Here is a 288,358-nt window from a genome sequence, read left to right as displayed (position 1 = left end):
GGTTTAGACTGGATATTAGGAACTATTTCTTTACAGAACGGGTTGTTAGGCGTTGGAATGGGCTGCCCAGGGCAGTGGTGGAGTCCCCATCCCTGGAGGTGTTTAAGAGTAGGGTCGACATAATGCTTAGGGATATGGTGTAGTTAAGAACAGTCAGTGTGAGGTTAATGGTTGGACTAGGTGATCTTCAAGGTCTTTTCCAACCTAGATGATACTGTGATTCTGTGATCTGCTACATATAGTATTGTTTTAATTCATAGCACGAATAACAGACTACTCTTTGACAGTTCTAATTTCAATTCAGTTTCGATGAATTCTCAAACTAGGCCTACAAAATTCACAGCATGAGATTAGAAATCTTTTGGAAGTGGACTTTACCACCTGTCTTCTAGGACTTCACGAAGTCTGGGATTTTTAATAGCATCTCAGGACCAGTGCTTTCATTCCTGAACACAACCAGAAGAGCAAAGAAATTTTAGAAGTGCTTCATCATCATACAGCTTTATTCAGCTTCAGTTCTGGAAGTAACTTATATTTTGCAGACAGAAGCACGGGGGAGTTGGTTACACCAGACTAGTTAATCTGTCTATGGTCTGTATCACCTGACTCCAGTGCTTAATAAAAGCAAGTATCTTATGTGTACTGTTAAAGTGACTTAATGCAAAATCTTATCACTTTCTGTCTGTTTGGGCTCCTCTCGTCCCTCCTCTGCAGGATGAAGGCAAAGATTGCACATCATCCTGCTTTCTGTGTTCACCTGCAACTTTGAAAAGCATCTGTAGGACAGAACCTGTTTGAATAGAGAGAAGTTTGGGTATCCTGATAATACAAGGCTGTAAAAAAATTTTGGTCCGGGGGAGGAGGTAAGAGAAAAACTAGATTTTTTCGTATTCTTTTTCTCCATTTTTTTCCTGCAAAAGTCTTAACTGCACACAGAGAAGCACACACAACCAAACTAAACCTGCAGCCTCAAAAAGAAAACAAAGTTCTGGGGAATCCTGTTTGAGACAGGAATAAATGAGGACCTCTCATGTGCTTCTGATGACACCACACTGTTTGCTTCTTCAGATTTCTTTATTTACTGTGATTTGAAATCAGAGACAAGATTTCAAGGTTTTCGCTTCATGAGCATAATATGGAAAATTTAAAAACATGGTAGATCCTTCTTGCTGTTCTGCTACTTTAAAGACTTTCACTAATTTATTCTGTTTGTTTGACTCTTATAAATTAAGGATCAGATCTACAACACCTAGTAAATTAGTGCAGCACTGCTCACCAAGTCAAGTTCATTTACAGGAGTCCAGATCTGAATCCTCTGTTGCCTTTGGTTATGTCTTCTCTTTGGGTATGTCTTATGCAGTAAGCGATTTCCCCAAGCTGTTTAATCACTTTGGAGTGTTAGGAAATTTTTGCACTCTATTAATGAGATTAGCTTTATTAGATTTATCTGAAGTTTCAAAAGATGATGTAATTTTAAATTACTAAAGCAATAAAATTGAGAAGTTTTTTTAAAAAAAAAAAAAAATCCTAAAAGTTTGCCAGCAATGTAAAGTGAAAAACAAACAGTCAGAACTGGCAAAAAATTCAATGTGGATGAGGCAGGTTATGACTGGGAAATATGGAAAATTATTTGTCCAACTGTATAATGACTTAATAAAAATAGGTACTTTACACAGTGCAGGCTACTATATCACCATTTATACTTGTAAAAACAATCTCCTTTTATCTCTCCAGGCTGTGGAACATCTGGTAAGCAGCTTCCACTCTGCATTCTTCATTGCCCACTAAAACTTTAAGATTTGAGGAAAACCCATTACCCAGCTTACCCCTAAAATGTAAATATTTTAAGAGATCCACCAAAATGTCTGAGGATAATTCACTTATTTATGGACATGCTATTAACTTTATAGTTCAAGCCAGTTCTGCCTGAAAGATTCTGCATCTGACGGTGGGAAACCTGACTTTCATGGCAGATGGATGGGAAGAAGGATAGCCCTTCTCAGAAAGAACGCTTTTAACAACTTTTGAGAACTGAGCCATACAGTGCAATTCAATCAAATGTAGTAAGCAGATCTGAAGACTGGGCTTCTCAAAAATATTTCCACCATGACTGTCTTTGGAGGGGAATTTTCTCACAAGTATCTTTTTTCTAGGTCTTTTTTTCTCTCTCTCATTGAAAAACTCAACACCCAAACTCTAAAACTTTTCCTCTCTGACCTGCCACATCAGCGTCCCTCAGGACAGTCATGCCCTTCCTCACTTCCATCAGCTGGTGGTGCTTCCTTCAGCTTCTCTATGGTCATACCTACAGGTGACACAAGGAGAGCTATGAGTCAACAATGGAACTGAGCTTGCAGGTCAGATTCAGAGGGTCTACTTTGGAGCTTAGCTTGAACTTGTTAAAAAGTGGGGGACACAGGAGTGGAAAAATATTATGCAGCCTGTTCTAAACCAAACTACAGATTTACTGCAGCTACACAACCCCCCCAATATTTTTCCATTCTCTTTGCTCCAGAGCAGCAAGTTTTGAATCACATGTATTTTTATGTGGTTTGACATTTGCCCAACTTACTTCCAACTCATGAAAGGTAGCTGGATGCCATGAGATAGCAGGAGGCAGAGACAGCTCTGCAGTACCTTTGCCCTCCAGGCATGCTGTCAAGGCTGTCAGTGGGGCCAGCACCATGCTCAGCAGGATCTGAGCCCAGGGACCTGTCAGGGGCTTAAGCAGCATACCACTCAGACCTATCTGTGCCCAGCACTTCCAGAGGAACCTTATCAAGGCCATACGAGGAATCTCAATGGCTTTGGGCTCTTTCCCCTTCATAAACTTCTAGATCTGGGCCTGTCTTGACACCAGAGCAAATTTCTAGCAATAGCCTGACGAAAAGCTACATGGGGGCAGTTGCTCTGACAGGAAAATAACAGACTTGCTAACCATGCCATTTTGTGTTAGGAGGCTCTGCAGGATAGTCCAAGTAATGACATGGTCCTAAGGGTGAAAGGCATGGGAGTTACATCATTTCTGGACATTGCAAAAGGAACTGAAGCATGAATATGAAAAGTTTTGCTTCAGATTAGCATTGAGAACATATGCACAGGTCCTAAATTGAGCTCTTATGGCTCATACGATTTGTTATACTGGCACTTCCCACCCCTAGCTTTGTTTAATCTTATCCAGATGTGCAGTACTGCAGAGACCCAGACATAAGGCATGCACATTTACTGCTCCACCCCAGCCCTGCAAACTGTCCAACAGGTGGGATAGCTGAAGAGCAATCCTGGTGGTACCAAATGAAGGCTAGGAGGGAGATTCTCTGGGTCAACAGGAAGATACAGGGCAGGGGAAAGAAGTTTTACTTGTTTTAACAAATAAGTGCCAGGATTCTCTGGAGGGAGCCCATGATGCCAAAGAGAAGGCACAATCCTCTCCCATGACCTCCCTCCATTCCCCTACCCCATCTCGACTGCCTCCTCCTTCCTGGTTTTGAAGAGGAGAAAGGAAGAAGATCCCTCTCTTGTTTTTATGAAACAAAACTCTCCCTCTTCCTCCTGCCCTGCACTGAGCATGAAAAGAGAGGACGAACCCACAACATCCCCTCCCCTGGGGCTCCCAGGCAGGGTAAGGAGGCACTGCTGACATGGGTTTCCTTGTTTAACTTTAGGCACACAGGACTGCATTTTTGTCCTTAGCTTTTAGCCTGTTTCTTTTTAAGAGAACATACTGGATAAAAGTCATTGCTTAGGGCAAAAAAAGACACTGGGCTTTGAGTTTCATTCAATTTATTAGTCCAAGCTGACTTGTGGTATAATTGTAATTGTGCCAGCTATCTGGTTAAATGTCCAGCTTGCTCTGGTTCTGTTTCTCCTCAGAGTAGCTTGTAGCCGTACAGAAAGGGTATGAGTCTTAGCACTTGGATCAGACAAGGAAAACTATTACTGTTAAGTTCACAGGTTTCAATATTTAAAGGCTGGGGTGTTTTTACTCTGCCTGTGCTGCTCTTAAAAAGTTCTCCTTTGCCATTATTCCTTCTAAATGACCTACTGGAATCCAAACATGAAAAAAAAAAAAAACAGAAAACAACAGCAGAGAATGGCAGCAACAACAAAACGCTAACAGAAGGGTAACAATTTACCTGTAAGAAACAATCAAAACATCAGAAAATAGGATCCAGCTAAATAAATAAAGTGAAGCATTAGCTTAATTTTAGCCTGCAACAGTCCTACAGACCTAGAAAAAGGACTCGGTCTGTTAGCATGTCTGCTGGGAAAGCAGCTGGTCCTGGGCAGTGGGAGCTGGGACATTCTGCCTCCTTTGGGAGCCAGGGTGGACATGGCTTCTCAGTAGCACTCATCTCCCTTCCCAGATCTTCAGGAGACCTCTCTGTGAACACTGATGGTGGTGTTCAGGCATCTTTTTATTTGCAGACTCCCTAAAATATTATGCTGGAGAGGCAGAGTACATGATGCTGCCTTAAATCCTATTGCCACTAGGCTTGTTTTTTTTAATTACCATTCACTGCCCTTTTCAAAGTAGTCCATGGACAGTCCAGAGTTGGAAAAGCACTGCCCTTGGACCCTCTCTTGTGGCAGCAAGGGAAGGCAGAGACAGTGCCAAAGCTGAGAAGGCATACATCCATCAAAAGCAAAAATCCAGGATAGGCAAAGGTTCACAGAAAGTCCTTTGAGAACTTGCTATGCCCCTGCCCAGGAAGGTGTTTAGGACTGTCCTAGGAGCTGCATTGGCTGCTTTTATGCCAGGAGACACTCTCTTAAGAAGATCAAGAAGATGTTAGAGTCTATCAGAAATGCCAGAAGATGCCATACAGGGAGCTCTGTTCCTTCTGGTACCAGACTTATATGAGGTCAGAGGCTGAAAAAACTTGTTCAGGAAATAAACCTGCTCTCTTCTGATGGCAGGGACATGGCCAATTCTGCTGTACTTCAGCCCTTCCTGAAACAGAAGAGACTTCATAACTTGCACATACATGGGATTACAAAGTACCCAGAAAATACAAGTGAGAAAGGGTACATTGCTCCTGAATTCAATGAAAGTTAATTCACTATTCTCGAAGAAAGCAGCATCAGCGCTCTTCAAAGCAGAACTATCCCTCCAAGTGCCCCCAAGGATGGTCTGGTGAGGCAAAAGAGGGCTTTGTGATTTCAGGATGAGGCCCTTTGGGAATGAATAAAATAGAAGGTTGTGTTATGCTGATAATATTCTTCTGTACATTTCATTCTCCATAATGCTCTGGACACAAAGCATTTAATTTAATTAGGGATGGAACAAGAAGGCCATGTTATGGTTTTGGTTTTGAAGAACTACATTAGTCAGGTTGTGATTTGCACAACCCAAATAAGGGATGGTTTAAATCCAGGTTCCATTTTTAGCCAAACCACCAAAGTCCAGAGGGGATGGAGGGCCCAGATAAAAGGTTTTGAATTCAGTCTCATGTCTATAATGGACAAACTGGAGCGGTTTGGGTTTGAATTTTGCAAAACCTCATCACTCAGGTTTTGGTTTTGCAAAAACAAAAACCAACTTGGGATTGGTTTGGATGTCATTCCATTTTATCTGAATCCTTAAATCTGGGGGAGGGGATAGGGTGGTTAAAGGCTTCATTTATGCCCCATCTCCAGATTTAACAGCATTGTTGTGATTTTTTCCTGTGATTTTTCAGAAGACAAAGAAAACCAAAAAAAAAAAGTAGATTATGAAGTCAGTGTAGGACTCAGTTTTTTGGGATGTTAAGCAATTCAGCAAAGTATCAAGCTAACACAGCTGCCAACATCTTTACAAGATGTAGAGGGCACATGGTATTTTGTAGGGGACTAAGCCACTGGCGCTTTATAGGTCAAGCCCTTGTCTAGTAGAGCTGTCACCATGCCTCTGAAGCTTAATAGTCAAGGATCTGCTCCACTGAACCAAATTTTACTGTTGTAATCAAGAATGTAAGTCCCATTCATGAAGTTAGTCGACTTGGATGGAAGTAATTGGAACTCTAAAAGGTTAGAGATTTAGGAATTCAGATGACATTTGAAACTGAGAATTCATACTCTCTGAGCTGAAAGGTTAACACTGTCCAGTACAGGACATGTGTTGGGAATGATTAGACAAAGAACATCTGATTCACAGTTATGAAACAGCTCATTTTAACAATGCTATTCATAGTGTAATTCAGTAATGTTTTATTACTCTTTCTTCATCTTCCTCTGGCTCTGTGTTGATTTTTCTTGAATGCAAATTCATATATAAAGCAAGTTGCTGAGATTTTCAGAAATCAATCCTAGTTGTGTCCTCTAGAACAATTTTCACTCCCCCTTTTCAATTGCTCTATTTTCAGCAAATGAAAAAATAAGATATATATAAAAATGTATATTTATATAGACATTGTCAGTGTTATTAAGAATCAGAGCCAAATTGTTAAATTTAAGTACTCTTAATTTGGAATAGAACAAATGTTAATACAAGTTTCATTACTCAAATCAACATTGGATCAGTTCTGTAGTCAACAATTACATGTCTGTAGAGTGCTATTAGGTAAATCAGTGAGAAGATGTTAATGAAAGGTAAAATATTTGCCATCTTCTTATTAGCATTTGATTGCTAGATCCCTCTTCCTACACTGCTACATCCAAACCCTTCTTTTACACTCAAGCCCTGCCTCTTAATTTTCCCAAAACAACTGCTTCTGCTCCAGATTCCAAGACTTGATGATTAATGCACAGACTATGTGGTAGACCTGGGCCAGTGGAGACATCTGCTCTCCACAGTTTCCTGTCCAACCTTCTCAATACATCCAGGTTTACGAAATGCCAGATTCTGTAAAGGAGCACTCTGGAAGACAGAACAGATTGGGGGCACCTGTACCAATTGTCTTATTATTCATTCTTAGTCACTGTTAATGACTATGTAATACATTAGTCAATCTTATTGTAAATTGCCTTATACCTTTTATGACTGCTCTGGGTCTCTGTTGTTTATACATTCTTTTCTTCTTTGTCTGATTGTCTTTTCTTTCCCCTCTTTCATTTTTTTCTTTTTCACTTTCTCAACTAACTTCAGACTATGCCCTTTTCCCTTCATCTCTTACCACTGCACCCCCATACCCTTTCTCTCTCTTCCCATCCATATACCTATATCCTTAATAGCAAGTGCCCATCTCACCCCCTTCACACGGACTCATGACCATTACACTGTTGTACTATAATGACAGCAAATTAACCTAAGGAGAGGCATGCCCCCTCACAGACAAATGAAGAATTGTAGCTTCCAAGATTTCTGTAATTATTTCACACACTGCATTTATCCCTACAATCCTCAGCTGTGTACTGGCAAAGTTTTTCACTTGAAACTGTCCTGAATGCGGTTTTCAAAGACTGGAAAGCTGTAGCATGATTTCACATTTTGTACATACATCTAGATATGTGTCTGAAACAGAAGCATAACCTTATCTCTTTCCTGAGTGCAAAATAGCATTTTATGTTGCAGTTGTAAGCTCTACAAATACCTTGGCTTTGCTATGAATACACTCCTATCAGATATGTGCCCAGCCTCTAAACCACAACTTTGAGAGTAACAGGTTATTAGGCACCCTGCACACCTTAGACTGAGACCCTACAATTCCTGTTGATGTTGCCTTCAGATACACAAGGAGCCTCCTACTGAATGGAGCATTGCCTGTTGTTAAATCCTTTATTGTTATCTGTGCTGTGGAGTGAGGTCCGAAGGAGAAACAGATTAATTTGAAAGAGCTGCTCTGGTTGTCCTGTAGCCAGCTTCTGCTCCAGAAACTGTTCTCTTATCAGGAAAAAAAATGAACTGTTTTCCTGGCGGTATGTGGTTGCGTGTTGTCTTCAGGCCCTAGACATTATTCCTTTCCTGCCAAAAGGAGGTTAAGAGCTAATTTTAATTGGGGGGGAGAGGGAATCAAAAGTATCAGACACTTTCCAAAAATCATTCTTAAAGAGAGGATTTCTCAGCTAAACAAAACCAACATTGGGCTGTGATAACAGTACAATCCTCTCCCATGTAACGTTCTGAGAATTGAAGAAACTCTCATGAGATACTGTTCAATCTCAGTGCATAGATAAGAGCATGAAACCTTTTAGTCATGTGCATGTTGGGGATATAATAATGGACTGTCTCACTGAACAGGAATTGGATGCTGATGAATACCAGGTGATGCACGCTAGTGGGAATGGAGAAGTGGGAGATCATGTGGAAGCAACCAGTGTTTTAAAACAGAAAATTGTGATACCTACTGGGGGTAAAATTACCCTTTGTAATTCCCAAAACAGACCCAATGTTTACATGTTCTGGCATAACTAACTGACATAGCATGAATACTAACTTGGATTTTTCCAATTCCCTACCTCAACCTCATCCAGATTTCCAATAGCACTCTAGACTCACTATTGAGCAGATCCAGAAAAAAACCAAAAGGGTGGATAAGCGGCAAAGCTTTTTTTTACAGACAGAAAAAAATGTAAATAATAAGTCAGGGAAGATGCCAAAGATTGCTCAAGACCAGAAATAAATCCCAGGTTTCAGGGCTCTCACTCTGTATCCTGAACAAAAATTCACCTTTCCAGAACTCATGTTGAACAAATATAATTGGGAAAATGATAGTGGCAGGAAGGGAATTGCATTTTCTCAGACCTATTCAAAAAACATTTTGCTGTCATTGTAGTAGTGAGGGATACATGACAGATTTGTTCAAAAATAAGTCAAACACAGCTTTAAGATGGAGGGGTGTTAGTTTGGCAAATTTTGTCACAAAGGATTGTGAGAATTATTTTTTCTGCCTTTAACTAAGGAAATGAAATCCAAACAAGTCTCCTTTATAACTCATTTGAGATTTTTAAGCACTGAGAACTCAAGAATTTCATTACTAATGTTCCCATGGCAACTGTAACTTGTACATACTGTACATGTATATGGCACCATAAAAACTAACACTCCAGACAGTAATAGAAAATTTCTGAACAATACTTTTGTACTGTGACAGTTATTGCAGAAATTAAAATGCTGATTTCCATCATACATGTTGTATCAAAATGTCAGCCAGAAGGTTGAAGTAACATTGAATAGGTTCCACTTAACCATTAAGGTACTCTCTCAACTTCCTGGGAGAAGTTCCCTTAAGATCTGCATCATCCTTGAGCCTTCTCCACCTTCACCCATGAACCTTCTCCTACCTTCACACTGTCCTTGTCTATGTCCACTATCATAAAGTCAGGAGATGAGAACAGCTGCAGATTTGTTGCATGCATGGGAGGATGCAAAAGTCTGGTAGCACACCTACTGTGATTCCATTTCACAGGAACACAAGAACAGGCCAAAACAGAAGTGACATCAGTCACGTTGGCCAACTCTTTGGTCCTACCTGCAGATTTGAGGTGTTTGATCTTTCTACTACTTGAAAAATGAAGCTTCCCAACAGTCTATGGGGTGAATTTCTCTGTTATGCACAAATCCAGCATTCAGGGCAGTTAATAACAGTGGAAAGAGAGCTTCGATGTTTTTTTCACACGGCCTCAAGGTTATGCTTGACCATCAGGCAGGAAGTCTTGCTCAGTGCATCTGCATTAAAAAAATACTAATAAACCTTCTATGAAATGTATAGTGTATAATGACCATGTGATACTGTCTTTCACCTCTGCGATAGCAGCTGAGCTTGTGAAAGCCAAGCTGAGTCAGGAAAAAGTTGGCTTTATCTTTGTGTCTGTCCAGGAAGCACCATCTGGCATCCATGGCTGGAGAACTGCTGCAAAGCTTGTCTTGGTATCACCGTCTGCCATCTGGAGGCAGAACAACCATGCAACGTGTTCAGGTGAGTAACTTCCTTGAGTCGAGCAGGGGTACTTGCAGGAATAAAGAGTGCGAACAGCGTATAGGGCTTAACCATTGACGAAGGAAGGCCTGGTGCTGGAGCACAGAACTAGCAGCTGTCAGGAAGCCTGCTTTTCCTGCACTCATGTTCCCACTTCTTTTGCTCATCCTTTCTGAAGCATCTCTGCTGCCCTTTCTTCTTCTCTTCCCTCCAGCACTGTTCACAAGATGGGTTTTGCTGAGCATCTGGCTCACTCCTCTCCTCCAAAAACAGTTCCCAGCAGTTAAAACGGGCAGACCGTTGGCAATCAGGAACACATGCAAAGCAAACAGAAGAGGTCTCTCCTATTTATGGTGCACCTCCTCATTCTGGCCTGCCACCGGGGAAGGAGCTGTGGAATGGGAAGAGATTACTGCATGGGCTGAGCAGGTCATGGCGATGAGGGAGTTTGAAGGGAAGCTGAGGATATTGGCCAGGGAGCAAGTAGAAAGATGAAAATATGGGAGACTCCTGCTTCAGCTGCATTTTTGGCAGTTGTGGGACTGTCATTGGCTCGGAGCACAGTACATGACTGGCACAAATAGCTGTTTGGAGGAACAAGGGAAAGGGAACACTGTATATTTCACATACAATTTGACCCATCATAATCAAATTTGTTAATAATAGCCAACAAATAGCTGAGCAGTAATGAAATGATACAGAACATGTTCTGTGGAAATTTCTAGACAGCACCAAAACTCTCATGCTGAGTTCTGTAAAACACCACCATTTCAAGGAGGAAAGAAGCCATTTGAAAAACAGCATTCCCATCCTCCCATCAGTCAGATGCAGCAGATGGATTCAGTTATGGCAAAAACAATAGAAAGAAAAAAGGAATTAAAAAGTAATCAGGTACTTGAGCACTAACACATCCAAACAGTAGAGTCAAGGCAGCAGAGGACATATTGCCAGTGATTGGGAGCTGAACAGGGAAAATGTCTAAGGGAGAGGGAGAAGAGGGAGAGGAATTTGTGGGAAAGAAACAGCACAGCAGAGCTAGAAACAGACTGCCAGTCCTGGAGTTTCCCCAGGCAGCTCTGTTCAATGGCACTGCACAGGCACAGTATAGTTGCTCATACTGAGGAGCAAGCTTAGTTGGTCTCAGCCACGAAACATAGTTAGGCAGATTCCCCTGTGTGTTGGGTTTGTGTGTGGTGGGTTTTTGGTAGCAGGGGAGGGCCTTAAACCAGTATTTATATAATAAATATATATATATATGGTATTCCATGACCTACATAATGGAAAAGGTCAGAAAAAATTAACATTAAGGTCTCTGCTGGCCTTACGCTTTATGAATCTCTGAATTTATGAATTTATATTTGAAAATACAGCCCTCGCTCATGCCCAGCAAGATACACTGCAGCTCCAGCAGCACTTCAGGGGTGAACCTAGTGGGAGTCACACAAGGAGAGTAGTCACGAACAACCAGGCACAGGCAGTGGGGCTACTGCAATCACTTTTTATGCTACTATTTAGGAAAAATCTTAAAGAATTCCCAGTATTTTTTCTGTACCTGAAAAAAATAGATGCAAGATCCAGGTCTCAGCATGGGGACGAGTACCCAGGCCTGCCTGGGAAGGTTCTGCTCTGCAGCTGGTCGTTTTGCAGTTCTTATCTCACAGCCGACACACAGTTATGTCAGCACAGTGCTGCTTCCTGACTAGCACACTCCATGAATCTTATCTACTGTCAGAGCATCATGCAGAGAGGATTTTGTTTATATATACACATGCACGTGTGACACAGAGCTCCCTGGAGCTGCACACATTATAACCTGTGCTCTGACCTTTTCCCTTTGCTGGCTTTGATCAGACTGCAAGATTTTTGTTGAGGACTTGCTATGTAGGCAAAGTAGATTTTGGGCAGTGTGATAAGGATAAAGCAGTGGGACACTAGCTGAACAAACAAACAAACAAGCAAACAAACCCCAAACCACTTCTAAAAATTGAATTTTGCTGTCACATGATTCTATTTTGGTTTCTGTTTGCAACATTTAATGATAACCACACTGGTGTCTGACCTTGAAGAGCCCGACTGCAAGTCCTCCTCTTTAACTTTGTTGTGTTCCTCCAGGTCATTCCAAAACCCTCTTTTCTCTCCTCCATATTTTCCCACATAGATCATTGCATTTGCAGTCGTAATATTTTAATTCATAAACATGGAATTGTTTGCCTGCCTGCCTGGAAACACTGCAGCCACTCCACCCGTGTGCACGTTCATCTGCTGTCCTTCCATTCCACTCAAGACGCTTCTGCAGCCGCGTACCAGTTGTCCTCAAGGCTGGTTAGGGAGATTGTGCCCTGCCCGAGGGGAGACTGCCCTTAGCACAGCTTGGCAAGCATGCACGTGAGCAGGGCCCCAGGGGTGCCCCAGTCCCAGGAGGCATTTCGGTCAGGGCTGGTGCCTGCTCAGCCATGGGATACAAACCATAGCTAATTAGGCTCATTCATTCCAGCCCGCGGGGAGCCAGTTGTTTTTAAAGGGAGTTACATAGATCCCAGTCCCACATGGAGTGGCTGTGGCCCTGGCTGGGGTCATTTGGGGTGTCAGCTGGGACACGGCTGCAGTTCACAAATGTGTCCCAGAATGACCCAAATGGAGAAAAGGGCTGCGGAAAACCCCAGCCGCCCTCCCCGGGCACCCCTGTCGCACCAGAAAAAGCCCTGGCAAGACAGAGAAAGCTGAGATCCCTCCCTCTCTTATTGTTGTTGGCTTGTATTTTTGTTGCATTTGAGAGTCCTGGTCAGAAATTAGTTAAGCTCATTACACGAGATAATGTGAAAATAAAAGTGAAAGTTCTGTCCCACATATGCCTTTTTGTCACTTCTCTATGAGGCGCGTAGGCTTTCTGACATGCTGTCTTCCTTTCCGTTGTTGTTTTTTTGTACAATAACATGCTCAAAAGTTTCCAAAGCTCCATTTAAATATAAACAGCAAATTAGATCTACCCAGACACAATTGTCCTTATGCCTTCAAATAAATTTGCAGTTAGAAACTGAACTTGGAGATATAGTTACCTTTAAATTTTACATTGTACATCTGAAAAAGCAGCAACTGCCCAGCTTCTATTAAATATCAAATATCATATTATTGTCTTGAATTTAATATCAAGTTATCATACACTGAAAGTGAGGAATGAAGTTGAAAAAGTGCAAGGGAAAACCTGACTGACACTTCACTATGTGCTCTCTAGTGATCATTCCATCAGCCAAGAGGGCTGGCTTCCAGTTAGGGACTCTGACCTGTAAGGGGTTATATCATTGACAGGGATATTTCCTCTGGGCTAAAATGTTGGCATAAGAGGTCTTATAGCTCACACTTAAAAGCAGTAGCTCTGAGAAGGGCAGGTACCAGAGAGTGCATTTTTTAAAATCTCTGTTATATTCCTAACACTTGCGCAATGACTGTATCCTGAAAGGGGTGGATTTTCTGTCTTTCTCAGGCCTGATTGATTTAGATCAGAATAGTTATTTGGTTTTCAAGAAAGAGTTATTGTTCCCATGTGCAGCGATTTTTATATGGCCAACAAAGCTTTGTGATGTTTCTAGCATATGGTGTGAGTGCATTTAACGGTTGGACTTGATGATCTTAAAGGTCTTTTCCAACCTAAATGATTCTGTGATTCTATGATTTACTTGACAGCTCACTTTATATTTAGTCCAGAAGCTTGGGTTAGAAGTGGGAAAACACAAGCAGTGATTAGAAACTCCTTTAGCTCTCACCTGGCTCTTCTCATTCTCACTGGCTCCCTGTGTGGCTTGGGATGATGGGCTAGAGCAATTTTTAAACACAGCATCTGAGCAGGACTGCTGAGATTCTGGCTAGTGAGAGACACTGTAGGCCTTCTCCTTACATTGCTGTGAAAAATCAAATGGTTTTTTTCTTCTGAAGTGTTCCCCTTAACCACCTAAAAGTTACTTGACATAAATGTCTATATCAGTTTCCCCGTTTCTAAATGTGGTATGCTAATATTAATCTGCTGCATCAACATGGACCACGAATCAGTTATTTAAAATCTATACAAACCTTTGATGTTCACTATAAATCAGTTCATACTCAGTCTCTCTTATTTCAATACAGAATTAAAGTCAGATTGAATCAGGATGTACAAGTGCATAAGGAGACCTTCTTTTACTGGCAATCCAGAATGGTCTGATTTCAGCCCAGTTCTAATGGCAGTTGATTGAAGCATTTACTGCAAGTCCAACAAGTCCCAGATGCAAGACTCCGGCATAAGCTGTCTCTGAATAAAGCTACATTCTGGTGATTGCTTCGGATGACTTTACTCGCACAAATCACAGGCATTAACTTTTTTTTAACCATTGTTGCTCTGCTGTGTCTGGAGAATACGGCAGGGTTATGAAAGGGCTGCCCAGCTTCCTTACAGCAAAGCATTGTGGCCAGAATGACAGTATTTCAGAAAAATGTGTCATCAAAACAATCCACAACTCACAGGTGACCAGCCACATGGAAAAGTTGGTTGCTCTCAAGTATCTCAGGTACTCCCCAAGGCCTTCTTCTCTGAGTCCTTGCCTGTCAGTGCTGAGGTAAGGAACATTTTACTGTGTTTCCAGCATTTTCATCCTGTGCCTCAAATGGGAGGCATATGGGGAGGTCTCTGGGGCTGAGGTCTCCTTACAACCTATTGTGCTGGGCTCTGCTCCTTGACTGGGATTTTTGGTGGGCCTGTGATAAATGAAAGTCATCCCCCTCATCTGTGTCCTCATATAAAGCATACACTTTCCACAGAGAAGATACTAAAGCAAATTTAAGCAGTAACCCTCTATATGAGATCAATCATATAATGTGGCATAAGGACCAATGCCAGATTGATCATCTGATGACAATCAGCTCCTTTAGTAAGTATTGTCTTCTTACAAGCTGCCTACTACTGTATTCCAAAAATGGCTAGGATCTCCTTAAATCAATCAGACATGGGTGCTTCACAAGCAATTGCCAGTTTCTCAGTAACATTTTCAGAAGTACCTTTGTTACTAAGACCTGTTGACTTTGAGTGGTACTTAGAGATCAAACACGCGGTCAGGTTACACAGAATTGTCCGGCCAGGAGTTAGCAGAGGTTGTGCATAAGCTGAATGGCAATAAATGTCTGTGTGCATACAAATGCAATGTAATTTGACCTAATTTAAACTTCTCATATTATGAGGCAAGTTCAGAGCTGTCACAGACTGAAAGCAGACACATGGTGAGGTATTGCAGCTTAGCAGACACGTGGTAACCTGTAATGCTGCAGGACTTGGGTGGTTGATCTGGGCTCTTAGGTTCTTAACCCCTTTCAAAAATGGACCTCAGACACTTCAAAAAATTGCACAAATCTTGCTTGTATGTTGACAGCCTAAACTCATCTTTGTGAGTGCCACGTAGCTTTGGAGACACTTTTAGAGATGGCTGCTACCAATAATCATAGCACTTGAGGGGAAAAGAAAACAAAGCTTTCAAAAATAAAAAGTAATTCTGACAGAGTTTCTCCTTCCCCCAACTGAAGGGACTATGGGACCTCAGAACTTCCAATGATTTCTGACTTCCATGCAGAACACAATTCCCTCAAATAGTCACAGTGAGGAGATAACTTGGCAGTGGAAAACTGAATTACCATGTACTTAGCTTTATTTTCAGAGAGGTTTCTAATGAACTTATCATGTAATTTCCATAACAAAGTGTGTAATTATTCCTGTTTTTTATTGTGGAGATTTAATATTGAGTAGTAGCCTCCGGTCTATTGCTAAACCACATGCTACAATAAAGCTGTTGTTTTGTTTGATTTTAATTCTTAGACCTAACAAAAGGACACTTTGGCAGAGCTTGTTTAAAGTGGAAAATTGGGTAAATCCCTTGAAGCTGAAAGAAAATATAATTTATTATACAGTCTTCTCAATGTCTTCATAAGCATTGTCCATTTTCTGGAAAACCATGTCAATAAATCAGCCACTAATTGTTGTTTGAAGGTCAAGCTAAAGGTTTTGTTTTTCTTACAGTTGACTTCTGTAGGTGAAGAAACATTTGGCTTCATGGCTAGACATTCTTGGAATTAATTTTCCACCAGTTCTTATGCTACTGAATGTCAAATATTTCTGCCTTTGAAACTGTCACATCATTCTGAGGAGCTAAATCTAATTGTCACCTCTTTGAAATATTTCTTTGAGCATTTCTGTGGCTTTTTAATTTTTGTCTGTATTCTTTCCTTTTCTGCCTTTGGCACTTTTTTTTTTTTTTTTTTTTTGGCTCCAAAGACCCTTCTGAATCTAAGTGCTTTGTTAAGAGACAGGCTAAAACCAAAAATTGCAAGTGAAGCTTCACCGCTGTGTGCTGACTTCCTTAATACTTTAGGTCTCACCTGCCCCACTGGGCTGACAACGGGAGTGTGGGTGGCTGGGTGGAGAGGCAGCCATGAGAGTTTGCTTCACAGATGCAATAGTCTGCATGGGAATAGATGTAGCAGACAACTGGAGAGACACAAGTATTGACAGGGGCTGACAAGAGGGATACAAAGGAGAGAGAAACCCTGAAAAGCTGCCTGACTGAGGGCTTCCAGGCTCTAGCTGTGGACCCTGGAAGTGCTGTGGTAAGGCCTGTCCAAGAAAGGCAAAAGGCCATGATGAGAGTCTAGCAGACGAGGTGCCCTGGAGTCTGGATGCCTTGAAAAAGAGGCAAAGGTAATTACAAGGTTGCAGCTCTTCCCTGATTCCATCTCATATAAGGAGCTGCTGGAGGGAACTGCTGTATGTAGGACATCATCACAGTTTCTTTCCCATTGTGTGTGTTGAGTTATCATATATCACTTGGCACCAGCCCCAGGGGACTGGCTGCACCAATGTTCATGAAGCCCTGGCTATGCAGCCCATTTCTTAGCTCCCCATGGTGAGTCACAGTGGAAGGCTGCCACACAGCTCTCAGCACGGTGTGCATTGCAGCATCCTTTCTGCTACAGCCACCAAGGCTCATCTCACCTACTCTTAGATGCCAGTAAACATCTACACCTGGACTAATTGTCTAAACTCACTCTATAGTTAATGGGGAGAAACAGGCACATCTAAAATGCAGTTCACCTCTTCCTAAGGCAGACATCTTAAACAGGGCAGATTAATTGCTCTCCCAACACACTTGTTTCTTTTCTTTGACTATAAAGGAAGAAGGCGCTGTAAGCCTCTGAAGCTAGTTTAGATGAATGCGCTCTGCCTATCTGTAAGAACTAATTCTCTTTTCACAGTGTTGATGTGGGCAACATGTGTTTGACTTTTGCTTCTTTCTACTATTTGTTGTTTTCCAGACCACTAACCCTTTTTCATATTTTAATCTCTTTGCCTTTATTATATGTATGATGCACAATGTCTGTTGCTTCTCTGTCACCTTGTTCATTTACTAGATACCAGAAAAGTGATTGCATGCCAGTTCCATCACAAAATATTGACTCTGAATTCACTGACTGAGCAAAAGTAGATCTTCTGGTGTAGATGTTGGCATTTGACCCAGTGAATCCTACCTTAGGTGAGACTTCTTAGGTGCAGAGACTGGCAGTTGCACAATGTTTTAGAAGCAGAGAGAAATTCTACATTTTTCCCTGAAGAGCTAGTCTTCCAGCTTAGAAAGGCAATCAAAATAGCAAGGACCATGCAGCAGATTGGGAACAGATGATTTCAGAATAGAACTGAATTTTGAACAGGAGTGTTTGAATGTGTTGGATGGAAAAGAAAATCTGGGTCCATTCTTTTAAGGAAGGAAATTAAATCTTTAACACAGACAGAAGAAAAGACTAAAATGAGAGAAAGAAAGAGGATTATGAATCTAAGAAATGAGTGAGGGCAGTTTGGGGAGGGTGTCTATAAATCTCTCTCATCTCCTGCTCTGCTACAATCAGAACCAATGTTACAAATGCCTGACAGTGCCCTCCTTTCTTGTGCCTCCTCTTCCCGTAGGCAGCTCATGGTCTCACGGCGCTGCCCCTGCCCATGGCCCTGAGGAGAGACCTTAGCCTCCTCCAACAGCATCTGAGGTGAAGGGTGGGAGGGAAGGTCTGCACAGAGAGATGTGAAGAAACTGTTCAGCTCTGTTCAGATGGGAGGGGTTTGTACCCTACTGAGATCTAGAAAAACAAGTGGAAATTGTAGCCATAAGTTTTGAATAAATAAAATAAATATTAAAAAAAACAGTTCTGCAGTTCTAAGGAGAAAATAATATTTGATTAAAAGACAAAACATGTATGGGGTAACTTTTTCATTTCCTGTTCATGATGAAGGTATTACTGACATTATTTAAGCTGTGTTGAAGACATATAACGAGAGTCTAAGCAGATATAAAAGTTCTTTTGGAATGTTATTTATAGTTCCTTGGTACCCAATGCCAAACGTTAATAAGGTTTATGAGAAACCAGTGGAGACTGTAAATTGTTAGACTTCTAATTTAAATCATGTTGCTGACTCCATTTGTTTCCTACACATTGATCTGACATTCAGATAAATCTGATAAAATTCTCCAAGTTGGAGAGAGATTTGGTTTCTGTCAGTGGGAATCTAACTATTAGAAAGACAAGGAGTGAGGTTATTGGGAACAAAGCCACAGGCAGTAATATACCATACTTGAATACTTCTTTTTTATTTATTTAAATGTTACAGTATTTGATAAATTGCTTATGCAGCCATTTAACTGACTCTTCTGGAAAGTGTTTATTTGCAGTCACCTCAATGTCAGCAGTGAAATGAGCTGGGACTGAAATTTCATTAAGAAAGTCATATTTCATTATTATGGCCCCAGCGATCATCACTCTGTATACATTAAGTACAAAACCTATAGAATGTTTAAATAATAATACAGCTATGGCAAAAAATGGGCATGAGCCAGACAGGATATTCACTGTTAACGCACTGGCCATACCAACAGCTTGGGCTCTTGTGGGACAAATAGCTGAAAGAGTATGTGGGTCTTAAACTTTGAATTTCCTTTGATTTTCCCATTTCAAATTGCAGCCTTAATTTCCTTTAGTGCAAAGAAAACCTCAAGGTACCTTCTCTGTGCCAAATTGAGCCCTCCTGCTGTAAAACCTGAAGGAGAAAGCCAAAAAGGGAGGGAAAAGTTACAATGATCCTCCTTAGGATGTCTCCTCCAAACGCTTCTCTCGGGACAGAAGGTGATTTCTCTCCTGTGGAGACTGAGGTTACAGAGGTGGGTCAGTGCCCCATCCCCTGGACAACCACAGGATCTTGGCCAGGGGCTGGTACCCTCCTGCTTTTGAAACTCCCACCATCTTATTTCCAGTTTAGAGCAGCTAAATTCAGCCTGTTTCCAAACTCCTCTGTGATGTGTGTCTAGAAACTAGCTTGCCCCAGTTCAGCTAAATCAGCTTAAGCACTTTTTCTCCCAGACTACAAATCTATGTTGTATGGATTTAGCATTCCTATGGAAGGCAAGATTCAGAGCCTATGAAGCCAACAGAGGGAGGGATGGACAGACAAACAGGTAGGCAGGGCTGCAGCAGCCATGCTGGCCTGAAGCAGGTGAGAATGCATGGCACAAAGCTCAAGTTAGGGTAAAGCCCTGCTAGGAGGGAAATTTCACCCAGGTGTAGACTTGCACCTTAATTTTTCTTCCCATCACATACCCTGTCACCTAAGTCATCTGGTGCATCCCAAGTGTCACACACTGACTCAGAAGCAAACTGCAATATTTGCATCTGACTGTGTTATGAAGGTAACTATGGGTTTAGAAGTCTGATTTTGAGGAAACAATATTTGGAAATAACATAATAAGAATCGGGACATGGAGCACTTTTATGGCTCTTTATGCCTTAGAGAGATTAATGATATGTGGAGTTTTATTCCTATTTTCTGTCAGTCAGCAAAGTCCTCAAGGGAAATAGTCTTACACAAATGAACACAATTTAGATAGAGTAAATAAAATAAATCATAGAAGGTAGGGTTATATTGGGATTTTTGTTTGTGCCTTTGAATATACCAGGATGAACCAAATGAAAATCAGAATATCACAGGCAAATGGGACAAAAGGGGACCTTGAAAGACAAGCAGCTCTTAGACAGCTTATCTACACCTTCCCTCCCAACAGTGTGATTCAAACCCTGCAGAAGTCCATGTGTGTCATGGCTTCAGTGGCTTTAGATCAGCTCGTCAGGGTTTTACAGTACCTTTGGAGCAAGAGAAATCTAACTTGCCTCCTCCCATACACCAAATAAAGTTTCCAAAATGGCACCTCTGCCTTGCTGACTACACTCTTTTCTTTTTTAATTGTACACGTGTATCCCTGAGAAACCTCAATCCAAGTTCAGAATAAACTCATGTTTCCTCTGCTTGCCAGAAGAAAATGAAAAGTAAAGCCCCATCAATTTTATTGCTCATAATTGTGGATAAAATGCAATATATTTGGCTCATATAAATTTGCTAGCAAATTATATTCAATAAAACCCTGGTGAGCAATTTAAAAGCATAAATCCCCCCATGCTGAAAAAAAGCTCATAAATTATACAAGAAAAAGGAGTGATTTCATCAAAGAGCCAAGCTCTGCCCATGGAATGTTTCAATAGTACTGGATTTATAGTTTTCTGGGAGACGATTTATGATCCCTAATTTTCTGCAATAAAAAGCTCAGCAGGGATTCTCTGAATGAAATATCTTTTAACAAAGAAATAAATAAAAAAAAAATCTATCTGAGAGTGAACGCAGACAATGCCATTCTTAGAGAGTTGCCCCTTTCGTGTTCCTGTTCCAAAATTAATCATGGAAGACCCTAACAGAGGGTCATACTGAGAAAGGAAAGAAAGACCATTAGACTTTGAAATAAATGCATTGCACAGTTGGAGAGGGCATTTTTAGTAATAAATTCACCTGTGATACTTCATAGCCATTGTCTTTAAGTAAGACTAAAATGATCAGACTGTTTTAAAGGAAAGGTTAAACATTTGCAAAACACACAGGGATGATTACATTATATAAATAACCTAGAGGGGGAGGTTGTGTGTGAAGCCTGTACACAGGCGTGATGTGTAATCACAGCTCGATGCACAGAGTTTCACTCACTTCCCCTAATTTTAGGGCTCTGATTCAGAGAGTCCTTGCCAAATTTAGTGGCAGTGGCTGCAGAGGTTACTGTTCCCATGGGGCATCAGTCACCAGGCAGCAGGGATCATGAATCAGAGCATGCATCTGTCACAGGTCACAGACCAGGGCGCTAAGGTGAAGTAAGAATGACAAGATTTAAGTTAATATGCCAGGCTGTGAATTATGACAGCTGAGGAGGAAACTTAATGTCTCTTTGACTGCTAAAGGGATGGGATAGAAAAAATATTCAATCGCCTTTTAAAAACTCCCATATAAATCACCAAGTTTGTGACCAAGAAATCCTGCTTCAAGAATCTGCTACTGGGTGGTAAGAGAGAGAAGGCGATGGGCTGGATGGACATTTGCTGTAGTACACCTTGGTTGTTTCTCAAGATGTTATTATTCCCATTTTACTGATAAGAAGCTGAGGCATATAAAGATGTAAAGACCTGTGTGAATGATCAGACAAGCAGACTGACAATAATGGGATCTGAGCGCATGATCCTACACGTCAGATTGAAGACTGTCCTCTCTCTCTACCATACTTAGTCATCCATACACAGTCTGATCCTAGTGCACAGGAATAGGGATAGCCACCAGGATAAGTGGGAACAGTGAAGGTACCTACTGCTGAGTACCTACATCACTGGGGACAGCAGCAGACACTCCAGATCTCACTGTCCCTCCAGATTTCCAGACTTTGAGAAATAGAGAAAGGGTGAAGGTACAGTTCCCATTTCTACCCATTGTATTTTCCCTCTTTATTTCTCCTGTGTGAGGGCTCCAATCTAGGCCTCAAGCTTTCAACTTCCATGCAAAAATACAGACACAGGCAGTTAAGGGCTGATCGAATGCCCATGCAAGCCTGTAAATGAAAGGATTCTATTGCCTTTGCTAAGTATTAGATTGAGCCCTTGCCTAAACCCACGTAATACAAATGAGAAGAAAATTCTCAAAAACATTTTGTTTTGACAGAAAACAATGGGCAGAGAAGGTTGGTGAAGATATTTGACTGACCAGTCTTTTTCTCATCAAATTTTATTATGAAAGAGAACAAGAATTGCTGAAAATAACCTTGGTTCAACTAACGCTTTCTTACATAGCACAGCAGACTCAGTTGACAGAGCTTCAGGAAAGAGGGATAAGAAAACTGCAGCAAGAAGGAAGATTTTTTAAGAAATTAATTTAAACTCACACTGCAGCTCTGGAAGACTACCAGCTAAGAGTACTGAGGCAGAACAGCTGACTGAAAGGAAGGCAGTGTGTCTTTGGAAAGGTAATTTGTAAGTACTAAGCATGCAAGATTTGCTATCTATCATCTATCCCTGCTCCAAAACACTTTACAAGCACCAGGCATTTTGCCCATGTCTGTCCAGCAGGACCTGGGAATACTTCCTAGCTCCTCTGCCTAGGTATTCATGCCAGCTACATCCAACACTATGTTGGGAGCAGACCCAGCTACAGACTGGTCCCCTCCGTCCCATGGAGTGGAAACCCTGACTTATGGCCCAGGAGGTAACAGCAAAGTGCTCCCTGATCTGGACAAAGGTTATGTGCCTGGAGCCAACTTACCCCGGACTCTTACAACATTTGTGGCTGTTTTGCTGATTAAGGATACCAATTAAACTCGGACACCAGAGTGAAGAGAGTAGGTGTATTTTACTGGGGATAACTAAATAATGTAACAGAGTAATACAGAAAACATACAGTAAGAAAAGACAGAATAGTGCACTTAAACAAAGAAGAAAATACAAGGTAATGCATCAAATCATTACTACGAGAGAGAGAATAGTGATTAAGAAAGATACATCACCACTTGCATACGTTACCATCATCCAGATCTGCAGTCACTGGGGAGCCCCGGTTACAGCGAGGATTTGGAGAGCCTGTCCCGGCAAGTGGGAAATCCTACGCGGTGCGTCCACCCGTAGGTGAGGCATCCCAAGTCGCTGCAAGAGGGTCCAGCCTTATATCCCCAAAAATCAGCAAGCCAGAATAGCTGGCACCTTTGTTTTAAGCGGAAATATCTGGTTTCAATCTCACATTAGATTCCCCCAGAGCCTGGCCAGGGCTCAAGGGAGAAGCTAAGGGAGTTTCCCTCCTTATCTAATGGGATTATGAGCAAGGTCACACATCAGGTCACAGGGCCAGACAACTGTGTCCATGACCCTGTTATCTTATCCACACACAAAGAAAGATAAAGATACATTCAAGATAGCTACATCTTCCATGCATATTTCATTAATGATTACATACTGAGTTAGCAGCTTCGGCTCAGGGCCTGTTGTTCAGGCTTCAATACTTCCAATGTAACAGATTAGGTGGTTTGTTATAACTTAGTATAATACCTATTAGCACAATGGCTATCAGTTATAAAATATACAGGATTTATCTATAGGTCAACTCTGGCTTGGGCCGGTTGTCCAAGCCTTAGCACTTCAGTGGCTGAAGCAGACCAGGAGAAGGCATTCATCAACACCTCATTCATTGTTCCCCTAGAAAAAAAAAAAATTAAAATAGACTGCAGCTTGATTTTTTTTTTTTCCTTTCCCTAAGGATCTGGACTGTATTTCTGATTGATCAAGAATGCAAAATAAGACCTTTTTTTTTTCAGGCATAAGTGTTCTAGTTATCTACAGATATTCCAGTAAATATATCTATATTCTTTTAATCCACTATTGATACCAGGAGTGACTTTAGAGAATGTATACAAGTAGCCGTATATTAACATGTCTACTTGGCATCCCGGTGTACCAAAAAAGTAGCATTTTCTTATGCAGACAGTGGTATCTGGCTTCCATACCAAATAGCAATAGCATTTACTCAACATAAGTAGAAACATCCCTACAAAACAACAGCTCTCCACAAAATAAAGGCATTGAAAACTAGAGCTCTGCAATCCATTCAGTCAGCTGACTAGATTAAATTTCAGAGACAAAATGATAAATTAGACTTATCACAGATGCTGCCATGTCCTAGTGTGTCCCCTGAAATACATCAACTGGCTGACCTAGGCAGGAGCTGTTTCTGCTTAGGAATAGCTATTCCTGAAAGGGCCTTTTAAATATTCCTCCTGTGGATCTGTCCAGGACCTTGACAGCCGGGGGAAAAAAAAAAGGAGGGGGGGTGGGGGGGGGGGAAGCTATCTCTTAGCTATTTATCTTGATCCACAGAATAGATCCAAACCAGCCCTCCAGACTTTTACTTGATCCCATATGGAAATGGGTCAATAAACATAGTAAATATTCATTGTGAAGCCTTGCTGCATGAGTATAGGCTCCCAATGATCTGCATGAAACATTAAAAATAGTATTGTTGAACAACCCGCCCATTATTAGTGCCTAAAATAGAAGAGCTAGATCCCCAAAATAGGTTATGTTCAGAGAAGTGAAGGAATCCTGCCTGAAAGCTGTCCCTTTTTCTTGTTCAGCACAATCTAACTGATCTAGAAGAGTTCTTGCAGCTACTAAAAAAAGGAACGAAGCAAATAAGAAGTTGATACCTCAAATTGAAATGCATAAGAGGACATCCAAAAGGAGACAAAACAACTAAAAGACAAATGTACAGAAGGCGTAAAAGAAGCAACCTGAGTTGGTGAACAGTCTGCATATATAGACTGAAAAGATCCAGAGACATACTGCCTGGGGAGAGGTCCAGCTTGAACAAACAGCCTCACAGGCAGCGTGTGTGAAATGCAGGGTAACTTTTTTGCATAGTGTGTTCTAGTAAAGTGAGAGTCATGAACATCCCAGAAACAAGGCTGGAAAGGATCTCAAGAAGTCATTTACTCCATGATTTTAATGTGAGGCAGGCTAAATACAGGTGAGAGTATATGTTCAATCTGTTCTTAAAAATCTCTAATAAAGGTCAAGCCATGGATATACGTGGAGAGTTAGGGAAGGAACTGAATTCAAAACACACTACCTGCCTTGCAAATGGCTGGGTTCCCCAAGCTGACCCACACTGACCAACTGACCAACATGTTATCTTCAAAGTTGCTTTACTGAAACAATAGTTGCGTCTTTATTGTCAGTCACAACCAGAAGTACTTGGGATCAGATTGCCAGTGCTCATGCTGGGTGCCCTTATTTTCTCCAGAAAAGTCAGAGTAGGATAGGGAAGAAGTGGGAAATGGCCCCTTTGAAAAAGAAATCTACTGTTATTGACACAAGAACAAGAGAAATATCTCAGTACGACAACGAGTTTTCAGGTGGATCCTGATGGTTCTTCAATGTATCCTGGAACTTCCCAGAGTCACATGCCATGGCACTGACCAGCCACAAATCATGAGTTATGATCCTGAAGTCAGCCTCATCAAGGTCAAGATGTCCCCACATCATTCAGATTTAACACAAAGGTTATTTTTGTTTATGATTGTTTCTGAGAGCTGAAGGCATAGGAAGCTTTTTCCAAATTTTGTGAAGGTATGATCCAAGACCCCATACAATCAATATTCAGCAGCACCCAACCACTAAGGCTTATGAGAGGAAAATATTAAAAGGAAAAGAAAGGAATGAAATGCTCAACAGTAAAAGCAGGTGCTCACTAAATAAGCCATAAACGAGCCAGGGACCTCTGGCCTAAATGTCATGGTGTACTTATTCCTTTCTCCACTTAATTTCAGACATAAGAAGGCTACAGTGGCTGAAAAGGAAGACAGAGCAAGAGGGGACTGTGCTTCACCAAGGGTCAGTTCTAGGATGCCCCTGGGAGTGAATCAATAGAAAACAAGAGAAAAAATACCTGGAAGGAGTGCATTAACCTGCCTATGTGCCTGCTGAGGCAATGAGATATCTCACGGTGATTCTGGGCTACAGGGAGACAAATCAGTGCTGATGTTCATTCCAAGCCACAGATACCACACTCAATTTGTTAGGGAATAACCCCAGGTCTTTCCAGCAAAATATTCACTCCTTCCATATCCTGTCAGTGAGCAATATGGAAAAATTCCCCTCTAATTGTTGAGTGCTGTGTCCTAAAACAAGACTGGGAAATCATAGCTTGTACTTCGTGCATGAAAGTACTGGACAATTAGAAACTCAGCTGAACCATGCAGATTGTCTGCTGATGAGGGTAGATGCTTATTTAAAAAGTGTGGAGGAATTTATTCTTTGAAGTTTACAGCTGTTGCCATTTCAACCACAAGGCCGAGTTTATATCCATGGCAGCCGAAAAACACATCACAGAAAAAAAGAGATCCAGCTTGCTAATTATATGACCATTTTCCACCTTCCTGAGGGAGGCTTTTGTTTCTTTCTATTTCAGTGGCTTTTTCAGGGCAAAAGATGATTTGTTTGATAACCCAGGAAGATGAAGGCTCTTGTTGTTTCCTGAGATGGGGTAGCTGGGACAAGAGGAGTGTTTTGGAGCAGTTTCTGTCCCCTCTGGGTGGGAGGCCAGGCTGTTTTCAAGATGAGTGGGATTCCTTGTCTCTCTTCTCCATAATGCCTTCCACCCTCCACACTCTTCATAAAACTACCTCTACCAAAAACATACTTCCCTCCCAGAGGGGAGCTGGGATGGGACTCAACTAGACATAAAAGAGCACATTAGTATCCATGCTTATTTTCTTTTTGGGTTACCTGTTAAGATCCAACAGAGACTCTGGAGATGTGTTTTTCTTTTACCTGGATAAAAAGCTTAAGCTCTCTATCCACTGCAATGACATTCTGACATCATGCATTTAACACACTCCATTAAGCAAATGATAAAAACCTTTCACTACCTTGATGTAATATATCCTTGATTAAACTGAGCTGCTGCCTATTTGTACTTCACCTCAGAGCTGGGTGATCTCTTCACTGCTGTTCCAAAACCAGTGAAACAAGATTAAGACCATCCAAGACCAAACCTTAACATTGCCACATGGCTCCAGTTCGAATCTTCATAATAAAACCTTTTCGGAAACATCCCTGAATCTGTAGATTGCTTAGTCTCATCAGAAGAGCACAGGTGTTGGGCAGGCATCTCTCTACATTCATCATGCTGTGTGACTCTAAAGGTGATGTCCTAGGAATATCTGTATATGTGATGGACAAGGAGAAGCCTATTGCATATTTGGCTGGGTAGTGCATGGTGTGATGGACACAGAGCTACTCCGCAATAATTTTAACAGTGTGCGTTGGCCTAATAACTGTTTATTACACAAATATTTTGGTTAAGTTTAATAGCAGACTGTAAAGGAAAACAATCAGAAAGGAAGAAAAATGCAGTTAACACAGGACAATGGGAAAGTCATGGGCTCACAGGAGTCTGGTTCAGCTTCCTGCAGGGCCTACTGAACTGGTTGGGAAAATCAGAGCCAAAAGTCTGACAATCAAGAAGCACAAATGAACTCTGGCTGCATCAGCAGGACTCTCTTTTCAGAGCCAGGGAGATCTTGGGGAGCTGTTCAGGGGCACCAGACCAAGACTCGGGCACTCACTGTAGTGTCTGCAGAAGCAAGACCTGCCTCAGTTGCCAAAGGGGCAGAGCTTTGGATAACTTGGAGGATGGGGAATAATTGCTCATTTTATAAATGCTTTTTGGAAAAGGAAACAATACTGTAGTTTTGAGAAAATGGTTTTGATATTTTGTGGGCATCATTTGTCACACTATCCTTGAGGGAAAGCCCACAGGCATCCAAACATGGCTGGACATTTTGGTGAAACCTCTTTTCCCTGTACTGCAGCCCCTGGCAACTCAAGGAGAGATAAGACCCAAGCTCTTCAAAATATCCCCCAGCTGGCCAAGGCTCAATGCCTAAGGTGAGGTGAAGAACCAGGTGTCAGTGAAAAACTCTGGTGGGACTATGGATGTAGAGGCCGCCCGGTGAGCCCCACAGTCCAGATGGTCCTGGATCACCCTATTCAGACACTGGCAGTTGGCTCTTCCACATCTGTCCTGCCAAGAAGAACATCAGACATTGCCTGATGTCTGAGACAAACAATTTTCTTCTCCTCTTGTGGGCTTTGCAGCCCATCAGAGTCCCAACACCAGAGGGGCAGAAGTGTTGCTAGTCCTGCAGTCAGCCTGAGGGGGACAGAGTGTGCTTGAACAGAAGTCCAGGGCAAGCTTACCCCATCAGGAGAAAGCATTGTCTATTGGTGCTGAAGAAGGTAACACCTCTTGCTAGGACCTAGTATCCTTTTCTCCACTGCAAATAAGTAAGCTAGGCTAGTTTAAGTCACCTGAAATCATGTTTAATCTACTAGTTTATTAATGATTTTGCATTACATTTGCAATGGGGTATGTACCAGGCCTGCTCAGTTCCTGCCTTCCAGCTCCAGGGCAGTAACAAGAAGTACTAATGCATGTCCTCCTTGTGATCATTTGAGCACATCCTCACAGCATTGCTTTTCCATGCTGCATTTCAGGACTATCAGTTCTCCTCTTCCAAGACCAAACTGCTTGTTTAGATGAAATTTCATTGAGACTTCTGTGGGCATTATAGATGTGCATCAGTAAGAAAGGACACAGCCCTTGCTGGACAACAGCAAATGCTCACTGGCTTATGTATATGAGGACAAGTGACTGCTAGGTCATATTTAATTTACCCTTACCACACTGACCATAATTCTGTCTAACCAAAAGAAAACATTGCATGATAGGGAAAACAGGCAGACCACGAACTAAGTATACACCACAAAATCCAGTACAGCATGTTGAGTAAGCAGATGCCACTGGAAGGAAAGTACAATACTGTAGGTACTGAAAACCTTCAACTGCCATCTGCATTTCTTTATTTCTATCTAAAGGTCTTCTTTAATATCTGGCTTCATGATCTCATTTTTATTATTTCAGATGTAAAATAGCTTATATCTGCAATATAAGTGATAGCTTATATCTGCAATTCTCTGAAAGACATTTTTCTCCTGTTCGGAAAATCAGATATCTTCTTGTTAGAGGTGAATTAGTGTTCATCTGATAGACGATTTATGACCAACACTGGTCATATATGATCATAAAGAAAATGACATTTAGCTGAAGAAAGAATCAGAAGCAAAACCAAAAGGCTTGTCAACCTTAGATAACCTAAGCAGCACCTTGTCCCTTAGCAAAGAGCTAGTCTTGAAAAGCAATACTAACAGGGAAGAATTGGCCCATAAGAGCAGCAATCTTTTCTTTTCTGTCCACAATTGCTCATAGAAACTACAGCTCAAAATCTCAGCAGGAAGCTGGATGCTGAGTACCTCATGCTTTGGATGCACAACTTGAGAAATATTACAGGGGCCCAATTTTAAGGAGTCCTCTCAAAAATCAGGCTTTCTTTTGGACATCATAAGCTATTCAGTATCACCAGTCAGATGCTAAGATCTTGGCCAGAAAGTATATCTTCCCATAAGCAGTATGCACATCTTCACAACAGGAACCCAGTCTGCTGTTTGTAATGCTTGGCATTCTAACCTCAAGTAAATATACCAAGTAATCTGCAGGATATGTCTCTGAGCATGCTTACATGGTAATAATGATGTTAAAGTAGAACAGCCATATGATTTATTATGCCTTGTGAAATAAAGCAAAGCCAATCTCTTCCCACCACGGGAAGTACCATCACAGTAGAAAATGGAAACAAGAAAAAATGAAATACCACCCAGGCCTGGTTCAAACATGCAAACTTTCTAATAAAATATCAGAACCAGATGCTGCTAAAGATGAGTGATAATTAAAGAAGATAAATTAAAGAAATGTTTTTCCAGGGAATGACTCTACTGCACACAAATTGTTTCAGCATGGGGAAAAAAATAAAATTACTGCTGCTGCCTGTTTTCAAAAGTTTCCATTAATGAGTCAAGGCAGGTTCCCTGCTAAATTCCCTCATATCCAGGCTCCCTCTTTGCCTCTGTTGGTTTAATCTCTGTGTGGTTTAGCAGAGTGAGCAGAGGACTGAGCGCCAGGAACTCGGTTCCAACACTGACTCACTGTGTGGGCTCCCTTATGTCATGCTCAGGGCAGATCAGCCCTGGAAAGCACATCTCTAAAAACTGTCTTGAGGGGTCCAGAGCCTGACAGTCTCCCCACTCTCTGTGTCAGTTGTGCACAGTTCAGCAGAGGTTTTCCCCTGACTGCCAGCCCAGCAAACTGATCTCAGGCTAAGCTGGTGTAATGTGATTTTTTTTTGGTTTGGTGTCTCATCACAAGAAATAAGTATACTGGAAGCCAAATTATGCAGACACCTGTGCAAACTCACAGCAGGAAACATGGCTGGAGCACTGCAGATGAAGGGCAGATTCAGCGGACCCGCTAAGACCACCCTGGAGCTTTATGTGCCTGTGTATAAACCCGTCTTAGTCCAGGTTGTTGTTAAGCTTCATCTTAGCTAAACACAAGATGATGTTTAAGCCCCTCAAAGACTTTTAATTTCTTTAGATTTTTTTCACACAGAAAAGTGCCTATCCAATTGCCGTAGGCATTTTTGTAGCAAATAAAATAAGGTGCTGCACCAGGAAAGGAAAAGAATAAAATGAAACCATGTAAATACATGGCCTAGTTCCCTTTTAACCACATGTTCCCCAGGCTCATAACCTCTGCAAATGCCTATGAGGAATAATGTGGTCTGGAGTGTGCATTTAAGGTCAACAAATCTGGCCTGTTTCAGGCTGAACAAGGGCTCAGACACAAGATCGGGTTCCCCTGGCTTAATGAGCTGCCGTGCAGCAAGCATCTGCGTGAACACTCTTTGCACAAGGCGAGCACAAGGTGAAACAGCGCAGCTCCAGATGACCTCACCGAGGTTCGCACCCCTGGGCTCCTGCCTCCATTGCCCGAGAGGCTGAGAGGACGTGTACAGAGGGTCACTGCAGTTCGGCGGCCACGTCCCCGCTCATTAAGCCAGGTAACGCAGCTGTGTGTCTTTCATGCCAATGTCAAAGCTAAGAGACCTTCATGAAGGACACTGGACTCGCAGCTCTTTCTCCTGGATAGCAAAGTCAAATCAAATGGGCAAACACAGACACAGAGTCAAGAACAGGGACAGGCCTCTTGAGCATCCAAGCTCCTAGCCATTTGCAGATGTTTTAGCTGAACCAGGGAATTTGTACTCGATTCAAGAATCCATGTAAGCTAAATCTGTCCACAGGCCATCATCTGCCCACTGCAGTCCAGCCACCCATGTGGCACTCTGCACAGGCACGAGGGGACAAGGCATGGATGACAGTAGGTAGGGTTGTTTCCAAAACAGACACAGCCGTGATCTGCTGGACAGACTTGGAGAGAGAAGAGCAGTGCCAACTACAGCTCTCATTTGATCCTCTAAAAAGTGCATTTATTAAGACCCTCTACCCCCTGCAGACCTTTGAACTTGAAATAAGAAGTATTGGTTACACATCTCATAGGGGGCCTGGTGATGTCTCCTCCATCTCTGCTTCAGGACTCAGGTTACCAATGTCGCAGGGCATCTGTCCCTCTCCATCCCTTGCCTGCTGGAGAGACTTCCCTGGAGACATCCAATGTAGGACTCAAGAGGGAGAGGAGGAGAGGGGAGGAGAGGGGAGGAGAGGAGAGGAGAGGAGAGGAGAGGAGAGGAGAGGAGAGGAGAGGAGAGGAGAGGAGAGGAGAGGAGAGGAGAGGAGAGGAGAGGAGAGGAGAGGAGAGGAGAGGAGAGGAGAGGAGAGGAGAGGAGAGGAGAGGAGAGGAGAGGAGAGGAGAGGAGAGGAGAGGAGAGGAGAGGAGAGGAGAGGAGAGGAGAGGAGAGGAGAGGAGAGGAGAGGAGAGGAGAGGAGAGGAGAGGAGAGGAGAGGAGAGGAGAGGAGAGGAGAGGAGAGGAGAGGAGAGGAGAGGAGAGGAGAGAGGGAAAAGAGGGAAAAAAAGGAAAAATAAAAAAGAAAAGGGAAAGGAGACATGAATCTGGGTGTGTAATTTATATATGAGGGAAAGTTTAAACCAGTGTGATTGGCAAGAATACAATGTTACTAAAAGCCACAGACATGCTAATGGGTGAGTCATTTAAGTAAACCCTATTGATCTTGTAAGTTTGCCAGTTTTCAATTTTCACTTCTGCTTGAAAACAGCTCAGAAAATAAGGCTTAACCAGAAACTCATGATCGGTGACTTTTAAATCCAAATCTTTAGCAAATGTATCTATCTTGAGGGGTGCTTTTATTTGACCAAGTGTATTACAGAGAGCTTCCCTTTACTCACCTAAGCCTCTCCCAGTGGAGCAGGCCAGGTCCTATATGCTTTTCTCCCGCAGCTGCAAACCCAGATATTCTTTCCGATGGTGATGTTTGCTACCAGCAACCAGTTTTAGGTGTATGAGGAATAACCACCAGAGGCCTGTGACACCTCACCCATGCCACTGCAGAGGTGGGGGAATCAAATGGTCAAGCTTGGCTCAGCAAGATTTTCTGCAGTTCTTACAGCTGTGCCCAGCACATGAGCTCTGAGCTGCTCAGAAATTTGATTGACATCATCATCTTGCTGACAGTAAATGAAGGTGAGTGATGTCTAACAGTTCAAAGATGAGTTTAGTATGGCAATTCACATAAAAGAACAAAAAAAAGAAGCTTTTATCCCATTATCCCATTCCTCCTTTATTATTTGGGCTGTAGCTAAGGTAAACTTGACAGAAGTGACCAAAGCAGGTATCCCTGGCTGTTCACCCTCCTCCTCTGCCACAGGTTAGGAAGGCCTCGTCCTCCCTGAAAGAAGCACCATCAGCTGCCAGGTGATCCTGAGCTACCGTGATAGAGGGATGGGCTCCTTCTCCCCCTCAGAGAGAGTGTCATTAAGCAGGCACAGGCTTTCCACATTCTTAAGCAAAATATTTACTTTACAAGCGCTGAAACAAAATTTGGAAAAGTGAAGAATAATATTTATTTTGACAATGTTAAATTGCATTAAAGTTGAAAGTGAAAATTAAATGCATGCACATACACCAAGGGCATTATCCACTAATCACAGGAACATAAAAGAACTGGAAAATACCCTCCTCCACTGCCGCTAGGAAAGTTAGTCTGGACTAAATTACAGGCAAAATGTATAATTAAGCAAGCTATTATTATCCAGTGTCTTAGCAGATGCTGACCTCGTTTATGGTGATTTGGATAAGAATTCAACCGAGGTTTGATTTCACAGCTGTGTCCATGATGCCTTGGACCTGTCATACTGCCCCAGAAATTCCCAGCATGTTAGTGCTGGTGTCTAAGTGCGGTGCTTACGGTTTCCTATCCTCCTCGGCTGCTGACTGGGGAACTTTTCTTTAGCTTCTTGGGAAACAGAAAATGGTTTTACTGATCTGTCAGCCAGGCTTTATACTTGAAATCTGTGTTTAATTATTTTGAAGAAGCTTTAATATTCCACCAGTACAAGGAGGGGGGACCTTCCATTGCTGTGTTATTCTCTTAGTTTTATTTTTTGCAGGTGTAGGCTTGTGGCTTAGTTACTGAAATAATAATTCTGTTGGAAATATCATTGGCATGAGAGATGAGCTGCCAAAGTGTTATGGGCTCAGTAATTTGTACATGGAAATGAGGATCCAGGGAACAACATGAACATCAGTGGCCCAAGGAGTTTATGATTAAAACATGATGCTGAGCTTTTATGATTTCTACAGCTAATTAGCAAGATTTATAAGCATCTAACAAAAAACAAAGCTGAATACAGTAATGATCCTTATTTTCCACTTGGAGCAAAAAACTACTGGGTTCAAATATAGCAGGGAAAGAGAGAGAGGAACAAACACCCTTATATCTTCATTTGCTGATGATTTAGCCTAATTGCTTCTCTCTTTTTCATAGGATGAGTGGATGTCTCTCAGGTGGCAAGCATGAAGTCTGTGACTTATTCACAGCGACAGCAATCTTCGTTGATTTAATAGAGTAAAGGTTTCCTGCTGTTTCTTTATGGCTTCAGACTAGCACTGGTTTTGTTTTCCAGCAGTGTGTTGGGGGAATGCAAGAGGTCTGAAAGAGCCACTTCCACCAATATATACTCGGTTGATTCTGTTCCCCAGAGGTGCAAAAGGAAAAGGAGGGGGGAAAAAAAAAGAAGAAATACCAAGCTAGTCCATAGAGGAATGAAGTCCTTAGTCTGCAGCTGTAGACCTGCAAGGGCCCCTGCTGTTCCCAGGAGGGCTTCTGGCCGGCAGCACCTGTGTGACCTGCCTGGGAAGTTCCCGGTGTGTGACTCCAGCCATTTCCCTATGGCTTCTGCATTTCCAGAAGCCCAAACATCCTCCCATAGTCACCAACTGGAAAACTCCTGGCCAGTGTGTAAAACTCTTCTATTCTGCCTGGACAAACCTTTCAGCCAGAAAAGGAGACATCCTCCAGAAAACTTGATCGCATAGGCATCTCATTGCATAGGATGAGCCTTGCTCAAAGTGTAGATAAAAAAAGACGATCATTACTGAAGCCATTGGCAAAGGAATTTCTCCAGCACAGACCCACAGCAACTGAAGTCAGATGCAATGACTGGTTTTGTGGTGACTGCAGCTAGCTCCTGTGTGCAGCACAACTGAGATTTCACCCAGAACGCAGCTAGCTGTCTTGGCCAGGGTGCCCCTCGCCCAGGTTTGCCTTTGGGAAGAGGTTTTCTAGCCACTGTAAGCATTGCCCTTGTTCAGCATCTGTACCAGCGACCTCTCCCATTTCTAGCCAGGTCTGCAAGGACCCACAGGTGGATCTGTGCTCCCATGGCTGGGAATTGTGACGCACGGTGGGGGACTGAGAGCCCCACTGGGCCCTCAGCTGTCTGGGCAGCAGTGTTCCCCTTGACACAGAGCTACATGGAGGGAGATGCACTGTGTGTACAGCTATCCCAGGCAAACCTGACCTTCAGAGGGCTGTACTTAATTTTCTGTCAGTTGTAAACTTCTAGGGGCAGGCACAGCGTCTTCACATGTCCATGGAAGGTGCTTTACCCATTCTGTATGTCTCCACAATGTAACAATTAAAAATACAATGTCTTATTACACAGTTAGTGTGACCACAAAAGTCCATTTATAAAGCTCCATCTATTTATACTGGAGCTGTGTTTCCTCAGTTTAGAGATATACAAATACTGGTGTGCCACATTTAATAGTATCTTAGCATTTTATTATTTTTTTAATGAACCACTGTCATCACCTCCTCCAGTATTTTTTTTTCTTGTTCCTGTATTCCTAGACAGTTGGCCTAAATGGGTATAATGGGATAATTTCCACTCCAGCAATGGTTTGGCACTTATGTTAAACAGTGCCTGGTAGCTGGCGCATCCTTAAGACACAGACTTTGCCAAAGTTTATGGTGAGACCCACACTGGAGTGATGCCATACTCTTCATTTTCACCTCCAAAGCCAGTCCATTTTTTTGATGACATGGAGTGGGAAAAATTACATAGAAACATTTTTGGAGAGTTTCTGGTCTAACGTTAGACAGGGAGGTTTAGGCAGCGAACTTCCCCCGAAGTGGCACCTAGTATCTTGCTTTCTTGGCCAAAGGTGCTTTAGACCACAGGAATGTCATGTTGGCATCTCCAACTGTGAGAGGAACTTCAGCAGAGCTTGACCTCATCGTATAAACCCAGGGCTGTGTATGGACACAAAGCTCTCAAAACAGGGTTGTGGGTGACAGGATCTCACCCTGCTGGAAAGAGGAAAGTGGAATGAAGGCCTGGGCTTGGTCAACATCGCTGGGACACTGGCAGAGCTCAGGCTAGTACTAGAAGCAATGGGAGGGGAGAGGAGTGAGGGGGCACCCCACCACAGGACAGCACCCCTTGCCCTCCAGCGCAGGGAGCAGGGTCCGCCCGGCCTCTTTTACAGGTGTGCAGGGAACGGGGGAGCGACGGGCTGCCGGGGCTCTCCTCCCAAGCATGTGCACTCCAGATGTGCCAGGAGGGAAAGCCAGCCAATACAGAATATTATTTATAATAACAATAATAACAATATTAATAACATAAGAACATCTGGTAGCGGTTTTTTTCCATCTACCATTTGGCTGGAGGCAGAGCATCCGGGTGACATGACAATCGGTATTTCTGTTTCCAATTTAGCCCCAGCTCAGCTGCTGCAGTGACTTAGAGACAGGCACTTCCAGGGACGTGTGCCCAGCTCTCAGGCTCGGCTGGCACTGCAGGTGTCACTCCTGCAACCACCAATGGCAGAAGCACCTAAAATCATCTGGGTTTGGGTTTCCTTTATCGGCTGTTTCATAGGAGATCACAAGGGGGTTTTTATACTTCCATGGCTCCTTTCCATCCTGTCCTGTAAGAAAGCTACCCAACTGCAATGGTGTGCGGTTTCAGACAGAAAACGAAAGCTAGCTGTTTTGAAATCAAAACAGAAGTGCCTATTACATATTTCACGCTATTGAAAGTATATTTGACTAAATACATATTTAAACCATTTTGGTATTGTTTTGAATTCCAAGGCTTTCAAACATGTCCAGTAAATATATCGCTTCCACATACAAAGATTTCTGTTTCGACACGCAACTAACATCTAGCCTAAAAAATTAATGTTGTGATTAAGTAACAGTCCTCTAGCTTTTCTTTCCTCATTATACTGACAGAAAGCTAAAAGCAAAATTACCATGGAAGTTGCAGCTGCTGCTCCTAAATAGTATATAGATAGTTGTAGTAGAAATCCTTTTATGCATCCTGATCATCATTAGTTTCTCCCAGCAAGTTGTAGGCTGGGGAGTTGATTTCTTCGAATTTAGTGCATGGAACAGGCTTTCACTTCAAAGCAGATAACGCATTGCACAGACTCTCATCTGCTATAAATTTATACAGGTTGATTACAAACTTAAAATATGCACTATTAAAATAATGTTCATTTAAGCATTCAAATGTTCTCCCTCAAGTCATTAAAGACTGAGATTTATGTCGAGCAAATGAAGAGGCCCTCTTACACCTTTGGAGGAATGCATCCTGCTCCTGTCCTTGTGGTCAGCCAGCTCTGCACATATAGTCAAGGACAAACTAGGCCCCAACACTCATTATATTTTAAATTTGCGTGTGAAGCAGCAAAAGTTGCTGATAAACAGAAAATCTAGGCCTTTGGCTCAGCATTTGTCCAATTATTAAAGTCAATTGCTTTAGATGGCATCTTACATAAATCCATTTCTCCTAATGTACTTTACACACCACTCTGTGAATAATAGGTTAGACTAAATCTAATTAGGCAGCTAGACCTCTTGGTTTATGCAGCTGAATTTATAGGGCAATGCAAGACTGCTTCCATCACCTTTGGCTATAGTGCAGTGATTCTTAAAATATGTAAGGTGAAAATGTCAGTAGTGCAGCACTATTTGTAACTGGCAAAAGCCAGGAATTTGGGACAATTCTACCCTCAAGCCTTATTTTAATCCCCACATAGGTTTCCTGTTGTCACAAATATTATTAGTATAAGAAATCTGCTAACTGCTAAAGTTTGGGGAATTCCACTAATGAAGGACTTTCCATACCCTTAAATCTGATGCATTTTCTGAAGCAGATGCTCAGCTGATGTATATTACAAAGCTCCCCTGGTTGTTTCAATGCTAACTTACAGTAGCTGAGAGCCTGGAGCTCTGGCATATGAACACGGGGCCAGACTCTCATCTCTTGGACTGGAGAGCCAGCAGCTCCCCTTCCTCTTGGGGATGCTCATGATGCCACCCAAGTGGAGACCCAACTCTCTCCTTTCTTTGGGATGTCGTGGCTGGCCCTGGGTGCAGTGATTAGGGGGCAGCACATAAACAGACTAGAAATTTGGCAGCTGAGCAGCCAGAAAAGATGGAGAAGAAGCAGAGTGGGAATGAGCAGACCTGGGAAAAAGAAACTGGGAAGGAACAAAGAGAGAGCTATAATCAGAAATCATCTGAAGCAATGCTGTTAATATGTTATGCATAACAATGTCCTTGATGACAGTCCAGGATTCTCATCTTGGGCCACAGAACTGTCAGCTAGAAAGGAGTAAGTCATTACATAGGTTCATACTATTAATAGTGACAGCGCTTAGTAAATCTTGCCTTGTGCACCGTAAACAAGTTTTTATTCCTGTGGCTCAGGACAAGTCCTTCCAAATACAGAATTTATCTGTCTCCCACACAGATCAGCAGTCCAGCTTCACAGGCAGAACTTAAACACTGCAACACTGAGCACTGCACTAGTTGCATACATTTTTTAGTATAAATAGGGATGATTCACCGTCCTCTCGCAAGATGTTGAGCCTCTCAGTTCAATTTCTCCTTCCTTTCCCACATCCTACCTCTCTGAAACAGGGTCTTCCCTCCATTCTACAGGGCATTCCCTAGCATACAAGTGCTTTTGCTTTATGTGAACTAAAGTATCTGTGACAGGCACCTGGGAGGGTGAGAAGTGGGTTCCTGCATCAGAAAGATTTGCTGCAGTGGGAGAGTGGGATCCAGATCTCCACAGTCTCCAGAGAGGTCTTGTGGCCTGGCAATACAGCCTTGCCTTTTCCAGTGCTTCCTCTGAATTTGGGAATTAAACACTTGAACCCAAAGATGACAGCTTCAATGGGAAGACTGAAGTCCCCCAGCACAAAGCTTTCTAAGTCTTTTGTCCTAGAAGGTGGTTAAACAGCCCTGGTTCCCCCCTGACCAAGGCAGGGTTTCAAACTGGGTGTTCCACAAACTGAGTAAACAGGTAGAGCTGGAAGAGCCTAAATCCCTTATCAGTCCTTCAGGGTCTGCCTTACTTTACCATCAGAGATGAGCAGTGAGCCAGCCAGTCTTTGAATACCAAGCCTCTGTGCAGCAGATGACTTGAACACCTTCAGGCAGAGGTGCTCTGCTCCCCACTCCAGGATTTCAATAGTCTATTACCAAGAAATCCTGAATATTAACATTGATTTTCCGGTAAGATTTTTATTGTTTTTTAAAATGCAGGTGTAGAAGGCTGATGAAAGGTCCCCAGAGCAATGCGTGTTATTGTGTCAACATCAGAAATCTAGAGAGAATATCAGTGATTCACTCTCATATTTCTGCAGGGATGTCATCTGAAAGAAAAGCTTGTTTAGTGCTGAGCATCATACTATTACAGAAGGACAGAGAAATAAAATAATAGGAGAGGGCACACACACTTCTGGCCACACTAAAAAATATCCTTAGGAATAAATACTGCAATGTATTTTTGTTGGTTTATGCCTTTTTCCAAAGGTTAACTTTGAGTGTCACTCACAGGCAAGACACCTTCCTCTCCTTCTGGTCAAAAAAAGAAAAACCTCTCACTCAAAAAAGGCCTGAAGGGGAGCAGACACAGTCTACCTGGCAACTAAATTTGGGAGTCTCCAGGAGCTTCAGGATCTTCCAAGCCTCAATGCCCACAAATTTGCTTGAACATTCAGACTTGTTCTTCAGTGGAGAAAAAATGTTGACTAGATTTACCCTTGATTTCCAAAAATAATTTATGGGCTCCCTGAGCACCCATGCGTGCACTGGAATACTTGACACTTCCACCTACATACTTCTGTTTCAGACACAGGACCACAGATTACTCTGTCTTCTCAAAGAGGATGCTGCTAGCAGCAAAGCTCCCTCCTGACACCAGGTTAGTGTTGGTGTTAGTGAGCTGTGGGCTCATGCTGTGGAGGAAGGAAGAGAAAATACTTCTTGGATTCATGAAGAGAGGACCCTGGAGCGGTCAGTAAATGGGAGAAGTGAAGATGACTAATGTCGTACTGATTGCTGTCAGCAAGAGACTCAGAGCACAGTCCCTTCCAACCTCTTAATAAGGAAGGACAAAAGGCTAGGGCTGGGGAAGAGACGAAGCCATCCAGCTCAGTGAATCAGGATGGATGGTCCATCTCTGCAATGGGTAAATGAGCTGATCCAGCTCCTACCACAAAATAGCAGGAGCTGGAGGGCTAAGCCCACTTAACTTTAACCAACTTTTACTAATGTGGGACCTTAAACCACACATTTTGGGGGATCAAGAAACAAGAGTGCTACTGGCTGCATTACAATGAACAAAATGAGCAGCAAAGTGACTGCATGTGGGTAATAAAAATAATAGCCAGTGGGAAACATGAGGAATCATTTAAATGATGCAAGAGAAATGATATACATCTGAGTATATTTTTCACAGGCAAACAGATGAAAACTGGTCCTCCAGCAATACTGGGGTACAGCCAGGGACTTAGATGTTGCAATGTTTTAATTTGCAGATTTCCTGTTGCCTAGCAGACTCCTCAGTTAGGAATTAGACAGTCAGGATACAATTCCCGGGGAGAATTAGGTGCCTTAGAATAGTATTCCTAGAAACCAGCACACTGAGCATGAAGTTATTTACACTGGCCTGGAGAAACCACAGAAGAACAGAACAGGACCACAGTCAGAGACAGCAAAAATATCTCTCTCTGCTCAGTCTTGAATCTCCCTCTGAAGGTAGGTGTTCAAGCCCAGTTAACCCTTTGTCACAAAAAAGTATTTTGCTCTTTTCTTTGACTCCCATTTCAGTCAGTATCTCAGCAGCTAGATCACTCTCCACAAAGAAGGGAAACTTGCTTTAAACCTCCATGCTGCCTGATCTGTGGCAAGGATTTCGTCCTGACCGCTGCACATCACATGCGAGCACCCACATCAAATCAGGTTCACCTGCACCATCTCCCTCCCTCAGTGACTATGCAAAGTGAAGTGGCTTCAACAGGAGAAACTAAGGCTCACCTTAAAACACCAGGCGGAGCAATAAGCTGAATGCTGACAGAGGATGTCAGAGTATGGCATTCAAATTTTTGTTCCAAATCAGCTAGAGAGTGTGAGTTCACACTTCCCAGGTCAGCCTTCTGTCTACTGGGAAACATCTCCAGGGAGACCATATAGCAGCCTTCCAGTACTTAAAGGGGGTCTACAGGAAAGATGGGGAAGGACTCTTTATCAGGGAGTGAAGTGATAGGATGAGGGGTAATGGTTTTAAACAGAAAGAGGGTAGATTTAGATTAGATGTAAGGAAGAAATTCTTTCCTGTGAGGGTGGTGAGACACTGGAACAGGTTGCCCAGAGACGCTGTGGCTGCCCCCTCCCTGGAAGTGTTCAAGGCCAGGCTGGACGGGGCTTTGAGCAACCTGGTCTAGTGGAAGGTGTCCCTGCCCCTGGCAGGGGGGTTGGACCTAGATGATCTTTAAGGCCCTTTCCAACCCAAATCATTCTATGATTCTATGATCTGTCCAATACATCCTGAAAAGCATAATTTATGGCTGCTTGCAAAAGGAAGACCCAGTCTGAGGATAAGTGTGAAGGCTGACCTACAGCTGTGATGGGGGACATGCTCCATTTGAGAAGTTGCTCTGCAAGAACTTAAGAGGTAAGTGGGGCTCTGAAAAGACCAGTCACACCAAGACTGAAGCTGCAGTAAGCATGATAACAGACAGAGGTTTAAGTGGACAGCACAGCCTTTCAACTGTGCCTAGAAATCAGGATTTAGGTGCCCTGAGAAATCTACCCATCTGATACTAACACAACAATCCCATAGCTGCCTGTGTTACTCACAGTAACATGAAGATGAAGATAAACTTTGTAAAAGCTTAATGGGGGAGACTTTCACAGCCAGCTCTTTGTCAGCATTTTCTCACCCCTGCTTTTTTTATGGAAAACTGATAGACAGACTCTCGTTATCTTCCCTCATGCTTGCTACCTTGTGAAAGAAGGTTCTGCTCTCCCTGAGGAAGGGAAGTGCAGCTGTGTTTTTCTTTTATATTTGATGCAATATCTGTTGAACTCTGCCAGAAATTTACCTTCTCCTTATACTCCCTTATTAAGTGTACAAGAGTTATATGTGAAATCAACTGAGAGCATCCAAAAAACTATCCCAAAGAACATTTATGTGATTTTATCCAACTAAAAAAATGCTTCTGCATGAGCAGAATCTATATATGTAATATTATAATATGGACAGCTGTATATTGCTTGTGAGCAACCTCTCCACTGATTTTGGTTGGTATGCAGACCTTAAGGCACTGAAGAAACCTGCTTTAAAATAATTGAAAGTATGCTTCTCACTGTCAAATTTAGAATAATCTTGAAAGTCTAACCTTAGAAAATAATTTTGAAATTAGCATGAATTATATATGCTTTAAACTTGTATTATGGATTTTTTTAAATTTAAGATAAATGTACACTAAGTCATTTTCATAACGATGTTTGCAATGCAGCATCAATCCCAGTCCCAGTTTCAGTGGATTTCTGTCTCTGTGGCTGGCAGTGAAACTCTATTTCCTTCTGTAGGCAAGTAATTTTCAGTCGTGTCTTATCTAGCTCCTTAATATAGGCTTCCCTACTAGATAAAATGCTGCAATTTGAAACCAAGGGAAAGAAAACTGTAAACCTCTTTGCCCAGAATGACTGTAAACATCCAAGCAAACACACTCTCAATAAAGAAAGGAACCTTTGAGTGAATGACAACGCATGCCAATTTCTGCTAAGAGAATAGTCTAGACTGAAAGGATTGAGATAAGCAGGACTTAAACAGTGCTGTTGATGTAGATGTTTGATTTGACCAGTTAATGAAATGCACTTCAGAAAAACATACCGAAGCTGATCTAAGTAAGAAGAGTCAAAAACCAGATAATTTTCCTGACCATATGAGACCATCTCCCACCTCTCACAATACCCCAGACTACTCCCTTGTTATAATTAAAGTTATGTGGGGGTATTATTGGTGGCAAAACTTTGTCGAATAAACAGGACATATTTAAGCAATCGGCTGGACGAGACAATAGCAAATAGACCATGAAAGCAATAACCCTGTGCTGGCAGAGATGGACACTGGATGATCTAATTGACCTTCTGCATTTGAACCTTGTCATCTATCACTGGCTACAGGCTGCTGAAGAATGAAAAATGTGTAAGATGAAAACAGGTTTTACAATAGAAAAAGAAAACACAAATGCAAATGCAGAATGCAAGACGATTGCTCAAGATGCAAATTATAACCAGACCCAGGGACAGATTAAGAAATGATGAGTATACTCAGAGTGCCAGACTCTAAATAGTAGGTTACTGTAATGCCTCCTTTTTAACCCCACTCACTCACTCAGCCAGCAGTAGACTTCCTTTGCAGGACTTGGATCTCCTCATGTCTAGGACGTAGGTAGAAATGCATATTCAAAGTTCTGATTTTACTTCTAGGTCTACAGCACATTAGAGACAACAACCTAGACTTCATTTTACAACTGGAAGAGTCACAGAAAGTAGTTCATCTCATCCGAGGCAGCTGAAGGCTGGATAAAACCTGTGTCTGTGGAAGATGGTATAACTGACACATCACCTCTGAATACAGCTCTATAAACTCTGATTTCCCAGATTTTATACTAGAGGCTATGCCAATGGTAGTGCTGCAATCAGATGAAAAAACACCTTGGATTTCTAGCTGCAATCAGCCTAAAAATCTTTGGTTTGTAGAACAAGTTAATCTGCATTGCTTCCATTACTGCTGATTTGTTACCACTTCGTGTACATCCTGCAGTTAGCCTCATTAGGCTAGCCATGGCCTAAGAACAACAGCATGCTAAGTGCTTCTCAACACTCTCACCCCTTTCAAGATGTAACCACAGAAGGATTCTCCATCATTTTCCCCATGCTCAGGCTCATCACCCCACCAGGCAAAATACAGGAAAAGAGAGTGTTCTGCTCTAGAACTGCTCTCCTTTCTTCTTTTGGGAAACACTGGATTTGTTTCCTAATTTCTGGTAAAGAAACATCTCTAATGCATCCTCACTTTGTCCAGCTGAAGCTTAAAACCACAATTTTTATAAAATAGGGAAAAGAAGGAAAAGTGCTTGTGAGGAGCCACAGCTCTGTTCTCTCCCATCTCTGCTACTCAGCTCAAAGTCCACAGAGCACTGGGGTTTCTACAACATCAGGAGGTGGCTCATAAAATAACTACACCTTGCTTCAAACACACCCACAGTTTCCAAGGGGGTTTGCTGGAAAGTGTCACTGCCTGCTGGAGAAAACAGTGGGAGCCAGTCACTCAGCCATCAATTTTTATGGGTTGGCAGGACCTATTGGCAGACATAAAGACATTTTTGTTATCAACACTTCTAATCAAATTTTTTTGATTACAGGATTAAACTAGGATTTTGCAAAGTGATTAGCTGAGTTGCCAAAGGTTTTCTTACTTATTACTGACCCTTCTATCCAAAAAAGAGTAGGATACAGAAAGGTTCATAGACTTTTATAAGACTACATCATTCTTCAATTAAGAAAGGTTCAGAAATACTATCCTTATTCAAAATATTCAAAGACATTACAAATCCCCCTGCTCTCTGTCATATGACTTTCAAACCTAGATTAAGAAGGGAAAAATATAACCTTAAAGCAGACAGATCAACCTCTCCCAAGATCTTAGCTGCAATAGAAATGGAGCTGGAAGTATATGAGTTACCCTTTATTTTGCAGTTTTCCAATTTCTTCTCTTATAAGTAGAATGAATAATAAGTTTAGGTGCATTCTATTTCTTAGATTCTTTAGCAAAAGTAATTTCTGTCCTTGGTCTCTAACAAAAGATTTCATCATTAACCCAGCAGCTCTAATAAACAGTTACGGGTTCCCACTGAACAATTTCTTAGCAAATCAGATTGACACAGAACAATTTCCTTGGCCAGGAAAACCAAGAATTCAGCCGAAAAAGGAAAAAAAAAACACCTTCCCCCTCAATTTTCAGGCAAACACACAACTGTAATAATATTTGAGCGTATTTTATCATCAAAATCAACTACTTCACTCTTAAACAACTTACACTAGCCAACCATCCAACCAAACTGCTGGTCTGTCCAACCAATTAGTCATGTTTTAAACCAATGATAACAGGCAAGATCATGGTTTCCATAGTAAATAAAGTGATCATTTCTAGTAGAAACCATACTTTGTATCTCCTTCTCCAATATATATGTTATTGTATGCATATTGATGTCGCTAATATTCAGATGACAACCAATGGAGAATAGAAAAAAAAAAAAAAAACAAGGCTGGCGTAGATCCTACCTCATCCTGAGTTTCTGCTTCTGGGACAGGAGTCAGGAAAATGAAAGGTCTTGGAAAACTTCGTTCTGTCGTAAGTAATGAGTAGGAAAGAGGAAGATGAACCCATAAAGCAACAAGAACAAGATGAGACCTTGGGATTTCAAACTCTCTTCCAATTCACATAAACAGAGGCTATTTCCTTTGGATTTAAATCCTTACCCCACCTTACTGATCTGTTGCACATTGTAAGTAGAGGTCCCAACCATTTACCTGACTGAATTATCACAGTATGTTCCCATAAGAACTGCTGTCACCAGGAGAACTCAGGTCGTCAGCGCCCAGCCCAAGATATTGGCTGCTCTACCACCTGCAAAGGGGTGGGCGGTTTTACTAGCATGAAGTAGGCATGTTCGGAGCCAAGCACATGGCATATTTTGGTCCTTCCAAGCCCTACACCTCAGGGCACAATGTCCTGCTTCAACAGAAAAGGTATCGACAGCACAAAATAAAGCAGCTCAACACACTAATGCTGGCTTCCCACCACCATGGGGAGAAGGGAGAATGGGTGTCTTTCTTGGCCTGTGACACCTGGGCACAGGTCCCTTTCTCCTCTAACCACCCATCTAGCCAGGTGCTAAGAGGGGACCCATCTGTACTGGGTCTGGCTGAACCGGAATTGGTTTTCCCCTGTAGCAGCCCTCATGGTGCTGTGTTTTGTGTTGGGAGCTGGCAGGGTGTTGATAGCACACTGGTGTTGTGGCTACTGCTGAGTAGTGCTTACACAGCACCAAGGCTCTTTCCGACATTTTCCCCCCCACAGTGGGATGGGGTGGGCAAGATCTTGGGAGGGGACACAACCAGGACAGCTGACCCGAACTGACCAAAGGGATATTCCATACCATATGACATCTGCTCAGTATAAAGCTGGGAGAAAGGAGGAAGGGGGTGGGGTCACCCTTGGTCCTCCGAGGCAACCACTACACGTATTGTAGCCCTGCTTCCTGAGAAGGCCCGACATCGCCTGTTCATGGGAAGTAGAGAATAAATCTGTTTTCTTTTTTTTTGCTTCCACACACAGATCTTTGCTTCGCTTTGCTTATATTAAAACTGCTTTTGTTTTACCCACAAGGGTTGGCTATCTTATATTCTTTCCCCTCTTTGCCTTGTTGAGAAAAAAAGGGGAAGGGGGGGAAGTGATAGAGCGACTTGGTGGGTACCTGGCATTTAGCCAAGGTCAAACCACTACACCATCACTGGCTGCTGGCATGTCACCTCTAAGCCAGCTGCAGCAGATCCCCCTTTCTCACAAGGAACAGCTGAAACAAAGACTTGGGACCTTCAGAACACAAACCCAGGCTTTGCAGGGGGGGGTTGGGGCTGGGTTTTATTGTTGGGTTGTTTTTTTTTTTTTTTCAGGAAGAAATTTAAGTAACAGGGAGCACCTGAACTAACTGAAATCTAAGTAAGGATGTGGGGAAGGGAGAGGGGGAGGAACGGGGAAAGGAGTGTAAAAGCTTGGTCATCAGTAATTCCTTACCTATAATAATTTCTAAAGCTGGCTAAGCACCTAAGCATGTGCAAAACTGCATAGACTGAAGTCTTCCTCTGGATCACCTCCAAGACATTGATTAGAGCATTCAGAATTTAAAAATAGGCATATACAACTATAATTAATGAGATTACAGATTTCATGAGGTCCCACCATTTCCAGCTCAATGGAAAGAACAATAATTTTGAAGGGGTCAGTTGCCCTTTCTTATCCAAAGGACTTGTGCCAATATAAAATTACTAAGTGGAAGGAGAACTAAAGCATGTCACTGGAAATTACAATTTATGTCTCTGGAGATAGACATCTGGTTTTACAGTTCATTCGTTGATATTCTTCTCTAAAAGCCTGAAAAAGTATGAGCAATTGAATACCAGTTAAACCATTACAGTGTCTGCAGGGCTCTTTTTCCATTAGGTTCAATAACCTAAATGAGGTACTTCAGTTACTTCTACAGAGTCCAGATTTACAAAACATGTCCTGTGTCCATGTGTGTCCGTCCCCATGTGTCTGTCCCCCCCCCCGCCCCGCCCCCTCCCCGCCTCTGAATGCTGAAAACCCTGGTTTATAAAATCAAATATTGAGATCAGTTCTGAGGAAACTCAGAAGAAAGAGTGTAGTTGTGTATCTGATAGGACAGCCAGAAGAAGAAAGGCACCCCTTTTGTCACACTCAAAACAGCTGTATTTTTCACAGTGAGTCAAAGTGAAGTACATTCAGCCATTGCAGCCACAAAGGCATCCTACAGTTGTGGCAGGAACTACAGCGAAGTTACAGCACTTGTGCTTTGAGTTATAAGTAAACCAACCTGTGGGACTGGGTGCTAAACGTTTGCAATTCAACAGATATTCTTTACCCCCTTTTTTCAGAACTTATATATTAACACAACAGATTAGTTGAACACTTTAAAAACTGCCCTATCCAACTTTCCAGATGCTCGAAATCTACAAAGCAAAAGGCAGCTGGTACCAAAATAGAGTTTTTGGGTACCAAGCTTACAGACTGGCAAAACCTTAGGCCAAGAAGCGGTTAGATTTCCTGCTGTCTGCCCAGACTATAAAGAGGATGTAATATTTCATAGTAAAAGATTGCCATGGAAGGTATTTGTCTGCACATTTTTTTAATAAAGTCTATTTGGCAGCTATAGGGGAATGGACCATTAGGTATTTTTCCATCTCTAGTATCTATTATTCTAATTTCATCTAGGAATAGCAGTCCAGTACCCATCTGTAGCAGTGAAGGCTAGAAAGGTAGAGTTAAGCACAGACATAAAAACACAGGCTGCTGGAACAGCCAACATGATCAGTTGTCCATATCTGGTAGCCAGTAATCTGATAGTCTAGCTTCTTACCTTTAAGACTGAAAATATCTATCATCATGGAGTGGGAATTAATTTCTAGAAGAACAAACAGAAAACTTTGAAAATAATCTTCTAGGCATGTGCTGGAGGTACCTCACCACCCTGTCCTCTCTCTTTGTGCTGATGTGTTGCATCCTGTGAAGAAGGTTAAGACAGACTCTCTGAAATGTTGTGATGTTTTTCTCTTCACCTTGTCACGGCTCTGCTGAGTGATGGAGGAGGATCTGAATGGTCCATTCTCCCTGGAGTGAGAGAATAGTGTCAACACTGCTCTAGATTTCAGATCTGGCAAAACGTGCCTGAAGGTGACATGGAAGAACAGTAAGTCTTAAATGACATCTCCGTTCTCATATGACTCCTGTGAAGGTCTGTCATTAATAAGATAAAGCTTTCTTAAAAATTAGATATTATTCTTGTGTCTCTCATACTGAGTATCTCAGCACAACACTGAGTTAAATAAGGCAGGTACTTATTTTAGATGTGGAGTGATAAGCACCAATTACTTACCAGTTTTAATGAAATTATATGAGTACCTTTTAGTGCCAGCACTAAGGTGCTCCCAGACTAGCAATGCTCCATAGATAAATTAGTCTTTCTTGACATTAGCAATCACAAACATTCAGTTTTTTCTTTGGAAACCCTAACACAGTTGTGTCTCTTGTGGAAAAATATCTTTCAGACAAGCTTTGAAGATAATCGCTACAATAAAGGATTAATTCTCTTAGTTTCCTAGGTCTTGATCTGTTTGCTGTAGTTCAGTATAGAATAAAAAGTACCTTCCTTACAAGTGACAAGTCAGAGTGAATGAAAACGAGTGTGCAGATTAGAACCTTTGAAGTTTTACTTGAAGATCATACCAACTGTCCAGAAAAAATTTAACAATCATTGACAAATCCACTTGCGTTATTGCTCATGGTACCAAGAAGTTTACATAACCCGTATTTTGTTCAAGAGAATGTGCAATATATTATGGACAATTACTTCATAGTTCATGATGAATTTTCCCACTAGCTTTAAAATCAGTCTTTCTTTTATGTATTTTCAGCACACTCCTATGGATCATTGGTTCTTTCCAGTTAGAAAGCAAATGAATGTAAATGGTGCTCACACGTACTAAAATATTAAATGCTACAAGAGAACCCTACAAAATAGATAGGTCCAGATAACCCTACACAGGTAGATCCAGATTCAGATTTACAGATCCAGAATATTTTGCTTCCCTGATCTCCTAGCACGGAAAATACTCCCAGTGAACATACAGGGCATTGTGAGCTGGTTGTGATCAACCCTAGAAGAAAAGATGGTGGAGTGATTTGGGAGCTAGCCTGAGACTTGGGAGATGTTAATTTTCCTGCTCCACTATGATGTCATGTATGACCTGGGGCAAATCACATTTCTAAGATGGGAATAATACCTATTTGTTACGGATGCTCTCAAATAAACAACCAACCACCAAAAATAAAAAATTAATTATTAACACAGTTAACTAGCTGTCCGTAAATTACAGGTTCAAATGTCTGTGAGAGGAGAACAGAACAACTTTCTAGGGTTTAACAGCAACCCAAAACGCATAACAAAGAACTCTATAGAGTTTAACGGCAACCCAAAACGCTTTATCACTCACCTGATAAGTGAGGGCTCTTAACCTCAAGGACCTGCTCAGGGCAGTGTCCCGACCCAAGGCACCTCGAGGAGTTTCCTTGGGCAGCGTCCTGGCCCAAGGGGAGAGTCCTTGACCCCAGAGTGCTGCTCCAGGGGACGAGCTCCAAATGGGTCCCCCAGGGGACTCCATTTATACCCAGGCTGAATCTGACCTGTAGTCAATAGTGGCTCCCACTGGCCAAAGGTCCCAACTACCACGAGGCCTTGAGAACAAAGACAGCCAGGAGCTGCTACACTTCAGCAGCCAAGAAGCTCTGCTTTCATTGGGCGGATGCACCTGCCACACTATTTCATAAGAATCTTGTGAGGACAAATGCATTCAAAAATGCAAGACACTCAAATCATAGAATCATAGAATGGTTTGTGTTGGAAGGAACCTTAAAGATCACCTAGTTCCAAGCCCCCTGCCAGGGGCAGGGACACCTTCCACCAGACCGGGCTGCTCAAAGCCCCGTCCAACCTGGCCTTGAACACTTCCAGGGAGGGGGCAGCCACAACTTCTTTGGGCAACCTGTTCCAGTGTCTCACCACCCTCACAGGAAAGAATTTCTTCCTTACATCTAATCTAAATCTACCCTCTTTCCATTTAAAACTGTTACCTCTCGTCCTGTCCCTACACTCCCTGATAGAGTCCCTCTCCATCTTTCCTGTAGGCCCCCTTTAAGTACTGGAAGGCCACTATAAGGTTTCCCTGAAGCCTTCTCTTCTCCAGGATGAACAACCCCAACTCTCTCAGCCTGTCCTCATAAGGGAGGTGCTCCAGCCCCCTGATCATCTTCATGGCCTCCTCTGGACCTGCTTGAGCAGGCCCATGTCTTTCTTATCCTGGGGGCCCCAGAGCTGATGGTTTACATAAACACATAAAATAATTATGCAGGCTCTGTGGCTGGAAGCTTTGCAGGATAAAGAGTCCTAGGTTCCCATATAATTTGTAGAAAATGGCCACAGCACTAAATAAAAGGAGTCTTCACCCTGCATTCCTGAAGGCATATGTTCCACATGGGAAGATGTTCTCAGCCTCAGAGATGAATGCCTACTTGCATTTCACACGCCAAAAACCCCTTCTAGGCTTCAGGCATGATATAAAATCTGGGGTACCCACTGCAGTCACAACTGCTGCTCTATCACTCTTGTACCACTTCATCATCTCAGCATATAGGGTACAAATACCCCCACGAGTACACACATAGCATCCCCTTCCAAGCACCTCCCAAAACTCCTCTGCGTGTTGCTGTTTGCTGGGTAACTGACTTAACCTGCTGCACAACACTGCTGCTCCCCCATACTATTCAGGGTGGGATTAACTAGTCAGTGATTTCACACATTGAGTCTGGTTCATGTCCTTGCTACTCAGACCTTACATCCACAGACAAGGACTGTCTCATCAAACCACACTCGGAGGGAAAAAAAACCCAGCACATCCTCACACCAGCTACCCAGGCATGCTCTCTGAAATGCCTGAGTCAAAACCTTGCAGCATCCAAGTAAAAGGAATCCCAGGCCACCTATCAGTTGACAGACTGAGAGGAAAGAACTGATTTCTCAGTAAAAATCAGTAGCCACTGAGATGCAAATCCAAATAGGACAAAGACCAAATCAGAAACACGTTATGCTCCAAAAGGGCCAGTTTCACAGGGTTGGAAACTATTATAAGCCAAATCAGCTTGGAGAAAAATTTTTGAAAGAAAAACAGAAGTAATAATTAAGAAGTATTAAAAAAGAGAGCACTGAACATGTAAAGATCCACAATCACACACAAGAAAGGGAAAATTTTGCTGCTGTGACACACACTCTGGATGGACTTTTCTACACCTTAAAACCCTCCAGAACCTGAAGAGAGGCTGCAAATCTCTTCACACCCCTCTGAGGTGCTAAATCCCATGGACCAAAAGGCCATTTGTGGCTCCACCAATGATCTTCATGGTTCCTCTGGGTTGACTTTGGCATGCTCTGTCCCTGGATCACAACAACAAAAAGAAGTTTTCAGCAGCCACAACATAGCTCTTCATTTAAAAGAAAAACTCAATAAAGCATGTCACAAGTGAGTAAATAACCCCCAAAGGCAATCTTCTGACTTTATCTTTTCTTTTCTCAAAGACATGGTCAGCCTGTGTTGACAAAGACAGCTAATGACTTTTCTTCTTCAGCCTTCCACAACTGTCCATTTAACAAAGTCCACCATGACACAAAAGACCATCAGCTGCTTTCCTTCTCCTGAAGGAGGTTCTTGGGCAATTCAGCAGGGAGCTGCACAGTCTCCACAGTCAGCCTGAGGTCTAGGAGCAATGTGACAGAGACCACAGTTTCATGACCACAGCGAACTGATCCAACAACTCACCTCCGACGGAAGAGAATTCACTCCTTTGCAGTAATATTTTTCAGCAAAAATAATAGATTTCTGATGTCAAGTTGAACTGGCACAAGAAGGGCTCCAGTAAGAACCAGAGCCAGTGCAAGAGTGGGCAACTCTGCTGAGAAGAGCGTGAGAAAAGCCAGGACCAGGGAATAGGGAAAAGGCGCAAACCCCCTCTCCTTTCAGCAGCACTGCACTGTCACATTAGCTTCCCTGCTTGTGAAACCGCAGGCTGAGGACTTGCTGTGGAGCAATAACTCATCTGCAGAACCTTTCATGAAGTGTAATCTGGTACTCCCAAGCCAGATTCATATCTCACCCATGAGCTCCCCAAAGCATCATACATATAAAGTAATGATCTAGTGAAAGGGGAAGCAAAATTAGCCATACAAATATTTAGATAAATCATGAAAAAAGGAAAAGTAGGCAGCAACTCATAGAAATCATAAGCCAGAAAACTGATAAGGTGGCAAAAAAGACAAAGGGAAATAAATTCTTTGATCACCAAAGGACCTTAAGAAAGGAGAGATTTTGATGTTTGGGTGTTTACTCTTCTGTGTGTTTGTTGAATTCTTTTTTTTTTTTTTACTGGATATCAAAAGCAGATTGGTTCATTTTTTGGATGGACAAAGTAGATGAAAATGAAGAGGCAGAACTATTTCATAAATACTCTTATCCAGCATTAGAGAAGCAGTAGCTGATATGCATATATGAAATGAAGGTGAATTAACTGGCCTCACTGTAAACAAAGAGTTTCAGTAAAAAAACAGACATTACCAACTAGAGTAATTCTTAAATGAGCAAGTCTGAGTCATGCACATCCAATAGCTATAGAAGAGCAGACTGACAAGTGCTCTGGACTTATTCCTCTCCATTGACTAGAAGTAGACTAACATGACTGCTTTCAATATAGATGCTGACATGAAAGACTAGGCGAGTCAAACCTCTGCCTAAATATTGATTGTCAATGTGCTGCAAAAACTTAAGATAACTGGAATAAAGCAAATGTTGTGCCAATTTGGTAAAAGACAAAGTACTGGCCTGCCAGTGTGACCAGCGGTACCAATCTTGATACGAGACCCAGTTAATAAAAAAAATTAAAGGAGATGAAAACAACCAATACCACTCAAAAAGGATAGCTGGAAAGCAGGCTTTCTCAAACTTGTAGCAATTCCTGAAAGCCTGCTATTTGAAATTCTAAAAAATCAGAGTATTGTATGGTTTAAACAACCCAAATTTTGGAAGTGTTATTCCAAACCATGCCTGATTTCCATAAATCAAGAGAGAATGAAGTATCATGGGAAACAATAAACTATTTTGTCCCATTCATTGATAGTGAGATAAATGGATAGCTCTTGTTAATTAGGTATACATTTCTAAAGTACAAATCATTCTTAGTGAGATGGAAAATCAGAAGAAAGATTCAAAAATCTTCCCTATCTTGTTGTTCTTGTGGAGTTGAATGAATTAAAAACTTTTATCATATTAAACTAAAATTGTATAACATTCATAATTTACTAGGTTACTTTGTTAAAAGCTTTAGCTTTTTCAGGGAGTTCATTTCAATCCATTATCGCTGTAAGGATCACATAGGCCTTACTGTCAACAAAGAACTTTCTATGTAATCTTTTACCTAAACTCTGTTCTCCGAATGGCACACATTATTAGCACTGAATACAGTGGGAATTGCTCATGCAAAAATGAATGCTCCTTGTGGCTTATGTTACAGACTTCTAGATTCTGATATTCCAGCTTAAGAGGTACAAGTTGATGGAAAATCAAAGGAACCCATTGAAATATTTCTTTATTATTTCAAAAGCCGGATTCAAGACCTGCTGATTGTTCATAATAAGATGATTAAACAATATTATCTTTAAAAAGAAGTGTGTCCAAATTCATGCCTTGTTTTTGCACTAATACTATAAACATGTGGATTGTGGCAGATGTTTTCAAGGGCATAATGTGAAGGCAATAGCTTTATAAATGAGAATACATTATCCTGAATAACTCTTTCTGCTCATAATAGGATGAGTAAAAAAAAATCCACTTGCTGTTACAGAACTCAAAATGCATTTGTAAAGGTGGCAGTGAGGAAAGAAGCATGTCTTGCTCATGGGCTGTGCACATTTGGTATGGAAATATGCAAGATGATGGCTGAAAATACACTCCAGTGCTGCCTCTCCTGACTGAAAGACAGGCTGGACTTCATCTGAAACATTTCACTTTCCTCCTTCTGTGTCCTTGAGTCTACACTCATCCCTACCTCAAGATATCCTGAGAAGGAAAGAAGAGCTCGGTCACTGTGCATTTCCCATGTTCTGTCAAAGCAGCTGGGAAGTTGAAGCAGCCTGTCAAGCATCTGCTCACACCTGCTGAACAGCTGATGGAGAAAACCAGCAGCTAATAGTGACAAGTAGCACTCCCTTTAAAAACAAAACCCTCAGCTCACTGGAAATAAGTAGAAAGGGTAGGTCTCCCACAGATCAGAGGGGCTGCATGGCTTTCCATGCCAGCAGGCACAGCCTGAAGACAGGAGATGCTGCTGCCTACACTGTCCCCCGTAATGCTTTAGCAGTGGCCACCTCCTTCACAATCTTCAGATTTGCCAGAAATTGTAAGTGGTCCATCTGGGAAAGCTGCTGTTGCTGTTTTTTTCATAAGATTAACAGAATATGCCATAAATATAACTGGTAGTATTCATGCTCCTTCTCTGTGCAGGAGGTATTCCAGGCAGGTCAGCAAGGTGCTCAGAGCATTTGCAGTGAGGAGCTCCTGCCATTCCCTCCAGCAAGTGCTGGCATCTAAGCCAACATGCTCCCAAGTAGCTTTTGGATGCCCTCATGAGCTGCAGCCTCACACCTGGTGGAGAGGGCACCCTCTGGCAAGGCCACAGCAAGAGGCTGTCAGTGTCCAAAGGCACTGCCCGCGTTCAGAGCACTGCCTTTTGTCTGTCTCAGCGTGAAGAGAGAAACACACCAAGCAAGGTCTTAGTAAGCTCACAAGCTTCCAGAAGACTCTCCTGGCGAGAGGGAGGAGGGGAAGGAACACAGGCCACCTGCCAGAGATTGATCTGTCCAATTTAAAGAAATTAATTGTTTGTGGCAGGAGCAGAGCTTGCAGCTGCTGGCTCCAGGAAGCCTGGACAGTAAGAAAACACGGCGCCAATGCTGCTAGAATTAAGCAAGCGAGGTGAGCACCCAGCAGCCAAGACTCGTCAGGCTCGGTGGCTTCATGTCCCTGCAGTGACAGGCTCGCACACCCACCTTTGCCATTTTGAACAGTTACTTCCCAGCATGGCAAGTCTCTCTAAAATCCATGCTGGCTGTTAACATGCAGAGTGGCTGGTATGAGATAGTGCTTTAAAAAAACCCATCACCCTGCAATCGAAACCTCACCCTCCAAAAGCCAGAGGTCTGTCCCGCAAAGGGGAGCCCCAGCAGGCTGCTTGGGCGGGTGGGAGCTGCCAGCTGCATGCTCCATGCCCTGCACACAGACACCCGCTGTCCCAGCCCAGGGAGGGGAAAGGCAAGGAGAGCCCTAACAACTCTGTAGTTACAAAATTGTTTGTTTTTTTGGTTTGTTTTTTTTTTTTTTTGCCTCAGAAGATAAGAACAGTTGGAGAAGTATATGCTGTGGGGCCTCAGCAAATCTACTGCCAGGATTTGCTGTCTGAGGCTTTCATCCATCAGTTTTAATCCAAATTAGTAGGAGCTTCAGAAAGGGATTCTGGCAAAGTCACAGCTGGAAAGATTTCCATCATTAATTCTGCCGAGCATATAAAAATACAATTTAAAAAAAAAAAGAAAAAGGAGGGTGGGATGTAACAGTTCTTGGCACAAACATGTTTTGGTTTGCTTTCAGAGTAAAAACAAAAACCAAAAGAAAATCTATATTTAATTAAGAAATAGTCCATATCTTTGTTGTCTTTGACATCTTTACATAAGGCTAAAAATGCTATTCTACGGTTATTATAAAAGTAATCTCCTACTGAGGTAGAAATTTTCTTTGCTTTATGAAGAGGCAAGGCAGCTGGGGGTGAGAGAGGAGGTCCCGCTTCCCTGGCCCCAGCGGCACAGGCCCTGTGCAGTTTTTTGGCAGGTCATTCCTGCAGCAAACAGCAGCAATTTATCGAGTTCAGCCTGCAGCTTGTCACATCACTCCGGGGAACACCAGAATGGGGAAGCAGAACAAACGCAGGCGGTGCTTGGCCACTCGTGCCTATTTGCCCAGTATGCACAAGCATATTCACCACCATCCATACCAGCTGCTTTGCAACTACAGGACTGAGCAGAGGCATCCCACTACTGAAGAAGCTGCTTTCCAGTAACCACTATTGAAGAACCACCCATAGGGACACATGCACCTCTGTGACAGCTCCTGTTGCAAGCCAGGGAGACTAAAACATGACATTTTGCAAAAGTCAACTTTGACAAATATTTACCGATTTGTGAACCAGCCCCTTTTCTCATGTAATTTCATTATCTTTTCCCAGGAAATGTTGTGTTAAGGAATGAGGTTCAAGCGAAGGCATGCAATTATTCTCAGCCACATACACATTTTGTAGAGAGAGTAGAAACTTCTCAAGACTTTCCTAAATTGCTAGGGGTTTGTTTATTAACAAGACACAAGGTTCTCTCCACGACAGGAGCCTGTGTCCTATGGTGCTGCTCACCGATTCTGGTTATCCTAGTCTCTGCCACAACTGTTAGTGCAATAAACACACTACACCTGCCTAGTACTCCTAATCTCAGGATCTCACCACTTTATGTAAACAGCCTCAAAACAAACCTGTAGAGCAGAATAATTTATAAAGACATGAACTGTGGCCAGAGAGGCATCATTCCACCCATCACATACATTCACATGAACAGGACCACAACTCAGTGGAGAAGACTGCCTGTGGGTAAGGACCTATCCTTCCAACTGAATAGATCCAACTACTCCCAGGATTTTCTCCGCATAGCTCTGTTTCATCACTAGCCAAAAATCACAATATTTTAGGAACCTTCCTTATTGCCTGTTAAGAACTTTCATAGCTAAATTTATCCTGTACTGAAATTACCCACTTGTGTTTCTCCTAGTGCTGCATTCAATAGAAAAAAAAAATAGATCAAGGATTAGTCTTGCCCCCAAAATGCAACCATCATCATAATTCCCAGCGTTCAGTGAATATCTCTCGTATCAGTCTTAGAATAAAGCAAAGACACTCTGGGCTGTCCAGTCCTGGCACTGAACATCCATCCTTAGTTATCACTCAGAGACATCCCATCTTTTGGGTCAGACTCCTATAGAAGAAAGTATTATGATTAATTGCTCTATGACTATTTTGCCAATGGTATCTCCCTATGGAGATGAGATTAGTTACAAGTTATGTATTTGATTAACTACTTATCCCAGCACATAGAGCAACATAACCTGTTAATTTGCACTTTATTAGAAAAAACTTTTTAGAATGAATCTGTGAAGAACAAGTTTTAAATCAGAATTTTATACAGCAAGTGACATTTTCATTGAAAAAAAAATTGAAAAGTAATTTTAAAATGAAATTTAGTTTTGGAGAGAATTAAAACAGTGATAATACTATGGTGTTTTGACATCTTTAGAAGGTAAGATTTTCTTTCTTTTTACCCATTTTTACATAAAGCAACAGAAATTTTGGATTAGAATCTCAGATAATCATTGGCAATCATCATATCTTTGTACAAAATAGTCTCTTTCCAGCACCCAAAAATTGAATTTAAAAGAAAATAACTTTTGGGAAATTTTAAATGAAGCAAAATGTCCCATTCCTACCCAGTTGCACTCAAAATACTTCTTGTCAACCCTGACGTGCAGGGTCAAAGCCTCCTGTGCCTAGGTCTGCCGTGGGTTGTCAGCAATCTGTAATGCATCTCCTGGGCACCTCACTGAGTGTACAGATACCTAAGATTGCAACAGTGGCAGTAAAGACAGTAGGATCTCCCTCCCATCAATGGATTTTACCTTTCAGCTGCCCACCTCATTTTAAGCAGCCTACAAGAATAAAAAAGATCTTATTTGACAAACCTGTTTTGAGGTCCAATACCCTTAGTGTAGCCAGATAGATTGTTCTTTCTCTGCGACCCTGTGTCTGATGAGGCCTTTTAGCTAACAGAGAGATGACATCTCTTTTGAGTGGTGTCCTCCCCATCCATAGGCTCAGGAAAGCTGTAACTGATTAGAGGCACTGTAAAAACTAACAGGAGCCATGATAGAAAACTATAATGAAAACAGTTGTGAGGAGACACACACAAAGAGATTTTTACAGTCCAATAAGCCAATAAGAGAACATCAGACAAATATATTAAAAAGAGTAGCATGGAGGCAGGCAAGATATATTTTGCTGTTTCAAGTTATGTGATCACCAAAATCAATGACCTAAAACCCCACATTTTTTCCAAATAGCAAACAGAAGAGAAAAGCAGAGAGGGATACTGGCCTCTTCATTCTCCTGGGTACCCACAACTCTCATTTTTTGAGGAGCAGGGAAAAAGTTTCCAGACTGAAAAGACAGCCTTGTTCAACTCTGGACATCAGTTTACACTGCAGACCAGGCTAAACAGCAAAGAAAGAATGCCTTAAATTTTTCTTCGCAGCTTCTGTGAAGGGGCAGAAAAGAGAGTCAGAAAAGAGAAACGTGGTGGTAACAGGAGCTGAGCCAACAGAGAACAACCTTTGCCTTTTGGAGACTTCATCAGCCGCCTGTCAGCTAACCCCAGAGCTGCCTGTTGTCTGACAGGCAAACCCATAACCATTGTCTATCATCTGCTTCTGTCTTGCTCACTCCAACTGGACATTTTTGTCTCTGGAAAACCTGTGGCCAGAGAACATTGCAAAGTCACAGGGTCACCATCTCTGTAACATCTTTCTCTGGCTGGTGGCCCTGAGGCTGTGGAGTTGTCCTGGGGACAGTGGAAATAACCATTAAGAAGAAACCTTAAAAAGCGGTAATAGAAGAAAGATTCAGAATGATTAAGGGGCTTCCTCCCTATAACATCTCTACAGTTAACTAATATGAAAACAGCCTGAGAGATAGCCCATACTTTATCTTCTTAGCAGCATTTTTCAATACTGAGAACTCACAAAAATTTGACTGCTTTCTGCCAACTGCCATGTGTATGGATACCTATGAGCCTCTTTTAAGTCACAACTCTGAGCTAACATACTAGTCTAATGGAAAAAGAAGAGACACCAGTCAAGGACTTCTACCACAGTCTTCCAGCTCCATTGAACAGGTAGAGAGGAAGGAAGGATCCACCAAAACCAAACTTCAAGAGTTGCTGTTGAAGTGCCCATATCCTGTGAGTGGACATTGCTGCAGTGCATGGTACCAGCACAAAGTCCAGCAACACGTGTTGTGGAAACAAAAAGCCTACTCTACTAGAGGAGACCCAGAGTTAGATGTTGTCCCAACAACAGACGCCTGTTTCTTAGGTTGGTTTAAAGGAAGGACTGCACTCTCCTTGAGGTGTTCAACAAGCTGACACATCTGCTTGACTCTTCTCATCAGAGTGATAAGGAGAAACTACTGAGTGCGAGTTTTTGTGAGTTAGTCTCATAGCTTGAGTAGAAGTGGAAAGTTCAGCCAAGACCTTTATGTTCCTTCTAAAAAAGCTCTTTTTATGCTTTTATTTGGGTCTTTTTGTTTTAAAGAGAAGATCAAGCAGCAGCAGGACCAGCACTGGTTGCCACAGCAACAAAAAACATTGGTTAGAGTTTCTGTCTCCAGGTCTTGCTTCCATGTGAATTCTGTGATGTTTAATGAGAGTTGAATTCATATTACAACCTCTTCCTTGGAAGAGACTAACTAGGTCTTTTTCTTCAACACCTCTGCCTATTTCAACAAAATTTGTAGCTCCCTGTTATCTGTGAGACCTCATCAAACCTTGACCTTGTGTCAAAACTGTTCAAATTGGCCACAAATTTAAAAAAGTATTAGAGAGAGATAGCAAGTAGGGCACACAATGCAGAGAAAATCTATTTCCACTACTTTTCCATTTCCTCTTCCCATAGATACGTGGGAGGCTTGGCAGCCAGGACCACCACCACCAGGTAAAGGGATTCTGTGAAAAGGAGGGGCTCTTTCCCTCTGTTGCCTCAACAAATTGCTCCCTACAGCAAGACACAGCCTCTGCCTGTATGACCTCGCAGCTCCTCCCTCCATGCAATTTGCTGCAGTGCAACAAAGCACTCCAAAAATAACGTTTATTTTTCAAAACTGGAAAATGGCACAAACCACCCCGAAGGAGAGAATGACAACGGCATGAGTTCAGCGCAGGCTTGTGAACTGACCTTCCCTGCCAGGGACAGGAAACTGGAACCTCACGAAAAGAGCCTGAATGGAACCAGATCGAATGAAAGTGCCAGAAACCGCATCCATCGATGGCCAAATCCTGCCGAAAGGATAACTCACCCGCCTGTCAGTCCTTTGCTAGAGCAAGCACAAGGACTGTGACACGGCTCTACAGCTATAAACACCTCCGCTTTGCAAGTCTGCACGTACAATAGGCTGGAGCATGCACATGAAGTGAGGTAAAATTTGAAGATCAGAAATATTTCCAAATGATAGCTTTACAGTTGGGGATCAGCACAGCTTGAACATCTGATTTCAATTTTAAACTATTTTTGAATAGTGGATGTTGATGCAGTACCCCAAATACACTTAAGAGTTTCTGTTCAAAATGGTATTCTTCAGTAACAATAAAGCTGTTATGCATGAACTGCTAAACAGAGGCCACACCACTGCTGCTGAATGGACTAAAAGTTGGACCAGGCAGAGGAGAAATAAACTACATCACTCTCTTTGAATAGACAGAGCCAGATTTCCCACTACCTTACATCTCGTATAACCATTTAGATCATGTCTATGTAGGGTAACTTTCATGAAAATTAAGTTATAAATCCATAATAAATCCATCTAGAAGAATTCCTTGCCTATGAAGAACAGAAAGTAATTTTAATTTGTAAAGTAGTAAAAGCTGAATGCCAAATTGTAATGCTAAAATTGAAGTCAGAAGTTATAAGAAGACAGGTTTTCAGGAGCAGTAATTTTTTGATGTAATATTTGAAAGTGATCAATTCAAATTCCGCTTTTGAAAAATTTTCTGAGCTTTGATCTTGCTCCAAGTTTAGCCCAGAACAACTATTATATGGCTGACATTAAAAGTCTCAAAACAAAGTGATTTATAATAGAAACACAGAAAATAAATCACTATTTCAGAACTTCCTAACACACCATAGATTAGATCCAGAAGGTCAGACAAAGTTGTCATTCAGTATGTGAGCTCTCCCTGCTGCAGCTGAGGACCACAACACGCAGAAGAGCAAATTCAGTTAATGAACTTCATCAGATATACACAATGACTTGTGCCTTCCCAGGTATCACTGATTTTTTTGGAGAGGCACTTAAAGATTATAATCTACAAAGACTGTAACATGACCACAGTCAGTGACTTGCAGCAAGTCGAGAAGCACGGCTTCCTCCCTCTGGCTGGAGCAAGTACACACATTCACCAATGCCCTGCTGAGAAGTACTTGAACATACCTGACCACCAAAATGAGAAGAGCCATTAACATCCTGAATTAATGGGCTTAGTGGTTTTCAAATGAGATATTTTCACGACAGACATGGTGTGGATTCAGCAAAGTTTGCCCTTTAACAAATACAGCTTCAATTTCAAAGATTCGATTAGGCTTCATACCATTGGGGAACCATTACTGATTTGATGCTGTTGTTATTACTGCTTTAACTATCAGTTTCTGAACAAAAAATTGCAGACAGTTGGCTTGACCAAGAGTCAAGATTTAGGAATGCAAAAGCAAATCCAAGGTACAGATGAGCTTCAGATGTGGACAGGTTTCACAGGGTTTAATAGGCTCTCCAGAGTTTGTCGTGTCACAGCGGCTTCTTTTTTTTTTGGGGGGGGGGGGGGGGGGAGAGCACGCACACGTGCATTTGTTGCTTTGTGTTTTTTGTTTGTTTTAAACACTTCTGGTCTCAGACAGAGCAACTGGAATTCATACAAGCAGTTACTGCATGCAACAATTAAAAAAACTCACAACAATCTTTTGTTTTATTGTATATCATTTACAAAAAACCAAAACAAATGAAAATCATCTTCTTAATAAGCAATCCTTGATCACCACCAATGTGTTTCTAAAACAGCCAGATGTTCACAGTTTAAGAAGCCAAATAATACTACTACTTTTTTTGTAAACATTAATGGTGAAAGAATAATAATAATGGTTTTAGTCAATCATCATTAGTACTTGAAAGTACAAATATAAATTAAATAAGACTCAAAAAACTTGTACAATAAAATCTGCTATAAACAAAGCTAATTAAAAAGAACTGCTCTCAACCTGTGTTGTGGGTTTCATCTTGTTTTAAAATTAAAAGCAGTATTTATTTTTCTGAAGCATCCAAATGAATGTTCATATCCAGATGTCCTTACAAAGAAACACGATCTTCATTCTTTCCTCATTTTTTAATCTGTTTATATTATATTTTACTTCTGATTGTCTTTTTCTTCCTTGGCAATCCTCTTTGTCACACCACTGAAATACTTCTCACGAAAAGAATTGTGTCCCCTGTATGGCATGTACTGACCATCCAACAAGTGAGAATTCTGATCTTGATCCTGCATGGTATCAAAATGCAAGCATTAGATTTTACAGTGGTATGTTCAGCATGTATTGCCATTGGTTTTCCTCCAGACTTTTTCAAACAATACAAGCAAGAGTAAAGTTGTTGGGTTTTTTTACAATTTAATTGCAAACATTTAAGTCACTAGATTAAAGAATTTCAAAAATAGAATGCTAAGGTTTCCATTAGAATTAACACGAACGTATACATCCTACTGCAAAGTCTTAACATTTAACAGAAATGAAAATCCACATGCAATGGATTGTCATTTGACATTGATCAAATACAAAATGTAAGCAGACAAGGATTTTTTGTTGGTGGTTTTGTTGTTTAGGGTTTTTCTTTTTATGTACTCATTCAAATTTTCATTATTCTACTCTGTACAGCAAAATGATGCAAGTTGACAGTACCAGACATCTGAAGTTTTAACAGCGCTGCATTACTGGAATATCTCAGCTAACATCACCAGAATCCAACCCTTGCATGAATGAATGAGAGCACAGGTACTACACAGGTACTACACTACACAGACTTTTATAAAGGAAAATATAAAGGTTAGTTTCCAGAAAAAATACCATCTGGAGAATTCAATTACTCGGAGGTTTGTGGAAAGCAGATACAAACAGAAGGGGAACACAAATGACTAAAATGAGTTCCTACAGTTACTGAAGCGCAGAGGATTTTTCTTATGCAGTATTCACGTACTTCTGAAAGTTAAAGTTGACACAGTAAATCCCTACACATAATACCTATTTGACATCAGCGAAGAACATAGTTTAGAAAGTTGGCCCATTATATACACAAAGGTTTAGTTCATTGTGTACACTGTGGCTTTATACAGTTAAGATACTTGTCAACTAGTGTTATCAATACTGTAAGATAAACAATACATCAAACTAATCTGAGTGCTAAAGAAAACTGATGGCAACTTTTAAAAAGCAGTTTTACACTTATGGTTGATGTCAGTTTATTATGCTCAGTAGCAAGATGGAACTGAGATAAGCAGACTCATGTAGAACAACTGAACAGTGCAAAGAGAAAATAAAAACAAGCACACAACAGAACTAAACCTCTATTCCACTAAATGTTTCTTCTTAATGCATCCTCATTGTTATTTATTTTAAGCAATGTGGCAACATACAGATTGGTTCATTACTTAAGTTTACAGTTCAGAGTTATTTGTTCATATTTGAAATTAAGGTTACTGTGGAATGCTTTAACATAAGTAGGATAGCAGGAACATGGAAGTAGATTTAAATCAATACTTTCATACTACAGAAGTATTACAATGCAAGGATGAACTGAATCCTAGTGAACAATCTCCTCCTTCAGCTATTTTGTAGCCTTTCCAGGCTTTCACCTAGCAACTTCAACACCTCGTCTTGCTCTGGATGTCCTAATAGGCATTCTAAAGGAGTGAAACAAAAGGTTTTTCAACACAGCAAGATGTTTGTGTGCATATACAAGTGCCCTCTTCTGGACACAATGAGATACTCCTATGAAGTAGTTCTCATCCGCTATCCTAGCAGTTACCAGTAGCATGCCACTGGCTTAAATTAGCTTGTTAAAAGTTAAGTGCCATGTGGATATCTAACATGTAAAGCATGTACACCAGTAGCAGCAAATTAGTTCTATTTAAATACTGCACTGTTACAAAATGGCGGGAGAAAATGACCTCAGTAAAGCCACTGCAGACGTGGTACTATTTATTGTCTTTTGGTCACCTGTGAGAGACTGCCATCTCCAAGACCATTCTCAGGCTGACAATCAACGGGTTTTTAACACATCGATGTAAAAAAAAAAAAAAATGCCATAGGCAGACAGGAAACAAGGAGGATTTAAGAGATGCTGCTCTCACAGCCAGCCTATACTCATTTCTCCAGGTCTCTTACACAGACTACTCTGAGGAAAAGTGCTTATTCTGAATTTGCAGGTCAGATATACTTCTTTGACCTATCCATATCATATATTTTTATACCTTGGGGATGTGTTTTAATGACAACTCTACATAATTTGCCTGTTTTGATAAATGAATGGGCTATTTGACCCTGAAGGATAATGATATATGGGTCAACACTATTTTAACATAAAAATTAATCCCCACAACCTCAAAGAGGTCACACATCTGTACACCATTCATCTTGACTCCTTAAGTAAGAAAATGCTGATTCAGAGTGAAGGGAGGAAGGAAGAAAGGAACTACCCCCTTCTACTCCCAAGGTGGTTAGGGCAAAGAGAGGATATGATATGTAAGAGAACAAACTTCAAGTTAAACTCAGCTGTAAAAGAAGCATCTGCATTCATCAAATGGAAACAGGTTTGATGTGTCACTCCACAGCAGAATGTTTTTTGTAAATCCAGGCCTCATCAGAAGCTATGAAAATCACTGGTCGCTAGATGAGAGGAGATCTGCAGTCTGGGAGAGCCTACAAAGGAAACTCCTGGCCCATGTCACAGTAATTCCAGTTTAAGAGCTTCCATTCCCTACCTCTCTCCTGTACAGACATGACTGCCCAATGAAGATGGCAATTGCTTTAAAGAAAAATAACAGATTGGTAATTGCTGCTTAAAAAAAGGAAGAGAAAATAAGAAATCCTGAACTACCTGGAGATGTCACTCACTGTTGACATTTACTAGTCAAAACAGTTTTATGGGCAGCATGAGAACTGAACAAAGTAAAAGGAATTCTCGGATTTCAAAGACTAATGATTTCCGAACAAATTCTAACTTACAGTACTTTATATTTACACGGGGAGCTGAATGGGTACAAACTGAACACTAGGGATAGGCTGCATTTAACTCTACAGAGATAAGAACCTGTCACAAATAATCTTCATGAAACAATTTGCTGTGACTATTTACACTAGAATTTGCCTGGGCATCAGGCACCAGCTCATTTCAGTAAGGAAGCCAGTCAAGCATCCTCAGTTAAGCACTATCTTGAGTAGCATAAATTGGTAGAATATGTACTCTAAATATCTGACAGAAATGTTTTGCGGTAAGAGAAGGTTTCTTATGGAGGGAGGCAGTGTCAACTCTCTCTGAAGTGCATTAACTGTCCAGTGCAGTTAATATGGATGGTTTTGCCTTTTTTTTTTTTTAAAAAAAAAAAAAAAAGGTTTACATTCAGGGAATGGAGCTGAAGCACAGTGTTTTAAGGGAGAGAGTCTCTTTCCTCCTCCTAACATGACACACTGGAAGAGGAATAAGGAGCACTGCTTGTGATATACAGCTGCATCTAGGGATGACTAGCTTTTTTCACTTATTTTCTTTGAAACAACTCTACATAGTTTTCAAGGCATAAAGTTTGTAATTGCTTATTCAACACAAAACAGTGAGACTTCCCAAGAAATAATTTCCAAGACTGATCAGCAAGGATCAGCCTACTTGTCACTAAGTCAGCTGTTTTCCCGGTCTGCCAGCACCACCGAGACAAAGACTTCCTCCTTTATTTGTAAAAGTCAGAACTGAAGATGTTCATTAGTCCCTGGTCATTCTTTATCATCATCCTTGGTTCTCTCATTGAATATTTAAGTTCTCAAAACAGCAGACTAACTGCAAACAACAGTCATCACATAAAACTTTTGCTCTGAAACATTCTACAATGACTTCCTGTGACAACTGAAAACCAGCAAAGCTCTTGTCAAAGTGTATGCCACCAAATTGCTTTTAGCTAATTTGAGTTTTCAACTCAATACTTATTTGTTCTAAAGACAACACTAAAAAAGGTGTTACAGATCTCCAATAAATAAAGAGGTAGAAGAAAGAGGAAGAAGGTTAAAGATAACAAGAAAGCTTTGTTTTTCTTTAAAACTTGGCGAATATTAGGTGATATTCTAAAAGTTTTTATGAATCTAACATGCCTCAGTTCAGCCCCAGGGTAATTAACCACATCCAGTTTTTGTTTAAAAAAAAAAAAAAAAATCTTCCTAGCCTTATCACAGCTTCCTACCACTCTACATCTGGTGCTGGACAGTAGCCATAGAAACCACTTGTACTAATGTTATAGAGCTATAAACAACACAGAGCAGTTTCCAAATCAGGGACAACAGGGTCATATCCAGTAACAGACACCGCTAAATTCAGTAGGAAAAATTCTACACCAGTAACAACTCTGGAGGAACTGTGACACATGGAAATGGTGGACCCATTCAGTGTAGTGGATTTGTATGCCCGATGCTCCAGAGTCCTCTCATGGGCAGTCATATGTTCAGAGTTCATCCTTCAGTTTTCTGTTTCATCTTGCTACATAATTTCTAGGTGTCTCTCTTAACGCTTGTCAAATACAGATCTCTCCTCCAATATTTTTTTTAAGAAGTCCCGATTAGAAACTTCAAAACTAGGTAGCATTTACCAGTCAAATAGATACCATATATTTCTATAAGACAGCCAGCAGAGGAATGAAACAGGTAATTCAGCAATAGCTGAAATAATTCGGCCTGGGGAAATCAACAAGCCTCAGAAAATAGAAAGCTAGACGTACTGTTGTAAAGAAAGGGAACAAACAACCCTACAGTTAAACACTGTTATTAAGTCCACCCCTCTGAAAACGGTTGATCACCAGATAGAGATTCCCAAGAACCCTTATGGTAATAATGCTGTAAGTTTTTATACTCCGATTTTCCTAATGATTTATTTCTTACTGAACCATTTACCAGTTATTTGACATTTAAATAAAAAATGACGACAATTCAGATCTAGGTGGCACAGATTGAGACCTTTCAGCCTTACATAACTATATTTTTTAAGGCTTTTGAAAAATAAACAGGCACAATGGAAGGTACATTTTCATTTCACTTGATTCGGGCTGGAAGAATTAGTTCAAACCTCTGACGTAAAGCAGAAGACTGGGCTCCTACTAGATCACAGTCGACAGAATCAACATGAATCTACTCGGCCAACAGCTTCTCATTCTTTCACTACCGTTGTATTTCAGTTCTTACATATGAATGCCTACAGTCTATGGAGAAGCTGAATTGGTGTTTTTACTGCTTAAAAACACCCCTTCCTTCACAGTTCAATGAGGGTAGACTCACACACAGTCCTGACTGCTAGAATATCAATTAGAAAGTTTATTTCAGATTTAGTGAGATACTGGGGAGATCCATATCCATTTAATAACAGAAGGGACACTAATGTCCGTAGAAAAAAGTAATACATCAGGCTAGTAAGCTCTCACCTCGTATCACTTCTGTTTTGTTCCTCTCCTGTTCCACACTCCAGTTCTTCACTTCTCTAATTCTTCTGCATTCAGAGTTTCAGAAGACTAGAAGTCGCCAGCTGGCTACTGCTAGCTGCCCTCTACGACTGCCTTCATTCACTTTTATTATTACCATTATAATTTAAGACTGGGGAGGAGGGGAGTTACTAACAACCACCATGGCTGTCCTAAAAAAGCCTTAAATGTTAAAAACCAAACAACTCTTCTGCTCATATTGTGAACATGCTGGAACAGTCTATTCATATCAATGCTGTGTTCAGTAAGAAATCTTTTCCAGTTGGCATGATTTCATCGTAAACTTAAATAGAACAGAATGAATGCTTACAAGACAGCGAGTTATATACCACCTTTTGTGAGGTTTTTAATCCAACATTTATGATCTTCATGCTTATGATTAATTATAATAGATCAATACTTCAACTAGACCTATTCACTTTTTACGTTCCCTTTGGTCTCCTTTATATTACAAGCACAATCAAATTGCATCACCAGTTTCACATTCAGCAACTGATTGAATTCATCTCCAGTTAAGTGTTTAGAGTATTAATAGTGAAATTGAATTTGCTGTGAAATCTGCAATTCATTACTGGTGGCAAACACTGGGGAAACTGAAGGACTGCATAATGATGCTACCTGATTTGTAGAACTTCTTAGCCACTTGCAAGTACTACACTGAGCTGAATTAAAAGGCATTTGTGAGTGCCTGCTACAAACCAGTTTAGTAAAGCAGACAGGAACTATCTGGAAACGTGAATGCTTGTATATTCATAAACATTCACTCTTTCATTTGGGAAAAGAAAAACGGCCAAAGCTCCAACTATTGAATTTTATGATCATATCTGGTGAGTCAGAAGTATTCAATTCAAAGGTTTTTCAGGGTATTAAGACAGACAAAAACATGTCCCAGGGAAGCAACACTGGGGTGGGGAAATCTTCAATAGTTAGACACCAAACAAGAAGACCCTAAACCAAGCAGGCGCTAGCTAAGGAGTCAATATGTATTTTGTTATTTGGACAAGTTTTGCATGATCAGAAATATTACATGGGTTCTGGTATCTTTAAACTATCTAAAAGACATCTGGAGTCCTGAGTGTAAGCACCTGCACAGTTTTATCTAAGCAGTAAGCCTGCCAACTAGACTCAGGTGCTCAGAGCTAAGCATTTCCAGACATGAACCTGTCAAAGCATGTGCTAAAGAACAGGTGATGCACAAAACAAGAATAACAAATTATGAAAGTCTATTTGCAGAAGGGTAGATATATTGTTTAAATTAGAACATGTTATCCTACAGCACTGGCAGTAATAAAACTCCTGCAGAAAATCTCCATGAACACCCTGAGACATACACGTCAAAAACTTTCATAATTTACCCTCCTCGTTTGCTGCTGGTGAAGCTGGCAGCTCTGGCTCTGAACTCCACATACGGTGTTTTAAAAAAATTCCGGTGTTGCTTGAGAATCTCAGCCATCATTAGCATTATGAATGCAGTACCAAAACCCTGCTGTGTTATTAGTGCAAGCACCATGCAGACACTGAAGTCTGACTGTACCTATCATTTAAAATAGCTCTTCCAACTGACAGGGAATATACTAAAAACACTTGCTCACCCTTTGCATGTGTTTTCATTAAGAATTTGTTTCACCATTGTTTAGCATCTCTTCTAACAGTATTAGCAGAATACTAATTAATATTAACAGCATTAACAGAAGCAGCAAGAATGGAAAGGAGACCTCAATGCAATATTCTCTGGTCTAAATGCCTCAGGGGAGGTACTTAGCATGTCCCAAAACAAAAAAACAGCCAATGTGCTTCACTGTACTTAGGTCACAGCTACAATATTATTTCTAAAGCTATAAAAGTACCACTCTAAAAATGAAGTAGCAGAACTGAATACAGTTTTCCTGTAGTGCAAGACCCACAAAGACATTCAGTATTTACTTGGGCATCAAATTGCACTTTGGAATCAATTAGAGGTTAGGCATCTAGGCATCTCTGCAGATGGGATTCACACAGCTCGGTTTTCCAAGAAACGCATATGCAACTCTCACAAGTAACCTTAAGTTCAAAGACCTCTTTCAGACTATTAAGGGGCTTGCCCAGGATGAAAAGTTTATAAAAAACTGAGTTGAAAAAGGAAAAGACCAAAACCAGAGTGATCCCTTAAATCACTACCCAATATATTTTAAAGAAACGTAGCAATTTTACAAAAGCTCTAATTCTCATCATAAAAAAACTCAAGTGTGATAGAAATAAGGATCAAATGCAGAATAGCACAAACTTTTCATGAATGCAATAGCTACTATTTTACACAATATAATCAAGAATTCAAGCTTACCTTGAATTCTTTCACCTTTTCCATGGTTATCAGGCGCCTTGATGTGTGGCTGGAAAGCATCTGTTCACAGTTGCTAATAAGTTTCAGGCACGGGTGGCGGGGAATGATCTCTTCTGTATATCTGGAAGAAATAAACATTCATAGAGCTGTAAGCTCATGAATTGGAAGACGTGCATCTGAAACAAAATTCAGACAGATTCTTCACAAAATGGCTTACACTAGAAAGTTGCTATGCACTTTAATCCAATTAAAGAAATTCAGATGTTGGTGCTCCAGAGTTTTTACATCATATATTCCGATCATCTTGTGACATAAAATGTGTATAATAAATTAAAACATTTAATTGTAAAGAGTTGTAAATTGTAAAAGTAAATTGTAAAAGTAAAGAGACCCACACACAGACTTTTTCTACATATATTTACATGATGTTAATGTATTATATAGGCCTGCCTGTATAATTTCAAGTACAAAGTATCTCAGCCAATCAGGAGTAATAGTTTATCCAATCAGAGCTGTGATTTTAAAAATGTATTCCACAGCCAACATATATAAAAGTTGCAGGAACAAAAGACTTAAGTCCAGCTTCCTAAAAGGAGACCACTACACTCCAATTTCAGATTGTATTAAACCAGCTCTTATTAGACAGTGACATTCCTGGACTTCAGAATTTTGTGTTACAAATTTATCACATTGCAATTACGCTTTCTAAAGGGAAGAAAAAAAATCCATTATCTTTTAACATCAGATGGTAGCAACAGTGACTTGCAATTAAATCCTGTCTATAGAAGCAAGCAATTAGTGTTTTAAATGCCCCCACCTCATAAGCATGCTATTTTCTACAGAAACAGCTTTCTCTAGATTGCATTCAATCCTTCTATTTCTCCAAATGCTAAAAGAAGGATCTAAAGATTTAAGAGCTTTGCATGGGACTACAGGAGCAAGAAGTATTGACCTAGCTAAAAAGATAAATATGAGATCAGACATTCTTCCTGACTACTGAAATATAGCTCAGCCATTTAGTCTTAGTTTTTGTAATAACCTTTCCTGTAATAGTTACTACAACATAATACAGAAAATGGTATATGGTATTGTCAGATTTCACATAAAATGCTTGCTCTCATGATTCCCCAATGCTTGGGGGTCAACAGAAGTCAGACATTAAAAACATAACTAAACAACTTTCACACTTATCACTTGAACTTAAAAGATACAAAGGAGAAGCTTGGTATTTTTCCTGTAAAAAGTGGAATTTCTGAATGCACTTTACAAAGTAAATGTATTGTTCTGGGAGAATGAGAAGTCAAATGTAACACAACTCAGAATAGGATCCATCTAGGTGTTGATGGAAATCTTGACATTTCTTAAAGATAATAGTGAACTGTTAAACAAGCAAGACAACATCAAATACAGACTTCTAAATTGGAAAAAAACCCCAAACAGTACTGCCTCTTTGCATTGTTCCAAAACTTCCAGATCACAAAACCATCTTTCAGTCACTTCTCATGTGTGGAATCAAGTCACTGCTTCTGCTAGGTGAAGTCAGAACATGCTTTTGATAAAGGAGAATCAAATTAATTCTCAACTGTTTTTTCTATTACACAAGATTTCTGATGCATCTAGTACCACCAAACTGCCTCTTTCTCTTACAAAGGTAGGCACTTTGCCACAACATCTTAAAAGTTTCTCTTCATAACCATATGAAAGTCTGACTGCAAAGGAATTAAAAGAATTCAGACTCAACAATGATTTCAATGTCAGATTGAAAGAGTAAACTTTGGAGTGAGATGCTATCTTGCAGAGGGAGAGATCATTATCACCTTGTTAAAAAGCCTTGTCTGTTAGCATTAATGCATATATTTCCACATTCCTTCAGGTAAAACTCAGAACATTATCAAGTAAGAAATATAGTAGCAGTGGTTTTAACAAACATCCATTTTAATCCAGTTTTAGTTTTAATTTAAGATAATATACATGGATCTCAAATAACACATGACCCTAATGGCAGGTGTTACCAAGGGATATTTGGTAACACAATGTATTAGCAGACAGTCTCTTATCTGCCTTCCACAAACTTGCTTTAATGTTTGTTCCTCTGTTCATCAGGAAGTTGAAAATAAAGTGACTATATGAATATTCTGTGCTAATATAGTGACTTTATTTCAATTCATAGCAGTATGTACAAATCCACTTTTTAAGAGGCAACCCAACTAGAGCTGGAGAGCGCTGACCTCCCCAAAACAGCAACTGAAGTAGAACCAGACTGTGCAGCTCAGTTATCTAAAGTCAAACACTTCATACTGCTGTACTGAGGAAGCGTGCTCTTACCAATGTTCAATGAGCAGACAAAAAGCTCTGGTATCTTGACAAGCAGAATAAACTCAGTAATTCCAAACAGAGTCTATTGACATGGAAATCTAAGAATTCATAACCACCCAAGTCTGTCAGGGTTCAGTATGTATAGACAGACATTTTGAACAATTAGCTATAATACTGTTAATGGCATTCATTGTTTTGTTTGTGAATAGTCTTACAAGAAAAAAAGCCTAAGAAAAAAAAACACACTAGCATTAACAAAAAAAGCAAGCTACTAAGTGCACTCTTCTGTTACGGAAGCATGTAACAGAAATGGCTCCTTTTGACTTCCAAATTTTCAAAACAGCACTTGGTAATTATATGTAGGACTGCTACAAGCCATTTTCATGGTGAAATCAGGGACAATCACCACTTTATGTATCAGTATAGTTTGCCTGTACATTGAAACACATGACATTGTAGAAGCTACCTTCAGAGCACATCTACATCTGGAAGATACTTAGAAACAGCTACTGTACATCAACTCCCCACTTGACTGGGAAACAGTTTAGAAAAACAGACAACCAAAAAACCCTCAAAACTTTATCTAAGAGATGCTGAAATAAGGTAAGCAAACAGATGTCTTTCCTTTTAAACCCAGGTAGCACTACTAAGCAGACAGCATCCTGCAGTCTCTGCTGGCCTCTCTCATCCTTAACAGGGCTGCTCCCCTACACTTCCTGCCTCTCACTGCCATCTCTTGGTCACTTGACTTTTGATTTCTCAGAAGAAAGCTAAATTAACAGTGCCAAATCCCAAAGAGCCAAGAATGTTCTCTTACAGGACCCTGTCATGTACCTCTATCAAATACTCTAGTAGAAACACATATCAATAAGACCCTTGCTACTACTATCTTAGAACTCTATCTGTGCCTTGAAAGTCTAATCTAAGACTAAACCTCAACCCACTGGACATGCATTTGCAAGGAGATGTGAAGGCTTTTTTCTTTTTGGTAACAGTCAGGAATTATCTCCATCCAAAACCCTTATTTCAAAATCTGCCTTCCCTCATATGAAGTTTCAAAATATGAAGTCTGAGCATTACTCCTAAGTGCTAGTACTACGGAAGTTCCAGCTGTACTACGCCCCAAAAGAAAGCACGGTGAGAACGTAGCATCCGTTCTGACATACTACATACCAGAAATCAACAATACATACTCAGGCCTGTATATCGGCAGCCAGTAAACTAATCTTCCTCCCATCACCAGATACTCTGCTGCGAACTTCAACAGGTCAAAAAAGATGTCACTGAGATGATAACTGGATGAAACGAAGATGTGATTTTCTGTGCTAAACAAAAAATTTACAAGTGTAAACATAAAAGCATATGTAAAACCTTCATTTTTAATTAAAAAAAAAAAAAAATTAAAAAACCCACCCCCCCCCCAAACCACAAAATAGCACTATCTTAGATTTGCAAAACTGCCTAGGACAATCCAGGTATATGACTTCCCAAATTCCCCCACTGGCTCTTCAGACTACCATCTTTAGTACTTGTGGAAGTCAAAGAATCACAAGCATGTTGAGAATAGTTATTTTGCACAGCATCTTTCTTAAGGGCAATTTAGAGTAAAAGGCAGAAGACAAGGAAGGCTGGGCAGTGGAAAAGCCATGTGTTATCTCTGAAGAGAAAGGAGCAGTGGAAATCCAAGAGAGGTGGTTACAGTAAAACAGAGGTATTCCATTCTAGACTGATTTTGCAGCTTGCAGGAACTGAAGAGAACTGTCTGAGAACAGGAAACACAAGGTAATGGTGGCTCACAGAGACAAGAAATAGGATTTGAAATCTGAACACATACAAATGATAAGCAGGGAGAACAAAACCAAGAGGATTTCAGGAAGTGTTTTGCAAACAGAACAAAAAAAGCTTTTCTTCTTTAGTTATTATTACTATCATTCTTTTAAACTGCTGATAGCCAACCAATAAATAATAAAAGATTCTAAAACTGTGACTGGGTTTCCATTAAGACATTTATATTCTACAACAGGCGAAACAGCTTACCCACCTTCTTTCAGCTGACTTAACTGTTTCCTTCTGTGAACCTGTTCTGCGAGTAGCTTCTCTGATACCATATGGTGCTATACAAAGCAAATGCATAATGCAGAGATGAGAACCTCATCCTTTGGCCAAATAACATACAATTATATTATGCATACACAACAGTGCACAAACAGTGGCTTACACAAAGTTAAAAAAAAATAAAAGCTTTTACAGAGTAAAAGTTGGTAAGGGTAATTTCTTCAAGATCTATTAAAAACTTCTTGCTCTAAAAGCTTACTTTAAAACTGTTGCAAAGAAAGCCCTTCAGCTGTAAGAGGCTTCTAGCGGTCTACACTACAAAGGACAATGCTTTTCTGGTTTGTTCATTAAAAGATATTCCTTACATTTCCAACATGTGACAAATAATCCCACCCTTTTGTTTGACAGACACAAACATCTCCCCTATAGCACTTAGCAAACCTTTTTCAAAACTGAACTGTATATATTGGAATTTCTTGCCAACACATTACACAAATGGTAATTCTCACATAGACAGATACGAAGAGCCAGAGATGGCTTTTCCTCATACATTTTTGCACATTTCTAATAGCATAATTACTTATTTCATATTCAATACATTTGTTTTTGGAGACTTGTTTCAGCATTATGGAAGCACCAATATCACCATTTTGAAAACGCGTAAGTTGTGACACAATTTTCAAACTCAGTTCTAAGTCATATTATTAGTATACATTGTCTTACTGACAAACAGGACAAATAAAAGTTAGCAGGCAACCCACAAAGGAAAGTCACACTCCCTGTTCCTAATTAATATGAATGTGTCATCATAAGAGCCAGCACTATAGATCAGAAATTGCTGTATCAAGGTCTTTTATTTATTCCCTTAGCCTCTACTCCCTCTCAGGCATGACAAATGGTGTTAAGCACATAGGTTTCTAAAAAAGCGGAAGATCCTTTTAAACCACTAGTACTTCTAGTAGTTAAGTGTATCAGAAACGCATTTAAAATTTCTCTTTGGAAGCATTCCAGGAAGCACTTAATAGAAGTCTCCAGAAGTCCATCAGAGCTGCATGGCAGACTCCAGTGTGTTGCAGATGAAGTCCTAACAGCAGCACGAACCATTCTGATGAGAAGTCTCCGTGCATCAATAAAGTCATGCCTTTAGTGAATGAGACTTCTTCAAAGGATGATTTTCAGCTATATTGATTTCTACTGGTGAACATAATAGCCTCTCCATGGAAGAAAGGATTATCATCAGCTTTGTTACACGTTTATAACTATCCTTAAAAGAAATGCAGAGATGTCAAATACAGATCCAATTTCCACAGTGCTGCTCTCAACAGTCATCTTTTGTAATATGGAAACGGCTGATCTGAGAATTCATCAAGACATTAAATCAATGTACATAGACATAGGCAATAATCTTTTAGTCATTGTTATTAGGCAACAAAAAGCATTAACTTACGATCTGTAATGATTGCATCAAAAAGCATCCCTTTTCGCCATATTGGTCTTGAAGAATCAGAAACTAGTGCATCAAGGTAGTATTTCTCTAAACCATACTGTCGGAGATTAGCTCTGATGTTTTCATCTGGCCCTCTCCATTTCTGGTTTTTTCTGCTTGCCTTGCCTGGGTTGGGAGTCGGGGGCACGGGACGGAAAAAAAAAAAAGCACACTCAACAACAAACTAATTTATAGGAAAAGCTTTCATATACTCTATCACTTATTTTAAAGGAAAAGAATTAAATGTCATATACAAAACCAGAGTTTATATCCTGCCTTATTCTGCTCACTGTCACAAGTATTTGCAATAAACTTCACAAGTAGCAAGGAATAGGAAAATACATGAGAAAAGTTCTGCTGCACCACCTGCACAGGGCATCACAGAACACATTTATAAAAATGTCAATTTGTAAGATGTTCTCACTATCCCTCAGTCATAATTCTGTTCAGTAAGTCAGATATAATTTGCACTGCAGTTTTTCAGAGAAGAAAGAATGGGATTAGGCTTCCTGGGTTAGGTTACAAGAAGCTTCACACATCAAAGGTTAAGAAAGCACACAGCTGTTGTAATTATTATTTGGAACTTTGTTTTGGTTTTCATTATTCCTTTTATTAAATATTTCCTGCTTAAAAAAATAAGAGAATATCTTAGCTAGGATACGTGAAAATTGGTCAATAAAAACAAGCATGACCAAATCTTGCGAAGATTTATGTTACTTTAAAATCCACCAAGTATCCCCCATTACCATCGGTAGTCTTAAATTCCAGAGAGTTAGATTTCAGTGGCTTAGAAATACATAACATACCTAATCCATGGATTGTGTTGTAATCTATATCAGTACCACACACATATGCTCCGAAGTGTGCCGAGGAGATTAGAAGGCCACCTATAAAGGGAAGAAAAGGAAAAAAGTATAAACTGCTGTCATAAATGTTATCTGTGTTAGGATTTTTTGCTCAGGAACTTCAGGAGTTTACACCAGTAGCACATTAGACTCAAAGCTAGACCCAAGAAGAAAAAAGAAAGAAAAAAAAAAATTAAAACTACCAATCAGTTAGAATTACTATACAACTATAATCAGAGATAACATTAAATCCCTTGCTGCTATACCTGATCTTCCCTATCTTGCTATGCACTATGTCACTCCTTGTTTCTGGAGACTGTTCTTAGGAGTTTGTTTATGGTTTTCTGTGTTTCAAGGCAATAAGATCCTTTAATCATTGTATGAACCAAAACTTTTAATTCTACTTTGCAAGCAGCAGAATTTCAAATTGTTGGCAAACAATTTGAAAACATCATCACCAAACAAATGGCAATTCTACTATGTCTGTTCTCAGTCTCCTTAACTGTGTCTAAAATCAATCTTGTATAATGTGGCCATTCTCTGAATAAGAAGCAATGGTCAAGAACCTTGTAAATATAAGTATCTCCCGTGTAAACAGCAATATAAAAAAAGTTTCTGTAATTGTTTTGTAGTGTGAAACCTATATACAGATGCATTTTTTCTGTGAGTATGCTGCCTATTTTGTCAGTACTTTTATTAGCGTGCTAATCCTGCAATAAAACTAACTTTTTTAATCACTACTATTGTGATCTGCTTTCCTCATTAAAAAAACCCCACAACTCTATCAAAAAGGCATGTGTGATTTCCCCTTGAAACTAGGCAATGGTCAAATAGCCCACAGAAAAGAGCAAATGACATTATCTCTTTAACATCTTTCAAATGAAAAAGACGACTGACAGCAGAAGATTACCAAAGGCTGTGTTATTGAGTTGTTAATAAGGAGGTATGTAGCTAACAGAATGGTTTAAAACAGAACAGTGACTGAGGACAAGGCTGTGAACCCCACACTACTGATGTCAACTGCTTACGGATACAAACAGTCCTGCTAAAATAAAGGGGACAATTGCTGCAGGATGAAGAGTTGACCAGCACAGGGAACAATGTGCAAGTTGGCTGTGTGGGTGACACCAGCTCTCCCATTCACTGGCAGCATGGAGAGGAGCATCTCAGGTGGCTGCACTACCTCGTGCCACCCACTCAGCACCAACAAATTCCTAACATGCCCTGTGTGCACAGGTTAAAGATCCCATCTCAGGGCACTAGAAAACTCCTACATCATATACTAATGAACTCTACCAAAACTGAAGGTGAGGGAGAAAGAAAAAGAAAAAAAAATTCCTCTGCTTTTTCTTGTGAAATGGATCAGGGAAAAACAAGGTTACTCACCCCAGAGGAGTCACCCATTTCCCTTCTCGGCTGCAATCCCTCAGAACAGATGGGCAGTACCTCCAGAGGGTCAAGACAAATTTAGCTAGCCCTGACCCCAAGTATGGCATACCACCCAGTCCTATAAAAAAAGTAAGAAGAAAGTACTTTGCCCATCTAAGAAAGTTTTTAATCACAGGGAAAAAGAAGTTAGGAAAACATGAACTTACAGCTTTTAATAAATCTCAGCTGGTACTAGTTCAATTGTGTTCACACAGAAGCTGCATGAATACTTAAATACTCTAATATGGCCAGCCCTTTGACCTACTGTATCAAACAGATGTATACAAAGAGTTAATCAGAGAATTACTGTGTCCCCTGACGGCTATTAGCAGAATGATGATGGCACAGAACTTCATGCTTTTCTATCGTATACTATTTCCCCCATCTCTTCAGCACAGATGAGGGTCTGCATACCACTATCCTCCAGGATGTCAAAGAAAAAATTCCTGTCACCTGCAATTATGCAGTATCACAAATTGGCGAAGGGAAAGTAGGGACAAACATCTTCCAATGGTACACACAATAAGCTTACTGAGATAACCAGAACAGATGGTCTATGAGGAAGTATTCAGGTAAAAGACTTATTTTTTCAGAAACCTCCAGGCTTCCTTCTGCCCAACACTGAGGAAAGAATATCTAAACAGTTTATGAAAGTTAAATCTTACGACTCAAAAACAATCCTGGCCATTCCAATTCTGCTTTACAGAAAAGGGGAATCAAGTCTCCTAAAGCAGCCTGGTCTAATGCACTTTTCATTCCAAGGACAAATTCCAATTGTCCACTCTTGCAGTCATGTGGAAGACTTATGATTTGGCTAATCCAGCAAAACCAATTTGTTTCCAAGAAGCAAGCACCATTTTGCAAGGCCGTTCTAATTTGCTACTAGTCACCTTCTCAGGAGAAAAACAAGTCAGGTATTAAAACTGTACCAATAAAGAAATCTGAACCGCAGTTTCTTCAAAGTGCTCCTCAAATCCTGAATGTACATTCTTTCCAAATCCATCAGCTCAAATCCAGTGCATCACTCTCAACTCTGAGCCACCTCCCAAAATTCCAGTGGCAGAGCACTGTTACACTGACAATCTTGAAAATCCTCTAAAGGACCTCAAGACACTGTTGAAATTCCTGGGGTTTACTCACCAAAAGTAGGTGCAAAAGCCACTGTTTAGTTGTTTAGTCATAAATACACTTTACTGACAAACAGTGTGCCACCCAGCATCTCCAGTGTCCTTATGTACCTTTAATCTTCAGCCTGTATATTACAGCTGTCTAGTGCAATAAAACCACAAAAATTGCAATTCAAATTATTAGGCGATTTGGGGAGAATTTTGTATATGTTACACTTTTGAACTGAAATAAGACTTAACATTTATCTTGAATTTCCATAGCTTCGCCACTTCTATGTGATTTTTCTTCCTCTAACTTTACCCTTCCTTTTTTTTCTTTTCTCCAAATTTCACTCCCAAGAGAATGAATGCTCTCAGAGAATTTTGTGTGATTTAGGTTTAGCAGATTTTTGTAAAAGGACACAAAACCATAAACACCGAAATGAAACAAACTGCTTAGAGATGACGTAGAGGAATTTCCTCAACCTTTCAAAGAGTACTATCCATCTGCAAGGAACACAAGCACAAGGAGGAGGAGGAAATATCATAAGACATTATTATGCACACAAAAAATCAGGTCATATACAAAAAAAAATTTAAGACAAAAACGTACAGTTCACTGAAGCCTTGTTTCTGAAAATATTATATCCCTGGTCTGTTTTCTATTGTACAGAGAAGCACATGCTGATAAGAATCTGTCCTACTAGCAACCCTGTAGTGTTATCTTCTCTCACCCTAACTTCTCTGCAGTGAATTCTCTTCATTCTCCCATAATGTAATTATTTTTAATTGTATGCATCTCACGCATGGTCTTCTTGATCAAAGTCTAGCAAAATCCAGGTCAGAAACAGCCTTTGTTATACTTTTGAAGAAACTACTATAGGTAGCTTAACAAAATATACTTTTGTATGATTAAATGGTACAAGCTGACACAATAGGTCTTCTATTTCACCTACAAAACAGCTGAGTTTCCCTTAGGTAAGAAGTACTTCTATGCCACACACAGTAATACGTGGAACAAAAGCTCCCCCTCCTGGCTTAACTAAGAAAAGTTCAACTGGGGGCGAATACACGGTGTGAATAGTATTATTCTAAAGACAAGACATGACGGTACAAGGAACTGATCACTATTGGATGCTATGACTTAAAGTATTGCTATGTCATGTTATATAGCCATAAGTGCCCTCAGCATGCCTCTAAATAGCCACGTCCAAAAATGCTGCTCCTTGTATCATTCTGAAAGCAGCTGCAGGGAGTGCTCTAGCCAAATTTCAGTTCTTAGTCACTTTGGATCTTAAGCAGTCCATGACACACATGAACTGGTGTTTAAGCCATGTTACATAAAATAATACAGTGAAGGTAAGACTTGTAAATAGTTTATTTTACACTTCTGACATCTTCTGAAGCTGGTCTCCTTCCCCCAAAATCCCTTTCAAGTTAACAAAACATTCATTTTATAATCACCATTTTGCTTTTTGTATCTTCTCAAATATAAGCCGAGCACCAGAAGTCATTGTGCAAGGTAAAAGTGTGGTGCAAGCAGTAACACAATCTCTCAGTTTTTCCTGCCAGTAGAAAAAAAAAAAAAAATATACCTGTTCCAACAAATGGATCGTATACAACATCATTGGGTTTTACTCTCCCATGGTTTGCCATAATGAAAGACAGGCAGGCATCCATGCTCGTATTTCCAATAAAGTGTCTCTTTTTTACACTGTAGGACTCTATCAGTTCTCTTTGGCCATCTGCAATCTGTTGAAACATTTAAAATCACTGTCAGGTCTTAGATACAAGATATAAGCAGACAGGCTAACAGACTTGTTTAAGTGACACCATCCAACAAACGGTAACTCTTCATTTCATAACACATCACCTTGCTTTCTGCCATCTGAAAATATGACAGACAACTTTGCAAGCAACAGATAACTTGGTTCAACACCTAAATAAATTCTTCAACACAGAGGTCAAAAATATACAAACTATTTAGAGTGAAAATTCTTCTGAAGAAATAACAATTAGAGCAACTTTGCTATTATTCTAGGTATCAGAAAAACACTTCCTGGCAATTCAGAGTTAAAAGTATTTCAAAATTATGAATAGTAGAAATACATGTTAACATGTGCGTGCACATACAAACACACATGCTTAAGGTCACACAGAACTTCCACCTTCACTGGCATTTCTGTCACACTCAAAATCTAAATTTAGGATAGCAATGACAGATCAGAATTTACTGGGTAACAAAACCCAAATGCTACCATTTTTACATCAGACTTCCAAAACATGTTGAAGAGGACCAAAGCAGTCTGGAAGAAAACATGCTCAAAAGCTCTTCCAACACTATTCCCCAGCTCCAATCAACATCAGTCTTACTGGGTAAACAAAATACACCTGCCTACTTTTCAGGTTGGTTTACTCGTTTTTAAACGCTTCAGGAATCCAGCACAGATGGGACAACAGCTGCAGTGTTTTTCAGTATTGCCACAACCCAGGGCGCTTTCACATTAATCACAGGCATGGAGAATATTCACAGGTGCTAACAGAACACTTGGATCTCCAACCTCTCTGTACACAAGTTCCTGACCATAGCTGTACAACCTCAGCAGGGGTTCTCCCTCCTTCCAGCTGCCCTTGACCCAGGACACTGCAGGCACATATTCCCATCAGAGGCCAGTGTCATTCTGGAAAATGTCCTTTGGGGAGTCACTTTTTCCTCACAAAAAATAAAAGACCAGATCAGATTTCCTCAGGATATCCTAACGCAGCAGGTTTGGAGTGCATATACCCAACAGGAAAGAATGTTTGTAGTAAAGACCTCAGATGAGAAGCTCCACACAGTTTTTGAACGTGGTTCATACTGCACAGCACTGCACTGCCAGTGTCCCCTCAGGCGGGCATCTGCTGGTGGGCTGGACCTGCTGATGTCCAGTGCCTCAGGGATCAGTCTGCGCCTTTCTGTAGAGGTGCCTGTCGGGACCACTTGAAGCACTTACACAACACTCCAGTGGGGCTGGTGCAACTCAGCAGGGCCACAAGCCATCCACAGCTCCTGTAAATCTTTCTTCATGTTTGAAACAAGCTGCTGGTGCTTCTAGCTCCATCTGGGCCCACAGTAATATAATACACCACCACAGCTGTGCAGTCTCACTGCTGTCTTGAGTTCCCTCAGCAGAAAGCAACATAAGGTGTGATCCCAGGTACAGCTTTGGTATTTTCCACCTCTAAATTGCTCAATTAATCTGCCTTTTCCTAGTCACAATAAGGACGTTCAAGACTTGCATCAGTGTACTATGCATTGACAGATTCAGCCATAATTATATTGTCTGCTTCCATTAAAACCCAACACAATTTGTTACATTTAAATTGACAAACACTTTCCTGAAAATACAAGCTCGTAACAACTGAAGTAAGCGTACTTACGCACCCATCTACCAAAATACAGATGGAAGGGGTCTTCTGGAACATTATTAGGATCCATTCCATAATCTTCCAAAATCCAGAATATGTGTTCTGGATTCTTTAAATTTACTTTTCCTTTGAATGGCAGAAATTCAAGGGCCTATACAATAAACAGAGCAAAAAATAACAGGGTCAAATTTTTTAAATACACACCCCACAAAAAAATAAAAATAAAAAAACAACCTACAATTCCACTTGTGAGAAATTATAGATTATCACTAAAAATACATTCTCAATTTTCACTGGATTTTTGAAATGCCCTTCTTGTGAATAAAGATAGCTCAAATGATTTAGGATTAGAAATCAGGAACCATAACATTTTTTATTAACTGAACAGAACCCACAGAATCATAGAACAGTTTGGGTTGGAAGGGACCTTAAAGATCATCTAGTTCCAACCCCCTGCCAGGGGCAGGGACACCTTCCACTAGACCAGGTTGCTCAAAGCCCCATCCAACCTGGCCCTGAACACTTCCGGGCAGGGAAATCCACAACTTCTCTGGGCAGACTTCAGAGGAAATGAAGTGTGCACATTAATTATGTAATTTTCAAGTTATAAAAACAACACTTATGATGAACAATGGGATTTAAAATTTCAGTGATGAGCAGCTACACCAATTTACATACTCAGCATTACTTCATGTACACAAAAACTTAACAAAGAGGAAAGGACAGCTGCTATTAATACAGATAATTTCAGTCTCTGTAAATGAAGTAAACAGGATAAATAGCTGCTAAAAACAGAATGTGGAAAAGCAAAAATTAACAGTAAGATAGAAAAATTTCCTAATTAAAATACTGATACAGTTAAGAGGAGAGCACAAGTGCAGACAAGAACATAAGGACAGAACAGGAAATCAGCACACAATCCACAGCTTGCAGCTGAAGTCACTGGACTGGCTTGTTCCACATTCTGCAACAATGCCTAATACGGAGATCGAGCAACAAATTTCCTAAAAATCTAGCACCTAACTCTAGCCATATGAATCTTAGAGTTTTGAGCAATAAGCTTCAGTTTCCCCAGCACACTGGGCTGAAATCGACACTAATACTTGTTTTGTCTTTGTATATACTTTACATGGTCTGTTTAGAAAAAAAAAAAAAAAAGTAGTCATGAATTCTGAGGAGAATGTTAATTCAGACACAAAGATCTCATTTAGAGATGATAAGACATAAGCTGTAAACTGCTTTAAGATCTTCAGGAAACCCAAACTTAAATACACTCTAGACAACACTGGTAGCATGGAATAAGAACAAAGTGAATAGATTAAATGTCAAAGTTTTCTTAAACAGCTACTTACATCTATCTTTTTTATTTTCTGTGCTTGGGTCAGTGTTTTATTAAATGTATGAATATGTACTTTGTAAGTAGAGTCTGTCTGTAGATATGGAAGCTGAAAAAAAGGCAAAGACACTTTCATTAGTACAGCTGCAGTGCTATTCATTGGTATTAAGAAACCATATTATCCAGATTCTTTATATGCATACCATCTTGTCCATTGGATAGTTCTTCAAAGATGCATAGAGTTCCCCTGCAGACCTTCCATGACCCCACAGTTCAAATACAGACCTGAAAGTACAAAGTTTTTTAGAGTGCAGTCATATGGGGGGGGGAGGAAATACCTTGCAGATACTTACTCCTTTTAACCTTCTTGACCGATGCATTTAGGCTTTGTTTTATGAAGTACTGAAGTGCATTATTTAACTCTTAGCACATGCTTAAGTTTTGTTGTAAAGGGACACCAGTTTAGGAATTAAAAATAAGTGTATTTCAGCGAAGCTTTTTTGTTTGGTAACATATAGAAAATGGTAAATTTCAGTCTTAGTACCCCTGAATATCACCAGACCTTTTTCTGACACACAGTGATACTAGCGAATGAGACAAAATTTACTTGCACCTATCAATTTGATGGGGTAGACAAAGGCTAAAAAAAGGTCAAGAACAGACTTTTGAAGTGTTATGCTACCCTGGAGTAAAACAAATCATGAAACTGTAACATCTTATGTATGTTGATATCATAAGATGTGGTTATGATATCTGTTCTTTTCAGATGTTTAAACACTATGCTACTTTACACTTTTTTTGTTTTGTTTCCATATTGCTGGCTGTAAGAAAAGCATTGCCTTGGAAGATGAGTTAACTGATCCTGCTGTAATGAAGGCACAACACCACATCATAGACCTTTCCCTCAACATTCAAATATCCAAACCGAGTGGACTTTCTGTACACAAGAAAGAAATCTTTTTAGTACAGGAATCCTAGTGTCACTGCATATAGTGTCTGTCACTGCATATATTGCTTTCAAAACACACCATAAACACAGCCTTTAGGGATTAGTAGTGCCATGTACTACCTCTTCAAAGATGACTCCTGAAAAATCTTCAAAATGTTCAAAGGTTTAGCTCACTAAAGCAAAAATAGAAGAGAACTACATTTTATTAAGTGACAATAGCAGATACCAATGCCCAGTGGTAAGTCATTTTGTTAAAGTATTCCTTTCTTGAATAAATTTTTTAAGGCTTCATTTCTAACCTGCATTTACCCGGAAAAAAAAAAAGGCATTTTTCACAGTGTCTAATTTTTTTCTAAAAGCAGCTGCTTCTATCCACTGTGTGAATTTAAACTGTATTTCTAGATGGAGCAATGGAAATGCTGACAGTATAGGCTGTACTAGAGAGAACCAAATATTCATCTTTGAATTTTATTCAATTGTTGAAGAAGCTCCAGCAATAACACCTTCAGGCCCACTTCTTACTTTTACGCTTACATAGGTATTGAAAAAACCCCACAAAACGCTGGGGAGATTTTATTTAGATAAATTATGCTTCAGAGCTTTTAATATTCATTATCATTGCAATGGAGATGCTCCAGCAATCTTACTCTAAAACTAACATATCTCCCCACAACCAGTAGCAGACCAGGAAAAACAGCGGGCCAGGTATGCTTTCTACATAAAATAAGCATACATTAGTTGAAAGAATATGGTGTATGGAACATCAGCAAGCTGTTTTGTCATGTTTTATTTCCTTAGTTGTCTACAGCTGCTTGAAGCGCAGTACAGTTTATCCCCATTGGAAACATATTATCATAAGGACAATTTTGTATACTTGGGGTTTCTTTAGACAAGAGCATACAACCCAAGTCACTGTAGGTAAAACTGAATACCTGACACAAGAAGCACTCAACAGGGACCATGCAATGCTCTGCAGAGGTGCCCAAACTAACCCTGAACAGGACAGCACAGACAAGAGCCATCATCAGAGAGCCATACCAGAGCTAAGCTGCTTCTCATCCTGAACCATACCTCTGGGGTATCTCTCAAGCGTCACTGGAAACTATGTTGTTCAGGCACGTCTAAATAGGACCAAAAACAGAATCACAGAATTGTCTAGATTGGAAAAGACCTTGAAGATCATCCAGTCCAACCATCCACCCAACATTAACAGTTTCCAACTACACCATATCCCTCAGCGCTATCTCAACCCTACTCTTAAACACCTCCAGGGATGGGGACTCCACCACCTCCCTGGGCAGCCCATTCCAACGCCTAACAACCTGTTCTGTAAAGAAATGCCTCCTAATATCCAGTCTAAACCTTCCCTGGTGCAACTTGAGGCCATTACCTCTTGTCCTATCGCTTATTACTTGGTTAAAGAGGCTCATCCCCAGCTCTCTGCAACCTCCTTTCAGGTAGTTGTAGAGGGTGATGAGGTCTCCCCTCAGCCTCCTCTTCTCCAAACTAAGCAACCGCAGTTCCCTCAGCCGCTCCTCGTACGACATGTGCTCCAGACCCTTCACCAGCTTCGTTGCGCTTCTTTGGACACACACCATTGGAACAATCACTCTCTGGCATATTCCTGTGCTCCCGAATTTTGTAGAAGGACCTCTGCTGCAGTGGTCTGAGCTGAGGACTCAGATACCAGCACTAGGAGGGTGACACAAGAAATGACTACCCTTCCCTTCCAAACTTGATTTTCAGTTTTTATGTATTATCTTTTTATCTTTTAATTCCATACACATTTTAAAACAAGCAACTAAATAAACATTATGCAAGATGACTAAAAAAATCAGTGACACTCCAAGACAAGTACTGGCTCTGCAGTGAAGAATGCAGTCTCAAGACCCTGCGTTGATCGCACACTAAGTAAAGAGGATGGGCATGCTACATAATCAGTCCTACAGGCTCCAGTAACACCTCCCCAATTCTAAAGTAATCAGAGACTGTTTATTTTAAGACTCCATACAAAATTAGTATTTGCCACAATATAGCAGAACAATTTTCCACCATGTTATTATTTACATTTTTCACCTCTTACTTTGCACATACTGTCCGTTTCATTAGTCCCCTTGCCATCTCTTCTGAAGGAATACTGAGAATCCAAAATGGAGACTGAAATAAAGAGAAGATAAGTGATGCAAATACCTAGCTGGAGGAAGTCACATGAATTATACAAATACACAATTCTGTTCTATAAAAACAGAACATGCATGTTAAAGATTAAAAAAAAGAAATCTGTTAACTGTACAGAGAACATGAGGATAAAACATTCAATCTGATGTAAATCTGTATACTCAGCTTGAATGTCTGAGAAATTTTAATAGGTATTTCGTTTTCCCACCACATCTTTGACCTGGTAAATTATTATTACTTGTTTATGCTTCTCTAGATTTTCATCCTCTAAAGACTCAAAACACCTCATTACAACACAAGTAATAACTAAAACCCAGTAACATTCCCTGACTAAGCATTGAGACCAGAATCGTACAGCTTCCTAGTTTCACTCTTCCAGATACGCCGTCTCATCGATTTAGAGGCAAACACGAAATTCAAACTCCTGCTGAATGTTTTCACGTTCAGCTATTCTGAAAAGAAAGGAGAGCCTCCCAGCAGATGGCACTGCTTCTTGTCGCACCCTTAAATGAAGACATCCCAAGGTGCATTCTGTGCATTACTCAGTTCTGAATATTTACTAAAATTGAGAATTGCTCATTTTTAAAAGATTCCTTATTTTTCTAAGAAACTTCAAAACGTATTCAGCTACCCACATACAATAAAAATACTATAAAGAACATATTTGTATACCATACACGCACTCAAGTAAAATATTTGGTCACCACTTACATTTACATGAATTTCCTGCTCACTGCTGAATTGTCCACCGTAAAGCGAGAGCAAAGATGTTATCTCCTAAAGTGAAAATATAAAGGTTAGGCTTTAGGAGCATTAACTAATGTTCAAAAGAAAGAGAGAAAGAAAGAAAAAAAAAGCCAAAAAAGGCACAGCATACCATAAATTCTAATGCAGACAGTGACCTCCATAGGGATTATGAACAAAATGTTAGATATTGCAACAGAAGAAAGAATGGTGTTTATTACCAACTTACTGTGGGAACTGACAGTGAAACACTTAAGGGTTGTGTGGATAGGGCAGAGGTTCACAATCAAATTCAGCCTGTACGTACTGTTCATGAACTGAAAAAAATTAGACTCTCCTGCTGTAAAAGCAGCTGATTACCTTTCTCAGAGTTCAGTTGCAAAGGAACAAGCTATGGTTAGGTTATGAAAAGTTGTACAGCATACAATATAGTAAGATCAAGTTAGGCAAATTTCAGTAATCAAATCCTACCATTTTGCACTTTCTTTTTCATCAAAATCTTCACCGTTCAATCCTACACTCTCACAACAATATTCCTCTTATAATATTATTCTATGTATTCTTAAAATATTTTTCTAATTCATATAAAAGAGATGTCTCATTGGTAACACTCTGACCCAGGGCTGGGCCCAGCACTGAGCATCATTTCCTTTTCTGTTACCTCCCTGCTTTACAGGCATCTCAACGGTTTTGTTCCATAGGTGTCTCTTTCAGAGTAAACTAAATCAAAGACCATATGTAAACTGAAGATGCAAAACAGCAAATCTCCAAGAAACAAGCTAGTAAGTAATAACTAGAAAAATGCACCCACTGAAAAGGTTTTTGAACTGAAATGAGAGGTGAACATTGGGGATGTTTCTCATGCAGCGCCTTTGCTAGAAATGACACACTGCAGCCTCTGAACATTACTGCTGGCAAAACATGGAAGCAAATTTTTATATTGGCTTAGATTTGAGCCAAGGGGGTAAATAAAAAGATTACCACGAAGTATCCCAAAAAACAGAGGAAAAGAAAACCCCTACATAACACTAACACATGGCTTTAGTGGGACATTATCCCATCTATTTCCATCTTTCCATTTGCATAGAAAGGACATAAGAAATGCTGGAAAAAAACCAGGGATTTTGCTCCAGAATAGAAGTTTATGTGTAACTGTTTCACTGTATGGTCCTGGGACAGCAAAAGCACCTGAGATTTTACACATTTTTAGTAGCATCTCCACACACTACCTGTAATATTATCCACAGGAAAGTGACAAGAATGAGAAGCACAGAAAACATGGCCTACGAGGAAAGGCTTGGAGAGAAATGCAACCATGACCTCTACACATGCTAAAGGTTGCTGTGATAAAGGAAGGTGATAATCAGTTTTCAAAGTTTACTACAGGGGAGATGACAGCTCCAGGTTCAGACCACAGCAGTGTTCTGGATAAGAGGTTGGAAAGATCCTTCCAAAAGTAAAGGCCAAAGCACTGGAACAAATCTGCATGAGGATGGCATGCATCTATCTGCCATTAGAGACACCCTGTGCTGGAAAAGAGGATGCCTGGTGTTACCTCTCAGTATCTGACCTAACCAAAGAGAGATCCCTGACTACAGAGCACGCTTTTTATCGACTAAGCAATATGAAATACAGAATATTATTCTACAGACACTTGAGAACAAATGTGGACTTCAAGAAACACCTTCAGCTATTGTGCTCTACCACCACCAGAAGAAAAGCAGTGCTCGCCCTATGTGAAGGCATGGTAGAGATGGAGATCAGGAAACTGATCTGGCTGAAAATTCTGTGCGTGTTTCATTAAGTTTTCAGACAAATCATGTCCCTAAAGCAGCTCATCGCAAAGCCAAACACATGGCTGAGCAGACACCAGAGTACAAGAAAAGGGAAATGGAACTGCTTTCTTCAGCAGCTATATCAACCAAGAGTAACTACAACCTTGGGGAAAAAAAAGCAAAGCCTTCTATGTTACATATATATCATCTCTTTTTTTAATTAATCCAATGCCCTTGCCTGAAGAAAAATTGTGTTGATTATAAATATAGAATAAATTCATGTTCCAGTCCCACAAAGCAGATAGTAAACAATAAGGTACAAGAGAACGCCTTAAAGAAAACAAGGAAAATAAATAAGATGATGCGATACTCATGAAATATTTTACAACATATGTATTGATGACCTACCAATTCTAGGAAATAACTCTGCATTTCAGCACGATTTTTAAACACTAACATATTACCCTGGGTATCATATTACCAGCTCTTCAAGATGGTGCCCACAAGAGCAGGTCAGAACTTGTTACAGTGTTATCAAAATTTGTTACAGTGTGCAGTAACTCTGTAAATCATCGCCAGGGAAAAAATAATCACAAGCAAAATTTACAAACAAAAAGGTTTTCTTATAAACACTGAAATTGAGACTATGCTAAGCTAGGCGTTCACCAAGGACCCATAAGAAATACCAGGGAGCTTAGGGTAAGTTACAATTATATATTTTGTTAACAAATTCTGTGAATACCACTTAATAAAACCAATTTAGTGACCGAGAACACACACTGCACCCTAATTTTGCACCCAGCTAGCATAAATGTGTCAATGACAAGCAGACTGCAGTACTCTGGGCAGGACGTGCTGGCTCCCACACCCGGCATCCTGCCATCCCACCGCTGAAGCAGGTCTACTCTCTGATCCTGCAGCCGGGCCAGCACGGCACAAACCCTTCCGACCGCATGGAAACAAACGCTCAGAACCAACAGCCAAAGGTGAGCAGTCCTCAGAGCCACCGGTGCGACACAGAGGACGCCAGCCAAGGCCTTGGAGACCTCATTCCATCATGGCCCCCAGTTCTAGGACTTCAGAGGGGCCTCATCCTTGCTGCTCCCCAAGCCTTCCTCCAGAAAATGAAGAAATCCACACCCTCCTGCCTTATGCAGCTCCATAAACCCCAGGGACAAAGAGGACCTCGCACGTCACTGGGGCAGCACCAACACCTTATGTACCCACACCACATTGGCGGGAGCAGCTACGTAGTTTAGCTAAAGTCCTGACTAAAAGTCATCAAAACAAGACTTCAAAAACATTTTTGTAAACCCGTTTTTTCCTCCCCGTTTCCATTTCTTATCTGGAGCCCCAGGTGCTTTGCTGGCCACCTCTCCTAGCTCCACAGGCGGCAAGGGAAGCCTTAAAGCCACCGTGAAGAGGGTCTCCACGGAGCTGGCGGGAAGGAGGAGGAAGCCCACGCCCGCTGCGAGGCTGAGGGGGAAAGAGGCAGCGCCCCGCAGGGAGGTCGCGGAGAGCGGCGAGTGAAGGGGCGCCGGGCGCCCCCCCCTCCGAAAGCCGCGGGCCCTCCCCGAGCGGACCGGGCGGGCAACGGGCGAGGCCCCGCCGGGGCCAAGCCGCCTCCCGGGCACACCCGGGGCCGCGCTGCCCTGGGGCGCTCCCCGAGGGCAGCGCCTCGCCCACCCCCGCCTCAGCGGGCCCACCCCGCCGGGACCCAGGCCGCGGGCCCGCGGGGCGCTCACCGGCAGCCGGAACTCGAGGTGCTCCTGCGCCAGCAGCAGCAGGTACCGCCGGGGCGCCGGTGCCGCCAGCGCCATGTCCGGCCATCCCCCGCCTCCCCGGGCCGCATGCGCCGCCGGGCGGGCCCAGCGCCGCGGCGGGAGGAGCCCGCTCACTTCCCCCCCCGCCCTCCTCGGCCCCGGCGGGGAGGCGCCGTTACCGGCCCGAGCGCGGCCACCGGTAAGGGGTGTGTGACAGACCCCGCCCGCGCCCCGAGCGCGGTGCCCCCTCTCCCTGCGGCTTTGCTGACTGAGGGCTGCGGGGCGCGGCGGCAAAGTGCTGCTCGCACCCTTCGTTAATGAGCGTTTATTTCATCTCATCCTTTTTCTACTTTATCCGCGTGATAATGCGTGCCATGTGTCAGCATAGTAGTACCTGTATATAATGTATAAATAAGTAAATATACGTATAGTGGGCACACGCGTCCAACAGCGTTTTGCTGGGAGGGGTGCGCGAGGGAAAGTTGAAGGGGGCGCTGGGCGGGGGCAGGCGGCTGGTCCGGGCCTTGGCCTTCTGGCTGCGCAGCTGCGAGCTCTCCTTCCCCAGCAATAACCTGCCCTCCTGGCATCGGTGAAGCAGCTCCTTAAATAACATTAAGAATTAACAGACGCCAGAGGAGTCATGTTTGTTTTTCCGCGGGAAGGAGGTCAGCGCTGGCGACGCGGGTGTGGGAGCAGGTAGAGATGAAAAACCGATTTTCAGGAAAGGGGAGAGATGTGACTATCTGACGGGGGGGAAAAAAGGTTTTTTGTATTGCAGCTTATATTTTGTCTTAACTTTAACATCTAGACTTGATAACTATAATTCCGTTCTGACTGGTCTCCCTGTTACGTTGAGCTGAAAGGTTCGGCTTATCCAGATTTCGGTAAGCCTTTTGTTGGGACCAGACCAGCTCAGCACTGAACTCATGTTTTGTATTTTCTGTGCTGATTTTTGGGCAGCTTCTTTTCTAGATGACTAAGATTTTGCTCGTGACCTGTGAGCACTGCACAGGCCACATTCTTTATGCATCTCCATAATTTCATCCTGCAGCTTCTCCAGTTATCTCTTCCTGTGGTAATCAAAACTGAGGTTTGCTATGGAGCTTTAGCCCTCACAAGAAAACAATTAAATGTAACTGGCAGCTAAATGTGAATTTTCCTAGAAGTGAAAGAAGAGAGGTGGATGTGGATCAGGCTTGTTCACCTCAGCAGTTGAGTGCTGAGACCCAGCTAATAAACACACTGCTGAACTGCTGACAAACCCCACGAGCCTGAGATTACTTACAAAATCTTGGAATTGCTGAAAGAGATATAGTGGAAGAAGTCTGCTTTTATTTTTCCAATCTGTCTCACTTTAAATTTCTTAGCTGTGTAGCTTCCATTTTAGAAACTCCTTGGGAGGGGTTATTGGTATTATTGTTTAAGCTTAATCTCTTTGAGACTGGCTTTTGCTTACTTTATCTGCACTACTTTATCTGCAGAGCATTGCTGTCTGTTCTCAGAAGGCGAATACCTCAATTTCCCAGTGATACTGTTTTCTACACAAGAATTTAACTAAAGCCCTGTTTTTTCCTGCTTTTGACTTGAGGATCCATGCAAAATCACTGGCAGTCTCTATATGCTGCTCAGCATAGTTTGAAAGTGTATGTATATTAATAAGTAAGACTTAGAGAGTATTTGATCCTGACATCAAAACAAAGTGCTTCTCAGATGCTGTGTTTGTAAATACGTTCCTGTACTGCCACTGAGGAGAATCAAGCGGTTTGTTAACGTGGATTTGGGGAGTCATCCTACACTGACAACATTACGTAACTATTTTAGGGAGAGAAAGGAAGAACAATTATCCTTTTTAGCCTTCAGGGGAATTTTAAGTACACAAAATGTAATTACTCAAATTGAAATTTATCTAGGAAGCCACAATTAACCACCCTCCTCTCACGAAAAATACAACAGGATCATATGACAATCATGAGTTTCAATTTAAAAGTGAGAGACTATGAATGAGAAGGCATTATTTAATGTATGCTGCTGCTTACCTCTCTCAGTTCTCTTTCATAGGCATTGCGTTGCCATATTCTGCTCACCCCATACACTCTTCTAGACCCAAAGGCAACACAAGTGACTTTTGACTGTGACCTGCACGTTCTGCTGGGGTATTGAGGGAGCTCTGTCACTGCTCATGGGCTTCACATGCAACAGCGTCAACGTGTGATATGGGCAAACACTCATGAAATCTTACTTTAAAAAAACCCCAACTGCTTTTAAAATCTATAATTCAGTGATTAAATTGTTCAGAATTTGCATTTCTGCCCATTTTCCTATAGAAAAGGCAGCACTAATCCTCTGTTTTATCTCCAAATGTCTGTAAGAAAAGTATCAGCTCATTAGTAAATGTGCTATATGGGAACTCTAGTTCATGTATTTCAACAGGTGAAGGATATGATCCAGCAAAGACATGGTTATAATACAGCCGGATCTCTATAGGTGTATAAAAGTCTGTCCCTAATTCATCAAAATAATTACACACTGCACAGATAGTCCATACATAATCTCAGTACATGTTGTTTCATAGCTGGCAGGCAGCCTTTGTGCCTAGAGGGGCTGGGCAGTTTCACCTCTGGAGTGCAAGCTCCCTTGCCTGCAGCCTGCCCTTAGGTTTTAGCAGGCAGACATGGCTGTGCAGCACAGCCTTTTAAGGGTGAACTATTTACTCTGGTTTTGTCTTCGTCGCTAAATAGGGCATTGCAGACAGTGTCACGCTTGCTAATTGGATTTCTACTTCTCTTTTCAGTGCCTGATGAGGAAGATCCCCCTGCTCCCACCACATATCGGCGTTTCAGCTCCAGATAACGTTTTCTGTGCATAGTAACTTCCACAGTCTGTGGGAACCTGGTCGGCACAGCGTGGGTTTTTCCACCTTTAATCAGTGTGCAGGCAGGAGAAAGGCTGCCCACCCCTTTGTATGGATTGTTGCCTCTTGGGGAATGGTTTGCTCTCTGGCCTGTCAGTAAGCCTGTGCTGAACAGGTCAGCCAGCACTGCATCAGATTTTTGGGGAAGTCTGCCTGGCTGCTGGCTGTAAGGATAAAGTTGTTTAAAAGGCATCACTGCATGAAGAGTAAGTACTGCACTACGGGTGTGTTGCACAGAGGCTGCAGGCTATGTACAGTAACTGCAGGACTGGTGGTTCGCCATGTAACCTGGTAAGCATAACTTACTGCCCTGTCTTACAAAATTACTTCCAAATTTCAGCTGAATCACTTTTACTTTCCTCATTGCTGTAGAATTATGGGCAGACTTAAAATCTTCAGATATTTAACGGCTTTTTCAGCAGCCTTGCCTCTCACTCAGGCAAAACTCTTCCAAAAATTATATCAGGCTGATTTATTGTTTTTCCTTCACAGCTGACAGCGCACCCAGGAACCACAGTTACAACCAGTCATTGATTTGTTTCCTGCTTGAATGCTGTAAAACATTCTCAAGAAATGGAAGAAGATAAAGGGCAGAGTGCTAAAGCTACCAGTGCGGTGGGTGACTTGAGGAAAAGTTGGCAGACCTGGGCAGAGGATCACATTGAGTATCAGAGAAAGAACCCGTTCAGCAACAATGACAGGCTTGCATCTAAACCTGTGCATACTCACAGAGGAGATCCCACCTACGGGAGACCCCCCGAAGGGTCTCAGACAGAGCAGAGAGGGAAGGATGCTCACTCACATGTGGGTAAGGAAGTAGAAGAGCTGTGCTTGATCATTAGAAGCACTGGAGAGGTGGGAGAAGATGGACATGTGAGTGTGACATTTGGGCAGCTGTTTGAAACATACGTGACTATTTCCAATAAAGTAGTGGGAATCTTGCTAAGAGCCAGAAAACATGGTCTGGTTCATTTTGAAGGTGAAATGCTTTGGCAGGGAAAGGATGATGATGTGATCATCACTTTACTAGAATAAGGCTTTGTCATCTAGTGAATTCTGCTGCATGGCTCCATTTGAAAAAACGTATCTAGATACCATCTTGAAAGAGGTTTTTATTACAGAATTGCAACTCGGTTTCTTACTGGGACATGAACAAGAGAGAAAATGGGTTGGAAGGATAAAAGATATTTTTGTAAAAATGTTAGAGGTTTGGACAGAAATCGCAAATAATGAACTAATCCATTGTGCTGTCATTGGATTGTCCTTTCATTGTTATCATCCACTACCAAGTATACCACAGTTCTTAAAATATCTCTGCTAGCTTACTGCTTTAGGTTACTGAAAGTATAAATTACTAACTTGCTACCATACAACACTGATTCTTGCAGGTTGTGAAATACTGTGTGTGGGATTTTGATTTGTAAAACATGGAATTGAAAACTTTTATGGGAATTCATATACTTGTTCAAAGAAAGAGCCTGGTATATAACAAAAGTTTAGGTTATTTTGACATATGGAAGTTACTTTCATGAAATATATGAAAATTCCCAAATTTACAGAAATACCACAGCAAGGACGGTTGCTAAATTAGTTGCATCTTGCATGTATTTTGGAGAGCTGCACTAGTGCTGGTATTTAATAGTCTGTTCTTACCATCATACCTTCTCCAGACCTCGTGTGTCTCCTGCTCTTTTCCTCTGTATCTCACACTATTTTTACCTGTTCTGTTCTTCTAATGCTGTGTCATACCCTAGAAGATCACAAAGCTCTGCAGCCTTCTTGGTGAATTCAGCTAATATCCCTTTAAGAAAGTAGGGTGCCACAAGGTAAAGATGTGAAAGGCAACTGGAACTGTATATTGGGGCACTGTGCATTCGTGAGGAAGCAAAAAACAAGGCTTGCTCTCTTCTTTCACCAAAATGCAGCAATGTTGTTTACAGCAGGAGGAGAATAGAGATCCTGTAGTGCCAAATGCATAAATAAAAGTGTAGTGTTGCAGTCCCTTAACTTATCTGAGGCAGAACTGTGCTTTCAGAGCACACTTGTGAGTTCTCCAAACTGGGAGAAAAATGATCACCTAGTTAAAATTGAGACTGAAAGATGACTGCTAACAATTTCCTTCATGGTTCTTCTGGGGGAACTTTTTCTATGTAAAAAAGAAAAAAAGGATAGGTTATATACAATAGCTGTAATAATGCTATTAAAAATAATCAGGAGCTGTATTTAAAATAGTCCCCACCAAGAAAACTGTATAATTAGAAATACAAAATTCTATTTTTTACCAGTGTAAATAAAAGCTTTTATGCGCTGTTAACTACACTACTTGATGAGTCTTTAAAGTAAGATATTCTCTTGCCTCAAAAGGATATTGAAATTTAATATAGATTATGAACTTGATAAAACTGATAGATTATTTTATGCTATTTATAGGAAAGAATGTTTTTTTGCAAAAAGCCTAAAATAATGTGGTTTTTTTGTTTTGACATTTTCATCCAATGGGGATTTGCATCAAAAGAAGTCTTTTTACTGGGCAAATAAAAATATGGATTTAATTACCCCTCTGCCTACTTTTCCTAGTGAAAAGACAGTAGAAATAATAGAAAAAAAGGGAAGAAATTAATGTGCTGCAATAAGTGTATCTGGGAGACAGGGGAGTCAGATGCAGGTAGAGCATGGACAGGGAAATAAAGGGTGAGTTTTAATCACCACATAATTTTACCACGTTGGAAACTGGGGAGTATGTGCTGCACCAGGCACTGCTTCTGTGTGTTCCCTTAGTTTTCAGAACCACTCCTCCTTCCTAAACAAATCTGTCTTGCAGCTGGAAAAATATATATAATTTGTGATCTTAACACGTTTAAAATGCTTTGTTTTTTGGAAAAGCATTCCTTGCCAAAATGATATGAACACACACACCTCAGTGGATTTCAGCTCCCATTAGATAAAGCCTGTACATACATTTTGATTTTGAAGAGAATCAAGCTTTTTATAATACAGCTGTGGAATGCAGTTTGTTTAATTCTAATAATTTTGAAATCCAGTCAGTTCTGCTGTAGCATTAGTTCATAGCTTGCAGGAAGCAGTATCAGGCTGTTCAAGTGTCGCCAGCTGGTTAACAGGATGGTAGTATCAGGAAAAATAATACATTACTAGACATTGTACAAATAATAAAGACACACAGTTGAGGCAGTGTGTAGCCTGAGCATGCCAAGTTCCAAGTCCAGCTCATGTAAATTTACTAGTTCTTAATTAAGGCTGGCTCAAATAATTAAATGTCAAGGATCCAGGCTTCCGCTGCCACGTAAGTATTTAGTGTTAGATGTTACATGGCCTCTGCTGCACTCCCTCCTGCTGCTGGCTGGTTTAAGTATCACTTGAGCGCTTCTACAAGAGCTTTATGCACACCTCTGATCAAAACAGACAGAAGCAGAGTAAGCCCTAATGAAACAGTCTTACCCATTAGGTAAGCAACTAAAAAAGCTTGCCCTATCATCATATTTTGAATAAAAACAAGGATTATTATAAAAAATATTATTTATAGATTTTTTTTAAACAATTATAGGGCCAAGTTTCCTACCTGCCAGCTTTAGATGAGCATCCTCCTAAAGAGCGACTGAAATCTACGGGCCCATACAATGATTATAAACACCAAGCTGCCAAACTGGATCAGCACACAGATTGACAAATCTGATCTCCTGCTTGCAGCGATAGCCAGTATTTCAAAAGTAGTCTAAAAGATAGATAATACAACTGGTCAGCTTGTCCACTGGTACACTCCAGAATAAAAGATGACTTCTGAAGCCTGAATAGTCACGAATGCGTCATATCTAACACACGTGATTCAATTTAGCTACTAGTTTACAAGTTTTACAAAATTCTTCTTCCTCATTTGTGATGTGGAGAGTAGATTAGCATCTACAGATGAAACAGGAATTTAAACTTTCCAACAGGCAACTTTTTTTCAACAGGGTCCCATTAGGGTGAACAGAACAGAATTTATTAAATTACTTTTGCAAAAATTTTAGCATGTGAGGTTTTTTAGTATTACAGATTATTTGGAGTAGTAAGTAAACTCTGACCTTCTAAAAGGTGTTGTTGCCCGACTAAGTTACTTTCATCTCTTCAAATCGTTCCTAAACTTCACTTCTTTGAGGCAAGCTCCCTCAGTGGTCTTTCCTCTTCTTCCACTTGAAGCCTGTGAATTCTGCATCTCTTTTGGACTGTACACTGTACAGGGATTATCTGTGTTTTGTCTTGTCAAACCCTGAAAGTACTTTCAGCACTTCAGTAAATGTTGCACATCAGTTTGAAATGACAGCAAGCGAGGTTTTACACAGCATTTTATTGTTTCCAAGTTTGTCAAATTTCAAATAGAGTTTTCACTGGTTTGCTCCCATTTTTGTGCTTTTATTTGCAACTCACAATTAAGAAGACTTCAGAATAGCTTGGGGTGCTATTACCAGTTTAATTACATTGAAAATGCTGTCCTTAGTCAAAACACTAAACTTTTTCTCATTGTCTATTTAACAGCATTGTATGTGTATCTGTATCTGTTCCGTCCCTCAAGAGGGGGCAGTTAGTACTTCAGCATAAAAGCATTATGTTCTGGGTTCACATTAGGTTGGGAGTTTATGTAAAACAACTGAGCAAAAGTGTACAAATAAAGCTTTGTCATTCCTAAACATGTAGTCACAAAAGCAGCTTTTCTCAGGAATGCTAATACTGGATCAAAGAACCACAGAGGCAGGGGCAGTGGCTAAGCAACTTTCCTTTGCTTCTCCAGGCTCTTGTAGAAAAAGAGCTCCTGAGTTCACCCTCCAAGAGTATTTTATTGATCTTTGCTCAGTGGAAATCTCTACAGGTGATTCAGGAAGTTTTAAAATGATGCTGTAATGCTGCTGTAGAAGAGGGTGACATAGTTAATGGGGTCTGCCCACTGCCTCTTCAGGGGCTAGCCAGTAATTCTGCAATGTATTCAAAGCATTAGGATAGGCTTTTCAGAAAATATTTCTTAGCCTAATTAAAAAAATTATCTGAAGAGTCCAAGAATGCTTGTCAATACAAAAGGAAAATGGAACACAGTTCTATGCTGAAAAACACTAATGAGGTACTGAGCATTCATCTCAGTAATTAATATGGTTCTGTTTAATGCTTTGTGGTTTGAGCCGGTTTGAGGCCTGTCTGCTGCTGTCAAGTTGAATTCCCCATTGTGCTCATCAGCAAAAGTTTGGGAGCTAGATTATATTCTGATTTTTACCTTTCCAGTCTCACTGTCATTCATGGGACCCTTCTCAAATGTAAGATACAAAGCTGACCTTTGTGCTTCTGTGTACATTTGACAACTTACTGAGTCTGGCTGGGACAGAGATAAAATTCCTTCAGAGCAGCCCCTAAGGTGCCACGTTTTGCATTTGTGACTGAAACAGCATTGATAACACACCAGTGTTCTGGCCACTGCTGAGCAGTGCTTGCACAGCGTCAAGGCCACCTCTTTTTCCTGCTCTGCCCCTCCAGTGGGCAAAAAGCTGGGAGGAGGCACAACCTGCACACCTGGCACCAAGTGACTAGCGGGGATATTCCATGCCACAGAATGTCACACTCAGCAATAAAAGCTGAGGAGAGGGTTTTGTTTGGTTTGGTGAAGGGGGGCAGCCATTGCTACTGGCCTGCTGGGGAGAAGTCATGAGTGATTACCTTTGCACCTTGGTTTTTTTCTTCCTCTTTCCTTCATTTATTAAACTGTCTTTATCTCGACCCATGAGATTTCTCATTTCTCCTATTCCTATTTGCTCTCCCATCCCTCTGAGGTCAGGGGTGAAGAGCAAGCAAAGGGCTATCCAGGGTCAACACCCCCCCTCCCCCCCCGCAACTATTCCATTGCACTGGAAGATCATTGCAAAATTAGCATTTATTCTGTTTATTAATCCTTTTTAGCAACAGTTCATGTTGGTACTTTAAAATTACATGTCACAGTTAAGTACAGTTACATAAATTAACTACAAATCAGAACACATACACAGTATTAGCTCTTGAAATATCTTAATGTTCAGGTATTTCACAAAGTTAGGAGACAGATCTATTGCACAGAAGTAGTTAAAGTTCAGTGGCTTTAATTCACACTCCTCCTACCTAGTGTTACAAATTACCCTAAAGGGCTGCAAATGATACGTGAGTGCCCACTAATAAGAATAACAAGATATTAGAAACAAGGTCGTAAAGAAGAGAGAGGTGTAAACTCTTCTGGGCAGAAGATGTTCTTCAGAAGGATGTGAACCTTCTGAAGTATTACATATAGTTTACTGTAAGGATATTAGAATACACTGTACCACTAAGGCAACAAGTGCTGGATCAGTGGGAAACACCAAAAAGATTACATTTAGGGAAGCTTGCAGGTGCAACAGACCATCGTCACCTCAGCTGCATCTAAATGCATCAGCCAAGGACACTTGTTTAGTTAGGCACCAAGGGATACACTCTGTGAACAAAGAAAATCCACTCTGTCTTTTCTGGAGTTTTAACTTTCCAAACATTCAAACTGCCTTAATATGGTATTGAGAAAGAGAGCACTAGCATTACTGATTAGAGTCGTACAGCAAAGGCAAACATTCAGCAGGTTCCTTAAGCAACACAACGTTCCAATTTTGGGCCAAGTCCCTGCTATCCCAAATTCAAATCAGATTGCTATTACACAAGCCTGCCACATACTCACTGCACCAAAGACCTGTTTCGCTTATGACTTCATTTAGAAATCAAATTTAGCCAAGGCATTAGTGATCTTCAAAAGCCTTGCACTGAGAACAATATCAGAACCATCTAAAAATTTAGATTTTTTTTCTACCATCATGCAGAAGCACAGTATATTAAATCAATTCCTCAGAACTCTTCATATTTTTTGTAAACATACAATAATTTAAGATATTGTGCACATAAGAGGCAAACAATCTTTAAGTCCAACATACAGCCACTTACACATTTAAACTATATTCTATGTTATACAGCATTATCACATCTTGGGCACTGTCCTGGTTCAGCTAGGATAGGGTTAAGTTTCCCCAGCAGTGGGGAGGGAGCTCTAGCTGGGTTATTCAATACCATGCTGACAGGTCCAGACGCCCAAGCGCAGGAAGGAGCAGGGAAAGACCAGAGATGGCCTTTGTGCGGTTCGGTCCCCTCACTGCTGTATCCGTGCGGTATACCTCTTGTTCTGTTCATTGTTGTTATTGTTCGGTTTGTTGTTGTTACACGGTTGTATTAAAACTTTCCTTATCTCAACCCCGGGGTTTGTATTTCACTCCCTGCCCTGCTCCGGTTGGAGGGTGGGGGAGGGGCAGCGGCAGCGTGGTCTCGAGTCCCAGCAGGGCCTAAACCACGAGAGGCACCTACTGTATTAACGTTTACTATGTCACAGTCATGCAAATAAGACAAGCAGTATATTAAAGTAGCTTAACACCAGACAGTTAGTAGTGTACTTTCAGCAATGTACCTAATAATAACTAGGCTTAAGTAACATACCATACAAATACAGATGGAAATTTAAATGTTTTAAATGTTAATTGCAATGCCAGAACAATACATCTTTGAAATAAAAGCTTGATTCTGCAGTAAATACTCCCTTGGTATGGTATGGTACCATATATATGTTGTTAGTATTAACTTGTTGCCTTAGTTGCAATACATTCTGCTGCTCTACCCTGCCTTTTACTAGGAAAAGTTCTCTGCACGTGTACATATGTGTTATCTATATATATACACACAAATATTAAATTAACTAAATTACAATTAAAACACCTCACCTTATTGTCAGAGAAGCATACAGACTCAAGTATCCAAATGGGAGAATTAGGTTGGCAGCTACAGATTCTGTGTGTATTTCCTCATAAGGAACTAAAGCTTTTTTTATCCTGGTATATTATTGGCAACATTGAACTGTACAACCTTAAATCAGAGTTCAAAGACAAAGAACAAACCGGCTAGTGACACAAGGCTAAGAGTGCTTTCAGCTGGCAGCATTTTCAGTTTGCAGTCGCTCAATCAGTTGTTCAGCCTATGAAAGAGAAAAAGCAATGCACTAAGTACACTGTGGACCTGTGGACCTTCAGTTTACTGAAAATTCCATTTTAAAAATAGTGACACTGACAGAGCATTTGCTTTTCATTTTTACAAAGCATACAACAGAAGCAGAATACAATGATTGCTTTAAACAGCAGACTCCTTTCCACCATTTCCATCAAATTCCCATTAGGTGATCAGAAAAGGAAACAGAACCTACAAAAGTCAGAGGATGTCTGAGCAAATAAATAGCAGATAAAGCAGTGTGGTTTTACAGACCTCAGAAGGCAGCAGTGCTCAGAACAACCAAGCTGTCGAGACCTGGAACTCTTTGGGAGTTCCTCCAGAATGGTGTGTAGTGGCCTCTCATCACCCAACCAGCTGCACAGCAGCCACGTAGGTTGCTGAGGGACAGAGCGCATTCACACGTCTGGTTCTCATCACGAGATACATATCCCTTCTTTGGCTACGTCACTATGCTCATACATACTTTTCTCATCATATGGCTACTTATGCATCTAGCACGTAACTGGGACAGCTGTGCTTCATATGTGTAACAGCACCAGCCCACAGAGCCCTCAGGAGGGCTCACTCGGGGCAGAAGGCAGCCTGCCAGTGCTGTTCTAGCAGGCCAAACTGGGCACATGGAGACTAACATGGGCACGTCTGAAACAAATCTGTTTACTCTCAGCTTTTTTTTTGCCAGTCCCACAACAATATTTTAGTTTGAACTAGTGCTTGAAGTTTTATTAAGATCTCCAAAAGAACCACGTTAAAAGGTGAAAAGCTTAAGTTTGGCACGTTTTAAATACACACAGTGAAAATGCAATCAGCTACTTAGGGTCAGAACAACTTAACAGGAGTTAAATATCTCTTGCAGTTTCTTTGCAAATAAAGCTAGACGAGGCATGGAGCAGCTGAAAACGAAATTACCTGAATCTTGTTTTGCATTCTTAAACAAGTATCACATTCGATCCATTATAATTTAAAAGCCAAACAAACCCAAAAGCAACTCAAGAACAATTTCCAACTTGACAACAGGGCAAACTATCTTTTGAAGTGCATTCCTATTGGATAACCAAACTTGGTACAGATCTCCCTGAGCTAATCCAAGATAGCAAGCAGTAAAACTACATGGCTATACTTATATGAGGGCCAAGTATCTGTGTGAAGCTCTGCAATACAGCAGAGACACATCTGCTTTTTTCAAGCTACGTGAGATCTCCAGCAAGGCACCACTGTGAAGGAGACGAGTTTTTTTCTGTTTGAGTAAGAGGCTGTCTATATTCTTTAGATGAGACAGACCTTTTTCAGCATCTTTGTTTTGGGGCTGCACAAGGACACCAGGATGCTGTGGCTACATTGCAAGGATAGGCTCTTTGCTGCGTCAAAGCAGCGAGAGTAAGCTTTAGTCCTCGAGGGATTTTCAAAGAGTGATTTAGTCAGTGCCAGTTCAGTCTGATTGCTTATCTCTACTGACATAAATCAGTACAAACAACGTTTTTGTAAAGCAGACGTTTGTTTTAGTCTAAAAATGACAGGATGGAAAAAAACATGTGAAATGATACAAGCAATCATCAGGTGGACATGTTTTCCACCCAAATTGGATGAACCAGGGTATGTACAATACAGTCCATCACATTTGAATATATCCTTTTAAATTAAAGGACAAATCCTTACAAAGTGTCCTCAGAAACACATCACATTAACCTAAGCTACACATTAGATCCAGAACTACTGTATTCTTTGCTGCTAATGTTAATGGCACTCCATTCCCTTTAATAAGCATAAACATTAAGGCTTTTACCATTATATTTTCTCAGTTAATGCAAAATATACATAATTAATAATGACAGTAATGACAAAAATAATCGCTTAAAGAATTTTTGGACATAGTTAAAACATTAGAAAGACATCACACTTTCAGCTTGCAATTAAAAACCTACCAAAAAACTCATCTGCATTACACTTACCGTGATAAACCAGTAGGAATTGATTCTGTAAACGAGTCTGGATAAGAATCCTAGCTGACTGGCTGGGGCCAGGACGTGAAGATGCAAGTGGGATATTGAGCAGAACGGAGGCCAGTGAAAACCCATTCTTCAGAAAAGGAAAACAAGTGAAAATTACTGGTGATGTTAATTCAGGAGGAAGTGGAACATCACAAGTTATTTAACATGATCAACTGAATTAACAACTTAACTCATTGCATTTTCCTTGTACATAAAGGCAGGAACAAAAATACGCCCCTTCATTATGCTCTCAGGGAACGTTTTCAACATCAGAGGTTCAGCGAACCTCCTTCACATCTCTGTATTTAAGACACATTTTGTTAAAAAGGAGGGTTTAAAAAATAAAATGTATCTTAAATGTAGCACATCTAGTTTTCAGCTGGAAAGCCAACTGACACTAGATGAATGTAGTTTCTATGTATTTTAATCATGAAGGCCCAGCTCCCTGTACTCTACACTATTTAAATGATGTTACAATTTACTTCAGCTATCAATGGCACTGGCTTAAACTGAAGGGTGCAGCACTGAAATCAGCTGAATGCAGCTATGACTGAAACACAATGCAGTGCCCTGCTTAAATAGGACAAAGTTTACCTCTCTTCTGGAATCTAGGATTTAGAGCATATTTTCATCACATAATTAAAGAAAAGCCTTTTAGAGAAGTTGTTTGAAGTGCCCTCCCTACCCCAATATGTGGCCAAGAAAGAAACTCAGAGTTGGAACACAATCTGTGCTGGAAATTAATCAGAAAAAAAGAATTTATATTCAATGCCAGCACATTCTACTTCAAAAGTCATGGGATAAGCAAATGCAGACCCATTTTCTTCAATAAATCATACTGCAGTTGTTACCACCATCTCTAAAATAGCATTCTGAAAAGTAAAAAACATACTCAGTAAACACAGAAGGTTTCCATTACATACCTTATATTACTCAAGTCACTAAAATTATTTTTCTGGAGAACAGCTTTTCCAACTTCCATCATTCTCTTCACTATTAAAAACAAATAGATTTCATTTAACATTTAAGGAATATTTTACACATCATACGTCATCAAGTAATTTAAAAGATATTCTTCAGAATATTAACTTCAATAAAGTAATTACACTGAGATCACAAACATGGGTTTTTCAAAATATAAATACTGTTAACTACTCATAATCAGATTGTCAAGAAAGTGTTGTGCAACAATTGATATGGAAATTACCACTGCTACCAATTTCCACACTAATGATGCTTTCAAGTGTGGTATTATTCCAAGAACTCTGGCCAAAGCTGTGGTATCACCACATCCTTAAAAAAAAACCAACAAATACTGATTGGTCAGAATGATGACGTTTACACTAATTTCAGTGTTATATCTCTACACAGCTACAGGACTTTCATCTCCAGGTCCTGTGCAGCCTGGCATAAGTTAGGAAGCTTCAGAGATGGTACACAAATTTAAATCAAAATAAACTAAAATTGTGAGTCCTACTTATTACTAGGACAAGTTTCATTACTGTATCACTGAGAAAAGAAGCAACCCTAATACTAAAACTCAAGGCTAAGGAATTGTCTTGAAGCCAAACACATATAGAAGTTGTTTCTGGAAAAAACTACCCTATGTTTAGAAGAGAAACACAGTGATGCAAGACGTATAACACACAACTACAACTCTTTTCTTGCATCACCTGTAAATTTCCCAAAGGTGGAATCTATTCATGCATGCATGGCTGTAGCTTCTTCTGTTACTCAACACACTTAGCTAGGCATTTCTTCTGAAACAAATTCCAGGACAATGGTTTCTTGAGGGAAAAAACAAAAAAGCCTATCAACAATAAATTCAATATTTTAGAATTTTTTTTTTTCAAGAATTATTGACGTTTATTGGAACACCATTTCCCTCTTTCTTCTCACTCGCTTTTTTCCTGAAAAATAATGTAGCACTTATTTTAAAATATACATTTAATAAAATTCTTCTATAACTTCTCATATAATTAAAACTGCATATTCATCTAAGAAAACACAAGGAAGCAGCACATACTCTTTAAAAGTAAAGCTGCAGTTCCAACAAAGTGCAAAGGCAGCTATACTCCATGCAAACAAAACAGATTTCATGCACTGGTGCAATGCTTTTCTAGAACTGCACAAAAAAGTGTGCTATTCTAGAACAGCATGTGGAAGTTCCCAGGAAGGGTAAGTCCCTGCCTACACTCACTCATACCATCTATTTCCATGTTTACATCCTCAACCAAATGGTGCTCAGAGGTGTGATTTACTTGACGGTTAAATGCACACTTAGAGCCTTACCTACAGGTATGTGTTCTGTCTTCAGCGTTTTGCAGTTTCCCATGTGCTCCACCGGCACCACCAGATAGTGGTGGGGAGCGTTAGGTCTGATATCTCTAAAGCAAACTAGGTCTTCATACTAAAAAAGGATGCAAATGAGTTAAATTGATTAGGATGAGGATACTGGTAAAGAGTAGGAGACAAAGTCTACCTTCTCCATATCAATATGATACTTAATGTCATATTTGAAGTAACTAGCAAAAATCTCAAGATTTTTGGGGCCAGCCTACAGAAAGACTTGAAAGCACGATTTGTGTCCTCAGCTGCCCTTCTGCAGTCAGGATTCCTCGGCGTCAGCTTTAAAGTTTCTAGCCGTTGTGTCAACATTTAAGGCCGGCAAGGTATTTCCCTTCTGATCGGTGTTTCGCTCCTACCTCCGTGAAAGAGCTGAGGGCCCTCAAGACTACCCAAGCTCGCCAAGCCTCTCAGATCGACCCCCCCGGCGACCCGGCAGCCCAGGCACCGCCTTACCGGGACGGAGGGCTGGCACCAGGCGGCCGACACACGCCCGGCTCCAGGGTTTGACCTTTCATTCTCAGATTAACCCCCCCGCCGCTCTTCCCTGCTCCCCCGAGCCCTGCCCTCTCGGCAGCCCGCGAGGCCGAGCCGCTCGGGCACCGGGGCCCGCCCAGCAGCTCCCACGCCGGCACAGCGACAGATACAATTCGCCTCTTCCTTAAACACCGGCAGCGAACCACCACCAGCCGCCCGGGCCAGGAGAAGCGCCTCCGTTGCCAGCGTGGAGCTGGCCGGACCCGCACCTGCGGGGGAGCCGGCGGCGAAGGGCGGGAGCTCCGCCGGCGGGACACCGCGCCGGGACACCGGGGGAGGCCACCGCCGCCCCTCACCCACCTCGCAGGGGAGCAGCGCCGTGCCCGGCTCCTCCCGGCGGGCGATCCTGCAGAACACGCACTTGCCGTCGTAGCCGCCGCCGTTCCCGGCTCCTCTCCCCTCGGCAGCGGCGGCCGCAGCAGCCGCCGCCTCCTCCCCCGCCATGGCCGCCGCCGCCTCCCCTCCGGCCGCCGCCCGACCCGTGCGCGCCCCCTGCCGGCGCCTGGCAGCGGGGGCGGGGCGGCGCCCTCACGCGCCCGCCGCCATCACCAATTGGCAGGGAGGGGACGGGCCACGCGCCCCCGCGTCACGCCCCGCCCCTGTGCCGCCAGGGGGCGCACGCGGGCCGCCGGAGTGCCGCCCCCACACAGCCCGGCGGGGCGGGGCCGGGCGCGTAAAGCAGTGCGGACGCGGGTCTTGCAGGCGGTGGCGTGGCCTCCACCTCCTCTGCGGGGCAAGGGACGAACTCCGACACAAACCCCCTTTTGTTAATGAAGTCTCACACGGCTCCTGCTGGAACGTCAGTAGCCCGACATCCGCCCCTGACAGGGCCCGGCTCTTCTCAGCAGGTGAAATTTCCTGGGGGTGTTGAAGCAAAGGTGTAGCCGCACCCCGAGCTACAGCTCGGAACCATCCATAAAAAAAGGTACAAACTGGGAATAAAATTAAGTGAATGCATTCTGAGCTCATTCAAATCACAGAATCACCGGACAGTTTGGGTCAGAAGGGACCTTTACAGGTCAGCCAGTCCAACGCCCCTGCAGCGAGCAGGGACATCTTCAACTAGATCAGGTTGCTCAGAGTCGGCCTTGAATTGTTTCCAGGGACAGGGCAGCTACCACCTTTCTGGGCAACCTGTTCCAGTGTTTCACCACCTTTATTGTATCGACTGCTTCCAAAGCTAACATACCTTATGTTAAAGTGGTACCTAACCTTCAGTTTCTAAAGATATTCTCTTAGTAATTTGTATTTTAAATCACACTGTTCATTAGACTGGAGTTGCAGAGCTGCAGCATCCCTGGCCACAGAATCGCAATGTTTATGTTCTTCCTGCGGCCCAAATGGCACCAAGTACTCGTCCCACAGACGACAGGCCACAGTGCTTAAAGAGGTAATGAGCTGCAAAATTTAGAATGAGATTTTTCAAAAAAGTATGTCTTTCAAAGCAAGCTGTGCTTGTACAAATAGGACACAGCCATTCCGCCTGAAGCAGCTCATTTGCCCACATCTGCTGACTTGCAGAGCGCGAGGCAAACCCTTTGCAATGAGCTAACCTGCTCCTTTGCTCTGCTACAAACAGGCAAGTGAAATCTTGAAAGTTTACACATGAGGATTATTCTGAAAGTAACTGGGTTTTACTTTGCCCTAAAGCCAGCTTTGTACAAAACATCCAGTGCAAAACTGCACTGAAACCGGCACCAAATCAAACATCCGCACTAGCTGGGTACTTACAAGCCTTACTGTGAATAAGCATTTCAACACTGTCTTGAATCAAAAATCTTTATCCAAGCACCACTAAAGTACCTATGCTTCATGTTGCAACAACAAACTTTTGTTCTCCCTCTGAGAGAAAAATTACTAGCGACTGTAATTTTTCCTCTTACTTTACATTAAGAAAATCCTTACCGCCATTTCACTCAAAGCAAGGTTCACCAATAGCATACTTGTTCCATTTCACATGTAGGTTTTTTTTTTCCTTAATGCCACCTCTGTATACCATAAACCCAACAGAAGCCAAGAACTACACACTTTTAAGGCATTGCGTGCCTTTGTCTTGCTTGGACAGAAAGAAAAACACATGAACACTAGCAATATAAAAAGGGTGTATACAAAAATGATATACATGGACTTTTGACTTCTGGGAACAGGTTGGTCAAAAAAAATGAGGGAATACGATGTCATTCACTACAGCTGAGAGAAGCAATGAGAACTACTAGGTCAACTGTTTTAACTGTTTACTGGCATTTCTTAGCCCTTTTTCACAGCCTGTCTTTGAGAAAACTCAAAATACAGCTCTATTTTAGGAGATAGAATACCACACCAAAAAACAACCAAAAAAAAATCAACCCCCAAAACTCCCATCTCCTTATCCATGTTTCTAAAATACAATATTGCTAGAATTATCATTTTGAGGGGAGACATAGGTATTTGTCAGCATAACCTGTAACTTAAGCTGCATCTTTTAATCTTTAAAATGTACTACAGTTTGTGAATAGAACACATCTGTAACAAGTTTCTGAATGCATAAATTCCTTTATTGAAAATATTGTGATAGCACTGCATTACATATATTCAATATTCATAGTTTCAAGGGTCACAGAATTTTGATTGAACAACACTGTTTTGAATATAGACCACAGCGTTTAGATATGCTCTGACAAGGATAATATAATGGAGTAAGTTGAAGGCAGCAATAGTGAAATGTATGTAAAATGTTGAACTTGGCTGGTTTTGGTTGTTTTTTTTTTTTTAAACTATTAAGTGGTCTGCCACCATTTAAAAGAGCAAACAGTATTAGATATTCCTGGTATCTTCAAAGCATTATGCTGTTAGCGACTTCCAAAATATTTTACAGCATTACCAATAAGAACATTATTTATGGCTGTAGTAGACCACATAGAAGGGAAGTGTGAAAAGCTCACGTGCAGCGTGTTACAGGCTTACTGTATATAGCACTGGTTTTAGACGGTGAAATTTTTGTGCGGGATTAAGATTTAGTAATGCTTTTGAAAGGAAAACACTTGGCTTTTTCAAGAGCTTAAAAAAAAAAAAAAGGGAAGAGCAGTAACTAAATTGAATTGTGTTACTCAGTTTCTCATGTTCCAAAATTAGACTGTACTGTTTTAATGCATGGAAGAACAGTACCGTTTCTAAAACCTGCCTTTCTCAGGACAATGACACGTTCAAGTCTAAGGGCAGGACAGCATCCTAATGTTGGGTCAGGCCTGGATTGTGTAAACAAAACCACAGCTTAATGGGAAAGCAGAATTCCTCAGCAAACAGTGACGATTGCCAGTCCTGTGTCACACTCTCCTTATTTACTGAAACTTCCATTTTGTAACATACACTCTTTTCTCTTCGGCATTGTGGGGGAAGGAGGGAAAGTATCTGATTATTTCACGAAAAACAAAGAAGAATATTTAGTTGCCTGTCAAGTCCGAAACCAGCCTGTTGCTTCAAGTCTTTTTTGGGAAGGAAATCATATATATAATTACTAAGAAACAAGTATTACACTAACATGACCTGGCCTGTTAGGGAAATAGCATTCTTCTCTAAATCTCAATTGCATTTTCTCCTTAACAAATTCTTCAATTTGTAGAGAAATGCTCATAAAAGCACAGTGGGTGGCTTATTTTGAATCAGTTGGTGGTGATACAGAAAAACAATCCTCTCTTAGAAATGTCCTTCGTAAACAGTCAAATAATACTAGGGCAGATGCTCAGAGCATGCTGTCCCAATTCTGTTGACTGCAACAGAGCTGATAAAAGTCTATACCAGGTGGCAGTTTGCCCAGAGTCTCCATGCACTGCCAAAATAATAATCTATTAACAGGAATGTGGCAGCAGAGTTAATAAGAAGCCCTATCCACCTTCTCCCTCATCTCAGAGAAAACCAAAACAGAATTATGCACTCAAGTGTTTCTGGCAGAAAACAAACCCTCTAATTAGGGTAAAATGAAAACCAAATCTCATTTACAAAATAAAAATATAAAAATTAACTTCAGAAATCAAATAAATTGATCCAGAATAAACACCAATGCATAAGAAACCTACCCGAACAGTTATTATTTATCAAATTGAGATTTGAAACATTAAAAAGAAAAAACTCATAGCTAATACATTTACAAAAAAAATCTGCTATACAGTAACAATAAATAAAACGATTTTAAAAACATGTTCCCTTAAGTGCTGTGTACACCTATTTCCGATTCTTTTCCATGGCAAACAGTATGCTGTGGATTTTGGTAAAGTAACCTTTTATTTTTGGTTCGCATTTGTACGTTGAACATAAATACACATGGAATGTACTAGATAGTTATAGCTTTCCCACAGGATCTTTTTCACAGTTACAGAAAAAATTTTCAATTTATACACCATGAATGTTTTCATATGCATTGTATCTTCAGTGGAGAAGTGTTGGAGGAGCAAGTAAAAAACACTTCAGACTGATTTCTTACTGTTCTGTCTCTTACTGCCTCTCAAAACCAGCTCTGGTTTTTTTTTGGGTTGGTTGGTTGGGATTTTTTTTGCGTAGTCATGCTCTGGTACAAACTTGAGGAAAAAGCGTGTAACATTGTGAGGCAGCCTGCACCTTCTAGTTAGCCTTTAAGTGCCTAATGGATCCAGTCCTTAAGGCAGTCAGTATTTCATTCAAATGTCCATACTTCTACATCTTGTATTATGAAATCTTCTTTCTTAGATAAGATGTCATTATTGAAGGTGCTGCAGGAGTTGCTTCGCCCGTGATACAAATCTGCATCTAACCATAAGCCAAACCGGCCACTAAAAAGGAAATACACAACATATTTCAGGTTACACATAATAGTAAAAATACTGGAAGCTGTAGAAACAGCCAGGAGCAGCGATATGGAGGAATCTAGGTAATTCTGAGGACCTCTTAGATGACATGTGAAGAGCTCAATCCTGACAAAGCGCTTGCCAAGAAGCTCGTGGAGCAGTCCCCTCGCTTTTGTTTGCACCAGCGAGTGGGGCAGTGTGCAGGACTGAGTGTGCGCCCGCGGCCCCCGTGCCGCTCGGCTGTTCACACCACCAGCTGTGGCTGGCGCCAACACAGACGTCAGGAGGAGGAGGGGTGTTTATACACTCGTGATGCAAACCATGCCCAGGTGTCCTGTGGTGCAGTCTGCGGTCAGCTTTAGTTAGTTGTACAGCCTTAGCCCTTGATTTGATACCCACTGACCTTTGAAACTTAGGACCTGATTAAGCACTGTTTGTATCCTTGCTCTGTGTATCAACAGAGCGATGACAGTTTAATAAGGACCATCTGAGAACCCTTAAAAGCTGATGGCAAAACTGCCATTAGAGATTATCCTCCAGTGGCAACCTCTTCAGCAATGAGACATGTATCTACCCAAAACATCTGGGTTTTCCCTAGTTAAAAAAACCCAACAAACCTGACTTGCCTAACATCGGTCACTCTCTTTAAGCGATAGAAATTGCTCTGGGTCTATAACAGAAATCAAATTGCTGAGGTATCTGCCCTAAACAGTTTACTAAAAGTAAGTTCAGCCATTTTACTGATAAGTTATTCTTGCAACTAGCATTGTTCATATTCTCATTTAAAAAAAAAGTTAGCTACATGATTTGAAAACCAGACACTCACTCACCCTCCACCTCCGAGCTCCAGAGAGCTGGTGTCTCCATTGATGAAGTAGGTGTTCTCTCCGCTCCATTTGAATACCTGAGGAGCGGAAAAAAACCCCAAATATATTGGACTGTGAGGATTCTTGTACTCTAAAACTGCTGGGGACTGACTCTCAACAGGTATTTTTTGTGTGGTTTTATTTTTTTTTGAAGGGGGAAGAGGTAATGGGTAGAAATAAAGGAACAATGCATATTTAAAACTATGAACAAGGCACCCTAATCATTTTTAAAATCCTGCTTGCATCTCTATATCAACAGACATTCAGTTAAAAAGGAACAATGTGTTCAATACTGAAAAATGTATAAGCCATGAACATTAAGGGGTATTTCAACAGAACTCATCTCTGGTTTGTTGTCACTGTGATCCTAAGCATGTGTGAAATTATACCCTATTCTTGATATCACTGCCTTCCAAGGTGAGTCTTTAACAGTCCACACCTTACTCCTCGTTTCCCCCTTCAATCCACTTAAAACCCTCCCCTCACCCTCACAGACTGTCCTCTTGGCACTTCAGATAATTACAGCCAATTTTGCTTGAAGTATTGCATTGAAGCAATGAATGAACTGCACTCATCAACAGCCAGCACATCTTCTAAACTCAAATACGCTGTCTTCATAAAAATCTCATAAATGTTTCAGAAGTGGAACCCAAAAATCTTATTTGAGAAAGTGAACACCCACTTACCTTGAAATTTGGACTGAATGTGTAGAGGAATGTTTCACCAGTGCCATAGTAATGGTCACTAAACCTGAAGGGATGTGTAGCATATGCTCCAAATATCTGTCAGAATAAAATGATTAAACTACTTTTGAGGACAGTGCAAAATTCAAGAGAAAAAACCCCAGACATTTCAAAACACTTTCTAAAGAACAACTGAGCTGGTGTTTCATGTTAGAAGAACCAACTAGTAAAGTACATCAGATGAGCAAGTACTCCCGCAAATCTTTTGTATCCTGCAAGTTAAAAGCCAGATGGCAACAATGGCAACAGGAATGCCGACTATAGGAGCTACTGAAGTACCAGACTTCCACAGAGGCATGATTTGTGACAGCTCATTAACTGAGAAACTTAAGGAAGATACTTCCATGGGCACTATAGCGATTATGAAGCTGGGGGGGGGGGGGGGGGGGGGAGTATTTCTATTAGTGCTGATGTACTTTCCTGCCTGTAAGTTTAGCTTAAGCAGTAGAAAACATGAAAGAAAACACCTATGTCTTATTTTGGTATGATGTCACTTCATGGTAGGACCAGCACTTCATAATGATCACTTTTTATAATGTTGCCCTTTCAGTCCAACCCCTGCAGAACAAGGACTCCTTACCTGGTTGTCCATATCCTTGATGACAAGGAGAACAGGACTGTCAAGAGATGCCGATTTACGGTACAGAGTCTTCAGGCTAGTCCCGTGCTCCAGTGTACTGTATGCAAGCCGCCAGGGATATCCCTGCACTCGTGCGGGCAAGCGCCGGGCAAGCTGGGTAAAGAACAGGGGGAAAACAGTTACATATTCAACAGGTTGGGTCACAGATGGTGCCCCAGACTATTCCCTTTCTGCAGGGAATTCTGAGCCAAAAAATGGCTGTCAAGGGAGCAGCTGATGCCAGCAGCTTGACATCTCCACACGTGCATGTGGCCTTGTACTTAGAACCCAACTGTCTGCATTCACATCGCCTGTGAAAGGATTTCAAAACTGGCACCCCCTCTCTGAGCACTGAAAGACTTGCCAGTCCTCAATATCACAACTCAAACACCAGAGTTGCAAAACATAAAAATAAGCTTTCTAGGTGAGCCAGTGCTGCAGCAAACAGGACCTTGCACAAGGACACTCCAACACACTAACTCCAAACTCTTAAAAAGCATTGACATTGCCTCCAGAAGGCAGAATGTCCCACACTCAGCAGAGACAGCACCACAGCTAACAAGGAAGCTTGAGGTTTGTCTAACCATACCTGCTCTATGTGCATATTCTCCAGGAGAGCGCTGTGATGCTTTAAGACAGGCAAAGCATCATCATCATCATCTTCATAGTAACTGCAGACGCTCTTTCGTCGTTTTGCTTCTTCTACAGTAATGATCTGAGGCAAGAGAACAAGTGTTCAACCTAAAGCACAGCTCTTATACAGTCAATCATCTGCTGAAGCAAATTAATTTAAAACTACTCCCCTCAGCTGTCACACTGCATGGAGCAAAACCACTGTATGGGACGGTTATAGCACAGGCAGCCTTATCCAAATGGGGACAATCTGAACTGGCAAAGTGTCTTTGAGACAGCACAGCCAGAATTTCTTCACGCCCTGGTGACCTCCCATGGCTGTAGAGTTCTTTGTGATTAATAAACATTGAGGTAACCAGGTGAAATCATGTGGTCAGTGAGACATACTTGGTCCCAAGTCAGAAGGCTAAAGTGCACCTACTTCTTCTGAGGCACACTACATGCCTCTGAACTAGATGTCTTGTGGGAATCTAAATTTAGAGGAGGACACAGAAGCTTCTTTGTTTTCTCTCATGCAGCTAGTTGAGTACATTAATTGTTTTCTCAGGTGCTAATGCATGAGAATATGAAAAAGTTTAAAAATTCACTTTTTATTAAAACAACAGCTTTTTCCTGGTTTTCTTTACTGACTCAGACATGGGTTTGTGTATACAAACTGAAACAGAATTAATATAGCAAAGAAGTAAAAATGTTAGTCAACTTGAACAGGTATTTTGAAGTTCTGTCTTGTAGGAAATGCACTAAGTAAGATTTTGAGCATCCAGATTACATAAGTTCTTGAAAATACTCAGAGAGTCAAGGTCTTTATAAAATACATTCTTTGATTATTCTTGAAAATGATCAAACAGCTCTTTGGAGACTTCTATTTATTCCTTTGCTTAAGACTTTATAGAGAGCACACTGTAGTATTTTAAAAGGTGAGTCCATATTTCTGACATCAGGTTTGAATTATAAAATGAAGCACAGACCTCTCTCCAGCAACTACAGGTAAGTCATACTACCTTTTCCCAAAAAGCTGGAAACAAAATGAGAATGAGAGTCCTTACACTTAACGCTTGTCTATAAAAGGACTCAACAGCCTACAAGGTGCTGAGAGAGACAGGGCACAAACTCTGAACTCCACAGGGCACATGCAGCAAACAGGAGCCCAAATGTGGCACAGGGCAGGAGCTCCCAAGGCTGGCAGCACCCATGGTGCCTGGAGCTCACCGCAGAGGGGAGGACACTGCCTCAACCCTCGGCAGCAGCAGTCCGGGCGTCCTGGCTCCTGACAAGCTCCTGCTGGGGTTCTCAACCTCCTGGCTGGCAGAGAGCATCATCTGGCACAGCTGGAAAGCTGCTAACCCTTCAGTGCTGCTCTGGGTGCTCAGCAAGTGACAGGAGCCTCAGCTCCACACAGCAGTGGGAGGTGAGATGAGGCACACTGTGTCTGCAGCGGGGCTTTAGCTGGGGTTTGGTGCCACCATGGCGAACAGGAAGCAACAGCTAGAGCTCAGAGATGGGCCTGATGAGGAACAAAAGGGAAGCAAGGGGGCCTAACTACAAAATAAATGGGAAACCTTAAACCGCCTTCCTTCCATAAGCGTATCACCACAGAGGTCTTATCTTGGATCAGGAACCTCCAGATGTGGCTGCAGACCACGCTGTGCCGCTGCCACACACCTCCCTGCAAATATGGCTTCCAAACGACTTTCACGTTACACATGGATAAAGTTTTGCATAACTCCTCCATGCATAACTCCTTCATGATCACTGCTTGAACTTGCAGAAGCTGTCAACAGTCGACACAATTGCCAAGAAGTGCCTGGAGGTCCTACACACACCTGGCCCACAGGCGAGAAAGCGAATGGACTGGACTGACTCCAAGTGCAGATTTAACCACCCCACAAAGCACAGGAGCAGCTTTTCATGAAGACCAGGAGTTCACTGTGGGGAGGACAAAGCCCTAATACCATCAGTCACACCTAGCATCTCCAGTGGGATGCGAGCAACGTGTCCGCTGCCCACGCTCATGTCCAGCCAGCATTGACCTGCAGCCACCCAGAGCTGAGCCCAGGGCAGCCGCCCCAAGCAGGGCACCTGGGCACTGGCACTCCAACACACACAACAGGGTTAGGAAAAGAGGGCAGGACCACAGGGCAAAATGAAGCCTGCAGAACTGATGTTGTACATGCCCCTGCACACCCAGGCAGTACAGGCATTCCTGTCAGTGATACTGGAAAAGCTGTACAGCTGCATCCTGCCCCTCCAGCCAAGGTTCAGTGGGATCTAGTCCTGGGTCTTCTGAGACTGGAGAGAATCCTGTGCTGGAAAAGTTTTTCATATGGCCAATTTCAGGGAAGGTTTGCACTGCAAATTAAGATCAATTTTTAAAAAACTAACAAACTGTTAAAGGAAAATGGTCTTTCTGCTTTTATCCTTGTTCTTTTTCTACCTCCTGAATGGTTTTCCTTCTCTCCTCATCTCCCAGGCCATTATTTTACTTTTTTTTTTTTTTTTTTTAAATGAACACCTTTTTCATCCTAAATCAGAAGTACCTAACTCCTCTTTTGAAGACTGTTTTCTAGGAATAGCCTCCCCCCAGGAGGGGGGCTAAAGTATCACAGTAGATCAATCAGCAATAGATATCCGTAGCAAAATGCGACCAAAATCACAGACATAGACAACCACAGAAAATGTTAATGCAGCTGTACATTGCAAACCGACTCCAAAGACAGACAGGCCTCCCTCTTCACTGCATAGATACCTGTTCAGTCTATAACTGAAGCGCACATCTGAATGAAGTTCAGAGCCAACAACTGCAAGAAAAGGGATCTGCAGGATCAGATACTTACAGACTGTGCAAAAGTAGAAACAGATGAAAAGTATCAACCACTACAGAAACTAGATCTACAAAATCTTTTAAAGATTTTATGGGACTGAGAAAGCAAGCTACCTGGGGTGGAAATACTCCGTTAAAATTCATCTGAGTAGGGAGCACATTTTTTTTTACTAGGACAGAAGTGCTGTATCAGATCCATGCTGTTCAAACAGGGACACAGTTCAACATACCTCCACAAAAGGTTCCTCCTGGTCCGGTCTGGCACAGTAAAGAATTCGAATATTCAAAGGCATTTGTTTCCCTTTCATCATCTACCAGTTTATTTTGCAGTATCCACTACACTTCCCTGCTCTAGTGGCAAGAGCTCCTGCCCACAAGCATGACATACAGCTACTCCCTGTGGCGAGATGTGATAAAACTGTTTATATGCTTCTCTACAATCACACTTTCTGTTTCCCCACAAGGGAGAGTGAAACTTTCACAGTAATCATGCCCAAATTTGGACTTTCAATAGAGACTTCCTGGCAGACCTACTTTAAATTTGTAGAGCCTGAATATATTACAAATAAAAGAGACACACCTTTAGAAGCAGTTTCCAGCTAATTCTTTTCCCAATACCTATTTAAATAAAACAGTGAGACACAAGCTCCCAGTGTGGCCAGATTTCTCCCACCTCTATTCTTCCGATCAGTGGCCCTCCTCCTTCATTTTCATTTCATGAAAATGACATGCAAATACCAACTGAACAGTGAAATCTAGTGCAATATATGACTGTACTCAGCTCTGAGCAAAACAAGGAATGAATACTCTTTTTTCTATCTTGCAGCTCACAAAGCACCAATGTTAAGAAACTACAAAACTGTAAAAATAAAAGCTGTTTGGGATTAGAGGTGATGCTACATTTCAAATGACAAGCCCCACTCCCAAGCTTCGCTTTTGAACAGGACAACACACTTTGAAGATGGAAATGCTTAAAAAAAGAAAAAAAAAAAGAGGGCAGTAGAATTTTAAAAATAAATTTATGTTCAAGACAAATAATCAGATCACTTTTTAAATCACCATCAAGATATTTCCCATTTAGGGATTTATCTGCTTTTTAATTTATCCTGTATCCTTAGCACAGCAAATGCTTCAGCGTTCAGAAATATCATTAAAAATGAGCTTATTTCCCTTAGAAACTAGGCTTTGTATGCACAAGAGGCAGACAGGTAACAAACACAGCCATGTCAAGTAGTTAATATAGATTGCAAAAGTCCCCATATGAAAAAGACAAAGCCCAAGGATAAAACTCATCCACCTTACAACCAATATTTGAACAGTATTGCTGCATACACCTGAGAAGCAAGAGTCTGGCACATCACCACATACCAATCCATTTCAACCAGCATACAGGAGTCTGTGTTGGAGCTTACATGTACATACACATTTTGGAGATTTTATTTGTAGCATATAAATACAATACAAATTTAGCAACGCTGATGACATACACCTATATAGTTTTGCAAAACGCTAACATCACGTAACCAAAATATTTACATAACTTCTGCTGGTTGCACACCAGAGAGCTCCCAGTTGTTTGTCTGCTCTTTCTAGGGAGAGAAGAAGGGAGGCTGAAGGATTATTTGTGAGGCAGATACAAGCCCTGAGGAGACTTCTATATGAAGCAGCAGGCGTTATAAAGAAACACCATAAAAACAATTAAAAGAGCAAGTGTTGAGACTCTTAACCGAGGATGCACATTTGATACATACAAGCTTCATGTAAACGCAGAAAGCACTCACCTCCCAGCTTTTAGTAGTGGGCTCACTGAAGAAGTTGTCTATCATGTCAAGCTCCTCCTTTTCTACCACAACAAAACCTTGCTCTTTGGCATCTTTCCCATATATTTCCGGTGACCACTGAACGAAAAATGTGTACAAGTGATCCACCCTGTAAACAGGAGAGGAGGAGACAACTGTTCAGTGCTCCATGAACACAGCACTTTCATGTAGTGCAGAGGTTTTGCCCAGTGACAAAGAAGGGACAACCACACAAATAGGATACCTGTGTACTTCCAGCCTCACATACCATACAAGGCAAGAGCTCCCCCGCCCCCGGCATCCTGAAGCACTGCAAGGTTTCCCTGCTTTCACCCCCCACAATGTATTTTTCTCCTCCCTTTGCTATACACACAGCTAACGCATCATTGTAAAATTAAATGGCTTGTCCAGTTGCACACAATTCATATTAAGAAGCCAATTGACTGGTATTAGGTCATACTCACAAAAGTTAAGTCCATAAAAAATTCACTTTAGTTTGACCTTCTGCCTAAAACAAAAGCCATAAGAGATCACCAGTAAAGTCTACACCACGTTTCTAACTGCCCTCAAAAAGTTAGACACAACCACAGAACAATTCTTCATTCTGTTAGCATAATGAAAATAAGCAGTTACCAACAGCTTTGCTAATGATATATACAGTACCAGCAGCGTATACGCAGCATAAACATACTCAGTTCTCAATCACTGTCTTTAAAGAGATGTTCTTTGACAACATCCATAACCAATTTCTGAAGAAGGAATTTATGTAGTATATTAAAATTAAAATGAACACATGACATTTCAAACAGGAATAGTACAGTGGTTCCACTATACAAGAAGTTGAATTGCCAGCAAAAAAAAAAAAAAAAAAATCAAACCCTAATTAAAGAGGGCAGATAGAAAGATAGTACCTATGACACTGGATCTTTCTCCAGTTATTCACCAGAAAGTTTTGTCCAGCAATTCCTTGATTAATGTAAACCAAGAAAAATATTAGAGAAATTCAGACATTTCCCCCCAATATTTCAAATTACTTGGATTTATATGTATGTACAAATAATCTTAAAATACCATTTCAGCACTGTTGAATTCTGTTCAGGTTGACTAGTATAATTCCAGAGAGTTTTCCAACTGACTCTACTTTTTTTTGTTCTACACTCCTACCAACAAGGGCTAGAGTCTGATGTCAGTTCTAACTGCATAAACTGACAGCCCTGAAATTGTTGCCTGTTCATGACAGCTACACTAGTTCAAAGTGAGATATTTGGAGGGGCTTGACTCACTTTAGCCTCAAGAAATTTTAATCCAATTTCCACTACCCCCAGAAAGAATAATGGATAGACTTTGCTTCATCATGGAAATGTCCTCTCAATCATGAAAAAGGAACAAATTGGCATTGCCATCAGTTTTTCCTCTTCTCCTTTGCATATTCACAAATGCTTCTGTGGTGCATGACTAACAGATGGTCTAGCAGTTTAAATTTTTGTAATCAAGTAAGACCTGTACCTGTGAAACATTTTCAATATATACCGCCAAATACAGTTCTAGTACAATTGTCCTAAATTTGTGAACATCCAGTGCTAGCTCCTGAGGCACCAGCAGCCTCCCTTCATCAAGAACAAGTAAGGTAGCTAATGTTGGTATCAAAGTCAAAATTTTAGCTGCTGTTCATTCCTCTTCAGACACAGACACACACACACACAGACGAGATCAAGGTAGTGCTGTGCAAACAATCAGTCTTTGGATAGTTCTCACCAATAATTGCCTGGTAAAGGCTAAAAGGGGGTCATACTCCCATTGCTAAGGGTTCCCCCCTTCTTTGTGAGAAGCCATGTGACTGCTTACAAGTCTGCACAGATCTAAAACCAGCAAACTATGGAAGGCACTTCTGAAAGCTGTATCATCTCATTTTAGTCAGGACCTTTTTTCTAACTGCAGAAGTTTTCCCACATCAATAGGTGCCACTCAGCATGCCCTGTTCCTCTTCACTTGCTCACAGAGGCTTCAGAAAGAGCAGTATGATCGTCTCTTTTCTAACTAATGTGAGTTTTAACTGAAAGAGACATTTAACTTGAGTACTGTGTATTTTATGTGCAGCAGTCCTAGTCTGGAAATTTAAGTACTTAATTACTACAAATCCCTATGGAAGAACAATAAAACCAGTGGTTGCTGCTGCCTGGCTAAGATCAGTTTGAAAGCACGTTCATGCAGGTGGGTGGAGGAGAAAATCATGCTCTCATCTCAGGATTACAGAACATACTTAGATTGTAAGGCACCTCTGGAGATCATCTAGGCCAACTTCTGTTTATAGCAAAGCTAAATTCCATGTTAGAGAGGTTGCATAGTCTTGTCCATTTGCAGCTGTGAAAATCTCTAACACAGACTCCACCATCTATCTCTCCATGCAACCTGTTCCATGCATAACCAGACTCATGTTTTTTTTCCCTCTTCCATCTAATCACACTTTCCTCTGATGCATGCAGCATATGATCTGAGAAGGGTCTGGCACCATCCTACTTCTTCCTCCTCCTTCCCCCTGTCTTTTATTAACCACGTATCCAAAAGGAAGAGGGGAGTAACCACTTTCTGCAAACTGTTGGCTATGCTCTTCCTTACGTGGGCCAGCAAGAAGTGAGGCCTTCAGTACTGTAAAGACACACCACTGACTTATGTTCAGTTTGCTCTCAACTTCCCCAGCTCCTTTTCTGCAAAGCTGCTCTGCAGGCCACCCATCCCCAGAGCACAGCACTGCAGGGGCAGCTCCACCCCAGGTGCACAACTTTGCATTTGCCTTTTCTGAATTTCCTGACATTTCTGTCAGCCATTCCTCTGTGTTGAGGTCCCTCTGAATGCAGCCCTGCCCTCCAATGTATGAAAACTCCCCCAATTTAGTGTCATCTCCCAAGATAACAAAGGTACATTCTGTCCCGTGTCCACATCCTTGATAAAGACATTAAACAGTATCAGTCCCCAAGGAATACCACTTGCACCTGGCTGCCACTCAGACCCTTTGAGCCTGATGGTCCAGCCAGTTTTTCACCCACCTTGTAGTCTACCTGTCCAGATCACATCTCTTCAATTTAGCTCTAAGGATACTGTGGAAGATTCTGTTGAAAGCCTTACTAAGGTCATGGTAAAACAACATCCCTTGCTCTCTCCTTGTTGACAGAGCTAGCCATCTCAAACACAAAAGTTATCTGGTTGGTAGAAAAACAGTTTGCCCTTGGTAAATCTACAGTTGCTGTTCCAGATCACTTCTTGTCCTCCATGTGCCTGAAAAGAGCATCCACAAGAACTTGCTTCATAATCTTCCCGGGGACTGAGGTGAAGCTGACTGCCCTGTGTGCCCACAGATCCTCCTCAGTTTTTCTGAAGATAGTCACAGCGTTTTTCTTTCCAATTATTAAGGACCTCTCCCAATGACTATAACCTTTCAAAGGATGACAGAAAGCAGCCTTGCAATAACGTCAACCAACTTCCTTAGTACACTCAGAATATTTCCTGTCAGGCCCCACGGACCTGTGCATTCTCAGTTTATCTAAGTAGTCCATAACTAAGTTTTCCTCTACTGTGGACAGATGCTAAATAAATCCAGATGCTCCAGATTTAAGCAGCAGCAGCATAAAATGAGAAATAGGTGATTGTAGAAGTAATTCTGAAAGGAGATGCAGAGCATCCCTTCTCTGTTAATAAAATTATAACATCATGCTATGGTGGTATTTCCAAGCTACCAAATTGAAAAGAAATTGAGACAATTTTTAAATTGAAAAACCACTGCTTGAGGAACTCTCTTATAGCCAACTTGACAGCTGCAAGGAAATTTATCCAAGAACTCAATAGCTGTTTTGGTGATCACATGCTTATGAATGTGTCATGAACTAACAGTGAAATATCAATAAAACATAAAGTACTTGGAAAGGAACAACTTCAGAAACCTGAAGTTAATCACTCAAGAAAGAAATTATTCAAAAGGAAAAGATGATAACAGGGAACATTTTTAAAAAACAACAAACCCCCCAAAAACCCCAAAAACTAACCTAGGAGTCACAAATCAAAAATGAAAGATGGAACACTGATTAAAGAGGGAACCGCCCCCAGCTGTAGCCAGATTAAAAGCAAAGTGAATATGCTTACAAATGTGTTCATAGTAACACACACACACAGAAGGCACATAACAAATGTAAAAAGAAAAGTTTATAGTGAAGGATATAAATTAAGTAGAAAACTAATTTTGGAAAGTACAAAACATGACTTAAAGATCATGACAGCAAAGCAATAAAATTAGTGTAAGGAAAAAGCTTGGTGGAGTATTATGCCACTGCATTGCTTAGTAAACTGGGCACAGTCATCTGTGTGTGTGAATGCATCCGAACAGAGGAGCACAGTGAGCGGAGGGTGAGTGGAGGGTGTGCTTCCAGGATGGTACTTTACCCTTGGCAGAAGGACCTTAGAGACCTGGCATAATGGCTTTGAATTTTGGAGCAAGAGCTCTGCACCAGCACTCTGATGACAATACTTGGTGGAATCCTTAAATGGACTAAGAAAGTAACACTCAGCAGAAGGAACGAGATTGTGTTTAGTTTGGTGTTTTGACACTGTGGTGACCACTGCTGGAATACTCTGCCCACCTCTGGTGCACCATTCCCAAGTCATGCTCAAGTGTTGCAGCTCAGACACGCAAAACCAACTGCCATACACCAAGAGGTAAAAAGAGTTATTTAGCTTACAGGAGCGATAGTCTGTGATAGCCTACATTAAGAGGAACGGAATCCTGCTAATACAGATACAACTACAACCAGGGACCGTAAGCCAGAAAAAATGAAGTAGGTATATAATACACTGAAAAGAGCAAGGGCAATTAGCAATAACACACACCAGACAGCTTGTCAAGTTCCAGTTGATTCTCAGGGGGGAACTGTAAATTATTTTTCTTCTAAAGGACATACTTTAATTTAGGAGGTCTCAAACTGACATCATCACCACCACCATTTCTGTTGATATGGCAACAAGATCTGACTTCTTTGAGGGCGGAGGCAAACCAGTTTTCCATAAATGAATGTCTTCAGGTCAGTCACAGGTGGAAGGGGGGGCTAATTCCAAATTTGTGTGTTTGGGCGGTGGGGGAGAATTTATGCATCCTGGAATACATGTACAAAGGCTCTAAGTCCAACCACAGCTCCTGGCCTAGAAACAGGAATTAATTCAGAGGAGTCCTATGACTTTGTTATAAACATGCCTGACTAGATGATGATCCTTCACGAATCTTACGAGGACTAAGGTATTGTAAACCCTCATATGCTTATATGAGCTTATATAATCTTATATGAGCCCTCATTACAAGATATTAAACTATAGATACAAACAAGTTCGCATAAGTTTCATCTGTATAGTTTGAGATCTTAATTTATCAGGAGTCTAGGAGTACTCTATTTATAGAAGGCTAATTCAAAAGGAGCCTAAATCTAAGCTTTACCCTGCCTATTCCACTCCATTAACAGGAACATGGAAGAGTGATCCTCAGCATCAGGACCATCTTAATCATCGTCCCTTTATGCAAAGCCCTGTGTAAGTGCACAGAAGCATCATGTAGGTATTGACTCCAGCTAGTCATGCTGCAGGTTCTTCCAGATCTCACCTTCAACCATATTAACTACAGGGTGTTACGCACTAGATACTAACAGGACAAGAAACATCTTGCTCTACAAAAGGAAACCCCACAGAAACAGTAATAAAACCCAAACCAAACCTCACCCAACTCCCCAAACTAAACCAAAAAGACCAATGGGGTAGGAAGCTAAGACTGAAAAAAAGAAGCAAGGCTCAACCCCTGTTACTTTTCCTTCTTGAAAATCTGCCTGCTCTCAAAAAAGAAACCTTGAAAAAAGCAGATGCCCTCTCAGCAACATGATCTCAGTCCGATGTCTTTTACATCAACAACAATGCAAATTATACATTCATAAGCCAAACCTGTCTGCCAAATTTATATTATAGATAATCAATGAGATTTACTTCTGGACTGAGGAACTGACTAGTCAATGCTAAAATGAGTAAATTATTTGTTCGGACACACGTTTATAAACAAAGAAATTCTGCATTACTCTATCTGTCCCAGTGCACAACATTTTCCTCTGCGAGACCTTGATGACATCTGTGACATAATCACTGACCTAACTGCTACTCAAAATCCACTAGGGTGGAAAACCTACATACTGTTTAAACATAAATCCATGTAGTAAGAGCACGCACAGACTTACCCTCTAATACTGTAAGCTATGCCCATTGCAAGACTTCTCAGCAAAAGAATCAATCAATCTATTAGTGTCCAAAAGTATGGGTGCGCCTCTGCTCAGCTGAACCTGGCAAGAAGCTGCCCTAGACTGAATAATCTGTATATAAGGCAACTCAAGAAGCCCACCTCCCCTGTTACGTGCTAAGGCAACAGCTGCTGTGATCAAGCAGGCAGCGCAAACCAGCTCTACAGTCACTGATTAACTCAGTCACGCTGTGCAGGCCACGGGGTGACGCACGCCGGGACACTCTCAGCACCCAGGAAGCCACGTAGGAAGAAAGAAGACTTAAAACAGCCTCAAAAAGCAAATGAGACTTAAGACTTATTGACAGCCTTTATAAAAAATATCAGCCTAACAGTCTTCTCTGTGTATTAATAATGTTTCCAGAGGCTTCCAACTAAAAAAAAAATTTAAAAAAGAAAAAAAAAATGAAGAATTTTAAAAGGTAAGTATGCCTCCCCCTCAGTGTAGCTTTCCCGCAGCCTGCCAAAACCAGGAAAGCAGCAGCAGTCTGCAGATGGCAGAGCAGCTCTGCTGGGAGCAGCGAGCTACAGGGCCCTGGCTGAAAATAGAGCCATTTTCACAACTGATGACAGAAGCTGTTTTAACAGCAAACATTCAGAGACCATGGAAAAATGTAATTAACTGCAAATCAGAGGAAGATTTAACTTACACAGTGATTATTGACACGCACATGAATTTCTTCACAGTCTCAATCCAGGTTTGGTTTGTGTTTTTTTTTTTTTTTCTTAACTACTATGAAACATTAAGATACTGCACAAGCTACTGTGACTGCACCGGACACAGTGTTTTATTTATGCTGCTTTATGGCCAAGGAGATGAGAGTGGTATTCTTGGTTTTTTCATACATGAATATAAACTGCATTCCAAATGTTTTTGAACTTGGTAAATTATTCTGATACATTGTATCAAAAATACACTGCAAAGCTATCCCAAATGACCTACTGTTCATGGCACTCAAGATACAACACAGATAATTACATACTATGTAATACTGGTTCAAGATTATCACCAGCCATTAGGAAACGTTGCATTTTGCTTTGGGAAGGCATCCCAGAGTTTAAAGAAAACACTGACTTGTTAGGCAAAGACATGTCTTGCATTAATATGACGGAGTGGGTCATGTTTAATTTTTGCCCCAAGTTCTACATGATCTTTCATGCACCTCTGTGGTGTTAAAACAGGCATGCATGAATAGCACCAAAATGACCCAATCTTACACTACATTCACCACTAATTTTGATCAAGATCTGAACAGCAGCCCTGACAGCAAAGATCTGTCAGCCGGAAGAGCTGAGTGCTCCTGCAACAGCACACTGCAGAAATTACTTTTTCCTCATTCTAAAAACTGAAGTATAAACCAGCTGTCAACACTTCGGTTTATATATGGGTTAGTTCCCCTCGCTATTCAGAAAATTTCTGCTCGTAAAGACACAAGCAGAGAAGTTGTTTTCCAAGTCTGTGGCAAGAAGCTTAATAGATTTATCTGTTGCACAGAGGAACAATTAGAGACAACCTCAGTTCAGCTCAGCAGCTTTATTCAACATTAAGATACACTATCCCCAAAGCAATAACTGACCTTGTGTTATATTACAGCATCATTCCAACTCCTTGAAGTATTTACTCACACTTCAACCTAGAATTTTCTGAACCCTCCCTTTTGCAATCCTTGAGGAGCCAAGGACTGGGTTCAGCTGATAGCAAGCAAATCAAAAGCTATCTTCAGCTACACTCCCGACGGCCACATTCCAGCTGGATTAAACCTCTCCCCCTCCTCCCCTGCGTCAGTAACTTCCACACTCTGGTCTGCTCGAAACACTCATTTCTAAACTACAAGAAATAAATACTTAAATCTACATGTTACAAATTTGAAAAGAGAATTAAATATTCTGAAAAATTATTAAAAAAAAGGAAAAAAATTGACTATATCTTAAAGAGACAGCTCTGAGATGGATCACAAGTTCAGATTCTTCCTTCCTGGTATCTAATTCACCAGAAGTGTGATCACCAATTTCCCTATTTTGGTTCATCAACAGACCAGAGAATTGGTCTAGCTGCCTTCTATCAAGAAAAAGACCAGGGATTTGATTCCTCACAGCCAGTAAAAATTCCTGGGTGATTTATGTGGCAAATCACAGGCCCTTGCTCTTTTGGGGTTTTTTTGCTATAGTACTCTTTATGCATACATACACACCTACAGGCACTAAAAATTTAAAGGGATGAAGGGATGAAGAAAGGGACTTTTTTTGTGGGCCTGAAGGCAGAAATAGCTGCACCCATAGAGATAGGAGTGTCTCGTCTCCCTTTTCCACATGTTGCCCTTTGCTCATGTGAAATACCTATTTTTTTAGCACTGGCCCCTTAGTGGACTCCTTGCCTTTCTTGCCACTTTTCCCCCTTCCCTCACTTTCTATACTACAGCCAAAACCCATATCCTCCCCCAGCGCTTTTATCATGTTAGGTGAATGTAGATCCTTCTTTTTATTTTCCAGGTGGCACCTGATCCCATCTTCCTTCCTACTGGGAGCCATATTAGACGAGCAAACAAACAGTGCTTTATCTCTCTGGCATGCAATGAAACGAGGGCACCCATCTGCTCATCTCAGCATCCTCACTGCATTTCACACCTTAGACCACATAGGAAAAGTCAGATTCAAGTCTAGAAAGCACTACACATTTAAAAAAAATGAGACAAACATGTTTTTGTGCTATGCACTGCAGCTTACCTTTCCCTAGGAACAGCAAACCAGTACTCCGGTTGCTTTATCTTTTTACTGTACTGTTGAGACATGGTGGTGCTCTGAGACGCAAAGGACTTTCTCATGGGCTTGCCTACTTTAATGCACAGAAACATTGGAGGAGTTTTGCTCTTCTCCTCTTTTGAAGGAAGCATATCTGAATGAGAGACAAAAGAAATGGGCTGCTTACAGGCAAGTACAAATACTGCAGCTGATCAAACATTGTCAAAGATTAATAATCTTGTGCAAAGGAATACTCAGAGGCACTGTACACAATTACACCTGATATGTCATTCAATAGCAAAAGTGGTTTAATAAATCTTCATTCATCCTAAACTGTGGCCATTCATTCCCATTTCATCACAGCCTGTATCCCCCTCAGCTGTATAGCTATGCACAGAACAGCCCTGTAAAGCAAATCAGTAAGATGATCAGGCTGGGTGCAAACTGCAACACAAAGCAGGCAAGTAAAGGCAACAGTGTTTGACCGGGTCCAGAAAACCCATCCAGTCAAAGGGTAACCCTGCGCACACACACACAAAGCCCAATCAGTTCCTCAACTCTGATGGTCAGACAGCCATACAAACACCTTTTGTCTGCACAAGACAGGGTCACGCATACAAGCAATTTCATTTCCTTAAATTGCTAGTGTGACAAAAATAGCCTAAATCAAACTGAAGTTGCCTCATTCATTTTAGGAGTACACATACAGTCTTTTTTTTTTTTTTTTCCTCTCCTAATGAGAACAAGCACCAAATACAACTGGTAAGATATCAACCCTTCCAAAAGAAGGAAAAAACCGTTTTAAGAACAACATTTTTTACAATAAAGACTTCCACTCTAATCATCCCCCCGACCTGATATGAATCAAGGGTATGTCCACTGGGTCATTAAACTATCAAGAGAGGAGCATCAGCGCTCCAAGATGGACTAGTGCTTAGAGGCACTGGGCTGTAGTAGAAATAGTAATATGTGTACATGCTACCTAAACTGAGATTTCATTTTGTTATATGCTTTCCAGTAAAAGCCTGAATTTCATTTATGATAACCCAATGAGCAATCAGGACAAAATGATCAGTCAGTAAGACTCTACATATATTCCTATTTATCACTTCTTTAAGGGCTTCCATAGCATGAAAGACACAAGACAGATGCAAATAGCATCAAGAATACTTTTGTACCTCCCCCTTTCACAGCAATGCACTACTGCTTTGGACACTGCACTGGCAGACTTCACCGAAGCAACAAAAGTTACCAATACGGAGTGACAATTCCTATGCCATGCAATGTCCCTGTCAATTCTGCACCTGGAAGACATTTCACTGTCCTCAAGCCAAACAGAGGTGAGGATTATATAAACAGTAATCACTGAATATGGAAAAAGCACACAAGCTACTTAGCAAACTGGAAGCTTAGGGAATTTGAAGGTATTTTTTTTCTTCTAAATAGCAGATAAAATAAAAATATAATATACACGAGAAAAAAAAAAAAAAGAACAGGTATTATAGAAGGAGGAATTTTAGAGCAGAAGGCTAACTGATTCAAAGGTTACCGTCATAATGCTGTCCAAGTCTCAGAGGAAACAAGGATAACCAGAGACCTACCTTCAATTGGCACTTGAATTTTCTGCAGCAGCCACAGTCTGATTTCTGATTGATTGTCTAACTGTGTTTCTTGACAGGTCTTGTCTATAGCTGGTACTAATGAAGAGTCCACAGACTCTTTCAGATCCTTTTCCTCTGCTGCTGCTGAGCTGATTTCTAATGAAGGTGCTTTCCTTTCAACACAGCAGGAATCAAGCTCCATACTTTTAACTGTATGGACTTCATTAGCTCGGGACTTTGAACAGCTAAGTGTGAGGTCTATGCCAATTGCTTTATTGTTTTCACCTTTCTGGATTTCAGCCTTGTGTAAGTCTTCAGATGACTGAGACCCATTCCCATCTTTATTGAGGTAAAATTCAATAAGTTTATCTTTCTCTAGCTCTTTCTTAGTGTCCAGTGCAGTCTCCACCTTACCTGTTGGGGAACTGACACATTTGTTTACTTCTGGAATAACATCTTGCTTTTCACACAGCTCTAAGTCTAAGTCAGCTTTAGGTTCAACACTGTCCTTTTTTTCCAAGGAATCAACTGTCAAGTGCTCCTGGACTTCTGTAGTGGGTTTGGTTACCTGCTGCTTAGTTCTCCCCAACTCCCTGGGGTCAGCCAGCAAGCCTTCCATTACTGAGATTTTCCTGTCCAACCCTCTATCCATACGAGATGACGTCTTTTCCAGCTCAATGAAGTCATCCTCTCCTTCTTCCAAGAGGGATTTTTCTTTGGTTTTGATATCTGAAGCGTTTTTTTCCCCAGAAGGCTCCTTGGCACATGGATCTGCAGCAAACTTTTCCAAATGTTCAGTGGCAGTGATGTTGTTGTGAAACTCCAGTGACTTTGATTTAATTGAACCTGTACTCTCAGATGACTGAAGAACTTCAAAATCAGCAGACTTTTCCTTATCTGAAGGCTTTATCTGTTTGGCACCCAGAGCAATAGATGGATCCCCATTCTGCTGCCTCTTTTCCTTGCTAAGGGATTTGAATTTGCTGAAAGGATTGATATCTTTCTCAGAGGACAGGTCTTCCCATTCTCCTGGCCTGTACAGAGGACAAAGATCCTTTGGTATGTCACTGTCAGGGAAAATGATGGATGTACATAGGATGTTAAAAGCAAAATGGAAACAGAAAAAAAAAGGAAAAGAAAAACTAAATAATATACCAACTTAACTTAAGCTCTGAAACTCAACAAAAAATTACTTTCTCCAAAATAAACATACATCAGTGGAAGTAAGTGACTTTAAAGAAAATGGAGAAAAATGTGGAATGGATAATACCAAAATAAAATGAGTAAACCACTTGGCAGAATATGCCACATGGGTGAAGAAATGGTACGCATGTAATAACAATGTGCAAGTCATCAGAAGTTCAGTAACCAAAAAACCACAGGACATGCATTTAGCTGCTGGAATTTAATTCATACCATATTAATATTGTTATTTCCCACACCTGACAACGAGTCAACCTCTACAACCATCCATGCTTCCCTAGTCAGTACAAACGTATTTGAGAAGAAAGCAAATCAGAGATAAGCTGTACCCTGTTTGAACGTGTTTACTGCAAAACAGTAACAGGCAACAGAGTTGGGTTTCCTTCCTTTTATTTTTCTCTATTACTCAAATATACTGTTTGAATGCAGACTTCCCCAAAGATTTCTTTTTAAAGCAGGACAATCATAAAATGTTTCAGAATAGAAAATTCTTGAAAACTTAACAACTTGAGTTCTTCACTGCTTCTAAAAAGTCTGCAGTGAATGGGAATACAGGATTTTCATCACTTAAAAGTTACTAAGAACTTACTAAACACTCTAGTAATGAGCATAACAAATATCTGGAAAATTTTTCTTGAAATGAGAAAATGGAGGGAAGGAGATGAATTTCACTGATCAAACAGGTGTTGCCTATAAGGACAAAACCTTGCTGAGAACAAATACATAAGCAATGACTGGATTATGCATAGATGGAAGTAGCCCACCCCAGAAAGTCTATTATGTATTATAAACGATAACTATCAATGCATTTCTGGTTCTGAAGTAGAAGTATTCCACAGACTGGTATTTCTGTAAGTCCTGAAAATGGCAATTAAGGTGTTGTTATCTTCAAAAGTTTTAAATACTCAGAACAGTCCTGATAACTCAACAAATGGTCCAAATTTAACCCTCTTCAATGCCACTGAAATAACCCTGGAGATGGGTCAGTGCAAGAGCCCAACTATGGCATGCTACCAATACTTTTAACTACTGGTTTTTACTGGTCACATTTGCACTTTGGTTCTCATATTCACGACCCATTTCTCTTTACTGCCACTGAAGTACTCTAAAAAAAAAGTGGAAGAACAACACAAGTGAATCATTCCTTTGCTGGCACTTTCCTCCCCTGATTTGTTTTATTCTACTTCATTAAAACTCTTCCCCTCCATTCCTTCCCCTTCTTTTCCATGACCCTTACGAAAAATCTGTAAACATAAGTTCAGGGAAGAACACTCCTTACGATGGCAATGCGTCTTTAATCTTCATGTGAGAGATGTCATTGTAGAGGGCTATTGAGACAACCTCTTCCATGGGGCAGATGAGCCCATATTCTTCACAGCCATTCTCAATTACCAGAGGATCAGACTTATGTGGGTCAAACATGATATTGTTTGGAGTTACTATCATGACTCCTCCAACTACGCCCTAAAATAGGAGAAGGAAGAGTTAGCACATCACATGTCATTCACTTATCATTTGGTACTGGATTTTAGGCTACCATCCTAAAAAGGAAAAACCCATCTCCTGCCTCTTTATACCCCATCATGCAATGTTTGCTAACAAAACATTTTGGTTTCCAATTGCATCAAGTCAGACATTATAAGGAGAGCAAAGGAAAAAAATTGCTTAGTAACACATAAGTTCTTGGCTGATAAGGAAGAACATCTGACTATTCAACTTTCAGCGCTGGCTGACGCAAGCTAAAACTGCAGATTGTTAAATCAATCTCAGCCAAAATAGATTAGTAGATTTAAGAAAAAAAGTACCATTTTATTCTAGATGCAGCCACCTTCATTTGATACATGAATTTGTATGCAACCAGCACACTGAAAGGCAGTCTTTCTTGTGGAAATGTCAAGGTTACTATGCTAAGCCACATATAGGTCCCCTTGATCTACTCTCCCAGAGGTACACGCAAAACGCTTCTCCCTGACCTAGAAGCAGCTTCTACCACTGATCCAAGCATATTTTGCACAGCTGTAGAAGACATTTAATTAACTCCATAGATTCAACAAGAGGCTGCACGAGCCATTATTCAGCATCCAACCCATGGCAACTGACCATTTTACAAGGTTTATAAAGGAGATTTCCAGTGTCTTGGTCCTGCATCCTCTCTTCCACATGAGCTACAAAATTCACCAGACCAGCTCAGAAGCTGTGCGTAAATCATGACATCTGACAAACAGGAGCCACAAATCAACAGAAATTACCTACACTGTAGATACTATTAAATTATCCAAGGTCATCTGTAAGGCAAGCCAAGGAAGGCTAACAAATAGGCTGGTAAAGGACCACAAGCTTGGTTTGTTTTTTTTTTTTTTTTAAATCAAAGAGATGCTAAGCTGATGGCTTGGCACTGGCAAGTGAGTACATGTGTGCCTGTTCCCTTGTAAAGCAAAGTCTGCATTTATTTCCCATTTGTTTCTCCTGTATGACTCACATACACATGCCTGGTGTGTGTCTGGATGAAAGAATCAAAATCAAGTGCAGAGGCTTCTCCCACAGGTAAGTAACTCTAGTTAGCCAGAAGAGCAATACATAAGTAGGCTGTACTTCCTACCCAGCCACTGCAGGAAGCAAGGCAACAAGAGATTATAGCTACACTGGCAAAGAAGCCATGCCACTTTTAATTGTGACTGCAAATTACTTTTTCAGACCTGCAGCCATAAAATTGGCAATCTGTATCCACTGCATCTAGCAAGCATCACATAACAAAGCAACAGTATTGCCCTAATTTAGATGCGAGCCATCAAGTAGCCCTCTAGTACTTTCTACAAAATAGCAGACTGAAAAAATGCAGAGTGGTTAAATACAGTCTACATTCACTCGATGTGAAAAGAAGCCAAAAACTCTAGGTGTAAACACATCCATCTTACAAAAGTCAACACTAAGGGAAAACATATGTTTAAATTACAATGGTTAACATCTCCAGTGTTATAAATTCCAGAGAACTTGAAAACCCAAACATGCAGACATCTAACTGAAACCAGAGTCAACATGAGTAGATATATCAAACTAGACGGTTCAGGAAGACAGTGTCTTGCAACCTTGAGAAGAAGAGAGGGTTAAAATACATTCCAATCTTTGTGCCTTCTCTTCTAGAACAGCTGCTGTAAAATTTAGGGTGCAGTCTCAGTGGGAGCATGTATGTTACAAGAACGCTTACAAGAAAAAGAAAGAAAAGGTTGTATCATGCAATATTTATCCTTTTATTAGGGTTTGCATGACATTCATTAGCAAGTGCAGAAGCGACACAGGCATATTTGGAAACACTGCTCTGCAAACAGTTAAAATTTAGCTTAGTCATAAATGAAATAGATAGGTATGTGCTCGTTTTATAAAGCTGTTTCACAATTTGGTGGAACTTGACAACTAATCCTGACACCTTCTAACTCTAAAGTGCAGTTTTCTCTGTGTATCTAGCAATACACTCTTAAACAAGTAATTCTGGTAAGACATGGTAAGGGAGTGAAGATGGCTAGAAAAGCTATTCTTTCATAAAGCAATTATCATAACAGATTAAACAACTGAAAGAACAAAATGATACAGCATATTACCACAGTACCAACAAACACAGCAGTGATAGTTAAAGCCACCAGAACATTTACATTCTTTACAAGTGTGAAGCACATCTGACTCTCCCAGTATTCATCTCTCACTTATCCAAACAGATTTTGCTTTTAAAGAATCTCAGACAATGCCCAAAAGCCAGGTTCCACCTACCTTACCATCTGTGAAGTAACGACAATTCATTTTTAAAAATTTGACAACCACAGGCTCATCCTCTTCTGAAGTAGAGGACAGAACTCTCTCAACTGGTTTGAAGGCCTTTCTTGCCAAATCAGCATCCTTAAAAAAGAAGAAGTTCAGTGCAGAGCAGAATCATGTACTTTTAGATTTTGGGCAACTAAAAGGCCAGGTTCAACCAACTATTTTCTTTTTGCTTAAGGAAGAGAAGTGGTGGTCATGTATGTATGTATGTACGTATGTATGTACGCTTCCCGCAGTATCCTGTATGGAAGAAAAACCTTGTAACATTACAAAAAACCTCCATACAAGTAACAGGCAAGAAATTTCAATGAGGTACTCTCATTGTGAGCGGGCCAGTCCTGCCCCCTCACTGCCCTGAAGACCTCTGCACACAGTACACTGGTGTGCCCCATATAGGTGGCACAGAGGCGTAAGACTAAGGTTAAACACAGTTACTCACTCCAGGGTTCTCTCCACCTTCCTTTTCATTAGTTATGGATTTGAAATGTCTAATTGCTTTAACATCAGCAGGTGGACAGCTAAACTCCCCAAAACTACTATCTAAAATCATCATGGCCCATCACCCTTCTAAGGAAAATGAAAGATCAGCTATGCCAAGGCCTTTCACAAAGATTAAATCCAGCAGTCTTGTCTATGTAAGACAAGTCTATATATGGGTACCGCCATAATACACTTAATTAGAAAGAAACTGACAGCTCAGACTAAACTAACAGCCTCTGGCTGAAGGATCCCAATACAGGATCAAGGCTCTGGACTGCAGAGCAGCATAGAAATCTCCAGGGTGAAACACTAAATAATTTTTCATATTTAACTTTCTATTCTTTAAAAACTATACACCACACCATTTTCAATTGTTTTGATAGACTCTGGGCCCAACTGAACCTGCACTGGGTTTCTCTGCTCAGACAGAATTCCCTTAATTTGGAATATTTTAAAGAGATGGTAAATTTTGTAGTACAACAAAATTAATGTTACTCAATACACTACACACAAGGTCTGAACTGTAAATTCAAAAAACTGCCATTTACACAGCCTTGAATCTCAGCTTCAGAATCAGAAATGACTTTGTGAGTTTAAGGCCAGTGAACCAATGTTTGACTTACAGGGAGTTTATCATATTCAGCATCTGATGATGAAGGAGATACGGGAGCACCGGGACTGAAAGACGACAGCCTCACAGCGCTTGTTTCTGGCACAAAGAGAATCTAAATACAAACGTGTATGTCAAAAGAAGTAAGACACAGGCTTAGAAAAGTTAGTCACTATAAATACTACGTTCTGCTAGAAAGACAACCCAATATTGATCACTCGTGATTGCAATGCACTCCTTAACAACTACTTATTCTAGAGTCCTTCTTCATACGTGGTGATGTCAGGGCACATGCAGATCTGATTAATTATAGGATCTAGCTCTACATTTCGTTTTGCACCACAGGCAAGAAAATGAAACATCTTCCACAGAATGAGAAACTCCTTTTTCTCCCCAAATTTACAATCCTAGGTGTCTTGCAACTGCCGCAAATACAAAACAAGTAACTGTAAAATAACTATTAGTAGTCATTAACTTCTAACATCAAACTCCGGTCCAAAGAGAAAGCCACTGCCAAAGATGGGGGATTTTCAGGGCTAGAAGTTTATAACAACACTTCACTATAGGTTGTCTGTTTCCAAAAACATACTTGCATCTCCAAATTTAAGAAAATATTCTTTATATGAACCGTCATTTTAGCATCATGTACTACATTTAAAAGAAAACACACCTTACATTAATACAAGCGTATATAAAAACATAATGCTTTGTTTGAATTTTCGTCCTCTCAAAATGAACATCCCAGAGTTTTAGTACAGTACTAAAATTGCAGTACAGTGCTCCACCCCAAATAAAAACAGAGTAATTTGTTGAGCAAAGAAAGATACTTCTAAAGTTAAAAAAATGTTCACAGTTTAGTTTTAAACTAAAAATGTTCAGAAAAATGAAACCATTTTCATTATCCCAGCTTTTGTCTGCTGGGTATTCTTAGGCAAGTCACGCCATCTCCTTGTGCCTCAGTTTCCCCATTTCCAATCAGGACACTTGGATCTCTTCATGTCTGTGAAGCAGAAGTAGAGATCTGCTCTTCATGAACTAGATGTTAGTCTTCACATTTGCATTTCCATTATTTGACTCTCCCAAAACCAGTTAATCTCCAATTATTTCTCATTTTACAGGAGACTGACTCATCCCCAACATAATGGCAAAGAGCCATTTCAATTACTGAAAGTATTATATACAGCATTTATCTAGGCTTCCCAAGAATTCAACTCTCTTACAACAGCTACATTAGCCTCTTGAGCTTCAGAGTCATCTTTAAGCTTTAGTGACAGCAAATAAATAACAGAAGTCAGATACGGCAATTTCAAAGCTCTGCCCCCAACTCCACATAAGTATCTAGTGAGTTCCCCTTTGAGGGATTTAAATTACTGTCCATTATCCTTGTATCCAAGTACCTAAAAGATATGTGAAAGTAGTAAAAAGCTTTTAAATATGTAGTAAATAATCAGGTTTAAGGTATAAAAAAAACATAAAATATTTACCTGGCCTGGCACAATCGTCTGCGTGAAAAGCTTATTGAGCTCCACAAGCTTGTTTGGTGTGATGTTAAACTTCAATGCTATGCTGTTTATGGTGTCCTGATTTCCAGCCTGAAGAAAGAGTTGAAGCTTAAGATACCATAGTGAACACATTCAGCACACCAGCTGAACTAAAACCATCTAACAGACTGTTTGCAGGAAATAGATTTGATGATCTCAACACACCCTCTGTTTAATAGCTTATGTGATAGGCCAGTACCAATAAAAAGAAAAAATATGTTCTCTCATAGTATACAGAAGATAAAACAGAGAGGTGTTACAGATGTGCCTGTCCTTTTCTCATAAAGCTTTAAAGCAGCACTACCATATTTAGAACTGATCTGGCAAGTGGGGAAAGGACACACACTGGAAAGTTCATTACAGCTTCAGCAGTCACAGCACTAGGGCACTTGCCTTTCCATCAAGCAGCGTGACTGTGGGCGTGGGGTGCAACCCCCATTCAGGGACCTGGCCGGCTCACACACAGACTTTCTGGGCAGAACTAGCCCTCTGAGCCACCTCAGCAGTACACTGCTACCCTGTTCCAGCTTAGAGAAAGAGGTCTCACATCATCTCAGGATCAAGCATAGGCCAACCACTTGATGATCTAAGCAACACTGTGGAAGTATTTTTCAGAATAACGAAACCAATTGCTCCGTTAAAGAGCCATGGTACAGAAGTAAAAATAGGAGTGGCAGCTGTGAGAAGAGGCAGAGGACGTGGGTTGAGCAGTGGTTCAGGACATGAGCCTAGCTCTCCCCACCCAACAATATTTGGAGCAATTCCTATTGAGATAAGTACAAACTGCAGCCAGTATCCACTTAGTGCTTTCAGTTTTGTGTCACTGGCTCCCTTTCAACCTCGACAGCTCCACTTTTAAAAAGCAGTCATGAACAAATCATGTATCAATACTTACAGTATATTCTATGGTACCATGGGGTTTCTGAGAAACCATTTTTTTCTCTTTCTTTTCATTGGTTTTGTTTTGATTGTCATCTAAACAGAAAAAAAAAAAATCAAGTAATTGACTTTCCAGATGTTTGCCTATCAACACATTTTGAAAGAGATCTACAGGATGTGCAAATTGCAGCTGTGAACAGGAACAAGAGGCCACATCAAAAATATCTATTAGGCCTTAAAATTTCATTACAAGGCAAGCAAAACTTCATCAAGTACAGCAGGTTTAGTAATCATTCAGGAACACTGCCGGAGTAATGTATACATGATACCATATCAATACAGAACTGCTCCCATGTTTTCCTCTGTGATTCCTACACAATTCAGCTGTTGGATACAAGCATTTTGTGTGATAAGCTGCTCTCAAGGCTGAGGTAGAAACCAGCAGATGAATGCACGCACTGATACATCAGTATGATCACAACAAATGCTGGTTAATCACCACTTCACCACCAGTATGTTGGATTTAAATACTATTTTAAACTCTGAAGGTAAAAGTATGCCAAGAGTCCTGCAAAACATGCATACATGCAGTATATAGTCAAGCATCAGAAAGCACAAAGGTTGTTCAGAAGACATCTGCCATCAGCTGCAGTACCCAAAACTCACTGCACTTGCAGAAACCCTTGCAGGACCCGAAAGGCACAGGTGAGCTCTCAGCAGCGTGAGCAGGGTAGCTATTTCCAATGCTTACCATGGCAGAGGGTGAGTGAAGCCAAGGATCAGGGAGGCTGCCGGCTGCCCAGCCAGCCCCGGCCCCACAGGGCTCACCCTCCACACCCGGAGCCCGGGCCCGCGTACCTGGGGGTGGCGAGGCCGGCACGCAGCCCCAGCTCCAGGAGCGGGGCCTGGGCGCAGAGAGGCTGTGCATGGCTGCCCAGCTCGTCCAGCCTGCTCGCCCCTGGCTCCTCGGAAAGGTCCTGCTGCCTCCGGCACGGTGCCACAGCCCAGCCGAGACAGAGAGAGGCGAGAAGGCAAGGCAGGGCTGGGCCCCGCAAAACCAGGAGCCGGGGCCAGGAGTGGAGAGATGCTGCCCTCCTGGGGGGACCGTTCCCGCAGTCCAAGCTGGCAGCTCTGGAGGGAGATCAGGGAGGAAAGGACGGGGAATGGCAGTGCAGGGCGTCTGGCTTGCATTCAGGCTCTGCTGCAACCTTTGCTATTTCCAGACAGCAAGAGGCAGATAGTAGAAAGAAGGGCAAGGACTCTCCTGCTGCACTGTAATGTACACAAGAGAGGAGGGGCCCAGAAGCGTGCTGCACCTGACCCTTCTGTTGGCCCATTTCCACAGCGAGATTAATGCTGGGGGCTGCCTCAGCGTCTTCCAGAGGCTGCATGGTCAGAGATCATCTCCTTCAGTGAACAGAGGCTCATAAGAGCCCTGAACGTACATCCACGCGTTACTGCAGGCATCCCCCACCCACTACCTGCCAGGGATGCACTCAAGAGAAGCGCCATGGTTAGCAATACAACAGATAGCAAAGCCACTTTTTCCACAACCTAATAGAGGTGAAAAGCATGCAGGGACTAAACACACACAATTTAAGTACATGCAGATAGTACGCATAGCATGAAGGACAGAGGTAGGAAGAGGAAGATCAGAACAATGCTGGCTTTTGCCTGATAGCATTTTGGAACAGAGCATCACTCAATGACCTCAGACATTTCATCCCCGAGACTGAAGACCCACAGTAAAACTGTTTAAATTAGCATTCTTGCTGCCTTTTTCTGACCATCCGCATTTCCACCATTGTCACACCACCTTCCTCTGATCAAAGTCAAAGCAGTCTATAGCGAAGGATGGGTAATAACATTATCAGGGCACAATATTAAACTATCAGAAACACAACACCAATATGACAGAGACATGGCAAATAGTGGATGCTTCCTTAATCCATTATTTATGTACAACTGCTGATATAGACACAATCATGCCTGAAGAAACTCCCTCAACTAACAATGAGTTCACACTATTTTGTGCTACTCAGGAGATACCATTTCAATTACTCCAGAATCACTAGAACTATGTATGACACCCATGCAGGCAAATGACCTAAGCTGCCTGCGACCTATTACTGGAGAAAGACAAGAAAGATTTACAGGTAGACTTCATCTTCCAGTAAATCATTTGGTCTATCTGGAAAAAGCAGACAAGTTTTCAGATATTCCAACTCTCACTTAGCTCTGAAACAGCACACAAAGTAGGAAACAGTTGAGAACAATTATTTCACACTAACTAGACGTGATTCAGTAAGACCTTGGGGTGGGGGTGGGAATAAAAATAAAGTAGCCCAGAGAGATGTAGAGAGAGAGAGAGAAAGGGAGAGATTTTGTACCTGCTGAATGTGAAAGAGTTTAAGTCTGTGTGTGGATGGGAGGAATAACAATATGCAGTAAAAGCAGTTTCTCTGCAGAGCTTATGATGCTTGGTATTAGCTAAAGCTTTGTCTTTGGAAGGTGGGATGGCGACTGTGAGATGACCATGACAGCAACCACTATGCCACTGCGTCACAAGACCGCCACAAAATACTCTGGCAATACAGACAACTTTCTCCTCTACAGCTTTCTATCTGGAAAGGGATGTTCCTCTCCCTCCCTCTGTAAAACAGACTTTTTCAGGTCCTCCTTTGCATTGGCTGCAAAGTTTGGAGATTAAAAGTTATTATCCAGTGAAAAGTTATAACCTGAAGTACTGTGTTGCAAGGAGACGTACAATACCCTCTAGTTGTTCGCTGACAGGACTGTTGGTCTGTTAGTTTAGTAGGGTCCCCAACATAACCATGGTGCAATACAGAGGAGTGAGCTAGATATTCACTCATAGTTGAAAACCCAAAACTGTACAGACAAGTAAAATAGAAAAAAGTCAAAAGGCAAGCAGAGTTTAAACTAAACACAATACAGTCCTCCTTTTGCCAATAAAGGTTAATAAATCCTAAATAAGCCCAACAATTAGATGGCTTGCTTTTTCTTGCCTTTTTTTTTTTTTCACACCTATGTGAAGGATGTATGTTGTATTGCCTGTTTAGCTACAGCTAGAAGAAGTAGTCACAGTCTGTGAACCCACCTGTCTTCTGAAGCCAAAATCTGACATTTCTTGTTTGGATACTTTTTCAGTTTTTTCTTCCTCCCTGCCCCCCCCCCCCCTTTTTTTTTTTTAAATCCCACAAAGGGGTTCTGAACACTGTCTTGTAGTAGCATAACTACTTGCCAGGCTTCGGTGATTCCAAATTATGTCATACCAATTTGAGTAGTGGAAAGTCTTAACTAGTCTATGTTTTTAAATTGTGCATATAAAGGTTTAAAATCATAAATTAAAAAAATCAGACCTTCAGAGGAGAAAGTTCCAACAAATCCATTAAATCTGTCAGGCACTGCTAGCCCCACTTACTGTACACGTAGCAAGGCCAAGGTCACAAATTATGCTCACATGAATGGTTAGTGAAGGGGGTGGAAAGCCTGGCAAAGTAGGCAAAACACAATATATATTTCTCCAGTTCCCTTATCCTCTCTCATTTCTCCTTCAGAAAGCCGAATGCTTTCTGACATGATGTGAAGGCAGCTAGCTCTAGTAGTAGTCCCAAAGGCATGCAGAGCACACACAGGCGTGATGGAGTCCTCAGTAACCACATTTCTTTCAGACAGAACTAGATGGAAGAGCTGCACCTCTCCACAGGCTTTAAAATAAATGCTACTTTTGAACTTGGACATTTGCTTAGTGGTGAAGTGATTCACAGTTCTGCCTCCCAAGTTTTTCTGCACTGCACGTACACTGAAGATGGGATCGTACAACCACGAGAGCTGACTAGGTGTTAATGCAAATTTGATCACACTGCATTTTTAGGAAAAGGGCAGAGTGGGTGGACTGAACCTCTCTGATTTCAGGAAACATGTAAAATAAGAATTATGTAAAAATAGTAAAATTAATGAGCAATGTGAAGAAGAATGCCAAGTGAGAACAGGCAAAAAAAAAATGTAGGCCTACTGAAAATGGATAGGTCTAGAATGGAAATTTTTCTGCCCTTATTGATATATTTATACCTAACTCAGTTTCCTAGCAGACTGTTCATATTTCATTTTGCAGTGCTATAGGAAACCTTACAAAAAAGAGTTACCTGGGAATAATCTGGAAAACAATTATGAAGGAGTATGACAAAGAGGTCAATCAGTTTATCATCCAAAAGACCTTGACACGATAGGAGAATTATACCTCTGCAGCTATGTAAACAGCTGTATAAGTAGATAGAATAGGTCAAGAAGCATCAAGAGAATCCTGGGCTGCTCACACTGACATACAATGTGCCACTAAAAGACGATACCATCACCACCAATGTTACAGACTAACCTGCTGCCGGCTGAAATCAGTTCGAGGTTTTGCAGTGCTGGCTGTGACAGCTGAACCTGCCAGACAGTTCCTGAGCCATCAGTTAGGCTGACATCTGGTAATGCTAGCAGGAATGCTGAAGTAAACAAGGGGCCAAAGGACTGACCACTTCCCACACCGGGTAAACAAACTCAGTAGCCTGCAAGAATAGAGGCAATGGCATACTTGGACCAAAAGTCCATTTTACTCATTAATCTCTGTCTTACCAAACACTTAGGCAGCATGTAAATAAAGAAATTTTTCCCCTTACTAGCCCCCTTGGCTTCTAGAAATCATGGATTTCCCAGGGTAGAGAAGCAGCATCCACAACTGCCCAGTCCCCTGAAGACCTCCACACCAGTCCTATGCCAGTGAACCCCACAGCACCATGATGTGTTACATAAAGCAGTGCCTCCTTTCTAACACTTTATACTTGATTAATTTCACTGAGCATCCTAATTAATGTTAAGGATGAAAAAATAAATAGTCCTTATTCACCTTCTGCATACCATTCATGATGTCACAGATTTCCAACACCTTCCCTCAGTTATTTCACTTTTTCACATTGACATACTATCATGCTTTAGACTTTCTCTGGATTTCTTTCTGATTTCTCTCTGTGTATTTCTCTGATCACACAGGCTGTCCTTCTCATTAGTTTTTCTTCACCTACTGCATCCTTTTTGAGATGGAGGAAGGAAAACCAAATGCAAATTTTAAGATGTGAAAAAAACATTAATTTGTGCAATGACATAATGAGGGATTCCTTAAAACTATAAGATACTAGTCATATTTTTCCACATTGCTGAGTACATCACTGCTGGTTTAGGATATTCCAGTCCTACATCTCTATGACAGATTTGTTAGAAGAAATAAAACTATATCACTACAGATTAGCCAAGTACCAGGACCAAGGAGTGAAAACCTGAAGGTAGCAATAAATTCAGGGGAGAACAGATATCACTTCTAAGCAGAGTACTGATTAGATATTAAGTAAACAAGGCTTCCTGAGGTAGTTCCTTTATCAGTGAATGAGGCCTGATAGCTACTATCTTGACAGAGATGGAGTACAATAAGTATCACTTAAGTCATTCTAGAGACACACAAAGACCTCAAGAATATGAAAGTCTTGCTTGGGCTGCTAGACGGGGAAGGAGGAAGACAAATCAGTTTATCTGAACAGTTTTTTGGATTTCTGCTTTCTAGACTGACATTTTAATAACTTCCAGCAATGCTGTTATGTGCAGACTTGTGTATAGGATGATTTAATTGTGTCTCCACAAGCACCTTTATGGCTCTTTTAATGGCTCTCAAAGTGAACTGAACAGCATTCACATTAAAATTACTACTTTTAAATAAAAAGTCTTTCTTTCACCTCCTGTCAGGCGCAGGTGAACCCCACTTCCACAGGGGCTGCATCCCTGTTTTGGGACACCCTCCACTCACTCTAACATTACAGTACTTCCCAGAGGCCACAGCAGCCTTCTAGAAAGAGACGTTATCCCAACCCCATTCCCTCCTTTAGCCAGCTGCAGCAGCTGGGGTGCACACCCACAAAAAGGTTTTTTTGCCATCTGATCAGACCCATCTCCCCGAGGAAAAGGCACCAAGTTAAAAACATTTCCTGCTCAGATTTGGGTAGTGGTCTGCTACCACAATAAAAGAGGAAAAGAAAAAAAACCCCAAAATCAAACAAAAAAACCCCACATCCCACCATCTCAGGTATCTGTTTTTCTGTTCTGCTTCCCACTCTTCTCACAGCCTCCTGCCAAACCCTCACCTTTCCTTCTGCATATTTTACCTCTACTGAATCATATTATCATTTGGCTTCCTTCTCCTCTACTGCTGAAGTCACTTGAAGCAAAAAGGCAGCTGTCACCCATCACGACCACATTTGTGCTCCTTCATTAGTGAAGCTTCTCCTGTCATAGGAGAATAGCAATTCCCTGATCAATACAAATCCAGGCACATGATACTGAAATATCTATACCTTGAACAACTCCTATCTGTTCTCAATAAAAATTGATTGTGATTCTCCACTAGTTGTTTTCCAAGCAAGTCTTTCAAAGGAATAAAGAGATCACCAGAAAACACAGGGCTCCAACAAAAATGACAAGCAGTTCAAAGAACTGATGTAAAAAAGGTAGTAACGCCATCTGCTATAAATGGAGAAGGTATTTTAAGGCACATTTAAATAAGAATTTGTCTACTGATATTCATGCAATATTCATTTATTGCAGCTTCTATATGAAAAACTGCAAATATTTCCAAGAAACTTAAATTCCCTCTTTATTTCCTCCTCCTTCCCCAAAATGTCGCTTTAGCTCCTTTGCAGAGGCATGAAGTGATGCTACACATTACATGTTTAACTGTTTATTACCACCTGAATATGCTGCACTAAAACATGAAGCAACCCTTCCCACCACAGTCAAAGCATCAGAGGACCCACTGCCATCCTTCCCCTGCAGCTGTGCCCAGGGCTGGAGGACAGACAGCGCCCGTCCTTGGGCAATGGGGGTACTTTTGGGCAATGGGACATGCACACCCAGAGAGCCCTTCAGCTAAGTGAGGACAAAGGGCTTCCTGCAACAGGGTTCCTCTCACCAAGAGCCTTGAAAGGAGACATTGTCCAGAGCAGCATCACTGCCACTTTTTTGCTGGCACTTGAACAAGGTGGACACGGAGCAGGAGACAAGCCCTGCAGGGACAGTGCAAGCGAGATGAGCAGTCACCAAGAGTGCCAAGCTCCAGGCAGCTAAGCAGCTCTCACGTTTAAGATGCTGAGACGCATGTCACTGCATTCAAAGTTTCCTTTGTGAGGATCTGCTTGAAAAGCAAGAGGAGGAAAGGTCTAATTTAAAAGGTCACTGAGATTTAGGAGAAGGGAAAAAAAAACCTCAAACCAAAACCACCCCACTACTCAATTTCAGAGGAAGGCAGTTCATGCACTCCAGCTGTCAACAGGAAAATCTGACACGTTGTTGTAAAGAAACAGTGAGATGCAGCCAACAGCCCAGTGCTTTAGCTCTAAATCTCAGCTGGAAAAAAATACGGCAGCAGTTGATATGTACTGAAACTAGAGTATTGCTGAAGTGGCGTGTCGCTGGGCACCCAGAAAGAAGCACTAAAGAGGGGTGACTAGAGGACACTTTACATTGAATGCTACAGTCAGAAGGGAAGTTTAAAGGAGAGGATGTGCAGTGCTGTGAGCAGGGAAGATGTGCAGAGGATGGCCAGTAAAGGCAGAAGCGGAGGGTTCCTGGCATTCGCTCTAGGTGCTGTCTGAAGACACAGGAAGTATTCAAATCAACCGATAACCTCATATCAGACAGAAAACAGACATACTTCTGCGGTAGAGACCGGTACTTAAGAAATAGGACATGGTGATGTTTGCCAAAGTGCAGCAAGCCTGTAGAGAAAGCCATTCTAGAGGCACATGCCTTGTTGATGGAGACTGCACAACCAATCCTCTGCTAACAGGGATGCTGATGGACAGGACAGCCTCTGCCTCCTGCTCCTGTGGAACTTAACCTGGTGACTCCCAGGGAGTTCTCTCCCACCTTTTTCCAGGTGCAAAGCAGCCTATCTGCAATCTGAATATTTGGAGTCATGAGGAAGAAGGAAGAAGAGAACATGAAGATAGGGAGTGGAGAAGTCCTTGTAGCCAAAAACATACAAGACAAGGCTATTGTGAGACCTAAGAGGTTTCTGATAGAGCAGTAAGTATAGGTGGAAAAGTCAGAGAAGTCTTTGGGACTACGAACATGCTTTCCAGGTCTGACAAAGACCAGGCTTTGCTGCTAAATACACATTAGGAACAAGATAATATATATATCAGCTGGACAGGAGAATAGCTCCCAGCTGCAGTGATCATATCTGTCTTTCTTTACCCTTAAGTAAACTGGTTACACATGCTTTTCTTTTGTGCTGGGTAAGATGTCCTATGTGGTACAAATGGTTTGTGTCCTAAGCCTCTCTGAGATAGACTGGGTGCATGAGCAAACATCATCTTCAGCTGTCTGTGGATCAAAACAAAGATCACATTCCCTTTTGGGTTTAAGGCAGAACAGTAACACGCTGAGACTGTTTTTAAACAGCTGGTTAGATTTCAAGAAATAATTTTGTATGTCCCTAGGAAATGTAATGCACAGAAATGTAATCCTGAGCATCTCTCCAAATGAGAGAGTGGTTCATGTTTCAAGATGCAAAAAGAAAATGGGTAAGCGAAAATAATCTCATTTCTGCTACTCACATTTTGGGGAACAGTTCATACAAGTTTTAAACTAAGTCCCCAGGATGCAAATGGAATGCTTCTGTAAGCAAAGTTCTTGCAGACACAACTGAACACCTCCCTACACAAGAGTGAAATACATATCAAGACTGAGCAAAAAACCTAACAGCTGTTAACTGCATTATTAAACCACACGTGGCTTTGCTCTTGGAGGAGCTGTAACTGATGTTGGATACCAGGCACTACTTCATTTTGGGTAGGATTTGCATAAGTGCCTGGGTCAGGTTTTCCAAGAACAATTTAGGGCTGTGAAGTAACTGCATCCCTCTTGAAGATTTCACACTAGAGCATTCTGAGGCTTTATTCCTTAATTTATTGGAATTGACAGTTCATACTGACACTTTATAATAGTAGAAAGTATTTGTCAAAACACCAAACACAGCTAAAGAGTATGGTCAGAACCAAAAGGGGCTGCTCAGACACTTAAAGTTCAACACAGGCTGTACATCTGTAGACCTCTGTGACTTGTCCAAGACTGTACAATGGCAGCTGAGCAAAGAACTTCACTGCAGAGGTAGTCTTACTTCCTATTACAAATCAGGTTAGTATTTTTAAATTTGTAGGAGATATAGCATTCCCAAATTTATATTTGTTCAAGACAGCTATACAAATGAAAGGCAGAAATGAAAGTGGTACAGGAATTAAAAACCTAGACTGGGTAATTTTCCTTATACAAAAGGAGAATACTTCAGAGAACAGGGACAAAAATGTGAATGGCTCTTAAGTTAGGGCATATTTAGAGCTCAAGCTGTTTCATTAGCCAAATTAATAGCTCCTAAGAGGAGAAGAGCTGTTCTCTTTCTACCTTGGACTCTAGCTCTCATCTGATTCCACAGCGAGACTGATTAAAGTAATCAATTATCTCAATTTTTTTCTTTGTTGGTCTAGTGAATTGACTCATCTTACCTTGTGGTGAGGTGAATGCCAGTGCCAGTTCAGAGGGAGGGAAAAAACTATAGTTCCGAGCAGGAGAAGGAAGCACAAGGTCTCCCTGTTCAGTGGCAGCGTTAATTCACACTGTGGAACATCAAGCTCTTCATAGCACTAAGCTGTACTTTGAAACTACTGCCTAAAGGAAACTATAGTCATCAGACATATGGACGTAGTCTAAATCTAGCCTGGGCCACTTTAAGGAATAAATTTTAAAAAGGAAACCATTTTAGACATATGAAACCTATTTATTACTCTTAAAGATTGCGAGAGACAACCAGAAAGATTCAGATGGCATAAAATCAGTAAGTTCTAGCAACAAGTAAGTTGGCTGACAAGAGAGCAGTAAGGAGGAGTAACAGATCTAAGAGGTAAGGAAGCCCTCATTAGTTTTAAAATGGAGTTTGACCAGTTTAGTCTCTATAAGGAATTAAACAACAATTACTATCTCTAAGGACTGTTACTATAGCAGAGAATAAGATCCAAGGTACAAGCAGCTCCTCTAGTACCATGAATAAACCAGTAATATAAGCATCATGGAATTACAAGTTCTACATCCTAACAGCAGAGTTAATCTTGTTCCTATTACCTTTTCACACATTTTATAGAGTGCTCTTCAACATGAATCATATTAACATGTGAGGTTTTAGCCTGAGCAACACTATTTCAAAATGTAACAGTGAACAATTTGAATCTATCCATACTATCGTATAAAAACAAGTTTTCAGTTCCTTACTTCTGGGGACCTTAATTTTTGGGATTATGCTTTAACACAGTAGTTTCCTAGCTTTAGTTTCTGCTCATCCTACACCAATCTGTTAAACTCTCACTCCATCGCAACCTGCCAAATCCTCCCAGGACAAGGTGGCGTTTAACCAAGCTTGGTGTCAGCACTGAGGATGAGAAAGGGAAGGGAGGGATGGGGCAGGGAGAGAATGAGGGGATGGGAATGGAGAAGGGTAGGAGTGTCCGAAAAAATACAGCCCCATCAGAGCTGAAACAGCTGGGCGGTAGATCTAGGTCCTAACTCTATTCTTTCCTTTAGAAAAGGACAATTAATTGTTTTCTCTCTTCATTATTGGTCTTATATCTAATATATGTTATCACAATTCTTTTTCTGAAGGTTGTCTTTGGTTCCCACTGATGCTGTCTGGGTACAAGGACACATGATAATTTTTGCCTTCCTTTACACAGCCAGGTGTCCTCCTGCACACTCCTGCATATGGACAAAGCAGTGGTGAAACAAAAGGAGATCTTGTTACACAAAGCTTTAAGTGTGTCATTCAAAAGGAAATCCACAGAAAACTCCAGATGCTGTCCTGCATTTTGTATACACGATCTAACTATACTTACTGTGGAAGTACTTGTAACCACATATTTATTCTGGCCCTGGATAGCTGCAGTGAAATACTGACAGGCCTGTAACAATGGGAAGTTATCACCATCATTTCTGTGACAGAAGCTTGTTTCCATGCACTCTGGATAACTACTTCATGGTGTCATCAAAACTGTGGACTCTTCCTGACATACTTTGCATTTACCACTAATAACTGTCTCTCCCCACTGCTATTTCACCAACCTTCGACAGCCTACTTAAAATGAACTTGGGAGCACGTTGGTTCACCTGAGCTATCCACAAGACAGATCAAAGTCCTACTTCACATCAACACCACCTCAGACTAACCGTAGTCAGCAGTCAAATACCACATCTTCCGTTAAGTGCTTTTGCTTCAGAGCAAAAGTTTATGAGCCACATTTATCAGCCACACAAAAGACAGCCTGAAAACAATGGATATTTACCACCTAAGGGCTGATTAAATAGCTACCATCCATGAGGTCTACAGCTATCAGGGAAGTAATTACACAATGTGCAGGTACACATGCTATCTTCAACCTAAGAAGTGTGAATAACAGCCAAAGCCAACATGCAGCAATAGAAACTTCAGCATGGGCTGCTACCACCCTGCTAGGTACACAGCAAGAACCCCAGAACTGTATTATTACATCCTCCAGACTGTTTGGCAACAGCGTGGTTTAGTTTGCCACTAGCATGGTTAGCATTATACAAATGCTTCCACAGAAATACGGACTTCTGTAAGATAAGTCAGACTCAGCATGCAGAAATCTCCTCCCCATCCAGAGTTCAGCTTTACTCATAAAATAAAGGCACAGACTCAAGATTAGAAGCTGTTCATACCATCCATTGTCACTTCTTCCAGTTTCTAGTTCAAACCATTCAATCTACCCCAAGGTCCCTGCGTTTGACAGTCTACCTCTAAAATATCCTGCTCTCCTTGTGTGTTTGTGTAACAAGAAAGGCCCTCTTAGGTGCTCTGATAAAGCCAAGTGAAGCTGCAGGACAAAACTAATTTTGTGCTTTGCCAGATTTATCAGCCAGTGGGGTCTTAGCTGTCTTACCACATTGCAACAGTGACCATGGGCATCTACACCCCAAAAAACAGAAAGGTGAATTGCATGAAAAAAATAGAACAAATTACTTTCCCTTGTTTTCTTTAAAAGCAGGGGGGAAAACCTTTACATTTTCAGTTTGATAGAGACAGTATATAAAGTATCTGCTAAGTGCTCCCTTGGATAGCATTTCCCCCCATTATTCACTGCATGGGAAAGAGCTTTTCTGGCTAAGTTGGTCACCTGCAGATGTATATTCCATGCCAGTGTTTGTGCTACCAGCGTATAAACTGATTCAAACTGCACAGCATAGCTGCAGTATGTCAATCTTTGAACGCACTACAGAAATACTCTGCATTACTGGGAACCACAAGAAGAAAGCCACATGTATCCTTAGATCAGATAGAGAAGGTCATTCTTACAGTCTGTCACTTGCCCAGCTGAGCTGTTCAGATACTTGGTATCTAACCGTGTGGTCAGGAACCCCATTCTTATGCAAATTCTACATCCTGTTTTCAGTTACTGAAGAAAATCCAGGTACAGGAAGGAAAGCTTTCACACTGCCTTTCTCAGGCCTCTGCTGGATGGAGTTCATTCAGGTTAAATTAAGAAACAAAATGGTGGGAATGAGAAAAAGCAAAGACTTCCATTAGGAAACACTAAAAATCCCCAACATATACTTTAAACTGCACATTGTTTGGAGCTTTTTTTTGTTTGGATGGGGTTTTTTGTTTTGTTTTTAAATAGAAAAAATACCAGATACACTTTTCAGACTAAGCAATGCTTAAAAAAAAAAAAATCAACCCTTTCACACATCTAACTAATTTCTTCAACGAATTTACCTTGACAGCGACAAAGGCTTAATGCACGTGACTCTCTACAGCTCCCCCTGAAAACAGACCCAACATTAGTCCCTCTGGAGCATTACTGGATATGGGCACAGCTCCAGAAGCAGGTTAAAGAAACCTATGATGCAGCTGTTGCCAAGAGGGGCAACTCCACTGACCACCTTCTTCCACATGTTCCTGCCACCAGCCTCACCCTGACCGAGGTCACTAGATGCCAGCGTAGGGAAAGCAGCTCCTGACTCTCTTGGCTGGTGATGGCTGAAGGCCAGGACTTGAACCACCCAGGTGGGCTCAGGAGGAGGATGGGCAGCATGTCCTCTTTTAGCAGCAGTGTGGACACCTTAGACTGGCTTAAACTGCTTATGAAAGCGCACCCTAGGATGGACATGGTGACAATCAGAGCTGGTTCCAGGTTTCTTAAACAAAGGTGGAGGTAAAAAGAGTCAGTGTATTTCAAGAGATAGGGGCATGCAGAAAAAGAAGGTTCAGTGAATTTTTACTCACTTTGGGTGTAAAAAAGATCAGGAGCATTTTGGATATGGGTGGACAAGAAGCTGCCCACAGGTCTTTCTGTGGTCTGACAGACAGCACTACCTGTGAATCCCGTTCAGGTAACTGTCAGTACCTGAATGCACCTTTCACAAAAGTACCACCATAAAATTTCTGACTGTCCATTACATCAGGAACTCAAAGACAATACAAAGTGAGGAAAATCAGCCTGTTAACAGAGCAGGGCTGAAGGAAGGAATACTTAGGCATCACAAAAGAAGACACGTGTGTTTTAGAAAACTGTTAACAGTACACATGCTGTTTTCCTTCATTCATTTTGCTGCTTGAACACACAGCAGCTTGCCTGGGAAGGCTATGCCATGTAAGTTGACCAGGACATCTCTTCCAATCACGTGCTGTACTGCCTTATCTACTGGTTGGTGATTACAAGGTCATAAGTTAAAAACGTAGACAAAAATCACAAAGACTCTAAAGATATGGGACACATGCCCTATTTTCATCTATGGAGGTGACATCAACATCTGATGTGTTGCTGACTGCCAGCACTTCATCACACAGCTCCTCAGGAGCCATAAAAAAAGAGCAGCTCAGTTTATACATGCTACTGATCCCAAGCACGATGTGAAGAGCCGTATCACAGACACCATGACAGACTGAGGAGACATGATGAAGCATCAGTGTGGAAAGCTGGAAGCAAGGGTGTTACAAAATAAGAGATCTCCCTTAACTTTGTATTATTATTTAAATGCAGGTGGAAGGAGTTCTGTTTTTCAGAGCATTTAGGTTAACTTCCAACAGTGTACTTCAAGCACACTATGGGAACTTGTTGAAGAAGAGAAATGAAAAGCCTGCCCTGAGGATACCAGGCAGGATATGCAGACTCCCTGATAATGACTCCCTCGTGTCTCTGCTTGGAGGCCAAAAGATTTGCAATATGATTTCAAATACACTATCTCATGCTTCTCATGTACTTGGTTTATGAATATTCCTGCCTTAAAGAGATAAAAATCTTACAGATGTAAACCTTATTGTTACTAATTTGTTATTAATTTGAGTTGATTATTTTTGGAGATTCTGATAAGGAATGATTAGGACTAATCAATTAAATGGAATCTCACAGAAATATCGGGTTTTGTAGAAGATAGTGGTGTAATGTTTTAAGTAGCCATAGAGATGTGTTCAGTTTAAAGTAACCATTCAACCAGTTACGCTGCTAGACGAGGTACCATTGTTAGTTTAGTAAGGATTATTTATAGTCCTGGAGACTAGGTGTTTTAAAAGCTGTATTGTGAAAGGGCCTCAAAGCATGTTAAAATTGCAATGTGAGCCAAAGTCCCTGAGTCAAGGGCATTTGAGGGTCTTTCTTTTAGGTCAGTAGTCTGTGGTGGTCACAAAAGCAGCCCCCTCGACTCATTTCAGGACTCAAGTGCACATGACCAGAAAGAGGTGGGAATATGAAAATGATTTACAGGAATTAGCATGTTTATGTATGCAAACTTGATTAATATGTATTACTATATCCAATATAATCAGCATGCTACACGAGTTAGGTGTGCATTGTTGGTGAGACAACTCCCCTGCACACCCAGCCGTTAATAAAGGAGTGTCTGCTTATCTACATCAAATTGGTGTTGATAAGTTCTTTTATCCCGTTTTGGTGACATGTCTGAAACTACAAAGAGACTATTTTGCCTCTTCCCTGTGCGCACAGATCCCCAGAGAGCTACAGGGAGTCAGTGGGCAGGGGAGACAGACTACGGGACAGATGTACCTGCATGGTGCAGAGGAGCGCTTTGCAGGCACTCCAGGCACAGGTCCTGGAAACCTGGGTGGGAGAAGAGGCAAAGGATCCAGTCTGCTTGGTCAACAGCCCTCCCAGGAAACGTCGAAGGGAAAAACCTCTTAAGAGTCCAACCCTTTCCCCCAGAACAAGACACACTACCAAAATCACCTCCAACGAGCTGCACCTCCCCTGCAGGCACGCAGAGTAACTTCACAGGTCACCAGCACTCAGCAAGCGCAAGACCCAACAGGCAGCTGGCACGACCTGGGGATAGTTCAGACTGCCCCAAACAGGATGAGCCAGTAGATCCTGGAAGTGAAGGACTTGCTAACCACACAGACATATTTCCCTTCATTATCCCCAGCAGAAATATGACAACCGTCTTCATTAATTCTCCCAACATGCTTCCCTTTCCCCTCCTGCACGCGTATACCTGCCACAGCCTCGCCGTGTGCTTTGTGACCAATTGCTCCACAGCTTTCCTCCCTTCCTCCAGGGGACACTTTTTAGAGATGTTAAGTGCATCTGCATTTAAATATAATTAAGAATGTAAGTGCTCACTCTTTCCTGAAAATTCAGGCCCTGGGAAAACAGCCCTTGGAAACACATCTGCTTCTTTCAGCAGTGAGATCAGTTTTAGCTGATTGAACACCAGTCATGTCATTCCCTGATCTGACTTTTGTGGAACAAACCACAAGACATCACTATTTTGAATCTTACTTTGAGTAACTGCGATAGTAGAATATAATTTTTAGAAAATATCAAATCCTGATATTTTTTCCCCAGTGATGGAAATTCTACTGTAACCCTTTTAAATTTTCTGACTCAGTAACTACTGCCACTGTTATAAAGGTATCCCTGATATCTAATCTCCACTTGTTTCTCTCCATCTCCTAACCCGTTCAGCCTGCCAAAACTCTTTGCTATGATATTTCAATTATTTACACAAGTAATTTAGGATAAGGCTCTGGGTTTTTTTCCCCTCAAGAACAGCTATAACTAAAAGAGTCTCTCACAACTCCTTCTAGTCCCCAAAAATTTGCTTCCTCCCTGGGTTGTGCTAAACACAGCTCACAGTATATCAGTTCAGAGAACCTGAGTTAAGGGCAAAAATACCCCCTGGTGCTGGGTCCTGGAGGTTCAGAGGAAGATTACAAGGACAAGTAAAGCCATGAAACAGCCTCCATTTAAGAAATGCAGAAGTTCTTCAGCCTGAAAAGGAAATGATGGAAGAGAGATATTTTGTAGAGAAAGGAATACAAAAAAAAAAAAAAAAAAAAAAATCATAGGAGGCTTGAATACGGTGAGTAGGGTTTGACTGTTCAGTTTCTTCTACAAGAACCTGTGGCCACCAAACAAAGCCAGCAGGAGAAAGACTGTTCTTCATGCAAATGGTAGCAAACCTGTGCACTCTTTACCAAAAGATATCATAGAAATCTGCACAGACCCAGGGAGAGACAAGGTAAGCATATGGAAGAACACTCTCTAAATGCACAAGCTAGAAGCATCTCAGAAGATCCCCAACAGCTGAAAAATCATCAGAGGATGGGCGAACATTAGTGCAGATAATTTTACAAGATTCACTGTGTTCTTAATCTTCCCCAGACACCCAAGTGTGGCCTTTGTAAGAGAAAACTGCTGCACTAAACAGGCCCTGGTCTGAAACAGCATGGCCATTCCTACGGTCCCTCTAGCACTTCTTCTCCCTAGAATTATGAACACCAGGCTTGGACACAGTGGTTCAACAGCAGTCATACCGTAATTCCCATTACTCCCTTGCATAAAACTTCCAAGTATCTATACTATTTTTTTTTCTCCAAAGCGATGTTCTGAAAGTTTATGCTCAAGTAAATATGCACATCAAGTACCCCTAGTAATTTTTCAGAGTTAACAAGGCCCCTCATCCTGGAAATCTTTGTTTTGCAACCTACTTTTAAAAAATGTCATTTGCCCGTGCTCAAATCACCAATAAATTCACATAATTTAGCACTGGTAACGTTCACTGCTTACAATTTTTACAACTTTGTACAAATGTGATGGGTACTTTTTTCCCCACTACAAAAGCATTAAATCACACACAGCAAGCAACTAATCCCTTCAGAGGTAAACACACCTGCTCAGTCATCCTACTGGAGGGAGATAACTGTCCAAATTTAAAACTCATGATGTTCTAGAATATAAACTCAAGGGCCTAACAAAATACTTGTACATAACATCAGCAACATAATTCTTACAAATGCAATTGGCCTTGTGTGACTATTTGAAAATTAAAGGAAGGAATACAAAAATCTTGTTATCAACCCTTTTTTAACAGCTTACTGAAGGAAAGCCACATCAGTGATCAAGAAGGTCCATCAATAAACTCTTATGACTCCTACATGAAAAGCAGCTCTGCCAATTTTAAAAAGATATTATATCTATTACGCTAATGTTTACCTTCATTTCTAACTGGGGGGGGGGGGGGGGGGGGGGGGGCAGGAATCATACCACAGGATACAAATACATCAACTCTCCTATGTCCTTTCCTCCTCCCTGCTGCCCAGAAGCACACCAGAAAATTACTGAAAAATTCAACCAGTAGCATCACATAATGGGCTAAAATTATTGTTAGTTTCTCTGTTGTTCTTCACACAATTAAGAAATCTCTTTATTTTTATGTTACTGGACACAGTTTTCATGTTCTGTCCTTTACCTTTCCATTTCAATTCCATCACTTCCCACCTGAAACATACATCAGTTTACTATCAACAGCCAAGTTTACAATTTGGTTTTATATATCCATATAGCTTCACTTCCAGACTTAAAACAGCAGACCTAAACAGCAGACTTAAAAACAGCTCAGTCTTCTGTATTTACTTACTATAGGTTTTGAGGCAACTTGTCATGTGTTGATAGGCAATACCTACAGATTACATACAAAACACCAACTTTCACTTATTTGTGTCTTTTACTTAGTTTTACAACAAACAGGAGCTTATCCATCAAGATGAGAATTAGAAGAGGATTCCACACATGGGGAGCTAAAGCAGTGTTAAAGTGTTTCCAGGTACATTTTCGTAAGTGCTAACAGCATTATTTCTAGTACTTACTGCTCAGATCACATTCTCCTGCCGGAGGACAAGGCATCCCTTCTGTGTGCGACAGTTTCTAGTAAACACCAATTAACAACCCAGCTTGAATATAACCTGGTGGCCTTAACACTGATCCACGGGGATTCGAGATAATTTGTTCTTATTCCAAAATAACTTATTTGAAACTGACTGCCATTCAGTCATTTGTCTACCTCATTCTTTCCACACGGTTTCAGCAGCCGATGCTACACCAACTGTCTGAAGCTTCCCAACCAGCCACTGCCCACTACATTCAGTTTACAGTCATGTGTAAATTATCCCAAACCCCTTGTTATTCTACGCAGACAATTACAACCAAATAAACTTCTTCCTATGCTGCTTTAATTTTGAGATCGTGATTCTGGAAGAAACAAATTATTTCCCTTTTCACCCCATATCTACTCTCATTTTTGCTGTCTGAAGCCAACCTGAAACACAAAGGCTAAAGCAAGGTCTCAGAACTTGGGAAAGTTCAGATGCTGTTCGTCTTACTGCTGTATTAAGCAACTTAACAAAACACTGAGTAGCCCAGTTTGTAAATCACTCGGATTACATGGAATACAAAGTACTTTACTACACAAATAGGGCTGACCAAATCAAGTCCCCAGAGATTAGGGCTGATTACAGTTAGCTGATTACCAGCAAAAATTCATATGGATTTTCTTATATTTTTAAATGCACTCTACCTTTTTATGATTAGCACCTTAATTAAGTCCTCAACTGCATCCTACTGTTGAATAACTGTACCAGGTAGTATAAAAGACAAAACCAGGTCTCATCAGCAGAAGTTTCAATTTTCAACTCGATATATACTGAAAAGTCCATTTCAGATTAAGCTTATTTAGCAAATGTCCTAACTATTAGAAATTATTATGCAAAGCGAGTTCAGTAAGTCCTCCAACTTTTTATTAAATTTAAATTCTCTATAAGTTTTCACTGCATTGCAAGCAACTTTCAACTTTGAAACAGAGTAAGTACTGCTGGTATCATGGGAGCTGTCTCTGCTGGTTCTGTGCCAGTCAGGGCGAACATTATGAGTGATGAAAATTGCTATGGTCTCTCTGGTTTTTTTATTAACATTTGTTCTTGGCCAGCTACCCAGAACACTGAGAGGCTTGGTAACTGCACGCTTGCTGTGTTGCTCCCATATTGCTCCCTGCCCTAGTGATGGTAGGGAGGACAAGTCAAAAAGGCATCCATTTTCTTCCTCTGGACTCTGGGGAGATACTCTGGCACCTCCTATTCAACATACAATATACTATCTCATTAAATAGGCACATACCATTTTCCCCTCTCATGGCATTTAGGACTCCTGCTTGTTTTGGACAGAAATCAGAGCTACAGTAAGAGGAGGTTTTCTTAGTCTCAGCTCCCACTTGTTTGTTGGTGAAATTGAACATCATACAGTAAACACGAAAGAATGGCTTTATGATTGGAGAGAAGAACAATAAGCTGTATCAACTGGATTTTATTGGGCTGGTAAGATAAAAGTAACTGTGTGACGTGGGACAAATCACCTAGACCAAAGTTTTCTTTATGATGCATTCTTTAATGGAGACCAATTCCTCACATATGCCGACCACTTATGTTTTCAAGTATAATCAGTGGAATCTAGGAATATTCTGCACATCTGGTAGAAAGACACATTATATTGTGCTGGAATAAATATATGGATGAAATTCAGAGCATGGTGCTTGACCCTAATTTACACCACTGTTACACTGCCTGCTTTCAGAAGGTCACATTTTTTCCTGTTTTGGTGTCTTCAGTGGCAAAACACAAACGATCATTTTCATCCAGTTTAGCAACTCCTGACAGAAATCCTGGTTTCCTAATCTCACAGAAGTCCACCTAACAGGTCTATCTCAAAGATGTGCATCCTGCCCTACAGCCAATAAACCAGTGCTTCCAGGCTGTTACAGTTCCACTGCTGGGTTCCTGCAACTCACAGAATCATCAAGGTTGGAAAAGACCTTGAACATCATCCAGTCCAACCATTAACCTCACACTGACTGTTCTCAACTACACCATATCCCTCAGCGCTATGTCAACCCTACTCTTAAACACCTCCAGGGATGGGGACTCCACCACCTCCCTGGGCAGCCCATTCCAACACCTAACAACCCGTTCTGTAAAGAAATGCTTCCTAATATCTAGTCTAAACCTTCCCTGGTGCAACTTGAGGCCATTACCTCTTGTCCTATCGCTTATTACTTGGTTAAAGAGACTCATCCCCAGCTCTCTGCAACCTCCTTTCAGGGAGTTATAGAGGGCGATGAGGTCTCCCCTCAGACTCCTCTTCTCCAGACTAAACAACCCCAGTTCCCTCAGCCGCTCCTCATAAGACCTGTGCTCCAGACCCTTCACCAGCTTCGTTGCCCTTCTCTGGACACGCCCGAGTAATTCAATGTCCTTTTTGTAGTGAGGGGCCCAAAACTGAACACAGTCATCGAGGTGCGGCCTCACCAGTGCCGAGTACAGGGGTAAGATCACTTCCCTGTCCCTGCTGGCCACGCTATTTCTGATACAAGCCAGGATACCATTGGCCTTCTTGGCCACCTGGGCACACTGCTGGCTCATGTTCAGCCGCCTGTCAATCAACACCCCCAGGTCCCTCTCTGACTGGCAGCTCTCCAGCCACTCCTCCCCAAGCCTGTAGCGCTGCTGGGGGTTGTTGTGGCCCAAGTGCAGCACCCGGCATTTGACCTTACTGAAACTCATACAGTTGGCCTTAGCCCATCGCTCCAGCCTGTCCAGATCTCTCTGCAGAGCCTCCCTACGCTCGAGCAGGTCAACACTCCCACCCAACTCGGTGTCATCTGCAAACTTACTGAGGGTGCACTCGATCCCCTCGTCTAGATCATCAATAAAGATGTTAAACAGGAGTGGCCCCAAAACCGAGCCCTGGGGGACACCACTCGTGACCGGCCGCCAACTGGATTTAACTCCGTTCACCACAACTCTTTGGGCCCGGCCATCCAGACAGTTTTTTACCCAGTGAAGTGTGTACCCATCCAAGCCACAAGCAGCCAGTTTCACCAGGAGAATGCTGTGGGAAACAGTGTCAAAGGCCTTACTAAACTCACCTAGTGTTTGTGAAAGTGTTTTAGAGCCCATGACAAGTGGGGGGAAAAAAGCAAAACAATAAGAGAGAGAAGAAAAATAAATATCATAGCTTAGCAAGTCCACATCTTCCACAAAAACAGGCTTCCCACAGAAAGTGCATCGAACCAAGCAGCCAAGCTGCAGAAGCAGGTCAACTAGGTTATCACAGGAAGAAGGGGAGAGCATCCTGGACACTGGGTATAGTGGCCAGGGTGCCCACGCAACCATTGTGCCGCGCCAGACAGACACGCCCTTGAGGTCTGAAAGCAGATTACTGCAGCAACAACAGAAAGCGTAAGAAAGTTAAGAAGCCGATTACCACATAAGCCAAGAAATGAGGCAAAAATAAGGTGAAAGGAGTGTTATTTCCATTGTTCCTCAGGAAAGAACTAGCAGTATTGGCGCTTCTGTTTCTTTAAGGCAAGAAAATGAGGACTATATCTGCAAAGCAATGTCTTACAGGGTGAGATTTGGAGACTGAATGGTACAAATTATTCCAGAATTATAGAGCCACTGAAGAACAATACAAGTGCTAAGAGAAAAGGGGAATATGAGCCTACACTGGGGAAACCTTCTGGCAGTGGGACCTGTCCAGCCATTTAGCAGTGCCTCAAGAGAAATGATAAATACCTCATACCATTAGGTTATTTCTAACAGTGCCACCACAGTGCTAGCAGATATGCTGTACAGAACAATCTTGGCTGGGGAGAGGGATACTGGAGGATCCCTTTCGAGAGGATGCCCCCAGTCGCAAGTCCTCCTCCTCTTTGGCTCAGCGATGCCACCCACCGGCCGCAGGCATTAACGCAACACGGCACTCGGATACCAGGCCAGGAGCTCCTCACTCCATCGCTGTGCTTCCGTTTTCTTCAAGAAAAGTCTTTTAACCACTCTCTCCTACAAAGTGGGGCAGGGAGCACCACCACCTCCAGATCTCTGCAGCCTTCAGAAACTCCGTTATGGTCTTTCCACCGGAGAAGAGGGATTTACTGAGTCAACAAAATCCTTCTGACAGAGTATCAGCCCTTGCATAAATCTATTAAAAGAGATGACATTCAAAGCAAAAGAGTAAGGATGTCACTGTCAGCATTTACAAATTCATAAAGGCAAACACATTGACAAACTTCTAATGACAGGACATTGTCTGCAAGGAACAAATTACAGTGAGATGTGATGTTCCTTCCCTAATCCCTTAGAACAATAAATAAAGAAGGATTTATGGTCCTGTAAAACATGAAAAGGAGATTATTCACAGGACAGGGGTCTTCATTCTGTTAGACTGACAGACACGACCCTTCTAGGCTCAAAGCATCTTATGACAAGACCTCCATTAAGGCACAAAGTATATATGCATTATCATACCAACACAGATGAGATTATGCAAGACTGTTGCTACATCTAATGCATTTTTCTTTTGACTAGAAAAAAACCTAAGCATTTTGGCAAGGTGCAGAAAACATTCAGAAAAAGAATTAGTAATTCCTGTATCAGATTTTCTTAAAGTTCCAGATATTAAGTCAAAGCTGGGTAATTGGGAAGAAACAACCATCAAACAAAACCTCCAGGCCCTTGTGCCAACTCACCTAAAAAAATGGTTAACCATGAGTAACAGAGACTATTTTATTCAGAGCACCTCAGAAACATCAACAAAGGGACAACTCAGAGCGGAAAAAATCACATGAAAGAAAAAAAATTGAAATATATGCATCCATGTTATATAATGAAGACAGATGTGTATGCATGGATAATCCCTCTCAGCCAGTTTCATATGAAAGCATATCAACAATTAAAAAATAAAGTCTTTACGAGTTTGGCAGTACCTTCCCACCACTGCAGCTAACACGGCTTCCAGCAGGGAAGTGCTGAACACACACCTTCTGGCAGAACTCAACGCAGTGACTGATGGTTTTGTCCTCTGCCACATGCAGGTAAAGGCTAACTATTTAAACAAGTCCAGTTTTTACGGGCTGCTATGGGTATAGGGAGAGCTCTCGGAAACTGCTCAGGATGTTAGTGAAGGCAGTAGCTTTCAGGAGAGCAGCAGTAAAAACGGCTACGCAGGTAACCACTGCCAACTACAGGTGCAGTGGAGGAAGGCAGGTATAAGACATGCAGACCAATACTATGGTGATTCCACAGAAATGACTTCCTTTAGAGAGTTGCATAGGGAACGTGGAGCTATTGCACTTGTTTCACAATCAACTGTTTTCCATCTCTCTTTAAAGTTTCACTTCCACAATTTTGATGCTCCAGTTGGGTAAAAGTCTTTATTTAGGAATAACCAAAAGCAGGCATTTGAACAACAAAGAGGTTTCTCTCTCTGGATTTTGTCAGTTGGGTCTGAGCTCAGCTCACCCGCAGCATTAAATTATTGTATTTCACAACAGAAATTCTGTATTTCTACAGAGCCCAGAGCCTTTGCACACATGCATGACGACCAGTAGCATTTCAAGTCATCCCTGCAATGATGCTAGTCCACACGAAACATGGGAACACTTAAGAAACAAACATTAGTAAAACCTGAGTTTGTATTGATTGTTGGATCACAAGTCAAAAAAAGACCTGGACAGCTTTATATTCTCCCTTGCCAGCCCTGCTGCACTCTTCAGTGAGAGAGAGAGAGATGCCATCATCCCCCTTCTCCCCCATCTTGCCACTACAAGTGCCAACTGCCGCAGTGTTTTTCACAAAACTACTGAAACACTACAGAAACAAAATTCAGCTACCTCACAAAACCCCAAATTCCTCTGGGTACAAACCAACAATGTCACTGCTTTTAGCAGAAGCACTTTACTAGGAATGCCACAGAAGTTTATATTTTGTTGTGTTTGTGTTTTTTTAAATTAGCATACTAGCAAAACCAGAAGAGTTCACAGGTTCATTCATTCACAATTCTCCAGTTTCCCTTCTACAGATTTTATTTCAAGAACAGTGTGGTCAGAACTTCAGATGAAGAGAAGCATGTTTTCTTTCAGTCTCCAAATTATTAATCTCATCAGATTCAAACCTACCAAAAGTTATAGACTGATCAATAAATCACTGTAAACTCTTGAGTTTGCTAGGAAACACTCCTCCAAGATTTATCTTCTTTTTGGCAAGGCCTGTGCTGTCTTATAAAAGACAATCTTCAGGTGTGGACTAGTCTGCATGTGTCAGTCAATGCATAACAACGTTTTTACTGCAGATTCATTTCTTTCTCCTAAAGAGGACTCCTCCTTAGGGGTCAGCCATTCATGCACACACTCTGTGAGCAGGAACAGTCTGCTTTGAGGATAGCTAGAATTTTCTATCCCCTTCCTTCTCTTTAAAGAGATTCCTTACAAAGGAGGATTCCTTACAAGATGAAACCAGAGTTCTCTTAATCTAAGAGTTCATTCCTACAAAATACCAAGAGAAAATTTAGAAGGAGGAGTATTTCATAAATCATATCTAAAATTACTTAGAGTATCTAACAAATTACAATCCAGAACTGCAAACAGATGTGTATATGACTCATCTCATTTATGCACAAACTGAATTTTTTCTGAATTACTTGCAAGAATAAATTTGAAAAAGGTATTTATGATTAACTGAGGTACAGATACAGTTGGGGGAGTGAGGGGGAAAGAAGCTTTCCAGCACACAAGCCCTTTGACATCTTGCTTAAAAACATGTAGTTAATTTACTTACTTGTTCATGCTTCAACAGACAAAATGAATATGAATTGAGACTGAAGTCTTAAACAGTACACATGAATTTATGAAACAAATAACCCCACCAAAAAAACCTGAACCTCAATGCCAAAAAACCAAAAAGAAAACAAAAATAATTAAAACAAAATGGAATAAACTTAATTGTTGCCTATAACAACGCTGAATTTTAGAACTGAGAAACAAGAAATACATTTTTTTTGAGAACCGCAAGGTTAAAGTTAGAAGCAGATGATATTCAGAACTACGTAATTTTGTTTGTTTTTAACAGGAAGGATATCCAAAGTCAATTATCCTTTTAAGGAAGACCTACAGAATATGAGAAAAGTTCATTAACAAGGTATCAAAACAAACATATTTCAAAATACTATAGCGTTAACATAACTCACCAGTACTATAGTATCTTTTAAGTTCTGTGCGTCTGATGTCTTTCAGTTGATTGTATTTTTTCTTTTTCTTTTCTTTGTCTGGAGCAGTTTCCTTTTCCCCAGCAAATTTACAGTTATCTTCAGAGGAACTGATTTGCTCCAAAATAACTTTACTTTCATCATCTTTCTCAGAAGGTGTTTTGGAAACAGGAGATCCAGGGGAATTGGCAGAGACAGTCTCGGTGTTTTGTTTGGCTTGCCTTTTCTTTTTCAAACTATGCATAAAGAAAAAACCCACAACATTAAGATGTAGCCAACTTTTACAGACAAGTTAACTCACTTGCTAACTTGATTTTTAAAAAATGAATTTAATATCAGAATTCCTTACAACTCGGTAAAAACCATACACTTTGCGTTAGTGACTTGGTAACTAAGATTATCCTACAGCATACTCTTCAATCATATCATCATCTCAAGGATATCTTCAAGAATATCAAAGAAGATAATAAAGTTTTTACTGTTGTTTACTGAGGAGGAGGAACAGGGAAAAAGAAACAAAAAAAAAATCAAAAAGCTGTTTTGTTCTAAACCACCATACATCTAAATGTAGAAACAAGATACTGAATCATGTTTTCAAGATGAGGCTTAGGATGAAATAAAACCTCAGATCATAATGTATTATAATGCAACAACTAACATAACAATTTCACAGTCAACTGCTCCTGCTTTATAAAGCTACTTGTTTTGATATAAACTTGTTATTTCTTTCCATTTTGTCCAAGGTTATCTCCCAGTGGCCACCCACACTACTCCACATCTGTTCTTGCACAACCCACACCAGCTGGTACTCCATGTACCACCCAGCAGCTCCTTCCACAACACAACGGATGTGGCCACAAACTGCTTGTGCAGGAACATTTTCCAGCTGCTATAGCTCTTCTGAGAGAAATCTTAACGAGCTGCCTATAAATCTTTCAACTTATCACTATAGCAACAAGAGTATTTTCTTTTAGAAGACTCCTTAAAGCACAGCGCAAGTGAGAAAGACACTTCAGGAATCCTAACACGGAATTTTCTGCTAAATCACCATCTTTAGCACTGCCTTTGCTTAGTGAGAGGAAAGGCTGACTTTACCGGCTGAGGGTCAGTGTCACTAAAATAGTCCTCAATTAAGAATCACTGAGACATACCACATAAAATGAAAAACTAATCTATCTAATGGTCCTCCTCTTCAGTACATTAACTTCTTAGTTACAAGGTACCTAAGGGAGGGAGTAGTATATTAATCTTCTGGATGCTAACAACTCTGTTATGTGCACAGGAAGAATTATGCATAGAAAATACAGGCAATCAATGACTCACCACAAATGGGAAAAGGTTACATGATCTCACAGCAGTAGTTTATTTAAGGGAAAAGGTAATGCATTAAGTTACTAATATAAGGCAGGAATTTCAGAGATTCTTCCTTCTTTTATATTTATATGCTATCAATATATCTTTTCAGGCTACAACATAAAAATAAATACACAGAGCATTGAGAATTATACTAAGACATTTCAGGCTAAACTTTTTTTAATAAAACATCAAAAACAGTTCCCAAGTTTAGAATACCCAGCTTGCGATCTCTGAAAGGAGTCAGTTTCTCAGACCACATGTGACCAACACCTTCCAGTGAAACATTTCAAAAGATTGTCTTGCAAAAGCTGTGTCTATCACATACGTATGTATACATATTTCTCAAATGCTTCCCAAAATATGATAGCAGATTCACATTCTGCAGCCAACTTAGTGTGATGTTGTTGTTCCCCATTCATTCAAACCCACTGATTTGTAAGACAGTGAGTAGTAGCTCATACTCTGCACAGGCAAACGAGATTTAGTGTGTCGAGTTTAGAAACTTTAGAGATCAGGTCCTGACTACACATAAGAACAACCGATGGATTTTTAAAAGGTAAAAGTGAATATACCTATATAACAAATGAAGTGTTTTGTTTAGACTAATGAAAATTCGTGTATGCAAAGCAAGCTTATTTTTGACTAATAAGCCACAGTCCTGATCAAAGGCTGCTGTAGCAACCACAAAACATTAGAGACACGTTGCATACACAATGTCTATATTTAGCCCCGGTAGAAATCTTTGCAAAGCAGCCCTCTACACTGAAATGGCATATCCCTACCATGGTTGTACTTGATTCCAGACTTGTAAATGAGACACATCCCTGACTTTTTACTCTAGTGACTCAACGACCTTCCTGTATGTGTGCATATCACAGGGTACCCAAATCATGTGCTTCAGTAGACAAGAACTGGCAAGCACCCACTGGCAGCCCCATTTCTACTCACACCGCGTGAGAGACTTCTGTCCTTAGATTCCTAGTCTATTTGTTTTGATCACAAACTCTGTTAAGTAAGCTTTCTGTAGTATAAATGTAGTATCTCAAAACAACAAAAAAAGCTGCTAATGGAAACACAGAACCCTTTTTTGGAGGGGAAAAAAAAAAGAATAAAAGAGACCTCTCTAGAGGTCAACAGTCCTCAAGATGATACTAACAGCACTTTCCTTAAAACATACTTATTTGAACTAGAGTTTTCAAAGTTGCCCCAGGCAACCTTAAGAATAAAGAGCTAAACCAGAACCGGTCCATTAGTGATAGAAAGAAGGAAAGCATAAAGGACAATCTGAACTGACTGACTGCAACTTAACTGACTGATGCTTCTCCCTGTAGTATTTAATCTTGCCTGATTCCCACATACTGCAGCCCACCAAGAGCTCATCACACAACCTACAACATCCCCAGCATGCAGCTGTTGCTGCGAATGGACAGTGCCACAGGCACTTTTTAAGTAAGAGTTACCAAGAATCTGGGCAACTCCATAATTTCTATTCTGTCCTCATGGCAGGCATCAGATTTTCAGATAGCGCCAAGCCTACTCCTCCTGCCCACTGCTCTGTTTCAAGGCAATGACTATCCAACTCTGAAAGCAGCAACCTTGGCGCTACAAAAAATACCACATGAGGACCAAGTATCCACAACATTCACCACAGGACTCAGTTACTGCAACTCTGCCTAGGGTGCAAGGAACTGAAGGAATTAATGCCTCAAACATTCATTGACACAGAAAGCCTCAAGGACAAATTGTGGCCTTTGTGGTTAGTCTAAGGAATTAATTGTCTGCCTAGGGAAGTGCAGAGTGTATTGAAGGGTACATGGCTCTGCTCCCTTGCAGTTGTATAGGCAAATTCCTTAGATAAGCCTCAAAGTGGGGAGACTGAGTAAAACCGTATGTTCAGGTTAATGCCTACACCTTAATTTATGACTATAGCCTTGAAGAAGAGCTAGAAGACTGGTAAGAGATAAATAACCAGCACCAGATGGACCGAAGCAAAAACTGAGAAAAAAAAAATAAAGGCGTGTGAGGCGAGCACAGCAACCGAACTCATGGTCCACCTTTTTTCTCATGGAAATATGTTCATGGAATACCTGCCTCTCTTGGTCTAGTATGCTAATCAGCTGATAAGATGAACTTAAAAGGCCTCAGAAAAACTTTGCCGGGTGTGCACCCACCACCCAAGATTACTGGACCTGAGACAATGCTGGGACCTAGGGGTGGTGATCCAGATTTCTTTGACTCTCTCCTTTCTTTTTCTTTTCTTTCCTTTCTTTTCTTTCTCACAGATTTATAGGAGACCACATTGCTTATTATCCTTTTCCAAGTTTAAGTTGTTTCTACTGTAAGTAAAACATTTTAACCAGTCATTTGGTATCATTTCACCTTAATTTAACCCAAGGGGATCACAGAACCTTTACGACTCTCTGGGCTCCCAGTCCAGGTCGTAACATAGGGTTATGATCTCTGCTGGAAAGATGTTGCTTTTAGAGGTCTCTACGGCCTGGCCAAAATTACCCCAAATCCTCCACTTCATTCACTCTTGAAAAACCTCAACTATAATATCCCAGGGAACCAAAACAAGCCTTCAACAGCATTTAAAACCATAAAGCAGCCTCAAATTTACTAAGTTTTTTGACATTATGTGCCTGCTCTTAGTAAAGCAAATACAGAGTCCTGTATACATACAAGGCAACTCATTATTAACACACTCAGGTAGTGTGCAGCAGAGATTGGGCTGCAAAGAACACAGCTGGAGGGTTTACTGCATGTTAAACAAAACTCCATTCCATTGAGGCACCCCCTTCAGCCTCCACTCACCCATCTCTCACACTGACCTGCACATCCCAGCAAGGCAGACTGGGCACCCACACAAGCTGCCAGCCCCTCTCCTGCTCAGATTTCAAACCCATCACCTCCTGAAGAAGCTGGAGGCTGAAGGTCTCATCAGCTCTTTTCCCAGGTCTCAGGTATTTCCCACCCTTAATGGCAAGAGCTGCCATGGAAGATGGATTTAAGAATACCATTTGTCAAATTATTTCCTTTTTCAACTACTTCGGAAGATTTTAAGTTGTTTTGTTCAGTTTTAAAGGAGATTTCTCTGAATAAAACCATTAGGACAAGACAATGTTGGTTATGAGAGCAAAAGGGAGCTGAAGGCCAAATAAATAAATAAATAAACACCCTCAGTTTGACCAGTGTCAGATTTTGCAATTAAATCAGCTTTTCAGATAAAACAATATGCATCTTTTCCAGTAAATGGAGAAGGTGTTACTGCAGATGATGTTTGTTTTTCAGTATCAGAGTCAATAGATATGTTGTGTCTCACTAGGAGAGTTGCTGGGAGAAGGAAGAGGGAGAGAGAAAAAGGGAGGGCAGGAGAAACAAACAGCTTATCTGCAAAAACACTCTGGTTTCTGAAGAGTCCTACACATCTGTAAGTTCATTTGGACTCCAGATAACGTTTTTCAGGCTAATTGGTTCTGACAAGCAAAACATTTCTTTTGAATTTATATAGAGGCATCCTTCTACAGCTCCTCAAAGTGTTTTCTGAGCACCAACTGATAAGCCATTTTCTAAGCCCATTCAAATACAGAGTTTCCCAGTAAAAGTTTTCAGTCTGTTACTGTGCACAGCAGATGGCATGGGGACTTTTTCCGTGAGAATCAGTGGAACTCGTTCTTAATGGGCACTGTGAGCTGACTGCAGGGACCTTTTGGGCATCTACCCTACAGAAGGAACAGGGAGCAGAAACGTTCTGCCACACAAAGACCATTCTCTTATCATTTAATAAAGACTAATGATCTGAAATGGACATAATCTCAGAGTAGGCAGGTAAACACAAGGTTAGCAGTGCTCACTTAAATTAATTTGCAACTGACTGCTTAATAGCTTGGGCACTGACTTACAGGAAAAGAGCCAGGAAAGATTTCAAGAAATGGCCTACTTCATCTTCCAGATCCAAGTCTATTTGACTGCCTACAGAAGGCAAATAAATCTGCATTTTCAGAATAGAACTGCCTGAACTTCCCATTACACTAACAAGGTAGGTGGTTAGAGTAAAAAGAAAACTGATCAGAGAAAGAAGGGGTGATGTTATCTAACTTTCACTAGAAGGCTACCAAGCAACTAGTAAAGCTATGCAACTCTGACACTGAGACAATAGAGAAATGTAAAACTGACAATTTTTTCTAGAAATTCCATTTGCTTTGGTTAACACTTATTCAACAGAGTTGCCTAACAAAACAATTGAATAGGACCTCATTTGATATATAATAATCAATCACAGACAAAGAGCACTAGATCCACATTGTAGGATGTTCTAAAAAACTCCTAGGATAGTAAGGCATGATTTTTATGATGTATTTACATTAATAAAAATCATACAGCATGGACAACTCTTGCTTTAGAAAAAAAAGCATCTAACAAAGTGGTCCTCCAAAAAAATGTAAAAAAAGAAGGGGGAAGGGAGAAGAAATCTTCATTTTATCTTGAAGCTGACACGGTTTTCCTTTTGGGAAATTTTCCACAATGTGCATCCTCTAAAATGTGCCTTGATATCTGGCATACAATCAGCTTAACATCCTGCACAGCACAAACAGATCATGTTCTACAAATGCTGACTTTTTTTAATCCATTTATGCATATATGCAAGAAGATTAACAGATCTTGTAAAAAAGAACTTTAAAACACTTCAAACATCTTAATCTCTTTTGTTCTCATCAAGATTCCTGTTAATTTACTTGGTATACAAAACGATATACACCCTAGTTATTTCATTCAGAATTAACCATTTTCATCTTAATTTAAATCTCTGCACTCAATATAACATGTACTAATTTCTTTGTACCCTACATGCCTTTCTCCACCCATCCAAAACAGCTAAGTCAGTCAAATTTATGACATATAAAACAAACTACATACAGAAACCTTACAGTAAAAATCCCCATTAAGCACCCACTGGTCTGATCCTACTCAGCTATTCTATTCCAGCCCACACAGAACATCCATCTCCCCTTCACCCAGTTCAGCGCCAGCACGACTTGGCCAGCTCTGGGCACGGCTGTGCTCTCATCCCATCTGATGTAAACTGACAAACAAGCAATTTCAGACAAAATAAATCATTACTGTTTGCAAAGCCAAAGTAAGTAAAACTGCTTGACAGACCTTAACACTTTGCTCCTGACCTCCTTGGTGCAGCTTTCACTTCTCAACAGAACGGAATACAAAACCCTTCATCCTTAGAGAGAAATCTTCCTAAACCTAAACAGCATCCACCCCACAAGAAAGCGTGCTCCATGAAACACTGAACATGCTGGTATGCATCCTGTTTTGGAAATGAGCAAGCCACAAGGCTGTAGGTTTACTATTAAAACAGGATTGCCTATTAAGGCAAAAATAAGGGATAGCACACTTTTTTTTAATCAGAGATTTAAAAAATTAACTGCAGGGGAAGAAAAACTACAAAAAAAGTAACTGAAACAGTTATCAGGGACAACAGCGTGGTTGCAGTATGGTGGTTGCGGACACTGAGAAGCATCCATCTTCTGGATCTTCTGTCCAAATGACACGCAGCAACTGCAGAAAGCTCTGATATTAGTAGCACAGGTCAAAGCTGGAAATTTCACTTTTATTGGAACTCCTGTTACTAATTTACAACAAATACCAGCACCAGGTTTCACACATGGTCAGTCATCAGCAATGCTCAAGAAAGAAGTTGGCATGTTCCAAAGAGTAAAGTGCTGTACTGACAATCAGGGTATGTCCATTTTCTTCCTGATACTGCCATTAGCTTACAAAACCAAGTCACTCTACCTCTGCTTCATCATCTGTAATGAGGAGGGAAGTATTTGTAGTAAAGCTGTTCTGGAATTCTAAAGACATTGTACCTTCTGATACAAAAAAGTTCTCAGATTAAATTAAAATGTTAATTTTTCCTCCAGTCTTCTGACTGATACGAGGCTGGGGGAGGGGGAAATAAACACAATTTCCCAGGGTAAAACTCAATAATTTTGAGCTGCCAAAATTTTTATTTTCTTACTTTTAAGAATACAATGTTCCCATGCATCTTAATAATCTATTTTTAAAGGCAAAAAGTATCCCCATCTTTTCTGTTTACTTAGCAAGAGAGGTTATGATGTATTCATCACTCCATTACCATGACAACAATTTAATAAAATCTTTTCCATAGGGAAGGGATTTTGGAAAGCTGTTTTGTATGATTTAGACATCTATTTAATTCCTTCTCTTATAACCTCAATTACTGCAGGCTCTCAAAGAACAGCTTTAGGCAGAAAGCAAAATGAAGAAATCCTTCGCTTCGGATGACTCCTCTAACTTTGCCTGAAGTTCACTTAACAGGCTTGTTCAATTGAACAGGCACCACAGATCTATCTTGTCACAAATACCAACTTGACTCTTACCACACTCCCATCCTGCTCCTCCTCCTCTGCTAACAATGCCAGATACTTTCTCCTACTGTGGTGTTCATTAATCACCCCAAACCGCTCCTACACATGCAACGAATTCTTCCCCAAGTGGCTCAGCATGACTCCCTGCACCAAAGCCCTGGCCAGGGAGGACCGGCCTTGTCCCGTCACCTCCACCCAGTGCTGGGCTCCAGCTGCTCTTCCACCCTCAGTGCCAGCTCCGGGAGCCACCGCTCCCCCGGACATCAGCTGGCTGAAACTGTAAGAAGGGAACTGCAGTTACACAGCAAAGGAGGATGTTACAGAGAAGCTGCACGGATTCTGCACAGGAGAGTCACACCATATTAAAACTATTAAGATTACCTGACGAGGACAATAAACACATGGTGATGTGGCTGGCTGAAACACATCTCCAGTTCTCCCTGAAACTTTGATAAACTCCTCCTTCCCTGCCTCAGTTGAACACTCTTCAAGAAACTCAACTTCCATGAAACAAAGAGGAAGGCCTTTTTAAATTAGTAATTGATTAACACAGGGAGACAAAGTGCAAGAATTGAGAATTACCCAGAAGAAGACAGACAATGACAGGGTACATGGAGAGCTGTGGGGGATGTGTATCACTCCATACAGTCATCGCTGCACACCCCCTTTCTCAGATCAGGTAAGTGCCAAACTTTTCCTGATAATACAGAGCCAGTTTCAGTACTGATTAAACTGACGGCAAACAGTCAGAAGGAAATTTAGTGCTCAGTGACTCAAATGGCAATAAACATTTACAACGAATTGATGAAACAGTAGATGAAAATCAACGGTCGTTTAAAGCAAAATCCACAGGAAATGTGTGATACATCATCCAACAGTAATGTAGCTGGAACCCACCTCCAGGAAAAAAAAATCTCAGGGAATGGTATTCTAGTATTTCTTATATGAGAAGTACCAAGGGCACCATGATAAATTCTTTCAAGAAATACTTTCAGATGAGGTGGAAAGCAGCTAAAAATAAATAGTTTAGGCATACTGTGTTTGCCAAAAATCTAAACAGGTACAAAAAGCAACTATGAAAATTCATCATGGCAGGGCCTATGAAGGACTACGGAGAACACAGTCACAGAGATACAGGGTTTTTTTTTTTTTCTCTCTCCTCATCAGGTACCTACACTGCAAACTGCTAGAAGCCTGTACACCTGTGGGCATACTCATGAAGGATCCCTGCATTCATTTACTTTTTTTTTTTCTTCCTCTCTCCATTCTTAGCATCCCCAACTGGTCCATCAGAGATAAAGCACAGTGAGTGCAGTGCTAATGGGGCAAAAAGCACAGCAAAGGAGGAGCACAGTACTACTGGAGGAAAAGACTACTCAGCTCAAAGCTTGTACCTCAAAGTTTGTAGCTCAAAGAAGTGTTTTAAGCCACTTTCGTCAACAAAAGAAGCTGCCTCTCTCTGCTCACCATTGATCCTGTCCCCAGGAGTTGTCCCCATTCTTGCACACAAGCGTTTATTGCAGCTCCATAGGGACCAGATCTGGGAAGTTCAAGTGCCAATACATAAATTAATTTTTCAAAATCAGATCACTCCCCCAACTAGATCCCACTTGGCTGTGCTACCATTTGTATCAACATAAAGGAGAAGGCCAAAAGAGGAGACAAGACTGCTCCTCCAAGCAGCAGTGCCAGTTCAAAGACACTTTGCCTAGACCAAAAGGCTTGTCAAGCTACAGCCTTGTTTGTTCTCTGTAACATTAGGCTGAGATCAGCAAAAAGAGTGAGCCAGAAAGCCAAACCAGACACAGGCCACACAATGCCCAACAGACCTCTGGACAGGAGCACTGAGGCAGTTGTGGCAGCTTCTTCCCACTTATCCAGAAAAGGTGCTTTGATGATGGGAAATTTTCATGAAGGTTTGCTCTGCAAGGGCTGGGAGACAGGCAGCTTCCCCTGCTGCAAAAAGCAAGAAAACAGTGACTGCTTCTCCAACAGCAGCAGGAAGAGAAGAATTCATTGGTTTTTTCATAAAGAGGATCTTAATGTTGAATAAGTTGACTCAACTCGATAAGTGAATTCACCTGGCAGACTTGGCTGACTGGCAAGGTCGGGGGGATCCAAAAGTAACCATGGTCAAGAAGGCAGTGACAAAGTCAAGTCAAAAATTCAATTATTTCTTTACTTAAATGACCACTAAAAGGGGTATCTTAGAGAGGGAGGGGACTTAAAGCACCTGCCTCCATCAGCTTTTACTTTTATTTACAAAGTTACTTTGAAATTTAACGTTTAAATGTCAAGGCTCTCTGCATCACTGCACCATTCTGTATGGCATGAAACTACACATTTAACCATGTTAAAAAAAATGTAGTTTAAAAAAGAAAAACCATACAACTTCTTCTTTTCTTATTATTAATAGAGAAGACCAGAATGAGGAAAAAAGGCACTAAAAAGGAAGTCAAACTAATGGTTTTAAATGCTAACTTTCATGATGACCCAAGAATTATCCAAACGCCACCATGTATTTCTCAGGGATTCTGCATCTTATAAGAGATGCTGTGCACATGCTTATGAACAGGTGGCAAACTCATCTGTTCAGGAACAAATTTACAGCAAGATGCACCATGACACAAGTGGAGAAAGATTGTGTTTAGAGTATTTCAGAGTAATTGTTAAAAACAAATCTCAACCAACCCACCTCATGTCTCAGTTTTATGTTTGCATTCATCGTTCCCAAACAACTTGTAACCTATTTTGCATGTTGAGCAGTTTAATTAGCTTCCTGAATAGAGTTCTCATTAACTGACACTCACTCAGTACAGAAGAGGAAATGCCCAAGTGTACTGAAGATCCTCTTACATTGATTAAAGTTCAAAGAAACACCCAGAAATGTTGATAATGGGTGGGGAAAAAAAGGAACCTGTAGCTTTAGGTTTGGAATAATGAGTGATGTTGTCTCATACAATAGACACTTCATAAGTGAGAATGATAATCCCCCTCCACCCAGAGGAGGTGTTTCCATCAAAGCTTCTATACAAAATAATATGGCACCACCTTTTCAATACTATGGTCAAAAGATCATTAACCATAAGTATAAAAATGACACGACAGGGTAGGGCTTGTCTACGTGGGACAGTCACATGGCATGCATGTACTAGTGCAACTTCTCATATGTGTATACCTTATGCTAAAATGAATATTTGGCATGGTCTGATATTTTTCAGTAGCCATACCATTATACTAGTGTAGCAGGTCCTTCATTATATTTACTATAAGAGACAAAATGTGTGTTAATTACTAGGTCTTAGAGTTTCTCAGTGGTTTTAATATAAAAATATTATTTATGCTCTTATTTTTGACTGAAAGATAGTTTGGATTTTCTCAGTTACTTTTCACTTTAAACATACAATCAAAATGTTTATGAAGGGGAAGAAGCAATTACCACATGGGAAAAAAAACGCAGAAAGTAAATCTTGCCCTCTGTCAGCACGCTGCAAGAAGAGGCGACAGAAGGACACAAGAGGTTCTGCTTCATCTCCATGTTCTCAGGACTTTGAGAGTCCAAAAGGTCCCACTGCACTTCAGGCAGACACTGAACTAGAATAATAAGCTAAGGAAACCAGAAACTTACAGTGCTCTTGAATTTAATCTTATAAGGCAGCCCTTCTGCTTAACCCTGAGTGGCCTTGCTGCCAGCAGCAACCACATGCACCCAGGCTGCAGTATGGCTGGGAAGTTAAGCGCTGCCTCCTCCCCACAGAAGCGGAGCAGGAGAGTGGCAGGGAGAAGCAGGCCAGCTATCATCAATCCCGTGCTGCGTTCAAGGACAACGGCTTCCCAGCCAACTCAGCTGTCTAGCTGGAGCCAGATGAGGCTGGTGCTCTGCAACACCCTGTCCTACCGCTTACCACTGTCCCCCCTTGCCCATTCCCTTCTGGGCTGGGAAGGAAAGCTTCCTCGAATGCTGGGTCCTACCTCAGTTACCACAGGCCGGTGGGGAGCAGCTGGCCTCCCTCCCTCTCCCTTGCCCTGGCATTTCACCCTGCAGCAGCAGTGCCTTGGACCAGCTCCTGCCACCCTTGCTACAGCTGTTTCACTGTTCTGTTAAACTTAACACTATGATTCTTCATATGCATAAAATTGCTCAAATGAGTCCATTCACGGGACTAGAGTCATATGCTGTAGTTTTAAACCTGTGTAGGATTGCCAAAAAAAAAAGGCTGGGGGGTGGGGTGTTTGGCAGCATTTGTAACACAAACCACTTCTATAACAAAAAAACCCCCAACCATCCCAGCCTCAGGCAAGGAGAACTGCTACATGCAGCACCTGCTGTGGTCCGCATGGAAAGAGGAGCATCATCTTTTTAACACAGATATTGAACACAGATAAATCTTCTGCTTAAGGAGATCTGATTTTTAGATTGTCTGATTGAAACATGTGATTAACATCTTGAAGCCATATAGAAGCATTACTGAAAGCAAAAAGCCAGCAGCTGAGAGAAATGCACTGTTATGTCAAAAACATAAAATATAAAGTAAGTTTACCTGTGACTGGCTAGGTGTTAGTTAAGTTTATGCCCACTGAAATAAAAACAGCCACTCTAGTAAAATAGTGGTAGAAAGCTGGAGTTATTATCAGTATATTAAGTGCTATACAAGACAAGTTCTCTGTGCCAGAGACTGCTGTCTGACAGAAAAATATTCAGTGCATTAAGACATCCAGAGAGCTGATTTATGACTCATATACATTACAAAGGTTTTCCAGTATAAGGACAATTCTCTCCCTCCTCCCCAAATTCCTAAACAGTTCCGCTGCTCTCCTTAGGATTTTCTCTCACACAAATCAAGACGACGAATCCCACAGACCTCAATGGAATAGCATGAGACTTAGAGCATAGCTAACATTAAATTTCAGATGATCCTAGGAAACACTCCCTGCTCAGACTACAGAGTAGACAGAAAAAAAACTCACCACAAACCTACACTTACAATCCACCTCCCCATAATCAGACTGGCAGGAATGGGGTGGGGAGAAATGCCATCTAAAATTCAGGCTGGAAGCTGGATTAATGCTGAGGCCATGAGAACTACCAGCCTGGCACCACAGGCTGTCTAATGCCATCAAGAATATCCACACAGCCTCCTACCCCTGTCCAGAGCTCCAGGGAAGAGGGGAAAAAGCTTCATTTCCTGGGGGAGGCAGGAGTGGGGAGCTCAGCGCCCACAGGCAAACAGCAGAAACAGCAGAATATGCAACCAATAGTTCAAATACAGTGCAAGCAGACGGTCATCCAGTGTCCCCATGCAGGATCCACAGCATTTCTTCGCTAACCGACAGAATTCCCTTAGTTCGCTATATAATGCTTTCCAATCTGTTGGACAGAGGGGAAAAAACCGCCTCTCTCCAAAAGCACATTCTTGCAGGTATTATTCATATCTTTACTTTTAAAAATGCAGCACCATTACCAGAAATAGACCATCCCACCAGCCAAATCAACAATCCAATGTAGCATGGCACATGCCAGAAAAACAGGCAAAAGTCTTGAATCACGGCAGCAGACACAAGGCAGACAACTTCATCTGTGGGCCAGAAACACCAACTTTCCCTGAAAGGGCACGTCTAGCTTCTTATCAACCCGGGTTTTCTTAAGTCCAACAAACTCTAACATATCTCACGATACTGACTCTTCTCCTTCTCAAAATACTGTACACCCCACTCCCTACTACCATGTGGTACAAAGCACAGGAGAGCTGACCAGGACTGCTGCCACAGGGTGGTAAGGCAGCTGGGATTTCTCAGAGCACGAGCAAGAGATGTTTAACAGCACCACCAAGAAGTCAGTACCATTAGGCATCTCTTCAGGTGTGTGCCTCCATGTCACTTAAACAAAACTGTGGCTGCTTCTATAAGAGGCCTTCAGGCCACAGCTGCTCCTTGATGGCAGCTCTGCCATCCATAAGAGACATGGCAAAACCAGAAGGCTGAGTGGGACCACCTCTTTTGGTAACATCTTACATGGCTTTGCTTTAAAATTGACCATGGAACCACACATCTGCCAAGTATTAATGCTAAGTTTCCACCAGCATTTAAACTGGGCTTAATTTTAAAACAGTTCATGGGGATTAAGCAGAATTTTATGCAGCAGGTCCTAAGAGCGAAAGAGAAGACATGTCTGTGAGGCTGAAGGGACAAGACCATACCTGCAGACGCTACAGAAACACCATGTAATTTAAAAAGGTAATTATATCAGTTTCTTACAGACAATAGTAAAAAGTCTGTGTCTCACCTATTCAGAAGGCCGTCTTTTGAAGCCCCCAAATTTTACAGACTTTAAGATACAACATCTTTAAATCCCTCCAAGAGTGAAAAGGTAAATAGCACAGCCCACTAGAAGCCTCCAGCACACCCCTCCTGCCCGGCATACACAGCTACAGGCCACAGGGAAGAGACAACAAAATACATTACAACTACGTTAATAGCAACTCTTATCAAAACTGTACAGACTCTTACATCAAAAGACCTATCGTGTAACTATTTATGTTCTAAAAAGGAGGCTAAATAAATCTTTTCTTGCAGTTTCTTTTTACAGGCTGATAAGAGACACCCAAAGGTCCCTTTGGGAAAAGCAAATATAAGGTCATTGTATGCTTGCTGCCTAACAAGCCAGCCTTACACCTTTCTTGCAAGGTGATTAGTGAAAATTCTGAAATTGCTGGTGTGAGACAGCATGTTTGAAGATTAAACAAACAGAAAGTCTTTTCTCTGTATATTCTGTGATATAGCCAGCCCTCAAAGAAATCAAGAACGTCATGAAACTGCCTTTCTTCTCTTTCCTAAAAAAAGCCTCTTTATACAGAGCCCACACTGTTACCCAGTCTCACTTCACATGCAGAGGGAAGTGAACGGGTGAGGAGATTAACCATGCTTCCTGTCTTATGCAAGCTTTGTATCTCCATAAATAGCACTTCTGGTACTGGAAAATTTTAAAAACTCTGAAGAAAGCCTCAGAGCCCCATCAGATACTTCCACTAACTCTGTTATCCAATAACAAAATTCTTCTTAAATCCTAAATGACTCCACTACTCTTGAGGATGAAAGCACTGGAAAGAACCAAAGTTGCAGAAACCACTGACTTGTTTATGCTTCCCAGAGGAAGGACTCACATTGGGAATAACTCTGATTCACAGGCTAAGTAGAGGACAGTAATTCATGCTCTTCTGCTGACTCTCATCCTGCACCACAGAATTACAAGACCACTAATATAAAAACCTCAGAGTCCAGAAAGCAACAGCAATGTTGGATGAGGAAATGATGAGGAAACAGTCCCTGAGATAAGCAGCTGTTCCACATACTTTTCTCCTGCACTGGCAACACTTGTCAGAAAAAGGAGGTTCAATTTTCCATCCAACTCTCACTCTCCAGGTTTATACCTATGATTAAAAGAAAACTTCTTATTTTTTATATATACACAACAGCAAGTTGATGAGCAATGAACAGCAAGTGTCTCAAGCATCTGAAGGACCTGACCAACCTCCCAAAAGTTTACTCAAAAGCTCCTCACACTGCTGTCTGTGAAATTCTAGACATTCTTTAATGTCTGAGAACTACAATGGTTGCAAAGGACAGCTGAAATACTAACCTACACAGCAGCAGGCAGAAAGCCTGCTAAAAACATTGAAAACCTCCATTTTAAGTAACTGGAAGGCAAATCACCATACTGTATGTTTCAGAAATTGTTTTATGGCTTCTCTCAGCATCCAACATAGCAAACCAACTATCCCACACATACACCCCTAAATAACAGTAAATAATATCCATTGCACCCCATATCTGAAGTAGTGATATCTTCATCTTCTTTCTTAGAAAATAAAATGCCTCAGGCATACATGTTACTGATCGAAACAATGTAAGTAAAATGCAATACTGTTTTTTAGTTTCAATAACAGGATTATGAAGTAATGTTTATATGTCTGGAAGCCGAGCTAAGAAATTTCCATTATACAGATGAGCTGAAATGATGTATTATTTCCTAGAGTCATTTAAAAAAACGTAAGCATCTCCAGGATCTTGGCTTGACTAGTCTTCACACCCAAGATAAACCTCTGCAATGGTTTGTTTTAAAAACAATGTGTGGAAACTTTTCCTTCTAAAAGCAAAAAATAAATTATGGGTGCTACAGGAAACCTGAATAAACATCAACACTTTGGCTCAGCAGAGCAAGACAACTGCAGAGAGATGACTGCTGGAGAAACAGTGATCTGAGGAGCACCCAACATTTGAAGCCTGTTGTGGATATAAAGAGTCTGGCCAACAAGAAAAGCACCTAACAAAAACCTATGACAAAGCCCCACATACAGGAGATGCCCTCAAGAAAGTATGTTTGTGCATATATTCCTTATCTGGGTTTCCCTCCTTCCTAGTCACCACGGATACCCTCTCTTTCCACACATTCCCTCTATGTTCACTGCATTTTTCTCATTTCATCATCATCCTATGTCTTAATAGCCACAGGAATAAAAAATATGAAGCATACTCAATATGGAAATAAACCAGAACAAAGCTATAAAAATTCCAAATGTGATGCTTATAAACCTGTTAGTTTGTATAATGCAAAAGACTGACCAAAGGAGCGACCATAGTGCGTCAGACCAAGAGTCTGTGCAAGCCAACATCCTACCTCCAACAGCAGCCAAGAGCAAGGACCAGGGAAAGACCATAACAATATTAGGAGTATACATGACTCCTTCTCCAGCTAAGCTTTCCAGACTCTAGCTCAGCAACTATGCATTAATGATTCCTACTGTCATGGCTTATGACTGTTTAAAAGGAAAGCTAAGGTTAGGTCATAAACAACTAGTGTGATTGGAATGCTCTGTATGGTTTGTTTTACTTATTTTTAGGTATTAAAGAATAATCAGGAGAAGAAAAGAAGCTGTAAATTAGAGCCTGGTAACAAGTAAATAACTGTACTAAACATTCATATATATCTTTGCAAATCTTGGTTTTAACGTACAAATCTTAATTGGTATGAATGTAAATTTAGGTATCTAAGCAAAGAATCTAAATTAAATTAAAACATGCTGTGAATTTCTTTATTTCCCTTAAATATTCACATCATAAGGCAACACGAGGTGAACATCAGGTTGTACAACTGGATTCAGGTTCTGACAGAGTATTAGCAATCTGGAGCTAAAGGGAGTCTCTGCCTACTCAAATGGGCTTTGGAGCATGTCCCAGACATTTATGTAGTTTTTTGAGAAGAATGATGGTAACAAGACCAATGTAAATTCAATAAACACAAAAGCAGCCAAATCCCAGTGAGAATATTTTCCCTAATACAAGCACTTCATCTTTGACTTAAGAAATCTGGCTCTCAGTGGTGACCAAAAAAAGAGACTTAGAACTAAAATTCATAATTCCCCTGGAAACTTTTAAAAAAAAAAAAAAAAAACCAAAATCACTCAAGTATCAGTTTTACGGTTCATCTCTATACAACATTTTTCAGATTAAGGTCACCACAAGTTGGAAACATAACTATTAATAAAATTATGTGAGCTCTTGGTCACCTTGTTGAAAAGTAACATTTTTTCAAATAAAGCACTACTTACTTGTTCTCTGCTAAGAAAGTAGTAGAGAGCTACTTGACATAGATCAGATAGATCATAAAGCATGGAAAATGCTGAATAACTTACAGCAAGGAAGGTTAAGAGACACAAAAAAACTTGAAACTAAAAGACCCCCTTTTGTCATTCTTTCAGAAAACTCAAACACTTCCCTTATGTTTTCTCATCTCCTAGAACTTGTACAAATATATCCAGTATCACACAATAGCACATGCAAAGCAATTCCAGTTTCAAGCTGTACATTCAGTGTTCCAGACTACCAATTTATATCCAAGGCAATTCTTTCCACGTGACACACGTCACTCATTTTGGTAATTTCTTTTTAAATTAAGATTTTAATAGCTATTCATTTCACAGGGTGAAGTACATCTAACTTGATCCTATGAAATGGGCAGGGGAAAACTGAGAGGTTCTCCATTCTGTAAGGAGAGAGGGAAGATAAAGGAAGCACGGGCAGAGGGAAATGGCAAGTTGTACCAGGATTCAAGGGCACATAACCACAATAAAAAGTACCAAATGTCACAGTAGAGTCAGGGACCCAATACACATAGATGTGCCACTGTGCATCTATATTACACTGTACCATTTATTTTTGGACTTGCTAGATACCAGGACAGACTTCACAGCAAGAGGAGACAGTTCTTTGCAAAAGCTGGAGTAATACTGGTCCATTTGGGAGCTAATGACACAGAAAAGCCTAAAAACAAGGTCTGAAGAACTAGGTAAGAAAACTTAACTACACGGTCTTTAAGTAGGAGTATCAGTCTTAAATAAGGACCTATTGCATAAGAGAAATTTATGCTTGCATGTTACTCTTATACTTTTACTTCTTGACTGTTAAACTCCCACGAGCTGTAACATCTTATCTGCATAAGGAATCTAAATCAGTCTTTAAAAAGTTTTGTAGAGATTTCTATTTTGTTTGAAAAGTTACTTGTTTCATTTCTTGCCAAGCAAGGCAAAAAATAAGCCCTTTACCACAAAACACAGTGGGCAAAGCAGCATTTGGTAAGAAGAAAAATGGATGGTGAGGGGTTTATTTCAGCTTTACTTGCCACAGGGAGGGGAAGAAACCTGGAAAAAATGAGGCACTCAGGTCATAAAGACCTGTAGTGGAAAGATACAATGACTGGGTGGAGATCTTCTCTAGAGAAATTTTAAATATTTAAGGATAAGTGTTTAAACTAGCTTATTTACAACACTAAATTTGGGAGACAGAGATGCAGACAGTTATTTCATGCTAATCTTGCTTCCTCTCTAGCAGTTCAAGAGCTGGTTTGTCAGCACATAACTACCACCATGCTAACCACTTCAAGTATTTTGGGGTTCTCAAGCTAACCTTTCCAACGATTGTAAGCATAACCACTGAGACACTGAGCAACACCTCTACCAAAAGCTGTCCAGGAGGGGCCAAGATTACACTAGCCTGAAGGCCAAAAGCCACCTTCTGATGAGAAGTCAGACACTTTGGGATGCTGGCAGGGCAGCAAGGCTGCTGCCTCCCGCTGTTCATGTTCATCTGTCACGTCCCTTACTCTGCCAACAGAGAACTTGGATTTCTGTTAGCAGGAGCTTCAGAGAAAGAACTATCATCTCCCATTTTCAGTTAATGCCTTTGTCCTTGTTAATACCACAATAACCTTTCCCCTCACATTAAAGAGTGAAGTTTTCTATTAAAATTTGTATGTTTTCATTAATATAGTCCACAAGGTAGCTATAAAACATTTTATTTCATCCACATTGAATATACACATTTTCTCTTTCTAACCAGGATATAAGCAGAACCCTTCTTCTCAGCCCTGGGTGGAGCAGAGCCCTTTTCCCCACCCTCCTGACACAGCACAGTTTTCCCTCCTGCTGGCAAAAAGTCTAACCCGTTTCCTATTCTCTTCCTTGGTAAGCAGCAGAGTCTTCTCCCATGAGCATCCGATCATAGGCAAAGATAACAAGATTCAGGTAAAGGTGAGAGGGAAAGTCCTTGTCTCATAGGAATGTTTACTATACATAAATTTAGATTTTGTAAATACTATTATCATCTCAGGCTGGGGGCGGGGGAGGAACAGTAATGGAAGTAGAGGCATGCGTGTGTTGGGGAACCAGCTGAGGTTGATCTTCGCTTAATAAATATGAGCACAAGCTGGCAGGAAAAGCAGGACATTTGAAGTGGCACACGAAACAGTACAAGGGCCAAAACTTATTAAACTTGGGTGTTTAAATTTAAAGACAGAACAGGTGTCTACAGATTCTATAATACAAATCAACCAAAACTGACAGCAACATCAAAGCACACATCCAATTAAATCATCTGTGTCCCAATATGAGGCAGCTAAGCTGGGAACTTCTGTCTACATCAAGTTAAAAAGTATAAAAAAACAGGTAGGGACATTGTTAGAACTGCCTTTGTACTTAAGGAAATATAAGCTGTTTATTATTTTCAGGTACTTATATGACATTTACATGGGTCATCATGTAAAGCATTCAAATCATTCATCTGCAAGATGCTGGGACACCTGTCTAGTAGAGGAAACATGCTAGACTTAATGTGCTCGACTAAAAGCAAGGACATGTAAATTCAGTTCTGCTTCTGTCCCTGACTGCACATGCAGACAATGTACGCGAAGGTAAGTTGGGCATACCACCTTCTGACCCACTTTAGCTTCTATTAAAACATGATTTGTGGGTCTGCAAGAACATTCTTGTAGAAATCATACATGGGTTTGCTTAGAGTGGGAAATTCATTTAAGGGCCTGCAACCCACATAAAGAAAAAAGATGCAAGTCAGGAGGGAAAGAGACAGATGACCTCCCCAAAGTTACATAGCAGGTAAGGGGTAGAACTAAGAATTGATTTCAGGTCTTTTTGACCCTTGTCTAATGTCCTATGCCGATACAAGACACAATGACCCTGTGAATTTTTAAAAGAGAATAGCCACAGATGACACAGGAAAGCTGCAAAACAGATTAAATCAAAATGTCAAGGACTTTGCTCAAAGCCTCTTCGGGCTTTCAATTTCATTCATTAGACAACATTTAGAAAAGACTCAAAACTGTCTCTTCAATACTAAAGCATCTTGCTCAGACATCCCTCTCAAAGCCTGAGACTTAACAAGAAATTACTTGTTCCTTCATACAATCTCTTTAGCTGCTTCAGCTTTATCCCTCTTGATACCTTCTCTGCCATTGTTTATTCCCCCTTCTCAAAACCCAAAATTGCACTATTCCTTTCTGTCAACATCAACATAATTGCATTTCTCCAAATGGAAAGCAATTTACCTGGCCTGAACAGATGTGCTTCACAACAAAACTTTTAAGTCTTTAGCCACCACTACATACCACCTGAACAGCAAGAAAGAAGTGTGGCAACTTTTTCCCCAGCTACTACTTCTAAGTGGTGCAACAGGCATGTCTCTAGATGTCTGTAATGCACTAAGACTACTGTTTTACTGCAGTTCCAATAACAGTTATTTAGTACTGAATAGAGATCAAACAGTGCAGAAAGTATCTTTGAGTCAAAGATGGTTTTTATAGTGATTTCTTCCCCCTCCTACCTCCCCAAGAGTAAGCGAGCTTTATTTCTTCTTGTACATTGAAGCTCAGAGGTGATTACAGACTTGCTAAATTAACAAAGACAAGTTATTAGGAAATCAGCGTCACTTATTTCTTAAAAATTACTAATCATGAATTCCAAATGATAAAAATGATTGACTGAAAAAAACACTGCTTTTATTTATAAAGATGATACAGTCTAGGCATCTTACCCTTCCTTAGCTGATCTTACCCTATGAGATAATACTACTTAGTCTGCTTTATTTGAAATCAGATAAACTTTAGGTTTAGACATGTTTATGTTTTAGATGTGCTTGTTTTTATAAACACTCTTCAGAAGCTGGATACTGGAAGCTCAAATGCAATGCAATTTGCAACTGAGTACCCAAGAACAGTTTTCTGTTACAAATAACAATTACAATTCAAGTCTATCTCCACTACCCAAAACGAAAAAATATTAGGGACACAGCAAGGAAAGCACCTTCTGGATACATAATGCAGCATGGGTTTCATTTTTATACCTACTTGAAAAATCATAATGCCTTCTGAAAAAGGCAGAATGAGGAGTTCCATGTTTTAATCAACACTGAAATAAACCCTGTAATCTTACCGAGCAAAATAGCCTTGTCTTCGTTCCTTCTTCTCGTCCTTGGTCTCCATTATGTACAGTCCAATGCGCAAGGTGAACAACCAAGCGAGATGCTCTTTTTCCCTTCAGTATCTCATATCCAGACAGAGTCCCCTGTATATAAAATTTAAAAACAGGAAGTTCATAAATCAACATGTCAACAACACCTACAAAAACCAACAGGCTTGTGGAAGCGCAACTGACTCAGTGACAAAGCTAAGTAAAACTTTAACCAGTCAATGCTTGCCATGTGATATCCATTTAGCATACAATGAGACAAAACCAATAAACACAGAATCACCTAGGTTGGAAAAACCAGATCATCTGGTCCAACCATTAACCTCACACCAACAGTTCCCAACTACACCATATCCCTCAGCGCTATGTCAACCCTACTCTTAAACACCTCCAGGGATGGGGACTCCACCACCTCCCTGGGCAACCCATCCCAATGCCTAACAACCCATTCTGTAAAGAAATACTTCCTAATAACCAGTCTGAACCTTCCCTGGCGCAACTTGAGGCCATTACCTCTTGTCCTATCGCTTATTACTTGGTTAAAGAGACTCATCCCCAGCTCTCTGCAACCTCCTTTCAGGGAGTTATAGAGGGCGATGAGGTCTCCCCTCAGCCTCCTCTTCTCCAGACTAAACAACCCCAGTTCCCTCAGCCGCTCCAGACCCTTCACCAGCTTTGTTGCCCTTCTCTGGACATGCTCCAATGTGTAATCCACAGTAATTCAATGTCCTTTTTGTAGTGAGGGGCCCAAAACTGAACACAGCAATCAAGGCGAGACCCCACCAGTGCCGAGTACAGGGGTAAGATCACTTCCCTGTCCCTGCTGGCCACGCTATTTCTGATACAAGCCAGGATACCATTGGCCTTCTTAGCCACCTGGGCACACTGCTGGCTCATGTTCAGCCGCCTGTCAATCAACACCCCCAGGTCCCTCTCTGACTGGCAGCTCTCCAGCCACTCCTCCCCAAGCCTGTAGCGCTGCTGGGGGTTGTTGTGGCCCAAGTGCAGCACCCGGCATTTGGCCTTACTGAAACTCATACAGTTGGCCTGAGCCCATCGCTCCAGCCTGTCCAGATCTCTCTGCAGAGCCTCCCTACCCTCGAGCAGATCAACACTCCCACCCAACTTGGTGTCATCTGCAAACTTACTGAGGGTGCACTCAATCCCCTCGTCCAGATCATCAATAAAGATGTTAAGCAGGAGTGGCCCCAAAACCGAGCCCTGGGGGACACCACTCGTGACCGGCCATCAACTGGATTTAACTCCGTTCACCACAACTCTTTGGGCCCGGCCATCCAGCCAGTTTTTTACCCAGCGAAGTGTGTACCCATCCAAGCCACGAGCAGCCAGTTTCACCAGGAGAATGCTGTAGGAAATGGTGTCAAAGGCCTTTCTAAAGTCAAGGTAAACAACATCCACAGCCTTTCCCTCATCCAATAAGCAGCTCACCCTGTCGCAGAAGATCAGGTTTGTCAAGCAGGACCTGCCTTTCATAAAGCCATGCTGACTGGGCTTGATCATCTGGTTGTCCCACATGTGCTGTGTGATGGTACTCAGGATGAGCCCATCAGCTTTCCGGGCACTGAAGTCAAGCTGACAGGCCTGAAATTTCCCGGATCATCCTTCTGACACTTCTTATAGATGGGCGTCACATTGGCCAATTTCCAATCTGTCGGGACTTCCCCGGTCAGCCAGGACTGCTGGTAAATGATGGAAAGCAGCTTGGCGAGCACCCCAGCCAGCTCCTTCAGCACCCTCGGGTGTATCCCATCCGGTCCCATAGACTTGTGTGTGTCTACATGATGCAGCAGGTCACTGACTATCTCCTCCTGGATTGTGGGGGGGTCGTTCTCCCAGTCTCTGTCTTCTGGGTGAGGAGGCTGGATTCCCTCAGTACAACTAGTCTTGTTATTAAAGACTGAGGCAAAGAAGGCATTAAGCACCTCAGCCTTTTCCTCACCACTCATCGCCATGTTTCCTCTTGCGTCCAGCAGGGGATGGAGGCTCTCCCTGGTCTTTCTTTTGCTGCTGAAGTACTGATAAACATTTCTTGTTACCTTTGACTGCTGAAGCCAGATTCATTTCTAGCTGGGCTTTAGACCTCCCAATTTCCACCCTGCATAGCCTCACAGTGTCTTTGTAATCATTGTGAGTTGCTAGCCCCTTCTTCCAAAGGCCATAAACTCTCCTTTTCTCCCTGAGTTGCAGCCAAAGCTCCCTGTTCAGCCAGGGTGGCCTTCTCTGGTGCCAGCTTCTCTTACAGCACCTGGGGACCGCCTGCTCCTGTGTCATTAAGACTTTCTTCTTAAAGAGTGTCCAGCCTTCCTGGACCCCTATACCCTTCAGGATCGTCTCCCAAGGGATCCTGTCAAGCAGGTGCCTAAACAAGTCAAAGTCAGCCCTTTGGAAGTCCAGGATGTCAGTTCTGCTGCCCCCTCTCCTGGCCTCTCTTAAGAATAGAGAACTCTATTATTTCATGATCGCTGTGCCCTAGTCGGCCTCCAACTGCCACATCACCCACCAGTCCTTCTCTGTTCACAAAGAGGAGGTCCAGCAGGGCACCTTCTCTGGTCGGTTCACTCACCAGCTGTGTCAGGAAGTTATCTCCCACACATTCCAGGAGTCTCCGGGACTGGTCCCGCTCTGCTGTGTTGTATTTCCAGCAGATATCTGGGAAGTTAAAGTCTCCCACAAGAACAAGGGCAAGCAATCATGAGATTTCTACTAAGTGCCTACAGAATATTTTATCTACCTCTCTGTCCTGGCTGGGTGGCCTATAGTAGACTCCTACTACAACATCTGCCCTGTTGGCCTTCCCCCTGATTCTAATGCAAAGACACTCCACCCTGTCTTCACTACACTTGTGCTCAAAGCAATCATAACAGTCCATAACACACAGTGCCACCCCACCGCCTCTCCTTCCTTGCCTATCCCTCCTAAAGAACTTGTAGTCATGAATTGGTGCACTCCAGTCATGGCAGACATCCCACCATGTTTCTGTGATAGCCACTACATCATAATTTTCCTGTTGCGTCATGGCTTTAAGCTCCTCTTGTTTGTTACCCATGCTGTGTGTATTGGTATAGATGCACTTCAGATGGGCCGATGTCCCCAGCACCTTTCTGCATTTAGAGGTCCTAATTCCAGCCTGACTTTTCACAGGTGTTACCACAGTTACTGATCCATCAATATCCCTTGCATCTTTGTTGTGCTGCATGTCTCCATTCCTTCCCTCCACTGAGATGGCAGGTTGAGGGTCATCGCTGGCACACCAGTTCAGAAACTGGTAATCTTCTCTCAGGCTTATATCTGGGAATTCCAGTTTTTTCCCCTTCCCCCCTCAAATCTAGTTTAAAGCTCTCTCAATGAGCCCAGCTAACTCCTGCCCCAAGATCCTTTTCCCCTTCTGGGACAGGTGCGTCCCATCTGTTACCAAGAGGTCTGGCATCCTGTATACTAAGCCGTGATTGAAAAATCCAAAGCCCTGCCTGTAACACCAGTCTCGGAGCCACAAGTTCATCTGTTGACTTCTTCTGTAATCTTCCTCATCCATCCCTGCAACTGAAGGGATGGAGGAGAGCACTATTTGTGCCACCGACCCCTTAACCAGTTTCCCCAAGGCCCTGAAATCTCTCTTCATTGATTTTGGACTACTCCTGGTAATATCGTCACTACCCACCTGAAAAACCAAGAGAGGGTAGTAGTCCTTGGGTCTCACTAGAGTGGGGAGTTTTGCTGTGAGGTCCTTCACCTGGGCCCCAGGGAGGCAGCAGACTTCCCTATGAATCGGGTCTGGTCTGCATATTGGGCCTTCGACACCCCTCAGAATGGAGTCACCCACTACAATGACCCTTCTGGGGTTCTTTTTAGAACTGGTTTTAATACATGGTTTAGGGTGACCCAGCCTTGGTGGACCTTCATCTTCCTCCTTATTTGACTCGTTTTCTTCATCCTTCTCTACTTCATTCACAAGTTCCAGGGCCCCATATCTGTTGTGAAGGGGCTCCATGGAAGGCGAGGGACGTCGGGAGGGGATTTTCCTACTTCCCTGAGCAGGGACCTGTTTCCAATCTCCCTCATCTCTTAGGTCCCCTCCTTCTGCCTGGTAGCAGGAGGGTGAGGGTCACCTGCCTCTTTTGGAGTCTCCATTTGCTCCTTTTGCTTCAGGGGTGCTAAGATGTTACTCCACCAATTAACTTCACTTTCACATTCCCTAATATTTCTTAATCTTTCAACCTCTTCTTTGAGCTCTGCCACCAGGCTGAGCAGGTCATCCAGCTGATCACAGTGCAGACAGGTGCTGTCACTGCTGCCCTCCGACAGGACTGACAGGTTCAGGCACTCCCGGCAGCCTGGGACCTGGACCACTGCATATCTGCGTGGCAGCTCCATCTGGGTTGCCACATTCTTTTTGGTGTTGGTTTTGACTCGAGTGGAGACCATAGCTCAGTCTACTTGTGGAGGACAATGAGATGACTACTAAGATAAGCTCTAGAGCCAGGAGAGGGACTGTGCCCTGTCCGCACGCCCTGCCTGTGCGAACTGCCGCGCCACAACCTGTTTGCCACCGCTGTCCACACCCTCTTTATAAAAATTCTGTAAAATAATGAGAAATCAGAAAGTTTTAAAACAATGTAAAGAAAATAAGAGCGACCTACGTTCTTTACGCAGGTTTGACTGTTGTGAACAATACACAAGTTCAAATGAGAATACAGGGAGAAACAGATGGATCTCGAAAAGGAGACAGTAACACTGGCTTTGACATGGAAAACACCACCTCTTCGTAAATGTGGTACTGAGGCACCTGGCAAACAGAAGTTGGGAATTTCAGAACTGCTTGGTAATTACTGCAACCAACAATATGCCACATCAATTGCTGTCCAAGATTCCTGCCAAAATGTTTTACCCTCTTCCCCTCTTCAACACTCATTCAACCTACCAATGGCTTGTGCACATGCACAAAATAAGTTAACAAGCTTTGTTTAGTTAACAAACAAAATAAGAGTTCTTTATCAGTATTCCAGATTAAAGTTCAAACTAGAAGTTACTACTAAACATTTTACTCTAATGGGCTGTATAACAAAGAAATGGAAGCCACATAAATTACAATTAGTAGCAAAAGAAGAAAAATTCCTCTGGGACCTGATCAGTTCCTATTATTTTCCCCTGCATCAAAAGATCATAAGCTACTGTCCTGGTTTCAGCTGGGATAGAGTTAATTTTCTTCCTAGTAGCTGGTACAGTGCTGTGTTCTGGATTTAGTATGAGAATAATATTGGTATCACACTGATGTTTTAGCTGTTGCTAAGTAGTGCTTATCCTAAGTCAAGGACTTTTCAGTTTCCCATGCTCTGCCAGCGAGGAGGTGCACAAGAAGCTGTAAGGAAGCACGGCCAGGACAGCTGACCCAAACTAGCCAAAGGGCTATTCCATAGGATGTCATGCTCAGTATATAAACTAGGGGGAGTTGGATGGGAAGGGCGGATCACTGCTGGGGCATGGGTCAGCAGGTGGTGAGCAGTTGCACTGTGTATCACTTGTCTTTCTTGGATTTTATTTCTCAGTCTCTTTTTGTTATCTTCATTTTCATTACAAATTATTATATTTTATTTCAGTTAAAGTGTTCTTATCTCAAAGCACTGGTTTTACTTTCTTTTTCTGATTCTCCTCCCCATCCCACCAGCTGGCAGAGGGGAAGGAGAGCCAGAGCAGCTGCATGGTGCTTAGTTGCCAGCTGGGGTTAAACTGCAACAGCAACAAACTGCCAGATGTCAACAAAAGAGATAATGTAGTAAAAATAGACTAATCTACTTGAAAAGCCCAAGAACATATCATGCTAGATTCTCTCAGAAATACTTGCCATAATTTTCTCTCCATATTTATGAAGCATCAGTCCACAGCAATTAAAGTCCATTGCTTCAAAACGCACTTTTTCATACTCATTAATTTTGAATACATCCAGTGCATCAGAAAGAATCTAGTCTCTCTGATCTTTATGTATCAGGTAGAGTTTTACAGTAATGCTCACTCTTTAAATGGCAAATTTGCCTATGACAGCTTTGGCTTTTTATAAAGAGAATATCATCTCTGCAAGTTAATGCATGTCCCAGTCTTCAGCCAGACACAGAAACCTACATGATAGTAGCATAAGAATAGCATCAAAACAAATTGTCCTGCTCAGATGTCCAGTCTGTATGATGACATCACATAATTCCTGAGAATTCTGATGCATCCTTATCTTCCCTGTTGGGGCAGGTCCTTACATTTTCAGAGGATCAAAAACAGTGGCTTTGTTAGCACTGCATTTAGAGTTACAATAAATCTTTCAAAGCGTACAACTACAACCTCTACAGCAAACTACAAAGAGTTTGAAGAAAGCGGAACCACTCTTTCCCCTTTGCCTGCTTTGCCTTCACTACACTCTGCAGAGTGTGTGCTCAAGGGCACTGATGGGCCAGAGTTGAGTCTCATGTTGACACCAGGAACTATCAAATAACCATGGAGCACTCAGATAACATCAAACCCATGACCACGAGGACAGCAAAATCCATGGGAATGAGAAGAGGGAAGTGGGAAGAGCCCCTCTCACCTCACTGAAACATGATCAGATGGGATGAATGGAGGGAAGTGAGATCTGGCCTCAGGGCCTCACCCTGTGCAAAAGTCAGCAGTATGCTCCTTCCACTCATTCTCTTCCTCTCCCATGATCTACCGACCCCATCCAGGGGAATACCAGCACTGGTCCGGCACAGTGCTGAGATGACCAAAGTGCCACTGCCCAGGGAGCTGGAGGAAAAAACCTTGCCTGCCCACAGCCCTGTCTTGCTCAGTGCCAGAGCCACCATCCCTGCTTCAGCAGAGAGGGGCACGAAGAAAGAGAAGGTAGGGCTTAAGCGCAGACCTAACCACAGATGCTGCAGGAGGTGCCAGCACGAAACCAGCGTAGCACTGCTCAGCTCGCCAAATGTAAGGTTTGCTGTTTGCTTTCATCAATGCTAAACAAAACTAGCAATGACAACATGGGTATGGAGCTTGTTCTACCCATATCAACTAAATGCAACTCCCAAGTCCTTTCACACAGTGAGGGGACATAAATCAAGCACTTAAAAAAACGCCACAACATTCAGAACAGAAAATTGGAATGTTATCCATAGACCAGAAGTAACAAAGGCATTCAGGTGATTTTTTTTTCCTAATAAAAATACACAGGGATCTTGTATCCAGTCACCAATTAATGAAGATTTTTCCAATTAATGAAGATTTTTCCAAATAAATTAATTTAACAACAGGTCCCACTCTGTTGACTTAAAACTTTAGCTCACCTTCCTAGAATAAACAAAGGTGGTGTTCTATGAAGACATATTTAAGTCTGAAAACTATACTTTGAAAATATACTACTAGGAAAAGCAAACTGATTAGGAGTGCTGACTTCATAATCTGAATCAATTTCTGTTGTTGGGAACTTTTCATGTACTAGTTGGCTTTAAGGAAGAAAAAAAGCCTGAAAGCTAGGAGGATCACAGCATAACCTGTAGTAATTGCCACTGAAAACTAGTATTTCTGAAAGGTCCTTTTCCATTTTAATTCTTTCAGCAGTAACAGTACAAAAACCACGTTTATTTTATAGGTTGTCACCAATGTTTTAAAGTTACATCAAAAAAAACCAAACCTACTCTACACTTCTCCCCTACCTGTCCTTTGATATCTCCCAAGAAAGAAATCCCAGGTATTCTTTATTAACTGCTTAAAACACTAAGGATATATGATTAAAATGAATCTTCGTTTCCTAGTAGCTCCTTTCTGGTAGAGACAAAGACTGAATCAGGCAGACTATTAAAAATGTACATATTTGGGGGATATTTATACTCTGGGAGACAGACATCTTACTCATATATCATGAGTACAGTTCAAACTCAAATGATGACAAAGCTGCTTTTACAGAAATTTCAGGCTCAGTTTAACCCTTTCTACACTGAAATGAAGATAGTGAAAAGCTTGTATTACATGTCTACAGCAATGCTAATTCTTTTATTAGGTAATTTCAAGATGAAAGATATTCCTGATGGACAACAATGCATTTAAGTAAGGATTCTGTTAAAAATTTGCTACTCTCCAAATTTAGCTAATGTCAACACCTGGTAATTATATGAAGAACAAAATTCATAAAAATATACTGTATTTTTTGCTGCTAATCCTATTATTCTGATTTTTTTCATTTATATTAGCATTTTTCTGGATACTTGCTTTGTCTGTTTAGGCTTGCTGCCAGGAAGTTTTGGGGATGCTACTGGGAGTTTGTAATGAGAGTGGGAATGCTCCAGCAAGGTCACCAAAAAAAAAATTAATTAAAATCACAGGAACAGACTGAACTCCTGACCATGGGTACCCACACCACTGCAACTGTCACCACCCTCCCAAGACCTCAAGAAATTCTGTTTCCAGCTCCTGCTGCCTGCTCTGACACCTGACACTGCAGGACAGCAGCATCCTGCTATGGTACATTCAAAGCAGCAGAAGAGGAAGATGCTCTAAGTATGAGGATAAACAAAAAGGAAGGGAACTGTATTTTGAGGGGAACACTAAAAATAAGTAAGTATGTGAAAAGAGCATCCTAAGTCCTCTAAAGACTTTATCAGTTTTTAAAAACTATTCTTCTTCTTTTCCCCTCCCTTCTCAGACATGAAGAATAATATACCTTGCTACTTCCAGTTGCTTGCTGCACTCAGGGGTAAGCACCTGTCTGCTGTCTCTACAGCATCAATGATCAATTGTCCAATTGTGAGCTTTACTTCCCAAAGCTGTGCACATGAACAAGAGCACATCGAACAGCACTAGCAATGCAGAAGCCAATGAATTATCTGATTATTTTTAGAACATTCAACAGACTTGATAGCTTGTCTCTGGCCATCTGTGCCCACTGCAAGTCCGAGAAAGACATACAGAGAAAAAAGTTCAAGATCATGCAGTTCTCTAGATATATTTTCACGACCCTGTAGAGTCATTATCTCTCAACCTTTCATGAGGTAGGAAAATGCTGTAATTCCCTACTTTGCAAATACGGAACCGAACTACATGAAATACCTCCACATTCCCAAATGAGAGCGGAACAATGTGTGCATGTAACCTCCTATTAGCTTTAACCCAGCCAGCCTCAATAACCAGCAGCAGTGAGTACAAGGGAGTGGACTACTTTGACAAGGAGCCAGTTATTATTTTCTGTGTAAAATTTAAATTGACAAACTTTGGAGGCTGATAGCACAGCCTCACTTTTATCTGGCTCTACGGTAATATGCATTGAAATTAAAGCTCAGATCCACAAAAGGAAATAAAAAGCCTAGCTCCTCTGAGGATCTAGGTTTAAATGGTGCTTTCAGTTCCTTCAGAAAATATGCAAATAAGCAATGAGCTGACTTTAGGGAAAATAAGTCAAGGGTAGTAACCCGGAGCTTAGCAAGTGCCCCAGAAGGCAATCAATGGTGGCAGCAATCACACTGTGAGAAACTTACACAGAAGGTGAGAGGCCCAAGCACAAATTTTTCACTCTTAGGAAGACGGAGCAGATTAAGGCAGAAGACTCCCAGTGAGACAGCCAAGTGGACATGGTCACACCAAGGATGTAACAGGGAGACCCCGCTGTGCTGAGAGAACAGGATGCTGCCCAGACACACCACATAGCTCTCACCTGCTGTCTGGTGCAGCATCACACACAACATTAGTTTTTTAGTTTTGCTTCTCTATTTTACCTCTGTCCCTGAAACTACAGGCATCTGCTCATACCACCGCACACTTCTGTACTATCATCTGCTGTAATATGAACATTCAAATGTTGCCACGTGCCAAATGACATGAAAGTGTCATTTTCGGACATGAAACATTAACTAACGATTCTGCTTGAGTCTGCAACTCTGCAGCAGAGTGTCTTCTTACAAATAATAAGTCTTCTGGGTACATGTGCTAATTCTGACCCCTAAAAAAAAACACCATGAGGGATGACAAGGATTACATCAACAAGTCAATATTAAGACCAAAAAAAGGAAAGATATGTATGTAGTACTTCAAGAGCAATATTCAAAATGTCTATCAAGCTGGCAGAATAAGAAATTGTAGAACAAATCACAGATAGAGGTGAAGCATTTTCAGTGTATTAGATCTGAAACTGAACCCTTAGGGACTGCTATCTGCACCTCTGGTGAGACCAAAGCAGTTTCCAGGGCACTGTGTAGCTGCAAACAGAGACAAACACACACCAACAAGGTTGCAGTATAGGGTCACACACAACACCTTCAAGCAAAAGACAACAGAAACAGGTTAACACAGAAGGGGAGCCATGCTATAATTTGCTACTGGGTCATATAAATGCACATGATTAAACTTCACAACCCAAAGCACCCATACCAACTCCAGCATTCATTTCAACAGACATCCCATATTTTTAAAAACAGGACAGTGAAAGCACATTAGCACCTTACGATTAATGCTAATGTTTGCAGTATTTCATTAATGCCTACCGACTGGACTAACCAGGTTGAGTTCTACTGCTTTTATATTCTGCTAGTGTATTTCATTCAGCATAAAGATAAAAGTTTCAGAATAAACACTGCAGCATCTCATGATGAAAGGTAACAGAAATTCAGAGCCAGCAAAGAGAAGAGTAAGCTACAACTTACTTTTTTTCAGGTAGAATGACCTAACTAAAAGTGAGATTGGAAGCTTTCAGGAAAGCACTAGCACAAGCCAGTAAAACTCAGCACAGAGTAATTACATTAAGTTAGAGTCAGTAGAATGGACAAAATATTGTTTATTCTAAAGCTATCTTAAGATGAATATGGAATTATTTTAATACAATTATACAGTTACATTATACTTACCATGTAAAGTGTAATGTTATTTCCAAAACATTAATAAGCTCTATAAAGAGGTTCCAGTCCATTATACGTAACTGAAGGGTGCTAAACTAACCTAGGAGAGCTTCTCCACCTCAGTGAAGTTGAGGCTCATGACTCAACCCTTGCTTAGGTGAATAACCCTTATTTAGGCACACAACTCCACTGATCTTTAAAGTATTAAGCCTGTCATGTTTCTCGTAACAAGGGTGCAATCTTAAAATCCCCAACTAATTAAAATGCAAAAATTAAGAGACTGAAAATAAATTTGTATGCAGAAGCGATTTCTGGACTTCTTGATCAGACTGAATCCAACAGTATCACCATTTCTCTACCTCCAACTGGAGAGAAATAGAGATTCAATGTGGCTATTGCACCCTGTGGACTCTCAAGGACAGCAAAGATAAGATCTGAAGATAAGATAGGTAAAGGAAACAAACACTCTTGCTCTTGAGGAACTGGGTGCAACTTTTAGAAGGTTATTATCCCCACTACAGAGGTGTGGTAAGCTAACAGACCAAGCATTTTTATTCTCTACTAATGCAGTAACAACAGGCTAAGCAGAGATCACCTTCAACTCACCAGCTGGACCTGCAACAACCTCTCCACATGAACAAAGTTCAAATAAAATAAATGAGAATCAATGTAACAGAAACATTTCCGTTTCAGAAACAGAACAACAGTAACAAAACTTGATTGAGCTCCAGTGGACTCCCCAGACGAATTATTCCTACCTATTCTCCTACTGGGAGGAGACTTTTACTCACTAACTCGGGCTGCCATGTTTCACAGAGAATTAAGGGGAAGTAAAAGAGCTACCAGAAATTCCATATCACCTGTGAGGGTTGTCAAGAGAAAAACATCCAGATTTAATCTTCCCTCATTGGCAGCTGAACATCACCAGATGCATTTTTCCATAAGGAACAATGTCTTTTACTGTGTAACTCAGCTGCAGTTGCTAGACAGAAATGGGTTACAAAACACAATGCAAACTATTAACAGGTAGAGCATTATGCCATACCAAATGTAAAAGTGCAGTGCTGTTTGAAATCAGGCCACTTGGGAAGAATTTCATTTTTAAGTTAACAAGAACACTGCTGCAGAAGTTTTAAAATAATCAACACTTTAATTTTCTTATATCCCCTGTTTCAATCCACCCCCGTTCAATTAAGTGTCAAGCCCAAGCCTTCTGAACCCTGCTGCCTTTCATGCTGACATTGTACAGGTATACGCAGTATGCAGAGTTTAAATGCCAAATCCTGCATCTTCACAGACTGTTGGCAGAAAACACTGGTCTCTGCCTACCAAATACTGTAATAAAAGGCAGCAGAAAAACATTAGCATTTGGATAAACAGAACGAATTCTATAGCCACTGAAATACAGAAAACCGCATACATGTAAACAACAGAAACACCCAAGAATTTGCAGGGTGCTAGTTCCAGTAAATTTTAGCTACTGTTGGTTAAAAAGCTAAGCCTTTCAAACATTCTTCATCAAGAACATTGCTTTCATTTTACAGGTGAGAGACTGAGATCCAGAAGGACCTTGTGCTCATTCTACAAAATTATTACAAAACCACACATCTTGTAACTGCAAGGCAAATGGCTTACCCTCTGTGCCTTTCTTTCCTTGGGACACCTGCTGAATGAAATCAAGTCTGTGCTTACACCACATACTAAGGCATTTCTATCGCAGTTTATATTGCATTTCTGAGCCAGACCCTAAACTGATGCACAGCATCATAGTTCCACCGCCACAGAACAAGAGGAGGATGTAGTTTACCATATCCGGAGAGGATGAAACAGATGTCACTGTTCTCTTACCTCTCCCAGGAGTACGCAGGCACACACACACAAAGGACTTTTATGTATGTGCTTAGCAGCGTTCAACTAAAACACCAAGTATTTGCAGTTTTCTAAAAAATAAAAATTGAGAAATGTTCAACACATCAACTAGCATTTAGAGAATCCCCTTAGCACTACCTTGCTGATTTGGCAGTTCACACCAGCCATGTTCCTTGCTGGTAACAATTGCTACAATTTGTAACAGTTTGCTTTAAAAACATTTCAAAGAAAGCCTGCACATGTGTTTTGACAAGGTCAAAACATACACATACAGATTCAGTCCCAGAGCCAATGAATTACAGGTTCTCTATCAGGTTTGAGGGACATGACCAAGTCCTCCTTAGATGCCCCTCTCTGAATCAAGCAAAGGGACAGAAGCAGTGAACAGAAAGTCATTCTATCCTCAGCACTCTTACATGGCAGCATGTTACAAGAGCAAGTCGGGTAGCAAACAAAATCAGGCGACTGCCTGGTGCCACCTGCATGCCAGGTGAGCTGCCAGAACAACTGTCCTACGTTCCATACATAGACATGAATGCTGTTATGGGCCACTGGATCCACAGCGTCACATAACCCAGGCCTGGCCATACTCCAGAGTTGCTTCTATTAATTATCTTATGCAGGGCTCAAGCAGGATTTGCACTGGCAAAACAGCAGCACCACTGCAAATGAATGGACAGCACAGGTCCTTTGGTGATCAAGGAAACCTTGGCCAGGCATAGTGCCAAGCCAAAGAAACTGGAATTTCACTCACGTCTCTCAGGCTGTTAAAATACATCCATGCAGCAAGCAGCTACCAGTTTGAAGTTATACTGCCCTTTGCCTTCCTCCCTTTCACCTACATCAGCTGTTTGCTACCACTCCCCCACCAAAATTAACCACACAAATTACCTGCAGCAGAGCCAGCAGAAGCAGCTCTGTATCTGCAGTTCAGTTTATATCCCTCCATGCCAGCTCACACCCACTTCCAGTGGGTTTTGCGACACACAGATGAACTGCAAGTACACCCTTACTTCTGCCACAGAAGGCAGACCTGCAGCAGAAAACTTGAGCAGATAACCATCGATGTAACTCCTTGAGCAGTGACTTCATTCAGTGGGCCTCAGCAATGGCACATTTTGAAAGATGAGTGCTGCTGAGACCTACGGCTGGCATTCATGAGATGAGGAACAGACTATGGCAGACAAATGCATGTTCTCAGCTACACAGCAAACTTGGTCTCTCGCTTCTCAGCTCTTTCCCCACCAACCCGATAAAGGCATTATACCAATGGTAAATAAAGTAGAGGTAGAGCAGAGACACAGGTGTTTGAAGAGTCACTTAAACCACAATTATATGGCTTGATGCTTGGCAAAAATACCTGTACCATAAATCACAGGTACCATAAATCATCTTTTACTTACAATTAGTTTAGATCCCAAAATGCTTAAGTATAAAGTTAGGTCTATATTTGTAAATATTCCCACTGTACTCAATGAGACTTGGTTAACATGTTCTCAGTGCTTTACAGAATAAGGCCAGGCAACAAGAAAGTGTTAAAATATGAATAAATCCATCAATCTAACAGGAAGTATTAGAACTGGTCACTGGTTTTTAGATCAAGTACATTTCCAACAATATTCATAATCATGCTGTGAAAATTACTGGAAACTTTTCAGTAGAAAGTACCCATCATTTTCAAGTTTTTAGAAAAAGACCCTCAAATTAACAGCCCACTAACACTACACTGTGAAAGATTAACATTTAAGTACTTCCTCACTTCAAAAAGGGACTCAAGACACAAGAGCTACTTGAAGGTAAAATTAGAATTTTTAAGTTTCAGCTCAACATCCCTTTTTTCAACAGACCCTGACTCATGCAAATTCCAGGCCATGGCTTTTTCTCTGTCACCCTCCTCTCAAACAAGAAGCAAAAGAGCTGAGGAGTGGGGGTAGAAAGGAGTCTCACAGTAATGCAATGCAAATGTTTTCCTGCTTGAAACACCGTTAACAGAACCAAAATGCCAGGTTTCCATAGCAACCTTAACTGTGTCACATTGCATACACTGTACATTAAGCAACATATTGAACAGTTTAGTTGTAACAGAAAATCCTGTACATTTGTAATGTACAAAATTAACACTGGAAACCTTCATTGTTTATTTTTCAATTCCTTAACCTGCAACATTTATTGCATTACAGTCTGTTGAGTGTGACCTTGTATTACACCAGCACACGCAGCTTCACAGGTGCTCAGATGTTGGCAGCATTAGGTGCATTAAAATTACAACAATCGACAGTAAATCGTACCTTCTACCCACTGCGTAGTCTGAAGCCAGTTTTAAAAGCAGCAGTGTCTCTATTTCCTTCCTCCTTGCAAAATTCCTTTAGGTATTGTGTAACTGAGAATGAATTAGTTCTCTTGCTCTTCTGAAACAGCCTTAAAACCTTTATCATCTTACCATTTTTCCTTCCTCCATCTGCAGATTCCTGTATAACACTACACACAGTTTCTGGCCTTGCACTGCAAACCACCCTGCACTACATGCAAAGCAAAAACTCCCCTCTCAAACTGAATTCCCCTTGCTATGTACCACAGCACAGTTACATATACCGACCTAATTAGAGAGTGTCTCTGAATAGCTGCCTGCTTCTTTCCAGAAACAGAAAGGTTAAGTGTTCTCTACTTTTCTGTGTTCTAACCACTGGTGCACAGCTGTGTCTACTCGAAATTATTCAGGTAAATAGAGTTAGCAACCTATTTCTATGTATGCAGAAAAGACAGAACAACAGAATGGTTCATACAACACACCTATATGCTATCCTTTTTTCAGCATATCTAATCTGCACTTTATTTGCTCAACTCTGGATGTGTTCAGTCTGTGGGATGGTTCACAGCTTAGAAAAAAAACAACAGAAGGTTAAAATACACTTGAATTAAGGTTGAGTACTGTTGCATAAAAACCAGAAGTGTAGAAATTTTCTGGTAAAAAAATAGCAGTATATATTTCACTTTCAGGTTACTCAAGTGTTTTAAACATCATTATTGAACTGAGGTGCTCCTGTTGAACAGAACAGGCTGATTTTGAAACTAAAATTCAAACATCTTACACTGACAGTATTAACAAAGTAACTCAGCATTTCTGAACCTAGATACTTCTTTTTGCTGGGGAAAAAAAGAAAACACCTTCACAAAATTTGACCTAATTTCAGGAATAGCTTCAATTCCTCCAGTGCTGCATTTTCATGGACATCATCTCAGCCACATCACCAGGTACTGCAACCTCGCTGAGCTCTCTACTCAAGTACCAAGTGCATTCAGAGGGATGACTCACTCACACAAGTTATGCTTGTAATAGCGAAGCACACATTTGCAGAATTGGGGCCCAAAGATGAAAGCTGCTAACTTTCCATTCGCCACAAGTTATGTCTGACATAGCTGGTAATGGTGAGAGTTTCAGATTGCCCAACATGTTTCAAACAAAACCTTATTTTCACTTTATTACAGCTATATCAAAGTAATTGCTTGCCCTTCCTCAGGTTGAAACCAGCCAAAACAGTTAATGCATTAACGAGTTTTGGAGGGTTTTTTTGGTCCATGTTAAGGCCTCTTTTTTTTGAGGGGCTACAGTGCTTCCAGTTTTGGTGCTAAAACTTAAAATTTGGTGAAGAGCAATTCAGACCTTTTCACAGTTACTCTGAAAAATCTGGGAAGAGACCTACACCTAAAAAAAAAAAAAAGGAAAAGGAAAAGAAAAAAAAAATGAGGCTGCTTTTCAAAAAAAAAAAAAAAGAAGAAAGCATCTTACACCTATCCCATCTGGGCACATTAATGATTTGTAGTTAAAAAGGACTGACGTGTTACCTGTGGGAAGTGTATTACCCCAGAGCTAGATTGATGTTCTTATCAATAATTATTACAAGGCCTAGGATTAAAATGCACACTTCCAATCTCAGACACATGGCTGCGTTAACCTAATGAACAAGTAATACCTGGCAGTAGCTTCCACAGGTCAAAATTGCTTTTCTGAGCTATCTGCTTGCTGGACTTGGTGAAGTAAAATGAAAAAAAGTGAAGAGAAGCAGGAATAAAGATATGTTTCAAGGCCAGCTAAAGTAAATTTCAATTTATAACACAGCATGCTGTCATCCTAGAGCCTTTCTGTGAGAAAATAATCATCCACAGCTCTTTCATCACAGAATTCACAACAAATAGTATGCGAGATGAAGAAACCAAAACTTAAACAACAGTTACAAAACACTGTACCAGGTGAAACTTTTACTTTAAATGCAATATAATGCTGACTGCAAAGCAGTTAAGAGTTGAAAACTGTACTCAGTACTGAAAAGTGAAGTCCTGATTTCAGTGACAACCATGGAAGTTTGTTTACAAAGTTTCTAGATACTAAAAAAAAAAAAAAAAAAACCAACCACACCCAAAAAAATACAGCCAGAAGAGAGGCTTTTAAAGGCCTGTTACCATTTACTGAGGGATGACAACAATTTTGCCCAAGAAATACATTTTGTAACTTGAACCCCTGGCATCCCAAATCCTACACTGGTCCATGTGACAAAACAAACACATTACAGTTCCCACTTACAAAGAAATACACATTTCCTCAGAAACACCTTAAAATCAGGTCTGGCGCTACAGGTGGCCCCTTCAGCTCTGCCAGCGTTCCTTTTGCAAACCTCCCCAGCTTTCCGCTAGCATTTGTGCAGGCCACTATGGCACTCTTCAATTGTGGCTCATTCCTAGCAGAGCAGAGCCCGACTCTGTGAGGAGCAGCGTGTCCCTGCTCTGCTGGGTCTGGGTCTGTATTTCCTTCCCAGAAGGAAAACGAAGAAGAATTCCCTTGCTCTTCTCACAAGTTTAATCCAAAGAGTGCTCAGAGTTGAACAGAAGGGCTAGGAACCACTCTCCTGGGTGCAGCATTTTTTCCACAGCTCACCATTCCTGGAGCCCAGGAGAACTCTCCAACTCACGCCACTGCGTAAGGTCTGGTTGTTTCCTGGGGTTCATGTTACTTGCTCTTCCCATCTCCCCTACAGAAGGCTGAATTTCTTGTACTTGCTATACCATTTTGGTCTCAAGACCAGTCTCTAGTCCCCTTTCTGTAAAACCTGACTGTTACCTGCCAGGCTCAGCCTGGGACCGGGAACTACCAGAGCAGGGCTCAGGAAAGGACACAACTAGTTGACAAAACACTGAAACTTACTACTCACACAATAGAGTCAAGTGCACAGTGTCAACAGAGCAGGAGAACAGAAAACTAATCTTCAGCTCCTCTGTCGTCATGAAAAGAGATTAATGTGTTAATTGTACTAACAGAAATTATACATTACAAAGGGAAATCCAATTTTCAAAAATAATTATTCATCGAGTGATCAGTCAGCAGCAGGGCTCAATTTTAAGGAATCCAGAATTCCTGTATACAAGGAAACAAACGTGCCCCAGTGAGCAACCACATCAGCACTAGCCCAACACAGGAGACTTTACTTTCCATCCTGTAAGCATGCCTGTAGCAGGACACAAATGTAGATGCCACCGCAAGTTCCCTCCTAGCCTCTGTAGTGCCAGCCACCTCCCACCACCTACTCAGCCCGAACAACAAGGCATACCTAACCAATACAGCTCAACATCATACACTAAAAAAATAAAAGTCAACCTCACCCAAACAAAAAAAAAAGTTACTTGTAAATCAAATTAAATTTCTTCAGCTGATACCTAAGCACAAGGACTGGAGAACAACTCGCCACACTGGCAGAAAGCCACCCCTGTCACTCCTTTGTGGTTCTCAATTCATCTCCTGACTGCTCTGATGACTACTCAGACTGCTTTCTACTTGATCCCAGCACATCTGCGGGCAAGGGGGCTTTCATGTTCATCAGCTGTGGCATAGCTGCTAGTCATTTGGGCAATATCTGCACAAGTGACTGGGCTACAGCAGGCGAAGTCAATCTTTCACCACATACCTGGACACACTTCAGCATGCTGTTCCGTAACAAAGTAAGAGTCAAAGTTTTATCTCCTTGCTTCTCCACTCATTGTCACCAGGATGTCACCACTCACACCACACATCTACCAGACAACACCTGCATTTCAGAAACTTTGAGCTGGTACAGATAGAACTGCTTGGATTTTATGTCACGGGTTATCACAGCTGATACCTTTAGCCATGCGTCTTCAGCAGCTACACTGCAAAAGGTTTGATCGGCAACCAGGATGATAAAAAAGGGAGTACAAAAAGTCAAACATTGCTTATATATTACAAGTGAAGAATTCCTTTTTAATATATATTCAAAATACCATGCAAATAATATTAAATCTGAATTATCTGAACCTTTGTGAGAAAGTATGAAGGAAAAACTCAAGCCACTCGCCAGCCTACAAAGCTCTGCGGAGCTTGTTACAGCTTCCAGAAGCTGCACACAGAATTATACCCAGCTTTATCAGTAGCGCCCAGGTCTTTGGCATCACTACAGCTACTCCAAAAACGTTACAGAAATGCTATTTATTAAGCTGACAGTAAAATAAAGCCCTTGTCACCAGACTGGGGTATTACTTGACCATGAGACAGTTAACTACAGCAACAGACTAGTGCTACCGACTACGTTTTATTTGTGCACAGTGACTACTGACACAGCATGCAAGCACTGCTGAGCCACTGAGGATCTTTGTAGCATCCCCTTCAAGTAATAACCTAGGCAGATCCCAATTAGTTTCTGCAATCACAGCATCACCTGACCTGGCAGGAAGCCATCCACACCTCTTTCCCTCAGAAGGGAGGTGGCAGTGATGGTTCATAAATATTCATACTTCTTTTCTATCTGCTGCATTAGCTTAGAGTATTTAAAAAGAAAACAAACCAGAAAATAAGACAGATGGTATGTGGGACAGAAAGCAGAAAAAAACCAGACAGGAGTAGTGGCAGATAGAGAGAGCACTGTTAGAAAAGGTTAAATGTATTTGAAAAATGAGTCAGGGAATAAATTACCTTTTCTTAAGATAAGGCTGAGTTCAAGGAAGTAGTAGCTCTCACCATGAACTTCTGTAAAACAAAGCTGTGATTTCCTCTAACTGGTGCACTGGGACAGCTCTTTGTCTACCTGGGGAGTCTTAGATTTTGGGGAAATGGCTCTCAGATGTGTACAGAAACACCATGGGAAGATCCCAAAATCAGTCACTAATGGGTGGGACTACTGTTAGGAAAATTTCCTTCCTAGAAATTGGTTGCTATTAATAAAAAGCTTTTAAATCCTGCTAAGTGAATACAGAATGAAACAAACAATCCCAATTTGACACTGTAACCAAAAGGTAAACGTACTTCTTGCCTGTATAAACAGGTATAACTTCCCTGCTCAGCTTAGTCATAGAGCCTGCATTTCAAAAAGGATGTTGAAAAAAACCCTTGTACAATAGTAGCCATAATAAAGGCAACAAAAGAAGAAAAAGCAGCACTTCAGTGGGACCTACATGTAGAATATCAAAGAGGAGGTCCAACTCTTAATTAAAGGTATGAGTACTACCAGAAAGCAGTGAACAGTTTCATGTAGCTGACAAGGCCATAAGACCACACAGCACACGGAATCTGAGGCATGCAACTGAAAGCACAGCTCGCATCTTAAAACTAAGATTAACAATCAGAAAGGCTTATTAAGATTATGATGAGCATTCTATCCATTGAGAGCTCCAAGTCTAAGCCAGAAGTCTTCCTAAAGGACAAACTGTGGTTCCATGACGAGTCACTAAGTCTCACATAAGTACAGCCATGTCACTAGGATGTTACACAGTACAAAGCTGAAATACTGGTACTATTTCTCCAAGCTTGGTCAGAGACTGGGAGCAGCACAGGTGCAAGAGCAAAGCACTGCTCCTGGAGTAACTCACCCTTCTTGGCACTTACTACTACTTTCTGCATTACAACCCCTCAGGAAGTACCTACAGACCCCACGAAGCCTGCCTGCACCCTGCCCTTGCAGGCAAGCAGAGGAGAGACAGCACATACACAACCAGAGCCCCCTGCCCTGCGCTGCCCACCCCAAAACTGAACAAACAGTTCATAACAGATACCTTCCATCAGCAGCACAGCTGCTCACACCTGCCTGACATTTTGATCAGGAACAAAGAAGTATAGCTTTCCGCCTACAGTCAGAAGGGTTTGCAAAGAAAAGGGGGAAAAAAAGAATACTCCCATGTATTGTTTAATGTACCAATCTGAAACATTATGTTTGCGGGGAGAATGTAATCCCTCCAGCTTGCTGTGAATTTTGTCATTGCCTCACTGTTTCATGAATCTGGCTAGGGAAAAATAACACAGCAATAAGGGAAACAGTCAGATTAAAAATAAAATAAAAAAATCTGAAAACCTGTTTCTCCCATCCTGGTCAAAGGAGGCCACCCAAGTGAGTACTCTTAATGCTGACTTCACTCCTCAACTGTAGCATTATGTTTCCTCTTTTTGGGAAAGGGATCTTAATGCCCAGGACAAATGTGCAGCAGCAGCGTGACTTGTTCATTTTCCTCCGTGAGGGCACAGATCCCGAGGCCCAGCTGCCTTGCAGCAGGGAGTGAGAAACCATCAACTTTGTGGCAGTTGGTCATCCCCACTGTCAATAACGACACCAGCAAGTGGATACCTCACTACAACAAGGGCTGCGCCTGTAAGGCCTTAGGCTTTTTTGGCTTATTGATCATGAGAAGAAAGAGATTTGTCAGTCTGCTGCTTCTTGGGTGATGACACTAGATTCATCCCGCCAGCAGAGCTGAGGGCCACAACTGCCTGCTGCTGTGTTGGGCACCTGCTCAGACAGAGAGTGCACAAGCCAGGTATCAGACAGGGCAGCTTTATCATCCTTCTCAACACTGGTTATGTTCCAGCTTTCGTTCAATGCTGACTGGAAAGCAAAAGGAAATTTAGTCCCTTTGCCCCCCATTTCCATCATAATTATCATTTGTAAACATCTCTGGCTGCCTGGAGCAGCAATTTCTTGTGCCAGATCATGCTGCAGAGGCTCACACTAATTTCCCACCTTTGAAACACTCACCCAGATGGGTGACTAGAGGGAGCCACTCCGGCTGCAGTATCCATCTATAGGATTCTCACAATTTTCTTAATAACCTTTCTGAAGAAATATTGTTCTCCAACCCAAATCACTCTCCAATGAATTCACCTCTATTCAAATAGAGGGACTTATTCCCTAACACTGTACGAGATTTGCAAGCTGTCCATTGAAGTCAGGACCATAAGCTAACCAAATATTTACTAGAGCCAATCCCTAGCCAATTTTACTCTTCTCTTTCAAAATCCTGAATACACAAAACAACAAAGCTGTATTCCTATACAACAAGACAAGGACTGTTCCAATCAATTCTAAAGCACTTCAAGTCCAAAGGGAATCACAATTTCAGCAGTAGATGTAACAAATCCAAATTGGAGTGCGGCCACTGGTGCGGTGAGAAAAGGACACTGGCCAGAGGCGAGGACCGAGACTCAGAGACTGCATCACAACTGACTTAGGCAAGTTAGGTTTTCTAGAAGTGTTTTCTTTTTATAACATAACACACAACAAAAAAGGTACCAAATTTAATTGAAGCACAGATTTTCCTTCTAAACCCAAGATTTTGATCTATATTAAAAAAAAAAAAAAAGGAAGAAGGGGAAAGCCATCAGACAGCATTTTTTCTACAAGCAGTCCCATCAGCTTCAACACAACTCTTTACAACACCAACATTATTTACCTCTTTAGATCCTTAAAATATTTTGCATGTATTTGTGGACATTTTCTAGGTAAAAGAGAAAGCAGCCTAAAATGCACTAGGACTTAAATATTTTTAACCATGACTTACATTTAAAGACATATATTCCTGATAAAGTAATTTTCATTCAGAAAGCATACACGCACACATTCATTTCTTGGCATTTTCTACTGCCTTCTCCATTCATTTTCTGAAGTCTGCATGTGTATACATACACATCCAAAAGAACAATATTAGCAAAATATGATTTCCACACTATGTAAACACTTGCTGCTACAATATGCTGAGAGAGTTCATCAATATGCATTTTAAGTATCATCCAAGCACAGGCCCTTAGTCTGGGTCACTGCATTTGAGGCAAAACATAATCGATTAATGGGCACCTACCCATCTTAAAAGTCCATCATTCCGCATTATTACAAGAAATATATGACTACTTAATGGGACAACGATAACTGTGGCGTGTAAACACATGGTAAAAGCCTGTTATTGAGTCTAAGTGTTCATCATCTTATTTCATCACCTAGAGGGCAAACAAACAGTTACCGCATCCTTTGGCACCATAATATTGCACACAGATCACCAACACACAGGTAAGGCCCTCCAGCCAAAAAACAACTCTGAAGTAGTGCATGATGAGAGACAGAGAGGAAAGTCCGTTGCACGGACTAAAGAGACAAAAATCTGTTACTAAGACACCTTTGGCACTCGGCAGCACTTCTTAATCATGACAACCTGAGAGACTACAAATTATTACAGCGCGAGCCTGGAACATTCCAGTAAATCATCCAAGATCTGGGGACGGAGAAAATAAATGAGCTTTGAAGCCGTGAACGCCATCAAAGCAATTCATTCAGCTGTATCAGCTGGTTAAAGGCGGCGGCAGAGGCGAAAGCCGGGCTCGCGGGAGCGGCACCGCCTGGGCCGGCAGCCGGGCCCGCGCCGCCCCGGTCGGTCGGTGGCCGCAGCCGCCCCGGGCCTCCCGGCCACACACACACCGGGAGAGACACACCAGAGGCGCGGGGCCGGCTCTCGCCTCCCGCGCTGCGATGCCGGGCTGGCTCCTGAAACCAGCGAGCGGGCAAACAGCTCCTCCGCCGCCACCCCGGCCGCGAGGGACCCTGCCCGCCGCCGCCACCGCCCCGCCGGGGCTCAGTTCCCGGCCCCGCCGCCCCCCGCCAGGGGACAAGGCCGTGGCCGAGCAGACCCGTCGCCCCCCACACCCCCTCCCCCCGCGGGGCGCACCTGCAGGGCGGACGGGCGGGCGGCATGGCGGCCCCGCGGCGCTGCGCCCAGGCCCCGCTCCCGGCGGCGGCAGCACCTCGCTGCGGGACCGCCGGCTGCAGCGCTCGGCCGGAGCTGCGCCAGCCCCGCCGCTCTGCTCGGCTCGGCTCGGCTCGGCCTCGGCCCCGGCCCCGGCCCGCGGCTCCGCCCCGGCGACCCCGCCTCCCTCTCTCCCGCCCGCCCCGGCCCGGCCCCGGCCCCAGAGGACCCCGGTCGCCCCGGGGCCGGCGGGCTGCGGCGAGGCGCACCGCGCCGGGAGCGGGCCCGTAGCGGAGCGGCGAGAGAAGGGCGCGCGTTTGCCGAGCCGCCTCACAGGCCCCTGCACCGCCCGCCCGCCGCGGGGCCGGCGAGCCCTGTCCTGGGGAAAGGAGTCTGGCTTCGGGGCCAAAAAAATAGCCGAGCGGGGCGTATTTCTTCATAAAGCCCAAGCGCCGGGCTCTGCCCCTGGAGACTCCAGTTTTCTGACGGGAAGTACTAAAACAAAACAACCAATTTTGGAAATTGAGGTTAGCCAAAGCCTTTAGATCCCTGGGAAACTGGGAACCCTGCAAACCCAATCCGCTCTTTGCAGACTGCCGGCACGCAGGCTGCGGCACCCAGCCCCCAAACCTGCTACAGGCACCAGAAACTCGGTTCCCTGACCCGAGATGACTCCAGGTAATCCTTCCAGACCTTTGTGGCTAACCTAAACATCTAGCTCCCTATTCCCTCCTTTGGTCAGTAACCAGCTCTGGAAGACTGGAAAGCTTAGGAAAAGGCCTGCGGTATTGTAACACCATTAAATCCCCAGTTCTGCAGTTCAAAAGCCTGAAGATAGGCAGACACCTGCAAAAATGAAAACTTAGCACAAAGTGTATGCATACACATACAGATGCTGAAAGAACGTTCAAAAATAAAATAGCAAGTGCTGCACAGGTGTCTCAAGAATCATTTTTCTTAGTTAAAATGTTAAAAATCCAAACAGTTTTAATTTTAAGTAAGAGGTATCTGTCAACAGCCTATTTTTTAAGGTAACAGCTGCTTAAAGATCCATTTCAAAATCAATGATTTCAGGACTGAATGCAACTGTACTGTGGACACGCAGCCATCTCCCACCACTACCACTACCCTACCCGCAGCAAATGCTTTCTACCACGCAGTGTCAGTACTGGGACAATAACTGTCTCGACTCCTCCACTAAACTCACTGCTGTTACTTCCAGATAAAATTGAAGTTTGTCTCTGTTTTATTTATTTTTTTCTCCAAAACCGTTTCTTTTACAAGATACAGACCTTCTTTAAAACATAGTCTCCTGCTTAGAGGATACATTTGGATAGCACGCTGCAGTTAGTATGTCTTGTATCTATATTATTACCCAGGTAAAGGATGGGCAAACCCAAAGTTACATTGGTTAAAATCTGAAAGACCTCACTGGCACGAGGGTTTTCTAACACAGCACAGAAGAACGGGGTCCTGCTCTCAGTTACTCCTCCAGCACTGCTTAGGTAACAAAATTGGGAAAAAGGAAGAAAACTGCAGACCTAAAATAGTACCACTTAGTTGACTTCTTTCAGATTTGCCAAACTGCAGTAGAAGATATGCAGCCCTATCCATCAAAGTGGTGGAAAACCTACTTATCTCTTAGCTGAACCTGCACAACAATGACAGTGACTAACACCTTATTTTAGCTCCAGGAAAAGTTGTCTCTGTCCTAATGTACCAGTTCACTGTCCATCATCATTCCAAGCACCTCTACTGTATTGTGTAGAAAGCTCTATGAGGACAATGCATAGATTCCTTATAGCAGACAAAGAAACTACACATTTCCACAGTATTTACATTGCCCCAAGCATTTCAAATATATTCTAGCCTACTGGCATGGGGAAGAAATCACTCAAACCCCTGCCAGAGCAGCAGAATAAGCAGGCTAGGACTGGAACAGAAGCTTCATACAAGTTCTGGCTACAGCGTTGTGGGTTAATGCCTGGAGCTCAACCCACAGACTGCATGTCATTGGAAGAAACTCTGTGAGCAGGATCTAATACACCGTTTTATTTTACTGAGTCTGGAAGCAAGAGGTAATGCCTGACTATCTGTTAAAATGCTTAACGTGATATATATACACATACACACACCCCCAACCCTTTGAAATGAAATTCTGTTTTGGTGTCCCTACAGCACAGAGGACAGAAGATGGTTGAATGTTTTGCTCTTTCCTGTGGCAATATGTTCCATGGCAACTGATTTGAATACAAATGATCTAACATAATTTAATTCATTGGTTTTGTGAAAGCAATGCTTAGAATATTTGAGACAATCTTAAATTCATGTCACTCATTCATTTCAGGATTGGGCAAATTTGTTTTATCATGAATTGCACTATTTTCATGGAGATAAAATGCAAGTTTGCTTTTTTAATCACTCCCAAATTGCCAATTTTTATCCTAGAAGATTTCTCACACAAACTCACATGCATAACAACACATGGAAGACAGAATAGACTTAGGATACATAAGTATAATGTTTGAATGGGGTTTGACCTCCCACAATATGTACTTCAGCGTATATTTATAGAGCTGCATACATTACAGAGAAAAAAATTGTCACAAGTGCAGTATGTTTATGGCCTGCACTCAGATCAGCTAACACTAATATCAGAAAAAAATACTGTATTGCTCACGTGTGGTTAAAAAAAATATTTACATGAACATCTGCAACTGTTAGCTTATGGCTCATTTATTTAAGGAAGACAACCTGCCATAAAGAATTACACCGATGAGTTTGAATACGACAGTCCAGTTTTGAAAAGGTATAAAGGTGACACCAATCTTTTCTTTTTCCATTAACAATCATCCTGTTTTTCCCAATTACTCTTACAATTATTCACCATGAAGCAGTCACAAAACAGGTTTCACACTTTTATACGTTTCAGACTTTTATGCAGAATTGAGGCTCTGCTTGATCCTACCATGCACTGGGGTTGACTTCTGTAATAATACATTGCTATTTTTAGCCCGGTTTCTTTGGTTTATGTAATGATGAATTTTCTAAATGTCCCCAAGTAACCCTGTAACTTTCAAGTGATTGTCTAGATATAACTCAATTTGACAGAGGTACTGAAAATTTCTACAAGTTTCACAAAAATGAAAGAGACCAGAGCTTAAAACTTCTATAAGAAGTTCTTCCCTAATAACTGATTCTATGCACTCGTTTCTGCTATCTAGTAGAGCAAACCAGAAGTTGCTTCCAAAATGTTCTGCAGAACAAAGACTGTAAAAGAAAAGGAATTTGCTGAGACACATGAGGAGATAATAAAAAAGTCATACTCGTTTCAACTAAAGTATTTTATTGAGCTCAGTGGACACTGGATGAAGCACCACACTGCCATACCTTATCCCAAACCCCAGAATCACGTGCATTTTAACACGGGCTGAGAGAAAAAAAGCTGACACAGGTTTTCCTGGATCAATTATGGTGTTGGGGAAGAACAGAAGATCAAGGAAAACAATACAAGAACTTTTAAAAGTATTTATAAAAATATTGCTGGTGAGTTACTTCCCCATTTTTCTTCAGGATCTTTGCAATATTCTGTAAACAGTAAATGGCTAGTCTGCACAGTATTAAGAAATGACACTGCAAATTCTCACATACCGCCCCCTAGCCCCACTGAAATTAAACTACAAGAAGATAGAGCAAGTCACTGCACAGCTGGGGAGATGATCCTGGAGCAAGGAGATTTAGAACTGCTGTAACATTTGGACAACGCCTTTTGAGATCTTCCTTAGATTATGTCCATAAAAACACTATTATGGTAAAAATAGATAGAAGAAATATAAACTACAATAGCATTTTTCCTCCCAGAAAATCATTGTAATCTAACAGTTGAGCAACCATTCTGACCATACATGGAAATTAAACATAAAATAGCAAAAAACTGTGCATCATCTTTTCCTTCCCTCTCCTCTCCACCTCCCTGAAACTGGGATGATGTACATTTTAAACGAGGCTAACTTAAAGAAGAAAAGCTGATGCCAAGACTTTCCAGATCAAATACACAGCTGAGGAAAGAGAGGAGTGATAAATGCACACATTACACATAGTTATAAAAATAATTTACAGCTTCTGTGCAAATTCACTACTGCTGAAGCATGTACCCCAGGTACTAAAGACAATTTGTACTTACCATTATATAGCAGAAATATACCCAAATACCCAAATAATATACTTTCAGTAAATCAGCACATTACTCTGATGTTATTCGTACTCATTTTTACACAGTAAGCCCACTGTCACACAACAATTAACATGGCAAATTAAAGTAATAATAATATGTAATATATTCATATGGAACAGAAAAGTTAATCGCATACATTTAAAGTAATTGCTCTGATTTTTCAGGTGCCAAAATTCAGCTTTGCATACCAAACTCGGAAAGCTGGGGTACAGTACCTCTCACTTTGAATGTTACTCACTTGGTTTTACTGACACACCGTTGTTCCGTTGCGTGAAGCGAAAAGAAACATCGGCCTCTGACATTCCTTCCCTGGCGCTTTCAGGAAGATCATTCTTCTCCAACTAGCATCACAGGGATGCAGGCACAGGCACCGGCTGCTTCTGCGCTGGCAGGAGGCTGAATCGCTGACAGTTTCACTGATGCGTTTCTCTATCGGATATAGGAAGCCAGACAAGAGGCATAATCTTTTGTCACTGCACATGACTTGAAAACATGATATGAAAAGAAAACTATTTCTAAAAATAACTAGACAGCATGTGACTCTCAACGCTACTTTCCTGGTGGTCAGCCCCCCGCCCCCCACAACCTGGATTCACATCCAGGAAAAGATTTATTTCAGTGAAACTCTTCTAGTACATACATCTAGTACATACATTCAGGCAGCCTAAGGATCAGAGGGCTCAACCCTGCCTTCCTCTGAGGTGTCGCAAAACAGAGGCACTCTAAGAAGAAACAGTGGCGGTGATCCTTCTGTAACACACATCTCCAACCCTGCAAATCCAGCTGACGTGGACCTACCCTAGTTTTAACTTGGCTGTCTCAAGTGCTGTCAGCATCCCAGCCATGGAAGCACAGAAATCAGTACCCCTCCAAAACCCACCTGAGAAGCACCCAGGGTGGGGAAGCCTATGCTTTTAACCATGAGACCGTGGAGCTACTGAAGCATACAAACTCCTTTAAAGCTAGCTTGGCTTCTGTGGTATAGAACCACCTTAATATTTGGTTGGTGTACCTTGCAGGTTCTGGGGCCAAAATCATCACTATATTTACACTGGCAAATTTCCCCTTGGCTCAGAGTTACAGGAAACCAGGTACCCCTTTGCCTTGCTCTTCAACAAGGGGCACAGATTACCTGCTGGGACCAGGTGACCTCTCTCACCTAACCACATCCCCCTCTTTGCAGTGGCCTCAGGCCCTGGTGGTGCCTCAGTTTGAGCTGTCCTCTGCCTCCAGCGCTCCACAGCTTTGTCTCCTCAAGGACTGAAATGCCCCAGTTTTACTAAAGAAGCTGCTATAGCTATACAGACGTCCAGTACAGTTCTTGCAGTATGTAAGATATCTGACTGTATCTAATAGGGCCTGATTGTAGCCTCACATTTTATAAGTTACCTACATCATTGCACAGTAAAATTGCTCACATTGGAGAAAAGCAAGCTCCATCGCAATTGTTCAGGCCTGCTACTCTGAATGGTTTGGGATGAAATGAACCACTGGCTGAAGAGGGCGAGACAGAACTCTGGCGAGATGGAAACCAAACACCCAAACCTCCCGAGTAAATCCCTGAGGAAAGAGGTCTCCTTAAATTTGCTTTCAGACTTTAAAGCTTTTACAGATAAGGAGTATTTGCAGAGTCCACAGGCATGAAGTCTGAAGCTTATCTATCTTAACTTGGAAAAGGTTCCTTATATAATACATTTCAGAGGCAGAGGGTTTGAGAACTAGAGAAATTTTCTTGCGTAGAGCAAACCCTCTTATATTACAGCCACTGCTTAAACAGGGAAAATTACTTTTGCTAGTACAGCTCACAGATCTACTTTGCTCGTGAAATCAACATGCCAGAGGCAAAAGCACTTATGCAGATGTAATCTGCATCGATGGCAGAGTTTTCACTCCTCTCACAGAAACCTTACCGAACAAAGCAAAGTCACAGATCCCTGTCTATCATGTAAGGGGGCGCTGACAGCCCCAGGCAAGCGAACCGCCAATCTGGCTTCCCCTGTGGAGCACCGGGCTTCCTTCCACCTGAAGTAGGCCTTTTGATCGGCTCTCCCCTGCAGACCAAACACCGAAAACCGGAGAAGCTGTGGTCTTTGTTTCCACAGCCTGCCCAAAAAACGATTAAGACGGAGCGGAGGAAATAGCCACCAGCACGCCCGGCCCTCCCCTCCCGGGAGCGGCCGGCCGGGATTTGCAGCGCAGAGCCCTTGGCTGAGGAGGCCCCGCCCGGAGCCGTTACAGCAACACCCCGCACAGACAGGCGCTGTAAGGAACAGCGTGAACAGGCAACACGAAATGAGCGAAACCAACCTCGCTCCCACCGGGGGCTGCCTCCGCCCAGAGGCGCGGGGCGGCGGGAGGGCCCCGGCGGGCGAAGAGAGACCCGGCCCGCCCCGGGCGCCTTCCCCCCAACGACCCGGCCCTGCCCCGGCCGCGTAGCTCTCGCCCGTCGCGCTGCGCGGGGCCCACCTGCAGCCGCTCCCGCACCGCCAGGCTGGCGGCGCGGCCCGGGGCTGTGTCCCGCCCGGCCGCCCACCGCCATCCCGCCTCCCGCCCACGGCGAGGGCCCCTCACCAGCCCCGCCTGAGGCGCCCCCTCTCCTCCCCACCCCGCCGCCAACCCCCCCTTCTGTGGGGTGGAATGGAACGTCCCTCCCTACGCACAGCTGCCTCCGGGGCTTGGTACCGCCCGGAAGGGGGGGCGTAAAGAGGAGAAAGGAGAGGGGCGACAAGGCTCGGGAAGAGACCACTCTTGAGGAAGGAGATAGAGGGTTATGTACGGATCCCTGGTGGTCTAGTGGTTAGGATTCGGCGCTCTCACCGCCGCGGCCCGGGTTCGATTCCCGGTCAGGGAAGTGTAATTTTTCTTTTCCCCTTTTTCTGACTCTTTTGTATTTTAGGGTTCTCCCCGACCCTCTCCTTCTGCTTTTACAATTCAGGGAGCATTCGGCCGGCTGCTGCGCGAGCCCGAGGCATCGGCGTTGCTGCCCAGTGGCGTGTTGTAAGACGCGCTTGGTGCTTTGGAGGAGTCACGCATGAAGGGAGTGTGCAAAGTCTCAGCGCCCTGTGCAGGGCGGGCAGGCAGGGGAAGCCTGCCCAGGTGTAGCATCTGTCTGGACATCTTCCCTTCACAAAACTGCCTGTGGACACCCCACGTTCACCCACAGGATTTCTAGGACTCAGCAGAGGGCTGCTGAGCAATGTCTGCCTAGAGGGGCGTTGGCAGGCCTGTTGGCCAGCACTTAAAAATACCATATTCAATGGGTTTTTTGGCTGCTCTGACAGCTAAGGGTGTTGCCACACCTATCCCCCCACAGATGGAATGATCACCTGGTGCCATCATGAATCTTTGAGCCATGGCAGTGGGGACCCCCTTAGCTGTCGCTGGTGTGTGCATGCCTCTCTGACCGAGTGTTGTTTCCCTCAGAGAAGGTGGGAAGGGTTTGTCCCCTGTGTCTGTCCTGGCAGGAGGAGGGCTGCCATTCTTCATGGTGTTTGCTCACCTGAGGAGCAAACAGACTGTCTCTTTGCAGTGTATTTGCACAGCTCCCACTATCAGGGTTGTTGGGTATATGGTTAGGGTGGCAAGAGAGATCCTAGATATTCACTGCCTCCTGCAATGAAGCCCTCACTGTAAGAGGTAACATCATCACACCTTCTCAGCTCCTTAAAAACAGTGTAGGTGCCCTGGCAGGTGGGGAGGAGAGAGGTGATGAGAATGGGGTAAAGCCTTTTTCAGTCCTGTGGCAGCAGGGTGCCTCCCCTCCTCCTCTAGGAGCTCCCAGCTCTGTCCTGTAGCACATCACATCACCTGCGCATCCAAACCCACACCCAGGGCTCCAGCAAGAGCTGCTTTTCTTTGATGTTGGATCAGTGCCTGCTTGTGGTGGGCTGACCTTGGTTGGCCACCAGGTGCCCACCCAGCTGCTCTCTCACAACCCCTCCTCAGCAGGATGGGGAGAAAATAAGATTAAAAACTCCTGGGTTGAGATAAGGGCAGTTTAATGAAAGAAAGCAAAGGCCATGTGTGGATGCAAAGCAAAAAAAAAGAAAAAAAGACTTATTCTCTACTTTGCATCAGCAAGTGATGCCCGCTGACTTTCTGGGAAACAAGGCCCCAGTACACATAGCAGCTGCTTTGGAAGACAAATGCCTTAAAAACAAATCCTTCCTCTGACCCTTCTCTTAGCTTTTATTGCTGAGCATGACAGTTATGGTAGGGAATATCCCCTTTGGTCAGTTTGGGTCAGCTGTCGAGGCTGTGTCCCCTCCCAATCTCTCCCCACCTGCTCCTCAGCCTACTGACCTTGGGAGGGGGGAGTGTTGGAGAGAGAGCCTTGATGCTGTGGGAGCACTGCTCAGCAGTAGCCAAAATGCTGGTGTGTCATCAACACCCTTCTAGTTACAGATATAAAGCACAGCACTATGAGGGCTGCTATGGGGAAAATTAACTCCATCCCAGCCAGACCCATTACGCTGCTGCAGATAAAACAAGAAATACCGATAATAAATGAATATAATAGCTTAGACAGACTGCAAAAGAGAGGCGAGCACACCTGGTGGATTATGCTTTAGCAGGGATCCTCCTTGCTGCCAGGATCCAGCTATGGCCCTTGCATCACCCATATAACTCCTTAATACTGGCAGGCCACACTTCATGCAGGAATACTTTGCCCTGATGTGAAAACACCACTGGAAATAATGGCTTTGGCTGCCTTTCCCAGGGTGTGCCAGAGGCGTACTGCAGTCTGGGCTGTCCTCCAATGCAGATAGAAGTGTCTCACAAGAAATCCCAAGGTCCTCCACTATATTTTTTATGACAAAGAAGCTGCAAGGGGGTGCAAAGGGATAGGATCACCTTTGCTAAGGCAGAAAGCAAACAATCAAAAGGGCTGTCATCACCCTTTAGATATTAAGAAAAGCTGCCAAATAATAGTTAAACACAAGGACCAAAGGATGCAACCTAAGGAACTACTGCTTTTCTATGACTGGAGGTTGTTAACAGTGGGCTGGGCAAGCATCTCGTCAGCGGTCTCAGACTGGGCCAATGGAATAGCTCAGTGGGCCTCCTAAGATCCTGGAAGTCCTAATTTTATTATTTTGTCTTGGACTTTCCACTATAATTATCAGTTTACATGCGTTGCACTGAGATAGCTCTGTAGGGCCCTCAGACTTCCCTATCTCTCTTCAGTCTCAGTGAAATGCCTTACCAAATTGGTGGAAGAAGTTGCTGTTTTCTACCTCAGAAAATGATGGGTCATTTTAGAAGCAGCTGAAGTGAATCTGAGGTGTTGACTAGTTTACCATAAAATGTCTAGGTATGGTTTTACAGAAAGGAACAAAAGAAGCATTTCCTTTGGTTTTAACTCATTTTATAGCCATATATTTGCCTGCTCTTAGCACCCTGAGTCCAGCTTTAGAGTCATCTGAGAAAGGATAATCATATGTAAGATTTTAGAAACGTGGCAGAAGTCACCAGAATAGCTCTTGCACACAAAGAAGGAGTACCATTTCCAGTACATTGCTAGGAACGGAAGCATAGCCTCTGAAGAGGCTACTTAATGGCCTTCCCAATCCTTTTTCAGTCTGATGCCAGACCTGAAACTTGCCCTCGTGCTGAGGATAAATATCCACTCGGGAAGGAGTGGGAACCAGTCTTCTTGCTGGTGTCCTACCACTTCAGGTCCCAATGTAATTAAAGGTTTGGGGTGAAAAGGCTCCAGGATCACTGTTCACTTTCAGTGTGGGTTTAACAGTTACGTCAGTTTCTGACTTGCTGTTTCCTGGGCCTTAGACTAATGTGATAGAGGGGAAGGAACAGGGTACTTGTTTTTAAAAGGTGGAAGAAACATCCTTCCTAGAGTCTTTGCTGATATTTTTAAAGAAGTAACTCATGACACTGGCATGCTGAGGCCCCAGAAAAGGTAGGCTATTTTGCAGAGGACTGGCAGTACAATCAAAAGAACATTATAAAAGCAATGTGGCACATGGCTGCACAGGCTAGAACAGAGGTATCTGAAACAAATATAAGATCGATGTGGTTTTCTTATTAGTTTTATTATAATTTGAAGCATCACATTCTCAAAGTGTAGCTGAATTTTCTTCTAACTGTGATATATTCTGAGATACTAGATCACAAATATTTTTACTTTCACTTCTGTTCTTCCTCAAAAGCTTGACCAATTGCCTTCCATCTCACAGCAAAGGTTGATGGGAATGCACTGCAGTAGAAATAAGGAAGGTAGACAATACTGTAGATCAATTTAAACCAGCAGCAGAGTTTCTGGTTAAGACTGTTAACTCTCACTTTTTATGCTTTATTGGAAAATTTGGGAACAGGAGCTTTCGCATCCAAACTTGATCTTTTATCTCTGGCATTAACTTTTCTTTCTGGCTACCACTTTTCATTTATAGCCCTACTTTAATTCTGCTTCGAAAGTTTTTTCTAATCTCATATGAAATACCTTGCCTGTGAGTGAGCATGAAATTTTGCAAGACTTTTACAAGCAATAGACTCTAGAAAATGAAAGCTCTCAGTTTTTTTCTAAAGGCACATTTTCCACTTGCCCTCATATTTCACTTCTATCTGAAGGACATACAGTCATGCAGTCATTGGATTTACTCTGTTCCCAGGACATTCTGGTGGCCGCTTATCCCCCCCCCCCTTTTTTTTTTTTTTTGTTGTGGACATAAACAAGTACAACTTCGTGCTATCTACAGGGCAACAAGCTTCTGCTCATTGATAAAAATATCGTTTGAACATGCCACGAGGTGGCACCCCAGTCCCGTGTCTGCCACCAGCCGTCCGCACCCCCCGGCATGGTCCCTGCTCTGAAGGTTTCAGATTTAATTCCATAGGTTAACATTGTGCCCGTTTAATTCCGATGAGCTATACAGTAATGAAGGCTTTGTATTTGCTGATAAAGCCAACTTTATGTACAGATGAAGCTGTAATCAAGCCAAATCATATGCAAGGTGTTTCCTTGAGTCTAAGGCTGTGCATGGAAGCTTTAGAAGCTGCCTTTTAAACAGCCTTAATGTGACATTTAAAAAAGAGAGGTTACAAAGGATTATCAGGACTGTGACTCAGATTCTTTAACACCTTAGTCTACCTGTGGCATTTATACATTGATGATACATGCCATTACCAGAGTGACAAAGAACACTGTGACCCTGGACATCCTCACAGCTGCTCCCTCAGGGGCCAGCGACATTTCTGCTTTTTACCTGTAGATTTTGAACTGAAGATCATGCAGCAAGTCTGTGCCAAGGCAAAGGAAGGAACCAGAATTTCTGTGTCACAGGTCAGGATCCCAGGGCATCAGCTGCCTGGGGAGACAAGAAGAGTCTGGTTTTGTTCCCTCCTGCACAGATTCACAAGGCTGGTGAACCATGGGAGCAGTCTGTAGTATGACTTTAGTGCTGTTGTCACCATGGCAGTCAAAGGACACAAACAAGGCAAAGTGTTTACTAAACTGCTTGAGATGGGAAAAAAAAAAAAAAAAAAAAAAAAAAAAAGATGCTTTCAGGCACACAATCCCTTCTCCAGACCTTTTTTTCACTCCTCCTATTAGCTCTCCCCAAGATCCTTTCTGTAAAATACTGCTGTCTTAAAACATAACTGTAAATCTCTTTCCTAGGTACAGATTAATTATGCAACACCTCCCGGACAGTAAGATAAACTAAAAAACCACAACTACCTCACTTCAAATCCTGCTAGGACTGTCCCTCCAGAACTACAGTTGGAAAATTTACTCTGAATCATATTTTAAGAGAAATTATTTTATCCAAACCAAGGCATTTTATTTAAGGTGATGGTAATGAAAGTCCAATGAAGATTTAATTACCACACACAGATCTACATAATACTATCCAAGGACCATTTTCCAAAAAAGTCCTTTTACAGGAGCAATTGCCATGTCCTATTAAGAAGTGCTCTGATCATGAAATTATGAAAGCTCTGATCCTTTTAAAAGCCTCAGCTTTTTCACTTATGTGCTGAAAATCTGCTTTCTAGACCCTTTTTATTACTGCCCTGTGGCTACAGTCAATCATTACCTTCTGCTTTTTCATGCTTTGTTTCCCATGTGCTCTTTTGATTAATCACATTTTAGTAAACTATATTGACAACGTTATTATGCTGTGCCTAATCTTTGTCTTGCTGGCAGGAAAATGGAGCTGGGAGGTGCCAGCTTCCCCCGAAAGCAGAAAAATAATAACAGACTATAAATTGATATTACAACACATGCTCTGGCTGATGGTGCTGCCCGCTGCGTGTAACAGGGAAAAGCAGTGACCCAGGCAAGGCCAAGACAGCTGATGGAGTGTGGCCTCGGCAGGGTGCCTTCTGCAGCTCTGCCGCCAAGCAGCTATGCACCCAAACTGGCCCTGCATCCTTTGCAAGGGATTTTTTGACATAAACGACAACTCTGTGTTCCATAAATGGCTTAATTGGTATTGTGTAAGCTGCAGTTCTGTGCAAGAGATCCAGCAAAATAAATAAAAGAAACAGAAATGACCTTCCACTCCGTTCAGATAAGAGACTGCCTGTCTGATTCTATCAGGATGAAGTTTTGCAGTATATATTCTTCAATTTATTTGTTCTCAACCCCATGTTGGGTGGAAAGTCTCAGCTTCAGATTTGTTTGGACTGTGGCCTTGGGTCAATCGAAATGGAGCATCTTGCTGTAGCCTGCTGTGTGACTTTCATCCCTCCCACCATACTGCACTCATCTCCCCTTAAGTAAGCAAGCTGAAATTGAGTGTGAAGCACATGAGACGATGAGCCCGGGCTCCCATCACTGTGACTCCCCTGCCTGCTGCAAGGCTCACAGGGAGTCCTTGTGTGCATGCCAGGCCTGGTTCTGAAGTGCTCACCTTTGGGGTCCCCACAACAACCTCCCCAAGTCTGGGTTTGGTGAGAAACAACTGACGGGAGCTGCTGGTGGCTCTGGCTGGGAATGCAGGCAATATGCAGCAGCTTGCTGTGACACGCTGTACTGCCACACTTCTTCAGAAACGCAGAAATTTAGAAGAGGCACCCATCCCCCTCACCTGTCTGCTTTCTTGGTGACCACACTCCGTTGCTTGGCTGCTTGGAGTGGGTAACTCACAGCAGCATGAGATAAACACGCTGCAGGCAGTGGGAGTGATGCCTACAGGCGGGCAAGAGTTACTTCACCCCACGCATGGCAGCAATCCCCCCATGACAGCTCAGAACAGCAATACCCAGAAGTAGTGTCCTCTGCTTATTCATTCCCATCATGTTGGTATCCTTACAGTTACTTCAGCAATTTTGAAAACCACGTATCTTAAAATCTTTTGTACCTAGTATTCATTACAGTTTGCTGATCCTGCTTTAAGAGTAAAAAAATGTACGGTTAAAAGTAATTTAATAAATTCTCCTTCTCTTCTGGTCATACAATTTGAAGGGGATTTTTCTTCCATGTTATCCCTTATGCCATCAGAAATTTGCCTCCCTCAGTAGCATCTGGGCTCCAGGACAGCTACTATCTTCTGTTAACTGGAGGCTTATGGGAAGGGCTAGAAACCCTGCTTAAGGGTGCTGACAAGATGATCATGGGTTTGGAGACAGTATTTCCTCTGGAGTCTGAGGTCTAATTAGACAAGATCAAGGACAAGAAACTAAATAACAGTATTCCAACTTTACAGGTGGGTAGCCAAGAAGCAGACTAACAAACAGTTGTATTTCTGATGTATTTAAACACTCAAAAGGAGCTCGACACCTAAATATTTTTACAGATCAGACAAATGAGAATACATCCTCTAAAGTTTTGGTCCTGCAGGGGCTTAAAAGCATGAGTAACTTCATTTATATGAATAGCCCCACTGAAGAGGAATAGTTTCTCTGTGCCCCTCAGAGGAACATTCTTAGTCCCTCTGCAGGATCAGTCCTTAAGGGCATATTGGTGATGAACTATCAGACTGATTTTGAAAAGCAACAGGGAAACCCCGCCTTAGCTGAAAAAGTTGTGCACATCAATGGTAGCTAAAAAATCTCTGTAATGTGCCCAGCTTTTCTTCCCTTAAAAGGTTATATACAGAAAAAAAGGTCTTTATTTCACCTTTTTTTGTCTCCAGTTTCAACCACAGGCACAGAAATACCCCACTGCAAAAGCTGGGCATATGGACAAGCAGGTTTTACATATTTATATTGAATTATTACTTCTCTATTGTTTTGTTGGTGGCTACTGCTATTGGGCATCCTTGGGTTTTGACGGTCACATCAAAGGAGCTGCTCTGGCGTGAGAACCGGTCAAAGTGAGCCAGATAATTCATGGATTTATTACTGAGGTCGGTTCCCATGATTGTCAGTGGGCAGCAGCCACTGCTGTGTCGTAATCCTTATTCTCTCGGTAAGGCACATACTGCCTTAAAAAGGTTTAATGATCCAATAGTGATTTACTAATGGGAATCTTTCTTGTGGGTTTACCAGGCCTTGAAGGAGGACAGGGTGGCACATGAAGGTCAGTTTTCAGCAGTATCGAGAAACGTTTTTATTTGTTCTGTTTTGAGATTCCCGTTTGTAGCATTTTATTCGCTAACTGCAATAATAAATTGAAGGGACAAAGTCACTGTAGCTGGGCAGGTATTGGACCTGTGATAGGAGGGAAGGGAAGGAAGCAGACATGGATGATGGCAGGTCATGACTGAAGACCTGAGGTAACTATCAAAAAACACACACTTCAGCCTTTATGATCGACAAAAGGAAGAGAGCGCAGCAAGAGAGACCGGGACAGCATGGTGAAACTGCAGTCTTTTGCAGTTGTTGCAACCCATTTGGCTTGTCTTTGTGTCGGGAAAGGAGGGAGGGGGCTGCCCGGTGGGATGGCTGCCCAAAAAGAGAGGGAAGAGGCGAGGAAGTGGCATTGCCTACCTAGAGGAAAGGAGATGCTCCTCGCACCCAAGGAGCCGGCGTGCCCCGCCATCGCTCCCCCTTGCCACCCCGGTGCCTCTTCAGAAAAACAACTCCAAGAAAACCCAAACAAAATAAACTCCCTTCTCCTCCACCAATGTACATTTAGAAAGCAACAGAGGGAGAGTGGGGTGGGGAGAAAAACAATGTTATTTTAAGGCTTGTATATTAAACCCAACTGTTGTGCTGGGAAGTGTTATTAAAAACTATTTGAACTATCCACACACACCAGACCTCATCTTGTTAATCTAGCTGCAGAAGTGTATCTTAAATGCATAACACTTTGTTTTAAACTCCCCAAAGGAGAGCCCTTCTCCTAAAGAAAAATCAAGTTACTTGGCTCCCTGACATATGAAAAAAAATACAGCATTCAGAGTTAAATCAAAACTAAGGGGAAAAAAAAGTATAGGCCTTTAAGCGTAATTTTGTCCCCTTGTGTTTATGGATTTCATTGTAGTAATTTATTAGATTTTCACCTACCACACAGTAATATAGAATACTTTTTATGGGTACTCTTTACAGGTAAAACACTTTTCTTTACATCTTCCAGTAATATACTGTTTCCTGGAATAGTGTGCTGATTTCATAGAAGGAGGTCTTGCAGTGTAACATACATGAAGACATGGGCAGAGTTAGAAATTTCCCAGCTGTTAGGAGATTGCAATCACAATTTCAATGTTGCATTAAGGTGTTTTTTTCACCCTGAAGACTTTCCTTTGCAGAAGAGAAAAATGCTGAATATGGACTATGTGGAAAGCAAAATTACGTCAACACCTCAGAAGGACTTACCTGTAGAATAAGAAATAGCACTGTTCAGATAAACATTGTCTAAAACATTTAGCTTTGCTTGAATTCAGTATCGACAGCTGTAACTGTAGAAAAGGAGTCTGCCTCTCCAGACCATGAAAGTAATTCAACCAGACACATTGCCTTTTATTTCCTGTATTAATTTCCTTTTGCTTCTGATTTTTTAATTTCTAGGGCACAACACTAATTCATGTGTCCCAGCTTTGCACTGCCACCATGAATGCAGAAAAATATCCCTTTAAAAAGAAATTATATTGACATCATCTTATAATCACCGTCACTGCTGCAGCCAGACCATTAAGAGAAATTCTGAAGTTAGTGTCGAATGAAGAGTTGACTGGTCTTATTTTCAAGATCGATAGATGATAGCAACGCATCATCATCAAATCATTTTGATACTGTTCTGTTGTTTTTTCAGGTGAGAAGGAGGCTGATTTTAAAATCAGATCACATGTGAAAATATTATTAAGATTCAAATCCTATCTCTCCAGAGATGATGCAAGATAGAGAAGGAGAAATTCAGTTGCCTGGCCATATGCATTTAGTGCCACTTAAACAACCTTGGGTTTTCCAGGCGTCTGCACAGGTCTGGCAGAGGTGACACAGGACAGAAGGGAGATCTGCACCTTCCAGAGTGATAGTTGGAGCCCATCTTAGGACATGGCAAATATTTAGGCAACTGAATGCTAAGTGATTGTTTTTCCACTTTAATAGCACTTTACAACTTCCAGTAGTAGCAATTACCAGAGGAAAAAACAAAATAAAACCCAAAACAAAGCCAAAACACCTATTTTCAGATAATTATCTGTCAAAATGTTGTTTCATTTGTAAATTAGGAAAGATTTAGTTTAAGACCCCAGCATTTCTATTACCTGCCTGGTGCTCCTCTGCTTACCATTTCTGGTCACGGTCAGATGTGTTGCTGCAGACATCCCTTTTGAGACCTTTACACATTAGCTTCCAAGACACAAGTCTTTGCTGTGTAAAATGGTGAAGCAGAGGAACAAAGCATAAGTAAAAATTTCAGCGTTGAGTAAAATTACACTCAGGTTCAGGCAAGAGCTTCACACAAATGAGTCTGAGCACAGGAAGCTTGCAAACAAAGCTATACCAATTTCTTCATCTTTTCGGACAAAACTACCTGTGACTATTAAATTACGAAGGTCCTCAGGCATATGACCTCAGGCTATCTGTGCCTATAGAAGCGGATGACTAATGAACTGTTGAGCTGGTAACAGTCCACTTCACACGTCGGTAGTATGTTCTGATGTAATATCTTCTGATTAAAAGATGCTTGTGTCCTTTTTCCCTTAGGAAGAAGAACTTTCTCATTTACAATAGCCCTAAGAATTTGCCAATATCCATGTCCTAAGCATCTGCAAATGCCCTTATCTTATGACATCCTGATTGAAGTATCATCTTTCAGAATAGCTGCAAACAAACATTTTGAAGGGTCACACTAAGGAGGCAGTAGCATGAACTGGCACCTCCTGGCAGTTGTTCAGGCAGATGTAGTCACAGCCGGGATACGGTTATTCTGCTTTGAATATATGCATTCAGCCCTCGGCCACAGTAGCCGGTTTTTCTTCTGGGGCAGTACCTAATGCCGGATTTCCTCCACTTGCAGAGCACAGGGAGGACAGGCAGCACCTCCTCCCAATTCTCCGTCTCCTCTCAGGTAATAATCTTCCCTCGGTGCTGTGTGGCACAGTCCCACAGCTACAGCAGCCTAAGTGCTTTTTATTTGCACTGCTGAGGGCTAAGGTTTCGAGCCTTCTAATGCTGAGTGACAGAATAGTTTTTTAGCTTTTTCCTCTTAAGAAAAACATTCTAGGAAATTGCATAACTTCCTTTGATCCTCTTGAAAACTGAATATAAGGTTGCAAACCCACCCCTTGAAAAGTTAGTCAAAGCCAGATACACTGTTGAGTAAGCAGACCGATTTGCTTTCTTGTGCTATGTGCTATGATCCTAAATTATATGAATTACAAACTTTCTTCATCCTACAGGTTCATTCATCATTGAAAGCAGAATAAAGGTAGAAAAGGGCTGAAGTAAGGTTGTGTGCTTACAGCCACTAGTCCTACCTTTTGGATCTTGGTTATGCCAAGGAGACAACTTTCCCTTGCTCTGTTTTAAAAATTGCATAGACTCCTTCACCTCTGACCTGTTACCACAGCTACAACCAAAGCCATCAGAAGCTATTACCCTCTGATGTTTTTCCAACAGCACATGTGAAATATGCTGCTTCTCCATTAACTTCTCACTTGGGAAACCTTCATCTGCTCTCCCAGAGGTAACATTCCCAACAGAGGCTCAGGACTGAACAGGCATGAAGGCTGAGCTCCTGCCTCATGTGCTGGTCCCTTCAGGATTCAGACTTAAAAAAAACAAACCAAAGCAAAAGACAACAAAAAAGAAAAGAGAGGACACATCAACAACTCAGCCAGCGTCCATGAATTTGGCCTGTTTTGCGAGAGTGAAAATGGGATAAGCCCAAACACACAGGCTGCACAAATCCATCCGTGACACATTGTTTCAGGATGCTAAAGTAACTATGCTTTCATCTAAACAGTCTCTTGGAAATATTTTTTCAAACTCCCTTTTTTTTAGAATAAGGCAAAATGTCACATTTGGGGCAACAAATGATAATGTTTTGGGGCACATCAATTAGTTTGAAGTCCTTACATGTAACCAAGTCAGTGGCTGCCCATTTTTAACACGATATGATGCATGGGAGACCACCTACCAGACTCTCAGAGGGCAGGTTAATAGTTAACAGCTTAAAGTCAAGTAGGGTTGCAACCTACTCTTTTTCACGTAAATAAATACCACTTTTTATCTACTTGCCAGTTAACTAATGTAATTTCATTCTTGAAACTGCTTATATGGAAAGTGATGGCACCTGAATTAGATGCTGCTGAACATGCCAGTATAGCAGTGCAGCATTTGTGTCCTGAGTCAAAAAATGTTTAACAAACAACAAAACTTCAAAGAAGCATGATTTACAGCTCAGGGTTAGAGAGTCTTCCTTCCCATCTTTTGTCCGTTTTCTCCATGGAACAGCATGTTGTTCAGGCAAAATCACAATCCCTCCCTGCCTGGGTGCCAGAGACAGGCTGATGCAGGTGGGGATGGGTTACATGTTTAACATTTGGGAGAAAGGGATGATGGGGAATGAGCCACTGAGCTGAGGCTGCATTTTGGTGAGGGATGAAGTCTCTGTCTGGATATAGGGTGGTCACCCGTTTCTGTGCTTCAGTCTTATCAGCTGTAATTTGGGCATAATAATCTTTCAGCGCCTTTTGGACGTGTGAAAACTTGTTCTTATCCTTATGGACAGAGCTTTACACAACTTCTGTGGATGGCCTTTGCAGATCTAAGATGAAATAATAACGATCCCTTGCCTCAGAGAGAACTGGTAAATTAGAAGACCAGAACTGGAAGGTAAAACTACCCTCTCACAATCCAGATATTTAATGATGTCAGTGGGTTAAAATTTCCCCCTTCTAAACAGAGGCCCTTAGTGAGGATCTGAAAGAAAGCTGAACCTAGAAACCCCAATGATTTTTGGGTCTCTCCCAGATGGACAGATGGGTTTGTATCATTAAGCGTATCGTCAGTGCAGAACCAGTTTACAAGCCTGAAAGCTGATGATGCTTTACTGACTGTTTTTTTCTGCCTATTTCAGAGCATGCTGTACAAGATGGGCTTTCTGGCTGAGCGAGGGGAGCAGAAGAGGACGGAGCAGCTGAGAGGCTTGTTATCAGTGGCAGAAACTAACTTTGAGCCCTCGAGTATTCCTCAAGAGCAAACAAAAACTGCAACAAATCATCCATAAAACGCAGTCAAAAAGGACTTCGTTTAATTAGTGATATGTAAAGACTTTTGCATAGAAAAAAGGTTAACAAAGTAATGCATAAAAGACCGACTAGGTACAGTATTTTTAAAACAAATATTTTAAAGTACATTTTGCATAATGTTTAACATTCTCAATGCTTATTGCTTTCTCCACACAGCAGAGAAATCAAGTGCATAATAATACATGCTGTGTTTTGTTTTTTTTTTTTACATAAAATCTCTAGTTCTTGACTGGATGTATTAAAATACTTAGGTTATTTTAAGTCACTGTAATAAAAAATGAAAGCAAACCATTTTATGCAGCACTAGTTGTCTGGGTATTGACAAAATAATTTACTCACATCCCCTTTAATACATTCATTTTGGTTTGAAATCAAACCCACATTACAATGTTGGCGTGTTAATAGCCAATTTAAAAATTGTCCCTACCATAACTTCATTCATACCCAGAGTGATCGTTCTCCCAGAAGTTGATAGTGAAAAGAAGAGGGATCTTGCACAGAATCGGCTAAAAGTAAATGTCCAAATACAGCTAAATAAGTTAATTTGAACTCTTACAACACTGAGTCTCTTGTATTGGCATGAACTGACTGTATCCAAGTGTGCACACTTTAAATAGGTGGTTACTTCTGGGTGCATGACAAATTCACTGTTTGTGCAGATAGAGCTAGCACCATATTTAAGCCATGAAAAAGGGTGCCTCAAGGCTCACAGGCAGTGCTGAAATGTTCATTAATCCCAGCACTGATAAGATAATTGCTTTTACCAATGCTATGCTAGATGTCACAATTTGGCAAGTCTGTACAAAGAAAGTGAACTAAGGAAGTGAGAACTAGGCCTGTCAAATTGAACATTCTTCCTTGGCAATCTTTTGGCTAAAAAACCTCTCCCCTTCAAGAGCACGCTCTTCCCTGGAAAGGTATCCCAGTTCTGAAGTTGAATGCAGGATTTCGCCTCTCTCCCATACCATTTCCATACCTGTGCAATGTTATTTGTTTTAGCAGAACACACATATACATAATTTTAATTTTATTTATTATTTTTTCAATGTCAGGCACTTATGAAACTCGAACTCTTTCTATCCTGGGGAGAGCTGGTAGGTGCAATCCCTCACCTCTCTGCCAAACAAGGATGCATAGCTGGAGAATTATTAGTTCTAACGTCTACATATTTCTCAGGAAACCTCTACGTGCCGATATGGTCACACTGTTATGAAAGCCATTGCTGCTCCCTCAAGGTACCTCCAGCAAAACAAACTGAGAAGAAGAAGAAGAAGAAATCACCCGGTGTCCTCTCCGACGCCTAAAACGAAGAGGATAGCTGTGCCGCTCCTCGGCAGGCTTGCCGGCGCCTCTCAGGCCCTTTGGGTGAAGGCGGCTGCTCGGCCGGGCTGAGCAGGAAGGACATGCCGAGTCCCGGAGGCTCGGGTGTGGGTGCGGGTGTGTGTGGGCACGTGGGGGTGTGCGTGCACGCGTGCGTGTGCTGAGGGAGAGGAGGGAGCCAGACGGGGAAGGGAGAGGGGAGACTTAAAAGGCTCCAACTTCAGTCCCCCAGGGTCGGTATGGTTTAGTGCTGCCCCCGCTGCCAGCCTGCTGAGGGCTGGCAGTGGCAGATACGGCCAACGGAGGTGTGATGGCTGTCGCTGCAGCCACGGCGGCGGCGGCCGCGCTGGGGGGAAGCATGGGGAAGGCGCCCGTGAAGGAGAGGGGGAAGCTCTGGGCAGCAGCCGTAGCTGCCGCCGCTGCAGCGTGAACGGTAGCTGAGAGGGACAAGAGGGAGGTAGAGAGAGGAGGGACGCAGGGAGCGACACTGCCAGCGGAGGGGACTCTGAGGGCGGCATCGGCGTGGGCGAAGGTGGCCGTGAGCAGGGCAGAGCCGTGGGGGGGCACCTCCGAGGAGAGTCTGCACGGGGCGGCGTCAGAGGCGTGAAGTCCGTTCGGCTGCAGCAAAGCAGCCGGGATGTGGTGAAAGGCAGCTGTCCAGTGGTGAGGGTGCAAGGGGTGGTGGTGGTGGGCCATGGAGGAGGTCATGGCGGCAGCTTCCCTCTGAGAGGCACAGGTGCTCAGGTGAGACACGAGTCTAACGCGCAGGGGGTCAGATGTGTCAAGACCCTCCACCGAAGTCAGGTACCTCGCGACTTCTGTCAAGCACTCCCGGAAGCCAATGCTCATGAAATCCATGGCCAGGGAATGAGCGTCAAAATAGCCTGCAAGGGGAGGGCAAAAGATATGTTGAGTGTCGAGTCAGCTTCCCAGCCGATGTTAGGTGACACAGCTAACCCAGTCCTTACTCAGCCGGGCTAAGATTTGCGGGTTAAGATTTATGGGTTAAGATTATGGGTTAATCCATTTATGGGTTATGATTTGCAATGTGAAGTTTGTTCTCTGATCCATAAATGATTTGTGTGACCATCCCTGTAATGCAATAGGCTGCAGTTGCTTCTGCAGACAATATACAAATGAAAAGAATTAAGTCCATAAGTACTCGTGATACTTAAAAAGATACACAATGCCTCTCCTGATATTCCTCAGCAAGCTGCTGCAGTGCAGTGTTGATCCTGCACGCGTGTGTGAATGAGATTTATCCACACAACGAAACAGGCTGGAGATCAGAGAGCCTGCATGTACTACCCTGCCTTTTCTTCCCTGCACTGGCATTCATCATAATGCTCTCAAACTGTTTCCTGACATTGTGAGATAGTTGTTGTAACTACTGCCGGGGTCCCATCTACTTCACAGAGTCATTAAGACAATATGACATACGGTGTTACTTAACTACAAACTAAAAACATCTTGTCATGACTCTGCACACACACAATAAAAAGCTTTACTGAGAAAACGTTTTATGTAATGCCATTGCTAATTTGGAGATGGAAGACTGACAGTCATATGGCCCATGAGGTATTTCAACAAACAGCAACTGGAACTCCACAGGCATTACAAAAAAGCATTTGAAAAATAAATTGTCTTATTAAATGCACATGAAAAGATATTCCCTTTCTAAAAGGGTGTAGCATCAAATCTAGTGCCGAAGTTGCAGCTCTTTAACCACAAAAACCTATTCCAGTTTTTGGAATTTTCCTATTTTAGTTTAAAAGTAGTCTCCTCAGGGAAATAACGTCCTATCCACTCCCAAGCTGGCACAGTGTTTTTTCCTCTTGCTTTCAGTGAAAATTTTTAGGTATGCATGACTATGATGTGTATTAGTATATAAAAATCAAGTGCCCTTATTATGGAGGAATGCAGCAGCAATACCTGCATTAGGCCTTGTACTCTCTGGCATGAAATAATCTGTGTCTTTCTGAAAAATGCTAGCACCTTAGATGGCTTTTTTCACTTGTATCAACTTTCAAGCTAGAAAGGAGTGTTTCCGTCACTGCACGCCCGCATTATAGAATTAACCTGAGCACATTTATAGATGTCTCCCCAAATCCCCTGCCCGCCTCACACCCCTTCTTGCCAAATTACGATGGTGCTTTTGCTGCAGGCCACCTCGCTCATCTGAGGCTGTACCAAACCCAAGAGAAACACTGGCTTGGACAGCAGATCAGTGAGCATGAGGGGTCAAGGACTCGTGTTAGCAAGCACTGATTCCTCCAGCATTTTCCCTGCCAGGTCCACTGCAACCAAGCGATCTGTGGAAATGCCGTGGTTTGAGTGAACTCCTGAGAAGCAGACGCCAGGCAGGCCAGCGGCAGCGGGCTAGCAGGGTACCTGCTCGGGTGCCAGCCAGCCTGGCGTGGGGACTGCCTCCACGCCGGAGGCTCCAGGACCTCCAGCGGCTTCAGAGGGGCTGACATGCAGCCAAAACCACCTCCCGGCTCTGGCCACGAGTCAGCCAGCCTGGGAATTCTGAGAGCTCGTGGCTCAAGCCAGGGCTTCCCAGCCTTCCTCCCTCTGGACCAGAGGAGACATGGGGGATGTGGTTGTCACCAGTTTCCCCTGAGTCTGAGCTGCTGGCTCTGTGACGAGCTATCCCAAAGTCCTGGTGATCCTGGCTCCCTCTCAGTCTCCTATGGTGGGCGAGACATGAAAACAGAGAGGAGATCAGAGCTGGGACTCCCAGGCTCCATTATGTTTTGATTTTGATGGTTATCTTTTCCAGGTTTCCCCTTTGCTGGCTTCCCCTTTCTGAGGGAGACTTAAAAATGTTGTTTCTTGTTTCTTTCCAAAACCCAAGAACATCCTCCACCACCACCCACATGCGTACACGCCAGCATTTTGTAATGCATGGGAAGTCTCAGGTTTACTTCAGCTATCCTGGTAACCCACCTGCTCCGCATGAAGAACACTAAGTCATTTGAGTTGTATTAACTGATGTTGCTGACCCAGGTGTCAGTCACTCAAGCTAAATTTGCAGTGAAACTGCAATAAAACCACACCGAGGTCCCAGCAAGTGACTCGCTGTTGACAAATAACTTCTCCCCTGTGCTTGCTTGCACTGTCAGCCAAAAGCCCTGGCCCCAGGCCAAAATAATAATTCAACGTGAACAGCAGACCATTGCCCGCACCTGTGTCAGGGTGGCGGAAACATGGAGTCTACACAGGACCTCAGAAGTGGCAGCCTGCCTGCCCTGAGCAGCTCCAAAAAGCAGAGAAGGGACAGGAGCCACGCCTGTCATGCCCACCTTGGGTTCAGCACGCTGAGGAGTGGCTGATTCCACCCCGGCTTGCCTAGCCCCAAGCATTCCCCATCTTGGGTGTCCTCCATTTCTGCATGAGAAGGAAGAGGACGAGCTCTCCCCAGCCCTCGATGCAGGGGAGCATAAGGGTATCAGGACCCATTTCTCCCTGCTGCAATAATAGCTTGTGTCCGTAGGAAAAAAGTTGGAACTAATTTTTTTTGCTGATCCAAAAAAGTTTCTGGCTCAGAAGATGAGTTACAAACTGGGAATAACTACACTTGCAAAAAACACAAAAATCTGCCTTAAAAATGCCCTAAGAAATTATATTTAAAGCTATTACTTAGGTTGCAAAGTAAAACATTAAGCAAGCAGGAGACGCAAGCTTAAATTTTGCTCAGTACTAACTCACAAACTTCTTTTTCAAGTTTGTTAATCCATGCAGTGAGATTACTCGTATATCTGGGTCAGAAGGAGAAGATAAAGTCATAGTATTTGTGAAGCGATCGGGTATTATATTGCTGTGTCACCCACTATGGACCATGGTGTGGGAGGTGGCTGCGGGCATAAGCCAGGACTGCCTCCCGGCACCCCGACACTTCGTCCTTCCCTGCGCTGCCGCCCTCCGGCAGCCGTGGCACGGAGAGGCATGGCGGTGGTGGCAGACCAGGGAAGAGACGCCAGGACCTGGGACTGCTGACAGAATCCATCTTGTCCAGCCGCAGCCGGAGGCTGGGACTCTGTCAAAACCCCTCTCTGCCCAGGAGCTGCAATCCCAGGCACTTCGTCCCCTGCCTCACTAGCTGGGCCACCTGGCCTGACCCAGTTATAAAATAATCGCCCACATACTTTTTTTGGGTGGGGAGGCAGGGGAAGAAGGGTTCCTATTAAATTAGGCCTCTGATCAGCTTCACCTCCTGGCCCTCCCGCTGTCGGTGCAGACATCGGAGGGGTGGGAGCTGCTGCAGCTTTTCAGAGGAACAACGTGCAGCGTGAAGCAGGGGTCAGGTTGGGGTAGTTGAGCTGCATGTCACGCGGGGAGGGTGAAGCGAAACAGCCACCGCTTCCCTCAGCAGCTGAGCGTTGTTCGCCCCGTGCACCAAGCGAGACGGAGCCTGTGGAAAGCCAGCATGCAACCACGCAATTAAAGCCAGCACCATCACGCACACGCACAGAGGATCTGATTTCAAATTGCACAAGCACGATCAATTCTGGCATTTCGCAACTTTCAAGAGCATAGCTTTACCAACTAAACAGTGGTTCTTAAAGGATATTTTTAGATATAAAAATTAACTTCTTTTTAAAATTTTGTACATTTTCTGAGGAATCAAAAGGTGTGTCTGTTATATGAAGGGCAATAAAATTCCTTTCACCTCTTCTAGAACAAGTTGCCCATAAATTTTAAGCTTAAATGGACTCACAGCAAAAGCCTCTTAACACCTAGAAAATATGTATGTCAGCTTGATGTTAATTTTCACAAATAACAGAATACCAGCCTTTGCTATCACCATTTGTTTTTAAGCATGCACCGATTATAAGCTGAATTCTGGAATCGCTGTGAGGTACAGAGAGGAACAGTATTTCAGTCACAGGCTAAAAACTTTTGAGTTTAATCAAAGAAGGAAGAGAGAGAGCAACAGACGCCTCTGCTCTAGCCTTTACGTATATGGCAGAATGTGTCAACAAAAAATGGGCTGGTTTCCATTGCACCAATTTGAACCATAACCACGGTTGATAGCACAGGACATGGGACCGTGCTTACAGGAGGCCAGCAAGTTTTTCACTCCAAATAAGTTCCAAAATCATGACTATACAGAGTACCTCGTGGGTGGCTGAAACCATTTGGCCTCCAGCCTCGGGGCTGTCAGCTTGCACAAGCGAGGTACGCTCGACTCCCGGCAGCTGGCTGATCTAATGGGTCAGCCAGTGCAGTCCCTGTGTCACGCCAGCACCCACTACCCTGGCAGCTTCCCGGACCTCTGACACACAAACACAGCATATAAATACGAGTGCAGAGAGCACTGCTAGCCGTCCGCCTGTCTGCTTTATCAGATACCTGGGGCTGCACAGAGCAGGACTGGGCTTTGTTCTGGTGAATGAGACGGTCTAACCTGGCATTTAAAAGTCTTTCCAGAACAAAGAAAATACATAAACAATAAAGAAAGTTCCTCTCCATCCACTTCCTTTGGTATAGCTGCTGGATAGAGAGGTTTAGCAGCAGTTTTGTGCCACACAATTGTTGCCACAAACCTCCTGTTTATGTTTGGTGTTTGTGTATTTGTTTTGTCTCCTTGTGCAGATTTCAGTGCTCTTTGGAAACCCCAAACAAATCTCTGACTGGGCTGCCTGTGAATGAAGCCTTTACTCCCACAGTGTTATGAAAGCAAACACAAGCCCAGGGTCAAGTGCTTCTTTTGTCCCAGTAGTTCTTTCCCACGAGTTCAATCCTGCCATTAGCATTGATTTCCACTCCTTTAATCTGGAAACGCCTATCACAGCTCCTCAAAGCACTTTTTTGCAGAGATTTCCCCAAATATTAGAAAAGAAACCATCAGCTCCTTACCTTTACCTCCCGTTGCCTGCAGCATCTTCAGATGATCCACTGTCATTTGCAGTATTTCCGCTTTCTCTAATTTGGCAGATCCCTTTGAGATAAGAGACTCATATAAATAAAGGCTTACAAATACTAGAAACTTTAATTTGATATACTTTCCACTGAGCTCAGCCTTATGGTTTCAATTTCCCCTATCATTAGGACATTCTTAGCTTAATTCTTCTGTGAGCATCTGCCTCCCAGACTTTGTCTAAGTACTAATGCCATCTCCTCTCTAGCAGCACCAGCACAATTTTGCTTTATTAAGGCTATAGCTCAGCGTAGCTCTGGCCTTGAAGATGGTGTAGAGATGACACCTTTATGAAATGAGAGAAATATGTAACTTTGCGGACTTTCTTTTTAACGACAAACACAAATGGAGCGCAGGCAGGACAGGTCTGCACAGTTATCGACGACGACCCTGCTGCAACATTTTTTTCTGCTTTTACCAGTAGGTGTCCCTGTGGGCACACACCCAGAAGTACCCTCTTTCTTAATCGCCTGTTAATTTTCGACATGTCATTTGGCTGCTGAATATTCTATTCTCATTCTCGACTGAAAAAGCAACCGCACCATCCACAGTATTTTAAGTTAGGCCTAGCTTGCAGGGACATGAAACTAAAAGAAAGAGTTTAGCTCCTCTGTCAGTAAAAATCTTTTTTGTTGCTGAGCGTGGCTCACAGAACTACAATAGGTGGTGGAAAACTATAAAATACAACTCAAGAGGTAGTATTAATATATTAATCTCTATATAAAACTATTTTGCATGGTAGCATTCCCTTCAATATCTGTAGCACACCCAGAAGACCAAGTTTACCGGGCAAATGTTACTCCAGTGCAAGAAGTCATCCCTTGGCATCAGTTAAAACCAGGGCTGCGCAAGCTGCAGCCACCAGTGGATCGCATCCTGCAAGCCAAATTTTTCTCCTAGTTATCATCTGGGCCACCTCACTGCTGACGGCCATCCTGCAGCCTCAACCAGCTTCGCCCAGGTTGCAAGTGTGGAAGTTAGGTAAGGCTTGCACACCCTCCTCCACAGCCCCGCTTTGCCAGCGCTGATCTCTGCGAGGGGCTCTGGAGAGCAGAGCTGTGATTTGGGCAGGGAGGGAGGGAGCGAGGCGGAAGCGAAACTAAACCTCCAACTTGGAAACTTCAGTGAGCTGAATGTCAAGGAGCTGGAAAGGGACTCATGAGAAAGGTCCTTGGCATATTGCAGAAAAATGGTGAGGCTTTCGGAACAAAATACAGCGCGCGCTCATTTTTACACCAATACATTTTTTTTCAATGCTCTTACTGCTTTTGACACTTTCCTTGTACACAGGTTGGTGTACGTGTGCATTTTTGGTCAGAATTCCCCATTTTACATGAGATTACATCCTGTATTTTTCTCAGACTTCATCTTTTCCATAGACACAGTACAAGCTGTCTCAGTGAGAGTGACTAATAGCTAAAAACTGCATGGCGCTGGGTAATTTCCAAAGGCTCTGTAGGACTTGTTTTATAATGTTTGTGGTTTTCAAGAAGTAAACAATAAAATGGGACAAACAACTGTTGTCTCTTGCCCCTGTTTATCTAGCTCAAAATACCTCTGTCATTCCATTTTGTCACAACCCATGGAAGGGCACAGTTACAACTACTTGTTATTAAAAGCGTATTGCAGGTGACACAAGTGATGCTCTCACCACGATTACAGTATTTAAAATTTCTTCCTAGCTTTTGTTCAGACCAGGAATGTAACAGGCCTAATACGGTGTGGTGCTTGCCACGCAGTTACCACTGACGTTCAGCAGTGGTAACTTGCAATCCTGCTCTCAAATTTTATCTTCTGTTTTTTATTTTACGATTACAAGGAAGTCAGGCTCTTTATTTTCCGTTGGTTCCTTTTTATTGAAACGTGATGTCAGTTGCACATATCCATAGATCTTCACATACCTCCAGTAAAACAGGAACAAGGCTAAATATTAAATCAAAGCCCAAAAACTAAAAATCAAGGTATGGAAAAGTAAAAAAAAATTTAAATTGAATAGCATAAGCAAAATGCCCTTTTTTGCAGGACAGATTGTATTCTAAGGTTTTTGGTCTGTAATTTCATGACCAAGGAGCTGAACCAAAATTAGCTGGATCCTTCCAGCCTTCCCACTAAATACTTTCTCACTGAAAGACTTTGAACGTATCACTGACTTCACTAGCTCACATGACGTGGGCCCATTCCCTCTCCTAATGACCTGGTGCTAAAGAGTCATTTTAAAACGTGGATAATCCAGACTGTCTGTTCCCTTTTCAGGAAACTGGATTGATTAGTTTGCAACTGAAATTATAGATTAAAAAAATAAAGGTTTCTTAAAGTAGGGGCAAAGGAGATGATATTTAAAGATTTAGACAGAAGGCTAATTGACATAAAGGTTTGGGGGAGTTGTGCTGCGTTTGGTTTTTTTTTTTTAAATACGGAGTAAAGCACATTTTTAACAAAACCACTACTGGAATTCATCGAAAGAACAGAGGCAACATGAACACAGTTACCCTTAAGGGAAAAACAAGCCAAAGAATGGAAATGTTTTTCAGCCTTATAATGAATTATGTTTCTAATAGTTTCGCCACAAGAAAGCATTTTATTGAAATGCCTGCTTTGTGCCAGATCAGGACACATATAATATTATTTTAATGAGTTTTACAAGAGAACTAACATTGCCAGATGAGATACAAAATTAAAAAAAAAAAAAGGGCTTACTTGTTTTTCAAAAGCAGTTGGCACAAGCCGCCTCAGCTCTGATAAACTGTTATTTATACGATCACGGCGCCTTTTCTCTATAATCTATTCCCAAAAAAACAGAACACATTAAGTTTATAAAAAATGTTGAAGGGCAAAATCACAGCACACATGCAAACTGTCACACGGGAAGAGAATTAAACGCAACGTACCCCTCTTCTTTTCTTTCTGGCCATGATCTGAGATGTTGTTGTTGGGGAATTCGATCGAATGACAGAGCTATTACTTTGCCTGTGAAACAATAAAAGTATGTCAGGTGTTGCACAACTTGACACTGCTCTTTGAAGACACAATAAAAGTATGTCAGGTGTTGCACAACTTGACACTGCTCTTTGAAGACACCTTAGGTCACTGTATTAAGTATGCATAATCCCTCTCATGCCATTTTCAACGCTGCACGGTATTTTTAAAGTGAGAGAGAGACATTTCATTTTTGATTGCCCCAGCATACATTTTGAATTGACAGAACACTCTGTTGGAAATAAAGCCCCTTTCTGGAGACAGTTCACTGTCCAGTACAGCAGATTTCGTTTTCATCACATATAAAGCCCTGCCTACCAAATACCGGCTGGAGAACCCAGTCCAAAACCATGTCAACCATCTCTATATGCTGTCAGTGGTGGCAAGCACGTGTCCGATGCCACAATGTCTGCCTGGCCTGCCAGGTTTTGACATTCCTGCCCACTGCTACACCAGTCAATAGATGCTCAAGTACAAAGCCAGCTGCCCAGCCCGGGTCTGTTGCAGCGTCCTGCATCAGGAGCAGAATTCAAAATCCATTTTTAAAACTATACTACCCATGAGTTCGAAAAGGCTTTTATTTCGTCGTGAGCGAGCAAAAACATCCAGTAGCTTTTAACACTCATTTAGCCACTGATGTGGAAGAGACGGGGCTCCAGTGCATGTGCCTCTAACCCGGCAAGCCCAGCTCTGAAGACCAGCGCTGACTCCGCGGCGGCCGCAGGCCGGCCCTGCCGCAGCGCGCACCTCGGCCCGCCCTCGGCTCCCACGCGGGGTCTGCTCAAGTTCAACTACTGTGGATCCCACAGCTCGGTTCCCACCGGTACCGATTCCCTTCGGTTGTTCGGCCTGCGCAGGAGCTATTTTCGGAAAGATCTGATTGGAAATGGCAAATTAAGCGGAGCTAATGAACTGCAGCCTGGTGGCTCAAAGCTACTTGAGTGCTCCGCATAATTTTGAGGCTCGGGCAGCGAGACTGCGGGGCAAATTCATGGGGGACTATCAACAAGCTGCGAGTTGACCTAGAGGGGGACAAAACCGTATGGCCCCCTCCGCCTCCCCCCCCCCCCCCCCCCCCACGACGGGGCGGCCGCGTTTTCCCCTCGCTCTGCCCCATCCCGGGGCATATCCCGGTCTCCGCCTCTGCCCGCGGAGACGGTGGCCCCAGGGGGCTGGGGGCGCCTCACTTACCCCGAGTAGTTGTTCTCACTCCCCACGTCTATTGTCTCGTCCATGTCGCTGTCTGAGGTAGTTTCCTCGCAAGGTCTCTTCATCGTGGGCACAGGACGCGGCGCCGCTTCTAGCCGGGGTGGGGGCAGAGATAAATAAATCCGGGGGGGCTCCGGCTCGGCTCGGCTCCGCACCGTCAGCAGAGCAAACCCTCTCTGAGGCGCTTTCCCACGCCGCGGCACAGCCTCAAGCCCGACGGCCCGCCCCCGGCACGGCCCGCCCCGCCGGGGGTGACGGGGCGGGGGGGCCGCCCACCGCGGAGCGGCGCGGAGGAGCGGGCGGCAGCCCCGCGGGGGGCCCGGCCGCTCTCGGCCCACGGCAGGCGGGGAGCGGAGCGGGGCGGGGGGGGCGGGCGCGGGGCTCCGGGGCAACCTCGGGGCTCGCCCTTGGCGGGGAAGAAGCGGCTTCTGGCTCCCAGCCCTCCCATGTCACCGAAGGGGGGGGCAGGGGGCGGCTCCGCTATCCCGCCCCGCATCTGGGGGGGCCTTGCTGCCCCGTAATCCGCGGGCCGGATCAACCCCCCCGCCCCGTCCTGCAAAGCCGCCGGCGGTGGCGGGCAACCCTGGGGTGCCGCGGGGTGTCTTGGAGGGCACACGAGCGCGGGTTTGAGGGTTGTGTAAACCCCGGGGAAGGTATAAATTCCGGGAAAGGTGTAAATCCCGGGAGAGGTGTAAATCCCGGCCCGGCCGGGCCAGTGGCCCCGTTCGCCCCGTCCCGCAGGGCTCCCACGGGCGCGCCGAGGGGTAGCGGGCACTTGCAGAGACGGGAGACAAGCACGGCGATAATCCTGGCTGGAAAGGACTTGGAAGACGTTTAGCGGCTCGGTGACCGGAGGGTCTGTAGCAGGCGGGTTTTATTTTGCTTTTGTTTGGGATTAGCCCCCCCCCCGCCCCGTTTGTTTGTGTTCGCTAAATCCGGCTTCCTGACAAAATCCATTCGGAGTGGTATGTTCTCCGCAGAAATTTAATCTTCCACCCTGGGTGACTGTCCCCCTCTGCCTGTCCCCGCTACGTCCCCTTTGCCACCTTCCTGGGGACATTTTTCTCCCGCCCCTGCCGCCGGGACGCGGGCCAAGGGGGGCCGGGGGCGGTCGGCGCTGCGGCGCCGGGCACCAGCCGGGGCACCGTCGTGTTCTCCCGTCCCTCGGGCCGCGAGTGGCTCAGCAGCCCGGAGGGCTTAGAGCCGGGCGGGGCGGCGAGGGGGTGCGGGGCCATCCCACTGGGGACCCCGCGGCCGCCCGGGGCTGCTGTTGCCCGGCCGGGGTTCCGGGGAGCGCGGCGGCAGCACCTGCCGGCGAGAGGAGGGGGCGATGGCTCCGCGTTCCACGCCGTTAAATCCTGCTGAAGGTACAGGTGGTTTTGGTTCCTTTGCGGCTCTTCGTGCGGAAAAGGGCCGTGGCGAAAGAGAAACCGGCGCCAGCTTTTTTTTTTTTTTTTTTCCCCGCTAATACCCTCCATCTACGCAATGATATTTGGTGGCACGTCGGGTGTTTGCGCTTGCATGTGGATGTTGCTACTATGTAAAGGAACAGCGGGATTTCATGCCTCATTGCCCCACCGGGACATCCTTTTCACGCCCGTGTTTGCAGAGTTACTAAAAGCCTCGCGGCTGCTTAGGCACAACAGAAGCGAGCGCCCGCGGGAAAGGCAAAGGCAGTTCCCGGGAGCTTCGGACGCATTCCCCACAATGGTCCCTTTGATGGGATCTGACCAAAAAAAGAAAAAAAAAAACAAACCAAAACCAAAACCCCCCCAAAGTATCCGGACCTTTCCGGAGAAGCGGAATAGCAGGAGCAGCCTGCGGCGCCCGGCTGCAATTTGAAGTACAAGCGCTTTAGAAATCTGGGAGCAGACTCAGCAGTTTTACTGCTCGGCGTGGGGTTTTCTTGATTAAAAGAAAAAAATTACCAAATCTTCCCTTCGTTGTCTGTGCTGTAGGGAGACGGGGGGGGCTGCGAGGGCCAGGGCCAAGGCCGGGCCCGCTCCCGCCGCCGCCCGGGACCCTCGGGCCGGGCCTCCCCGGGAGCGGGCGGGGGCGACGCCCGGCCGCAGAAATCGTCGTTCAGAGGCGGCGGGGATTTGTCTTAGTTAAAGTCCGTGTTACCTCGCCTGGGCTGCAGCTGCTCTAGATGCGCCTGCAAACACTTCCGAAACGGAGCAACAGGCTCCAGGGTGGGTGTTGGAATCCCCGCTAAAATATTTTAATCACCCGGGGATATTGGTGCGTTTCCGAGCTGTCTCGGGGTTTTGCACAGAAATCTTTAATGTCACGCGTCGGTGCCTCTGGATTTGTAACTTCTGCTCACTCTGGAAGTAGTTTGTGCTGTCTTACGGTATTTCTTTTTCCCTGGGGCGCAAGTCTCCCGTGCTTTTCTTCTACAGAAACCTGAGCTATCCTATGTTTACATGCCCGAGCAGAGCTTATGTCAGCGTCGTTTGTCGCGGATCCGGCTACTAAATCCTCCTGGCAGCCTTGCTGAAGTCCCTCCTTCGGGAAGCTCCTAATGTCAGCAGGCAACTACTGTTTTCATTTTGCCCAGATTTGTTTTTGTTTTTTTAAGATCTACCTGCTCCTGGGGGGAGGAATTCCGGGCTTTCCCGGGAGGCAGCTGGGCAGGCAGGCCCGTGCACCCCCACCAGCTCCCGGGCTCGCCGGCCATGGCAGGTGCGGGCTCCGTGGGGGCTCCACGGCGCCCGCGGGCAGGGCCAGCACCGCCACCCACGGCCCGGGCAGGGCTCGGCGGCGGGCCCGCCGCGCCCGGGGAGCCGCCGTTGAGGGGCGAAGCCCCTTGTTGTGCTTAGATCCCGGGTGGAAATATGTCCTTTGACTCGCGTGGCTCTTTCTCCAGTGGCCCCGTAAAGCGTGGCTCCCTGGAGCGTTTGCTGCGGAGGCTTTACTTGGCAGCAAGCAGCGTTGGCGGGCAGGCGTCTGAAGCCCGGAGCAAGGCGTTTCTCTCCCTTCCCCGGTGCTTTTTCCCTCCGAAGGCTCCCTGCCTCCCGCGGCAAGCCGCCGGCCCGGGGCAGCCCCCGCCCTCACCCTCCGCCGGCAGGGAGGGAGCCGGGCGGAGCCCCCCGGCCCGCGGAGCCCCTCGGCCCCCGCAGCCCCCCGAAGAACTTTTCCCCCGGCGGAGACAGCCCCCGGGAGGCATCTTAAAAAGGAGCGTGACCCCCTGAAGGAGCTAAAGTTTTACCCAGCAGCTCTCTTCAAGGCGAGTCAAGATTGTCCCGAGTTTCTTTACTGGGCAGAGAAGGCGCTCAGACTTTTTAGTCTTAGAGCTGGTTTTTATCCTTTACCCCCTCTTTTATCCTTTACCCCTCCTCTTAGACAAACGTTTGCATCCCGTTTCCTTCATCCAGTAAGCAGCCTCTTAGGGAGAACGGTTCTGTTACTTTTAAGTTACTTTCTCCTGTTAGGAAGCTCTAAGAACAGTAGAGAAAGACAATCCGCATTCATGCACTACGGAAATGACCCTTTATTTTTTTTTTGTGATGGATTCATCATTAACTGCCAGGAAAAGCTGAAAAACGAGCGAAAAGCCCTTCTGGCCTTTTTTTTTTTTTTTCTCTGATGTGATTGTAAGTAAAAGGTTAAGATGTTTTCTGACTAAATTCATACCAAGCCGGGATTGACAGACTGAAGAAGGAGCAGAGAACTGAGGAAACCACGTGCGACGAAGCTGAAGGAAATAATGCTCAAAAAAGGTGGCGAGACCTTAAAACGTGTGGCTTTGCCTAGACAGTGGGTGCACACGGGTGGGCGTGGATGCACGGCGTCCCACGCATTTTTGCATCGTGGAGGAGTATTTGCCTGTTAGCGGGGCTGTAGGACTCTTGCCAGTGGGTCAAAGTAGGGGCTGATCCATAGGTGGTTGCTCAGCACTACAATAACCACGTAGATGCTGATAGAATCGCACTACCCTGAGGTGGATGTGGTCACTCCAGTAGATCACTTCAGCTTATTTCAGTTTTGGGAAGTATAAAAATTGCACAGAGACTTACTGTAAGAAACTACAATTTCAAGCCGAATATGATTAAAAAACGAAAACAAAAAGTAGAAAGGAAGATGCAATGGATATTTATAGATCTTTCTCAGTGACATCTTTTAATGTTTATCATTGAGTTGCACCTCCGCAAATGTGATCTTGGCGAAGCAGTGAAGCTGACTCTCGGGTTTTTAGGCTGACTGCTGAGAAACGTAACTCCGCGTCCCCTGTGATGTGTCACGCTACTTCGCTGCTTCTGGTGCCTACAGAGGTCAATGAACGCACCCTCGGGGTCGAGTGCTTCCTCCTGGGCCCTACTCAGTAGGTGCTGCATGTTTGTCCGGTCCTCCCATTAAATGCATGAAATGCTCTCCCTGAGAGCTGTCAGTACGTCGTAGGTGTCAGGGCAAGACAGGGAAACCTCCTCTGGCTCCCCCATAATAAAGGACCCAGGGCTGTGCCCTCTGGTGATAACGAGGGGGGCTGAGCAGCCCCCCAAGGAAGGGCTGCTGGAGAGGACAAACCCTGCAGTCGGAGAGCCTCATCCTTAACTCTTTGCACGCTTCCTATGAGAGCTCAGGCACTCAGGACAATTAATTAAATTAACAAAAGGTGTAAATTAAAAGTGACTGTGAACTGTATTGAACCTCAATTTGCATGCTTTTATTCGCAACAGAACTGGCTGCAATTTGATTTAAATTAATTCACTTTCAGAATAAAATAACAGTGAATAGAATAAAAGCAGCTTTAGTTTTGAATGGATGTCTACACAGAATTGTTTGTGGTTTAACTAATCCACTCCAAAAATTAACTCTATTAATTTTCCTGGGCATTTCCATATAGCCTAGCTTGCTTTGTCTCTCTATTTTCGTCCCCTATCAGTAAAATGGAAATAGTAATTGCCTGCTAACGTTTTAAAGTCATTGTGTCAAAGGGTCTTGGTAACTGCAGCATTTTGCCTGATACTCGGGGTATATGTTCTGCAAAAGCCAGGTCTTGATTTCCTACACATGTGCAGAATTCTTGCCTGGTAGTGTTTTACGAGGACTGTACCCAGCTGTACATGACCACAGGAGACATGCAGCAGTGGAGAATTAGGGCCTCATTGTGCATTTTAAACTTTCACTGAACATCTCCTTGGCTTTGGCTCTGTGTTTTCTTCAAAGACTATGGGCCAAGATTTAGGAACTCTCTAACTTTAGTCATCTTAATGAACGGCTTCAGTGGTGTTAATGGGAACTAGGGCACTTTCTTTATTAATGGAAATCAGGCCACTTAATTACCTCACAAAAATATACAGAACCTAGTCTCATGGTTTTCTGCACAACACGAATGATGAACTTCAATCTATTTTAGAGGTAGCTCTATTAAAATCCATAGAGCTGTAGCAAGAATAAAATTATCCTATTATAATGGAAGTAGAGTACTTGTAAAAATGAGCATATAAGCACAGCTTTCTCATTGAAACTCATTTCTGTTAAAATAAATTTTCACAGTGGTGAAACATGGTTTGACTCGCTAGTAACTGTGGCAAGGATAGATAAACACATCCTGTATTGAAAATAGGGACCTTCTTGGATTTTTTTTTTATCAAAATATGGTGGGTTTTGGACTAAAGGAATTCTTTTTTAGTTCTTTCTTCCCTGTCAATGTTCTTCAGCATTTTCCTTTCCTTCTTGAATGTTTTCACACCAAATGGGACTTCTTTTGTGCTTTTTGGTTGCCAAAAACTGGGGAATTGTCACTATTTGAGTTTTGTTGTTGGTTAAATTTTAGAATAAAAACCAAGACACTTTCCAGAGAGTTAGGAAGAAACGAATTTTCAGGGAGCGCTAAGGCAACAGTGGTAGCGTTAGCCAAGTTTTCTTGATGAGAGAAAATAGTGTATCACCTTCAGGCTTCAAACCTAGCTGTTAATAATAAAGCACATCACCTAATGCTCTAAAAATACTCCTGTATATAGAGTATGCATATAATAAAAATAAGCAACCCCAGATACTCTGGCTAGATATTTTAATGAACTTCCTCAGTAACAGTAGTCTGTGAAACTCAGATCCCATAAAACTAGGTAAGTAAACAGACATGCTAAACATCCACTTGTCAGTAGAAAAAGTTATGATCTCTGGAAAACGAAAATTATTAATGAAAGCATTTTCTAAATCTCTGCAATAAAACATGTAGGGTCAAAACGAATATTCAACTGATAAAATTTGTACCCAGATTAAGCAGGCATAAATCCAGTCAAGAGCCAGAGTCTTCCACCACAGAAGAGTTTGGATCAAGATCTTAAACCAAAGAGAGAAACCAGTTTTCCCCAAACTGAAAGTTTTAAATACTGCCATGAATGTGTGTCCATGCAGAGAACAGTTATTCTAAATTGCAGAAAGTTCCCTTTTGTCAACCACTCTCATTTTCCAAGGGAGAGAAATTGCCTGTGTCTTGGTTGTGCTCAGCCTCGTGTCTTACAGCTGCCTGTGCTTAAACAAGTATTTTTGTGATTCTTTAGTTAATATCGCATTTGATCCTGCTGAGCTTAATCAGGAAAACCTGTGTTGACTGAATATGACTTTTGCTTCAATAAAGAAATTGAAGAACTCTCTGTAGGAACTGGGCCTAATTCCAATTTTCTTCTTACTTCTCAAAGAAAAGGATACTGTCAAGGTTTTTTTGATTGCTGGTGATAAACCTTTTTTTCTCCTTCAAAATATTATATTACTTTGGTAGTATTTTAGTTTAACATGTTCTGATTAATTTTATTCTGTGTATCTTTTTTGTTTATACACAGTTGAAAATAAATATGTCATATTACAGGAAAAAGACATCAGACTTTCTCTTCGAGAGGAAAGCTCTGCAGCTCTGAGGACATGTCAGGCTAATTGTCAGTGACTTAAAAAGTGTTCACTGTTCTTTGTGGTGCAACAGATGAAAAAATCTGTGCAGACTGAAAGCTTTCCAAAATGCTAAATGCTTTCATTTGCTTGGTAAGTTGTTTTCCTGTGTTTTATTTTTTATGGCAGATGTTAACCAAAGAACATTTACAATTGCTGTGAGAGAGCACTTTGCTTTTGGTGCTTGCTGGTTCTGCGCGGGTGTTGGTGCTTACCTTTGCAAGGAGCAGAGGTTTCATTTTTGGACCCATGCTGTTCCCATTTTGGGGTCCATCGCAGGACCTGAGGCAGCTGGCACCACTTCCTCAGGCCTGTGACCCTTCTGGAGCCTCAGCAAATGGATACTCCCCCTGCCAAAACACCATGAGGTCCCCGGGTGTTTTTCTCCCGGTGTTAAGGACAAAACAGATGCTATTATTTCATATTTCTTCCCTCCAGCCCCCACCTTAGTTGCTGTTACATTGTTTTTGACCATGGAATGCTTTTTTAAGTGAATATTTTAGCTTCCTTTTCTGAGCCAAATCTCAGGTCTGTGAAACTTTCTTTTCTTTCAGGCCATCACTCCGGCTTGGAAAGCTGCCCATCCTGGCCTTCCACAAGACTTGCTCTTTAGCTTCTTTTCCCACTTCTGATTGTCCATTTATCTTCATGAGACATGCTCAGGTCTCCCCTTTTGCTCCCTTCCTTTTAGCCAACTCCATCTCTAGGAACAGCCTGAGGACGTCTTATGGACCGCAGCTCACAGAAGTCAATTTCTAGCAATGACTTCTCCCCATCACAGAAGCGACTTTCACATAGTGTCTTTTTTTGATAGGCTCTCCCTCTTCCTACATCCCTATCCCATCTTTGGTCTTTACACAGCCAGTGTTGAACCTCTCTTCTTCCTTCCTGAAGCTCTCCTCTCCTCTGTCTCCTCAGACAAGGCTGAGGGCATCACTTCTTCCAGTCTTGGTGATAAAGGCTTATAATGCTCGTGCCTCCTCTGCCCTCTTGTTTGCTTAGACATGAAGGTTGTCTCCAAGTGTAGCTATCAGGTCTTCCTACAGAAGCAGAGAATAATCTGGCTTCTGCTAGATAGACTAAACTTTGTTCAGGCTTCTGCCTGGCTTCCCAAGCACGTCTCCTCTCTCTGCTTCTGGACTGTTAGAAAAGATGTTCAGTTCATCCTTCTGGCTAATAGCTCTGGCCACATCGCTCCTGTCGCTCCTTCTGGCTCACTTGTTCCTGCTCTGCCTGAAATACCCTGCCTTCACCATCTTGGCCCTTCCCCAGCCCTCCCTCTCCCCTGCTTTTTTTCTTACCATATTCTCTCCTCCCTTCTTCTACTAGTCTGATCAAGTTAGATTTACCTGCCTTCCCTGTTCCTGTGCATGCAGAATCTCTGAAACATTTTGGTGGATTTTCCAGACACAGAGTTAGCAGTGGTTGTGCGCGGCTCCCAAACATGAGGGCTCTGATGGTTGTCTGTGACATCTGGTCAGACTCACCATACTGATTTTCCAGGCTCAGCAGATGCTCCTCAGTGCAGACTAGCTCCAGTATTTTATTACATTTTATTACTAGCTCCAGGTAATATTACAATAGCACTGCTAGTTTATCTCTGGTATTACCTTTTTATTGTTTCTGGCCCAAAGTATAGGCTCAGGTGCCCCCAGGACTATTAGGTATGTCCATGTCCCTAAGCCTCCAAAATGTTCCTGTCAACATTGGAGCTCCGGCTGTCTGGGAAACCCACATCGAGGTACTTCGGCGTGCATGACTTTTTTTGTAGGGTGATGTGTCAGAGCAGTGGCACTTGGACTCCATCGCCCATTCACCTCTGTGGGAGATGTGGGTTCCCGCAGTCAGGGGGGAATTTGCTTCTCTGATAGGGGAATTCCAAGCTGGAGCTGCAGCCCACTAGCTCTGTCAGGGAGGAGGGAGGAGAGAGGGACAAGCTCCAGAAAGCTCCCTGCTGCTGGTGGGGAGGAGATTCCAGGCAGGCAGATGGGGCTGGGGAGGGCAAAGGGAGGTAGGACATTTCCTCTGAGAGAGTAGAACATTTCCTCAGGTAGAGTCTGTGTTGAGGAAATGTGCTGGGCAAACCTTCCTGCTCTGAGAGGGAGTCTGACAATAAGGAGAACAAGGGAAAAACTTCTTGCTGGTATTGAGTAAGGAGAGGGGATTGTCACACAGAGCCAGTGCCCTGCTGGAGGCAGTTTCCAAGTACCTGCCTATCTGAAATAGGTTAGTACCCGCGCAATGGGTACATGTCACTCATGTTCTGCTGCCAAAGCCAGGTACCCTGCAGGGCTCAGGGGCTCAGGGCACAGTTTCATCTGGAGTGCAGCTTTTTCTGTGGTTTCAGGAAGACCAGAGTCCTTGTCCTCTTTGAGTCCATGGGCTCATCTGAAGTCCATTACTTCTGTTATTGACGAACCAATTTTTCATTTGTTCCATACAGCAAAACATAAAATAGCACAAGTAATATGTATTTAGATTTTCAGAACAATTCTTCCAAACAGAGTTTCTCCAGGAATCTTAACTTTCTGCTAGTTAAAATTATCTCAGATAAAACCACTGCTATAAAGAGAGGAAGACAGCTGACAGACCAGATGCAAAGAGGAGATGCCAGCAGTGCTTTATGGTCTAGAGAGAAGTGCCTGAGGGAATTTTGTTTGGTCCATTGATTTCTTCTGTATTGATCTTAAATGGGAAGTAAGCAGACTACTGGAGTGATACTAAAGAGACTTAGAAGACCTGGTAATAGCAGTGAGGACATGGGCATGACAGAAAGCAACCTGGAGAGCTCAGGAAACACAGCCCAAGGCACAAGGTGAATCATGAGAAACGGGGATGCGTTCCAGTGAATGGAGGGGCAGAGTATTTATAACACAGCAAGTCTATAAAGTGACCACCATAGCTCAGCTCAGCTGGTCAAATGGCTGCACTTGTGGGGCAAGCCTGTGCAGGTGCCAGAGGAGTAAATCCTCACGGTACAGCCAGTCGCTGTCCCGTCAGTGACAGAAGCAGGCCATTTAGCCCGCTCTGAAAGGTCAGGAAGAAAGAGGACGGCACGGGTTGCCTTCTGTTGTGTGTTTCACGCTGTTCTTGCCTCCTTGTTCAAATTGCCGTTTTTCAATTCAGAACATGCCTTGTACAGGGATCAGGGTCAAAACGGAAAATGTTTAGAGAGGCTGGTAACTCTGTGTAGAAAGAGAACAGAATTTTGTGGCTAGGGACAGAGGTAGTACAAAGTGCACGTGTCCACACATCTTTGTCCACACACTTGCTCCTTGCCTTCCCCTTCCCCATGGGCATAGACAGCATTTGCTTTCACATCACCACCCCTCTCCTTTTTCACGTGTGCCTGCCCAGGTTCAGACTCTTTAGTGGGGGAGGATTTAAGCCCTTCAAAAACAATGGAAGAACCTGTTGAGTTAATGTTCAATGTAGCCAGTTTTGCAGTCTTGGGTTGGCTGGACTTCTGATGTTTTGCTGGGGTTTCATGGTTGCTGGCAAAATGACTAAGGAAGTATTTCACAGAGTCGTCTAAGGGAGAAAAGAAAACATCCTAACAGAACACATTCCAGCAGATGACTAACTTTTAAAAATACGTTTTGATATTTGCTCATATAACTCTCCATCATACCAAAATTGTAACGGATGAGAAAATACACCACTGACATCTCTTCCTAGATCATTAAGTATCTTGTCCAGTAAAGACATGTTTAAATATCTCTTGTGAGAGATATTATAACTCTAAGAGCGTAGAGAATGATAAACACTTGTTCTGAAATAATAGTGCAACTGATCTGCTGCTATTTTATACTTCAGTAGGTTTGAATAGTCCACACATTTCCTTATCCAAAGACCTCTGATGTTTTAGTAATAGGAACTTTTTCATTGACTTCTATAGTAGCACCATTGCATAGCCAGTTATTAATCACTTCATTAACCATTAATTAACTAAATTAGTAACTGGTGCTTAAAAATCTGTATCTTATTAATATATGGTAAGTCAGCTTTTGAGTATGGTAGCAATTCATGTTGTATTTTTTAACATATTGAGTGCTCTTCCTAGACTCAAAATACCCAGACTTAGTGGCTCCCACATAAAAAATAAAATTGTTCAAATGGCAAGGCTGCAGAACTCCAGTTCAAAGGGTGAAAGTTTTGCAAAGTGTTCCAGTAATAATAAATGTAAATTTTGCTATGACCACTTGGTGTCATCGAGTCGGAGTTAGCTAGTTAGCTTCTTGTTCTAGACTTGGTTTTAGTGTTAAAAAAATCACATGTAATCTTGATTAAAACCTGGGGGACTAATATTAGCTCTTACGCTTTTCAGGCGAGCTCCTCAGAGACAGCATTGCAGGGTCACCAGAAGATCACCAGCCTTAACAACTGTATTCCCTCTCAGACAGCCTGCTTTGGGGGCAGACCTAGGCATGTGACTGAGACTTTTTGCCCTGATTGCAAAATTATTTTATTGCCAGTGCTGCTGGAGAGCAGTCAAGGTGAGTACATCCTGCTTGCTATACCTGAGATCGAGTGCAATGGTCCAGTGTCTGGCAGATAGCACTATTAGGTGACACAAGTGGAGCCCTCAGGAGCTCCTATGCAAATCCAGTGTCAGCTCAGGACAGCTCTTCACTAACTCTGCAGCATGAGCCCTCCACCTCTTTGCCAGTCTGCTAGTGAGAGGAAAATACTCACTCGAATGAGACAAACAACTACAGGTCTCTGGGGGGAAGCACATTCTTCAAGAATTTCTTGTGAGGTGAAACACTTGAAATATTTTTATTTTTCTTTGTAAAGAGCCTTCTCTGTTCTGCTCTCCAGTTGGGCGACCCTGCAGTGAGTTACACCCAGCAAATGGGTAATTGCTTGGAACTTGGAACCAAGGCTTGGAAAATCTTTTTGTGTTTAAATCTGTACCTAATCAAGTATCTACTCACTCTGTGAGGAGAAAGAACATAGAGCAGAGAGGGGGGATATTTCACATAGGCAGAAATGAAAGATGATTAGGTTGCTTTGCTGCCACTTAAATTCAGTTTACCAGGAGACAGGTTTTGAAAGGGTTTTAATTGTTCCATATATCAGAGTTTGTCGTGTTTTAAATATCTACGGTGATTACCTTTGCTGCTGACAGAGTAAGGAATCCGATTGTGTCTGGTGCTGCTTACCACAAAAAGTGTAATATGGAGAGTGTAACGGAACTGGGTTAAAACAGAGGTAGAATTAAGAGCCATTAGTAAAATGCAACAAATGAGTAGTTGGTTACTTACCAAAAAGAAAATGGTCACACCTTGTCAGCACTGTGACAATCCAGTTATTCAAAGTCCAGAACATTGCAGATTGATGTTGACAAACTGGAGGCAATTCACATAGAATAACTCAAACCACTGTTGGACTTCAAGGACTGGTTTATGGGAAAGATTAAAACAGCTAGATAAAGACTGTCTGTCTAGGTACTTGCATAACAGTAATGAATGTGATATATTATGCTGCGTGGTGAAGGGCTCGGTGGAAGCTGAGGGATCCAGTAACCACTTACACAGTCATAGGCTGTAAGCACGAAGAAAGGAAAGAAGTGGGTAAGGATTGCTGAAGGAGCACAAGTGCTAAGATGAAAAGGGGGAAAGCTCATGCCAAACACTAGGAAATATTACCTCCTGTGAGAACTGTTAGGCTGTGGTCAAAAGTTATACAAAACCCCTCAGCTGAGTCATTTAAACTGAATTGTAAAAAACACTCTAGAAAATATGCTGTACTGGCACAGGGCGAGCCTAGATGGGGGAACAACCAGCCTACTCCCTGGTTTCCTTTTTCCCAAGGGCTCTTTACTGCTAGTATGGTAGATATTAATTGAGTTAGCAAGAAGCAGAACAGGGATGGCTGGAGGCAAGGAGGGAAAATTCAGTACATGAGTTTTGTACATCGTGGGAGCTCAGCGTGGCTGCTCTTACGCAGATGCAGTAGCCCCATGGACATGGCACGTCACACTGACAGGCAGGACACAAACACGCCTTGTCCCGCAATGAGCTATTGTATCAGCTCAGATCTAATCTTCCCTGTATCGCTGATCAAAGGGGTCTGCTCCTAGATGAACTGCTAGAAGACATAATGGGGCAAACCAGGGGATTGCATCTGTGTTCATGGCTGGTTGTGCCTATGGAAGGGGAGCGGGAGGCAGGAGGCTTGCAAAGACACGTCATCTTGCTGCACTGATGTGTTTTCACCTCTTTCTCCTACCACCACCAATTTCCTGCATTTTCAGTTAAGAAGAAAAACAGTTGAACCTGTCACGCTGATCATTTTATGTTTCCTTCCTTTCTTGTATTGATAAGGCAGGAGTTACAGGGATTTTGGGGGAAGCTCTATGGCAGTTGGAAACAGTCTAGAAAAAAGAATAATTGCTTTCTCGGGACCCTCAGGAGAAAGCTGCAAGGTGACATAAATGGTTCTTTGCTGCATGGAAAATGCTGGGTCTACTTACTCATCCTGCTGAGGTCACCACGAAGGCTTGGTGGTGCCCAGCTGCACCCGTCGTGCACATCCAGCTACCATTACTTGCTTCTCCACGAGCCTTCTCCCCATGGCTTTACCACATCATGGCCAGCACCGTGTTCACCTGGCCAAAATTATTTCAAAACACAGTCTTCACCACAAATACTTCATTGTGAGGAAATATTTGTCGTTGTATAAAGTCTCAATTCTCAGTCCATATTTGCTGGAGAGTCTTATTTTACATTTTGTTTACAAAGGCCACCTCAGACTATGCTGTGAAGATGATGAGCAGGGGTGCTCATTTCCCTATAGCACGTATAACTCCATCGTAGCAAAATGACCCCAAAGATACACAGAATTAAGCACCTTATGGGGTTTAGTGTGTTTTATACTCACAGTACTACTCCAAGCTGCAGAATGTTCATAATATGTAGATGGGCATGGGATGGGCTAAGGAATAGATTCACAACAGACACTGAAGTTTTGACTCTCAGCATTGGCTGGCGAAACCCATGCCTTTTTAGAGGGGCTCCCAAGGACATACAGGCATGTCATGGGGAGAGTGAAGTACCTCTGAACAGCAGTCACACTCTGGGATGTGTAGAGGCATGTGTAGTAGGTGTAAATTATGTTTACATGTTGCTTAACAAACTAGTAGGACACACTGTGGGTATGTCCAAGCCCCAGGCCTTTCTGGATCTCTGATACTGATGCAGGGCTGCTATGAGACACAGCCTGAAGCTCTCCCCTGGAGGCAGACTCCAAAGCATCCCATGCTTGAGGTTCTCAACAACACAGCCAGCCTGGTCTGAGGTGAGTGATGGAGAGACTGGAGTTGCCCTGGAGAGAGAAAGGGGAGAAGGAAAGGGCAAATCTGAGGCAGAGAGCTGGGGGAGAGCCCAGCCTGCTGCTCCTGGGTGTATGGCTGGTGAAAGAAGGAGGGAGGATCCCACCAGCAGGAGCTGGTCATATAAGGTCAAGCAGCAAACCCAGTTTCTCAGGCCTGTGCCACCAGCAGAGCAGACCACAGGACTGCTATCCTCAGCAGGCTATGGCCCTCCTCAGCTGCCTACACCCAGTCCCAGCTCTGTGCTACAGCCAGTTCTTTGTAAAACAGCCAGGCTTATCTCTTTCTTTCAAAATCTACTTGGAGATGCAGTGCTTGTTCCTTCCATGCCTCAAAACTGGTGAATGTGGAAGGGGATATTTGCCTTCGCTTCCATTGAAGTCATGGCCTTTTGGGATGACCATTAAATAAAGATGAATGAGTGGACCTGCTCTTTGCACGGACAGTACTCTGAACAAGACCCGCCACCAGCCTCCTGACAGCCTGGTGTGGAGGAGAAAAGTTTCATGGATTAGTGACACATGGCCTTGTGCCCAACAAGCACAACCATTCTTCTCTAAGTATTTAGAGAGTAATACTAATAACTCTTAATTATAGTACTTAATACTTTTCAAGTATTTAGATTTTTTGGCATTTCGACCTAGTGATCTCTTTTCTTGTGATGTATTACAGCAGGGGAGGCCAGGGCCAGCTGGAGAATTTTTGCTCATGTAAGTGTGTGAGCTGAGAGATGGCAGGATGCTCTTCAGCAGATGTCCTCTGGCAGAACCTTTGGTCTCCATACCTGAGTGTTTTAAATTCTGGCTGAACTGCAAAGGACCATCCTTTCTCTCTCTGTCAGACTTACAGGTTGGGTAGCAAAAAGCGGACTTGGCAACATTTAAACTTCAATGGGGTCTGTGGTCGGTTTATTTGATAATGTATTTTTAGCAGAATATAATAGGTATCCTTTTCTGGGAGAGAAATGCAGTAAAAACTCCAGTGAATAAATACAAGTTTTTGTTTTCAACACTCTCCTCCTGGACTCCTGCTGTCAAGTGACTGCAAAATTCAAAGAGATTATTTTGGTTGTTCCAAAAATCTGTCATACAGATCTGAGTTTTTTCCCTTGTATTTGTCAATGTGTGACTAAGCACAAGTATTACAGGAAACATGGAAATGTTTGGGCTTTAAAGAATGGCTGTGGAAAAAGACCTCCTACTGATTAACAACTGCTGTTTAATAAAATAATTTTCGGATGTCCAAATTGCTGATTGTTCCAGTGAGGGTTATGTTCTGACCAGAAGGGATCCCACCAGTCCCATGTCATCAGCCCGGGCGCGCTGAGAAGAGGCTTTTCTGCAGCCATTTCCTGCTTCAAAACAATGGAGAATGAGAGATGCCCATCTTTGCTCCCTGAGGTGTGGGGATCTGTTTAGCACAATCTCTAGGGTGGCATCAAAATTGCCAGAGAAGGAGTTAGGATTGGAGCTGGAGCACAAGAAAGTGTCTTTGTTTCAGAGGTGCAACCCACTGGATGATTGGGAAGGCCCAGCTAGGATGGAAAAAGAGAAGATGTCTCATGCTTGCTGAAATGTTGAGGGTCAGTGTGGGTGTACTGGGAGCTAGCAGGAAGGAGAGTAGGAGGAGCCATGAAGCTCAGCCAGGAGCTTCTCTATGCTGAAGTTCTCCCTCCGCGACAGGGTCCCAGCTTGGCTGCTCTCACACTGTGCTCCGCAGGGCTGGCACTCAGGCTGCCTGCCACACACCAAAGCCATGGTTGGCACTTGGACTGTTTTGTTATAATTGTGTCTATGCAAGTGCTCACACACACAATTTTATCTCTGTTACGTTTTGTGCCTGTTTCTGCTGTGCTGTGAGGCTCAGGTCTAGTTTGGCTGTACTGTGATGCCCTGGCAAAGTGCTGCTGGGTGGGCTTTCACAGGTGGTGTGCACAGTGCTGCAGCCAAACTCTTCACCTTGAACCAGGGCCTCATTCATGGCAGGTCGGGCACACTCCTAGCAATGCATGTTCCCTCTGCCAGTTTCTCATTGGGCGCAATACACATCTTCAGCTCCATGTAGTTATCTATTCTTAGCCTAAATGTGGCTGAAGGCAGCAAATTGATGTGGCTGCCTTTTTTGTTTGTTTTTTTTTTTTTTTTTACAGGCAGCCAACAGATGCCAGGAAGGGCTGCTTACTGACATTAATCATTACGCTGTTGATAGCCCTGGGCAGGCTGCTTTAATTGACCAGAACTGAATCCAGTAATCATATCATGGAAAATATACATCACATTTATTTCAGTAGCACATCTGAATTACAGTAGTATGAGTTCATGGCAAAATTCTCAGTGACTACATCAGAAGCAGGAGCAGAGCCATTGTCTGCTAGCACAGATGTAACTGAGCTGTGCCCCACAGTCTGCTGTGCTTAGGCAGGACAGTGAGGCTATGTCCAAAAAGTCATAAAATTATCCTCCAGGATCCTGCAGCCCAAACCCTATTCAGACAAATAAAGAGGAGTCTGTGCATGGCAGTTGTAGAATTGTTTGCCATTGTTTTCTTCGAGCATAGCCCTTCAATAGGAGGGATAGCCACAGTCCCTTCAAACAGCAGAAATGCTTTAATAAGAATACATAAAAGAGACCATCCAAAAAGACAATAATTACAGAAGCATTTCCTTTTACCCGGTTATCTACAGAAAATGATAGTTACAAAAACAGCTGAGAGAGTAAAGCAACAAGAAAAAAAATCTGAGATTTAGTTTGATCACTTTATGCCTGGGAAAAAGAACAAGAAGTTATTCATCAAACAGTATTTGTATATTGACTAATGTGTTAATGAATTTAATTTTTGTTAAATAGCATCAGCATGTTAGGTATTACATTGAAAAGAAACGAGAATGAATAGCTGGCCAACATAGTCAATTTATCCTTTTTTCCATGGTGAATGCAAAGTCAGTGACCTTTGTTCAACAGAATGGTTGAGAGATGAGGCTTGGGACTATATTAAGTTACCATAAACGGCAGAATCCAGGGGGAACAAATGTGATTAGTTGTCTAAACTTGACTGTGGATATATTCCTGTGGACCTTTTCTCATCCCGTTCCCTGCAGCACACAGCCCAACAGCTAAATATTAACTACAATTAAATTAAACTGTGGATTAAGATGCTGATTTGCCAAAATTAATAGCTTGAGGATGAGAAGACCCCTTACCCCTTGGGGTCCATAAGTATGAATATATTATACCTGCTTCACTTAGTGCATTAACTATATGTATTTGTGGTTGTTATAGTGGTTCACTGATATTAAAGCTCCAAATAAGCAAAATGTCACTTTTGGAATGCTACCTTATAAACCAGTAGGATTGGGTACATTATGCTAAATTTAACACGTGTAACTTTCATTCAAACTTTTTATATAAAATTAAGACCTTATTTTACATCGGAAAAATAAAGTACAAAATGCCTTACAGTGAGAGTTGTACATTTGTTTCAGACATTGAAGTTGTTTATTACTATAGGTTTTTAAAGCGATGCTGATGTATTTCTAGGTAACACTCACCCCCTTAAACTTTGCTGTTTCTGAGAAAGGAGCTAGAATACACTGAAAAGCAGAGGACACAGCTGTAGTAAGATATACGATGTACATATATGCGTGCACTTAAAATGTAAGTAGCCTTTGATTAGATCATTGCCTCCTTTCTTCCAGGAAAGGTGGGTTTTAAATCATCAGGAGAGATCTGCAAGGGTTTCAAAGGGGAAACTGGTGAGGACATTGGTGAGATGGATCAGAACAGTCTGCCAGTAGCAGTCCGGGGGGGTTCAAGGGGAGCTAGAGCTGAGGTAGAGCCCAGAATTAGTATATGTTCCTTTATATTGCAGTGGCTTAGTATGAAATTCTTTAAATATAGCTTGCTTAGTAGGGAAGACAGCCTCTTCATAGTAATGAGGAAACATCTAGAGATAGATTGCCTTGCCTTCAGGAGAAGATCCACTTTTGGGGTGCTTTAAAATTCTCCATTTCTTTCATGTTTTCATCTTTCTTTTAAGCCATCATGATAATGCATAAAAACTAGACAATACCCAGAATTTAACCTTTTTATTTCAGTTCTCCAGTAATAGAAATATTGCAGCATATAAAACAAAATGATTCTTAGAAGCTACAAATTAAATTGACTTACGCCTCTTATCCATCCAGCCATGCACTACAGATTTTGGAATCCATGCGAATTTTAATAGAGAATCTCAGTTTTCAAACCTTATTATTAGTAGCCAGAGAGAAATTATAATAACAGTTTCAATTATTCTCTAACTTGATCTGCATGGGATCTCCTTAGAAAAACTTGCTGTCTGTAGATTAGTCACATCCTTGAGTAATTTGTTGTCTCAAGACCTCTCAGCCCAGGGGATCATGTGATTTCCTGGTTGCAAACCTTTGCTAATGAAATCAGGAACACAGTAAAGTTGGAACCCATCTTTCCATGACTTTATCCTCAACTCTCTTCTCTGTCTAGACCTGTACTTTAAGGCACTGGTGAGAAAATTCATAGTCCTGCTGCCTTTCTTGCATTCTAGAAATGACTGTCAGGTCAGTAAGTTATGTCTCAAGAGAAAAAATTAAAAGAATTAAGCTATCAAGACGGAATTTCATTTTGTTCTACTTCCAGAAAGGATTGAATTATATTAATGATGGTTTTGTGTTTGTTTTTTTCCTGTCAGAGTTGTAGGGACAACATGTGAAGGACTTCTTGGTAATGAAATGCTCACCTAACTGGCTGGGCTTCCAAATTTTCCTATGTTAGTGTTCAATAAATGTGCAGACTGATTAAAATTCACCCCTTTCTATTTAGATGCTTGGCCCCAGCTGTTTTTCTGAGTGCCAAAACTTTGCTAGGAAAAAAAGAAGACCCAAAAGAATGTGATGCTACTTTACGGAGGAGAAATCTTCTCTACCGTGACATTAAACTCTTAAAGGTGAACAAAGAGGGAAACGTGTCTAGAAATGCACAAAGAAGCTGAGCTAATTAAGAGAGCTCCCACTGCCCTCCTTCATGAAAGCTGCTATGCTTTTGAAACCCTGGAGATGGTTTCACTGTGAATTTGTGAGGTTAGGAATACAGCTGGGATGTTGAGACTGTGGGCTGGGTGGTATGTATAGAATGTGTTTGATCAGTTTCCCCGGTTGTATTAGAAAGAGATGGCATAAAACAAATGGGGTGGAAACAGGCAGAAAGGATGAGCAGCTCCCTCTGGGATAAGTCTGAACTGATTTAGATTGTGGGAAATAATTCTTTTGTGTTGAATGTATTTTTTCCTGGAGATTTCAGTGAAAAGGGTTTTTTTTTTTTCTCTTAATCTTTATCAGTGTCACAGAAAACATTTTTTGAGCCTTCAAAAACATAAGGCTCAAACCTTGCAGTTCATTCCTCCAAGTGTTAGCATGGCATGCTACAGCCCAGCTTTGTGTATATTGACATGCAAATATCTTACCAATCTCATCTTGCCCATGGCATTTTGCACAATTACTATGATTTCCTACTTGTTTTTTACCACTTTTTGATATTCAACCCGGAAAAAATATTTTTCTTGCCTGAAACATCTCCACTGAGGGGGTCCTTGAACACTGCTATCTCTGGGGTCAGTGTATGTAATGCCGGCATGTTGGACAAACAGAACCTGGCTGATGCAGGACATGGTGTGTCTCTTTACGAGCCACTGAAAATAAATAATGAACCTTATCTGCACCCCATTAAATCCGCCAACATTAAGGTTGCCCAGGAGATCACAACACACTGGTAAAGAGATTCATATGCACTCAGTCCTTCCAGTCATATTCACAGGCTATAGCTCCTTTACTCCTCTTCTTCTTCAGTAAGAAGAGTATCAACGAGCCCTTTACACTGTCCTGAAATGTGTCAGAATCCTTGTGTCTCCTCTTCCCTGTTGAGCTCAGCTCTGATCATCTGATTCCTGTACCAGCAAGGAGGGATTTCCTCACTCAACAGGACCATGGATAAAACTTGGCAGAAAGTAAAGAGCATTAATAATAACAGATGTTGTAATGTTTTGCTATGTTTACAAGACCCCCGTGTGCTCCATGTATCACTTGAAATTATATTGAAATGATTGATTTTAATTTAATTAATATAAGATAAAATATTTGCAGAACAGCTCGAGGCTTGTGGCAGATGCAAATAAAGAACTCAGAGTCTGTCTGAGGAATTCTGTATTTGGACCTGACTCCACCCATTAAAAAGTGGTACTCAGTTAAATGGAAAACTATAATTTTGTTTCAGTTTTCTTTCTTTTCTGGTGTAAAAATGAGAGCTGCACTGAGATTCTACTGGGAAAGCAATACCAATTCAGGAAAAGTAAGGCATCAGAATTAAAGGGAAAACAGTTGTAAAGTTTGTTTGAAAACTTTATGCAATCATTTTTGACTGCCTAAACTTTTCTTTCAATGTCTCTTCCCTTTAGCTTTTATTCAGCAAGCTGCTTAAGCCTATAGCTTGCCTAAAGCAGGCAACAGATTAAAATCCTTGTTGAACTGGGGTAGGCACAGTTACATGTTAGTTCAGCTCAGAATGATAAATATTTGCTTGTATTAGTGCTATGCAAAACTTAATCTTTAACCTCATGAAAACTCTGTGACATGAGCAAAGGACTTGGAGTCTTGCATAAGCCTCTTGAGGAGAAGTTCCCCATGTACATGGTGCATGAAGGGCACCTTTATTCAGAAGCAGCTATAGATCTGTGGATCTGTGATGATTCATTGAGCAACTTCTGGTGATTTTGGAAGCCTGAGTTTCCTGGGGCAGCAGGAGTGCTAACACATTTGACAAAGGAAATGGACTAACTTTGCTTTTTCTGCCAACCGGGGGACATCACATTCTCCCTCAGGGTGTCAAGAAAGGGACTAGCTGTCAACCTTTGAGTGTAAGTTCATTCCTCCTTTCCCACGTGATGGTCTGCAGTGCAGGAGTGATTGGGGCACTGGGGTAAGTGACATCCACAACAAGCCGTGCTGGGTTTGTGTGTGTGTGGGTTTAGTAGTGGGGGAGGGGGCTACAGTGGTGGTCCCTGTGAGAAGCTTCTTGAAAGCTCCCCTGGCTCCAAATCGGAACTGCCTCTGGCCAAGGCTGAACCAATTAGCAATGGTGGCTGTGCCTCTGTGGTAACATATTTAAGAAGGGAAACCTGAGAGGGGTTTTGAGGACTTGTGAGGAGGTATTATGAGAAGGACACCTATGTGAACACTGAGGTCAGTGGAAGGAAGGAGGAGGAAGGGGGGGAGGTGTGCTGGAGCAGAGACCCTCCCTGTGAGAGGTGGTGAGACAGCAGGGCTGCCCCCCCTGCCACCCATGGAGCCCACGGAGGAGCAGAGATTCGCCTGTGGCCTGTGGGGAAGAAGCCCCCACTGTTGAAAGTCTACACTGGGAGGACTGCAACATGTGGAGGTGGCCCATGCTGGAGCATCTCGAGGAGAATGCATCCTGTGGGGAAGACTCACAACAGAGAAAGTTTGTGGAGAACTGTCTCCTGTGAGAGGGAGGCCACGTGGAACAGAGGGAAGGATGCAGAATAATACTTTCCCCACCTTGCAGGAAGAAGTGGCAGCCTGACTGCACCCCCCCCATCCCCTGCCCCACCTGGCTAGGGGAGGACATAGAGATAGTGGGAACAAAACTGAGCCCATGAAGAAGGGAGGGGTGGGAGGAGGTGTTTTTAAGATATGGTAATGCTTCCCACTGTCCCATTCTGTCTGTTAAGTGGTTATTGTTAGTGTTTTGAATTAAAGTGACATCCACTAACGAGTCTGTCTTTTTGCCTGTGACCATAATGGGTGAAGGACCCCTCTCTGTCCTTATCTTGATTCCTGAGCCTTTTGATTATTTTTTTTCCTTCCCAGCACTGGGGGGAAGGGGTGAGTGAACGGCTGCGAGGTGCTCATTTTTCCTCTGGGCTCAAACCACGACACAAGCAAAAGTTGGTTGAGTTTGCAGTTTTCATGAAGTTATTCAACCCATTTCATCCTAAATTGTAACAGAAAGTTGAGACATGTTAAAACAATAGTTTGCGTATTCACTGGAAGTGCTGGCTAAACCAACCCAGAGCTCTTAAAACATTTTTAATCTGAACATTACACAGAATGTAGCAAGGAGAAAAGGCAACAGATTACTTACTAGTAACCAATACTCTTTGAAATAAACAGTCCCTATGTACAAGCACTCAGTGGGTGAAAGTAGATACACTGGTTCATATCTGAGCCTCCCTCTATCTCCTCAGGCTTGCCAAATGCACATGAACATGGCACCATCTTGATCAGCATGTCCCCAAAGAAGCAGATTAAAAGGCCTCTGATGGAGAGGGAAATGAATGTAACATGCATTCAGACCACACATGGTGAAACATTCCCAATGCTGTTGTTCCTATCTTTGAGGCCCCATACACCTTCATTGTGTGAGTCCCTCTAAGCTGTAATGCCATGCATTCACAGTTATCTATGAATGGCTTTCAGAAAATAGGACTTGGGCTCCAGGTAGGTGCTCAACAGATGTCGTGGACATTATCGGTCCTCAGCACAGCCACTGAGGTTGCTTGGGGCTATTGCTGAACACCTTGCTGTAAGTGGTAACCAGTAAAGGGCTGTGTAAAGGAGATCAGCCATTACATCTCTCCTCCTCTGCAAACGGACTGCCATGAATTACCCTTTTATGAACCATTCCCATGAGAAATCAGGAGGCTGATTTGGTCTCAGAGGGCTGTCCCAGCTGAGTGCTGAGTGCCACATTCACGTCGTTCTGAAGGTCATTGGAAGATGGGAGCAGGCTATACAGTCTCTGGAGGAAGCATCTAGCACCATACACAAGGCTGGTGTTCAAAACCAGCATGTAGGTGCATCGAGAAAGAGGACGAAACAGATTCCTTGGGTTGTAAAAGACCAAAAAAAACCCCAATCCAAAAATCTGATGAAAATGCAGTGCTCAGGAGCACTTTATGGCATTGCTGGTCTTGCAGATTTGGCCTCAGTGAGCTATTCCCTCAAGAGGCAGAGCCTCTCATCACCTACCCTGTGAGAAGCTGGGGTGACTGGGTCCCCTGTGTCATGCCTGGGGAGCCTGGGCACTGGCAGCACCATCCCTGCGCTGGGACAGTGAGTGCCACAACTACTTGGCTGCCACTCTTAGCAAAAGGCCAGGAAATTCAACCCAGTGCGCAATGAAAATTGTGCCCTGCAGTCCCTCTCAGACGAATAGCCTCTTCCAGATGGGGAACAACTCTGTGTCCCTTTTTAAGCACTCCTATCCAAAAGGAAGAAATCTTCTCTCTCCTCTTTAGCAACTGGAAGATTTAAGAAAATGCTTTCCTTGATTCAGGCACTGACCAGACTCAAATTGTTTGAACCACACTTATAGTGCAAGAAAGGCTGTTCTGGTCCTTCACAATATACCAAAGCCCCTCTCTTTTTGTCCTCCCTATCCTGGACCCATTCTACCACCATTTCCAAAACTGCATTTTGCTGGCTTTACATTAAAAAATACTGAAGTCAGCTGAGTTCTTAGGAATGTGGAGGCTGAGGAAAATCTGAGTCATAAGCAACTGTATTATTTGAGTGAGATTCTTCATCTGACTTTGAAAGAAATATTCTGACATTTTAGGTATGGAGTAATTCTAAAAGGTTTTTTTTGCTCTTCAATCTCTAGGTTGCAATTTTAAAGTTCAGTCTCTGTATCTCCCCAAATCCATATGCTCGTTTGTCATCCATAGCTCACTGTTGCCTCTTTTACAAGTGGCTGGGCTCTATGTATAGGTGGTGCAGCGGTCTGAGGTGTGTTGATACAAACCTTGGCTGTGGCAACAACACTGAGGTGAAGCTGTGTTGACAGACTTGGGGTCTGTTGTATTGCTACTCTGAGCTTTGTGGGAATCCAAGACACAATTGTGGTATTTTGGAGTAAACATTTTAAAGAGAAGGAACAATTTTCGGTAAACTGTAGGGAGGGTGGGAGAGCAGCTTTGCTGTTAGAAGAGGAAGCTAGAAATAAAGGCTTTTGTTTCTTCCTGCGTGGAGAGGTCACTCAGTGTCTCTGAACTTCCAGTTACTGCCTATAAAAAATATTACAGCTGTTAATGTGAACCATTGTAGTGCCCAAGTACTAAACCGTACAAACTGAATGGCAGAGCTGGTCTTTGTTTTTTGTTTTTTTTTTTTTTTTTCCTCTGGAAAGAAGAAAAAGAGAAGCAGAATAAAATGGGTGCAAATTGTAAAGTCTTTTCTCTCCATTTTAAATTGCTGTAATAAAAAGGGCCAATATATAACAGCCACATAGAGAATAACACAGAGGGGGAGAGGAATGGTAAGGTGGACTTACAGCTTAAGAAACAGAGCTCATTAGGCTGGGTGCAGTATTGCATTAAGGCAGGATTAATCTCCCCTCCCTGCAATAGCTCATTTAGAAGTGGTTTGAGGATTTCTGCAGGGTGTTACCTGTGCTGTGCCTGGGGTATATGTGTTTGCAGTGGATGCATGCCTGCTCCTGGGAGGTGCCCAGCCAGGACCAGCTCCTCTCCCACCACAGGTCTGTAGCTGGGGGCACAAGCAGCCCAGCCAACCTGGCGCTTCCCCACAGATCCCTGGGGTTGAAAGATGACGGCCAAGGAAATGTATGCACTCCTGAAACAACTCTGGCCGCCTGTTCCTGATTGCCCTCCTTTTCCAAGTGACTGCTGGCTGCAGGCATGGGTCTGTCTGTCCCCCCAGCTTGGGTGAGAAGCTCAGCTGTGGGGTTACAGGGAAGGAAAGGAGACAGCAGGACAACCCTCCTGGACAACCCAGCCAGGTTACATCGGCTCCTAAGGGCCTCCTGGGAAAGGTGGGAAATGGAGGAGTTAATTAACTTGTTTTCTGCACACCCAGTGTCTCTGCACAAACACTCACACCTCTGTCAGTCATGCCTCTGATAACTCCTCTGGGCTCCTCTCTAATTCTGTGGCAGAGAAGCTGGCATTGGTGTGGCATTTGCTGACAGCCAGCTGTATCCTACTTGGAAAGCAGCACTTCGCTTCTGTTTCCTGGCTTCCCAGTCTGTCCCGGCTGCAGAAGAATCCTGTGGAAAAAGGTTGAATATCGGGTTTGTATCAGAATAAATGTCTACGAGGGTCTCAAATTTACCTCACGCCAGGAACCTTATTTTTTACTTCCTAAATGTTAACTGCCTGACTTTGCACCTTATCAATGTTCATAGGGTTTTTTCTTCTTTTACATTTTCTTATTGTTATGGGAAGCTCTGACCGCCCATTAAGTACTATGAGCAGTCCTGAAGAAACCCACATGTTATTGGGAAATATATTAATTTGTTCCAGATCTCACTTTACTTATCACCATTGGTTTTAGAAGCCAGCAACTTTAAAACAGAGTTGCAAATCATTTCAGCATGTTAAAAGCCACAGTGGTGTGTAAGCTCATCTGCGTATGCCGTGTGTCTTAAACAGAGATGTGCATTTTATGTCAAACATTCAAAATGACCGCTTAAGAACATGGGAATTTATTTAAATTTTGGCTGCCCAGTAAGTGTTTGACTACATTTCCACTAATAATGACATCAAGAGCTTTGTTAAATTAACCACAAGACCAGTATGTATTTCCTATGGCTTTCTCAGGGGACGTCCAGTACACTAATCCTGCCAAAAGGCAACATATTAAAATATTGCAGGGACTGAGTACATGTGGAGCAAGACTGCAGCTGACAAATGACTGTCAGGCTCTAAAGTCCAGTGTAGACCTACATGATTTAGGATTATTGCTGCTACTCTGGAATGTGAAATAAATCCAACATCAGTTTGATGTCAGCCCCCCTGGGGTGGACTGATCACTGGAATATGTAGCTGATGATGCTCTACCGATGCTGGGAACTTCATGTCACATCTGCTTTCCTATCTCTTGTGTACCATTGGGTTTCAATAATGAAAACTGCTGCCCCAGGCCATGCACACAAGCAAATATTGGCTGCTGAATTTTATATGTGTGTGTAAGTCTGTCTTTGCTCAAAGATTCAACTAGAAATGACTGTTTCAGTTCCACTGTCTATTGATGAAAGGTTTCAGAGAGTTGATCTGGCAAGAGGAATAATATAATGTGATTTAGGTATAACATGAATAGCATATACTTCGATAAAGATTTGCAGTGAATTTCTTACAAGTAAACCAAACTGATAAAACGCAGAGCTTAAAAAATAGTTTATGAATGGGAAAAAAAGGCTGGATCTGTTATGTTGTTGGTTACAAACAGTTTACTTAGCTCTGGTGCTGAATCAGCCAGATAGTTACACTAGTGGCCAAATGGTGTCCAGCTCCAGGAGCTACAGAAGTTGTGCTGAATGCAATGGAGGTCTGCATAGAGCATGGCATCTCCTTTGGCAGCTATCTCCCTGCATCTCTGGGCACTGTTGGGTGCTGCTACATGCTCACAGCTTTGCTGTACGGGGTAGGGGTGCTGAGCTGCTTCTGCTTTTTGATAGAAACTCTCCTGCCCATAAAATATGAAACACTGGAGATATCCTTGTGAATAGTCATGCTTCATGCTCTGGAGACAAATACCTGCTGCTCCAGAAAAAACAGGGGCAGCTGTGAGTATTTGAAAGTGGTACTTTGCTGGGAGAGGGAGAAGAAGAAAATGGACAAAATTCTGTGCATCAGTTCAGACACTCAGACAAGGGAAAATGGGAGCTGAATGAAGAGAAAGGGAGGGAAAACACTGTAGGCACAGAAAGGGGAACTTCAGTGGCTGGATGTTTCTGGCTTTCTTTCTCATCCATGTTGATCTGATCCTCTCCTATCATGTCTATTGTCTTCATACCCAGATTGATAATAGTGATCTAAAGGAAGCACAAGAACTGAGTCTCACTAGAAAATTGCTATTTTTTTTTTTTTTTTCCAAATAGCCAGAAATAATGCAGACATACACAGACAATGATAAGACACCTGAGAGCACCCATAACATGGGTGCATGATGTGGAAAAGCTAAGTTTTTGCACTGTACATGCTTAGTATATCAGTTAGGTTCTCAGGGTTCACTTTTTGGCAAATTTTTTTATGGCCATATGTCTTTTATCTTAGTAATAACCACTAGGGTTCAACTAAGTTTTGTGGTAATACTTAAAACTGAAATGACTATACTTCCATCAAGTCATTCCTTCAGTGTGTTTAGAAGCATTTATCAGTGGTACAGCATCAAGATTGTGGTGAGTTCCTAGCTGACAAAATGGAATAGTCAAACCTTGCACTCAACTAGCAACATTTTAAAAAATGACTTTTGGCAGGGAAAGAAGGACATCATCATAATGATGTCACTAAGTGCATGTTTTTTTGACACAAGAGCATTTTAAGTGTTATGGATTCTATGATAATGTGGTCATTTGAAAAAATAATGAAGGGCAGTCTTAAGGAATTACCTTATATGATGTACAAATTGTGACTGATATATCTGTATAAAAAAACCTTTAGCAAAGCAGTTTGTGGTCGTAGAATGTGTGGATGCCACCATAAATGATACTAAAAGAGATAATTATCACCGACAGCAGCAATAGCAACAGCTGGCTCCATAGTTAGCTCTTGACAGGTAAGAGTTATGTATATTCCTTTCTTCCTTTTCCTACAGCTTTGCACCCTCTCCTCCACCAAATGCATACCAGTTGACCTATTTTCCTTCCATACCTCCCATACCCCAGAAGACAGTTGTTGGATTGCCATTACCTAGCTGTCTGAGTTAATTGAGCATGCAAAAGTAGTAATTGTCTATGTAGAGTTACCTACTGCAATGGCAATCATTTACACCAGGGATAATCAGCAGCTGCTAATGTTCCCCTTGATAGAGTGCTTGATGCATCAATCAGGTAGGTGTAGCACAGGTTGGGAATCGCAGCTGTAGGGTAAGGCCTCGACATACATAAATCTGACTCCACACTCACTTGTCAAACATCCAAGTGAGTCAGTTGTGTGGCCCACTGTAGAAACCACTCTGGTTATGTATTTATTATAACTTTTAGTGCATGGCAGTATTAGTAAAGTCATAACGCAAGAGAATAAATCTGTATGCCCAAGTGACTCCTTGTGGTATAATATTCAGTGGTAGCAAGGCGTACTCATTCCTAAGCTCTTAGGGGGTTGGCCAGGGCAACTGTTCTGTAATACAAGACTCTGATAAAGATATTTTGGGACATGTTTTTTCGTATTGCCTGTTTTAGCCATGAAATATCAGTCCACTCAGAAAGTGAACAATTGCAAGTAACAGGAGAGCACATTTTTACTGACTAGTGACTGTTTCTGGTATTTGCCCACTAGATGGCTGCAATTGTTGTAGGTAAGTACCTTAGACACTTGGAAGGGGCTTCAGATGACAAAATCTACTTTCCATTCTCTCCTGAACTGTTGTCCTTACTTTCATTACTCAGAGATCACAAAGAACTGGGAGGTAGCAGAGGACTGGAATTCCTCAAATAAAAGGTGTAAAATCTACCTCTAGGTGTAAAAGGTGTAACATCTACCTCAAAGGTGTAAAATCTATTTCATCTTTGGCAAGGAAGAACTTGCAGAAAGGGGTCCACTTGTGGCCTAATGAACTGTTACATCAAACAAGAATTTATGAGTTAAACTTGAAGGCTACAATGAATAGAAAAAGGACTTATTAAGAAATAAACCTTTTCCTGGATCTTAGAAAATGTAGGGACAAAGAATTTCCAGAAATCAAGCTCTTAAGTTAGAAAAAGGAATGACAGCAAATAACAGCAGGTAAAGCAAAAAATGTAAAGGGATAAAGAAAAAGTAGGGCATCTGCTGTGCCATAAGGATATTACAGGGTTTAAAGATTATCTAAGTATTGTGTAAAAGCTAAACAAACACTTTGCCGCAGCTTTCAATAATGATGATGTTGGCCACGAGTTAAAAAGTCAGAAATAATGGGAGTAGGTATGTTAGAATGAGTGTGGTGGAAATAAGACTCAGATAAGCTACTTAAATAAGATATGGTAGATTACATAAATATATGAGTCAATTCACTGGGTTAGACTGAAAATCCATCTCGCCATGCTTCCCAATTCAGGATTAGCCTCTGAGCCTCCAGTAGTTTGTGGCCCAGGGACTTACATACCCAGAGTAAGTGTGGGGAGTGTTGTAGTTATTATCCTCTGATTCCTTCCTCTTTCACTGACTCATTCATGTGCCCCCTCATCTATTTTTAATGTTAATCATCCACAACATTTCAGGACGGGAAATTCCAGAGGTTAGCTGCAGCTTGATTGAAGAACAACCTCCCTGTGTTTGCTTTGAATGTGTCTCCTGCTTCTTAGATTGGAAGAGACAGTGAAGAATATAGAGTCTCCATGCTCTCTCCATGTACTCAAGTCAGGGCACTGGACAATCTTCACCTGTGAGACCAGTCAGAGAAGTGTAGTTCTAGCAGAAGGATTTTTAGCACAGCTTACTGCTGATATACAGAATAATTAAGGATATGGATGTAAACAGAAAACAGGGCAAAACCTTGCCTTGGTTGCATAAAGCATTCCATATTGATATAAAATTTCTCTTTGAGAAAAATAAGTTATTTTCAAGCTAAAGGAAATATAGTATGTCCAATATTCCTGGTCTCTAGTGAAGTATTTGATATTGTACTACCTGAGAAACTGTCAGATTGAAGAAGATGGAGATTAATATGAGATACCCAAGTGGCACATAAAAGGGAAGGGACAACATGCTGTGCTGAAAAGAAACCTGTCAGGCTGCAAGGAGGTGCCTTGAGACCCTGTCTTGGCACAGGTGCCACTTAGTATGTTTGTTTCATGAGCTTGGCATAGAAAACAGGAATAAGCTGATGGAAACCAGCAGTGATAAATAAAAAGAGAAGCATGTCAATACAGATGAAGATCAGAGTATAGCATAAAGATGACTTTGAAGATAATTTGAAGATGACTGCAGTGGAAATGGTATGGAACTGAATAGTACAAAGAGAAAATCATTGCATTTAGGAGGTGATTGGAACATCTGTTATAAACTGGGTCTCTATAAGAGGTACTAGGAATTTAGAAACATCAGTGTGATTTGGGAGCAAAACGCTTTTTTACCCTCAGATGTTTTGTCAGGTCTGGCATCGTAGATGGAGGTAAAGAGGTATTATTTTGCAAGGTGCTTGTAAGCTTGTATTTGAAATTTCATTTTCCCTGTTTACCCCACTTCAAGAGAAACTAGTTTGGACCAGAGTAGACGCAGAAGTGGAAAAGGAGAGTGATCATGGAATCAAAGATCTGATTTACAAAAAGAAAATTGCAGAGGTTGGTGTGTTAACTTAGTGTGTGTGTGGGTATGATTACTCTCTATAAACACATGGGATGGTATTATTACTCTCTATAAACACATGGGGGGAGAAGATAAGCTAAGTAAAGCTAATTTAGAAAGAAAGTAAATGCCAACGTAAGCACAAGAACAAATGGCTATAAACTGACTGTGAGTAGGTAGAAAAAAAATATTTTTGATGGAGTTAGATAAGTACATAAAACTTTACTTCTATCAGTTCCTCTGGCGATAAGGGAGAGTCCAGGAAGATCTTCATTTTATCATTTTCTGTCACTGACTGATGAGCCATTTGCCTCTGGTCCCTCAGGAGTTTGCACTGGCAATGCATACCCCAGCGAAGGGCACTGCCTACTTGGTGATACCTTTCCTGGTACGGATTACGTGCCAGCCTTGAGCAACTGCCAACAAAATGTACAAGAGCCTTGGCACAATCGTCTGTGGTTGGTTGCACCAGTTTCCAGAACACAGTGTCCTTCCCACTATTTCGGAGAGCCCTGTCTCATGCTGCCTATTTTTAGCTCCCTTTTTGCCCACTCTCCATGGTGGGGGGTTTGCCTCCAACCTCTTAAAATGCTCTTCATGTTCTCCTTCCATTTCCTTCATTTCTTTTTTTCACAATCCTCTCTTTCCCTTGCTAATTGTAAAGCCTGCACAAGGCTGTCTTTGAGATATTTCAAAAGGACACAACACTCCCTAAACAGAAGGTTTTCAAATGCCTTCCTCTCTTCTGTCCAGGGCCATACTATCTGGTACATCTACATTTTGTCAGATCAACTTGGTTGTTTTCTGGTCTCCCTATTAAGAGTCTGAGGAAGCCGCATTAATCTAATGCCTGTAGTGTAAAACACACCTGGGCAGATCTGTATTAATTGCTTGGGAAGTATTGCTCCTAGTGAGCCTAAATTTCAAGAGCTCACAGAACCTTTTTTTGCATGTGATTGTAGGGTTGGTTTTGTGGTTTCTTTTACATCACCGTTGAAGAGAGGGAAGCCTGAGTAGAGTCCTCTCCTTCCCCTTGCTGTCCTTGTCTGTTAGTTCATCAGACTTGGGATCTGTTGGAAAATGCTGGAGCTGCTTCCAGCCAATGCATCTAGCTTTCCTACCCTTGGGACTGAGGGCATGAGGGAGGGTGGGAGGAAGGCTGTATGTCTGGGTCTTGTTTTGACTTCCCCCACAGTCAGAGTAAGGAGTATGGGCCTGCCTCAGGTATGGACCTGGACTGGGGAGTTGGTCACACAGCATAGCCTGGTGGTATCTAGGCTCTCACCTGTGAGTAGTATCAATTAATCTTGTGGTAATTTAGGTTTGTAAAGTTCTTTTTAAGGGAGAAGCATCAGGAGCATGGAGAAAACACCTGTTTTGCCCAAAGCTGTGGCAAGTCTGGTGACAGACTTTAGAAAACCTTATCCCCAGACTCAGAAATAAAGTCAGATAAGCAATGAACTCGTCAATATCATATGTGATATTGAGATTTTTTTTCCATATTTTTCCCAAACATATAGTCTCCAGACTCTTCATTTATATGCATTGCATACCACAAGATGAAAACCCACTCATGGCAGAAACAGAAAGGCTTACCATGATTAGAGAGGCATATGAAGAGATGCCCTGGGTTACATCACACTGATTAGCTAATGTGGTGTTTCATCAGTGCAAGTGATGAAGTGTATGTGTGTAAAGCAATAGATGACAAGCTGGTTCACGTCACTGTTATGTCACTCTTTGACTTTCTTTGCACCTTGCACTTTAAATGACAAACAGTAACTCTGTACCACATTATTCTGTTTTCCATGCAAGATACACAAATAGAAATCAAAGTGGTCTTTGGGAAGCTACCTCTCATTTTCTGCTTTTCTTGCAACAAAGGACTTGTCTCAGATGTCTGTGGGACACCTATTCCAATACAAATACGCCACGGTTAATGCTTGATTTGAAATCCATCATAGACATCTGAGACAAGAGCATGCCCATCGTTTACTTCTTACTTTTTGTGCCGGTTTGCTACAAGCCCTCCCAACAGTTTCTATAATCATCTCTTTCTTCTTCTTTTGTATGTCTGTTGAAGGGAGCATTCGGAGAACAAGGTGGGTTTTTTCTGAGCTTCCAACTGTGTTGCAGGCTGCAGGACACAGAGGGACACCTCGAGGTGTTTCAGTTTTACTGATCTTTGTTAGGTAATTTTTGTGAAAATTGATAAACAATGCTGATATTGCAAATAAGAACACTTGTGGGGAGCTGGGAAAGGAGCATGTGGACAGGCACTAGCTTAAGCTGTCGTTCGATATCTGCAAAATGCAGAGATCAGGGAAATATTTATTGAACTATTTAAAGGAATGTAGGGATATTTTGAACATATGCCACCAGTCTGTACTGAGCAGATGACCCTGGGTCACAGTGACAGTGTTAACATCAGAGTAATAAGGGATACCAGGGAGAAACTGTTAAGGAGGACTGTTCTGCTTAGGCATTGCTGATGGTTTTTCCCCATAATGAGAAGATAGCCTTGAACAACCTTCCTGAAACTCTGTGTTGATACTTGATATTCTCCAAAATAGGTCAATGACTGTTCTGAGATTGATTTCTTGGACTGAACATCCTGCATGACTTCTCCCAGCAAAGCTCCCCCCAGTGACTCAGAGTGCTGGCTGGTGCAATACTGGGCTCATGGCAAGGAAAATACCACTCCCTTTTTGTGACTGAGTCCTTTCAGGCTCCCCTTAGTGCATCTCCTGGCAATGATTAGGAACATCTACTTATTTTTTTAAAGGCTACTCCCCCTCCCATAGACTCCAGTCCTGTGAAGTCCTTAGGAAACATACCAAGATCTGAAAAGCTATTGTTTGGTATTTCAAATCCTGGTCCCTTTATGTCCAGCTGGTGGGAAAAGAGGAGAGAGAGAGACAGAAAGAAAATAGGAAGGCGGCGGCAGGGAATGAGGGGAGAGTTAGAAATGTAATGCAAAATGGATAGAACGAGGGATAAATGGATCCAAAGGATGGAGAAAAGTGGGACAAAAGCAGAGCAAGGTATGCTTAGTCTTGGTCCCACTGGATGTTTCACTAGGGACTTTGTGCAACCATGGGGAGGTTTTCTCTTATGAAATAGCCTGTAGAGAGAAGTAATTAAAAATACAGGCACCTTGATAAACAACGCAAAGAGTACAAAAAAAAAAAAAAATCAAACAGAATACCAGCAAGAAAGAGAAAGAAAAAATATCTGAAAAGTATCTGGAATATAAAGGCGGGAGAAAAAAAAAACCAAACAAACAAAAAGCAAGTATTCTGTAAGTGGCTTCCTGCCAAGGACAGATGATTTTATCTCTCTGTGTCGTGGTTCTTCCCACTGCAGAATGGAGCCATGGATGCTCTTCTAATTTTTCAGAAATATTTGAAGTCTAGGAGTTGTTTGGACTGTTATTAACAGTGGGTAATGTAGAGTGAGAGAAGCTTGCTACAGAGATGGAGTCATTCTGGGAATATCAAGACAAAGATAACTTCATAACAACCACCAATATGTAATAGTGCTACTGGGACCTTATGGGAGAAAACAAGGAAATATTTGATGAAGATGAAGAAGGCATTAACACATATTAAAAAGAATCAGCAATATTATTATGCAAATAGTTGACTTGACATGTTGTAACTTTAGTATTTTCCCCTCCTGTAGTTGAAGAACCTTCTTTTTTTTTTACTGTTTGAAGTTTAATACAAACTTTTCTTTTGGTTTGAAATTACCCCTCCCATTCCCATCTCCAAGCTGCAGGTCATCACATTTGCTTAATGTCTATGATGGAAAAATCTTCAGAATAAAGCCTTAACTTTGGTTGTCTGAGCCAAACACACAGCGTATTTACAGAGTCTGATATCCTGTGTCAAATGCAATTATTTGTCTGATAATCTGATGTTGTGCTTCTGACAGACATGTATAAATGTACAGGCTACATGGGAAGCTTTGTATGGCATTGTTTGGCACATATTTGGGTCCTTTTCTTGGCTGAAATGAGTTTGTGAAATGACTTGCACTAGTAACAGATGAAAATTATAATAACCTCTTTCATCTTTAGCATCACTGAAAAACACATGGCTCCTCTCTATTGCAAAATCTTGATGGTCTTTGTCAGTTTCTTGAAACTTTGGCTATGGATGTATCTTCCTTAACAATCCCTGCAGTATCTAATTTCATCTCTATCTCATGTGCAGTTACATTATGCAGACTGTTGGATGATGCTTTATTTTTGTTCAGCACCTCTATGCCTTAAACTTTACTTGAGTCATGGCAAAGTTTGGGCCATGTTCAGAAAAACAATGTCAGAAGAAGTTTGGATGGGCTTCAGATCTCTTATATTTCAAACAGTATTTGGCTGCAATAAAGACAAAGGATTGTGAACAAAGGATTGTATTTTCAGTGCTTAGGAATCTAAAAAAGATATGATAGATAAGAAGTATAAAAGCATAAGGTTATAGTTGTATTTGTACGTGAGCAGCAAGGCATTGAAACACTTTTTTTTTGAGGAATGCAGATCTGTTTCTCTGTCTCAGATAAGTGTGTGCAGAACACTCAGCTGTAATTAAGGATGGAATCTCTTCTGAACTCCACTCTTTTGGCTGCACGGGGAGACTTGCTGGTAGTTTCGTTTAATGAGGATAGCCCCACAGAGATTCTGTCTTCAAAATTCTGATATTAAGAAATAAAGAATACAAAAGCTATGAATACTGAGGAAGCTAACATTTTTCTTATTCCTCTGATTTACAAACCACGGGTGGACTCCTTGTTGTCTGGAGCTGGCCTGTGGAACTATCTCACTCATATAATGCTTTAAATTATAAACTTGATGACAAGGGTTCCTGATGGTCTGCAGGCTGTCAGTGATCTGTGGCTGCCTGGATTCAGGATCCACTCATTGGATTGACATAGATTTTTACATATCACTCTTGGTGAGAGACACCCAAGTGATGCCTTAAGCGTTAACTGTACAGCTGCAACATTTGTCTCATTCTTTCTCTCATTCTTCTTTTCCAGTGCTCCATCTTAGGAGGACTGAATGCAGGATGCTACACAATTCTAATGGATAAAGGCAAGGATGAAGTTCTTTTCTCTGGGAGCATAAAGAATTTCTAGAAGTTAAAGTGTACTTCTACTTACAGGCTGACAGCATAGCTACCACATGCTTTTAAATATCACTGCTGCCATAATGGAGAAATTGGGTCACACTCCATGAGCTATGTTGTGAAGGGCTGAGCAAATCTGACTGCTTTTATGAATATTGGGTTCCCTCCACAAGTTTTAGTTCTGGATTTGCGATCCTTGTGATCATGGTATGGCTTACAACCAAGCCAGGAAAGAAATGATTGCCAGAATGCACAATATAAGATAATAATTTCAGGTTTGATTGAGACCTCAACATCTGTCCTTAAATTGTGGTGTTAGGGATTGCTGTAATGTTACTGCAGTAAAGTACCTGTCACCCCATGGCCAGATCTTTAGGGAGGAAAAAGCTATCTACTCCCTCTATTGATAAAAAGGACAAAGTGCTGTCATGCAGAACTTCATTTGCAAAAGAGAAATTCAAGAGGCAGTTTATCATAGTTTCACTTGCGCTTTGGGAGTTTAACAAAGTTGTAGCAAAGACTTTATTTCCATGCTGTTAAGACTTTCTGCTCAAGGTTGCTGCGGAAGTCCCCTTTTCTGGGGTCTCTGTTGCAATGGACTGAACACTAGTGTGGGTGGTAGTAGGGAGGACCTGACAGTGGGAGGTGGCACACAGGACAGCAGTACCTTCCTCACCTCTTATTCCCCTCAGGGAGGCTAGAACACTGAGTAAGGGAATGATGCTTCCACGGTAGTCTAAACAAGATGGACACCCGAGATCTAGAGACAGACCTGCCAAGAGAAACCTGGGCTACTGCTCTGCATTGTTGTGGTCTGTGAGAAGTGGTGGAGCTGTGGGACAGTCTTCATCACTAGGGAAAGGGAGTTAGAGAGAGACCTCTGCCAAAGGCATTAGTACTCTATTTACCTTATCCACAGTATTTCAGTGGTTTGTTTGTTGGTTCTGTTTGTTGTTGTTTTTGGTTTTTTTCACCAAAGTTCATGATTGCATTTTCCATCCTCTTCTAAACACTTTGTTTCTGCAGCCTCGGTGTACTTGAATGTGAAAAGTAATGTGGGGAATAGTCCAAGGGAAGGAACAATGAATTACCCCATATTTCTGTATCAGTCTTGAACCAATCCTGGTATGTATTACAACACAACCTCACAGATGCTAATACCTAAAAGACATGGGACCCAGAGGGTGGCCAGCCACAGGCTGGTGGCAGTGCAGCTGGGGGACGCTGAGGCAGCCCTTCCTTTTGCAGGCTGTTTAGTGCAGCGTGCTCCCAGGACAGCTTCCCAGGACTTATCTCAGGTACCAGTGACACCAGCTGCAGGGCAGCCTATTTGCCCTTCTCAATCATTGCCTTCTGTTGGGGTGAAACATCACAAGCTATCTAAAGACCAGGAGTGGAAAGAGACAGCATTTCAGAAAATACACTGATTCTGGTTTTTTCTCTCCCTTCCTTCCTTGTGGCAGCTCAGGCAGGACTCACCGACTGCTTTCTGCTGCCACCATGGAGCGAGAGTGCTCTCCGTGCCACAGTAAACTTTGTCTTTGTTAAATCAAGTCTAGAGGCTTAAAATACACTTCTAAAGGCCCTTTTGTCTGTCTGGTGCGATGTCCTGTATTCCTGGTGCCGATCACATTATGTCAGTTTTCCTTGCCACTTTTTGGGTATTTTTACAGCATTTTATTTCTGAAGTCCTCTGCCAACAATCCAGTTGCACTGCTGTGGCCCTATCAGAACTGGGAAAATACATTTTAAAATTATTATTAATCTCTGTTTAAACCCATGCATTTCTGCAGTACTTTCAGGAATGGGAGAAACCAGTGAACTGGGAAGATCTAGTCATTTTAGAGAAGAACCTGCAGCTTTCACCGGAGATTCAAGTAGGCAGGAAGCACAGCTTGTGGGATACAAACATGCATTATCTCTATAAGCACTGATTTTTCCATCAAAGTACAGGAAAGGATGTTGTGAGGGTTTGTCTGGAATGTAAAAGTACAGAGTACATCCCCAATGATGGCAAGGTGCTAAAGTAGAACTTCTCTAAAATTACATGTAAGATGCATATAAAATTATAAACACACATCTATATTTGCTCATATACTTATTTTTCAACTTGATCACTTTCTGGGAAAGAAAAAAGGAAAAGCTTGGTTTCTGCTAGGAAAAACTCACAGCTAATAGAAAAATTTTTCCTTCCCATTCTTCAGTGTATAATGAGATGTAACAATGCTTCCCCACCACCTTTAAGTTTACAAAAACTTCCTTGTTTCTATAATCATGTGGGAAAGCACTGCTGGCTCTGTACCTAAGAACTGCAGAAGTGAATGTTGTATTTCACTGTCCTCTTCCCTGTTCATTCTTGTATCTATTATAATGATCTATCTTTGAAGTCTAAGGTGTCATACATTCAAAATGAATGCTGGAGGTATAGCCATAGGTCGGTGTGTGCTGCTCATGGCTTTAACTGTAATCTATGCCTTGGTTTCTCCAGGGAATGTTTGACCTGACACTGCACTGAATTTATGGAAGTGAAATCCCTTCACAAGGGCAAGTGTTGAAAATTTATTACATCTGTATCACCTTGTGGGAAAATTATGTGGTTTACAGAAAATCTAAAAAATGAAATTAAAACACCCAGCATCCTGGAAGCAGGTCATTTCTGCTGTACTTGGGAGTGTTTTCATTTGGCACCTTGCAAACTGCACAGCAGCATGACTGGCCAAAATATAACCCCATGACTGAAAATACAAGAAACTGGAAAGTACAGGCAAAAGGAACAGAAAGGTAATTTAAGTTCCAAAGTTAGTGCTGAAATAAGAGCATCAAACAAAGCCAGACACTGATTTAATCTATCATCGGTGCAATTTTAACACAGCCATGACAGTGTAAGTCATCATTATATGTGTCCTCTGTGAGAGCACCAAGCACCCTACGTGGCACAGTACTTTGGTATATATTTGTGTTTAGGTATCTCTGTAAAACTAGTAATTTCTATTTTGTCCTCACTATGATTAAGGAAAACCCTAACCTAAAGTTAGAGAGACGCTCATGTGTTCTGCCCCATCTGAGTGCTATGAAGGCAATAAAAGTTTGTTCTGTTCTCTGCAGATGGAACACTGTAAGACCTGGTAACCTGGTCCATCACACCTTGTCTATGGGCAAACCCTGTGTTCAGCCCAATGCAGCTTAACTGTTGGTTAAAGGACAAATTACAGTTCTGCATGTTGCCATCATTGTCATTCCTGTTATTCGTTTGTTTTTGCTTTCACGATTATTACTGAGACAGCTAGAAGGGGAGAAAAAGATGTATGGGAGGGTGGAGCTGGAAACCCCTGCATAACCTAAAATGCATCTGATCAGTTGTGTTTTGCCTCTCTGGAAGACGGGCAGAGTCAGTAAGGATGACCCATTTGCTTCAGTAAATGGCAGCATTGCCTCCCCATCCGAGATAACTGATTCACTGTTTTCACTGCACTTGTGCCTCTGAGCTTGACATGGACAAGCACCCCGCATACTAGGTGCTGTACAGCACAAAAAGATTTTCAGAACATGCTGTTTTCTGAATTGCCTTCTGGTGCTTGATCGCTGCCATGCAGGGAGCCTGCAGAACAGCTGAGTCTAGGAGATGTTGCCTTATTTAACTAGAATTATTTGTGCTAATGTTGAGTGCATATTAGCCAGCATATTCTTCTGCTCTCAATTCTTTACTCATCACTACATCTAAATCCAGAGACTCAGGGAACATCCACCTTGTGGGAATGGAAACACCCAAGCTGTGTCAGCTGAACCAGGGCCAGGTGTGAAGTATTTTAGTTACAGAGACCCTGAGTGCAGAGACCTTGACCTGTGAAAATTGACAGGTCCAGAACCAGTGCCCACATGGTCATTCAGTACCAGTAAGACATATTTGCAAATAATTATTTTCACAGTTCCATGCAATTCTATAAATTACTTTTTCCACATCTATTCAGAGGAGGCTGCATGGGATTGCCATACTGTTCTGAGAGCACACCATGCTAAGTGCACCCTTGCTCTGGGTTTTGTGTGTTGTGCTCTGCTTCATAGCAGAGGGATGCTCCTCAGTCCTCACAGGGAGGGCTGTGGCATAGGAACACAAAGGAACAGAAATCAAAGTCAAGCAGCCTGAGAAAATGTCAATTACAGTAATTATGCTGAAAATACATCAGGGATCAGGCAACCAACTAATCTCAAACAGCCAAGCATCTGACTCCATATTTAAATTTATTTTGGTAATACATTATTCTAAACAAGATCAGTAGCAATGTGATGGTAGTTTAAAACATAGGTATTTGTCCACATGTATTTTATTTCAACCACATCTCTTTAGAAGTGATTTTATAATTGCCTTTGAAACATTTGCACCATTATCTGTTTTTTATTGTGTGTGGGATAGCTAAGCAAAGACATTTGCTTGTAAGGCAGCTACATAGGATTCTCATACAGAGGCTGCTGGAGGCCAAAAGTACCTAAATTCCTAAGGAAACTGCATTCCTACCAGCAAAATTCCCCCAGTGCCTGCAATTCTGCATGGCCCAGGTGTGGAAAGCCGTGTGTGACCTTGCTGCCTGGTACACGCTGCAGGGCCTGCCCTGGTGGGTGCTTCCTGCAGCAGACATACACAGTGGTCTGCATCTCACACACCCGACCTGCCAGAAGACGTGGTGATGGGTCAGGACCAGAGGAGCAGTTGCTCAAAGGTGGCTTCAGTAGGTACCACATCAAAGGACTAAGAAGAGGAGAACAATTATGGGCATTCCCTGCAAGCGGTTGCTTAGGAAAGATCCAAATAAGAGATAGATAGTATGCTTGCTGTATAAAAAAGTTTTCCCTGCGATACCACTCTCACACCCTTCTCTGGCAGAAGCATCACTCTTTTCTCACCCCTTGATCAGCTCTCAGTGGCCTCGCCCCATCCACTGCTCTGCCTGAGCTGTTTCTCATGATGGCCAAACAGTGAGTTAAGTTTCTGTAGCCAAAGCCCACAGGGAGGGGTGTGTGTGTGAAATAGAGCTGGCTGCCTAATCTGTGTGGCTATTTGAGAGGAGGCATTAGAACACTGGCACTGTCCTCCCTCCAGCTGGTCACTGCTCTCTCTGCCCCTAACCTCTGATGTGTGGCACTGCAGTGACAGGGGACACTGCCCAGGCAGGCACCAGGGAGTCCCTGGGTGCCAAAGGGGCTCCCTGCACATTCAGCCGCTGTTGCTATCCATTCACAAATTGCTCCTTGGTTAGACCACATGGGGAATATAGTTTTTAGCCTCTTACTATAGATGTAATATGAAATACTGGGATAGCTGAGACAACCCACCCCACAGCAGCCTGTTCCCAGTAGCCACGGTGCTCTCCAGGAAGGTCTGAAATACAGAGGCTTTGACAAATCCATGTTGACAGTACTCTTTTCCTTGTTATCTTGCAGTGACTCACAAAGAATTTATTTGGTTCTTCATTCTAGTTTTTTTCCTACATTAAAGATAACATGACTGCCTTACAATCCCATAACTTCTTCTTTTTCTGAAGATATAAGTGCAGTGCAGCTTACATGATGTGAGATGTTGGAGCATTAGATGTCCAGTTTGAAATAGTTATCAAGGTTCCTTCTGTAATTATGGGAGAGAGATGGGTGCCTCAAGAGAGTCATTTTAGGAACCATTTTAGGATGAGAAAATTACCTTCTGGAGAAAACACTTGTCTCCGATGACTGTGCAATGTGGGTTATTAATGATGCCTGACTTTCAGATGATCTGTACTGGGTAGCATGAATGTCCGTTCTGCGTTTGCCCATCTGAGTTCTGTGAACCTTCAAGGTGGTTTCAGCTGGTTCTTTAAAGACCCCAAGATAAAATTAATCAGGAAGATGATTTGGGAAACAACACAACTCAACAACTAACTTTTCTAAATATTCTCTATCTTCCTCTTAGCCTGAGAACTGAGTTCTGATGCAGGTTGTGGTAATTGTGTGATTGCACATGATCTTTGTATTGAAGGCAGCGGTTTAGTGTTTTGCCTTCACTGACACCACATGGTGGTCCATCTCTTTTCCCATCCTCTTGCTACTAATGTATTTGGAGTACGTTTCTTTGTACCTTTCATATCTATTGGTATGTGTATGCTGTAGATTTACAATTTCAGCCATGAAGTAATCTATTTTGAATGGTTACTGCATAGATGCCTTGTAAATTCTGACTTGTCAAATGTTGTAAGAACACAGACTGGGATTAATTCACATCACAGACTAATCTGCTGCAAATGTCCTTTTAAAAAGTCTTTTATATCACTCCTCAAAGAGGGCATTAGCAATAGAAGAAGAAAAACAACTGAGACAAAACTGAGAGGAAATGAGGTTCTTCTTAACTTTAAATGGTGTTAACTGATTTTTTTTGTTTTGTTTTTTTTTTTTTCCCCCATATTTCTAGACTGACCCTGTTTGGAGTATGTGTTCCAGAACAAATTTTTGTTGTAATGATGCAAGCAGGTTGTTTTGAACCAAAGATCTAAGACACATAATTTTTTTTTTACTGTAATATGGTGGTGGTTAACAAAGTGAATTTAAAGAAAAAGCATGAATGTTCTGGTACAGGATCTACTGTAAATATAGTTAAGCAGTGTAAAGGTGGTTGACATCATTATATCCTAGCCACATAGGAAAGGGCTATACTGCCAAAAATACTTCTCTGGCTAATGGAGCTACATTTGGAGGTTTTACAACAGGTAAAGCATTGCAGCCTGTGTGCGCAGGCAGGGCAGCACAGTGCATGCCCTTAGCTCTTTCAGTGCTCCTTGCTTTCCTGTAAACCTCTCACGTTCATCAGGTTGTGTTTCTGTGCAGCTGCTACATGTGCTGCTGAAAGCAGATGAGACGGGCTATGTGCAAGGTAAAGCACATAGTCATGAAACGTTACGTGCTATCAGTTTTTAAGCACTACTGAAGAAGTGATGGCACAGAGTGGTTTTTAGAGATAAATACAAAGGATTGTGTCCTAAATGGAAGGCAACAACAGCAGCAAAAACCAGTGACAAAACTTTGTATGACATTTTCTAAACCGCTAGGCAGCCTTTTCCCTACGGCCACGACAGCCAGGCTGTGACACTCTTGCAAGCTAAACGTGGCTTTGGGATAGGACACCTTGCAGGAAGACTAAACACTGTACAAGGAATAACACTCTCCTGGTAGTTCATTAAGGAAGAGGTCATTCTTCCCTGGGAGTAAGGAATGAATCAGTGTCCGGGCATGAAGCTAAGGGCTTCAGACCTCCATGCTCATTGTCAGAGCTCCAGTAAGGCTTTTTGTAACAGTTAGTGTCGCCTCTAAATTTCAAGCTGAGAAATTATGTTCTGGTTGTCTGTTTTCCTACAGTGGTTTTATTTGGGCATGATATACTCATTGTCTGTAGCTGTTTGTTCTCATAGCACACAAAATGTTCCACCTTAGAAGCAGCCGCTTTTCAGGGATAAATAATGCCAGCATATGCAGCACATAAAGTCCTTTAAGATTTCACACAATGAAACGTCTTATATTTTGGAGAATTGTGTTGTTCTTTTAGGCCTGAAACAGGAAATATTTAAGCACATTTTCAATTAAGTTGCATTGAAAGTAATATAATTGAAGTCCATATTTTTAACATGTGTTTCTAATTAAACGCATCCATAAATGCTTTCCTGATCAGAGGTCTTCAAGCCTGCAAAAGAGCAGAAGCTGAAGCATTTTTTTTGACTACTCTGGGTGCTTGTTTGAGGACATACGTTTGAAAGGAATCATCATATTCTTCCCCCCTCAGTGCTAGGTCTCAGGCCTGATCTGGGAACTGCAGTTGTACCTATAGAGTCCCAGCCTCAAGGCTATGGGTTGCTTAAAGCAGTACTGGAAGGTATGGTGCTTATAAGTTACACTGAAAACAGTCAAACACACGCATAAAAAACATAACTAAAGAAGCATTGAAGTTGAAGGTTTCACAAATTAATTTAATCTTTCTGACATGTTGGTTTGAAGGGACACACCATGTTCTAGTGCTCTCCAGGACAAAGATAGAGAGCCTGGTTCAAGCCATCACTGGTTTGCTCTGGCTGGAAAAGGAGAAAAAAAATCAGTAAAGCACTGATTTGGGCTGAGCAATAGTAATCATGTTTTTGCAGCATAAAAATCAGGTGCTTTAAGCTAATCATTCAACACTACACTAGGAAGGAGCAGAGCAGTGTGCTCACAAGTTAGGCACTGGTTTCAGCTATCTGTTCACTGGAGTATTGGGACTTCATTATAGTCCTTTTGCATGAAGGAGGTATTTGTACTTTTACATCTTGAGATCACTGAAATAAAAATTGAATAAAGACTCGATCCATCAAGATATATACTACAAAGTATCTGGATGGTTGGATGCAAATGTTTGTAAGTGCAAGCTGCATGCCTTTATGATGAAAATTAATTGCCTTTTATTATTTTCTGTATTATGTCAAGTAAGGAACATGACACTTTTTTTAATCTTTCTTCCTAGGTTTGCAGGTAAAACCAGAAATGAGCAGATCTACTTCATCATCTATAGGTAATGACAGCAGCAATTCTTCAAAAAGAAAGACAGGATCTGGTTGTGATTTTATGAAAATAACCTGACAGTCATTTGTTGGCTTCTTCTACTGTGCTCGTCATGTCATTTTTTGAATAGCTCCTCAACTTGTAAAAAAAACCAAGAACAGGAGATTTCTGCATCTTTCTCTATCTTCCTTTTTTGAGAGAAATTTTCTCATGTGTTTTTAATTCTGAGCTCTAAGTGGATGGAGGATTAATGCTACACTCTGTTTCTACATTTCCTTTTCAAAGGCTGTGAATGTTGATATCTGAGTCTTCCTGCTGTCTTTGCCGAGCGCGTGCTGCAGCTGAAGGCTGGCTGCTGCAGAGCCCCTGCCAGCCGGGCACAAGGCTTGGACTTGTAGATCTTGACAGCTCCATTGTCCCCAGGAATGAAGCTGTCATGGGAAGCCATTGTCCTCTAGGCTTGGCCCACAGGTAACTTTGGTAGGCCTGACAGAGGATTTTGACACAGAGGACAAAACCTAGGGGCTGTTGAAGGATGTGCCTATATAGCATCAAAGAACAGACTGTAAAAAGTGATAATAGCACTAGAGGACATTCAGCCAAATGTTTGCACAATGATTGAAAAAATCAAACACTAACTCAGTGATTTTGACTCAACAAAATGGAATATGATGTGCGTCACCTTTAGTACTGGACTATGAGTGCACTGCAGGATCCCAACGCCTTTTGGCTTCTGATCATTCAAAGAGTACCACGCTATCTTCGTGAAAGCCCTTGTGTTGGTTTCTCGAGGTGGTAGCAGCCTTAGCTTATGTATCTACTCTAGGTCCAGGCAAACCCCTGCTGGAGCTCCCACTTGTCCCTCTGCTTGTTTTCCCATAACAGCAGGGCTGAGATGCCAAACACTCTCTCATTGGCACTTGACACTTCCTCGTGCCACCCTTTAGCACCTTTCACCTTCCATCCTCAACTCCCTGGAGTCCGGTTCCATGATTTTAACCTCTCATTTTCTTTGCTACCCACTGTGGACTTCAGCTGTTTTTCCTTTTCTCCATGGCTAGAGACAACCAGGCTAAAGCATTGTGTAGATAGCTAACCATAAACAAACTCTTGGGAATACTCCAGTGTTTGTGATCTTGTTTGCAGCAGGAGGAACATATTTGTTATGCCTCGGCTACAGAGAAGCTTGCTCAGCTTCCAGTGACTATTACATGGCCTTAAGCCTTGTAGGAGTTATTTAATATTATATTTTCCTTGCTAACACATGCCACAAAGCTGTACTTACTATTTAAAGCTTTTCTGCTAAAAAAAAATGTTCATTAATTAGTTTGATAAGGCTTCTATAAATACAGATTTGTAGCTTTACATGTGAACTATTTAGCCTTTTTCATAAGAAATAATTCCCGGTGTTAAAGTCTCCACACATACACACAAATCAATTTTTTTCAGTAGTTCCTCACCAGTGAAGATGTCCCAAGCAATATCATCTTGTTGGCTAAGGGTGTTTCAAGTATTTGTACTTTTTGAACACATGAAGTGACAAATCCTTGACAAGCAGAAATATCATTGCTCATTTCTGCCCTCTTCCTCCTCCCCCAAAAGTTTGTGAATTAGTCCCAAGTCTGTGACCCCCAAATTATCTACTGAAAGGTTGTATAAACATGCTTCATATGGTTTTACACTTCTAAGAGGTGATATCTAGCCTTAAGTGGCTAGATACTCCATATTAGACATGTCAGGGTGCCATCTGGCTCTTAGTCTCCTTTGACAGGATGGATGGAGCCCTTTCTCCTGGTCAGAGATGATCAGGTTTCCTTATCTGTAATAAAAACATTTACAGTAATTTTATGATCTTGATAGTTTATTTGACCTGAAAAAGAGTCCTGTACTCCCCAGTCTCTTGATATATGTCTCTTAGACGTGTTTTATAGTGCCTATTTCAATGCAAGTCTTCCAATAACTTTCAGAGCTCTACCATGTGCTTTGTTGTTTGATAGGTAACATCAGGGTGCAGTGAGTCTGCTCCCAAAGGAGGATGAGCTGGGAGCTGAAGGGGACCCCAGCATAGCTCATGCCCTCACCAATGGGTGCAGTCCCACAGTGTCTGATCACGGTGGGCAGATCCAGGGACAGTAATGGCATCCATCAACAGACCCTAACATGACAAGTAGCAAACCAGGGCCAGGGACCATCCAGGTGCTGCTGTCAGAAGCAAGAGGAGATGGGTCAAGCCTACAGCATGGGTCCAAAGTCCATCCAGGGCCAGAGACAGGACTGGAGACAAGCTGCAGTGTACATCCAGGATACAGGCTTTCTGTGACGTAGGTCCAGTCCATTCAGAAGATAGGGCTGGAAACCAGCATTGCTATGGTGTCAATGGGGCAGGGACTGCCCCAGGCTGAGCTGAAATGGGGTCCTGGGCTGTGGGCAGGGTAGAGGTAGTGTCAGGGGAGGCTGGTTTGGGACAGAAGGCCTGTGGGTGCCCTCAGCACCACGACAGGTAAGGGGACTGCTGACACTACTGCCAATGACATTACTTGTGGTTTTGTTTTACCTGTAGCTGGGTTTTCTAGGAAATAAGGCTCCCAACACACCACTCAATGTGGTATGCATGTGTTTGCTCATATTCAGATCTCTCAGTATCTTTCAAACTGGCTGGCAATTGGCCGGCTAGAGTTGGTAGGGATCACCAAAGTATTAATGATATTCCCGCAAGCTTCATGAAATCACACAGGCCTATTGTATCACCCCAGCTGAGAGAAACGCTGTTGAGGGAGCGCAACTCTAGTAGACACCTGAGAATTCACTGGAGACAAAGCTTTCCAAAGATGAAACTTTACCCCTCTCTGGACACCAGCTTTGAAACACAAGTCTGTGGGAAACCACGTGCCCTTTGAGCTGGCACCCAGAGTGACGCATTTGGCGGGCACTTCAGTTTTCCCCCCTTGCACCTTGTTTGGCCGCAGCTGACTGGGAGCAGCCGGCTGGTCTGGTTAGCCCACATTGTTCTTGCTTTTCCCTCGAACATAAAGGTACATTCATTAATGTTCACAGCTAGTACTTTTTGTACATTTGTAAGGAAAGGAATAAGTGGCAGCAATAGCAACAGGTTTTACTGAGCTATCAGAAAGAGGAAGCAATCTACACAAGCAACGCAGGACTCCAAAGGAGCAGCTACAGAACTTCACATTCAAACTGGTGTTTGGCAAGGAAATCAGCCATTATCCAGTGCAGTTCCTCTCCTGAACTAGGCACAAAATACTCTATCCCCTCACCACAGGAGTGTAAAAAGCATTATTGATAGTTTTTTAAAAAAATCCAAGTCATTAGGGCTGTACATGCAGAAACACAAGAAATAGCAGTGCCCCAGTGTACAGGAGGAGTGAAAAAGCAATGCTGTCCTCTTTTCTGTGGGCTCCCACGAGGCTGGGTTTGTATCATGAGAACAA

The 288,358-nt window shown here is 42.2% G+C and overlaps 4 protein-coding genes, 1 long non-coding RNA gene and 1 other non-coding gene across 19 annotated transcripts; 2 read left to right on the top strand and 4 right to left on the bottom strand.

Moving 5' to 3' along the window:
- Window positions 1-61,788: 61,788 nt before the first annotated feature.
- On the bottom strand, window positions 61,789-91,410 carry TRMT11 (tRNA methyltransferase 11). Of its 3 annotated transcripts, XM_074862441.1 has the most exons (13): window positions 91,316-91,410; window positions 87,763-87,828; window positions 86,957-87,030; window positions 84,128-84,209; window positions 83,941-84,033; window positions 82,605-82,739; window positions 80,776-80,932; window positions 76,608-76,688; window positions 75,763-75,927; window positions 74,302-74,374; window positions 73,454-73,585; window positions 69,945-70,065; window positions 61,789-62,383 (listed from the first exon to the last, which is right to left on the bottom strand). In XM_074862441.1, the coding sequence occupies exons 1-13, from the start codon at window positions 91,388-91,390 to the stop codon at window positions 62,252-62,254; spliced, it is 1,386 nt and encodes a 461-aa protein (XP_074718542.1). In that variant the 5' UTR covers window positions 91,391-91,410; the 3' UTR covers window positions 61,789-62,251. The 3 variants fall into 3 exon arrangements, with proteins under 3 accessions (XP_074718542.1, XP_074718543.1, XP_074718544.1); XM_074862442.1 differs by lacking the exons at window positions 86,957-87,030; window positions 87,763-87,828; window positions 91,316-91,410 and adding an exon at window positions 84,994-85,012; XM_074862443.1 differs by lacking the exons at window positions 84,128-84,209; window positions 86,957-87,030; window positions 87,763-87,828; window positions 91,316-91,410 and having other exon boundaries at window positions 82,601-82,739.
- Window positions 91,411-91,435: 25 nt separating this feature from the next.
- Window positions 91,436-98,926, top strand: LOC141940844 (uncharacterized). 2 transcript variants are annotated; one of them, XR_012628141.1, is made up of 3 exons: window positions 91,436-91,532; window positions 94,125-94,535; window positions 94,737-98,926. It is a non-coding gene; the product is annotated as an uncharacterized LOC141940844 (long non-coding RNA). The 2 variants fall into 2 exon arrangements; XR_012628140.1 differs by lacking the exon at window positions 91,436-91,532 and adding an exon at window positions 91,885-92,029.
- A 1,208-nt stretch (window positions 98,927-100,134) lies between these two features.
- Window positions 100,135-107,668, bottom strand: HINT3 (histidine triad nucleotide binding protein 3). 3 transcript variants are annotated; one of them, XR_012628139.1, is made up of 6 exons: window positions 107,489-107,668; window positions 106,598-106,715; window positions 105,229-105,298; window positions 104,267-104,393; window positions 102,038-102,288; window positions 100,135-101,605 (listed from the first exon to the last, which is right to left on the bottom strand). XR_012628139.1 is itself a non-coding variant. In XM_074862445.1 (6 exons), the coding sequence occupies exons 1-5, from the start codon at window positions 107,630-107,632 to the stop codon at window positions 102,241-102,243; spliced, it is 507 nt and encodes a 168-aa protein (XP_074718546.1). In that variant the 5' UTR covers window positions 107,633-107,668; the 3' UTR covers window positions 100,135-101,605; window positions 102,212-102,240. The 3 variants fall into 3 exon arrangements, 2 of the variants coding, with proteins under 2 accessions (XP_074718546.1, XP_074718545.1); XM_074862445.1 differs by having other exon boundaries at window positions 102,212-102,288; XM_074862444.1 differs by having other exon boundaries at window positions 100,135-102,288.
- A 2,032-nt stretch (window positions 107,669-109,700) lies between these two features.
- On the bottom strand, window positions 109,701-214,057 carry NCOA7 (nuclear receptor coactivator 7). 9 transcript variants are annotated; one of them, XM_074862432.1, is made up of 16 exons: window positions 213,910-214,057; window positions 185,673-185,804; window positions 164,120-164,373; window positions 138,658-138,737; window positions 137,706-137,813; window positions 136,235-136,336; window positions 135,084-135,209; window positions 132,601-132,785; window positions 130,119-131,185; window positions 128,503-128,671; window positions 119,448-119,595; window positions 114,802-114,927; window positions 114,174-114,326; window positions 113,537-113,632; window positions 112,815-112,888; window positions 109,701-111,969 (listed from the first exon to the last, which is right to left on the bottom strand). In XM_074862432.1, exons 2-16 carry the CDS (start codon window positions 185,720-185,722, stop codon window positions 111,834-111,836), a joined length of 2,874 nt encoding a protein of 957 aa, XP_074718533.1. In that variant the 5' UTR covers window positions 185,723-185,804; window positions 213,910-214,057; the 3' UTR covers window positions 109,701-111,833. The 9 variants fall into 9 exon arrangements, with proteins under 9 accessions (XP_074718533.1, XP_074718532.1, XP_074718535.1 ...); XM_074862431.1 differs by lacking the exon at window positions 213,910-214,057 and adding an exon at window positions 209,420-209,580; XM_074862434.1 differs by lacking the exon at window positions 213,910-214,057 and adding an exon at window positions 209,420-209,580 and having other exon boundaries at window positions 130,119-131,152.
- Window positions 214,058-216,450: 2,393 nt separating this feature from the next.
- Window positions 216,451-216,522, top strand: TRNAE-CUC (transfer RNA glutamic acid (anticodon CUC)). Its single transcript has one exon. It is a non-coding gene; the product is annotated as a tRNA-Glu (tRNA).
- Window positions 216,523-229,258: 12,736 nt separating this feature from the next.
- HEY2 (hes related family bHLH transcription factor with YRPW motif 2) lies at window positions 229,259-240,862 on the bottom strand. Its single transcript, XM_074864761.1, has 5 exons — window positions 240,684-240,862; window positions 239,405-239,483; window positions 239,214-239,297; window positions 236,456-236,537; window positions 229,259-231,477 (listed from the first exon to the last, which is right to left on the bottom strand). Exons 1-5 carry the CDS (start codon window positions 240,764-240,766, stop codon window positions 230,798-230,800), a joined length of 1,008 nt encoding a protein of 335 aa, XP_074720862.1. The 5' UTR covers window positions 240,767-240,862; the 3' UTR covers window positions 229,259-230,797.
- Between the last annotated feature and the right edge of the window lie 47,496 nt (window positions 240,863-288,358).

The sequence above is a fragment of the Strix uralensis genome, chromosome 3, assembly GCF_047716275.1.
Source record: "Strix uralensis isolate ZFMK-TIS-50842 chromosome 3, bStrUra1, whole genome shotgun sequence".
NCBI lineage: Eukaryota > Metazoa > Chordata > Aves > Strigiformes > Strigidae > Strix > Strix uralensis.
This window is presented reverse-complemented; position numbering and strand designations above follow the sequence as displayed.

Bases quoted from the DNA above. Each gene is read 5' to 3' on its own strand.
- TRMT11 (XM_074862441.1), bottom strand. From the start codon at position 91,390: ATGGCGCTGGCGGCACCGGCGCCCCGGCGGTACCTGCTGCTGCTGGCG. The intron at 87,031-87,762 runs GTAAGTGGTGAC...TCTTTATTTCAG, and splicing joins AGCAGGAAATTCATGTAAAT to TCTCCATTTTGGATTCTCAG. The intron at 84,210-86,956 runs GTAAGAGGTGAA...TTGTACTTTCAG, and splicing joins AAACGGACAGTATGTGCAAA to GTCTGTATTTGAACTGTGGG.
- HINT3 (XM_074862444.1), bottom strand. From the start codon at position 107,632: ATGGCGGGGGAGGAGGCGGCGGCTGCTGCGGCCGCCGCTGCCGAGGGG. The intron at 106,716-107,488 runs GTGGGTGAGGGG...ATCCTTTTTTAG, and splicing joins CGGCGCTGCTCCCCTGCGAG to TATGAAGACCTAGTTTGCTT. The intron at 105,299-106,597 runs GTAAGGCTCTAA...TGTTTTTAATAG, and splicing joins GACAGAACACATACCTGTAG to TGAAGAGAATGATGGAAGTT.
- NCOA7 (XM_074862432.1), bottom strand. From the start codon at position 185,722: ATGGAGACCAAGGACGAGAAGAAGGAACGAAGACAAGGCTATTTTGCT. The intron at 128,672-130,118 runs GTAGGTCTCTGG...TCTCTCATTCAG, and splicing joins AATTCAAGTGCCAATTGAAG to ATATGCTTCCTTCAAAAGAG. The intron at 114,327-114,801 runs GTATGGTTAGAC...TTCTTTACCCAG, and splicing joins AGAATATGCACATAGAGCAG to CTTGCCCGGCGCTTGCCCGC.
- HEY2 (XM_074864761.1), bottom strand. From the start codon at position 240,766: ATGAAGAGACCTTGCGAGGAAACTACCTCAGACAGCGACATGGACGAG. The intron at 239,484-240,683 runs GTAAGTGAGGCG...ATTGTTTCACAG, and splicing joins AGTGAGAACAACTACTCGGG to GCAAAGTAATAGCTCTGTCA. The intron at 236,538-239,213 runs GTAAGCCCTTTT...CTTATCTCAAAG, and splicing joins CAACTGCTTTTGAAAAACAA to GGATCTGCCAAATTAGAGAA.